General features: G+C 42.4%; 4 protein-coding genes and 1 long non-coding RNA gene across 12 annotated transcripts; 2 read left to right on the top strand and 3 right to left on the bottom strand.

The window, feature by feature from the left end:
• The first annotated feature begins 26,050 nt into the window (after positions 1-26,050).
• Positions 26,051-39,923, top strand: PPM1K (protein phosphatase, Mg2+/Mn2+ dependent 1K). Its single transcript, XM_065736686.1, has 7 exons — positions 26,051-26,063; positions 28,629-29,122; positions 29,694-29,794; positions 36,739-36,904; positions 37,390-37,534; positions 38,477-38,611; positions 38,922-39,923. Exons 2-7 carry the CDS (start codon positions 28,683-28,685, stop codon positions 39,051-39,053), a joined length of 1,119 nt encoding a protein of 372 aa, XP_065592758.1. The 5' UTR covers positions 26,051-26,063; positions 28,629-28,682; the 3' UTR covers positions 39,054-39,923.
• Positions 39,924-46,230: 6,307 nt separating this feature from the next.
• LOC136048439 (uncharacterized) lies at positions 46,231-47,101 on the bottom strand. The gene is made up of 2 exons (XR_010622175.1): positions 47,058-47,101; positions 46,231-46,464 (listed from the first exon to the last, which is right to left on the bottom strand). It is a non-coding gene; the product is annotated as an uncharacterized LOC136048439 (long non-coding RNA).
• Positions 47,102-51,015: 3,914 nt separating this feature from the next.
• WDFY3 (WD repeat and FYVE domain containing 3) lies at positions 51,016-182,282 on the bottom strand. 8 transcript variants are annotated; one of them, XM_065736695.1, is made up of 67 exons: positions 182,191-182,282; positions 153,850-153,944; positions 150,034-150,242; positions 145,797-145,920; positions 139,155-139,264; positions 137,977-138,138; positions 135,866-136,058; positions 133,085-133,271; positions 130,275-130,441; positions 127,052-127,519; positions 125,580-125,678; positions 121,744-121,937; positions 119,743-120,200; positions 118,040-118,123; positions 115,135-115,312; positions 114,530-114,744; positions 112,972-113,084; positions 109,769-110,000; positions 108,960-109,060; positions 108,031-108,249; positions 105,200-105,381; positions 103,634-103,865; positions 100,859-101,019; positions 100,128-100,239; positions 99,531-99,721; positions 98,403-98,555; positions 95,985-96,058; positions 95,721-95,882; positions 94,285-94,379; positions 92,433-92,553; positions 90,912-91,129; positions 87,927-88,162; positions 86,603-86,737; positions 85,204-85,383; positions 83,728-83,961; positions 81,936-82,035; positions 79,835-79,995; positions 78,975-79,204; positions 78,104-78,213; positions 77,088-77,270; positions 76,167-76,324; positions 74,898-74,975; positions 73,726-73,953; positions 72,911-72,964; positions 70,835-71,003; positions 70,460-70,623; positions 69,154-69,302; positions 68,767-68,887; positions 68,379-68,464; positions 67,932-68,012; positions 67,333-67,387; positions 66,879-66,998; positions 66,354-66,471; positions 65,343-65,449; positions 64,489-64,642; positions 61,922-62,013; positions 61,387-61,599; positions 61,038-61,185; positions 59,922-60,076; positions 59,291-59,449; positions 57,614-57,793; positions 55,674-55,856; positions 54,950-55,046; positions 53,616-53,945; positions 52,417-52,528; positions 51,974-52,171; positions 51,016-51,499 (listed from the first exon to the last, which is right to left on the bottom strand). In XM_065736695.1, the coding sequence occupies exons 3-67, from the start codon at positions 150,211-150,213 to the stop codon at positions 51,379-51,381; spliced, it is 10,584 nt and encodes a 3,527-aa protein (XP_065592767.1). In that variant the 5' UTR covers positions 150,214-150,242; positions 153,850-153,944; positions 182,191-182,282; the 3' UTR covers positions 51,016-51,378. The 8 variants fall into 8 exon arrangements, with proteins under 8 accessions (XP_065592767.1, XP_065592759.1, XP_065592761.1 ...); XM_065736687.1 differs by lacking the exon at positions 118,040-118,123 and having other exon boundaries at positions 85,192-85,383; XM_065736689.1 differs by lacking the exon at positions 118,040-118,123.
• A 14,305-nt stretch (positions 182,283-196,587) lies between these two features.
• Positions 196,588-219,508, bottom strand: CDS1 (CDP-diacylglycerol synthase 1). Its single transcript, XM_065736685.1, has 13 exons — positions 219,348-219,508; positions 213,502-213,629; positions 212,018-212,114; positions 209,470-209,567; positions 208,207-208,346; positions 207,849-207,907; positions 205,773-205,855; positions 203,921-204,008; positions 203,376-203,444; positions 202,408-202,560; positions 200,626-200,745; positions 199,024-199,127; positions 196,588-197,978 (listed from the first exon to the last, which is right to left on the bottom strand). Exons 1-13 carry the CDS (start codon positions 219,423-219,425, stop codon positions 197,849-197,851), a joined length of 1,347 nt encoding a protein of 448 aa, XP_065592757.1. The 5' UTR covers positions 219,426-219,508; the 3' UTR covers positions 196,588-197,848.
• A 7,642-nt stretch (positions 219,509-227,150) lies between these two features.
• Positions 227,151-228,929, top strand: NKX6-1 (NK6 homeobox 1). The gene is made up of 3 exons (XM_065736093.1): positions 227,151-227,682; positions 227,769-227,941; positions 228,013-228,929. Exons 1-3 carry the CDS (start codon positions 227,151-227,153, stop codon positions 228,262-228,264), a joined length of 957 nt encoding a protein of 318 aa, XP_065592165.1. The 3' UTR covers positions 228,265-228,929.
• Positions 228,930-288,358: the final 59,429 nt, after the last annotated feature.

The following is a 288,358-nucleotide window of genomic DNA, read 5'->3' as shown; positions in this document are numbered from 1 at the left end:
TTTTAGCATCTGGAAATAGAGCAATAGATGCCTGTAGTACAACCCAGGCATATCTATGCATTTTTAGTGTAGACATCCATATTGGAGGTGCGTGTGAGGTTTTTTCTCCATGTGAAAAATACTGTTAAGAACCTAAGTCCGGGGTTGTACTAAAGCAAATACCAGGAATTAGCTTCAGGTAATAAAGTGGTGCCACCACAGCTCCTGGCTTCATGCTGAATTCTGTGTGGGGAAGGCCTCTTTTTATAGCATAATTTCAAAACCCATTACATCATTAGACCATGAATTACAAACGCCACCATGCAAGTAGTCCAGAGATCGAGAAAGGAGAACATCTGTTCTCCAGCATGCAACTACAGCTCCTGGAGCTGCAGTCTGGAAGTGTGTCTCATATTTCATTGCAGAGGGCTTTCTTTTCTCTGAATGCTGAGCAATATGGGACTTTGGAGCATAAATTAAAGCTGGCATTAAGAAACATTTGTGGAAGCAAGCCTACGTGAGGTTTTCACATTTTTCTGAGGCAGATACCTCAAACATTTTGCAGTAAGACTGCATCCTAAGAGCCCTGGTCACTGCTTGTTTTAGGTACACAGAGTTGCTGTCTAATTTAACAACTATTTTGGAGTTGACAACAGTCACTAACATCAGTTAAGGGGATTCGCAAGTTAGAACAAGTCAGTGCTGAATTCACACCCAGAATGTTGTGACCACAGGAAGGCAGGCTAAAAGACACATGCCTGGTTTTTAAAACTGATCATTTTACAGATGCTGCCCCAGGTCTCTATTTCTGCACTTAGAGCTCTCCTTTTGTTAATAATTAGACTGATCTTGGGACTTGTAATGGATTTCCTGTCAGTTGGTTTAGGAAAGTCACTTTAAATAACTCTGCTCAGAAGTCTGGATTTTTTTGTTGTTGTTGTTAAAAAGCATCAAAATGCATCAATATGTCCAGTCAGAGTTTTTAGGACTGTTTGGTGGATAGGGGTAGCGCGTTAAATAACACAAATCATGACATCTCAATTTTTCTGCATAACTTGCATGTACTATGTATTCAAGAAAGACTTCTGTGGGCTGGAAAGTCTCTCTCTTTTCCAATTCCATTCACAGACAAGAAGTGTCAGAAAACACTGAAAACACCATCAAAATAGCTGATTATTAACTAACTGAAATCACACTACAGTCATTTTCTGTCACAGAACCAATCTCACACATATATACCCTGCTGACTACTTGTAAGTTTTCTCTAGAAAAAAAAAATTACCAGTCCTTTACTATTAACAGCAGGAAGAACTCCAGATCTAAGATCTGTTTCTGGATTTCTTTCCTAAGGCAAGCAGAGTATCATCCAAGCATGCTTCACACAAGGAAGAAGAAAAGCCAAGTTTTGGCACCTAGATTCACCGCTGACATTTTCACTTGGTTGTTACATTAAGAAAACTTCCAACCACAGACTGGCAGACACCACAGTACTGATGCTGACGAGTCACTATCCTCAGAAAAGATGGCCTAAATCAGGCCGAAGAGCTTGCATAGTGCTCCATCACTGCTTTCCAGAAGTCTGCTCTTAGACAGTGGACCCGCTTCTTCCTAGAGACCCAGGGCCAAGAACGGGAAGAAGGACAGCACAAAGGCGGCTTACAGCAAGCTATTCAGTCCCATCTTTCCACTCAATTTGAACCAATGATACACCTTTGACAAATTATATTAGAAGAGTTTTATAAGCAATGTAATTTATGTTAAAAATAAATAAATAAATCCAGAACTTAAATGTCTTCTTCACTTGCTGCTTGGAATTTTATTCTCTTATGTTTAAGAAATGCAGTCTCTCATTCTCCTGTGGAAAAACAGATCATTTATATATATGTTCTGAATTCTGCATTACTTTGAAAGAAAAAAATAAAAATGCAATTTTACTTCTCCTTCAAAAAAAAATCTTTACAAAAATTTCCTTTGTTTAAATTTTAATTGTTTCCACATTACCATCTTGCCTACAGTTGCGCTGAATGATAAAAGGCATGCAGAAAGTTCCATGTATGCATTATACATTAATTCCCAACAGGAGATCTATTCTTTCATCATGTTAATGCTAAAATGAATTATTCAATTAATTCAAACATCTCTCTGAGCTTCATTCCCCAAATCCTATTTTGTAATATCAAGAGTCAAACCATCAATTGATTGGAGGCCTGTCTTCGGCAGTCAGTAAAGTTGTGTGTACATTGTCTAATGGTATTTGTTAAGCATTTCCAAGTCAGGAGAGTTTCTCCATGTATACAGAACATTTGACAGAATCAAATTGTTGGGGGAAAAAAATCAGTATAGAGAGGGAAATGTGGCCAACCACCGATGCATTCCTTTCATGAGCTGAACTGCCACTAGCATGCATCAGACATTGGCAATAAAGATCTGACCATTCAGCAACGTACCACCAGGTCTTAGGTTCATGAATACAGAAGGATAACACAACCCAAGAATGAAAACCAAAATATACTGCTCATGTTAATAGTTAACTTCCAAAATCTTTTGTCTTTTCTTTCAAGCAAGTGTAAAAGCTCTGCACAGTTCTTCATAAGGCAGATCCCAGTCCCCAAACACACCTAGCAGAAAGAAAAAGGTAGCAACAACTCTTGCCAGAGCAAGACCAGCACACTGGGCTCTGCAACAGACGAAACACTGATGAAGAGGAAGAACTTCCTCACTGACTTAACCTCCTGTCTGCTGTGGAGCTCAGTTTTCAAGGCTTCTCAACTCTTGCAAAATGGACCAGTGGCAGTGGGAATAACCAGGGCTGTAGCAGTTCTGAAATTAGAGCGGGCACACATTTCTCAATGGTACTGCAGCAAGCTAAGTGAAGTGTTGCCTTCCAGGTTTCACCTACCAACTGCCAAACACATCCTGCTTGTGGAGCAGCATCTCCCAAATGCATAACACCTCCAGTTCATCCCTCAAAAAGATACATTTCATGAAAAATGCTTTAGTCTCATGTTGGTTATCACAAACAGCTTTTAACAGACAGGATTACCGTTCCGATCCTCTAATGCATTTGCTTTGATAAACAGACTACTAAAAACCTTTTTAATTGTTTTGTAAAGATCCCTTAAGAACAAAAAAATGATTCAAAACTGGCATGCTTCTGATAATAGGCTTTTTGTTGTGGTTGATCTTCTATTCTTAAACTCTATCTGAAAAATTTGGAGACAGACACCAAAAGCTCTGACAACATAAATACAGTGATTCTACCCTTTGATCACCGACTGGAAATCAGCATCACAGAATCATGGTTAGAAAGGACCTTAAACCCCACGCAGCCCCAGCCCCCTGCCACGGGCTGGTTGCTCCCCAGGCACCTATCCAGCCTGGCCTTGAGTACGTCCAGGGATGGGGTACTGGCAGCCTTTGCCAGTGCCTCATCACTTTCAGTAAAGAATTTCCTCCTAACACCTAACCTAAATTTCTCTTCTCTTAGTTTAAAGCTATTCCCCCTTGTCCTATCACTAGCAGACTGTGAAAAAGATGGACTCAAGCTTTTCTAAGAGCCCCCTTTAAGTACCAAAAGCCCACAATGAGATCTCCATAGAGCTTATCTCTTCTAAAAAGCTTGTAGTTCTCAGCTGCAGTGTTCCAATTGTTTGACGTGTTCTAACATATTTCCATGACAGCAATTAAGTCACAGTTTTCTATTTGCATCATGGTTTCCAACTCCTCCTACTGATTACCCATGCTCTGTGCATTGGTGTAGAGGCACTTCATCTAGGCTACCAGTCATATTACCATTCTAGAGGATGCTCCCTAATTCCTTTGGGACAAATCTGAGGTTTTTCCATGCTGCTTCCTAAAGTCAGTGCTCACTGGCCCTTTCTCTGTCACTCAGAAATACATCCCCTTCTCTCATCTAATCCAGTTCAAAGCCTCGCCAGCTGGTCCAGATAGCTTGCTGTTCAGCACACTCTGCCTCACTTTATTAGTTGTGTCTCATCTGACATCAACACTCCCTGAAGATTCTGCAACTTCCTGCAACCAAAGGTCTGTCTTTCCTAGCGTATCACTGCATCCTCTTCAAGCAATATCAAGGAATTCATAACTTTGTTGTCTCCAAATATCTTTACATGAGAAGCAAAGATGCATGATGCAGACAAAATGTGAAGAAGTAATAGCAAAACAACACGGTCTGTAGATTCTTTCATAACATAGTTTCCAGACAAGTCATCCTTTGAGTGTGTATTAGCTACTAGTCATTAATTTTCTTATTCTAAAAAGTTATTATCAAATCAGGCAGTAGATAAAACAGTTAGGAAACACCCTGTGAATAGCCCATAATCAAAGCAAACAGCTCATGAACAACCAGCTTTGTTGTAAAACGATCCCTTGATGTCTATGAAAACAGCTAGATGCTCTGGTTTGATGCAGAGTCTTAAACAGATAGTCAACTTCACTTGGTGCATCTCCCAGGTTTAGGGTGAATTCAGGGGCAGCTCAGTGGGACAGCCCCAGAGCATGGGTAGGCCTGCTGGACTCAATCTTTGGATGAGGCCATGTAACTTTCCCAGTACCTGCACAAACACAGAAGCCCCACTTTACCAGCACACTGATGTACCTGAAAGCCATACTGACCCAAATCCTTCCGTTTCCTGATTGGAAACTGTGCTGCCTAACCTGGGGTCCTGTGCAGGACCCAGCACAAAAGCATCATTTCAGTGCTGACTCAGCTGTTCCAAATGTGGCAGTGGATCCTATGCATCAAACTTCTCATTTCCCCAATAACAGCCATCCTTCACCCTCCTTACCCCACTATTCTATTTGTCTCACTTTTGTTTTTCTTTTTTTCTATCACAAAGGTTACAGGAATTCTACTTCTGTGTTTGTTTCACGTGGCTCTTCCTGTGTCGTTTCTCATTTAGGCAGTGTTCTCCATCCAGCTGAGGCAGGGACAAGGACTTCTCACGAAAGGATAGTGAGAAACAGAACCTCGTTTCAGGAACATCAGCATGGATGGTAATGCTCTCAAGCGCCCCTTTGAACACCCACATGCCTCCTGCCACCTCTGTCTGCTCCTCCCATCCTTTTGGCAGGTTTATTACACTGACTTGGTTACAGAGAGCACCTGGGGCTCTTGGATTAGGGACAGCACTCCATGAATGCACATGTAGAAAATGACAGTCCTCGCCCCAGAATGCCTTCTTCCTTCTCCGCGAGAGCTGTTTTCTTCTCCGCCATGCCACTGAGCTTGGAGGGAAAGAATAGCTGTACATCAGGATGAGGAAGAAACAAAGAATGCACTTGTCAGGCCCTTTCTTGCTATTAGGCATGTGGACAAGACATAGGTCTGTCAAGTCTGTGACCTGCCCTTTCTCCCATGCTTGTTCATTCTGCCTCAAGTCAAGAGCTGACAGTATGAATTTGCCAGCTCCTTCACTATTGCCTTAGAGATAAAAAACCCCACAACTCTCCCAGAGGGAAACAGGTTTAGTTAGGCTTTGTACAAGAGAAAAAATGGTTTGGATGCACCTTGTGCTGGAGTGTACAACTTCTCCCTTCATGCAGACCGAGCCACTGCACTCCGTCAGCAACATTTATGCTCACCGACTCCTGAATGATCAGTGATATGTCCTCTCTGTACATGCACACATGCTACAGACGGAAAAGCAAAGCTCTGACAGGATAAAGAACTTATTTGTTGGCTTACACACAGTCCAGGAGCTGAATGCAGGCTTGTGTGTCACAGCCACATGATCCCTTCTTATGCTCAACACATAGATTTAAGAAACACACTGTGTTTTACTGCCATCTTATGGAGACTCGTCTCTCTTTTCTACCTTGATAACTGAACATTACTCTATCCCAGGGCACCTTTAGAACAGATATAAAGCTCATTGCACTGGGCAACCTATTTGTGGCTTGTCCTCCCTTCCTGGCATTACCTATTAATAAGACAAAGCAGAAGCTATTACTGTATGCGGCCAGAATGAGGGCTTGCTTAAGCACTCAGTCCTGAACAGTGGGGAAACAAAAAAGCAAGATCTCTCTATAGCATACTCTATCACAATTCTCCAGCTACAATACAACCCAATTCTTTCTCTGAAATATTTTGTCTACAGCACTCTCAATCTTCCAACCAACCTTACCAAACATAATAAACATCTGGCTCCTTCTGGAGCATCTGTTGGAAAGAAGGAATACTGGAATATATTGTTTCTTAGAAAGGCCAGAGAGGGTTTTGTGACCAGTGAAGTGATAAAATGACATTTGCACTTCAGTGGCAAACAGACCTTAAGCCTGCATTAATAAAGCCCTGTGCCTTTCTTGGGTGTTAAGCGAATTTAAGGTAAAGAGTGCCCTCTGGAGCAGCTCTGAGGAAAAAACAGACCTGCCAGGTACACTCCTGCAGCAAAATCAATATCATTTCTATTCATATTAGAGTCGAGGAGACAGGTTGCTGCCCTCTTATTTTTGTTGCCATTTTTACATCTATTTTTGCCTCAGATTGATTAAATCAGCAAAGCTAAATTACCCCCTGGTAATGACGTCAACTACTTACCAGTTTTCCAGCTCCCCTCAAGCCATACTTTCAGGGTGGATTTCACCCAGATCTTTCAACTGCCAAGCTGCAATTTATCAATTCTCCTCCCACTCCAGGAAAGAAAAAGTTAAGTGCCAGTAAAATAAGCAAATAGAATTACATTATCAGTTAGATTAAGTTTGAAAATTCAAGTCCCAAACATACTTCATGTCTTTGTTTCATATATCTAAGAAGAATCTCCTGTCACTATTTTGCTTCCAAAAGAGTACATACATTTTAACATAGAAGCTTTAGTATCAGGCCTTGTAAAGTTTCACTTACAGAATTCATGAGTAATATGTACTGAGGTGTGACTGTACATTTCTGCACTACACAGCTTCTTCCCAGGGCTACAGTACTTCAGTTTCAAGTAGAGGGAGTCAGATCAGGGAATCCACTCTACTTTAAAGAAAGCAGAAACTTCACAACGGTTTTTTAAGATGTACTGGTTTGCTTATCCACATTTGAGATTTTGGCTGTATTAACTTGTTGCATGGAGCCAAGAAAGGATGAGCAGAGAAGGGGAAGACTACCAGTGAAGACCAATTCCCCACTTGGTTCACTCTTGAATACTACCTTACTTTTATCTTGGTACTAAACACCAACATACGAAGTCAGGTCTCTCAGACATCAGAAAGGTACAGCTGCAATTGCAAAGAGGTGATGGCAGCAGGAGACCTAACAGGCCACCTGATATCAGGACTGGGGAGGGGTCGTGACAAGGCTCCTGGGCTTGCAAGAAAGTTGCCTCCACCTCTCACACATGATCCTATGAGCCCTACAGACCCAAACTTTCACTACTACTTTGAGCAGCACTGTAGGAGGGCCCATCTCCAGATGTGTAGCAGCTGATTTAGGGGAGACACAGACACCACTGATCTGGTCTCTGACCAACAGGTACACTTCCTGACTTGACCCATCACTGCCTATACTTTAGTGATAAAGTCTGCATTAATAAAGCCCTGTGCTTTTCTGGATTGTGTCTGACCTGAGTTACCATCACTAGTCCCAGTCCTAATTCACAAACTTGTGCTCTGACTCATCAGCTCAGAGTCATATGATGGCCTGGATGCTCAGGTGATGTAGGCCTGCTCACTTTGCTTGGTCACCATAAGCTGATCCCTGACTGGTGAGGTCCTGCCCATCATCAGCTATGGCTCCTTGCCCTTTGTTCTTCATAGAGCATCCAGTATCCTTGACAGCTAAGGAGGGTTTACAACATATTTTGTGCACCAAGATCTGCTATTTTCTTGGATGGCAATAGGAAATTGGACTATGATAGTGGAATCTGAAATTAAGCACAGTAGACAGGTAAATCTAAATGGCTTATTTAAAAAAAATAAAAATTCACATTTATGCAGTGCTTCTGGCAGTGAGGAAGACACACAGCCACCTCATGGGGATCTAAATAAGAAAAGTTGATGTTTCCCATTTTCTGTGCTACATACATACATCAACACATGCAGGTCATTTCAGTCCTGTTTCTTCACATCTTACCACAATTCCTTGTCAGGCCAAACTTTATTCTTTCTACTTCACTGCTGAACTGAGGATGGTAGACACAGTGCAGGTGCTGCTTAACATTTAAAGCTTTTCAAATATTTTTAATAACTTGGCTTGTTAAATGAGTGCTTCATGCACTACCTATTGTAAGAGGAATGCCAAAGCAGCATGCTAAGTCTTTGGCTACTGCAGTGGCATAAGCACATTTATAAGAATAAGCTTCAACCCATCCTGTGAACATGACAGTGATTACAATTACATAGGCACTGGGATAGAATCTGTCTGCAGATTAGCAAAACGTCCCCAGGCTTTGGGATGTGCTGCAGGGCTGGTTTGTATACGATGGCCAATGTTACAGATGAGGCTAATGTGATAGGTACTGCGGAACTGATGTGTGTCACAAATCTCAGGAAACTCTTGCTGTTATTGCAGTAATAACCCTGTCTTTGCTAGCGTGTAATATTCCTTGGTACACAAGAGCAAGATAGGGTAAAGTTGCAAGGTGCTGCCAGGAATACATCCAGAAAGTGCCATAAAGAATCTTGAGTGTTAATAGGCAAACACTGCAGAGTCAGAGGTCCTTCTCAGGTGAAAGTGTCTTGTGTTATAGTAATGAAAATTCTGAAAGAATGTGATACAGATAGAGAGAGACAATTAAAAAAAAATCTGGCATAGATGTTTTAGATGAATTCATCCTGTCATGTCTCTGGCATACCAAGAACATTCTATCCAAATGACAGAGCAGTAGGACTTGAGAGAGAGAAGTGTGACAATCAGAGATATAGGACCAATTGAAATACTTGGAGTTATTACAGAATATGGGATGAAGTGTCCTGCAATACCAACAGCATTTGTAACTTCAGAAGACTATACAACACCTGGGAAGTCAGAGGCACATGAAACAGAACAAGAAACCTCAGACAGGTTACATTTTTCCTGCAATGTGACAGTTTAGATATGGTCTACTCTTAAAGCTAGCAATAGAGTCAATTACCTCTTCCTGTTCACTAACCTAATCCAAAAGATATGGGGACCAATTAGAAAAAATAACCCAAATGCATAAGGTCATTCACAATATCCAGTTCTACTAGATCAGCAGTATATGCAAGAGATAAACATATATGCTGACGTGGATTAGTTTGTTGATAAGTTAATTTCTCCTTCAAAACTTTTAACTTCTTCAGATTTTTTTTTTCCTGCGAGTCTGATAGGCTCTGTGTTGATGATTCATTGCATAGTTTAGAAGCCTCACTGAACCAACTAAAAGGGTAGTGCAACTGAGACTTCAGTACCCCGGGTTTTTTTGTTTGGTTGGTTTGTTTTCTTGTTGTTTGGGTTGTTTTTTTTTTTAATCAAAATTGAAAGCGTTAATAAGTTTATTTTAGCAGTGAGTTCATAATGGATCCCATAACGGATGCTGTAATTTAAGTTTTCTAAAAGCTTGCAGGTTTTCTGGAAGTCATTTTTTGTAATGAAACTGGGCCAGTTACTTTGGACTATTTACTTTGGACTGTCCATTCCTCATCTATATCCGCTTTCACACACAGATACATACGTACACCACAGGGTTAAGTTTCAGGGAATGCTAATCTGGAGGAAATGCATGCCTACCAGGGTATCAGACACACCACTTACATCAAGATGGCAACCCAACCAGTGACACCAGGCTTTTGTTTCAGTTACACCCAGACTTCACTCATGCCAAAATAAAGACCCACCCAGAGTTGCCATGCCTGCTTATCAATAATGCCAAGATGATATATGCAATGAGCATGGGGCAAGGAAGGAGACAATGCACAATGGAAGTCTGCTGGCATCATAGAAGCCTATGCCTCACTTCGCTGTTTCAGGCAAGTCAGACTTCTGGCTAGTGTGGCTCATATAAGAACTTGAGATACGAAGGGTAAGGAGGCCTCTCCTGTTGAGTCACAGGGTTTAGCATAGACACTCTTGCCTTTAAAATCCATTTAGAGCCTAAGCACAGCTCAATTCAATCAGTCTCAGACTTGGTCAACAGTTCACATCTATTAAGAGTTCTCATATTTGCACACATACAATTAACCAGACATCCACCAATAATCGCAAACCAAACAAAATAACCACCTCAAATAAATTAAGACCTTATGTTCACTAAAAAGTCAAGATCCCCCCTGAATTTATCGATTAAAATTAAATTTACTTTAGCCAGCCTTAAGTTTCTGGACTGATTTGTATTTGGAGTCCAGAAGGCAGCATTCAAGCATAGCAAAGAGCTCACAAACAATTCTCAGTGAAGCCCCAACACAATAACTTGACAACAAGAAAAAAAAAAGAAAAAGGCCCCTTCCCCATTTAGTTTGGCTCCTAGAGTTTAGAAAAATAGTCTACAGTTCTTCCAGGTCATAGCACAAAATGAACTAGCTAAGTCACAGCACCATAATTGTTAGGGAACATCATGACTCCAAGTGCAAAATAATGCCAGTACAATTGGAGACAGAAGTTTTATGAACTACATTGCTAATGACAGGACACCTGGGCAGCATCTCCCCTCTGTCCTCTTTCCAGTGGTTGCAGGGACCCGATCTATATACAGCTTCAAAGAAAGAAAAGAGGCAGAAACACAGCTTAAAATACAACCCTGGAGCAGGTCTACAAATGTAAAATTAACACAGCACAGTTTTTTCATACTTAACATAATCTCTTCTGTATGCATCGTGTAACCTTACTTTTTACTATGTAAGAGATAAAACTTCTGAGTTACATTTTCCAATTATTACCTGTCTGGTATAGCTGCAGCAGGACCATATCGAGTATTTGAGTTTCACTGGGGAAACATAATTACAGTTTGAAAAAGCATTGAATGCATTCCTATCACATCCTGACTAGTAGTTTATATGCTAAAAAGAAAAATGCTTAGGGCTCAATTCATAAGAGCTTTATGCTTCATTTACATTTTTCCATGCAGTTTACTTGGAAAAGTGGATAAATAATGTGTGCCTTTGAAGCAAAGTATGAATTTTGGTGAGCCATTCAACTTCTGGCTCAATGTACAGAGAGAGGCATACCTTGATCACCTTAGTTACCAAGGTAAGTATAAAAAGGCTGCCTTCAAAGTAAAATTCACTAAGAAGAAGCAAGATTCACACAGCATAAAAGTCCTACTTCCAAGTTATCCTATCCACAGTTACCTTGATTTTAGCATCCAAGGGCTGAAAGCTTCCAGCAGCTAAAAGAACTAGGGACTTTGGGATTTGAGACGTTTTCTTTACTGGGTGCCACTAAATATTTGTGAAGATCTCCTTATGAAGTGAGTCTCAGTACCATTAACACCTCCATAAAGACAAACCTGTTTTGAAGGTACACCTGCATTGCTCATGACAAAAATTTAAACAAAAAGTAACATACTCGTCCAAAGTATTGACTCTCACTTTGCAAATCATACCTTCTGCAGACCTGTTATAGACATACATTTGAAAACTATGTCTATGAATCCACTATCTGCTGAGACCCTCCTCAAACAACTCCAGTAACCAGGACTTTAAGAATAGAGTACCTAACACCTCAAGGTTTCCAAGCTTATGTAATACAAGAGCTGGCAATCTGTCACTATTCCTATTGGTTGTCATTATTGTCTATCTGATGTCTGATTTTTAACATTTATGTCATTATCCAGTCCTCTCTGCACAATAACTAAACAAATTCTATAGCAGGTGGAATTGAAAACATACCTCAGGTTTAACAGAAGAAATATGTAGGGGAAAAAAACCCACCTAATCTATATTTTTAAAATATACCAAAGAAAGTAGCTTTTCAGATAATAAATTGGAATGGCTAATCAAAGCTACAATTAATAAAAGATTTCAATGTGTGAGTCTTGATTAGATGGCTGTGGGGAAAAAAAAGGCACGAACAGCCTTGGTCTTAAATTGCAGACTAAAAAAATCACACTACAACACCCACAAAATTAGGAAGAAAAAAACCCATTCAGATCTGATACATTCCCCTTGGTGCATGAAACTTGCCTTTTCCTGGTCCTGATCTCTTCCTCTCACTCCACCCAACATATGCCATTTTTTATCTACGTAGAAAACTCTATAGACAGTCAAAGAAAATCAGCCCAGCAGATTAAGTATTTGTTGAGAAATCAATGCCCAATCTCAAGGAAAGACACTGTGCTTTGCATTCCACCAAAAGCTGTTATTGCCCTCAAACAAGATGAGATGTTCTTCATGAAGGAACAGGAAGACAACACATCCCTTCAGCATCATTGCTGTCTCCTCTGTAAAGATCCATATAATGCTAAAATTATAAATACAGCACTTATTACAGAACGGCACGTCTGAAGCTTCCCACTACAAACCCATCTTGAAGTGTTTACATCTTTACCAAATCTAAACTATCTGGCAGGATATTTTTCAGGTTGTTTGTGAGACTGCTTATTCAGAGGCTGATGTCATTCAGCCATTTCCAAATACAATTCCAAGAAAAACAGTGTCTTCTCCACATATTTTCCTTCAAAAGAACTTTGTGTCTCTGAAGCAAAACACAGAGAAGTTAGGACAACAGAGAAAAGGAGGAAATTGAAGGAGACCATCAACCCTGGGAGGATAAAAGACAACATCCACAAGGCTACTTTCAGCACAAAACAGTTGTCCTTGTACAGACGCATCAAAAACCAACTTTTTGCTAAAAACAAGGAGTTCTAGATGCCCCACAAAGACAGACTCATGGTGAAGCCAGTTCTGCCCCAAGCTACGCAGAACGTATCTCCCTGCATTTAACAGCCACATTTGGAGAGTAGCTAAGGCAGTAGCACTGAGTGGCCACTAGAAACCCTGACAATTCTGTGAGAAACAGCAATGCAGGTTGCTCTGCTTGCAGCTTAGCCACTCCTCTGTGCTTGTTAAACTAGATGACTGCCCATAAAATATTTCTAAATAACAACGAGGTGGTGTCTAGCTGATTCTCTGAACAGCAAACACCCTGTGCCTTTCTCATCCAGGTATAAACAATCCTCATCTTCAGTACAAACCATTGCTGAATTATGGGATTATCAAAGCAACTCTTCCTGTTTTTCAGAATCCCTTTTCCACCACCTGAGCATGCTAGTGCACAAATATGCTTGCTTAAAAAAAAAAATTGTTTTTGCAGTCTTTGTTGCTGAACCTCTCCACAGCAGTAGGAGGAGGGTGTGGGTTTGTAACTAAGTCTGGCAGAACCCTAACAACATCAGTATGAATGTCAAAACTAAAATTAATAGGCTATTTTACACGTGCATGAGCAGTTGTGAATTGGTGGGGAGGTGGCAAGTGGAAAGAGAAACCCACAATAAGCAAAGCGTCCTGTGAAGTCGCAAGTAAGAAGATGCAAATCACTTCAAAGAAGCAACAAAAACTAATCCATTTTAAAACGTACTTCCCACATGTATCACTGAAATACACACTTAGCAAACTGAAGATTTCTGACAGAACAGGTGATTAGCAGAAAACAGCACATCCTTTCTCTGCTTATTTCTCAAGTGTTTCTTCAGCCAACTGCCTCATGAAAGTCAAAGAAAAGCAACATCAGAGAGCTGATTTGTTTGAAGAGAAATAACTAGAAAGACAGGAGGAGAGATTATTTAGAGAGCAGCTTCACCTAGTGTAGCAAAGGGCAGAGAGCCGTTAACAATAAGTACTACACGGGGTAATTGTCTCCCCTGCTAAACGGAGGAAAGCCCTGCTTCATTCATTACAGTGTCTGAATCAGAATTTTCAGGCAGTACTGATAGCTACCGTGGCCTAACTTGCCCACTGAAATACAAAGGCAGGGGCAGATCCCAGAGCACTGGTGTTCCTTGTGATAGAGTCAGTGATCTGTTAGAACTGCTCACAGCCATAGGCAGGGAGTGAGACTTTGGAGAGACCCCTGACAAGCGCAGGGAAGGTGGATATCATTCAGTGCAAAGGAAACCTGCAGAGCTACCACAGAAAACCATCAAAGCTAAAGGAGCCTGGGAACACCAGTGCCTGCCAAACAAGCTACATCAGACCATTGGTAAGTCAGCCCACTGCTCCCACACAGCAGAGATCTGCTGATGATGAGCATGCAAGAGAAGACAGAAGAATCAAAATATAAGGCCTGATTAAGTTTCCTGTCTGGAGGCTCTGGAAATGGATAAAAATCCTTAGGTGCTGGAAAAGGAGAGGAATGTGTTGGAGTCAAACAAAGGCATCTTGTGCTTAAGAAAGTAAGCTTTATGTCTGCTGTTTAGAGAATGGCAATGACTTACGAATCTGCTGCATAATGGGAAATGCAGCCCATGGTAGGAGCCTAGACCCTCAGAGATGTCTCAAAGTAGGAGATGCCACCATGACATCACAGCATTTTGTTCCCGTTATTACGTTTACGCAGAGATGTTTTGGTAGCAGGGGGCCACAGGGTGGCCTATGTGAGCACAGCCCAGCACCGCTCCGTGCCAGAGCAGAGCCAGCTCCAGCTGCTCCAAAAGGGATCCACTGCTGCCAGACTCGAGCCACGAGGAAAGCCGGGCGTACTATGGGAAAAGCAGATTTACAGGAAAAACTGCTGAGCGAGTGCAGGAAGCGCTCTAGACACAGAGCAGAAGTCCCTTGCAGCCAGGCAAAACCTATGGTGGAACATGGGCTCTCTGAGCTACTGTGAAGGAACAGCAGAGATGAAGTTATTAATGGACTGATCACAGCCTCCATTCCCCTGTGACACTTGGGAGCAGGATATAGAAGAGGATGGGTGAGAGGAAGGTGTTCTAATTTGCTTTTAGTTTCTCACTACTCCAGTCAGCTAGCAATAGGCAATACATAATGCTACTCTCCCTACATTGCATCTGCCTGGCCCATGACAGTGAACAATCTTCCTGTCCTTATTTCAGGATGAGCCAATTTCCATAATATTTTGGACTCCATAATAATGACCATAACACTCCATAATAATAACAACTCCATAATAATGAGCCAATTTCCATAATATTTTCTCCCCCTCTTCCTTTGAGGAGAGGGAATGAAAGAGATGTGGGGGAGTTCAGTTGCCCATCAGGGTAAATACACTTAGCTAAAAATATAAGTTTGGTTCTGGGGTTGGAAGAGAGAAAAGTGAAGGGTATTGAAAAAAAAAAATATATATATATATATATATATAATTTTATTTTCAGTAGGACTAGATATTTTACTTGAACATTCCTTGGTTACAAACAAAGTTAAACTTTGCCTTCTCAGTTCTGCTTAAGACCTAACCCAGGTGTAGGTAAGTGCCTCTTATGATCTAGCTTTTGTTTTCAGGGGTCATCTCAGCTTTCCAGCCAGTCCCTGAAGGGACAGGAAATCCACCTTTACAAAGGTAACACATGGAAACAGTGCCCACCAACAAAATCCTGTCTGCTTGAACAATAGCATATCTTTTAATAAGGCAACACAACTGCCTTTATCTTTAGATGACTCCACCTCAGCGTTCCTCACTTTTATTTCTAGGTAAAAAGTTTAAATAATTTTCTCTTGCATTGCTCTGCCAACATCAGGAGTTGAATGAGGGACTACCAACACTGAAAGCTCAAACTGTTCAGAAAAGCCACTTCCACACAGACCTGGGCTTCCAACTGTGCCTTCATCTGCCCTTGTAGACATCTTTGCAGACGTTCCCTCGACAAAGTACAGAGCTTGTGTCTACTCACTTAGGAAAACAGAGCCAGGAGAAACGCTGAGTAACAGACAGGGAATAATGCAAATCTTGGTGTGGCAACACTACATTATCTAGCTAGTATAATCTGTTTTCCAGATAAATAAGCAATGAGCTTCACACCATTACAGAATAAGAGGGGTTTGCTTTAGAATACAGGCATACACATAGATTCGCTGTGCTATTGCTCTAGGTGGGGAGCATGCATTTTTTTAAGCAACTTACCAGTTTCTGAGGGCATACAGTTTATGTATCATATAAACAGGCTATTACCTAGCAAAAAAATACCAGCAGCAAGCCAAGCTGCCACCTAGTGGCACTCTGAGGATAAGTGGCAACCTATACAGCTGTGTTCCATTCTCATCCCCTTGGCAATTCTGGTCCGTCCTGCTCCAAACCTGACACTGTTCCTAATTTTATTGGAGAAAAGCACCCTTGTTAGAAGGGCTCACACCACAAACCAAGCTGTCAATGCCCAGAGAGCATATGATGTTGATGGCAGCAGAGCTATGGCTTCTCTGTCCCTTTGCAAAGCTGAGCAACTTCAAAAACCTCATTCTGTTGTAGGACGCTGGGTACTGAGAAGGCATTTTCAGGTCACCATATTCCACACAGGCAGAAAGGGAAGAGGAGGAATGATACAAAATAGATGCAAATATATCAATTTTGATATTACTAAACTATGTCTCCCTTTATCTGCCTTTGGTGTATCAGATGAAAAAGCCATCTAGAGACCAACAAACAAGGGAAGTGTGATGGTGTTTTAGGGAGAAGCTTAAGAAGGTTTAATTCATTAGAACGCTATAAAAATGTGATCAATTCCCACGGAAATGGAGCAAAAGATATTTCCTGCAGAATAATCACCTGGCAGAAGATTATGCACCATCCTGTAGAATTCCACAGAAGACCATAAAATCCTATGAGTTGAATTCAAGCCACTGAGACAGGTCATTGCATGCCCTTTTACAGAGGCCCTGTACATTGATGCAGAACCAAAAGCGAGTAGAAAGCAGTGACAGGAACTGAAAGACACTGAACAAATATGAATTAGCCACTAAAAGCTACCAAGCATCAGTGAAACTACTACTACTGAACTGGTGTTTTCTCTGAGGCAGACACAGTGACATGGGGAAAGAATGAAGAAAAATGGCTGCATTGTGACATGAAGTCCAAGCATGTCTATGATGAACTCTTTCTGACAGGGGAGCTCAAAAATGAGAGAAGAGAGCAGCAGGCAGGCTGCCAAGACAATGGGGAGGAAATGATGGATTAAAAGGGGCAATTGGCTAAATGTGGCCTCTCAACTTCTCCCAAAATGTTTCATGTACACTGATATATTCTCTGCTGTTAACGACAGTGGTACTTAGTAGCTGCTTTATGGGTAAGCCAAAGATTCCATATGCATATATGGAAACAGAAATTACAATCATGACCTTTCATTAATTTAATCATTTGTTAACGAGTCAAGGGAAATAGCAGAAAGACAAAATATAAGAGCAACTTGAGTGACTTTAAATGTCACTTTGGTCTTTTGGAGGATATTTTAACGCAGTAATTATTTCTTGTCTGACTTTGGTGTTCCTCTAGGAATAGTACAAAAGCCTGCAAAGATTGCCTCAGTTTTCTGACTTAGCATCCCAAATTGTTAAGCTTAGAACTTTGTCATGTTGTAATGCTGAATTTAGCCTGCTTGGTTTCCATAAAAATCAGGGAGAGACAGGCAGAGTTTCTCAAGAGGAGTCTAACCATCTTTAACAACATATGCTGTCATGCTAAGTACTGAGAAAACTCAGTACTACAGCACTACAGAGTGGAAAAGCACTTAGAACACTGAGTCTCCCTCCCTCTCCCCTGAATCCCTATGCACTGTCACTGTCCAAGTACAAATTCACTACAGTATGCTGTGTACAGTATAGCACTATGCATATGTACATGTACTCCATAAAGAAAGCAAAGAAATACCAGTAACAGGAACAGAAACATCAATTACAGCAGTGTACAGAAGTTCAGAAGGACAAATAGCTTATTTGGGATTTAGCTAGAAGTGCACAGCAGTGTTACTGCCTGCACTTCCAGCCACGTGCCACAGGAGCCAGCAGCACCTGGAATGAGTGTGAATGTCCCCAACCTGCACCAACACAAAGCACACATCCCTGCCTCATCTCATCTCACCTCATCACAGGTCTATGCTAAAACAGTGGCAGCAGACAGTGCCCTGCAAGCCAGGGCTGCCAAAGCTATCATGGGGACTATCATTATTTTTCCAAAATATAAACAGTTGCTGCAGAGCTTTAAGCCTCAGCAGGTGTCAGCAATCTAAATGTACCTTGGCTGTAAAGCCTGAAGTTGCTAATTTAGTGAAGATAAAATTGGCACAAAAGCAGGTTCCCTGACAGAAACTGGATCTTCCACACAAAACATCACATCATCTTAATATAGAGAATTTTCATAATGTAAGTACTTAAGGGGATGGAATCATCTACTATGCGTTTCTGGATATCTGATTTGACACAAAGAAAGTACTACGTGGCAAAAATAAAAGAAATGCAAATTTAAAGTGGTTAAAAGGTAGCCTTTTAAATAGCTTCCAGCTGTTACAAGTGTTCACCCCGTTACGAGTGGTGTCCCCCAAGGGTTGGTATTGGGGCCCATCTTGTTTAATATCTTCATTGATGACCCTAGAGGGGATTGAATGCACCCTCAGTAAGTTTGCAGATGACACCAAGTTGGGAGGATGTGTCAAACTGCCTGAGGGTAGGGAGGCCCTACAGAGGGATTTGGGTAGGCTGAATAGCTGGGCTGAGCTCAATGGGATGAGGTTCAATAAGACCAAGTGCCGGGTCCTGCACTTTGGCCACAATAACCCCATGCAATGCTATAGGCTTGGGGCAGAATGGCTTGAGGAATGTAGAGAGGAAAAGGACCTGGGGGTGTTGGTTGATGCTCGGCTTAACGTGAGCCGGCAGTGTGCCCAGGTGGCCAAGAAGGCCAACGGCATCCCGGCCTGTATTAGAAGTAGTGTAGCCAGCAGGAGCAGGGAGGTGATCATCCCCCTGTACTCAGCTCTGGTACGGCCGCATCTCGAGTACTGTGTTCAGTTTTGGGCCCCTCACTACAAGAAGGACATTGAGGCCCTGGAGTGTGTTCAGAGAAGAGCAACAAAACTGGTGAGGGGTCTGGAGCACAAGTCTTATGAGGAGCGGCTGAGGGAGCTGGGATTGTTTAGTCTGGAGAAGAGGAGGCTCAGAGGAGACCTTACTGCACTCTACCACTTCCTGAAGGGGGGTTGTGGTGAGGAGGGGGTGGGCCTTTTCTCCCTGATAAGTAATGACAGGACGAGAGGGAACGGCCAGAAGTTGCGCCGGAGAAGGTTTAGATTAGACCTGAGGAAACATTTTGTCTCTGAAAGAGTGGACAGGCACCGGAATGGCCTGCCTAGGGAGGTGGTTGAGGCACCATCCCTAGCGCTGTTCAAGAAGCATTTAGATGAGGTGCTAAGGGATTTGATTTAGTAGTTCAGTGCGTAGGGATGGTGATAGGAGGATGGTCGGACTAGATGATCTTGTACGTCCTTTCCAACCTAATGAACCTATGAATCTATGTTGAAATGCTCTGTGTTTTATCCAGTAGCACAACCCCATCCACACACATTTCCTTAATGCCAAAGAAAGAAGGACTTGGCTGTGAGTGACAATGTCACAAAGCACCCAAAGTGCTTAGCAAACCAGATATCTTCTCAAAAGGAGAAACTCCATGCACATGCTCAAACCTCTCCTGTGAATATGAGTCTAAATGACAGCATTTACTCATCTGATACTGTTCTTCTGCTCAGCACCAACATACATACAGCAATACTCACTCTTAGGGAAGATAACATCTTCAAAGATTTTACTTTAGTCACGATGCTTCTTTATTAACAGATCTAAGTTTAATCTTCCTTAGTCATAAGGTTTATCATATGAGTATTAATATACAACCCAAAGTGTTCTACCTCATGAACATGAATTAAAGGGAAGACTTGAAACAGGAAAAAAACCCCACACATTTTAGGGAAATTGTTTTTCAGAAGGGCATGTGTTCTAAATTAATCAGCATCTAGTGGACACATATAACACCAGCACTGTAGGCAAAAGAGTAATTGAAAGGAGCAAAGCTTGTTTAATAAATTAATTTTGGCTGTGCAAGAAATTGAGCCAGAAAGCGTTACCTGCATAAATTTTATACCCCTCAAAATATACAGCTGGGCCCAGTAGATAAAAGAGGAAAGCACACCTCTGGGAAAACTTAGATCCCATCATTACCACTCCACCAAATAGAAGGTTTGGACAAGCATTTTTCATAGGCAACCCACTGGGCCATCTAGAATAACATAGTATTCCCTGAGCAGTACAATTTCATTCTCTAATTTGTGTTCAAGACCAAAGTTACTTGGTAGTGCATCTCATCACCAGCATTTCCAACTCATTCACAACATCATAGCCTAGGTCGTTCTGAAAAGTGCCCTCTCCCCCTCCACCCTAAAAAAAAAAAGAAACCTTCAAACTGCTGACTTTGGAAACATACACAAATGTGACTTAGAATGAAATCACCGCCTCTTAAGTAGAGCCTCTTAGTAAATCCCTTGCTAAAGCTGCAAGTAAGGGAACCTTGAACAAACACCTGGATTACAAAAAAAAAAAAAAAAACAATTTTTTGTCAGAATAACTCAGACATATTTCATATGTGGACAAAAAAAAATAAACAGGTAGGAGAAAGAGGTAAGGACTAATACTCTGTAAGACTAATAGTGCTGGGAGCTTCCCCAGTTCACTGCTTTAACTGCAACAGATCAGTACAGTGAGAAGGTGTAACAAAAAGTAACACTTACTCATCTCTGAAGATCTACGCTCAAACAAAGACACCACAAAGGAAGGAACTCCAGCAAGAGATGCTTCCTCAGGGGCAGCTAGCCCTTAAATGAGTTCTGAGAGGGCTGGAACCAGGCAAATTACCTTCACCTGTGCTTCCAGGGCTAACAGTCTTTTCTCCAGGTGCTCAATCAGTGGTTCAGGCCATGACTCAGCAGCTCCCATACAAGTGCCTGACAAAGAAGCTCTGGACTGACACAGAGCTCAAGCCCTGAAGTTCTAGAAGGGGCTGGGAAGACTCTGGGAACTTCATGAGCTCATAATGATGTCAGAATCTAACTCATATTTCATTTTGCTCAAGCATTTCTCTTCAAAGTATCCTTTCTTGTTAGCACTAAGTGATTACAAAGTCTGCCAACTTGAAATTATCCACTCATCTCATTGGGTTTACATCTACTGTGTATTGGTTTTACTGCTTTACACAATTCCTCAGTCTTCCCATCGTGCAAATGAGTTCCATGTTCTTTTTAGCATCTTGCAGGGCCTTTTTTTTTTTTCTTTTTCTTATAGAAAACGTCCAGAAATGAACTTATCCAACTATTCTACATTTATAAACAGGTTTTGGAGTATGATCTTGCATTAGTCACATTGTTTGGTCTCCCTCTTTGGTTCTCGTTTACCTGCAGGCTTCTGCAGCAATGGGATGTGCAGCTTAGATGTTATGGAGAATGTCAGTTCACTCAAAGATACCTCAAAGGGCACATCCCTTGCAGAGCTGCACTGCATCACGGCCACGCCGGAGAACCCCACGCTGCGCTGGGAGACGACGCCAACGCGCACGCGCGCGCCCAGCAGCTGCAGTACCGCCTTTCAGTCAGCGGGCGGCAGGAGCGGACAGCTCTGCAGAAAAGAGCAGAACTCCGCTAAAAACACAGACAAATCCGCTCATCCCGGCTCTGCTTCAGCAGCCACGGTTGTAAGACCGCGTTTCGCCGCCTGCCCCTAACGCTGACGGCGATGAAAAAGGATGCTTCCCTGCGCGCCTTGCCGCCCAACATGGCCGCCGTGCTCCCGCACTGCAGGACTACCGCTCCCAGCATGCCGCGCGGCGCGACCTGCCCTGCGCGCCCCCGCCGCCTTTACTTCCGCTTCCGGGTTGCGCCACGCTCGCAATGCGCAGGCGCGGCGCTCGGGGGAGGCAAAAGCAGATCTGGATAGAAAAGCGGCGGTGTGCGCTTCGAGCGGATCCATGGGGGAGGAATTCCGTTTTACAAGTGTCAGTGCCTCTCGTTTTGGTGTTCAGCCAGTGCTGCGAGGGCTGTCTGGATGTTAAACGCGGTAGACTGCGGATTGGATCTGGGTGTGCTGACCTCCCTGCAGTTAGCGTTGCCAAGCTCTGCCACCTGTCGGCGCAGGAGAGACAGCAATCATCAGACGTTCTTCAGTTTTGTTTTCATCCATATTTTGCTGTCGTGTGTCCAGCTCCCCTCATCAAACTGGCTTTTGAATGACAAGTACTCTGTTGTTACAAATACTAAGCAGCGTTTTTCCTTCAAAACCTGGTAGTATCTCAGTTTGCTTGTGCTGAAGAAATCAAGTGAAAAGGCAGAAATGGGGTTAACTTACAGGCAAGATATGGGGATGGAGTTCTGATGATTTCAGCAGAGCTGTGCTTGCATCAGTAGGCAATCTGGACCTGAGGTTGAACATTCATTACTGAAAATGACAAAACGTTTCTATATAAAGGTAACAGCTTGAAGGAGACTTGGTGACTTGACCTAGCAATTAGCAAATACATCATTTCAGTACATTTTTGGTATTTAATATGCCCATGAACAACCATCGTTACTTGATAACACAACTATCATAGCATTTCTGTTCTTGAAAAACAGCAGCAAGGAAAGCTCATTCACATTTCTGTAAGGCTTCATGGTGGGCTAATAGCATTCTGTAAAACATAATGATGCAGAGGTTTTATTAAACATCAAGTATTATTAAACAATAAGCCTATGACAAGTTACTACAAGGTACTGCTACAATGCAAACATAGTAATAGCAAGGAGTGTATTTTTCATTATTATACTGAAAATTACCATTAATAGCAAATACAATTACCTAGATATGTATGTGCTGTATGTCAGGGGAGTAGAGGTACAGCATTCTCCAAGCCAGTCCCAAGAGTGGGTCCAGTCAACAACAGACAAACTAATTCCAAAGGTGACCTGTGTCACCTTTCTGGGAGACAGCTAGGCATCCCTAGCAAGGATCCTGTTTTGGAGATGTCATTAAAAATTCCATGCACAGGGAGGCCTCAGAAAGAGGTCCCATTTTGGGTAGAAAGCAAGTTCTTCTTATATTATGGATTTCCTAAGACATGACTACTTGGAATTTTTAGGTACCCTGCTGCATTTCAAAGGTACCAGTTGCACATCACAAGGATACTTGTAAGCCAGTCTCCTGCGTTATCAGACATATTCTGTCACTGTTTTTTTCACACTTTTCCTGTATTTTTTCCCATTAAGATGAGATCAACTTTACGTCCACTCCTATCAGCCCCCTCTTTGCAGACAAGAAACAGATGAAGCCATAACTAGGAAGTAAAGCAAGGACTTAGCCACAGGTCTGCATTGCCTCACTGAAGGAGATTTAAGTTACACCACAGACTTTTGACAGCTTAGAAAAAGAGTTTATCATTGCAGCTGAACTGGCAAAACACACATCTCTATAAAAAGAAGTGCAATTTGCCATAAATTCCCCATGCCTCAGTGGTAGACTCAGTCCTGGCTGTTCTCAGCACTGTTCCTCTTTGTGCATCCAGCTTCCCATCCCTACTATTCACACCATCCCCATGGATTAGCATCCAATTCACACACTAAACTGATCTGAGTGTTAAAACAACCACAAATAGCAGATATTAGGAGCATGCAGTCTACAAGGGCAGAATTGCAGCAACATCTCTGCACTCCAGATTCCCAGTTCCTTTAATGGGCCCATACAGAAGGTAAACAGCACTGTAGGCAAAGTTTGCACAGAAACACTTTTTGACTAACAAAGATTGCACGCTGCTGAAGCTTTCATTCAGTGCCAAAAGTGTTCCTTAACAGATTCATCTTCTGTAGACATAGTGCCATCTATGGTGGGTTGATATGGTGCTTAGAAGTTTCACTGTGCTTCAGATTAAACTCTGTAAGCTGATGGGAACACAGTTTAATGAGGTAACCCATTACAAACGATGAGACAAGACCTGATTTTGCATTTGGATTCAGTGATTGATTGATTGATAGATTGATTGATTTTGGCAAGCACATATTCTAACTTTAATTCTGTCTCAGGTTTTGTCTTACAGGAGAGACATGGATTTTTAATGCTGCATGCCTGTTTTCCTTTGTTCTCAAGATGAGGCAGTAGCCTCCCATAACAACCAGACGGTGTTTGTATTAACAGCTAAGCAAAGATAAAATCAGCACCAGTAGGAAATACAGTTTTCTATTAGGCACAATAATGTCTGGGTAACACATGAACTGATTTCTGCACAGGTCTACTTTAAAAATACATGAATAGTGAGGGCAACAGTAACTACTGTCAAAAAGCACACTCTTATTCCATGCAAGTGCTGGATAAGCCTTTATCCTGGGATTTTCAGAAAGTAAAGTATGGGCTAGCAAGAAGCTGTTCCTATCAATCCTGATGGCAGGCTTACCTTACACTGTCAGAATGCTCTAAATTCCGTCAGGATGCTTGCCACAGACTACCTCACTTCACCACTCTGTTTTCCAAGCCACACAAGACCACTGCAGCCCAGCCCTGAAGTTCAACACATGGGCCATTTCAGACCAGCAGCACAGGATCTAGGAGACATGGGCACTTGCATTTCCTCTTGTTCTCTACTGAACAGCTGCTCCTATTTTAGATCAGGCACAAAAACCAGAGAAGCTGCAAGTCTCTCAAAGCAACGCCGTGATTTCATTTTGTTTAGTAATCTATTGGTAGGCCTGGCATTGTGCACCACATGCAGAAAGCCAGACTTTGGTGAGCCAGGGCAGAGCAAAGGACAGTTCTGTACTGAGCCTTAAATCCCAGATGTCCATAGCAAACAGGAAAAGCAATCCAAACTGGAATAAGTAAATAGCTGTAAAGCTTTGGAGGAGTGCTGAAGTGGTGCTTCTTTAAGTTAATGAGTCTGCAAATGGTTTTCCAGCAATAACTCCGTTCATGGCTCTATATTCCTGCTGATCCTAAATGTTCCATACCCAAGGTAACAGAGAAAAGAACGAGAGAGGAGTAAGTGCCATGCTCAGTTAAGAGCTGTACTTGATAACTCTAAAAAGCAATCCCAAGTCACGATCATTTCCTCTCCCCTTGGGCTGGAGTGTGTGGGTGTGCAAGAAAGGGGAAACCCTGCTCCTCACGGCTGCAGAGAGCACACAGCCAGCAGTGAGTGGTGCCAGCTCCTCCGCCCATCACAGCTCCCGTGCTGTGCCAGGAGCTAGAGGTGCATCAGCAACAAGGCCTGGCAGCAGCCTGCCTGCTCCTCACTCCTCGCTGCAGGACCACAGGGCACCATGCTCAGCCAGAGTGCTATTTCAGCTCGCCTGTCTCGTGCTGCACAGCTGAGCCACGCGCAACGTGACACTGAATGTTTTCAAGTATTGCAACTTGTAACGTGCAATGCTTCACAATGATTCCAGTTCAAGGGCAAATTCAGATTGCATCACTCACGTGCTATAAATGGAGAGTGCTAACAGCACAGCGTGAGCCACCAGGAACATTCTGCCCTAACTCACTTTCTTCCGTATTTAAGATCCTTCACTGAGAGCACAAAAAACACAGCAAAAATCTACTTCTGCTTCCAAACAAAGTGCTTTAATAACCAAAAGCCATTTGACGTTTCGGGATGAGCGAAGGATGTGGCCCCGGGCAGCCTGATCTAGCAGGGGCTAGCAGCCTATGGCAAGGCTTGGGGCCGGCTGGCTTTAAGGGCCCTTCCGCCCAACCATTCTGTGATTCTATGAATAAACACTAATTGAAAGATGAAGAAGGTCCCTGAACGGGCGTTCAAGAGCCTGACAGACAAACCCAGCCAGGTTAAAACCTGGCTAAAGCCTGAGTACTGGCTCCGCTGAGAGGCTGTCGGAGGGAAATGGAAACCACTCGTTCTTGGAACGCCGGGATTGGGCACCCACCCGAGCCAAGCACGAGGAAGAGCCAGCGGGAACAGCAGCGCGGCATCCCACCGCCGAAGCCGCCCTCCTCCGCTCCCCGCAGGGCGGGGTGAAGGCGGCGGGGGGGCTCGGCCGCCTCCTTCGCCACCATTGGGGCCCTCGAGGGGCTGGGCCGCGCCGGGACGGCCCCCAGCGCCGCATTGGCCCCGCGGCCCCGCGGAGGGGAGAGGACGGGCGGGAGCATCGGACGTGGTTGTGGGGAGGTGCCGCCGCTCGCCGCCGGCTTCCCGGGCACGGCGAGAGAGCGCGGAGGAGGAGGTGGAGGAGGTAAGGGCTCTCCGCAGCGCGGCGGGAGGGGGGAGTCGGGTTCGGCCATCGCCTCCCCCCCGCTGGCCGCGGCGGGCGCGGTATCCTCCCGCAGCCGCAGCGCCGTGCTGGATGCTCGGCGTGCCTGGTGCGCTGCGGGGCACGGGTGGGCTGTTAGGCTTTTCAGCTGCCGGTGAGGAACGTTTCCATCCGCCGCAAAGAGGGTAGCCCTGCGGCTTTTGGTCTGCGGCTTAATCATTAACGCTAAACGCTGCGTTTCCTCGTCTACGTATACAGACCGTTCCTTTAGGTTAAATACTCGGAGGCTGTCGGGGTCAGACGGAGCGCCCTGCTGCCCGTTTCCCACCGCGGCCGTCTCCTTTTGGCTGCAGCACCGCCGGCCTGTTTTTCCCACATTGGTTTTTCTCCGTGTCTGCAGGCGTACCGGTTAGGAAAGAACAAGCTGTCCCCCAGCAGAACGCACAACTATTTACATCGCAGCAGCCACAGCCTGTTTTCGTGTTCCTCACTTGCAGAGACAGCTGAAGAACCCGCCCGCCACCGGGGTTTAGGAATCATAGAGCCATTATGGCTGGAATAGACCTTTAAGACCACCTAGTCCAACCGTCAGCCCATCCCCACCGTGACCACCAAAGCCTGCTGGTGGAAAAGGGGCTTTTAGGAGATGCATGTGATGGAAACAAGCACATTAATTAGCTCTGGATGTGTCTTCTGATCCACGCTGTGGATCCTGGGGGCTCTAAATATAGCTAACGTTTCTTGCTCACCTCTGGAGCTGACAGAAGTGTGGGCTTTGTGATTTGGCAGGCTTTCAGTTTTGTTGAGCTGTGCTTGGCAGGAGGAAGTGAACGTACTCTGCTGGCACGAGTCAAGGGCAACAGGAAACAAGAAGAAAATCTCAAGGAAGAAAATCAGGTATTAACTACCTGTGAGTATAGTGCAATAAGGGTGAGACATTGCAGACATCCAGGAGTAAAATGGAAAATCACTCACTGTGGAAATGAGCCAGTTCCATTCAGCTGGTGTCTAGGCCAAATTCATCCGGTGCAACAATATTGATTCCCAGCATGTTTGGCATTGATTGAGCTGGCTGTTCCTCTGTAAATGCTAAATAAACAAATATTTCCTCACCTAAGATACTACATTAAAGATAAATCAAGAGCATCCAAAATAACATGCTTTGAGCTGTGCAAGCTTACTGTATGCCACCAGAAAGCTCATGTCCCAGCCATTCTCTAATTAAGCAACTGCTCACCAAGTTATCTTTATGAATGTTTTTGTAAGCACCCAGTTTTTGACTGTGATTAAAGGTAGTTGTAAAACTGTATTTCAAAATTACAGATGCAATTGTGATTAGAATCTGAAAAACACAATGGCAAGGTGTTCCAGTCCAGAATTACGTATCTCCAGGGTATGCATACTGCTCACACTTTGCTGCTGGATCATGTCAGACACTTCTGCCATCCTATGTATTTTTAATCCCTTTATTATGGTATGGAATACTTTTCACTCATAGTTTTGCTCTTGGCAACTCTCCAATACAAGCAAACATTTAGCAATAACAAGAGCAATCCCTTGCTTAACTCTTAGCATGGTTGGTTACAGTGATCTGAAAGTCTAGGTCAAATCTATCTGGTGCAACAACATGAGCTTACTACCAAATGCACCCCAGCTCTTTTGACTTTAATCCTTTGGGCTGTTACTCTGCAAATAACTAAGCAAATCTCTCTGTGTTATTCAGCTTGCTAGATGGATACGTGTCAATAAATTTTATCTATCTGTGCTGAGCCAACTGGTGTATTTAATTCATCTGAGCTGGAAAAGACATCTGAAAAGTCAATGGAAGATCTTGCTTCCTATGATAACTCAGGGATTTCAAGGTTGGGTGGTAAAGAACGCCAGACAGAATAGCTAAAAGCTGCATGGACAGTGTTTTGTGAAGTTCAAGTGAGTAATTGTGCATATACACAGGCAGACTTAGAGGCTGTTTTTAGCCTTAAAAAATAAAAATAAAATCATAATTCCCTTTCCATTTCTGTTTTGAGAAGTATTACTCGAGTCCTAATGAAATGGAACAGAACTGAATATCACGTCTCCTTTGAAGCATTCAGCTCTTTAAAATCAAAGCATGTATATTTTTTTTCCACCCTCCACAATTCACAGCACATATATTATAGCAATTGCTTGAGCTGGATGCATGATAAACTCATTCAGCAACCTTACCTCATATTTCAACGTTTTCCTAGTTCTGCTGAGATGGAACGAAGTTATTATCACTCTCATTAGCTCCATTGCAACCCGTGCCACCTCTGAAAATATGGGATATCACGATGAAGGCAGAGATGGCTTGCCTCGATTTATCTGCAGCACTCCTCATCAGAACTGTAACTGTGGGCTGGTCCGTGCAGGATTGTTTCTCGATGAGTCATGCAGAGGCTCTTCTAGGCAGTGCTGTGCTATGCAGTATTAGCTGGGCTCTGACTGTGAGATTGTTTCCTGAATGATGTAACTGATAGTCCCCCTTCCTGTGCTGATTCTTGATCAGTTTTCTCTTTGTTCTTGAAGACATTCCAGCTGCTGCATCTCTTTTATCCCTACGAATCTCTGCGAAGACAAGTTATGTCAACAGCTGCTTTAATCCATTTGGTAAGAAACGGAGGTTATCAAGTCCGGAGGAGAGCCCTGCTGACATCCCGCCTCTTGCAAGACGAGAAGCGTACGACAGCTGAGTGCTACGTTTCCACCTCCGAACGCCGGCCATCCCGCTTCGATCCAGACGGGAGCGGACGGCCCGCCACCTGGGACACCTTTGGCATCTGGGACAATCGCATTGATGAGCCTATTCTCCTCCCACCTAGCATAAAGTATGGGAAGCCGATTCCAAAAGTCAGCTTGAGCAAAGTGGGCTGTGCCAGCCATATTGGGAAGCGGAAGGAAAATGAAGACCGCTTCGATTATTCTCAGCTGACTGAGGATGTCCTGTACTTTGCAGTATACGACGGACATGGTGGGGCGGCAGCAGCAGACTTCTGTGCTAAGAACATGGAGAAATATATCAAGTAAGTTTGCATGGAGTGAACCTTGGTTAATGACTTATAGCAGAGCCTCTCTCCTTACAGCTAAAAGGGAATCTGTGGGCCATATGTTGCTGCTAATCGTCCCAGGTTGCACAGCCATCTAGCCTTACAGGGACAGCAGGAACACGGCAAAGGAGTAATTCGCGTTACAACAGATGTGCCGTGATGCATTCCTCTGTATGTTCCCTGCCCGGGGAGCAAGCCTAGAAAGACAAGAAAAGAAAATGTGATTGTACTCACCAGGAGAGAGCTGGGAATACAGAGCATATGAATTGCCTGTTGTCAGATGGGGTTATGTGATCATAGACCCAGTAGGTTGCTGACACTCCTCTGTAGCTCTGTTATATGCCTGAGTGCTGGAAGAGGCACTTGAAGTGTTTGCAGAATTAGAGGGTTGAGCTTTCAGTGCAAGTCATTGGTAAAGCAGTATTACCTTTTCACTGTAATCTAGCATTATTCAATGCATGCAGAGTGGAAGTAAGTCCATGAAAGAGATTGATTAAGGTGAATACTTCTTGGTAAAAAGTCTTAATTTTTTATGCATTGTTTCCAGAGAATTTGCTGCTCAAGAGGAGAACTTAGAAAAAGTTTTGAACGATGCTTTTCTAGAAATAAACAAAGCTTATGAAAGGCACGCTCAGCTGTCTCCTGATGGTAGGTAAAAAAACATTCTACTCTTACGAGTGTGGGGAAAAAGGGTTTGGTTACTGCTTGGTATTTTTGTACTTTTTCTGAGAACAGATAAAAGATTTTCTGAGAACAGCTTGAAAACTGTTTTATTTCATATATGTTTTTACTCTAATCACTTACTGCAAACTAAACAATTGTGCTTTACTTCCCTAAAAATGAAAAAGCAATAAAAAAGTCTAGGTCAGATTTACTGGGGGAGTTATTTAATCTGAGTTTTAGCATAATCCACACTGAATTTATCTTAACATCATTCTGTCAAGAAAGGTGTTTGTCAAGTTGGCAGGGAGTGATTTAAATTGGCAAGGTGCATAATTTTCCTGTGTGAGAAACACTGTCTTCTTTGGGTTTGTTTTTTGTTTTTGTTTTCTTTCTGAAAAGTTGCTATTCCCTTTAGTAGAAAGGAACACTGTCTAAAGTTCCCCTTTCTTACTTGGCTGCTGCAGCTGAGGAGCAATATGAGCCAGAAGTAATACCAATGGTAACGCTTCTGCACAGGGAATCACCAGAGCAGCTGAGTATGAAAGGGAAAACAACAGTCAAGAGGAAAACAAGATTTGCTGTGGTAAAGCTGGCACCAGCCCCTTCAGATTTTCTTAGTCCTGGCTGTTAACCAAGTTCTTGTATATACATACAGAGGCTATCCATATCTGAAATTCCAGTCACAGCAGCTGGAGCTTATAGGGAGTAATTTGGGAAGGAGATAAAGGAGTTAGTTCACCCAGTGTTTAAATAAATAAAAAGAAAACCAAACCCTAACAACCTGTCCCAGTGCTGCTGCAGATACTGGCAATGCTACAGGACCTTTAGGGAATGGAGCTGCACTGTGTCCTTGGGGCTACTTTTACTTCCCTTAAGCAATCTGTGAAAACAATCTATTAATGGAGTGGTTTCCTGCTCTTAAAGTGCTAACCAAACCTACCTAGCCTCAAATGCTTCCTGGCTGGACAAGTAGCCTGACTGCTGCGTCACTGTGAGGGATGTATAGCTTTCCTCTTACCTGATAAGAGCTTATGTATCAGAACAGAAAATCTCTCAGGTTCTGAAACACAGCTCTTAAAAAGGAATTTAATCTGTAAAGCTCATTTTTCCATTATAACCTATTTTATTTCTAAATTCTGAAAACCACCTGTTGTTTAAAAAGAATAATAATTGTGTTAAACATCCATAGTCATTTTTGACCTGTGAAGTCAGTTTTAACTGAGCTTAATGAGAGGGATATCAGTAGAGCAGATGAGTTTTGGATCCAAGAGTCTCCTTGTAAGCCCAGATTTAAAAAAAAAACAAACACAAAAACACAAACCTACAGGCTTACATGCTTCCCTGTATCAGCAGCTTTGATTTTTAGTAACATGAAGATTTTGTTATATTTGTGCCCTGCCCAGTCCATTCGTTTTTAAGAGAGCTCTTTATTTTGCTCACGTTCAAATCTCAGCATTTCCTCAAGAAGGATGTTTGGAACGTATACTGTTCTGTTACTGTGAACACAGTTTCTGATTATAGCATTCTTTACTCAAGATATAATGAACTGAACAAGAAAAATATTTAATAAACAAGCTGTACAGCAAGCTGGGCATTTTGGAATTCCTTATGGGATTTTATCATACCATTTAACTGCCTAATTGGGGCTGCTCACTGAAACAAATGCCAGCAAATTTATTTAACAGTCATCAAGATACTGAACAAGCCTTCTGCATTAAAAAACCTTGAGGACAAACAAAATAGAAGGGAAAGGCAATCGTTTAACATCCACAAGGGGCCATGTCCTACAAAGTACTCAGTGTTTCTTAGGGAGGCTGAATGCTTGCATACTCTTCCCACAGGAGCCAGTGGAATCTAAAAATGCCCAGTGCTCTTGACTGGTTGCCCAGCTGCAAATAAAGCTAAAAGGGAAAGAGTGGAGTAATGGGGTGCACAGACAAATGCAGATTTCTGAACAAAGCAAACTTTTGTATATCTGTTGATTTACACACACAAAAAAAAAAAAAGTTCAATGCTTGGTTGACTGTTTGGTGTGGTTATTTTTGTCTTTGCTGCTCTTTTGAAAGTTACGTAAAATTCAATGGTTTGCATGTATCCTTGTTAGAAGACTAATTCCAAACTGATTCAGTTTGCCAGCAATAATTCTGAATAACTGTGGCTATTCTAGATGTGATGGTCAAAGTTTCTCAAAGATGGTGCTCACTAGTGTAACACGGGTTATCTGGCACACGCTGGATGCTCAAGGCCAACCTCCTTTTCAATCACTGCCACAGCTGATGAAGTGCAGAAAAATATCTTACTTGAGTCTTGTTCCCACAGACAGCCCTGCCAGGACTCCTTTCACTGTATTCTGTAACATGCAGGGGGGGATGATCAGGGTGTCCAGATCTTTACTTACACACAGCCAGCTTTGAAAATGAATACTTGCATGTTTGAAGGAACGTAATTGCCAGGAGGTGACTAGAGGAAATCTGTAACAAAATTATGCAACTTTGGCTAACACAATGCTTATAATGATATTTAGAAGGGAAAAAAAGGACATCCTATGGCAACAATTTAACAGGACATGAGTTGTTGGAGAACCTAGCATTGTCTTCCAGGACACTGCCCTTTCTAGGACAGTTTACAATTTATAAGCATTTAAAGTTAGAGTTGAAAAACAAGTAAAATAATACCTTATTTGAGTTCTCAATAAAAGTAATTGTCTATGCATGTGTTCCAATACTGCTACTATGCTTGGTGTGCAGGTTTGCTAGTTCTGTTGGACTGCTGTACTGGCCTGCAGGCTGTTCCTGTGTCCCCTCTGACAGTTTCATACAAAAGCATAAGAAACTTCCTGTTGGAGGAATTATTTCTAATCATTGAGAGGTCAGGGAGACGCCTGAGTCTTTAAGCATAGTGTTAGATATTTCTTCAAAAACTCATTTTCATTCACTTCCACACATTCAAATATACCCCGTCACTGTTATATCACTGCTAAATTAACATACAGGACACAGTAAAGGAAGCTCACAATCAACAAATACATCATCATCCATGGGGCAACCACTAACAGAGATGGACAGTTTTCTGTTATATTGGAACAGCAGTAAAAACCTAAGTGTAAAATCTGAATAGCTTTCTTGAGTAAGGACAGAAATAAACAACTGATCATGCTCAAGGAAATTAGGACATTGCTCTGGAGAAATGGAAGACAAACCCTGCCCAGGCCTAGTGAGGTCCTACAAGGTAACTGCTGCTGCTTCTGTCCACTGCAGGCACCATCCACCATTCAGGAAAAATGACAGGCAGTCAGTGTTTCCATCAACCTCCATGTTCAGTGCATCTAACTCTAATCACGTTGACCACTCACTTCTGGAATAGCCATCTTGTTAAAATATAGCCTGGTATTACCTGACGTGTCTGTGTTTGAAGGGCCTTCCTGGAAACTTAACGTGCTGAGCAAACAGCAAAGTATTTTAAAATGATTACGTTTAAAAAATAGTATTTGGATTTTTTTAAGTTATTGTTTGAACACATGATTATTTTTGCTTTGAATATGTTATCCTGCAACACTGAGGAAAAGGGAGAGCTGCAGAAATTGTTACTTACATATTTCATAATGCCATCAACATCACAAAGACTACTTTTTTTTTATCCAAAGCTCTCAATTATTACCAAATTGAGTTGAACAATACTAATTACAGTATGTTGGGGGTGTTTACTTTGCATGTTTGTCCATGGATCAGAAGGAATCATTCACTGTCTTCATTAAAATAGCCCTATTTTAGCTGGTGTGGGTTTGAACTCTCAATTTTTGTTTTGTATATATATTGATTATTATATATAAATTACCTTGGGAAAATGGGCTATATTATATTCTGAAAATGTTCAGTAAGGTGGCCACTCTCATGTGAGACAGTCATATCTGGCATCAGTACATTTGTTTGGTTGACTTTTTGATTGGACATTTAGCATCAGCCACCCCAAAAAATTTGTCTGTGGCCAAAGATGCACATGTAAGTCTATAGTATGGCCAAACAAGACACTGCACAGCTCATCAGGCCCTTCCTCTGTAGAAGACACCGTGGGCAAACCCAAAATGACTGCGTGCCCTGTTTTGCAGCCCTTGTCCTTTCATCTCCAGTGTTGCAGGTTTATTTTGTTTGAACAAAGTCCCTGGGTCAATTTCCTATTTGCCTCTGTGTACGTGTTATTTGTGGCAGACACTGTACCTGGTCAGCAGCTCTAGAACTGGAGGCCCTGGACACTATATGCTGGGCTTCAGTGGAAAGAGAGATCTGCTTAATTTTGTCCCAGGTGAAGGAGTCCGGCGGTTCCTAGCCTGGACTACTGGAAGGTTCCCACATCCTCTTTGTCACATTAGTTGAGATGACTTGCAGTAAAAAGTGTCCAGTGAGTGTTAAGAACCTATTGAAAGATCTTAGTTTTATAGTGATATTGTTAGGTAAACAAGATAAATTCTTATAATTTTAAAAACAAGTACACGTGCTGATGCGATACATTTTTGTGTTATTAAATAACCTAGCAGCGGTCATAGTAAAACATTAGAAGTGTTATCTCCTCATCACTGCTGTGTTTTGGAACTGTGTGAGAGATCACATAATCCCTTTAGTCTGACCGGACCCACGTTCTTCCACCCCTACCAGATGGTGATTCAGTTTCAGAGAAGAAAGCATGAGCGGCATTTGTTTTCCTCAGAGTGCAATTTAACAAGCAAACTTTTTTAGGACACAAGTTGGCACGGCCATTACCACAGCTTTGTGCTGTATTTCTGATGGGTCTTCAGTATCATCCTCTGCTTCCTGATAGCAGGTCTGCTGGCTTTAAGAGTTGGCACTGTAAAGATGCACATTCACCTGCATGACCAACTGTTTACAGTCAGTCATGGATTACAGACTACAGACCAACCTATTCTGAAACCGTATGTGTTTGTCAGCATAGTTCCAAAACAAGTGATGAGATGGGAAACTAGTGGCATTAATTTTAATGTTTAAATAAAATATATTTTCTGCAAAGTAAAAGAGGCACTTTTAAGTAGGTTCTTCATTTTACTTCTTTTAGCTGTTGGCTAAAACAGGTATTTTACTGGCTCTAATAAAATTTCTAATCACACCACTACTTACTATTATCTTATTTTATAATATACCTCAAAATGAGTCTGCACTTGACTTGTCCTTGCTTTCAAGTAGAAACAAGATGTCAGTGCTTACGTGAATACTCAAGAGGCTTCTGGCATCTACATGGTTTTGAATCTTGTAGTCTGTATTATAGCTGTAACACAGTTCAAGGTGCATCCTGTGTCACTATGGTGGATGTTCACTGTGGACTTGTTGGTTAAGTCTGTTAACCAAGTCACTACCAGCAGTAATAATACCTGTTTTAAGTAATAACACAAGCTTAGTTTAGATGGCTTTCTGAAAAATTTTGGTTTTTTGTTTCATCAGTTCACTGCTTTCACCTGACAGCAAGGCTCCATGCACACATCAGGGCGTTGTGTGGCCCCAGTCCCTTCCACCATTCCCGGTCAGTGCCACAGAACTAAAGGCAGGAGCATGTGTAGCACAGAGCTCTGCAGAAGTGGTGGTGGGAAGATCTTCAATCATTACTCGTGAAAATAGGAATATATTTAGAGATTCTCATTGCCAAGAGCCCCAAATCTCTCTCTGGAATTAGCTAGCTTTTAAAACCTATTACTGAAACGCCTCAGTGTGCAAGAGGCCTCCAGAGGGCCTTTCAGAGGCACTTGCATGGGCTGTGAGTTGTTCCCAGCTCAGCTTTTTACTGTAAAAGCTCAAATTAGCAGGAGCTAGTGCTTTCTAGGCAGTTCTCCCTAATCAGTGCAGCGTGTTTTGCAGGCTGCAAAGGTAGACTCTTCCTTTTAAACAATAAGCAAGCAAAAAATGAGGGCTTGGCAGTTCTTCTGGCATTTCCTTCACCATGGATAAATCTGCACGCCTTTTCTGAAACAGGCAGACAGACTTGTTTTTCTCCTTTTTAAGCACAGGTTTTATTTCCCCTGAGCAAGTTTGCTTGCAGTGGTCACTGCAGCCAGGCCCCTAAAACAGTCAGCTCAGATCACTCCCCTGCCCTGTAAGAGGAGAAGACCAGCAGCTAAGGCTGCAGCTCACCCTCCAGGCAGCAAATGTCAAATAATCCCACCAGCATGCAAGGGCAGATTGCCCAGAGGCATGGACGGCTGCCAGGTGACTTGCACCAGTTTGCAACGCAAGGCAAGGCAGCTCTGCCTTAGTGCTGCAACCTCCAACAAATCTGCAGGGCTGTAAGAGAGCAGAGTGCCCTTCTCAAAAAAGGCAGCGCTTGCTGGCAGAGCCCTTTGTCTCTTGGCAAGCCAAGGGGAACGAGAGAAAGATTATTAATAACAACAGCAACTGGAGAACCCCGCAGACTGCAGCCAGGAAGCCATCTGAAGGTTTTCTTCTGCAGAACTACATGCAGCTCCAATTACAATTACTCAGCCGTCCACTTCACTGCCTCACAGGAGGAGAGAACCATCAGCCTTATGGTGGGCTACCAATGCACTCACTGTGCAAAGGGATAAAGACAAGAACCCTGTACCTTGAGAGGAACTGATGGGACCAAAAGGTTTGCTACAAACTGAAGCCACTGTATCTCATCCTGCTTTAACTCCACTCGCCCTCTTGCATGGAGCCATGCTGTTGCACAGAAACAGACACTCCTCATTTCCTCCCTCTCTCCCCCCAGCCCAAGTCCCATATGCATGTTTGTTTGCTATTTATTTTTTTATATATCTATAGTTTCAGTTTAAACTTAAAAGCAATTAAATAGTGGCAACATAGAACACAAGTTATCTTTGTTTTAACCAGTTGACACTGGTTGCTTTGTTACAAATGGTCCTGTGCTTTGAGGCAGTGATAAAACCTCTCTCTCTGATATGACATTTGTAGCAACTCTCATGAACTCTGGGACCACTGCAACAGTGGCCCTGCTGCGGGATGGTATTGAGCTGGTAGTGGCAAGTGTGGGTGACAGCCGTGCCCTGCTGTGTCGAAAAGGAAAGGCCATGAAACTCACCATTGACCATACGCCAGAAAGGAAGGAGGAGAAGGAAAGGTACTTGTCAGCTTGTGTTGTTGCTTTCTGGGGAACGGCCTCTGTCAGGCTGTGCTGCTGCCAGGTAGGACCTGGGACAAAGGCTGGAAAAAAAAGGCACAGCCCCAGTTAAGTCATTTATTTCCATTTAAAGAACTGGGGACTTATAAAGTACTACGTGAGTATAAACTATCATGGCAGTAAGACCAGCAGAGCTAGGAGGCTGTGACTAACTGGCTACTGAGCTGTGACCACATGGTTCAAAGACTCATCCAAGAGTTCCAAGGGATATCCAAGATGTGAAGAAATGTGTTGTAGTTCCCAGGGCAGTAGTCAGCCCTCTAAATCCTATTCCTTTTGTGGAACCCTTCAGAGAGGGCCTCTCAGCTCAGGTCCCTGGTACCCCATCTCACATGAGCAGATAGTGGCAGAAATTGCAGCTACAGATGGGGAAACAGTCTGAATCTGTAACTCATCTTTGCTTTCTCTCTTGTGCCTCTGGACAGGATTAGGAAGTGCGGTGGCTTCGTTGCCTGGAACAGTTTGGGACAACCTCATGTGAATGGTAGACTTGCAATGACGCGGAGCATAGGAGATTTGGATCTTAAAAACAGTGGTGTGATAGCCCAGCCAGAAACAAAAAGGGTTCAGGTAAAAGAAAGCCTGGTTTGCAGAGACAGCAATTGGACTAAGGGGCAACAAAGCTATCTGAAGCAGGTGGTGGTAACCACACAGTTTGCTCAGGTGAAACCACATGACCAAGCTTTGGTTTTCACTTGTGGTGAAATAACCCACAACCAGCTCTACATAAGTTATCTCAGATTAACACTAAAGATAGAAGAGAATCTAGTCCTGACAGTAAATTCAACAAGGTTAACTTCTAAATCCCTGTTATCACAGTATAACATAGGATAACAAATGAAAGACTGCACATGATATCCATTACCATAATACAAAGGTTTCATTCTGTTTGGGGCTTGTGGTCAGATCCTACTTTCAAGGTTAACACTGGTACAAAGCCACCACTGAGAACTAAGTGGGATTTGGAAAAGCAAAGTCACCAAGGACAGTAGAATTTGTAGAAGGTTACATATTTAGGAGGAAGGAAGAAGGAAAGGGCAGTTGCATCCATTTTACATTAGCTTCACAACTGTCCAGGAAACAGATCAACCACCCAGCATAAATGCATTCATATTTTTGTAAAGACAAAACCAAGTCCCTCCTCTCAGCTCATACTGTTTGACATTTTTCCCCAATGGATTTCCCGGTGCCCAGGGAACTTACAGTCATTCTTTCCCAGTCCAACGCAAAACACTGTCCATGAGGCCTGAGGGGCTCAGGAAGTAACTGCAAGTGCTAATGTGTCTTCCTTGAAATCCTCAGGGGTAATGTACAGCTCTGGTCTTTTGGCCTCACTGTATCCAGAAGGCTTCTTCCTAGAACTGTTAGACCTCATATAGAAAGCAGGAGAACAGGCAGCACTCCCAGAAAAAAGTACTTTGCAACAAAGGGTAAAAAAAAAGAAATCAAGGCAGCAGCTTTGCCTTGCAGCACTCTCTTCACTGTTGTGCATACTTTGTACCTTTATTGCAGTTACATCATGCAGATGACAGCTTCCTAGTCCTTACTACAGATGGTATCAACTTCATGGTGAACAGTCAGGAGATCTGTGACTTCATCAACCAGTGCCACGACCCCGCTGAAGCTGCCCATGTTGTTACTGAGCAGGTAATGCTAGCATTTCTTCAAGTATCAAAGCACCACATCCTTGCAAGGGCACAAAGACATCATTTCAATTAACACGCTTAGTTCTTGGTCCACAGAACTGCCAACAGTGTAGGCAGGAACCACCAGTTTCTTAATGGGGGTTTTGGTCAGTGGTATATCCCATGGAAAACTTGGAAGCATGCAAGAGCCTGCAGTGTTGGAGCTGGGAATAAGCAAGGAAGTTTCAGAGCACGCTGTCCCATGTGGAGTCAGATAGCTGCTTCCCTTTCTGAGCAAGATTGTCACGCTGACAATTTGTTTCTTCCTTCAGGCAATGCAGTACGGCACTGAAGATAATAGCACGGTTGTCATAGTGCCATTTGGAGCATGGGGAAAGTATAAAAATGGCGAGGTCAACTTCTCCTTCAGCCGTAGTTTTGCCTCCAGTGGGAGGTGGGCGTGAAGACCTGACAGAGCTATCTTTTTCTGCAATAACCTGGACACAATGTGTTACAAGAGAACGCACCCATCTGTTCACAGGTTGACTCAGTGTCTCGTCCATCCCTTCTGCTGCCAGCTATGGAAGATGCAGTGCTCCTTTGGTGCGTGATTGCTGCTTACAGCTGATCACATTTTACTTTATTTATTCAGATCAGCACTAGGGCAGCTATATCTGGGTTTCTAATCCCAGCAGCTCCTCACACCATTTCATTTGCACAGTTGAGTCTCTGGGCATGAGCTATGGCAGATCTGTTGTATCCCAACCCTTGTTACTGAGTACTTTGTTACCTGGCAGCTGTGAAAGTCCAAAACTGAGCTATGCACCATCTTCTTTGTACATTAACACACGGGAACAAATGCAGTGTTCTTAGCAAGACAAAAAGGGAGTTTGTTGTTTTCCTCCGCCATGGAGTCACCCAAAACTCCCCCATGTTTCAGGAGAAACAGGTAAAATACAAGGGGGAAGTGTCTGAGCAATTAGCCTGTGGTTATGTTCTGGTGCCAGGGCCATTCCATGTAGCCGAATGACGTCCCAATAGAGCACTGCTTTGCTGAGCTTTAGGCTTTCTCTGCTATTTTACCTGGGATCCTTTAGCTCCAAAGAGACAGAGCAAGCAGGAGCCATGTGTTGTTGGACAGATGGGAACCCATTGGGCCCAAAGCCCCTACAGTCTCTGTGGACCATGCAGCAGTCCCTGGCACTGTGCTGCCTTCAGTGTGTTGGTGCCTGACATAGGTGCATATAGGAGGGGAAAAAAAAAAAAGCAGCACATTTTTGAATTGCAGAGACTGTCATCAATTTTCATGTCTTTTTTTTTTCTTATTCTTCTTTTTTCCCTCTTCTTTTTGATTTTCTCTAAGAAAAGGAAATCATTTCAAAGAGCTTTCACTTCAAGATCATTTGGATGCATGGAGACAGGAGAGTTTATTTCTTCACATGTGAGAATTTTCCTGCCCTCTGCCAAAGATTTTTTTTAGTTAGTTTTGGTCTCCTGGTATCAAGAAGACAGCTGTAAAATACTGAAAGCAAGAAAGCTTGAGAAAGAAAAGAATACTTTAATAATGTATGGCAATTTTTCTAAGTTTTGGGTGCTGCTACTACTAGGCATCAGGTAGTTGATCACCAGAAGGCACAAAGGGCAAGAGCCCTGAGCCAGCTTGTTGCTGCTGTGATACAAACTGCTGCTGACATGTCAACAGCAGGTTGAGCTGCTCTTCATACTTCCATTCAGCCCCAGTTTTTCCTCACTCAAAATAAGCTGAGCATCTCCTGTAGTCTCCAAATTGCCCCACAGTGAGAAAATATGGGCAGAGAAAAATCAGGCTTTTCCCATACAGACAACATTAGATTTTGTTCTGTATTTCCAACAGCACCATTGTAAAAATAAATAAAAATAAAAAGCAAGCAAACCAACCAACAATAACTAAATGTGAAAGAAAATTGTCTGACCCTAATCTCCTTACAGCAAGGAAAAACATTTCTGCGATGCCTGGTCCACTTCTCATTTTCCAGTGAGTCATAGGCATCTTTTTTTAGCCCCATCCAGGCCCAACGTGATAGCAGTCATTCCATGTGTTCTCCTTCTGGCTGCAGGCTTGGGAACACCCTGCAGGGCACAGCTTTGTACTGACGTTAATACTCTACGTATAGACAGTATGTTGGTCATGTCTCATCACTTGGCGTATTTAATATGGTGTACATTATGTGTGTATTAGGTTTATAGATATAAACAGATTGTGACTCAATATTTGTAAGTTTCTATTGTGTTTGGTGCTGTTGCCCAGGCAGGCACGTTTAATGAGCACATCAGTTTACAGTTCTAATACCTTCACTCTCCCCCAGATTTCCCCAGTTCTGTCTTCACTCAAGATCAGAATGTTTAGTCCTGGTCTCCCCCTTGTTTACTTGAGGCAAAAGGGCACTAATAGAGAACTTGCAATTCTCAACCTGCACAATCTGTTTGTAGCAAAAGCAGCACAACACATCCTCTCCTGAGCATTTGCAGAGAGGCAGAACCTGACAGAGGCTCAGCAAGCTGCTCCAGCAAAGCAGTTATGACCCATTTGCACTGCAGAGCTAACTCCTGCTGAATGCAGAGCTAACTCCTGCTGAAACAGCAAGTGCTCCCAGCTGAGGGTTAACCACACAGCAGTCTTACCATGAGCCAAAGAAGGGCTACAGTCAGCTTTGGTTTCAAGTGTCAGGCATGAGTAGCAGAGTAAGGATTTGGACATGCCTCATGAACGCCCTTCAGTGCCAAATGCTGCTCATTCCTGTTTGGCCAGCCATCCAGCTAGGCAGACAGAAGATATCAAGGGCCCTGGGGGTGTTTGTGACAAGTACGCATTGATTTGTTTGAGCTGTGCTGGGTACTTGCCAAGCTGAATACATGATATCAGATGCAAGGTGGTAATGAATAGCACTGCAGGTGCTCTGAGAAATGGCCTGGCTGATGGAGTAGCTTCTAAGCATTGATCAGTAAGTATGTAAAAGGAAGTAATTTTTATACTCGAGGGAGTTTGGAAGCATTTTTTTGTTTTATTCCTATCTGGTTCACAGCCAGGTTGGATGGGGCCCTGGACACCTTGGTCTCAACAGCTGGCAACCCCACCTGTGGCAGGGAACTTTACGATCCTTGAGGTCCCTCCAAACCTGAGCCATTCTGTGATTCTATGGTAGCCTAATTTCATAGAGAGTGGAAGCAGTTGGGTGCTTCTGTTTCCTCCAGAAGACTGATTGTCCTCTCAGAGGAAGGATCTATGCATAGCAGTATATATAGTTTAAAAAGGAAGGGATAAGACAAAGCTTTGCAGAATAGGAGGAGGTTAGGTAAAGATACACTGGCAGTTCCTATTACTACATTTAAACAGTCACAGAAAAGCTTTGATTGGAAAAGACATGGTGATGTCATCCCATCCAGCCTACTGCTCAAAGCAGGGCTCATTTCAGAATTACGTGCTGCAGCTAAGGCTGCATATCTACTGACCCTGGACTACAGAGACTGAAATGAGGTGAGAAGAAAGAGTTTGGCATGAGAGCGGTCTGCCTGTGGAACCACCAGAACACAGCGAAGTTGAAAGCTTACCAGTATCTGAAAAACAGCAGGTACTTTGTGTGGCTACTAATAAATGTCACCAATAAATTAGTGCAAGCTGCTTCATTTAAAAAGCAGTGTGACAGGAGATTACAAAGACACATTTCTTATTCCCTGACTGTTCCCTGTAGTTTTCTGCATCTCACTCTGAAGTGAGCAAGCTACCAGTGAAGGCGGATTGCTTTGCCAGGTGGCCCACAGGTCTGCCCATTCCTTTTTCCATTGCTAACAGTGACTTTCACAACGGCTTGTGTGAATTCCTGCCTTCATGCTGTGCGTTGCCAGACTCCGAGTACATCAGAAACATTGTTTGGCACAGACCCTCCGTTACCAGGATCTTTCTTTTTCCCAAACAACAGCCCTGGCTTTTCTTGCAAAGGAGATGACCATCTCCCTTTAGATTCATCTGCACCAAGCCTTGTTTTTCTCCAAGAAGTCAGAAAAAAACCTGCAGTGTCCCAGGTGATGGATTTTTCTGACACTTGACACTTCTTACTAAAGAAGCATTAGGACAAGTCACAGGAATTGTGTTTAGTCATGGGGCTGTTTTGATACTGACGTTGGCAGGGTGAGCTTTGCCAACATGTGGGTGTATGGCATTGAGATTCCCTGGGTGTGAAGTTGGAGGAGTAGAGCCATGCCAAGGCAAATGGAAGCAGCTTATCAAAACAAGTATTTCCTTGCCCAGACACTCGCCCTTGACCAGTGCTGTCTCTCACAGTAGAGGTGCTGCAGGAGAAGGTGCCTGGAACAGCTTTAATACAACACCCTCCAAACAGTCAGTCAGTCCCTTTTGGTCTGAAAAGCTCAAGATTGGTAAAGAATTGTAGAGCACATGTTGTGGTTGAGAATGGGGTTGGGGTAAGAAACTGGCAATATTACTTTTTACGGTGGTAACAATGAAAATTCTTAATATCTGGGGTTCACTACGAGATTTCTGCTGATGGAGAAATCAGATATTGGATTATCTTTTCTGTGTCAACATGCACAACTGCTGTTTTCAAAAGCACATAAGGAGGTTTCTAGCTAAAGCAGTAGCACAAAACAGATACAAGTTACAGTGGTTTCATATTAACTTCTGTGAAACAGAATCACTTAGGCACTTCTAGGTCCATTGGTCACTTATCCAATAAGTCAAGCACATGGTATAGCACTCCCCTGCAGTTCCCTGGTTCTGAAGCTGCTGTTCTGCTCTCAATTCAGAGGTACCAGTGGGGATTCCCCTTTGCCTGGCACATTAAGTGCTTGGGCAGTGCAGTGGTGTGTGTCATAGCTTTCTACAGACTGAAGTGCAATTGTTGTGTACATTCACTGCATACTTTGCCTTAGGACAGTCTATAATTCCTGATGTTTAATGTTTATTTTTGGTGTAATCAGTGACCATAATTAATCTACTACTTCATTTTACTGAAGGTTTTTTGTTTGTTTTTTCTTTTTGTTGTTCATTTGTTGAAATGTTTCTTTTTAAACATTTGTTTGTCTTCAAATTTGTGACTCAAATCTACAGTGGGACAGATAACAGATAAGGCTGTACTGGAATGCTTAAAAAAAGACCTCTAAAATAAAGAATCGGCTTCTCACTATCAATGTCTTTTTTTTTTTTTTTCCAACCACACTGCCAACCACCAGAATTGTGTTTCTCAGTCTCTGCCATGACTGTCCTGTGAGCCCCAGGCCTTTGCCTCTGCCATAAACACATTTACCAAGGCTAAGCCTTTCAATGAGAGAGTGCTGAGGCCCTGGCACTGCTGCCCAGAGCAGCTGTGGATGCTCCATCCCTGGAGGTGGTCAAGGCCAGGTTGGATGGGACTCTGGGCAGCCTGAGCTGGTGGGAGCAAGCAGCCCATGGCAGGAGTTGGGGTAGGTTGGCTTTAAGGTCCCTTCCAACACAACAATTCTGTACTTCTATGATACAAAGGCATTCAACCAGCAATAAGTGGTGCAAAGTAGCCATCTCTGTGCTCTGTCAGCCTTCACTGCAGCTTTGGTCCGTCAGGGCCATGTGTCCTAATTTGAGATCTCAGCCTCATATATTTTGTTATATTACAATACCAGGAAATCTAAATGCCATCTCTCTAAATACAAGTGTGCCTTAAAATGTTATTTTGTGAACCAGGAAAGCACCTGAAGTAGCTGTCAAGGAGAGCACTTTCACTCTGTAAAAGTGAAAAGAAACAAGTTGGGCCCTCCTCAACACGAGATGATGTTTTGACTTCTACATCACTTCAGGCGTGGTGGGGATGGGTTGATGATCTTAGTGGCCATTTCCAACCTTAGTGATTCTATTATTCTATTAATTCAGAACTTTTCAGTTACTCAAAAGAAAGAAAAATGGAGAGCAAAGACTGGCCAAGGGTTTTAGTTCTGCTGCAGAAGCAACACTGTGGCAAATGTGACAACTTATTTCTAACTTTTACTGTTCTTACAGCCGAACTGAAATCTACCTTTACTTTCTCTGTTTGAAGGAGACTTGAACAAAGTCCTTACACTTCCCTGTGGCTGAACTCCCTTCCATTTAGGATGAATGCAAGTCCTTTTTCATTATCCTTTGTTGCCACTCCATTTCTCATCTCATTTAGGATCTTGTCAGCTCTAAGATACCTGCATGTATTGATCACATAGCAGTAAGGGTCCTGCAGTTACTGCTTCTCTAAGTCAATTTCTAGAGCTCAGGCAGCACGTGAAGAAACCTGCTAGACAGCTTTGCCCTTTCCTCACCATTTGGCCACAGTTGGGAAACAGCTACTGGGTTACTCTGTAATCGGAGCATTTGTCCCATAATGAGTGTCCCTGTGACCTGCTGGTTAATTCACACCAGCAGAAGGGGAGAGGGTGGCCATGTGTCAGCAGCAGCATTGCAGTTTTCTGCCATATGTGTCCAGAACAAACAGAGCAGCCAAGCACTATGTAAAGCAACACTTGCTCTGACATGGGGCACTCCGAGAAGGTTTAAGCCCTCTGCAGCCCTCCCCTAAACTGAACATGTGACAGACTCCCCAGTGTTAGATGTTATTTCTTTTTTAAACACATACACCACACAAGCTATCTGTAAATATATTAAATTTGCCATTCAGCACCAATGCAAATTTCTACTAAGACCATTTCCTCTGCAAAATTACTCTGTTCCTGCTCCTAATATTTCTATGATTCTAACCCTTTCCTGTTTATTTGAAATCCCAGCATGAGTTACTAGTGAAGATGCAAACCTGTGTTGCTTGCAGATGTCAGCCAGTTCAGTTAGACAACATCAAAGACATCTCTCTGCCTTGGACATCATGAGTAAATCACTTGTAACTAGCAGGCCCCATGACTGCATCACACTGAGAAGCCTGTCATGAAGAGTTGCATGCTTTCCTTTCATTAACACCACATCTTACAAGAACATGGCATCCACAATGAGCCCCTGCTGATGGACTAGACCAAGTCATCCTTCTGAATGTTTCAGTGGCTGTCCAGCAATGCACAGCCACGCGCTGTGCCTCCACCCCTAGCGGTAACACCCATCTGCGTCCCATTGGTACGGCACAGCCTGGGCTAGTCCTTGACAAGCCAGCAGCCTGTTCACCACAAGGAGCTGAAGCTCCCAGGGAAATTCAGTGTGCACAAATTGCACAAATTCAGTGTGCATCTGAACTAGCAACACTTTGAGAAGCTGCTTCCAGCTGACTGCAGGCGCATCACAAGGAAGTGCTGACAACACAATCCCCATGTACAAGGCTTGCTGCATCTCCCTGCAACAGCAAGGGTCTCCCAGAGCAAGCATTAGGCCAACTGCATTTATCCTTACGCATTACTTGGGTTTACCACTGAAGTTCTAGTTATGGGAAAGACCCTTTCTTAGGCAAGAAATTGCTAAGTAGCTATTGAAATTTGATTGGAGGAATTTGTTTTTCTTCAGTAAATATTTGATCTGACAGATCTTATCAGTATCATTTTACACTAAGAAAGTCTGCAAAATAGATCTCACAATATTCCTTCTCACATCTAGAAAGGCAACATGTAAAAAAATATTCAGGTTCAATGCATGAACCTTTCTCAATCCTGTTTTGTTTTTCTTTTTTAATTTACTTTAACGTAATTTTCTGTAGCTAGTGCAAATGGTGATATTCACACAAAGGACAATACAACTCAGATAGCTTCGTGGCTATGCAGGAGTTACCTCTTCAGTGTGTTACCCGTCACTCCATCACTGTTTGTTCTGCTACATTACTGAGAAGCAGGAGGAAACATGTAGCCAGATGTCTCCAAGCTGAAGTCTTCCAGCACCCAAAGCTTTACCTATGAGCAGGTTTGACCACATTATCAGGCTGCCATTAGCAAACTTTCAAAAGAATGAATCTCCTACAGCAAGAAACAAAACAGTGGCTACTCCTGAAATAAAGCATGGCCACTAGCTATAAAGACTGAATCAGCGTGAGCACATATCAAAGAGATGGAAAAAATTGAAAATTGAAAATTATTCATGGCACTATAACTACAGGTTCTTCATATCATTCGGAACACAACACGAAATTGAGCACAGGATTGATGAAGAAGGCTAGCACATTTTTGCCAGTGATAAGAAGATGCTGAATTACCATACAGCAAGTAGTTCTGCTGTACAGTCCAGCCTGGAGCTGGGGAAAAAGGGCATTTCTCACTGACAACCCCAGACCCAGCATCCTGACTCCAGGGTGCACAGTTGGCTCAAAGTGCTCTCTGCTGAAGCCTTGCTAACTACAACCACAAAGTACGCTTAAATACTCTCTAAACACCCCCCTCCCATCCCACAAAGCTTTTGTGAAATCAGTTTGTGCTGAATGCAGTAAGCACAGATGGTTAATAACATTGCTTTAAGGTACTTTTATCTTACAGCTAAAGAAATCACTTACTGACAAGCACTGAGAAAGCACTGTGAGTTCTGCAGTTAATCAGGCAAGGAACGTGGCAGATCCAGCTGCATCAAAGCCTGTTTTATAATTGGAGAAAAACTGTTAGCAGCCAGCATTGCCATGCAAGTAACCACTACAGTGAAAACCCATCTTCTTCAGCCCTACCAGATTAGAAGAAAGTATACAAAGGCATTGAAAGGGGGCATGGGATAGTGACAAGCTGGTGGCTGGACATGATTATCTCTTATAGGTATTTTCCAACCATAATCATTTTATGATGCTAAGCATTAGTAAAATATTTCAGTGTTTGGGGATCTTAAGCTATGTCTCACCAGATAAGGTCAAGTCCTGCTCTAGCAGTTGTCCTCTCCTTGGAAAAGAAGTTTTCAATAATTTCTCCTCTTGATATGTCCTTATGGAACATGATTTAGAACATTCTTTACTGTCTGCCTTCTCTGTATCAGTACAGCTTATTCTTCTAAACACTGTCAATCTCTGCTGGCTTCTCACTCTCTACAATGACACTCTTAAAGCAAAATAAATAAATAAATAATTCACAGTTTCACATTGCATCACTGCAGATGACCACACTTGTGTACAGAAAGCAAAACAGTATCAAGCAACAAGTTCACTCCTCAGAAGGATAAAGAAACATGGTATTCATCAACTACCACTCCCATTTTAAAAACGTTTATTCCACTGCAAATGTTGCTTAGTTCCAACAAATGCAAAACAGCTTTTTGGTGGTAAATAGCAGGTATTTATTTGAAATGAAAAAAAAAATACTTAAGTACCTGAACTATTGCATTTAATCATGTATTGTAACTGTGTTACTCTAACTTTTTGCATTGGAGACAAATATACAATGAACATTCAGATATCACAGATTGCACACTAGATAGTAAATCGTCAGGCCTTTTACGTAACCACCAAAAAACAGATATTGGATTCTGCAATATAGTACAAAATTCCACACTCCAGTCTTAGCCAGTTATCTTCAATTTACTCCCGATGCTGTACAAATAAATGGCCATTTAACTAGGGCTTACAAGTTAATAACAGGACAAAAAAAATATACATTGCACTGACACAAAAAGTCAGCTGTGTTAATAGTCATGCAACAAGTAACCAAACTTGCTGAAATTAAAAATACTGTCTAAAAACAGTTTCAACTGCATAAATATTTTATACACAGTTCATTTACTGAAACAAAAGGAGTCTTTAAATGATACAAAGCAAATATAAGTATCTACCAATTTTATACATAAGAAAGTGCAAAATAACTTATCTAAAGTGTTCTGCTATTGAACTGATGACCGTGGGCTGGAGGCAGCCAGCCCCCTCTCAGAAGCATGACATTACAGTTGCACACTACATACGAATGTTAAGAGTACATGAATAAGTATACTACAAAGAACAAGGCAGGAGAAGACATGTGAGGTACTTGCAGAGAATACAGTCTACTGATGTTAGTGTACATGAGCATATTTTTGCGCAACCCATTTTTACATGGAAAACAAAGCAAGTCTTTGCATTAGAAGCTTGAATGAAAAAAACCACTCCCAAGTGAACGAAGCAGTTGTCCACAGCACCAGCTGCCAGAGGAAATACGAGCAGGCGGGGTTCTTCCCCTCCACCTCCTACCAGCACAGATGTGGTTTTGGAGCAGTGAAACTGAGGGATTAAGTCAGAAGGCTGCAGCTATTGGTTTGCAAAATGTGAATGTGGACCAACCTCTACGCTACAGGCTTTGAAAGAAATAGTGATCCTGATTTTAGTACACTGCCAAAGGTAAAAAGCACAGATCAACAACGGTGCCTCGTGCCTGCATAACCAAATATGGCCACTACATCATCACTGTTGGCACACAGTCTTCACGAGCCCACGTTAGTGATACATGCCAGATCTTGCTTTTAATGTTCAAGTTATACCAAAGTTACTGCCGGAAGCCCTGTTTTGATTAGGGTTTAATTGGAATCAGTTCACAGAACAGAATTCTTCCTTAAATTCAGTTTCATTTTGAAAACTGGAGGCAAGAGGGGAGAATCTCTGAGGACTCAAAAGCATTTAATGGTTGTTAAAAGTGCCTTCTCTTCAGACAGCAAACACATAGGCCACCAGCCCTTCTTCTGAATTACGCTGGCTTCGCATCATTTTGGGAAGGGTCAAGGCAACGTTAGAGAACATCTGAATATAGATATTCCAGCACTCCATGCACATTTACTGAGGGCTTCTCCCCTTCTATTTTCAGCAATAAATCTGCCAAGGGAGCCATGCAACACAGCTTGGGGTTGGACTCAATGATCTCTTGAGGTCCCTTCCAACCCCTATGATTCTATGATTCTACTCATCACAGTTTGGATCCGAAGGGATCTATTTGGGTCAGCTAACCTAAACAAACCTGCATTTACTCAACAGTGTGCAAGGGCTCTAGAAAAGCCTTTCTGCTCATTTGGGGATCTAGTATACATACCAGAACAGGAATTTCTCATTTTACAGACCAGCACATACTTAATAAACAAACGTGTCAAAATACATATTTAACTTTCAGTGCATAAACATGTGATACCAGGGTAAAGAGTAAGTGGTTAGGATTAACAAATTGACCTAGAAGCTCCAACCAAGAGAAGACAGGCATGTCTCCAAGGCGCAGGGACCCACTGCCACAGAAAGGCTGGCATTTCCCATGCTGCAATTCCAACAACAGCTTAAACCATCTTCCTCCTGGGGACAAAGTCTGCCCAAGGCTTGCTAGTGCAGGGTAACCTCTCCAACTGCAGCAAAATGCACTCACTGACATTCTGCAGAGCAAAAGTAGGGCTGCCTGTCTTCTGTTGTTTTGGGTCAAATCCATACCGTTGTTTTGCAGAACCCACTGTGAACATACCTAGACCTAGATCAGTTTGTCACACATTTACAAAATATATACACATATATTTAAAACAAACAAACAAACCCACTGTCAAAACCTCCTTTGGAAAGCAGTCCACGGGCCTGTGTGGTGCACGTGTTCCAATCCCAGTGGATGTCCATGTCTCTACTTCATCCCTCATGTAGTGCAAAAGAAGTGACAGAGTAGTAAAAAAATACTGCGATTCAATTCATTTTAAAACTTAAAAATGGTAATGGAAATCTACCACTGTCCTTAGGGTCATGCCATTTGCTGACACATGGAGACAGCTCAAAAGCATCTCTGGCAGAACAAGTGCTAACCCATTCCAGAGCGACTATGTTGTTCCAAACTTTTTTTTGTTTTAAATTTTTTTTTTTTTTTTGCAAATAAGCTACGGGACAACAGTGGTAAAATTCTATGCACAGGAAATTCATTCTGTACCTGTATGCAAGCCAATAGCTATTGACTTAAAGAAGATAAAAGCTGGTTCTTGCACTGCATGAATCAGCTGCTAATGAACGTGAAGTAATTAACAAAACTGCAGCTCTGACATATGTATAAAACAGGCTTTGTTAAATATGAACAACACTGAGGCGGTAAATAGTTTTGGTATAAAATGCAACCAAAGTATACAATTTAGTTCCTGGTTATCTTACAGCTAGAATAAAATACTCCAAGTCTTTCTCAAAAAAAGTTATCTTTTGAAAAAAAAAATCCATGTAATTCCATGAATAGCCTTATTTAAATTAAGATATTGTGGGCAACTGAAAGAACGAACGTGCACAAACTGGATTTTTAACAGAAATACACATAATGCCTTTGAGTTTTCTGTTTTGTTCTTTTTCTTTTTCTTGTTGTTATTTAGACATTCATATTTAAGTTGATAGATGAGAAGGATGCCACAACAAAGTATAGTGGTTAATCTGAAGTCCCATGTAACAGGCAGTTAGGTTCATATTTAGATAAAAAGGCCATTATACCTATTTACAATATACACAGTTGCTTGCGAAGAAGGCAGATTTACAACTATCTTCTAAAAAGCCTTCCCTTCCCTCCCACCCCCCACCCCAGTACAGATGGACTAGCTCTACAAAAACAAGACAAGAAACGGTGTTTCAGATAAGTGAGGATTTTCTTCATAGCCATGTCAACACAGAGTTAGGGGTTGACAGTTCTATTGTATCTGTGGTTATTAACCATGTCTTCCTGGGCCTTGCTCTTCACTTCAATGTGCCGTTCACCTCATCACACACCTTCCATCAACACAAATCAATTCAATGATCCCTTATACTTTCAGTGCTTAAAATGCAGTATAAACTTAAGTGTAAACAGACAATATTCTACTCCCTTCTTATCGCAGCACAATGCTCACAGTAGATCTCAGGGTGACAGCAGGGCTGTATAGGGTCTCCATTTACCACCACCTCGTCAATTTCTGGGCCCTTCCTCCAAGCCCCGCTCGTGCTGCAAGTTGTAGAAACAGTTCTGGCAGACTCTGACCGGTGATGAAATCTTCAGACGCTTGATTTCAGACTGGAACCGACTGCACCTGCAGAGGAAAACACCACCGTGAACACGTGTCCTCTCCCAACCTCACCATTTTCTTCCCAGGTGTGGAAATCATCATTGTGACTTCAAACACCTCAACGCCATCCAAACAAATCTTGACAGACTGTGTTTTGTTTGTAGACTGATAAAATTAACTGTTCGCTGAAAAAGAAATACATTTTTTTCCTCCTCGTTAGGTTAATTTGCCTAGAATTCATTACTTCATTTCATTCTCAGTTGATACCCGTTTTAAGCTGACAGCTTCACTGTTTATATAAAGGAACTTGTCTGTTTTTTTCCAACTCTTCCCTGGAAATTTTGACAGCATTGATGTTTGGGGTTGTTTCTTTGTTTTTAATCAGTTCTGTTTCGATAAGGGAGTGGGAAACCTCAGTATGTTTGTAGAGCTCAGTGGTATGCATCAGCCTAAAATTCTGTATGGGAAAAATCTAAAAGGAGGCTGGTGCTAGCTTACTTCTGGCAGAAGAGCTGCCCACAGTTCCTGCAGTGGTGACGCCTCTCCGTGAGCGAGAACCGGACCGCACAGCCCGAGCAGCTGTCCCCTCCCTCGTCCTTCACCCAGTGGTCGGCTGCCGACCGGCCTGGCTGATCACTCACAGACCAGCTGAACACTCGGCCACGGCCATCCCCAATGAGAATTCTGCTGTGATCCCTGGAGGAAAAAAGCAAAAGCATTCCCTTGACAATTCTGGCCCAGTAAAGTACAGACAGCGATAGCTGATTTTAGATGTCAGAATGTTTAAAGATGTTTTAATGACCAAGATATTAATCAGTGCTCTAAACAACCAAACACAAAAAAAAAAAGCCAACATAAAACAACATCATGCAAAGAACAGCATCTGCATCCTTTGACAACACTGAAAAAACGCACTGAGTGATCACTTGTGAGCTACTCACTTGGAGATGCCGAGGGCAGTGATTTCTGCTGGATGTGCGTTATCTTTGCGATCGAATGCTGTGTGCATAGTTAGTTTGCTCCTAAACACCAACTGGCGCTCCCAACGGTATCCTAGAAGGAAGCAGAAGAGGAAAAAAGGAAGAAGAGGAAAAAAGCAAATCTGATCATTCTCATTTCTACATCCTCCTTCTTCCCCAAAATACCCACGCATCACTTCGTAGAAAGGAAACACCTTTATCTCCCCAAAGGCTGATAACTCTCACAGATTCACTTCCTGCTCAGGGATAACACTTTCAATTGCTCCCCAACAGATCCAAGAAAGGAGAAAATGCAATACAAAGGAGTCTTACATTTCACAAAATGCAGCTGGCAGTTGCAGAGAACCGTGACATACAGAGTGGAGCTGGCACTGAAGCCCAGCAGGACTGAGGGTGCTTCATTATTACTATTATTATTATTAGGTTTTTTTCTGTAGTCAAGATTCAGATTTCCAACAGTGGTTAATTTTCTTCACAGCATCTCTATGGTGCTGTGTTTTGGTTACATGACTAAAACAGTGTTGAGGACATAGCAGTGCTTGAGGTACTGCTGGACGCTACTTTCACATCACCAAGGTTTTCTCTTTTTCCCCCGCTCTTCCTCACCCACCAGCAAGTAGGCTGAAGGTGTACAAAAAGCTGGGAAGTAACACAAGATGGGCAGCTGATCCCAACTGACCAACGGGTATTTCATGTCATACACAGCATCATAGTCAGCAACCAAACTGAGGGAAGGGCACTTTTTGGTAAGGATGCTATTTGCTCCAAAACTGGCTGCACATCAGTCTGCTTGCAGGAGGTAGTGAGAGCCTTTGTATCACTTGTAAAAACAAGGCTTTTATCTTCCTCTTTAGTTTGCTTTGTAGACTACCCTTAGTTCAACCTTTGAGTTTTGCTCTTGCCCTTTATATCTTCCTATTTTCTCCCCCCACCCTGTTGCAGTGACGGTGAGTGAGCAGATTAGCTACCAGCCAGGGTAAACCCACCACAATTTCTTAGGAAAAACCTCAAAATAATGTGCAGCCTCAACACAGAAATTTCTCACCAATGATTCTGAAATTTACCAGCCATCTCTGCTCAAAGCTGCAGAGATGCTGCCTTTTGGGTCAGTGCTGACAGCAAATTTATCTGACAAAGGAATCGTACTCAACTTCTTTTACCTGGTTTAAGCTTGCTGTAGTGCCGTGCTTCAGCATAGCTGGGGTGCAGGTGGTTAACCTGAGCGTGGGGATGCATTTTTCCTTGTCCTTCAGAATAATTCACAAAGATAAAGCCATCTTTCTCATCCAAGCTGAGCTGGTCTGACCAACGCCTGGAGTCATCTGAGCCACTGTCTGCTGACCACGCCGCTGCCACTCTGTTTGAGGCTGACCTCGGTCTGTGGCTGGTGCTGCCAGGCTGACTTTGGCTCTCCTGCAGTTTTGCATCCTGGCCAACACATGGATCATCTGCATCAGAGTCACTGCTGTCTTCTTCATGGGCTTCTTGTCCTGGATTCATGCAGCAGGAAAGAGAATATCGTTAGCAGGGCTGCCTGTAGGCTGAGCTTTTCTCCTTTCATACCTACAACCCAACACGTGCCATCACAGCACGACTAAAGGGAAATTCAGAGCCTTTGAAGAGATTCAGCTCCCATCACGGTAAATACCAACAGGAATCATCAAGTTTTTCATCTCTTTAGCACTGGAAGCAGTTTCTACAACAGTTCTTCTGAGGTGGGATGGGAAAGAAGCAGTGAGTACAGCTTTCAAAAATGTTCAAGTTAGCAAAAATAAAAAATTCAAAATTCCTCCTGTCACTCAGGAAAACAGTAAGCAGTCAGCAGTGATGTGACTCGAGACAACAGAAAAACATGAGGCAGACATGTTATCAACAGGCTTAACATGATGTGAAAGCTCAACTATTCAATACATTTATATTCTCCGTGTTACAGAAAAGCTGAGTTGTGTGATTATAAGCATACTATAAGCACCACAGGACCCACATCCAAATCTAGATCATATCTTCAACATGAATATGAAAAAATGAAGATGAGATGAGTAAAGCAAATGCCCATCAAGCACGGACCAAATTCTTCAAATCAGAGAAAACATTATGGTATGGTCAGCACTGCTTATGTAAAGTTCCAGTGATGGAACATCAGGTTGTCAACTCTGCTGTTAGGCTGTAATTTTATTTCAAAATAGAGAAATACATAGCTTTTGGACAATGGTAGCATCCATTAGGTTCACTGTACCAGAAGCAACCACAGAAAGGAATATACTCCTCACAGAACAAAAGGAAGAACGGCCATGACTTTCCTTACTCACAGTGGTATGAGATAACCCTAGATGTACTGGTGAATGAGAACTCAGACACTTCATGATGCCCAAGGGACATCTACTCTCCATTGAGAGAAGGCACCTCTATCCTATGTTCTGCACTGCACAACCACAGGATTTTACCTAAGTAAAGAGCAAATTGGATAAAAGCCAACTGTGGGTAGGCGACATACCTATTTGTGCTTCCTGGCAATCCTCTTGCATTTCCAGCACCTCTGCAGGCTCAGGAGCTGGTGTTTCTGGTACTTGCAAGAACTCCATCCGCCAGAACTGGAGGGAGAGTGGACAAGCAAACTGGCATGAACTCTTAACTCTAGCAGTAGCTAGGAAGAAAGCTAAGAGAGATTATTAGAACTGTACAAGCACAGCAGAGCACAACAGGTCACTTTTTTTTTTTCCCTTTTTCCCCCCAAGGAGCATAGGAGGTCAACTGCATACATGACTGAATGACAGCTGAACAAGCCTTGTGCTATTATTTAACACTTCAGCTGTTCAAACAAAAAATCCAGTCAATACTGCAATCTGACCATCAGACTCTGGTTAAGGCAGACACAGGCAAGCACATGACAAAATAATGAAAGCCAGTTGGACTGGCAGTGAACAGAAATGCTCTTTTTATTTTTCCTTCTTTTTCCTCTTTTTTCTTTCCAGGCAGCAAAATTCTAGCATACCTAAAAGTGCGCTGGATAAAAGCAGCAAACAAAAGCTACAAACTCCAGGCATAGAAGCTGGTGAGCAACAAGTGACTGAAAGCATAATGAAGCATCCCAGAACAGCAGGACTGCTTTCAGTACCAGCCAGGACACTATGTTGGACAGAATTTACTAATCTATTACATTAAATATTAAATCTTTTTTTTTTTTTTTAATTTCCTAAGCAGTGGTTCTCAGTACATACCCGTACAACTCCATCTGAATGTCCTGTCACGATGACATTCTGGGTATCCCACTCATTCATTTCTGATACAAAACAACACATGATTTGCTGGCTCCGACCAGTGAAAGTGTTCACACTTGCAGTAGGGCTGCCATTAATACTCCATACATGAATGTAAGTGCCAGCACATGATACAATATCCCCCTGAAAATACAAGTAACACCTCCATGTGTGAAAACAAATCTCAGGTTCTGTTTCAGCAAAAACATAAACCAGGTTTGCTTGCATACTTCAGCATTATCCCAAGCACAGATACAGGCTGGATGGTGAATAGCTTGAGAGCACAGCCCTAAGGAGAAGGATTTGGGAGTGCTAATTGATGAAAGAGTCAACATAAGCTGGCTATGTACACATGCAGCCCAGAATGCCAACTGTATTCTGGGCTGCATGAAGAGAAGCATGACCAGCAGGTCAAAGGAGGTGATTCTGCCCTTCTGCTCTTGTGAGACCCCACCTGGAGTACTGCATCCAGTTCTGGGTCCCCCAACACAAGAAGAACATGGAGCTGTTGGAAGTGGGTCCAGAGGAGGGCCATGAAAGCAACCAGAGGGCTGGAGCACCTCCCCTATGAGGACAGGCTGAGAGAGCTGGGGCTCCTCAGCCTAGAGAGGAGAAGGCTCTGGGAAGACCTTATAGCAGCCTTCTACTACCTGAAGGGGGCCTACAGGAAAGCTGGGGAGGGACTGTTTATAAGGCCACGTAGCAACAGGACAAAGGGAAATGGTTTTAAACTGGAAGAGGGTAGATTTTAGACTAGATAACAGGACGCTGGCTGCCTAGTGAGGCTGTGGATGCCCCCTCCTGGAATGCATTCAAGGCCAGGCTGAATGGGACTGTGAGCAACTAGTCTAGAGGGAGGTGTCCCTGACTATAGCAGGGGGGTTGGAACCAGATGATCTTAAAGGTCCCCTCCAACCCAAGTCATTCTATGACTGCAGCAGGAACTTTTCAGTAATTCCTATTCAGGCTGAGTTTGAGACCCTAAACAAAACTGTACGACAATACACCTTTTTTAAAACTGTACAGAGAAAAACAGACATATTAATAACCTGTCTGCTGAATTTATAGCTTTTATTATTTTATTAGATCAATTACTTCATTTATCACCATTCTACAGCATATTTTAGTACCTTCCATTCCCAGTTTCATGACTCAGCTCAAGCCTCCACTCTCTTTCACTGCCATGTGCTACACTAAAGTTCATATGATTCCTTCTCCTTATTGAGGAAAGGGCAAGAGACAGTCCTTCTACCTAGTGCAGAGCAGAACTCAGTAGATGTGGTTTAAAACACCAGCAACACAAGTGGTTAAGCAGCTAACAAACTGTGTCTCTTCCTACCCTCCCCTTTGCATTTCAGCACTATCCTATCTTGTTTTCAACCACCAGATAGCTGCAGTTGGAACACTGTCCATCCAGCCCTGATGGACCAACTAACTCAAGTTTCACACTGGGTAAACACTTAAAATGTGTATGAGTGCTGGATAGATGGCTATGTGTAGATTATGTGTAGATATGTGTAGACAGTTGACTGTTTCCACTGCAATTGTCACCACAAATTCATTTCTTGTACCTTCTGCTTCCTCTAAACTAAGTGTAAGAAAGCAGAAATTAACAGAGGTCATGTATCCACAGGAGCTTCTCCTAGCTCCTGTGGTAAAAAACCCACTCTGAACTCAGCGCTGGTTACACTGCTGCCAGCACTGTTAATAAGATCTGCCAAACTCAAGCTACCCTGAAAGGAACAAAAGATACAACTTATTCCCTAAACCAGGTAATTAGTTTTAATGTGAGTTACACAAGTTTCCCCAAACCAATGGAAGAGCCTAGTTTGACTTTCTTCAGTTTAACACTTCCATATTCTTGCTAGCACTCCCATTGCACATGGATGTTTGCTTCTTACCGTTAATTCATTTATACAGAGTGCTGAAACTGGAGCCCTGTGACCTCGAAGCTGTGTAAGAAATGAGAGCTTATTCAAATCCCAGATAATGCAGGTGCGATCCCGTGAGCCACTCACAATGATGTGATAAGCTAGTGATGCTGTTAAGCATGTGACAGTGTCAGTATGACCCAGTAATGCCTGCAAAAGACAAAAGGAACATGCTGCAATCAAGTGAGAGCACAAAAGTTGTTGTATTAAATCTTAAGAGATTCAGGCAATGTGAACACGAATAACTTATCGGAAGGCCCAGCTGGACTGAAAGCATTCATCGTTGGTGACTGCTTCCATAACTGAAATTGGTAGGAGTCATTTTATGAAAACAAAAATTCATTGCAAATATGAACTGGCTCTTATTTAAAAACGTGTGTTGTTCAAGAAATGACCAAGAAAGAAAAGATAAAATTACAACAAAACAGATAAAGTTAACTGCAAGGAGGAGAAAATTACAAACATCTGCTTTGAGAAGATCCCTTTTCTACATTTTAGCCCTGAAATAACAATCAAAATAGAAATCTGGAACACAGCTGGATTTCTCCTGTTTACCAAATTAGAAAGTCATCAGATAAGCTACACCAACTGGACTTGCTCTGCCTTTGTCAGTGGGGACAGAGGAAGTGCAACTTAAATATGTTGCCCTGAGATTCAGGATACAGTGTCTCATCTCGCAGTTACCGTTAGCAAAACACTTCTGAAAAACAGCTTCAAACAGTCAGTGTTGGAGACCAGTGTCAAAAAGTTGATTAATAATTCTCTAAATTTGTTCAGCTCAGTTTTAGTTGAAGCTTTCCTCTGGAAAAAAGTCCTATTATTAAGATACTAACAAGAAAAGTGTTGCTTACAATCTGGCTACTTAGAACAATGACATATCTTCTAGAGGTGTTTGTTTGTTTTTGTTTGTTTGTTTCTGGTGGATTGGTGGTATTGTGTTGGTGTGGTTTGTTGGTTGTATGCGTTTTGTTTTGGTTTTTTTCTGACTTGCTTCTTGGCTTCTTGTTTTAGTTTAAATACACACACAAAACTTCCTCTGCACTTAACTGCAACTGACTTAAAAACATAGGTGATTCTTCATTTTATTCGAGACTGACGTTTTGAATTCACAAAGCAAAAACAATGCAAATATATCCCGAAGGAGTATGCTGCGCTCTGCAAACAGCATCTTACTGCCAGAAAAATCAAAGTTTGCCCAGAAACACAATTTAAATTAAAAAACTCCAAAAGAAAATACAGTAGTTTAAAAAGGAGAAAAAGGAAAATGAACAGTAGAGACAGCCTCTTTTGCTTCCCTCTCTGTCAGTCTTCAGATGGGGATATTTTATAGAGCCCACTAAAATAACATGGATTATTCCACACAAAACACATCTACATACTTTTTCTTTTTTCAATAAAAAAAACTTATTAAAATTTACTTTGAAAAACATTGCTAGCCTATCTCCCATTTCTACAACAAGCTCCATGTAGTCAACGATCCTCAAAATGATGAAAATTTTAAGATACATTTTTCCTATTTTCAGTGTAGACCACTACTGGGACTATTCAGATTTCCAAAAGTTTACTCAACTCACAGTTTCAAAGCTTACAAACTTTCTTTGATCTTGGAACATCATTTCCCTAATTGACATCTTCGTTGTATTTTACCTGTTTCAGTGTGAGGGCTTTAGCTTTTTCTTTGGAGATGCCCATTTCCCACACACACACCGCAGTGCTTGTTCCCCCAGTGATAACCAGCTTGGGGTTGGGACAAATTGCACACAGTATCTGACCCCATTCTGACAAACATTCATAAACAATTACTGCCTGTAAATAAAGAAAACAGAGAAGGATTACTTGCAGGATTAGAGTTTGGTATGAAAAAAATAAAAGCCCAAGTGCCATCCTGCAAACTGAATCATTAATTAACAAAAATTTTGCTGCTGCCCCTTTTATTTGCATGTTTTTCTCAAACACAAATAATTCCAGCCTCTGCCATAAGATGCCTCCTTAAAGAACACAAGAGATGAAATTTAATTATGTGACTTAATTCTTTGTTTTTTGGGTTGGTTTTTTTTTTGTTTGTTTTTTTTGAAGTCTTGTTAAAAGTTATTATGAACTGGGTTACATTATTCTGTTCATGTTCTGATGGAGAAAACTGGATAGGGATAAACAAAACACACAACACAAAAAATGTTATTAATTCATATGCTAAGTTTCTCCCTTTAGATTCCTTTCACTATTAAACAGTGATTTATTTTAGCACATTCAGCACTGAAATGAACTTCAGATGACAAACCTTGTCTGACTCGTAGGTACCCAGTCTACAGCTGAGGTCCGCATAGCCCCAGGCAAAAGTTTTATTCCATGTAGGTGGGATGAGAACCTTATTCTGTTCAACTGCCAGAATGCCTTTATCAGTACATACAATCTGTCCCACAGGCTCCTTGAGCTCTGAAAAAGAAGATACAGTTAACTTTTACTAAAGAAAAAAGACTGATACTGTCCAATCCTATTAAATACAAGATGCTTCACAAAAGCCAAATCTTTGTATTGCTTAAACTGCTCTGGTCCCACCTGCAATGCTGCAGGAGACATCTTTCAAGCCAAACAAGAGACAGACGTAATCACTTTGATGCTTTTGGGTATTGAAAGTGATTGTGCAATTATCAGCACAATAAAATGTAATTTTTTGGTATTGATTCCAATGTCTAGGCCAAACATTTCCACAGGCTGCATTCCTGTGATCTCTGTTGTTTTTTAATCAAGTTTTGCAAATATTGATCAATACTTTATTGTCCCCTATCCTTGAGTATAGCCCTAATATGTTCTGTGGAATGGTACATCCTTCTTTTTTCATAACACACACCAAACCATTTAATCAATCAAGATTTACCTACTTTGCTAACAATTAACTTTTATTCACTCCAATGTCAGAGATTAATTCAAAACCTATTCCTTTGGTCTCAGCACAGTTTGCCAGTATCCCTGCCTGCCAACATTCTCAGCATTTTTTGCACTGAGAAAGATGAGAGGAGGAGAAAAAAAAAAAGGGGAGAAAAGGAAGCGAAAAGGAAGCGAAAAAGAATCCTTCTTCCACAGCACATCACAGAAAGTAAAGCCTCTGTGGGATTGGAATTAAACTCCTGTGCACCCTTCAGACATTCCTGGAATTTGCTTCAAACACTTCTTGTTCAAATTTCAAGAAATGCCTGAACTCAATTTTATTCTTCTCTTCTAAGAAATTATTCTAAACTGGCACAGATTTGCCACTTTCCAAAATATACCACAAGGGAAGTAGGGGACCTTACAGCACCAAGGTACCCTAAATTTGTCTCTCGGAAGTACAGATACAAATATCAGGTGAAAAAGATAAATAAAATATAGAAAAATGTTCCAAGTGCTGTGGTTTTACCTTTCACTGGTGCAAGAGATGGCCGCAGGTTGTCCAAATGGTGGAAAAAAATCTTGTCACTTGTGGAACCGGGGGGCACAGAGGTTCCCACAGTCTCCCCATTCAGACGGCTTCGAACACGTTTCGGAGGATGTGGCTTTTTGAAGAGCTGAAATTCATCACAGAATTACAGATTTATAGGACCACAAACTAAAGAAGATCAGTAGCGTTCCATTCACCTAAAAATTCTACATATTATATCAGAGGGCATATCACTTTTTTTTTTAAGAGTTATTATAGAAATTTATTACAGGGAATAGCAAATAGAAATTCTGTCACCTAGCAAATAGAAATTCTGCAAACGGTGTACCTGCTTTGGTATCTGTCCAAAGTTGTTAATGAATCCTATAGTAGCTGTCTCTTTTAATGGATCATTGATGTTATATATATCCACTTGCCCCTCATAGAAGAGATGGTGAAAGACATTTACAGCTTCTACTGCAGCAGGACCTTGTTGTTTATAGCCAAAGATCAAATCTATCCACTCATGCAGATGTGCACTCACGAAGTCACATTCCAGAGCCTGAAATCCAAAGGACATGCATTGAGATTAGCCACTTCAATCACCAGTTGAGTCTACTACGCCTGACAAAAAGAAAAAAAAGCAGTTTACAATGACATATTCTCAATACGTTTTGATAAAGCTTTTTCATTTTTTTCAGCCTCAACTTACTCTCTAGCCAAAAAGGAAGAGGAGGAAATGCCAATTCTGCAGCTATTTGTAATAAATAGTCATCAGCTCAGAACTTACAGACCAGATAGCAGCTGCGACTGCATGAATCAAGTCATGTGTGTAGTATAAAGGCACAACTGACATTTTCTATTGCCATTAACACCCAAATTACCTCCCGATGAACTCTGATAAATTCACGAGGGTCTCCTTTTGCCCATGGAGGGAGTATTACATCTCCAAGTTTGGTGCCATTTTGCTTGCAACCTGTAAAACAAATTAAAAATTTGGAGATAAACATCAAAACTACACAGCAAAAGCAATAGTTTTTAAAATCAACACCAACAAAATCTAACATCTTTCTTTTATAGCAAGCCATCCTTCAGAGTTTTCTTCTAAATACTGCCTGTTCTTTAAAGGTCAGGCAATAAAACCTGAAGATTTCCAACTTTGTTGTTCATATACGATATCTTGAAAGAAGAGAAAAATAGGAATGACTCAAACATTCCTTGCTAAGGCTTTTGAAGATGACAACACTGTTTCCAAGTTTTGTTGATACAGCTTGCACTGAAACATCTGATACCCAAGAAGATGTGCACCTGGCAACTAGAGCTATCACTGTACCAAGGCACATTTATTTTCTTCGCTTCCAAGTTAGCACTTATTCATGATGTAGAAACAAATAAATGCAATAGCTTGAATTTTAGAGTGGAAAAATCTTTTGTTGAGCATGTACATAGCAGCAGATACGTCAGCTGGGTGTATTTTGTAGGAAAATAAATGCTGGTACTCAATGGCTTATCAGGAAACCACACTGACAAGACTTGGTGAAACAGCTTTTGAGCTTCAGATTTGTTTTCTTCAAAATAGAAAGTTTTTGCCAAACAACTGCAATGTTGTTTTACCCATGAGAATAACTACACAGTAGTACAAACTAAATATTCACGTACTGACACTAATGAGCTAAGAGCTGTGTGAAACAAGCTTCACACCCATGGGCAGTAGAGTCAGTTCCCTGGGCATGGTCTGGTCACACACAGTTGTCTGGGTTCCAGAGAGCTCACTTCTCATTCTGAATATTCAATGCTGGCATGTTTAGACTACTAAAAAACTATTTGACTTCTCAGTTATATTCCTGTGTTGACATCTGTTGCTGAGAGACAATTCACACTTACTAGCTCAGAGGAACACCAGCAAGCTTCCAAGTTTACATGGGTGTACAAGCAGTGTCCTACATTTCTTGCATAATCTCATTAGGCTTTGAATGTTTTTTTCTCTATTTGGGAGCAAGGAAATAGAATGGGAGCAGAAGTATGAACACAATGTACCACACTATAGCAGTTAAGAACAAAGAAATTTCCCATTGCTGGTCTAAATATTGGTTGAAAATTTTCTTTTGTCTGATGATTACAATCTAAATTTATCAGAAGCTGAACTAAACAAACAAGTTCAGTATTTTTATGGCAATGGTTATACTCCTATGTGAAGTACATCTGGGAGGTGTTCTGCACGTCTTTTTTTCCCATTTGCTATTTCAAGTACAACCTTACAAAAGCAATTTCCAACAATACATTTTGAACAATAGATATGAGGCTGTTTAAATGTATCATGTGATCTTTCTTATGGCTATCAGATTCACAGCACAGAACTAAGAGCTTAATGCCTCAGTTATGTGTGACATACCTTCCAAAGAATATTTATCTCCAGTGGCCAATGTAAGTGAAATTAGACTCTTGTTAAGTAATTACTGTCACAAACTAAGAGCCACATTTCAACAAAACCTTTAGAAAGTGAAAAAGCAAACAAAACCTTTAAATGTGAAAACTGCCAAACAGATCTTGCCAAGCCTGAAAACACTAAGGAAGATGATATACTACAAAATGAAGTAGCATATAACATAGAGAAAAATGGAAACCAGAGAACTCCAGGTAATACTTGATGATCTGAGTGTTTCAAAGTGGTTTAATTACAAATAAAAATAAAATAAAAATAAAATAAAAATAAAATAAAAATAAAATAAAAATAAAATAAAAATAAAATAAAAATAAAATAAAAATAAAATAAAAATAAAATAAAAATAAAATAAAAATAAAATAAAAATAAAATAAAAATAAAATAAAAATAAAATAAAAATAAAATAAAAATAAAATAAAAATAAAATAAAAATAAAATAAAAATAAAATAAAAATAAAATAAAAATAAAATAAAAATAAAATAAAAATAAAATAAAAATAAAAATAAAAATAAAAATAAAAATAAAAATAAAAATAAAAATAAAATAAAAATAAAATAAAAATAAAATAAAAATAAAATAAAAATAAAATAAAAATAAAATAAAAATAAAATAGATAAATCACCAAACCAACCAACAAACAAAACCACCTCATTGCAAGCCAAAAACATTTTGGTTAGCTAGATGCCTTTCTTAGCAATTATCAGAACAAACTATTCATTAACTTTTTAAAGTGATCACTTGCTGTTTGAGAAACGAAAGTAGATAAAACTGAAAGACAAGAAGGCATCACAAAAGTAAATACTAACTCCTGCTATATTCTTACTGGTGAACAAATGAGCTCTGTATCCTTGGAACTTTAAAAAATATTATACAAACATGGAGCCATTTATCCCTTCCTCATGCAGCTAACTGCATCATACTCTTCCCACCTAATGGGTTTTTCTCATATCAGACTGCCTGGCCGCACTCTCGCATCGGTAGCAATGCTATCAGCTGCTTTTGCTTACCAAGATCAAAATTGTTGGAATTGAGCAAGAACTCAGGGAGGTAGAAAAATTCTGGGATGAGTTCCTTCACATCTGCCATGTTGTGCTTTGATGCTGAGTACCAGGCCTCACGCACGCTGTGAAACATTCGATCTGCCAGGTCAAAGTGACCACCCTGAGGGACAAAGGGAGAAGCATCAGACCACAGCACCTTGGCTGACAGAAGGAGAACCAGAACACACATACACAAGGTATCAAGATAGAGATTTTCAGAATGTTAAGAAACACACTCAACCCTACTTCAAATTTTAGTCTAGGGAAATATAATCCCAATGAAAATACATTTTTATTTGCTTGATGCTTTCATCTAGGACAATACTGGAAATGTAATGTTAAGACCCCAGCTCCCTCTCAATCTATGAAAAGTTCCAGGCTCTCCAAGTTTTAGTTTATTTTAACACTCAGTAAGAAACTCCTGGGAGTTTAAAATTTGGTTTAAAAAAGGAACCTTTTAACAGCTTCACACAAAATCAAGGAACTGGCACACGATTCTTTCAACAGCAGACAAATAAAGCTTGATGAAAAATGTAATTTTTTCACAGCAAAATCAACTTTGGTTTTTGTCTGGTGCTATTTTGTTCATACATTTTTTCAAAACATTCTAGCTATGAGCTTTATGACAAAATCTGAATTCCACTGCATCTTTTATTAAGTAGCCACAAAGATTTTTGGACCTACCCAACCTGCAATCACTCAACTGATTTTTTTTTCTAACATGTTTTACAATAACAAAGCAGATAGATTACATTTTTTCATGTAGGTCTCAAAGGTACAGCAGGAAAGCAATACAGGAAGTGCGGTCTTATGCTTTTTACCTGTAGTCGTAAAAAAATCTGCGTAAAAGGCTCCATCCGGACGAGATAGGAAGCCACGATCATGGCAGATGAATAGTGGGTCCCATAATGATAAGCTGGGGTTTCACCTGCAGAAAATCAAACGTAATACACATAGAAGAAATTAAGCAGTTAGGTGAAACAATTACTGGTGACAGTACTACCATTTAAGATGTTACATTTAAAATTGGCACATGTACTCTTCATTCTGCAGTCATCAAAACTGTATGTTTTCTCGTGGCCGTTTCAGATCAGACTGCAGTGCAGTAGCTGTAATTCATTGGGCTTCTGCACAGCAAGACCTCGTGGTTAGTCTTTTTTCTTTCTTATTTTAAATTTGAAATGCCTGAAGTGGTCCAACACAGCTATGGTGATTTCTGCAGATAGAACGTTACTTTCATTCTTCTTGATTACTCTGGAAATAAGGCTTGGGAAGGAACAGTTCACAGAATTGCTGGCTACAGATTTTGCACAGCTAAAAAACCATCTAAAATAGAGAATACATAACTTGATTGGCATCTGCTTAAACTTAAGAATTTACTAGTGCCAAGACTTCTTCTGGATAGTAGCAAGGAAAGCGCTACTTCCTGAGCAGGAAAACATACATCAAACTCAGAAATGAAAAAGCTGAATTGCTGTTACTGCAGAGATATTCCCACTCCTCTGGACAACTTACTGCCTTTCAGCAGCACTCAAACTGTACTAGTTAAAGAGAAAACTGGATGTGTGTTTCTTCTAGCCTTTAGACATTGTTGAACTGTTTTAAAAAACAACTGTCTTCATTTTATATATAAACACATGCTGGTCAGATTTAAAAATCAACAACATAACAACGCTCCTTTGCTTCAAATTTAATATTTGTTCACAGGTCCCTAAAAGACCCATGGTAGGTCTCTGCAAATCCACTTCCAGAAGTCTTGAGCCATGACATCCTCCCAAACTGCAGCAGGCTCATGCTTCTGTTCTCTTCCCGCAGGATATACCACTTCTTACCATTGGGATCTTCCCAGTCTTTGTATCGCTTCTTGTACTGGGCCAACCTGTCTTCTGTTTGAGCTCCCATGGGCTTCGCCAGGTTTCTGAATGTCTTGGGATTTGTAAGATCCAATTCCTTTAAAAATAAAACAAACATCAATTCCATTTTAAAAACATGCTTTCCTTAAGTACACAACATCCTCCAAGATATACTTCAGAAAGCTAATGCAAAAACTTACTGCTGCACTCTTGCACATTGCTACACAAAGGAGATGCAACTGCCTTACAACAAACAGAACACGAGGGCCTTCTCCTGTCCAACAGCATCCATAAAATCAGTATGGGCAAGGGCCTGCTTTTGCAGGACTGCCAAGTACCTCCAGGATCCTAACGGCTGACCCCATGGGTTGGGCATCACAAAACAGATGAAAATTAAAAAAGCCAAAAAAGACACACCACAGTTTTATGAAGGCAGTGGAAGCCAACTGTAATACTCACAAGACTCAAACACAAAAATAATTACTGATAGGATATTTTATTTACCTCTGAATCATAGTCTGCAAGGACCCAGGGAAAGACAGGGTACTGCATGAGATCGTTGTAGGATCGGCCAGCCAGGGTGTTTAAGTGCATCAGGTACTGGAAGTTACTGATTTCTCCTCTCTGAAGGAAGACATAATGGAGCAGTAAAGACATCACTTCACAACAATCAACTGAGCTGTCAGACTTCACAGGCATTTGAATCAGCTCTCTCCAAACATCTGAAACTTATTTCCACATTACAATGCCCAAACTCTATTTATACTTCTAATGATAGAATCATTTACTATTTGATGATGAAATAGATCCAAAATGAAATATAATTTGAGCATGAAATACAACCAGTTACAATACTGAGACACTTAACCCAAAGCAGTATATTCTACCTGTTCATAGGATGAAACTCAGGTGCATCACTACAAAATGTGCCATTAAAAAAAAAAAATATTGCACTTACTTCCCATCTTTGAGTAACAGATTTTTCTCCCACCAAAGTGCTGAGCAAGCCAGACCTAGTTGGAAGAATCATAGAAGAAATTACATTTTCTCATTTCCCAGTAGAACTTGTGCTGCATCTTCATAAGGCAATTCAAAGTGTCGAGATGAAATTCTACAAATTTTTTCAATTAGACAAAATGAATTTCATTCCTTTTCACACTAGCAGTGCATATTTTATTTCTGAGCAAAGACTGATATAATAACACATATTATCCATGCAATTCAGTGCATGTTCTAACATACCTGACAGGCTGCTGATGAGGAAAGTATCTAATAACACAGAGAAGCCAAATAGTTTTGGAACTTCAATTCTTTCACAATGTACCAATAACATTAATCCAGAAAATATGTATTTATTTGTAGGAATACATACCAAAGGTGTTGATGATACTAGAGCGTTCAAGGAAGCTGGAGCATAAAAATCAGTGTTTATTTGGCATTGCCCAGTTATAAACAGAAGTTTATACAGGTACTCCCCAGTACATCTGGACCTTAAGGTCAGCATCATTTGTTTGAAAGCAATGAGATAAAGAGCTTATGAGGAATGGTAACACTTACCCTTGTTCTACACTGGTGTTCGGCCTCTGTCCAGACACCGACTCTGAACTGTCAGTTAGAGATGGCACCACAGCCAAAAACCTGCACCAGCAGTTAAAAGATTACTGTTATCATGTCTGTCCTAAGGATGAACAGATCTGGTACAATTACTTTGTTTTTATCAGCTATGTAACATCTTCAACAAAACCAGAACGTCCCTCCTCTCTCCGCGTCCACACTCACTGTCACATCTCTCATACTGACCACATGCAGCAAGTTTAGCATACAGGCATTAGTGCTTCCTAGTGGCTCTTTGGTGCCATACCATGTTTGCTACACAGTTATGAACTGTCTCACACCAGTCACTTGCAACCTTGTTAGCAGATCACTGCAGGCTCAAATGTAGCTCAAGATAGATACTTGCAAATAATCAGATTAAATATTGTAACTGAAGTCACTTTATAATACCTCTGATAAACTTTATTTCTGACCCCTTTTTGGAAAGCCAGAAGATAGTTTCGTCCATCTCCTGAGAAAACTTCAATTGCAATTGGCTGAAAACAAACAAGACAAACAAGTCACCACTAACACATTCGCTTGTCACCTCCAAAGGTCAGAAGTAAACAAGTTTGGTCATGCTGAGCTTCAAATGACACCAAATTATTGCAATGCACATTTTTGCTTAGTGCAGCCAGCTGTTACATTTCCAGAACACAAAAATCCACTAATTCACCCAATTTATTAAGTCACAGTAGAACAAACATGGCTCAGATTAGATATCAATAGAGTTAAGCACTTGTATTTCATCACAGTGAATAGCTTTGATTTGCCAAATACTGATCTGTGCTCAAGTTACCTGCAAAAGGTATCGCCTTTTATGTACTTCCTTGATATCTTCATATGCAAAAATGCTGCATGTTCTTTTGAGTTGACTCGGACCTTGCCTTGCCCCCCTTGGTATGATTGGCTCATGCATCCTGTAAATGAGCATAAAGAAGAAAGCGACCAAAAAAAGAGATGCATTGTAAGAATCATTATTTTCATATGTGAGTACAGGAACAGAAAGACCTTAATTTCACAATAAATCACACCACCCTTACTATTTTGCGAACACAGAGGCGATCACTCCTCAGATCTTCAGCAATCTTGACATTATTTTGTAGTTGATACCTCAAAAAAATCTCATTAAGTATCTGCAGTTCACCTACTAAAGACTGATTAAACTCTTTATTCATTCACTCACTTCGGAGGCAACGTCTCAATGTCCCGTATTTCTCTGGTGGCTGTCATGGTAAATCCATCAATTACATAGAAGTGCTCTTTGCCAAAGAGGAGCAGCCCTTCACTGGTGTCAAGGCCCTGAACCCGAGCACAGCGGTACATATGCTGAATCTGAAATGAAAAACAGACACTTAGCAAAAGGAGGCCGACAAGCTGAGACTCAGATCATCGCTCTGTTAAAACAAGCCCTAGACACTGCTTTATCGTGTGTAGATACAGTAAAAATTCTGTTATTTTTCCTGCTCACTGGAGAAAAACATAACCTTGGCAATCAGCAATTGGGAAGGGAGTTTAATGAAAGTTTCCACAGTATGATACAGATTGGTAAGCTTACAAACTTCCATAAATTGCTTCTTGGGCACATTCTACACACTGTAGCCAACTTGACTGATCAAAATCTATTCACTGACATACTTCAAGACAGAACTATGAAATAACCAGAGCAGCCTTTCAACACTGTTCTTGGGGATAAAATATTCACTGTCAAGAATTTTCATTCTAATGATGAGAACAATTAATCACTTTGTCAAGTATTTATATTTTCAACGTGCATTTCCTCTCTCAGCTCATTATGCCAACTGGGTAAACAGAAGATAACTACAGAACAATTCTTATGAGAAGGGGCTGAGGGAACTTGGACTGCTTGGTCTGGAGAAAAGGAAGCTCAGGAGACATATTACAGCTCCCTACTGCAGCCTGAAAGGAGGTTGTTGAGATGGGAGGGTTGGCCCCTTCTTCCACGTAACTAGCAATAGGACTAGAGGGAACAGCCTTAAGTTGCAACAGGGGACCTTCAGGTTGGAAGTTAGCAAAATTTCCCTCTGAAAGGGTGTGGTCAGACACTGGAATGAGCTGCCCAGGGAGGTGGTGGAATCACTGACCCTGGAGGTGTTCAAGAAACGTCTGGATGTTGCACTGAAGGACATGGTTAAGTGGGGAGGTGTCAGAGGACAGTTGGACTGTGTGATCTTGGAGGCCTTTTCCAACCTTAGTGATTCTACCATTCTATGACTCAGTTCTAGGATAGGTTTGGTTTTCCTTAGCAGGGAGAAGGTAATAAATAATAAACAAATAAATAATAAATAAACAAAAGAGTTTCCAGTACAATGTTTGAACTGAAGCATGCATTTTTTTTTAATCAAAAATGCCACAAGAAGCAGCTGACTGAATATTAAACAGATGCAGCTGTAGGATGTTTATTTCTGCTTGCTACATGCAACACAGAGATTCCAATACAGTAAGCATCGTTTGTTTGCAGTACACAGTACCTTCTCTCCTTCTTCAAGAAGTCGAAGCAAAGTTGTATTGTCAGTCTTCTCCTCTTCATCAATCGAACTGCCCTCAACAATTTGATCTTGTGATTGTTCCTGGTTCTCATCATCTCCTCCATCAGGAGCAGAGCGAGATCGTTTCAGGGGAGGCTTCACAAGGCCTAGAGAAGCAGGATGAAGATTAAATTTAATAAAATGATAATTAAAAGATCACTGCAAAAAGCCTCTTCAACTTTAAGATTGCTGATCAAACTGCTAAGGCAGAAAACACTCCTACATGGTCCTTATGTTTATCTCAGTGCAAATGTAACAGAAAATATAAAGGCAGACAAATTTAAAGAAAATGGATCAGGACAGGAGAAGTGATCTAACCTTTGACTCTTGCAATTGTGTCCTCCCCATGTTCTGGCTCCTGCTGAGTGGTTTCACCCACTGTGTTTTCTTCTATGGTGTCCTGGAAGATGGCAGGGTTTCCAGATGCCAGGCGCATGTAGTACTCCTTACTGTCATAACTGATAGCCCTTCGGTAGCGAGCAGGTTTCTTAGAAATGAACACAATCACTTGGTCAGTCAACTCTTCTCACACATTTCAGGGACACAGGGCATGCCTACAATGTGCTCTGTGCATGTGCAGCGGTACATCAAAACATATGAAAACAAGGACTCCACGCTGGATCCAATCTAATTTACAGGGGAGCTATTCAGCTACTGAATTAACTGTGGGCTTGTGGAAATGCCTGCTGCTAAACCTAAGCACAGGGAGTACTGAGCATGGCTATTAAATGATGAACAACAGATGTCACAAAAGATGGTGGGATACTTTTGCTGAAGTCAGACAGATCAAAAGGACATTTTCTAACCTCTCAGTGCTCCCTGCAGTATATGTAGCTCATTCATTGGACAGCCAGCTGCAAAAACTAGACAGTGGTCTGAAGATGAAGTTGTTATTGACTGAAAGAGATGGGGACCTGAATTTAAGGCTCAAAAATAAACTACTTCAGTTTTTTTCTTTCATTAATACATATTTTGAAGGACCCCACGAAGGAAGGAAACTGGTATAAAAGGATCCATTTAGAATTCACCAATAATCATCTGTAATCACAATGGATTACGATGCATTTCATTATGGTGGTGGCAAGGTGTGGATTTTTCATTTAGCACGTTAATTCTTAGGTTCTTCATTTAACTTCAGAGGTAATGTTAGATGTGAGGACATTGTCAGAAACATCACTGCAGAGGCAAGCAGGGATAAGAGCTACTACAGAGCTAAGTATTTTTCTCACATTAAAACAAACTGCTGCACCTGGATGGAAGAAAACCCACTGATTTTATATTTCTATTGTACGTTTTCTTCTTCAAGAACTACTTAATCCAACACCTCTAGAAGGCTCCTTTTGTGGACACATTCAGCTCTTCAACACAGAAGAAAGTTTTTACTTTGTAACATAATTTTCCATTATCTTTGAAATTATATGGAGATAACTAAAAATATTACTGTGAGTCCACTGCTTTAAATTATGTGCTATTGCAGAATATCAATTCTCATTTCAATGTAGATTTTAACTTGTTCTCTTATGCAGTAGTAACTGGAAATACATACAGTGTAATTTTCTTTTTTTTTTATCCATACAATTATGCAATGTGAAAACAAATGGCCCTTAAAAACAAATTAGCTCTATTACAAGTAGATGCTTGGTATGACTAGGTGATTAAGATTGGCAGCACGGAGATTCACTACTTCAGGTCAATTTGACTGCCTCAAAACTCAAAGATGCAAGTCATTGTGATTTAATTTGCATGTTTATACTCAACTAAGCCTTTGCTCCTTTAACACATCAGTGGTAACTATTGACGCAGCGTAACATGGAAACACCCGCAGAGCAGCCAGTTACAAACAGTTCTGTTATTTTTAAGGTAGGATTCATATTTTGAAAAGTGTAAATACCACACAGAAAAGTGAGGATTTTAAGGAAAAAAAATTGTCTGCAGTGCTAACAAAAATAGATCTTTTTCAGCCCACAGTCAAAAAGGGGAAAGAAAAACCTGCTCGGCAGACCCTCTACAAATAAACATTCATTTTCCTAGCAGGTGCCTCCCACCAATCATGTTGCCCATTACTAAACATTTTCCATAGACCATTAGTTCAGACCCGAAGCCACAACTGTGTAGACAGTGAGAACAGTGACAGCACAGCCCAACACAGCCTGTTAGTGTGCAGCAAAGAAGGGAAGAGCTACAGAAAGTTGTATTTAGGTGAAGGCTGAGGAGAGCACAGTAAAGTCCTTTAATGTGAATACTGAAAACAACATCTTTAGGCCTGGAAATGTATACTGAAAGAGCAAGTTGAAAGCCAAAAGTAGAAGCCTTGTTAAGATTGCTCAACATGCAGGAGAAACAAAAAGTTGTATTTATTTGACATTCTTTCAGTCAGTGTATTTGTGTCTTTACCTTTTGAGGAACGGTATCATCAGCTGTCTCAGGAAGGCTACTTGAGAAGTCAGACTGAAAACAGGGCATTAAGTATATGCATCAGAAAAAGAACACTCGTGAGAACAAGGCATGATGCTCTCCATTGTGTGTGAACTTAACCGTCACTAGAGCTATTCTGCATCTGATTCCAAGTAGACAAACATGCCTAACGTGTAATGCTGGCTATATAATGTTTTTTGTTCACACATCTTAAGTACCTTAACACTCATTTTTGATTAGAGAAAAAAAAAAGAAAATGTTGCATGCTCCATTCCTTAAAAGCAAATAGGAACTAATTGCCAAGCTTTCAAAGGCCACGTGCATTTCAGCCTAAGTGGCCCATGCTCATAGACACAGACTTTCACTGAAAGCACTCCCAAATCAATGTCCATAGGCCTGCTTGTTTTTTTCATTTCTTCAGGTATGTTTTAAGTGTTTTTTAGCACTAGAATTAATTTTAGCACCTAGAATTCAGACAGAAATCTCCCATCCATAAGCATGGCATTTTATGGCCTCCTGCTGCTAGTGAAGATGCCTCTGCTGCTTGCCAGCATGTGCACACCACATCATGTTTTGGAACAGGCAGAGGTCTCAAATTAACTCAATTTTTAGCTGTGAGAGGTCTAGTCTATTCCCTAATCATACTGTGATTAGGGAAAAACTGGACCTTACCAATCGTTTAGGCTGGTAAACCAACAGAGTAAAATATGCTTCTTAAGAGCCACTTTAAAAAAAATAAGTTAATTTTACAACAGGGCATAAAATTTCTCACAACAGAATTTTGAATTACTTACCAGCAAGTTTGTTTCTTGCTCAGCTTCAGGCATGTAGGGATACTGAGTGTAGAACATGTCATTTCGCACCATCTTCTTCCTCATTCGGCACGGCCCCTCAGTCATCTCCAACATCCACTTGTCAAGATGGGAACCAATGGGAGGACCCCACAAACCTCGCTCTCGTAGTAACTCATATTCAATTTGAGACCACTCTTCTGACACATATTTTAATGCATTCTGTTGACGCTGGATATAAAAATGTTTGTACGAAGCATTAAAAGCTACGTCTTTAGGCCTGTATCCGATATGAGCAGATATTTTCACTACACTACAGAAAGCCTTGTAACTGAAATTTCTAATAACTTTAAAGAAATACTCATTAGAGCAACACACTCTAATGAGATTTCCAGTCTCAGCTACCATTAAAAAAAAATCAAGGTTCATACTGTAATCCTCTAAGCAGAAGAGGAAAAAGAGGATAAACAAGCTCTGCTTTTGGCTTTAATCTGAAACTGAATGTATTTGTAAATAGCAAATATGAACATACACAACATTAATATATTGATTTTGAAAAAGGATTTTAGGAATTTTGGATTGTTTTCCTACCAACACTTCAACAGATGAGAAAGATTAAATGAAGCAAAGCTAATCCGGTGGATTTTTGCTGGTAGCTTTCAATAACTGATTCCTGCAGAAACATTCAGCAGCTATAGTGAACTAAGGGATTTTAGGGGCGCTTAGAACAAAATTTAGGGTGCAATGATTTTTTTCTTGAAGTCACAGAACAGCTATGTTCTTTTGTCACATGAGTAGGATAAGGTATCATAAAACCATTTTTGTGCTACTATGAAAGTAGTCTTTGCATATAATGTTTCATGATTTCATTGTCTTTTTTCAAGAATCTACTGTAGTATTTTGAATAAAGAAAAGGGATAATAACATGAGGGCTTTCTAAAGCAGCATAAAAAACCTTTAAGATTTAACTTAGGTAGTACTGCTGCAACAAGATCAAGATGAATTTTCCTCATTTATTTGACTGGATTAAGAAACCATCCTTAAAATAACAACCGTTATCTATACATAGAAGCATGTCACCCTTCTGATACTTTATAAGCTACAAAGTGAGAAACAGGATCTGTACTCTCTAATATGTCAAAAATATCAGTTTGGGGTAATTCTCTGAACCATACCTCCTGATATTCTTTATACTGCATATCAACGAGGTCACGAACCACTGCAATGTGAGTGAACATCCACTGGGAAATTTCCTAATAGAAAGATAAGGAGAGAGAAACAGTCTTCATAGAAACAAGTTATGGAAAGACTATAAATGAATAACCCTAACTTGCTCACAAAAACTATCTTAAGCTATATGGACTAATTTCAAACTACTGCATGCAACTGTATTGTCAAGGTTGTTTCAAGGTTTGGCTTTATACTGATGCTCTTGTGGTTTTTTTTTTTGTTGTTGTTTGGTTGGTTGGTTTTTTGTTGTTGTTGTTTTTATGGCAGCAAACTTATGTACTGGGATATCCTTTAAGAGAAGCAGGCAAACATTTGCTAAGTATTGAAAGCACATGGTCCAGAACATTCCCAAATAGCTATAAGAGGTGTTAGCTGAGAAATATTACTACTATTCTCCACTTTCTAGTAATGTTTTGTAGATGCTGACCAAATTTGATGGAAAACCTAGCTGCATCCATCCACCTGCTTTCACTTTGCTCTCTGCAATGATGTGTCCAGTAACAGATGCCTTCTGCTGAGCTTGGGGATTTCTTCCTTTTCACTTTAATGTGTGTGACTGTTCACCAGGAAAATGACTGAGAATGCTGAGAATTTTTTTATTAAATCAAAGCCAGTGCATAACTCCCAGATGAACAAGTGAACTGGCGAGCTTCTTTTCTATTTACACAGGACACAGCTCCTGATAAAGACAATAAGAGTTACACATTTCCCTATGGCAGGAACATATCTGCCTCCCACGATCTGTCTCCTCATTGCTTTACATGCTTATTGCAATAAGAACTCAATTAAAAAAATGTTCAGATCCCTCTTTCCTTTATTTTCTATGTCCCAGATATTTTATATGAAGTCTTCACAATATCCCATCAGGTCCTGTCCTACTGAGAGTACGCAGTTTTTCTCTACCAGTGTCACTTTCTAGACAAGCAAATACTATTACAAACTGGTGCGGCAATCTGAAATTAAGACCCAGTTAACCAAAGCAATTGAGCAGCCCTTCCAAAACCAGAGAGCTTAAACTCTCGATTTACTGTCCTAGATAGGCAGATACACCTGCTGGATTAGGCCACACAAAAGCAAGAACAGACACTCTCAGCATTCAGCAAGGGGAAAACCAAGCACAAGTTATCACCTCACACCCTGAGAGACACTTCGTATTTCAGTATTTACCATATACTCCAAACAGACAGTGTTGGATTTGAGACTGCACAACTTACCTGTGTAGAGAGATTGTGTTTGTTGAGTCCACTCTCCTTTCGGTTTCTCCTGGAGCCTGTTAGCTTGGAAAGGCCAAACCCACTGCTGACTCGTGAAAGCTTGGACTGTGTGCTTGGAACCAAGGCCTCCCCTCTACTTATGCACTTCTTCTCATGGGCTGAAAAACAAGGATTTTGTGTGTCAGATTTTTTGTGTGTTTTTTACTCTTCTTGTTGTCACTGGCATTTCACTAAATAGAGTAACAATTTATATTGTTCCCATAAACTCTGTGTGCTTGTCTGAATGATGTGTTGTTTTGTTTTGTTTTGTTTTTTTTAAGGAAGGAGTTGATTTTGTTGTTGTCATTGTTGCATTGCTGTTGTTTTTAAAAGGACAGGTTCCCAAGAGAAACCTTTGTATGTTTTGCACTTTAAAAAGGCTTAACAGATCTGTGACTCCTTTCAACAATTACCAAAATAGAGTTCTGTGAGCATAAATTGTCACCTACTATCCCTCCAAACACCAATTAGTTCCAGTTTCCCTGAACTACATCCCTTAAAGATGACGAGGATATTCCAAAGGAGAGAGACAGTACCTATAGAAATCCAACCCTGAGAAAGGCACAACAGCTCATCAAAAGGAGCATTCTAGAAAAGGCAAAGAAGTGAACCAGCCCACCACCACTGCAATTCGTAAGACACTCTTTCGTATATGCTCACACATAAACACAAGAAGCCATTATGATCAGCATAAGAATTGAATAAAGGTCCCAGCGTAAGTAATTTCCTACACGCAGTGCTGTTTCTGAATTAGAGATATTAAACTTCAACAATGTATTTACCAACACACAAAAGGTAAGCCCATATGAAAACATCCAATGCATGTGGTTCACTTTGGGGAAAGCTGCTAATCAGAACAGGTAAATCTTCAACTGCACTTACCCAAATGATTTTGCCAACACTTTAAACTTGCTTCCTCAATTAAAGGTCTTGCAACAGTTATATCCACTTGGCCACGGTCATTGACAGGCAGCGTCACTTTGAAAACTTCTTCTAAAACCTGTTTTTTACTGTGAATCAGTTCTGTCCACACTCTGTTTATGGCTTTTAAAAGAAGCTGGCGACCTGCAGAGATACAAGACCACAAAGAGCAAGTTCTCTACAGTGCTTACTGAACTGGTACTTCAACAGCAGACAGAATAAACTAAGCAACTGCACTCAAGGTTCTTCCCTTCCTCCTTGATTTCTGAAATGCCTTTAACTAGGCTTGGGGGTTTTTTTGTTTGTTTGTTTTTGTCTTTCATATGATGCCGGAAAGTATCTGAAGTGTGATTTTTACAATTTTTCCTCTGTGAATCTGAAACATCAGCTCCAATTAGTCCTGATTCCTCTCCAACAGTCAAGCATACATTATCAAAATCAGATTAAAAAGAAGCTTAAAGATTACATGTTTATATACACAGTTTCATATACAAATTACTTCTTTTTGTCTGACTGCACTAATACACACATGCATAAATATTAACATAAGAAGAACAAAACTACAATCCTTTTTCCCCCCCACAGACAGTGAATAAATTTCCCATGAGAGAAAGATCCTAACGATATTTTACACCCTATATTAGTTATGTCTTAACTGTGCCCTTGTAAGATTCAGCTTATAGAGAAGCACACTTAAAATGAGCCATTTATGTCGCATTCAATTCTGTTCATATAAAGTGGTGTTTCTAATTCTAGTGCATGTCCAGCAAAAAAATGAGGAGCACTTGCTATTTTTACAGAACAGAATTCACCCTGGTTTTATTTGTCTTGGTGTTCAAACTGTTTTGAAGGTTTTTTCTTTGTTGTTCTTACACGTACACACGCTCCTGTCCAATGAATAAAGGGAGTAAAAGACTACTGATGTCAATAAAGAAGCACCATTAGAAGACATCTGTGGCTTGATCACTTACGGTTACCTTCACTGACATCTTGATTGTAGACTCCATCTGGTTCTATATCAGAAGGGATCATAATGTGCCAAGTTGTCATCCTGGCTTCTGCCTCCAATCCAAACCCATCAACATTGCTAGAAATACACAATGAATTAAGAACCAGAAACAAATACAAACTAAAACACTTGATTCCCAACAAATGAAGCACAAAGATGTGTGCTGCTACAGGAACACACTGAGTCCACTTCAGTCAGAAAGTGAACTGAATGTTTTTGAAAAAGGGTATGATATATACAGCGATGTAACTAGAGGAAGCAGAAATTGTTGAAGAAACACAGTGTGGCCAAGGCCATCAATGGAGACCATTAGGGTTTATGCTGATGATACTTCCCAAATGACTTTGGATAAGACTCAAAACCCACAACTTTTTGGAAAGAAAAATGGAAATGCCAGTCAGGCATTTGGAGCAAAGCAGACAAAGGGTGTTTATCAGCTTATGTTACATCCACCTGGTTTTATTCCCGACTAGACTTACTCAAACATCCAACTACTAAGATAAAAAATACATACTAAATGACTCTATAGACAGCAAATCTTGTGACAGATCTTCTGACAATTACTTAGCACCAGCATTTCTTTCTGCCTTGAAAAAGCATAATAGTGTCAAAATGTAATAACAAAATGGTTAAACATCTATTATTTTAAAATACCTCTATAAGAAAAAGTAAGACTGCTCCTTAAACCTGAGCTCTTCAAGTATCATTTCATTTAAATGAATCATTTCAGTTTCCTTGCATTTCACTGGCTTTAAAGTTACAAATTGTCATCAACATTTTGCTTATTTGTTCACAAGGCAAGTCCAATTCTAAAATAAACTTCTATCTGAGATACTTACCTTCCCACATGCAGATTAATCAAGCAGTGAGCTAGACAGCTGATGAACTCTTGATCATGATTTCCAGGTCCCAAAATTAAGTTTCTGTTCACAGTGAGGACCCTCAAGGAATCAAGGAGAGCCACTTGCTGAGGAACAGTTTTGTGTGCTCTTGAGAACTGATACAAGATAGTTCTGTTCAGGCAGTGATAAATAGCATCCAGCGATAGTCCCTGAGATCTTCTTTTTGACTGATGGAAAAGTAAGAAATAAAACAAAATAATATCATCAGATGGCAGCAGATAAACCAATTTACAGGTAGGTAGTCTTCCCACACGTTGACTCATGCTGATTCGTCAATATCAGTAGCATCAGTTCCAGAGATCTTAAGAGCCAAAATTATATCAGTGCATGATAATACATTTAAGATTTCAACACCTACAAATATCTGCCTACTGTTATTTTCTCTGATTTCCAAAAGGAGAAGTCTTCAACAGTTTCCAATAGCAGAACAGGAGGAAGCTTTCAAAATATCTTCCAAGGTAAATTTAGGAAGCTTTCTGGGGATTTCAAAAACAGTTTCATCTGAAAGCAGTTTTAACTCAACTGCCCCACAATAAAGTACTGCACACTAACAAAATGTGCTAGAAAAGCTCAGTAAAGAGTGAAAGAAAAGAACACACTTCTGTGCTGACTAGAGTAAGGCTAGTAGCATGTAAACAATTAAAAAACACTTTGAGTCTTACCTATCTAGGCTGTACAATTAGCATGCAAAAAGCCTCATCCAAATAGTATGCAGGCTGCCCAGAGATGTCACTGTAGATTTTAATTTCAATTGTAAAAATGGCTTTTCAAGTCGGCTAATAAGAGAACACTGTTACCTGTGCAATTAGCTGGATTATGAATTCCACAAGAAGTTTGGATTCTTTGTTGAACATGCCCTGCCAAAGCTTATCTACCACACGCTGTGTAAAATAAAATACATTGTTCACCAGCACTTGGTAGCTTCCTCCACTCGTTATAGGCAGAGATGCATCTTCACCTAGATAACAGCGCAATAAAGCATTCTCCATTAAAAAAGAATAAATACGAATAAATATATAGAGATTAGTTTGTTGTGCTTTCTGGACTTCTGTAAAAGGGAAACAAGGACTTGGATGGTCAAAGAAAAGCTAGAAGCTGCAGTTTACCTATAGTGAATGCGCAAGTGATTGCTTGAAATCAAGAGCGGTAAGGACACAATGAGAGGGACAGGGCACACACTAAACTCCCACAGCAATCCTAGAAAACCCAGCATCCAGCTTGATACTTCTCTAGCCTACAGCAGCTATCAAAAATGAAAAGGATTGATGTGGAATTACAACCCAGAATGCTTACTGGAACAGAGTAGATCATGCAAAAAACAGGGTGAAAAACAAAAGTCACTGTGGATACTGCTGGTGATTCATTCTTACTGATGGGAGAGGTGTGCTGACCAGTAACACTTTCTAAGTTTCCTTTCTGCATTAATGTCTAGCAGTAGACTAAAACAGCACTTGAGACTCTACTCAAGATAGACTGTTGTTGCATTTTAGTTGACTCTATCGCCAGCAACAGATGCTGCATAAAGTCATGATACAGAATACTGATAAAACCAGGACAACTGTCCTTCACACGTGGGTACATGCAATCCTTAATTTGAGAATCATCACCTGGATTGTCACTTGCACAAGATGCCATGAAACTCTGTTCTGGTGCATAACAGTTCCACAGAACAAACTGTGCAATGATCCTGAGCTACCAGATATATTCCAGTGAATAAACTGATCTCACATACCACAGTGGCACAAAAGAAAAAAAAGAAGACATACCTGTACCTGATCAACTAACAAGAATTCTTCTGCCAAGTTGTTTACTTTATTTAAACATCAAGACTATCATACTTACTAAAAAGAACCTTACAGAGAATACAGGACTCAAAAACAAATGCTTATGTAGGTTCTTTCTCTGGGACAAAAATAGACTGCTACAGCTTATGATGATTCAACGATCTCAGCAGGGCATACATCCACAATCTCCTGACACAGTTTCTCATTCAGAGATAAATATACCCAAAGGCATACATATATTCTAGAGTTGACAAGAAACGATACTCCTGTGACCCTGAGACATCACATTAAAGCATGGTGCTTCCTTTCATTTGAGCTGAACGTGTGCAGAATGTACCTATAGCATCTTAAAATTACTTACTTTTTTAAAAATGTAAGTAACTTTTAAAAAATATCTTGAAATAATAAGCGATACCAGCTGGCATCACTTCTCACTCACTGCGCTTCGCTCAAGAAAGCTGGGAGTTGATGGGAATCAGTTGTATACGTCTGCCCAGATACAGTGAAAAATGCACAGTACAAATGCTCCCCAAAACCATCAGTAAGCACAAATTTTGCTGGAAATTTCTTTACATTTATTAATTTGCTGCCCCATCTGCACAGACAGCAACAAATCACATCACACACGGAAGAAGATGGCCATAACTCCAAAAAGAAAGAAAAAAAAAAAGATAGCTCTTAAAAACTGAAGTCCCACTCATAATAAATGAACAAAAGCTCCAGAACATCTTCCAAGGCAAGAAGGACAAAATAGATGGCACTGGGAAAGCAAGGCCTAGCTTTATTTCATTTTGACAGGACTGAAATTTGTCTGGCTTACATACTCAAAGGGTTCATCCTCCATACTTTCTTCCTCTAACTTCTATTTTACAACTTTGGCACAATCAAGATCAAGAGGGACCATAAAAGCTAGGCAATACCATTTACACATCAAGGAAAGAAAAGGGCAGAATAAGAATACTGAGCTCAGGATTTTCTATGATTCTAAAAGAGAGATAAAGGTATTCAACTTGTAACAGACAAGGATATCAATAAAGAAAAATAATTCTTAAAAACAAAATCATAAATTTTCCCTTAACTCAGATAGATTGAGAATTAAACACTGTTATATTACCCAATAAAACATCGGCTGCAAGTAAGTGGTCCATCACGCTATCCAAAACATAGGTCTGAAACTCCTTTTGCTGTGTTCGTGTTGATCTTTCAGGGGAAGCCTGATTCAAGAAATGCAATGAAAAGATAATGAATGTCACTGAGGTAACCAGAAGGGAGAAGGGGTGTTCTAGGTGAGTTTTCATTTTTCCTCTCTCACAAACTTTATCTGAAAACTTAGGAATGAGCATCAAATATACATCAGCTGTAAGCAATTTTATGGAGCGAGCACTACTCCAATTTAAATCCAGTAAATGCATCTTCTGCCAAGATGCCAATACATCTTCTATTTCTTCCATAATAGGAAATGGAAGAGAACACTCTCCTAAAACATGCACCAATTTGTAACTGATCATATGGTTCAGCTGTGATCTCCTCAGCTCACATAATGACTCCATTCCTAAAACAAAAGACAGATCAAACATCTAAATTCATCATCTCTGCTGTGTGGGCTTTTGTGTATCACTACATCAGTTTTGATACAGTCACATAATAGATGGATGCACCAAATCTTGATTTCCTTTGCACTTCCACAACACCTTACCATATCTACTAAATGCTCCAACCAACATTTTAATGGTTTTTAAGGCTAATTAATTAAGCCTGCTTCATTTTGCACTCTCAGCAGCGCACACATAGGCAGCATGCTTTTTATGAGGGACTAGTAACAAACACTGACAAGTTGCAACAGGTTAAAACAGAAGTAAAGTAATCAGAACAGGCGGACACGGCATCAAATATTATGTAATATAATACGTGATATTTACGTAAAGTTGCACCACTTGATGGTTTATTTTTTGCTTTACAACAGCAAAGAGATGCCCAGCTACCTCAGGAAACGTGTTAGGGGATCATAAGCACACTCCAAATTCCAGCAACTGCTGAAGCAATCAGGGAGACACAGCAGCAGTGGGATGAGGTAACAAGTAGTTAGGGGCTGAGGGAGAATGTGAATTGAGGTGAACTAAATGTTTCAAAATACACTGTATGAAGACGGTGTGGATATATCAGAGCAGTTAAACTCCTCATTGCCTGCCTAACCATTAACAGAAGGCTGCACTGCACAGCTGTTACAAACCTGAAGAGAGAATTTTTGCAAGATGATACAGTTACTCTCAATTTTTATAGCATATGGCACCAGATGTCCTGCCACTTTTTTTTTTTTCCTTTTATCTAGTATGAATAAAACGGAGCACTTAATATTTCTTTTGGGATTTGTAAGGATTTTACATTTTGAGCAAAACCAATACAGTTGCACAGGCTAATGGATGTATAACAACTTAATCATACTCTGCATAATAGAATTTAAAGAAAGCTACCACAACTCTTGCTCACTGCTGAGTATCTACTGCTGCAAGCCTCTTCCTCAATCACCAGATAAAAGGAGTTACTGGCCCAGATGCCAAAAAACAAGGTTAAAGAGCCCACAAACAAAACTGATAGTAGGAGAGAAGTGAACATAACAAGAAAATATTCCATAAATAACATGAGGATTTTTTGCTCAGGCATTTAAGGGCGTCACTAACACGTAAATGTCATGGCAAGGAAACAAAATCCAGAAGGCATTCTAAAAGAGACTGAAAAAATCCTTCTGATGTTTGCTTTCTTAGCTTTTCCAAGGTGTTAAACAATTTTTGAGATAATAACATTCTTTTTTCTGTATCTCTTACTTAATGACAATTTCCAAGATTCTACTGAATGCCATACAAATAGAAACAAGAGTCACAGTAAATGCAAGTCAAAATTAACTTTACCTCTAGCAGAAGATCCACTAGCGGAGTTTGTTTGCTGGCTGGTGTGAGACACAAGTTATCAATTATCAGCACACGCATGAAGTCAAACACAAACTTCTTGGCAGGATGATTTGTTAGGTATGTCTTGGTGCCAACATTGCAGTATTCTGACTGGCTCCTGTTCATGCCAGAATCAGCTGCAAAAGCTTTGAATTCTTCAGCTGGGGACCCAACCTCATCATCAAGATCAGTGACCTGTGAAAAATAGCATGTCAAAGCTCCAGATTAGAGCAAATTAACAGGAGTCACTCCAGTCCTCTATTCTCCACTTGTCATTTCAAGGTTATACATTTCATATCTCAAAACTTGTTTTTGGGGGGATTTTTTTTTTTCCCGCAATATTATTGTGTTCAGGATCAGGTCCAACAGGCAAAGAATCCAAATTCTAGTTTCTGACTGACAGGGAAAAAAGGTCAGCAAAGGCTGGCATGAATTACCTGAGCTAGAGGCCATATTTCATATGAATGATATCTATGAACAAGAATTTCTTGGGTAACTTCTACATTGCAAAAATGTATATTCTCATTGCAAAAAAAAAAAAAAAAGAAAAGAAAAAACAAAAAGACCCAAATGTTTTGAAAAAGTTATTAACTAAAGAATTAAAGGTACTTGGCACTTAAAGAATGGCCCAGATGCAAGGGTCTTCTATACACGTGAATGCCAAGTCAGCATTACCAAGATTCCTAGTATCCACTTCAAGTTAAATGTAAAAGAAAAATAAATAATCTGAATGTCTTCATTAGACTCAGCAACATCTATGTGCATGAAGTTTATTGTATCTTATTCTAGTTACAGCATCTGCCAACCTGTAACCTAATTATTCTTCCATGTTCTTCGTGTAATTATATGTTGGCTAACAATAGCGTTGTTTCCTTTCAAGCTCTAGAAACAGAACAATTTATAAATAACAATTAGCTCAAAGAATACATAAATTAACACCTTGTAATATTTTCTGCTTCAGGCAGCGACGCAATGGAAAATGGATTCAAACACTATCCTAGCTACAGCTCAGCAGTTCCACATTAGACAAGAATATTGTTTTGTGGTTAAGCCACAGAAGAAGAGAAGGGAAGAAGCAGTCTAAGATTCTACTACATCCTCCAGAACGTAAAGGAGAAGCTGAGCCAGTATTTTTCCTATTGTAAATCTGAGTTAACTTGATTCTTGTATGTGAAAGAATCAGCCCACTAGAAAAAAAGTAAGTTGTGTACGTTACCTCTAAAATACAGTTTCAGATGTTACTGTGCAGTACCTGCCTTTTGGTTGAACATTTTCTGTTTCAAAATGTATGTACAAATTTTTCAGTCCAGTCTTCAAAACCATCAACGTCTGAATTGCAAGTAGAGCTTTATCTTCATAAGGCTTATAATTGATAAAACCTCAGAAAGTGCATTTGTGGGAAAAAGAACAGAAAATCCAACTCACTGAGTTTCCTACCATCTCAGAGTAAGGTCGTATGTTGAAAGGAAACACAGTTGCTGCCAGTGCACACAGGAACTCTGGGCTCATCCACAAGGAAACAAGGTCTGGCACATTGTGATACAAATAGCGAAAGAACTGCATCAAGGTGACAGGATATTCTCGAAGCCAAGAGCCTTCCTCCTCAGACTGCCAGGGCTGGTTTGAAAAACAAACAGTACGTTAAGGCAAATAAAGCTATTTGAAGAATACTCCTGTCAGAGAAGAGCTGTGGGAGAAGGAACGGTGTGGTCAGAAATGGGGAGCAATGCATCAAAAGTGGTCAAGCACTTGTCCAAACAGAGCAGAAACATGATGAAACACGATGCAGTGTCAATTAACAGATCATGTCAAAATGTATCAGATGTGCTGGAGCATGTGTCAGAACAGATGACCAAATAGGCATGCAGAGGTTATGTCTGAAGACATGGAGTCCTGATACCTGAACTAATAATGTCTGATCAAACATGAGACAGATGTGTGTTTGAGAACTTCACTAACCTGTGAGGAATGAGGCACCACATGTGACAAAATGCTTGGCTGCTGTGCAGGGCATGTGATGATGAACCACTGACCCCAACATGCGACCAAGCATGCAAACACACAAGTCTGACACACCAACTTGTAACAGGAACATGTACCCCAGCAGGTCACCAATATATGTTTTCTGGATACACGTGCTGGTCACATCAACACATGTGTAGCATGCAGCCAACACTTCCCAGTGCATTTTACAAACGTGTCACCTGCTTGGTCATTACATCTGAACAGGTGCTGCTTTTCAAACATTTCACAAGACCATTTTCAGCAAATAGCTTTAGGCCCCAGTTAATACAAAATTTTCCCATTTAGAATCCAACTATCACTACTATTGACATTAGATTAAAAAATGAAGAGAACAGACATTTTCTGGCAGTAAGTTCATTTCCTCTAGCACACAGCTATTAATAGGGGACTTCTCAGCATATGGAAGCTTCATGCACTAAATCAGCAACTATCAGAGCTCTGAGCAGATGGACTGGAGAGTCTCAAATATGATGTTAAGCAGGAAAAAAAAATCTGTTCTCTCTGCCGAGGGCATTTTATCCTTCTGTTTCCTGGTTCTGCTTTACTTGCAGCAAAATGCAAAGCTTAACCTTTTTGTGAAAAAGCAGTGCCAATTTTCTTGTCATTAATATTGCTACAGGTAACAAGAAACAAAATAAGACTGAATAACGCAGTGACAATGATGGGTTTTAATGCAAGTATTATGAGTTTAAATACTGGCTGGGTTTGTCATGACAGTAACTAAAACTACACCTTCCCAATTTGGCTTTTGACCATATGGTGGACTCAAGCAATTTTTTTGTTCAAATAAATGCAGAATACTTATGCTTACTGAATTCAGCATGCTCCTCAGCATTCCCAACAGCAAGAAGGCAGCTTCTGTGCAAACACTATGTACTGAAGAGGTAACAGTGCCACAAGAGGCAGGAACTCCAAATATGAATGTCCAAATAGAATCTAAATCAAACTATAAGGGACAAAAGAAAAGAAAGACACAAAGTAAATCCTTTCTGCAGTGCAATTCAGTACTACTTTATATCATACCTACGACTTCCATTTGACATTATCTAAATAATAAAGGTTATGGAATGTAAAAAGATTAATCCCCCAGAAATTCGTAGGGAGATCACGTGCCATGAGGCACTGAAGAAAATTCTTTCCAACCACAGAACAACATAACTACAGCTTTCTCCTTCTCCAACTATTTACACAATTTCTGAAATGAGATGTGCCACCACAAATGCTGCACAGTTGACTCATTTTACTTCAGTTATCTAGCAACAAATCTCGCTGAGTCCCACAGAAAAAAAAAAAAAAAAACATGAACAAAGCAAATATACTAAGCTATATTTTCCAGTAATAAATAAAAAAAAGCACTCAAAAATAAATAGACAAACTGCCCAAACTCTAGCATTCAGAACTCTACTGCAGAACATTATAGATAGCTGCATTTCATTAGTTTAACATCGCTGTATTTCAACACTATAAGCAGAGGATGAGCTTAATGACTCTGCAATAGCATAATGATGCATATGCTCTGAAGTATTCCTCTCCAGAAAACGTAGGCAGAATACTTTCTGATCTATGATTTTTACCTTCCATTTCCCATTGAGAATTGGATGCTGGCACTCCTGGTACCTGTTCTAAATGGATACTCTGTCAACCCGGAGCAGGCTTTTCTCCATAAAATATTACACTAAGGCTTCCTATTAATTTACATGCAAATAAAACAGGTTCCATATCAACCTGCTCAGAATGATAATACATTTTTCCTCTAAGAACTGTGATGTTTCCCTGAAAATACCATTTTTTTAAATAACTGCCTTGTTTCGTCTGTAACCCTGCAACCTAATCACAATAACTCCATACCACAATATCAACTCCTTATCACAATAACTCCCACTCTTACAAAAAAAAGTCATACCCCCTTCCACATCAACTTGACCCCAGAATGCCCAAGACAGAAACCAGCAGCAGCCCAGCCACAGCAGGCTGCCTTCCACATACTCCCACCGCACCTCATCCTCCCACTCCCAACACAGCACAAAAGAGGATGCATTGACTTCTCAGTCAGCTGCATGGGATCAGGGGTGTTAATCCATTATTTGTTTGACAACAAACAGAATTACACTTACAACCTACTAGGTAATCCCTACCTGTGAGCCCTGCTTACATCGGCTGCTGACGATGGGCGCACTGACCTGCAGGTTTTCAGGCAGCTCAGTGACAGGCTGCTGCAGGAAAAGGGCCATGAGGAGGAAATAGAGAGCAGGGACATTTGTGTGCTTGGGGAGAAGGGACTGCAGGACAGGGAAGCCTGGGAAGTGACACGCATCACGGTTAATCTCCCGGACTGTCGATCTTCCACCAGCACTCCTGCCAACATTGAACCCTGAGAGAAAGGAAAGCACAAAAGACAACATTGATAATAGGGAAACACCTGCGAAGCTCACACATCCAGTAGGGAGCTGCTTTGGCAGGGGGTTGGACTCGATGATCTCTAGGGGTCCCTTCCAACCCCTACAGTTCTGTGATTCTGTGAAGTGTGGTATCTCCCCAGAAATTTCACACTATAAAAACAAATGCTTGAATATGTACATACACACTCAGATCTGTATATATAGCAATAAGGAATCCAACCAATTAAATCCTTGCCACAGATCTGCACAAATTCTATCAGCAAGATCAAACAAAAATTAATCTCAGCTGGTGGCAGCAGAAATCTTTGAGTCAATGTTTTGTAATGCATCTAAAAAATACAGAGTATGAAAATCAAGACAGTTGTATAGGTTATTGTCATTTGACAAGAAGCAACAAAAAAAAAATCTCTTTGGCTACAGTGTAGCTTGGCATCAGTTAAAACGATACATACCAAAGTATGAAAAAAAGAACAACTCCACATATGTTCTTCAAACGTAATGACTGTAAATTCACATCTATTTCAGAACGATGATGTGATACATTATTGGACATTTAAAGAGAGTTCTGAATAAGAAATGGTCAACGGCCTAAACTGCTAATGGGTTTCAAACTTTAAGGCACGTACATGCAAATGTAAGGAAATTATTACACAAATACAGACTACAGATATATTTGTATACACAGATATAATTATAGATATTACTCAAAATACAGATCTGAGCCATTATAAGCCAAACAACAGATGCTGCAGTACAGTTTGCACATATAAGATGGTTTCTTAAAGACTGATTGCCAAATCTTTCCTAGTTCATTGCTGATGCGAAGCATCATCATAATATCATGAGAGATATGTTATGGGAAGCCACCATAAAGAGACTGAGTTCCCAGATAGCCAATCTGTGTGAAGAATAAGGTTGCACAAGGTACTCTGACAGAATTCAGAGAGAAAAGCACAACAACCTTGACCTTATATTTCAATGAATTGTATTAAAGTATGCTTTTCAGGAAAAGACCTACTTCAAAATGAAAACCAGTTCAAATTTTAACAACTATTTGCATATAATAATCAGGTTTAAAAAAGTCTTTAGTGAAGAAACAAATCATTTACAGCTTCAACACAGAGTAGTGGCTAACTTGCACAATCACCTTAGAAATGACAACTAAGCTGTATTAACAGTAATTACAACTGCCCTGATCTAAAGCCAGTTACAGCTCATGGGAAGACTGCCATTTAATTTCACTGCATTTGCATGAGGGTCAGATTGCTATCAATTTAGAAAACCACTGCTTTCATATTACTAAAAAACCAGACCCACTGAAAATAGGATATATCCCAATCAAGGTTACCAAATAAAATGCCTGCATATAACATATCAGAGGAAATAAAGTTAAAAGCTTGCATAAACTTGCATAACACATACATTACTTCTCTCTGAAGGGTGTCATTGCAATAGTGTTAACAGAAGAGGGGAGAAGTTATTCTTTATGACAACTTCACAAACCCCTAAAATAATACTGACTTTAATATCAGATACCATGTCTTGTTTTTCCTGAGAAACTCTATAGTGAGCATAGCTACTCAAGATCCAACAGTTAGGGGATGAAGAAGAAAAGAAATACTGAAATACTCCAAAATATATATATATATAAAAATAAAAATATATGTATATATTTTTATATATATTATATATATCTCCAACCTTGAAATACTGCTTTCTTGGTAGTTCTTTATGGCTGTGGCAAGTGGGCATTTATGACAGACTGGACATTCTGTTGAGATTTAATCTAGAATCTCAAACTTCACAGCAAACAACTAAACACCTTCAGCAAGCAGTGATGCATTCTATGCTTGTTATTTTTTTCCTTTTTTAAATATTGCTGTTAAGTCAAGAAGACTAAAAAAGGCACATTCTCATGCACATAAACTCTGGGAGTCCCCCTGTCTCATGTTGCACACCTTTAGAACAGTTTGTACACAGACTTCTGCCAGTAGAGCCAGGGCAAACAGCAAGGTACAAACTCTGTAATAACTTCCAGGGAATCAGAAGGTCAAAAGAATACCTCCACTGACCATTCACCAAAAACTAACATCCTTTACTTTAGCTCAGAGATAACTTATAGATCTAAAACCTTACACCATCCATTCCAGGTTCTGCAGGGTGATGGAAAACTCTGGTAAAGTTGGATAAATAAGGCTTTAAAAACCCCAAAATAAGCTTTAGTAGCAGCCAGGGGGCATACATGTGCTAAAGAAGGCACAACAGCAAGCTAAGCAGAAGAAGGGCAGAAATGAAGCTGTGCACACAGAAATTTCCCAGGTAGCACAAATCCAAACTGGCAATTCTAAGTTGCATAGAACACATTACGCAAAGCAGCACATGTTCAACAATGCATGATGCTGTAACTCATGCAACTAATATTTTTTTGTGAATCTTCATTTGCTTGAGTGTAGCATCTTGTGTGATGCCTTTGTGTTTAGCTCAGATGTGCTTGCTTATGGGACACAAATAACCATGCAGTGATACAAAACTGCAGCTCAGTCTCATGCAGATGAAAAGACTGAACTATAACAACATCTGTGCAATGTCAACTTCAGAGAACTGCTCCCTTTCACTTAGGAAATCTACTACTTCTCAGAAAAACAAAGGGCAACAGCATCTGACCAGAGCAGATCAAACAGTAATAGGAAGGATGCATCCACCAGAGTTTTCATACCATACCTAGCACAGTACCAATCTTATTGGTCAAGACAGAATCTGTTTGATCCAGCCAGCCTCCACCGCTGAGACCTTCCTTGAATTTAATAAGGATGGACTGATTACTCAGCATAACCACAAGAATTCGCATGGCAGCCGTGACCGTGGTGGAATGCAGATGTTCTTCCATGAACATCATAATCCAATCAAACCCCAGGGTCCTCACCAGTTCTTCACAAGCCCTAACAAAAGAGAAAAAAGGTCACACATTAAAGCATTTATTCTCCGACTAGATAGCATATGTCAGTATCCTCCACTACAAATTTCAAGACTGAAGAAAATTCAGATCAACCCAAGTATTTTCTGCATGCTTAGGTAGGTTAGCACACCTCTGAACAAGAAATGTTACTCTGCAACTCTCACTACAGAGAAACCCAGAGAGCAAGTCCAATTTTTGTTTAGGTAAAGGGAATAATTGAATATAGCTAACTCAGACTGTTCTGATAGGGAATTCACCAATTGCCATTTTTTATATGAAACATAGAGTGCTGACCTGAAAACATTTGTCAACCAACTGTTCTTCCTAATTACAATTTGTTGAGCCATACATGATATGGAGTTTTCACGTGTGTTTCTTTTTTTTTTTTTTTAGTAAAATGTTTTTGTTTTAAAAAATAATATTTAACCTATTTGTTTTACTAAGAGAAGAATTGCTTGGGAATATTTTAAGAAAATACTATCGTATAATTTCTACCTCTGAGAAACCCTTTTATTTATTTTTATTTTTTTTTAATCAGGATGGTTGAAAATTAACAACACACTCATGAACAAACTGGTATTCTAAGATTAACAGTTTTAACAGTGACCCTTACTACCGAAGCCATTTGATCTTCACCAAAATGAGAAATGGTTTATCTCACTTCTCTAAGAACACAAGCATTTTCTTTCAACAGATCACATTTTCACCATAGCCATGAATGACGTTAAAAACCAAAGCAGCTAGACATTCAAACTTCTTCCTGCTGTATCCTTCTCAATCATGGTTCTCAAATTTTTAACACTGACAGTTTTGTAAACACTGTTAATTCTTCAGGAAGTAAAACTAAGAATAAAGCAGCTCTCTTCCAGACCTAATATGTATGATACTCCCTTGTCAAGCATACGCTAATGTTTTTTTCTGTTGTTTCCATATCAAAGTATGTTTACACTGATTTATTTAACCATGTTCTTAAACTTCTTGTTTTTGAAAGATTCAAAACCAGAAAGTGAATGCAACAGCCAAAAAATGTGCAACTTACACCTTACTACATGCTTACTGCTATCATCATAGCACAACTGAGAAAAAAAAACTCATAAAACTCAAGAATCATGAGCTCTGTTTCTGCCAGCATACCCACATCTTATTCAGCAACGACTCTGTAAATCATTCAACAGTTCCTATAAAATTACACAATTTAACCAATAAATGGAGTACGTGCTGTGTAATTCTCTCCCTTCAAATTAGAAAATATTATCCTTGCTCTATCTCAGGTTCTTGGTACTTACTGCAAATTAACAGCTGTCTTTTCTTTGGAAGTATACAGAAGTTTCAGCAGGATATCTAAAAGCCTGTTCCGCAGTAGAATAAGATTAGCTGAAACAAGTCCTCCAAAATCATCCTCAGTTCCTAAACAGTAAGTACAAGAAAGTTTAAGCAAAATTAGACTTCTGGAACATGGTTTTTTAAAGGTGTAATCTCTGTACACAAATAAACTCAATCTGTTCCTACTCGGATCAAGAGAAAGCTGTACTACAGCACAGATAGCCTGATACACTTGATCTGTTACACACTGCTGACAAATGTGTGGTCCTTCCATTATTTTTTCACAAAGCATTTCTTGAGCTTTAAGGATGGACAGAAGGATATTGCACCTTCTCAGACAATTATCTAACTGAGGTGTTCTGCATTAGTTAAGGTACATGATATACAAAAAAAAGAAAAAGAAAAAATAAACTTGTAAAAGCTCACAACGGTTGGATAAACATTATGCATTCTATGGGATAAAAAATCAAAAATACTAAAAATCAAAAAAGGATACTTTCAAATTCCCTTGAAATGTAAGACATGGGAAGAATGATTAATTTCTTTTTCTTTCAAGTCAGATCTCTGAACTCCTCATCATTTGAAAAACAAGCTTACTGCAAAACGTGCCATTACACACAGCTCAAGATCAACTTCACTGCTATTTGTTGAATCCCTTTTGTACCTTACTATGTCAAAGGAGGAACAACTTTTCATAATATTACAAAAATGCGTACTTGAGGGGAGACATGCAAAAAAAACCCAAGACATTCTGTACACATTCTGTGCCGCAGTTTTGTGCATAAGCCACAAATAAGAAATCAAAGCACCTTTGAGGGCCACAATACAGCTTATCTGATGAAGACAGAAACCTAAAAATATGAAATCTGATGCCCTCCACCTCACGCTTCCCTCTCCATTCCTGTCCCAGAGCCATTCTACCCCATGGCTCTCCACTGCCTCAGGTAGACAAAAAGCAACACAAGCCCTGGGTAACCTGGAAAAAAACAACAGCAAACAGGGCCAGCCCATAGTGGAAACACAAATAGGGAACTCTCTCCTATATCCAGCTTTTTACTGACAAAAGCTGAAATGTCTTCGTCTTTGAGACTGCAATGAGAGAAAGTGTTCAGAAAGGAGAGATATGACGTGCAGTGAAAAATGTACAACTACCTAACTTTGATCTTTAGGAAAACAGACAAAGTTCACTGGGAAGTACAAATCCATCCCTGTTCCTACATACCACTATATTCCCAAGGGATACAGAAACAGCATCTTTGGGCACCCCTTTCAGATATTGGTTCAAATCCACCATATGCCTAAGTCTTTTCTCCGAGGGGAGACTGAGTAAAACTACAACAGTGTAAGTATATTTGCTTTATGAACTAAGGGCAGAAATGTTCTCAAAACTATTAAATGTAAGTATTACCGAAGGCTAAATATATATATATATATATATTTTAGGAGGGTAAAATAAAATCACCCTAGATTGCCTATTTTTTTTCCAGTTTCTTCACACATGGAGCGAAGAAGCATCTAGCACTTCCCTCTCTCTCCCATCCACATAATGAAGCAGAGATACACGATTAAAGATGCATGGAAACAGAAGGACAAAGATGCGGGGAAACAGAAGGACAAAGCGCAGCGTTAAGTGAAGAAAAAAAATTAAGAGCGTGTGGTTTTTGCACTGCTTTCTATGCAATACTAAATTAACCTCTTTCACAGTTACCTGACAACCATATTATAACAAAATGATACTGCTGTACATTTTAAGTATTTAAGCACAAAAGAGAAACTATTACTCTTCTACTGTTTCTAAGTCATGCAATAACTTACCACTGTCAAGCTTTTCTTCATTATTTATTTCCATGACTACAAACTTCTCACAGACTGCAAATGTAGGTAAAGTGGAAGAGATGAACTGTCCAAACCTTGATATACACAGAAAGAACACATGCATTGATATGACAGATGAACCCTCACCTATCAATAATTTACACCTAATGTAAAATCAGAACACTAGTGAAAGGACAATATGCAAAAACTCCCACATTTAGAGGCTGATAAAAACAGCCTAAATCTTAAGTTGTTAGCCAAAAAAACAAGTAATGTACATTAATAACTGGATTCTTGGCAGACAAATTTGCAGCTACAAGACTCAGAAAACTTGAATATTCAAGAAAGTGTGAAGATACCTCCAAGTCCAGGTAAAAGGAATTTTACAAGTTAAAGAAAAGAGAACAAAATATTTGCCAACCATTACAGCTGAGCAAGTATACCATATGAATGACTTTTTAATGTAATAACATTTACGTCTACAGCTTGAGGTGATAGAACACAAGGTAAAGTTTTCATGAACAAGATGATACTGAACTACTCTAAGAAAGGAGATGGAATATATTCCTCTTTCCACTGGAATTAACCTCAAAAGGTTCACAGCTACTTATCCTATTCTGCCTTATATGTTTATCTTTAATTCCAGGAATCAGAAAAGGTGATGGTGGAACACTCAAATTTGCACTGGAATTCCATAGGAATTCAAGAATTATATCTATGCTGCCTATTCCTGAATAACTTTGATACCTTTGATTGTACTTGACAGAAGTAGCTGAAAATAAAAGTACTTATAAGAAAGGAACATCCAAGTCTGGTAATATTTTATCCACTTCCATAATAATCAAACAGGAGATGAAGAAGCCCGGTTAAGGAGTTCAACTCATTTAAAAACATTTCATGTGGGCCTGAATGGATGAGTTGCAATTATTAATGCAACTTTCACCAGTCTTAATTATGCAAAATAATACAATTATACATAATTACTATCATTATACCTAACAACCTTAAATATTTTTCTGTAGTGATTTAGAAAAAAACTTGAAATTAACCTTTCAAGAGAGTCATCAAAGCTGGATTTTAAGTAGAAGCATCCTCATGCTCCACCCTGAGTAACAGTCAATTGAATCTAAAAGTGCTCAGTATTTCACATGAAAAATGAAGCGAGAATAGGGCACCACTGTTACTTCCCTGCAAAAACACTGAGCAAGATCTATCATTCAGCCACCCCTCTTTAGATATAAACTGAATTTAATATTTAAGTCAAGGCGTTAGAAAAATGACTATGCCTATGCCCTCAGTCACTTCTTGTAGGGCAAAATTCATTGCAGGAACTTTCTACATTTGTTACTCCACGACCGTTTAACTGTAAGTATTTTGATCAAGATCAGCAACATAATGAAAACACCTAAGCCAGACTGAACATGGGGATGAGCTACCTGAGTAAGTCATAACTGCTGGGGAAGCCTTGAAGCAAGAAGCTCAGCACATTGCTAATTGCAGCAATAGTAGGTTGGGAGAGAGACATATCTCGAAGAGTCAAGAGCAGCCTTGGGATAAGTTGGAACTCCCTCATTAGCTTTGCATTCTTTGCAGCTTCACTGAAAGAAGGAAGGAAAAGAGGTGTCAATTTAAAATTGGAGCATTCTCTACGTGTTATCTAATCTTGAAGGCCTCATCAGTAGGCTAGCACCAACTCATACCTGGACTCTGTGAGAAGTTCGATGAAGTGCTCAAATAATGACAGATGAAGTTCATAGGGCGCATGAAGCCAGACCTGAAATAAAGAGTAAACAATGGTTAAGGTTTGTACTCACATCCAGTTGAAGACTTTAAAATGCCATTCAAGCTTAATATATCAAAGGTCATGGAAGTCTTGAAGAGAAAACTTCTACCTGGCCAATGTGCTCATAAGCTGACCGCAAGGTTCTCAATTATTTTTCCCTCAAATTCAGTTAACTGTCAAATATTCTAGTTCAGACTAAAGTAGCATGCATTGGTAAAGGCAGTCTCTGTAAATGTATCGTGCTTGAAATTTAGTTACAGACAAAAAAAATTTAAACATTTTTCTTCAAACAGACAATGAACTGACCCAAAAGTTACTTGGGGTTTACAATGCTGATGTGAAATGCTGGATGGCACTGCTGTGCTTATTTGACTGAAGGGAACACTGTCCCTCTGTAGAGCGGACTTTCTTCTGACCACACCAAACTCAGGGACCCTCCCATTTTTATTTAAGTCTTCCTCTTTTATTTGTAGCTATTTTTATTTTTTATATTTTTAGTCTTTACCCAGCATTTTCTGCATGGTATTTTAAATGATTTAGATCTCAGAACAAAAAAAAAAAAAAAAACAACGACACCCAATTACTCAAAACTAATAAAATATAAATAAAATCAGAAAGTTGAGCATTACAGCTTCAGATCTTAAAACCTTTCTCCTATTGAATAAAACATTGATGAATTAAATGTGTGCAAAACAAGCTCCAAAGAAAAAATTTTGCTTTGCTTTTCTTCAAATCTCATCTAAAATGATAAGAACAATCTTTTCCTTACTCTCTTTAGCAAAAGAATAAGAACATCGAATTGATCAGATTTTCAAGAAATTCTGATTTCTAAATACAGAAATAAAAAAGTAGGAATAAAAAAATCACAAGTCAGAAAAAGTGACCTCTTGAGGGTTCTTGAAATTTTCCACTGAGCGACTCAGAGATTTACTATGTGCAGTTTTGTTTTGTTTTTTAATTAATACTTAAGCTTACTCTTTTTCCTTTTGTTCTTGGCCTTACATGAAAAAAAAAAGACCTTGAACTTTCAAGTATGAAATTGGATATTTCCAATAACAGTTTCTGAGTGACTATAAAATTGATGAAATTTCTCAGCTGGGTCCTTTATATATCGAACAAAATAAAGTAAACCAAAACAAGATAAACTAAGAGTATTCTACAGAATTTACAACTATGCAAATATCTCACCTTCTCTCTGCTAACCAGCCCATCCAGCTTAAGAGTCTAACACAACTACTACCAGAGCTAGATTCAATAACCCCTATCAGGCTTATATTTGATTTTGTGAGAACATAGGAAGCATCACTGTAATCCAAAATGTTTGTTAAAAATACAAAAAGAATTATGCTGTTTAAACTATATCTAGTTTTAATACCCTTATAAAAAAAATAAAAGAAAGAAAGAAATTTCAGTGATTTTCACTTCCTGCTTTCATTCTGTAATTACAGTGTATTATTCATCTTGGCAAGAGCATTTCTGCTTGTATTGAAGTCCAATTCTGTTAACATGAAGGCAACAGGAATTTTTGCTAGATATGACTCTTAAGTAAAGATTCCAGGAGTACTTTTAAACACTGAAATGCCTATCTAAACCAGAAAAATTAGTAGTTCTGTGTTTTTTATCTTTTGAAATAGGTGAGAATCACAACAGATTCACTCAGTTTGCCTCAGATACAGATACTATAAAAGGAATAAACAGCAAAGTTCTACGCAATGCCTAGCACTGTCAATCAGCCTCTATCACAAATCACATCTATTACATTAGCATTTCATTCTCAACTTGTCTATCTATCCTTACTTTAAAACATGAAAACTTGAATACTTCATAGGTTGTGCAAGCAGAATTTTAACTGCTTTACTACTAACTTGATAGAACACATATGATGAAGTGATTCCAATGTGCCAGGTTGAAAATTTACCTCCTACTGTTACTTTCAGTGCATCTTTCACACCTGAATATATTTACTGCAGTAGAACACAGTGTAAAATAAAATTATTGTGAAACAGAAAATTATAAAACATCCAGGAATTTGACTCAATGATTGTTACGGGTCCCCTCCAGCTTGGGAAATTTTGTGATTTCATGATTCTGTGACCTTCTAGAATACCAAAAAACATAAAAGCCCTTGGTACCTGTGAAATGTTTCAGGAGCTATTCAAGCACAAAAAGTTACCAATAATTTTGCACATGAGCTATTTTACCATACAACATCTAAAACAGTACGTTTGAAGGATAGTAAACTAAATCTGCTGTTGTTCAGTATTAAAAGTGCTATTGGTTTGCTGAATTACTTGTTAACCAGTATCATAATCACTTTTTATGTGGCTTTACGTACCTCAAAATCACAGAGCAGATCCTGGAAGGCAGTGGAATTTGGAATAATGGAGGTCTCATGTCCACTGTCAACAGTTCCCACCAAGGAAAATGTCAAATGAAGTATGTGACTATTCAGAAGGGATCGTTTCTTCTTTAACAGCATTGCCAGCAACTAAAATGAGTATAGAGATAAGGAACCCTTATGGCAATGCAGGTGCGTCATCTAAGAATAATGAAGCATGTGTGAAACGGCTGCATCCCTTTTAAGAATGTCCTTAAAGTATCTCTAATTCTTGATAGTTCTGATGAAAAAGTTTGGAAATGGCACTACTGTTGATTAAAAACAAAAACAGAAGAAGAAACAACTAACAAGAGTGTATCCAGGATACCCTCCAACTTGTGAAACAGCTTCTGTTCTACACAGTAGAGGGTAGCAAGTAGTAAGTCACAGTCTACACTAGGCTAAACAGAATCAAAAGTTTCAACACAACTATACTAACCTCTAGCATTAAAAGGTTTGTAAATATACAGCCCAAACCACAGGCACATTTTCACTTCCAATAAAGCCATCTTCATCAGAAACAGAAAATTCATTTGCCACATGAAGACTTTTTTTTGTCAAATATTCTTTTGCTTAAGTGAATATGCTTTCTCTGTCTCAGTGGAGAATTAAGAAGCTTTAAGCTTGAAAATGAACAATACCACTTATGAAATATACGCAATCATCTCAAATAACAATTCTAGGAGCCTGCTTGCTTGGTTCTCCTCTCTTGCTGGTAGACCACTGGTATGGAAGATCCTATGTTTGTAGCAATGGGTTCATGTTAATAATATTAAGTACCATTTATGTTTGTAGCAGTGGGCTTATACTAACAGGGTTAAGCGACTTAAGTTGTGCTCTTTCTTGTTCCTAGGGAAGAGTGTTTCAGAAGAACAATAAAATAGGCAAATCTGCTTGGAATAATTTTCCACCTTGCTCTTTAAAAGCTACCCAACTAACTAGTCTCTGTTAAAAAGCCAAGAGCCTGGTAAAACCAAGTGCACAAACTAAGGTCACTGTAACGCAACAAGGAATTCCCATAGGAATTGCTAGCAGAGACACTGAAATTCAACAAATCCTGTCTGTTTTAAGATATTTCTTACATACCTGATAACCTCTGATTCTTTCCATTTCTTTGCTGGCTAGTGGATTGCTCTTTACCACACAGACTAAAGCTTTCACAGCTGCATACAATCCCTCTACATCTGATGCCATGGCCACAAGTCCCAGAATAGCAGCAGCTCCACCAATGTACTGCAGAGTAGTGGCAACGGGCTTGGGAACAAATGTTCTTACTCCTGAGCAAAGGCAGTGAAAATAAATCAATTAAAATCAAGTCTTACAGGAAGTCACTGGGAACTCATGCAAGTAATTTGCATTCTAGCACTGCATGATTTATTAAAAGAATATCACCAGGTGAATTATGACACCTCAAAAGAGGAGGTGATGGAACTTTTGTTTTGGAAAATAGTTAATGAACTAAAAAAAGATTCACATTCAATGTGAATGTATTCATATGAAGTGAAAAAAGCATCCCATACCTCTAAAAAAAAAGTCATGAAAATATAAAATTGCAAAATACATTTAATAATGTACCATAAAGACCACACTGATCAATATACAATTCATCTTCTGATCTTCTGGCACCATGCAACAATTCGTTAATAATGATTAAACTTTATAATTCTCAAATACTCAACTCACCCAAATATCCTATCAAAGCTGCACCAATGGAGCGTGCAGGTCCGTTCAGGTGCCCTGCTGAGTTATGTAGCAGCTTCACAGGTGTGGCATTTTCATGAGAAGAAATTGCAAGCTTTAGGAAATAAAGAAAAAAAAAAACGATCAGAAGGGTTTCAATTTTTCTACAAGAGTCTGAACATAACCTGCATATTTTTCTCCTGTGATAGTAATAAAATACAGAATTAAACTACACCGTAGTCGTCGGGACATCCACCAGAGAAAAGAAAGATCTGTAGTCTCCAAAGTTTAAGGAGGATTAATGTAACTTCAAAAAAAAATATGTTCCTCTGTATAAATAACTCTCCTATAGGAAAAATATTCATATGCTCAATACTCATATGTTCAAATGCACAGCCAGAGAACTATGCTATCAGTTTTGTACATCTGCAACAGCTGAAGTACTGCTCAACTATATCATTTTGACTCTTCTTCTACAGGATTACAATGTCTATCTACATTAAAAAAGCAAAAATGCCTCCATAAAGGAGTCAAGCTACATAGTTATTGGTAATTTCAAGAATAGGAATAAAATCTGGAGTGTCAACCTCTTTTCTTAAAAACAAACAAACAAAAAAACAGCAAAGAACAACAAAGTAATTACAGGCAACTATTCCAATAAGTATATTATTGCTCCTAGTTCCTATAAGCAAACTATTGAAAAGTCACATGTATACATTTATCTTTCAGTGTACCTGTTTGGCAATTGCTTTACTATCCAATTTGTTGTAAACCTTCCTTATTTTTGCCACAGTAAATGAAGAAACTGAGAGTGCATAGAGACCAAAGGAGACCTTCTCTTCTGGTACTAGAGATACTGGACATGGGTTGTTTCCTTCACACTTGGAATCTTTGCCTAAAAAAAAAAAAAGAAAAAAAAAATAGCATTGGCTTCCTCTTCAGTATTACCAATAAAATACTGAAATCACATTAGAGGATAGGTACTGGAAAAGAGCTTTTATGGACACGTGAGATTTGATATTGCTCTTACATATTCTCATCACAGTCAAAACTAGGTTGATGGTCTAGAAGTCTACTGATGGCATACAAATCTGCTATTTAAAACAGGACAAAACACAACAAACATTTTCTTTCAACACTAACTTAGTGGCAGTGGGTAGCCGATGGCCTGGACATGTAATAGAAGATGCAGTTCTTCTTAATCTCATTTTCTGGAAAGTAACATTACTGCTATTCTCAGGTCGCACCCAGCCTAAGAGCTATTCGCTTTCACTCCAACGTAAAGAAAAATATATTTGGTCCATCTTTATGTGTGGCGGCAGGCTTTACGCAACGGCTTGGTAAGATAGCTACTTCAGGACACGGTACAAGAGATTTAAGACCGATTAAGGAGCAAAATGCTCAGGCATTAAAGAGAAGGTCTAGCCCAAACTTTCATATTTTTTAACCTTAGCTCCCATATTGGAGGCTTTTTGGAAGGCACTGCAAACATGAGTGACAGCTGTCCAGAGTACTCAGAGGAAGCGTGCAGAACACAGCACCCGAAAGCTTTGCAAAGATTCTCTTGTACATCATCAATTCAAGAGGTATCTAACACCAGTAAAATACATTAACAGAACTTAAGAATCATGAATTTTATTTGCCTAACACTGAAATAAATGACAAGCTCGGTGCCTATGTAATTTTTTCAGTAAGAATCACATCTCTGATGAGTCTCATTTGAGAGAATTTCAGGTGTCTCAGTTTTCACATAAATGAAATACTCATGAAATCATCTGCTCTCAGAGATGCCCCGAGAATATCCCTCCACTTCCACAAAGAAGGAAAGGAACCTATACTCCTGAGCTAATTGCTCTTTGAGAACTCTCCCCAAGGCCTGAAGCGTATCAGGTCTTTCTCACTTAAATACAGGACAAATTCTGAGAAGATGGCAAACTTTATTACCAAAACCAGAGAATAGAAGCTCTGATGTAAGCATGGTACAGTTAAATGGCAAGATGGACAGAATTTCCTTGGAAAGAACAACGGTAGAAGATTGCAAGGACTCTTCCCTTCTCCAGGATTCTCACAAACAACGATAACACTAAGGAAAAGCAAACTTTTTGGGTAAAGAAGCCAAGACAAAGGTCTACAATAAACAGCTTCATAATGTACTCTGTATCTGACTCTTCAGAGTTTGGCACAGTGCTCATATTGCGATCAGAAGCTCTGTCCCAAACAGAAACACATCCTCTGTTCTGGAGCTAACTACTCCTGAAACACAATGAATCAAGAAAAGCTCGTGTAGGAGAAATATGTTGCCATACTGGACAAAGTCAACATGTTAAGAAATTAATAATTCTCTCAAACCACTGTAGGATTCCAGGTGAATACGGACTTAGCATAAAGGTTGGAAGATTTTTAATTCTTGGAACTGAACATACAAATCCATTCATGGAGTTTGCTCTGGTTAATGTGGTGATTACAAGTTGCACAGAGCTAATGTGCATTTCAGGAGAAATGGTAACTGACCAGCAGATACTTAACACCAGAGTTGTTTGCTGGGTTTGACTCATCAACAAAAAAAGCAAGTAGTCAACACAGATCTGTACAGGAGAAACAATTCCCTCTCACTCTCTGACTCAGGATACACAATGACAACTACCTACTTTTCCGTGATAATTTGATATCACACAACCTGAACAGATTCCACACTTGTTCCACTTGTTATTTTTTTCTGTTGCCACTCCACTGAAAACATTTACCATGAAAGCTAAAACTATCCATTTCCTGTACCTCCTTCAATTTCATACCACTATCTTCACTCTGCTCCCTTCCTTGAAGATGGTGATGGATTTTCACTGGAAGAGCTGGAAAGTATTGTAATGCCAATGGAGAAACGCAACACAAGGATAAGATAATTTGATATTTCCTGATTTTAGTTATTTCATTTAAAAGCCTTACGATAGCCACATAAAAGAATGAACATCTTCTGACAGTATACTAACATGAGTGAATAGGGAACTTAACTGCACAGAAAGACAGAGAGCCCTAGAGAACATAAAGATCTCCACTGGTGACAGCTCATCTTACCAGAGCTACTGTCAAATCCATTGCCCAAATTGGCAAAGGCAGGGCTATGGAAACACACTTCTAATAAGGTTATTTATAACTTTTTACAGTCTATCTCCCTTCAGTCTCAAACAAACAAACAAAAAAATTGTAATAAAATCACCCAGACTTTTTTTCCCCAGTACTTGCTTTCAGACTATCTGCTGCACCACAGTCTCTCCTGTTTGACTGCCCCCTGCTGCCCCCCTGTTGATGTATATATGTTTATAACAATTCAAGTTAGCTATGTTTAAAGTACAATAAACAGTTGTCACTTGTGTTTACAGTGCCCTCCAAGAAAGATGCTCCTATGAAAGGCTTTTCCTCTCTGCTACTGCCTATTCTCTTTCTCACACTTTTTCTGCCAAAGGATTCAACTGATTAAGATCATCTTACTGACTACCATTTGAATTACTTACATGGTACGTATACTGCTTGAAAGCTTCCAACATAATTTGGTCCCAGCTCATAAATGGTGCTAACTCCTGGGGCAGGCAGAACTTCCTCCAGGAAATGTGTAGGGCCCAAGCGCCACACCAAGGATGAGAGCTGGCGCTGCGCAGGTGGTGTGCCGATATAGGCATATACAGTGCTGACTACAGGAGGATTGGCAGAACCAGAGCCACTGGGACTGCTATGAATATAGTGAAGCTGTAAAGGAGAAAAGCACAGAGAAGTTATTGAGGGCATCCAGGTACCACAAAAAGTAGATATCTTACAAATTTAGGGAAGCGTTCTGCAAACCAAGGGACATCGCAATAGATTGATATGTAACACATAGTATTCTGACACCGTGTGGTAAAGGTGAGAAGCATATCCAGGAGGTAAATGCAAAGATCAGAAGTCTAATGGTTTTCAAACAACCAGAGTGTGCAGAGAAACACAGGATGAAAACACAGAATTCTGCAGTTAAAAATGCACAGGAGTGAGGTTGTACCTTGCCTCTAAAAATGTGGTGCTTTATGACTGTCATTTTTGGGTTTCTTTTCCCAAAATCAGTAAGATTACCTCATAATCCTGTGTCCTTTTCCTCTCCTTCTTCAATTTATGAAAATAGGCCTCTGGTAATTACACCATTTTGTATGCTGAAGTGTATACGTATCTCAAATTGCTAAGTTCATCAGGTAACAGTAAACTATTGTAAGGATACAATGCTAGCACATATATAACAGTAGCAAAAATCTTGGGTGCATTTTCCTTCTACAGTGTAAAAATTCTATAACCAGGTATTGAAGATAGTCACGTATGGTCTAATACAATTAGCATATCAAGGCAATCTCTCTTTGCATATGCAGCAATAAACACAAGATTTAAAAATTAAAATATCCTTCTGCCTCTAGCAGTACACTAACCTAATTGATTTGCATCCCATAGTGCAATTATTTTACTCCCTCTTAAAACACCTATGCCAGCCAGGCACCAAATACTCCTTCATTTTCAGTTACAGGTTAGGGCAGGGTCCCAAGTGTTATTCCACAGTCTCTGGACTTGGCCTCCTAGCTTGTTCCAGCTGTTAAGAAAACACTAACCTGTACAATTACATGTATGTCACCCACACTCAACTGGTAACAGCATTTAACATCTCAGTAGCAAACACTTCACAAGACCTACATCTTGGGGATGGAAAGATGGCTGAAAAAGAAGAAACCTGGATATATGCGAAAATCTGTTCTTCTCTGTAATGTTGCTATGTTCAAAAATCAGATCTACTAAACGGTCCTGGAATAAATCATCTTCATCATTTTGTAGCTCTAATCTAGTTACACTCACCTCACATGTAATTCACCATGCCTGCTTCCCTCCTGTACTGATATTGCTCATTTGTCAGAAAACACTCGTTATCTTCTCAACAAAACAGAGGTTGGAAGCTGTGCAGCGAGCAAAGATCTCTTTTTGCAAGGTTCCTCTTATTTTTTATGCATTTATATGCACACAGAGAAGATCACTCCAACCAATAAAAGTGATTGTTTCAGGATTTATTTTACCTTAACAGTGTTAACAAGCTGTCCATCAAGGTACAGTGCTGCTGTACTATTCTTCAGCATGCCTTTACTCATGACCAGAACCAGGTGATGCCACTGGCCTTCTGCAATGAGCTCACCGCAGCGAAAACGGGCACAGCAAGGAAGAATTTCATAAAATGATGATTCTTCACTGAAATCATCAACTAAAAGGAATGTAGCAGTTAGAGGGCAACAGGAAAAATGTTATTAGCTTGTTTTTTATGTCATCAGAAAATGCAAAAAATCTGCAGTGATACGTTAAAGTCAGAATTTCAGCAGACATGTAGATAAGCAAAGTAACCAAAAATACAGCTAACAATGCATGAGTAAAGTAATACAATTAACAAGATCAGAATACTTTAAATACTTCTTCTAAAATTTCAAGTACAAGAACTAAAAGAACAAATTAATTTTTGAAGAAGTACTCAAAGCACATTATCACAATTGAACAGACTGAACTTCTAAGAGTACTTGTGTATAAGCCAATGAGAAGTTTATTTGCTATCAATAATGTCTATCTATTCTTCTGGCCCTAGAAGTTCCCTAAGAAAATTCTCAGGATAATTTCAGACAACTGAAAATTACATTTTACTTCTCCACTACCCCTGCCACGACTAACTTTCTCAGGTTTCTCTCTAAACCTCCAAAACTCCTTTTTAATCTAAAACACACCTTAGAAAGATACCCATACATCTCATACTTCTTCCCGACACATTTCACACTGTAGCCCATAGAGAAGGGACAGTGCTGCAGCATGATCCTCTGCAGAGAGCATAGGGGAACCTGCACTCTGATGCCTGCAGCATCTTTTCCTGCTCCGATCTGAATGTCCATCAGTGTTTCTCACACTGTTTTTCATTACTCTTCACTCCATGCAAGCTCTTTCTCCTTCTTACATGTCTGTCTTCAACGTATATTGCTGCCTACAATTCTCAATTAACAATGTCTATTTTTTTTAAATCACTTTTTCTAAAACACATTAATTGACTTCACACCAGAAAGCACAATCAATTTGCAGTACTCAGGTTCATTAGTTTATCCATCAGAATCAGCACAATCTCCACTCTCTACCTGAAACCCCAAGAAATTAAAAAAGAAAGTTTGAAAATTCTTCACTAGAGAACATTTAAACAGAGAGCAGGAGTTTTTCAGATTTCTCTTCATTCTTTCATGTTGAAGGAAAAGGCACTAATCCTCTTACTTCAGTAACTGCATACAGAGAGAATGCTACTGTCTTTAGAAAGGGCACAAGGAAAAGGATAAAAGCATGGTTCTTAAAACTAACTTTCAGATAGAAAAATAATCTTTTCCTCAACTCCTTTTTCCTCCAGCCAAACACCTCAAAGTGCAATGCCCAATCACAAAAAGAATCCTAAAGCACTCAGTTTATTCTCACAACAGATTGTCAGCACTTTCAATCCCACACACTGGCAGACCAGCTATCTCTGTTCTTCAGGCAACAACCTGCTCAGGACTTGACTGTACACCATCAACTGCTACAAGCCATTGTAAGGCAGCAGGCCACCAAAGCAAAGTATCTCACTGACTTAAAAAGGAATCTTTGTAGGCAGAGATTTTCAAATCCTCTCTATCAAAGCCTCTTCAAACCCAATATCTTTCAAAGAGTTAGATATGAGCTTACAAACTAAAAATGTATAATTTACTGTTCCACTGCAGGCTAAAGCAATTACTAGGAACATAAACTTGGGCTTATTCAGTCTGGAGAAGAGAAGGCTCAAGGGATGCTCAAGGCCATCCAGTAATTAAAAGGGAGATTAAAAACAAGACGGAAACAGACTTTTTACATGGGCAGATAGCAACATGACAATGGAGAACCATTTTAAACTCAAAGAGGGGAGATTCAGATTAAATGTTAAGTGGCAATTCTTTACTCAGAGGCACTGGAAGAGGTTGCCCGTAAAGTTTACAGATGTCCCATCCCCAGAGTTATTTGAGGCCAGACTGGATGGACACTGGGCAGTCTGATCTGGTGGGGGGCAGCCCAACCCACAGCAAAGGGTTGGAAACATGTGCTTTAAAGTCCCTTCCAACCCAAGCCATTCTTTGACCATAAGAACTCAGCTTTCAAGAAAGATAAAGCTGTCACTATGTTTCTAATTTAAGAGCTTTAGTTCTACTCTTGTACAACAAGTCTCCAGCTCTCAAGTTTTAGGTTTTGAACACCTTTTTCTTTGATCTTCTACTTAGAGAGAACAGGAAATTATGTGAATGCCTATTTATTATGAAGGTAAAGAATATTCTTTAATAGTCTGCTTAGGTTTATGGAAATAATTGTGAAGAAAAACATTTGTATATTGTTTATTATTCAAAATGAAAGAAGACTAACACTGTGCTAGTTTGGTAAAGTAGTAAGCCTGAAATGCACAGAAGGCTGCTCCTCTCTCCTCAGCTTGTCTTCAGTAATCGGCCTGCCTGAACTGAACATCTGGCTTGGAAGCTCTGATGAAGAATAATAAAGCAGGAGACAGGAAATGGCTGAGCCTGAGGCCTCCAAACACACTGACAGCTCTCCCAAGCAAATTCAGCAGCCTCATCAGCTTCATTTTGCTTTTTATAGCACTTACTGTAACTCCTCTCTTGATCTCAGATGCCAAATGCTCCTACAAACTCCTTCTGCAAACTGCTCATAGCATTAAAACATAAAGGAAATGACTGCCTTCAACTAGCCTGCCAGCAAAGCTGGTGAAGCTCCAACTTCACTCATGCACAATTCCTGTGTACATGCAAGAAATTTATCTAGCCTAGATAATCACAACATTGTCGGGATTATTGGATGACTCAACAACTCTTACCATAATTTTGAAGTAATTCTTCTTTAGTTGAAACAATTAGTGACCGGTCTTTTGCTGAGAGGACAATGGCAAGGCACACATAATGCTGCTCTGAGGAGTTTGCACGCCGCACTACAGTAAGAAGTCTGACAGGATGGTTATTAGGAGGAGTACTAAAATGTTCAATGCAAAACCAAGTTGAGTAGCTTAAACCAGATGGTGGTGGGAAAAATCGTTCACCTAAGAACAAAAAGGAAAACTCATTATGTAGTTGGAGTAGCCACTACTTAGGACACCTACATGTTCCTATTCCTCCTTTCCCTAACCATTCAGTTCCTCAGCTGATACTAGTTATGCCTTCTCAACTTTTCTCTTTGTGAACTTTGATGCTGCTACTTTCATTTCTGAAAGAAGCCTGGAGAAAAACCACAGCAAAGCTAGCTCAGAGGGAATTCTCTCAAAATCAAGCAAAGCAACAGTTGCACACTATCTTTACCCTACAGACAAAAATTAACTTTAAAGATTGACTTGTTCAGAACACCTAAGCTTCAGTTCCCTAGACGAAAAAAGGGGTCCAAGACAGGTTAATATCACTCTGGGATACATTTTCCCACAGGTATGACTGAGTTAGAACTATCTAGTCTTATTTGGCAAAGAGATTTCTGCCACATACACTCAACCCTTTTTATTTTCCACAGGTGCTCCCACAGAACAACAAAGAGCTCAAGAGAGTTCAATTACTATCTAACAAAAATTCCATCTAACTGCAGCAAAACTTGCATTTTGTATAGCTTGTCATTGTCTTAGAAACAAAAAGTAACAGCAACATAAAAATCAAGACAAGACAAAGTTCTTAATTGTGAGCTTGCAATATTCAACATCATAGCATCACTTCATAACTGAACATCATCAGATAAAAATACTGCTAACAATAATACCCAGGTACTTACCAGTTCCAATACCACTGACAACTGCACCATCAATAAGTCCTGTTGTGACAGCATTATTGGTGGGTGCATTATGGGGAGCCAAACTTGGCAAGAACAGGCAGCTGTTAAACAGAAAATCAACATCACGCTAGAGTATAAGAAAGCCAGGACAATCAGAGCTCAATGAATAGGAAATATAACCTAGAAAAATACACCATGAGTACGTCATCACTCTCTATTAATGCATGTATTTCTGAAAGGTGGAAATTAATTAAAAGGTGGATATCACAGCAGATATCTTTACTTAGCAGGTGCTGAAGTCAATTAAAAAAAAAAAGTAAGGGATAATGGCACTGTGGCCTAAAATAAAAGAAATTAATTGCTATATTCAGGTGACATCTCCAGTTAATTACCAACTTTTTCCAGTTACTCCACATAGATTTCTGCTTTACTTACGTTTCTGCTTTGCCTACTTCCTCATTCTCGACTTCTTCAGCACCTTTAAGCAGATTTCAGAGCATTTAGGCCACTGAGAAGTCAGATGGAAATTCTAGCAATATCTGTGTTTCTGCAGAGGTATGACAGAACCTCTTTGTTATAGAAAACCCATCTAGAAATCTAGATCCAACAGGGTACTAGCAATATTGATTTACATGTGGACTTGCACTTCTACACATGGCAAGTATTATCCTCAAGTCATTAATGTCAGAATGGATGTCTGTGGCATGAAGTATTATCTACTTTTCTTCAAAGGATTCATTTGTTTCCAGACTGCAGTAAGAGAACACTGCACTGTGTCCTATGCTATAGAGAGCATTGTGGTACCTTACCCGAACCCTTCAAGAGATGTGTCAAATTCGATGAAGGCAGGAGTGACTGATGAGCCGTGAAGCCTGATATCATGGGGTGTTGTCATGGACACCAAGCACTTCACTCGTGTCAGGGGGACTGTGCTCCCTTCAGCTGGTTTGAGCAGGCTCCTACTGATCCGGTAGTGGCTATCCTCATGCAAACTGAAGACGCTGTCTGAACCCAGACCTTCCATTGAGGTAACCATGCTATCTGCAGTAAGAAATCATTGCACAATACAATATTGCAAAAAGAAGGCATTTTCAGGCTTTTTAATGGGTCTTCTCAGAGGAACAGCTGAATGATCAAGGACTGCCCCCAAGATCAGCCTCTCCACTAGAAGACCAGGAGTTAGGAAGAACTGCTCTCATTAGAATCATAGAATCATTAAGATTGGAAAAGACTTCTAAGATCATCCAGTTCAATCACGGACCCATTCTCACCATGCCCATTGACCATGTCCCTCAGTGCCACATCTCCACAGTTCCTCAACACCTCCAGGGACAGAGACTCTACCACCTCCCTGGGCTGTCTGTGCCAATCCCTCACCACTCTGAGAATAAATGTTTCATAGAATCATAGAATGGCCTGGGTTGAAAAGGACGTCAAAGATCACAGTTTCAACCCCCCTGCCAAGGGTAGAGTCACCAACCACTAGACCAGGCTGCCCAGAGCCACATCCAGCCTTGTCTTGAATGCCTCCAGGTATAGGGCATCCACAACCTCTATGGGCAACCTGTTCCAGAGTGTCACCACCCTCAGAATAAAAAACTTCCTCATAAAATCCAACCTAGATTTCCTGTCTTAGTTTAAAAGCATTCCCCTTCGTCCTATCACTATCATCCCGTGGAAACAGTAATTCCCCTGCCTGTTTTTACATCCCCTTCAAGTATTGAAAGGCCACAATGAGGTCTCCCAAGACCTAATATCCAACCAAATTATAAGAGCATTCAGCTGAGGCAAATTGATTAACATCTTTGCAAGGTGGCACACAAATTTGGTAGAAAATTTACCAGAAACTGAGTGAACAACTCATCTCATTACCTCACACCAGAAAATGCTCCTTTCACGTAACTCAAGCACATTCCTATTATATGGCTTAGCAAACAGGTAAAACTCTTATGCAGTAAGACGCAGTAGCTCTAAACTAAAAGACTCAGAGCTCAAAATAAGGAGAGAAGCTCAGAAAGATTTGCTTAGTGATTGAACGTAGTGACTGGCAGTATACCCACAAAGGTAGCTTTGCCTTCTCTTTCCTCATATAGTAATTTTTCAAATTCACATTTTCAGTTTTCACTGTTTATTCTTCCCCCATCCTTCAATAATAACCTATTAAACTTAAATAAAATAATTCAGTACTGGCCAAGATAAAAAGTTTACTCCCCCGTTCTCTTTTCCAGTGCAGATAATCTGATGACATAACACAAATAGAATAGAATGCAGTTACTTAATCTTGTGTGTCTGAAACTAAAATGAAACATGAGAGTTATGTAGACAGTGGAGAGAAGGTATTTAATGCTTGTAACTCAACACCAACCAGGACACTTTCTAATTCCTTCTAAATAACTCAAGCATTTCAATTAAGATGTGAACAATGCTTTACAACATGCTGTCTGATGACCGAGTCAACATCCAGAAATAAATATCACATGCTTTGGAAACTCACCAACAACATGTTTGTACTACCACCCACTAAGACTTCCCTGTACTACGTGAATGGCTGTTCCCAGGCCCTACAACTGATGGATAATAGAAGAGAGGGGCAAGTGTGGAAGACAGTTTCAGATCAGCTAGAGAAATCCACTGATATTAAATTCAAATAACCCATTACAGATATTCAGCACAGTTCACCAGGCTGATTTATTACATAGCTGGAAAACATATGCAAGTGTTGTGGCATAAGTTATAGCTGATGGGCCATTGCTGTATGAGGTATTCTACCAGACAGATACCACACAGAAATAATGAACGTTTTCACAGGGCATGTATGTACATCTACAATCTAACAATATCAAGTAAGTACCCTGGCTTACACAGAACAATTTCATCTGCCACCTTACTGAATCTATGGGAAAGACTACACAGAGATCGTGGCATGATATGAACCTCAAAGTACATAGGTCGCTCTGATAGCAATGCTTCTTATTTTTATCCATGAAAAATAAAACAGACACAAGGAGCACAATACCACTATTCGATAGAGCATATTCTCTGCTACAGAACACTATTTTTCAACACAGTCATCACCATTAACTATTCATTTTCACCAGTGACAAACAAGAACCTGTATGCTGTGGTCATAAAACTGCACCAGTAGAGATGACCTACTGTTTCACAGCTGCTGTGACAGCATCACTGCTAGGAAAACGTTGCCAATGCAGTCCAACTTCCACTGTGCTAATATCCATAAATGTGCAGCAAGCATAAATAAATGTCAGTGGGTATAATGCCTTCATATAGGGGAATTCAATTCCACACCTTTGCTTCATACACACTTCTATGTCAGATGCCATTTGGTCAGACTGCCCCTCTGCTGCCATCTGTCTCATGACAACAAAATGTAACGGAATACTGGCAGCAAGTTTCAACCTCTACTGCAATATCACCAACATCTGACTCTGACATTGTGGGCCAACAACATAAAATAGAAGGTGTTACTTTCAGAGCACCCCTCGTATCCAAGTATAATATTTTTCCTTTCACTGTTTATCAACTACAACCATAGCATCCAATTAAAACCTGAAAGCAATCTAGTATCAAAGAACCACAGAATGGTTAAGGTTGGAATAGTCCTCTGGAGGTGATCTGTTCTAGCAAGGAACACCCACAGCAGATTACCCAGGCTGATGTCCATGTGGATTTTTCAAGACCTCCTAGGAAGAGACTATGCAAACTCTCTGGGCAACCTGGGCCAGTGCTCTGTCATATCCAATAAAGACATGTTTCATATTTAATTGCTACTCTTTGTAAATTCAGAAATGTTTCATATACATCTAGTGATGTAATTAAGTACTCTGTTCCCCATTTACCCACTTAAATTTTCCTGATGATTCCACATTCATACAGTGTTGGGGCAAAGGTATGTCCTCCTGCATGTTTATATACAAAAATTTTCGTTAAGTATGCAGATAAAGGATATCAGTAAAATGATCTTCACACAAATTCCTGGTACCTCAGCACTTACTTCTCATTTCTGGTTCAAAACTCAGTGAGCTCGGTTTGTGCACACGGTACTGCTTCAACAGCTTTTTGTCCCAGGCTCCACAATTCAGAGGATTTCCCAAGCGTAAAAATTCCCTAGGAAAGAGGACCAAAAAAATTGAAGATCATATTTTCAATTTTTTAATCCAAGAATGGCACCAAACACTATACAATTAAAAAAAAAAAAGATAAGTAAGTATACTTTTAACTAAGAAACTAAATACAGAATAATTACAAGAAATCCGCATGGTTGGCTTTGAAACTTCAAACTTTGAAGACATGCTATCAAAAGCTGATGCTATTCCAGCTAATCAAAAAGGTTTTAATAAAGCAGCCAACTTCTTAGCAATAAGGCCACTACATTCTTGGGGAGAGGATCAGTATCCATGCTGCATACTCATAAAGCTGAGCTCAGCTAGAAACCACAGGCTCACATGAGAAAAAGTCATCTGCGTTGTTTTATCCATCTGTTCAGCCATAAGAGAAGGACAGCTTCAGATCTACCAACACCTGCAGCTACAGCTGTGTCATCAACATGTATGGCTTGAGGAAGCTCAAGTCCCTATGATGACAAGTGTGCACGCTGCAGTGATTTCCAGTACTTCCAGATGGCACCAAAGGGGAGTGAAAAACTGTCCAGAATGTATCTCAGACACTTACCTAACCACAGAGGATTATAACATCAAATTTCTCACACTAGGTGAGAGCCAGCAAGAAACCTCAAAAGAATGACACAGCTGTGTAGATTATCAACAAATGGTTCCAAATACGCGCACAATAAACTTTCCAACCTTCCTTTTCTAGCATCATAACATATACAAACATTCGTGCATTAACATACAGGAAGCACAACATTTGTAAGTTATGCCTATCGACATTAATTCTCAACTTCATCTTCTTATCTCTCTTATCCTTTCTAACTGTTCTCAGAAAGTGTTAAAGCAGAACTGGTCCAGAACAAGGCCAGGCAATGCTATCAAAGTTGAAGAAGAGAGGCAATCAGCCCCACTCTTGGTATTAAGGCTTGACTGCTCCAGGCATTTCTTCCATCACATCCCTGTTTTTCCTTCACACACACACACTGAAGGACCAAATCAAACAGCTGGCCTGAAGCTTTTCTAATCTGAGGTATTTAAAGTTACACTGAAACACCTAGGGATTGAGTCCCTTCTGCGGCACCATCAGTTTTAACAATCTTCTGTCTCCTCTTGCTTACAGCCTAGCCAGGGACTGCACTCTGGATAGCCTCTCAGTATTTACAGGAAGGAAGGAAGTATGCAACTTCAGTAAACTCTGGAAAAAATAACACGTTTCTTTCCACCACATTGCTCCTTCCCTCTGATTCCCTGCATCTCCAGGGCTACATGCTGATTAGCAGAAGCAAGACAGGCTATTTAAGGAGAAATAAAGCAGGATTCTGTGCCATCCGCTGCCACACAAGGCCGTTTATGCTCTCTAACAATCCAAGCTATTTACAGTCAGCCAGCCTCAGCACAGGCACAAGGGCCTGGCTCTGCAGGACTCAATGGCGTAGTTCTGACCTGAGCACCATGGGCTGTAGTGCCTGGGAGGCCAGCCTTTCAAACATCCTCTGGAGTGGGGGATGCAGCGAATGGTCCTCATCAGCCAGAGCAGCACTGCATCTCTGGAGAAGGCGTGCGTGGAGCCCAGCTTCGCACATGACTTGCTGGTTCCTCTCTGTATGCACAAGTGACTGCAGGATGTTGGCCACTGCCAGCTGGAGGTCCAGTGCATGCTGAAATAAAAATAATAAAACAAACAAACAAACAATGTGCAACTTCAGCAGAGACAACCTGAGAAAACCCTTATGTATAAGCAACAAAAGGGAAACCACAGATGGCAATTGATACAACAAAGCTACGTGTGCATCTTGCAGGGACAAAGAACACTTGCATCACCTCCTCTTTTGGAAATAAAAGATAGGAGTTCAAAAGAAACAAATGAAGTCAAGCTAACACAAAATTACTTCTATCAGACCTTTACTATGTAACTATTTAATTTGATAGTTCTGTGGAGCATATTAGCTTCTTGTCAGGAAGTAAGAATACACTGTCTCTTATATCCTGTAGCCATCCTTCCAACCAGTCACTCTCAAAGCAGAAGACAGCAGGGATGTTTTGCCCACCTCTGGGTGTGTAGTTGATCCAACAGAGGCCAGAAGATCCAGCATCGCAAGCATAGCACCAGGGTGAATAACAACCGCGTCAGAGCTTTGCATGCATATAGATCCCATTTGGAGTTTCACATCAGGTATGTTTTTCTGAGGGCAAACAGGAGGTGTTGAAACAGAATGATATGCATGCCTGCGGGGAAAAAAAATAAACACAACACACCATTACAACCCTCAACTATCACAGTCTTTGTTGAGTTTTGGAGGGTTTTTTTGTTTGGTGTTTGCAGTTGCTGTAAAGTCTAACCAGTATGTGGACATTACCAGCACTCCTTTCCCTTCCCTCATGTTAACATACCAAGCACTTTCCTCTTCTCAAACCAATCGATGCATTTACTCACAGACAACCCAGAAGGGTCTTAATTTCTTGAGGGCTCTCTTAACACAGTAGGAATCTGTGCCCTAGGTGATGCACAAATTGAAGAACACAGAAGTTGCCTTTCTCATCTCTGTTTTCATTCCTGTTGTAGTGGCAGTGCATACAGGCTACCAATATTCCTGTTGAAAGCTGAATTCATCCCAGAGAATCAATTTCTCCCCAGTTTCTCTAGCAAATGCTTATGAAATTTGCTATCAAACAACTGCAGGCAACTTCTAGCCAACCCACAGGAACAATGTTTGCCTTGGTGCACACCCCTGCCAGCAGCCCATATGCTCTTAACCTTCCAGTGACCATTGCAGAAATCTCATTTTACATGAATCTTCTTTAGCATACATATGTACATTGTATATAAAGTATTTATGGTATACGCCTATTTGCGAGAAGAAAGAAAACATACTCTTATCTAAGATAAGAGTTTTATTGAGAATCAAGTACTGCTTGCCATTTTACAGAAAGTGATACCAGCTGAAAAAGTCTCTCTTCTATCCCATCAGTCAAGACAACCATTTTGTCCCTCCTGCTCCCAGTGAGGAAGATGTGCCTTCAACAGAAATAACACTCACAGACTCTCACTGTCTCAGCCATTAGGCACTTTTCATCAGGAAACCATTTTTCCCAGCTGAAACAGGATACACAGGAAAGGTGACAATGGCTGCAAGTACAGTTCTGTCCCAAATATTTCAGCAGTTGTATCCTGAACACATACACCAGCAGCAAAAAGCAAGATCATTTATGGTGAAAGCTGGAGGCACTTTTTATTTTAGCCTAAGACAGGACATTATAAAATACAGCACAATCTTCCTGTACTGGCCAGAAAATGGTCGTATAAAGAGAGTTTCAACAAAAGCATGCCCATCACAAAGATTAGTGACAGCTCAATGGAAATCTGGCATCTGAAAGAACCCCAGAGCACTCTTAACATAGAACATTTAAAAAAAAAAGATGAAATTTCTGAAGCTTAACTCCTTCAGCTAATACTTAGACAACACACGGAATAGTACAATGAAAATAAGAAAAATAAATAAATCTGTCCAAATCAATTTTTCCAAGGATTTCCACCAACTCTCTAGCCACAACATTTCCAGACAAATTTCCCTAGCAGATTTAGTGCTTGAAATACTTGGTAGATAGAAATAGTCTGTTTTTTCCTTTGAAAATTAAAAATAATTAAGGACAGCAGAACAACTTGAAATAGTGTCATGCAGAGAAGGTCTCTTTTCTTAATCCTTTCTCTTTCTTAAGGCAGAAATATAAAAATATGCTTTTTTCTTTTCTTTTTTTTTTTTTTAACTTGCAGAAATCTTCCTCCCAGCACCTGAAGAGGAAAACTGCCATCTCGTTGCAACATCACCTTGATAACCTCCACACAAGTTTTAGAGGACACAATTTAGAAATCTGATTGTATTTAGCCATGCTTTTTCAGTCTAATGAAATTCCACTCTCTAAAGCATTCTAAGAAAAAACTTCCATCCAATCTTAAGCACGATTTTTACTTCTAAGTGTCCTAATCAGCACTATCACAACCACCTTATTAAGTCAACTCTGAAGCTGTAATGCAGTAGTACAGGAAAAGCCTAATTAAACTTCCAGTCAATACTCAGAATGACGCACAAACAAGCAGATGGTCCTTGCCTCTATCTGCCCACCCTTTGACACTGCATGCAACAAACTGATCAGAGGGGAGCAGGCAGTTGACTCTTCTGTTAACAATATAGCACAAAAGTTATAACCTAAAAACATTAGTAAGTGGTGCTTCGCATGCCACTTGAAAACACTCTAATTTCCCTGTGTCTTTCCACGTGGAAGTAGTTACATAAAAACAAAAAAGAGTCAGTTCAAAACATTTCCCCTAGGCAGGGAAAAGACCACAGGCCTTACAAAATCCTGCCAAACTATTGACTGAATGTTATACATCAGCAAGCCAGTGCACACTCTGCAAAAAATTTAATTTACTCATGGCCTATGCATTATTCACATTATCCCCCTAAGGAGGGAAAGAAAGAAGCAGGCAACGTAAGAAGCCATTCTGACCGAGTCTAACTGTTACGAATGAGCACTCTAACAAGCCATTGACCTTCTGACTAAAAGTACCTCTTCCTGAAAAATTAATTGGGTAGAACAACTGGGGAAAAACAAATTCTGCTGCATTACTGCACAGACTAGCAGAGTCCAAATTTCTCTGAACTGCTCCTGATTGTTTTTACATTTCTTAGATCACATTCTACTCTAGACCTTTTGATTTTCAATTGCTAACATAACTCAAAGTAATTTGACACCCTGGAGAAATTTTGATCTCATATATTAGCAGAACTGCCTTCCACTCATTATGAAATACACCCTGACATTTATTTTATCCAATAATCATACAAGCAAAAATGGACACCTCACAAATAATAGCAACTTGATAGAAAAATGAGAATGAAGGAACAACAGTGAGAAACCAGAAGGAAGATGAACTTCTCTTAAAAGGATCGGTACCTTTTCCTCGACAAAGCTGGCGTACCCCAGGGAGAGGGGAGAGAGGTCTCATTTGTCAGGCAAGGAGGGATCTGTTCTGCACGACTATAGATAAAACAGACAGGGATAGGACAGAGATGTTAGAGAAGAAACCAGAGGTTGAAAGCTTGTTAGTTTTACACAGCCATCACCAGTGAAGCCTTTACTTGGACTCATTCTTCAGGATCAACCCAGAAGACAATGGACGTTACTGAGAGACACGCACCAGGTAAATGTGGGGACATGCACAGCACGTCCTTGTTTTGTGGCACGGCTCCACAACGCTCGTTCATTACTTGGCACAGTTTATCGATATGACCACACTGGCAAAACAGAACATCTTTCAATATTAGACAGCAGAAATTGGGAAGGGAAAGTAAAGCCTGAGCAAGATAAATACGATCAACGAAGACAAAATCAACATAAACTTCACAAGGACTGATGATCAGAAAACTAAAGAAAGGAAAAAGCAGCCACTGAAAATGACAACAATAAAAAAAAAAACTTGACTTAGTTTATGCCACAGCATTAAGGAATTTACTTACCGCACTGATTCCCCATGCTCTACTGCTAGCTACAGTTATAACTTTCTACAGTATGTGCAGCACTTTCTTAATATATTACTGCCCTATCACAACCAGAATATTTTAATAACCTTTTAAATTGAAATTAGAAATTGATTTCTGTACTTGGTTTGTTAGGTTTTTTGTTTGTTTGTTGTTTTAAAAGCCCAGAAGAGAGTATTTGCTGCCTTGAAGGATAATTTTTCACAAACCATGAAGTCTGGTGCTTCAGTAATCACCTACTTCAAAAAAGCTGACCAACCTCAAACTCTGTTAATATCTCAACATACACAATCATACCTGCAGCACTTGGAAAAAAATCAGACGCTTACTTTCACTGTAAATCAGTTGGCCCATCTTTGAACAACAGGGTTACATGCATTAAATATCTAGGGTATAGAAGCTTCAAGACCCCACTAATAAAGTGGAGGTATGTATCTTATTGTCTTGGATGTTGAATGATACACAAGATATAATTTACCTCAGGTAAAACAAATCTTAAATACATACTTCAATATGTTTTATTGCCATTTTGAATAATCTCAAACGATACCTTACTTTCCATTCCTCATATCAGGTGTCACTTAAATTCTACCTGTTTAACTCTGAGACCATCTTCCAGTTTATTATTGACAGGTTAAATAGAACTTGAAGAACGTGCCTATCCATCTAAAACGAAGTAGATTTGTCATATTCTCCACTGACTTACTTTAAAATCCCATGTTTCAATGAAAAGAAATAGTTAACGCGTAACATTGAGAAGCCAGTTTCTCATCCGGCTTAATGAATGCATGAAGTTCCAGTCGTTCTGTAGGACAAAGCAATCAGGTGGTCTGTCTATCAACCAACAGGCTGCTCAAACTCATCACATATAATCACAAGCAATATCTCTGTTTTAATTACTGTCGTGACGAGAACATTCAACATCAGAGGGAGTGTCTCATACTCCTGAGAACACCAGCAAGCTAAGTCAATATTTGGTGAGACGGAGACACCTTATTTCTCTCACTGGAGCAAAGGAACAAAGAAATAGATTTAAATAGATATACCAAAGCTTGCCGTGAATACATTTGAAGGAAATTACTTTGGCAAACATGAGGGAAAAAAGAACAGAATTCATACCTGTCAAAAGAATCTGTTGCAACCTTGTAGAGGTAAATAAAAAGTTTGCTGCAATGTCTCAGAGTAGGTGACACAGAATCCAGAGCGATTAGGTCATCCTCCAACAATCTTTGAAATAGCTGTGTATTTGAAGGAAAGACATTCAATGGACTTATTTTTCTTGAGTCTGAGAAGCAGCCAAGCAATCGAACAGCATCTGCCAGTTTTTCATACTGGATCTCTGTTTTGAAGAAATGAGAGTTGGCTGGCTCATAGCGCATTGCTGCAGTCAGTGTGCAGAACACCGTGTGAAGCAGTTCAAACACTTGATTCTGGTTTACTTTCTCCCAGCCATTCTTCGGTGGAGAGCACAAAGATCTTTCCATAGCAACGAGCAAAGATGTGACATACACAAATCCACCAACTTTTCTAAAAACAGTTCTTGTGCGATGGCTTTCCTTTAGCACTGACAGGAGGGCCTATGGGCGAAACAAATATAATCAAAATGAAGAAAAAAGAACAGCATTACTAATCCCTTGAAAGAAAGATATGAATATTTCTGTTTGATATACAAGCAAAATTATTGTCTTGCCATAAATTTTAAAGCCATGTTTCATTCAGCTTAAATAGAGTTGCTCAAAAACAAATCTAAGAGAAAAACAATTATGTAGTAAATGTTATTGATTGGAGGAAATTCAAAGCTACAGCACAAACAGTAGAAACAATGTGAATCTTAGTATCACAGAGTAATACCCATATTTCTGTGAAATGGGGGGCTCAGTGATGGTGGTGAGGAAAAACACTCCCATACCACCTAAAAAAAAGCAGCAGTCAAAGGCAGTCTGACCCACTTGTGAATAAAAAAAATAAAGGAAAAAAGAAACGCTGTATCTAATGCCACAAATAGCAGAAAACTGTTCCAGAATCTAGAGTGCAAAAGTAAAATAAATTTTCCATGACTGCGTGCTCATTTCTTCAAAATCACACAAGTTTTGATGCACTCAGAGAATGGACAATGAAACTCTGAAAAAAAGTGTCACTCTTAAGGGTAGTATCTCATTTCCTGCCAAACCCAGACCAAATTTACAGGACACACAGCATTCCAACAGTCTGGACTGCCAATTGCACCACCAGTTGAAATGGAGGGAAATATAACAGGACAGATAAAGAGGACAGGAACCTCAACTTACTGCCTTAAATTCATTGGGAACTGTAGTAACTTTGATGTCATGAATTAGATACACTTAAAAACAAGAAGATGCTGACAGACAAAATACATTAAATGAACTGTTTTGTTATTAGCTTTCCTCTTTCTCTTTTAGAATAACATATGGCAGCTCGTCTGCCAGACGAATACTACAGCTCCTTGTAACAAGGCTGAACTTAAATGTCTGCCAATTCTCTCGAGTAACACTTGCGTCTACTCAATACTACTTGCCTAGCTTTTCTAGCCTAGCATAACAGTATTATGCCTATTTTCAAAATAACATTAGCTATTCTGAACAGAAATTATGGGTTTAGATTAGCAGCCAAAAATCTTGTAAGAACGAACAGCTGACAGTGTTCTTTTTAATTCCTCCACTACCAGGCTTCTTTTGCAATATTTCTAGTTTTGCTTAAGAAAGCAATTTTTCTTTTGGAGTTAATTTTTGTTTGGGTTGGTTGGTCACCTCTCATATAGACTTATAGTTTGTGGATACTAGCATTTACATTTATAGTGACACATTCAACTTTTAGAACTAATATATATATATATATATATATATATATATATATATACACACACTATATACTATGCTGTAATAAATCAAACGTGTCCCCAGAAAATACAAGCCAGTGCTGAAAGTGCACTTCTGTGTTACACACTTGATTTTTTCCCTATGTATTCTCAAAGCATTCAACTGAATAATACTCTGCAGTGAAGAGTATCGCTGCTCTGAAACCTGTCATGATGGACAGAAAAAAAGCATCAAATATACTACAAATGTCTCAAGAGCAAGGCCTAAGCAGTACTTCATTTACCCTTAAGATGTCCGTTTTCAGCTGCAGTTCTGTAGGTGGAGCAGAGTGCATCAGTCCCAGCAAAGTACCCATATCATCTTCCCCACTAGGTGATAACACCAACTGCTGGATGATCATCAGCGCGTGCTGTCGGCACTGCGGATACTTCACAATGTTGTGCACACACCTCGCGCCACCAAACTCCCTGAAAATACCTATGCAGATGGGGGGGGGAGGGATAGGAGGATTGTAAGGGTAGGAGCACAAGTAATAAAAAATATTATATGCAATCAGTAACAAATAGTGAGAATGAAAACAAAAGAAATTTTGATTCACTTCTAAACATTGGACGGCAGGGTTTTAGCAGTATGGATGCTTAATGACTTTGACTAGTATTTGCCTTTCAGAACAAACAAAATAGAACTCCACTTCAAATACTATTTTCACGAAAAGGTGGCAAATAAAGATGTAACAAAAGCTGCATCTTCAATGAAGACTACCAGCTATTTTCATTAAGGATTGTGTTCACTGCTCTGGAGTAATTTGGTTCACTGCAAAAAATACAACTCAACTGCTGGACAAGAACAGCACCGATCTGCTCTGTACACAAGAACTTTGAGTAATACACAAGCTTTCTTTTGACAAGATTCATCTTTGCAACAATAGAGCTTCAACAAATAATTGTTCTCAAGCTTATTGCATACATAGAACACGTGCAATATTAATTGAAAATCATCTAAAACCTCTTCCAATCTCTGGATACAGGGTCATCAGGCTCACATTCCTGTCCTGCTGCACAAGCAGGGACTGCAACTTCTCTGAGAGCTGGCTTCTTCCCTCCTCCCATACAACTCTGTCACACACTTGAGCTTGGAGCTACTGATCAAAACACAGCCTTCAGCCTCTGCAGTCTTTACAAAAAACCTCTGTGGCTCCATGCCACAGCTCTGACGTGTCTAATTCTGTCTAATGAGAAAAACCAAGCTGAACAATAAATGTTCTAATGTATAATGGATCCGTATGATTTACCTGTAATCTACACTAACTCCTCTCTTGACACCTTCTTATTTCAGTCTAGTTGGTCTATTTGTTCAGTCACCGTCTAAGAGTCCAACAACATTTTTTCCCTTTCCCCTGACAGGATAACCAGTTTGATGGGTACAAGGGCAACAGCACATGCTATGCACCTCAACTGCAGTAAAATTTCTGGCAGTGTTATCCACAGCATCCTCACAAGCAGCCTGACACAACATGCTAAATGCAGTCATGACAGACTAAATACAAAACTAATTGAAAGAAAGCTATGTAGGACATAGCTATGCAGAAACCTGGTGAGCTTTTCAGTAGCTACACAAAACATTTACTCAGAATGACTTCTTATACATAGGTTCAGCACATATAGCCAGACACATATAATTTCATACCCTTCCTAATGAAGTATTTGTTCAACTTTGATAACTCATTCAGAAAACACCTCAACAGTACTTTATTTCCTCCAAAGTGCACTAAAACGCAATCACTTCTCTACCCTGAATCTCAGCTGTTATTCCCAACTCCAACATTTGGTAGAGTCCTTCAGAATCTGCGGTGCTACAATTCCTTGCTGCTAGTGAAAAGAGACGTGCTGGCACCCAGTTCTTGGCCTCCAGCAGACTGAGGAGTTGTCTTCCACTTGCTTGCACTGATAAGAGACATTCTTGCCCTACTCAGGCAAGATTTAAACTCATCTGAAGGATCTGAATGACAACACAGAATTAACGTATTAAAGCATTTTTACCCACAAGGCAAAGAAATACTATCTACCAGAACTGCATTAGTCAAAAGCTAGAGGAAAGAGCTTTTCAGTGCATATGTACACACCCGTGAAACTTCTTGTTTTCCTGTAGATCAAAACAACAATCTCTGTGTTCTGTTTCAGCCTCTAGCACAGCTTGCAAGCGATGTAAACAAATCTCGGCTTTTCAAGTAAAGTTGTAATATGTTTTTTCATGCTATTAGTATATAAGCACATCTGAACTCTGAACTCGCTTTTTGTTTTGTGGCCAGAAAAGACCGTGAGTTTCAGATGAGAATTAAGTGCCTTTCCCATATTTCCATAGGAAAGAAGAAGAGATACAGCCAATTTTTCCTTGCCTTTTCTTAAGAGAGAAGGCTTCTCCCCAATATATATATCCTCCTTAATCTGGAGGGAAGCCCTAAACTCTCTACTAGAGCTGCAGAATCCTTCAGTGACCTTATACCTAATGGCAATTGGCTCATCTGTATGATGGCTCTTGTCAGTCCCTTAAAATTACTCCCATCTGTAGGCTACAGGCAGAAAGTTATAGCTTTACACCAGCTCTGTTGCACTTAAGAACACCTTCCTGGTTCAATATGCCCTTGAGTTAACAAAGAGACAGCCATCAACTCAATGGGAATTCTCACAGCAAGCCACTCTGCTTTTGATGACCACCTTGTCAAATCTAAGAAGTAAAGCAGAGGGGCAGATAGAAAGCATACTAATTGATGAAGCAAGAAGGACAAAATTGTTTTAGAAAGCTCACGGTAGCACAGTCTCATAAAATGTGAAAGGCATAAACTTCAAAGTGGACTCCACAGTCAGACTCACTCCCTGTTGATTCCTTCTTACTTTTTTCATTTATATTTTATTTAGAAGCAACGCATTTTTTGTAAATATCACCTTATCCCAGGAAACACATCAATTCTCTTTTATAGCCAACTGTACTGCTTTCAAATTTGCTTTTATTCAGAAAAACTACGCAGGAGGATGAATGAACTCATCTATATAAGGAATACCACTACAGGAGAAAAGTTTAAAAACAACAGCAAAACCTTTTTTTTTTTTAAACAGAAATTTGTTCAGCAAAGTACTCCAATTTATCCAAAAGTTATTGAACATTGAATATGCGTTTAGAGAAAGCATTTTGCTTAATCAACAACAGAAAATAAAGTCAAAAGCTTTCTGCCATTAGGCCAGGAGCTATGTTTAAACAGTGAGAAGTCAATTGAGCTGGACAGTTGTCAGCATTTCATTCTTAGATATTCGTCATGGATTCTAACCTTTCATATTGAAATGAAAACAGGAACAAAACCTGAAGGGAGTAAGCAGCACCCAGAATGGAGAAAAATAAAGAAGAAATGAAGGAAAAAGACCTCCATGGCTAGAAACTTTATTTCTCCAAGGTGTTGCTCTTTTCCTCCCCTCATCTTCTTCCTCTCATAGAGCACAGCAGAAGGTTTTAAGAACAACTACCACTTTCTCAGTTGCTTTATATTAAGTTCTCAGAGACAATTTGTACTAATGTGAGAAAGACATATTTTCTGTTTTGCATCGGATAATGAAATAATGTACAGCATAATCTACCTCAGTTTGAAAAACACACTCGTAACTGAGACCTACTTGTAGTTACTGACTAGGAACATACCTTCAAAAAAAGGGAAACCCATCTTACGCTACAGATGGCACACATTTCTAAACCAGATTTCAGTAGACAGAGCACTGTCAACAGAAAATGACATGCCTAATAATGTACTTAAATTTGTCACAAGAAAGCCCTACTACAAATGACTACAGTAACGTTTGGGGAGAAATTACACGTGTGGTTCACTTTAAGTAAAATAACTACCAAGAATATCAAGTTAAAAAAAAGGAAAAACAGCTATCTTGAACTCCTTTATTTTATGCACTCCAAAGTTATGCTACTGATTTACTTATATAGCAAATAAAACTTAGCAAGAAAAAAGAGGACATTACAATGAGATTAATTGTCAAGACAGAAAATCAGGACTACTTTGCCTTTAGGTAAATTTCTCAATTGGATTTTTCTAAGTGCTTTGTCAGTGGTCTTTCTACTCACCTGCATTTGTGTTTGATCCTTGTAGTAGAACCGTCAGGGTCTCCATAACCAACAAAGCCAGCTGCTTTTGGTCCTCAAATGAACTGTTTCTTGAATCCCCTAAAATAATTGCAGAAGTAGAGACATAGTAAAAACCACTCTTTGCTAAGATGCTGCTTGTTTTTTTCCCACCAACGTTTTCATTTTCCTTATTTCCACAAAGAAAACAAACTAATACAATTTCAAAGCAAGGAAGATTTAGTCTGCACGAGCATCCATGGGAAAGCTCAATTATGAAAGTCATGAAAACGCCATTTATATAACCAATAATTTTAACAGAAGCTTTTGAGCTCCGTGAGCTCAGTGGCAGCCACTACAGCTGTATGTGTTGGTTCATATCTCCAAATGTTGTTTCTTCAAGTCATAATGCCACAATCAAAGTCACAATGTCTCATCGCTGTTGAAGACCAACAGGATCTGTTTTGTGACCAACAGCATCTGCTTTGTTCTTTAAGTACTTGCAAAGAGAAATCCCACCCAAAAGCACAAAACTACATCTACCTAAGTAACTTAAATGTGTTGATGACTTGATAGGTGTAACAGATGAACCTACACTGCATATGGCATTTTAAGTACAGCATAACACTCCAGAAAGAAAGAACAATTAATAAGCTGCAAGCTGGAACATGAGGGCAACATCCAACCAGGCAGCATGCTAATTGGATGACATCTTCATCCATTTATTGAGAAGCACTTGAGAAATCACTTATTTTCCAACAAAAGTTTCTGGTAGTGATTTTTACACGTGTAATCAACTGAATCACCAGCAAAGCTTCATACTATAAACCCAGAAAAAACAGCCTACAGTTATACACAGAAGTGTCACTGACACATGCTAACTTTATTGCTGTTTTGAGTAAAAAAATATATATTAAAAAAAGCATGCACATATGGCTTGCACTTTCCAAGCAACTACTGACTTAACTCTAAGATTTCCAATTTTGGATATGAAAACACTAATATATACATTATATGTGTGTATATATATATTATTTTTTTTAAGTTCATACTAGAATATAGACCTGATGTCTATTAAAAAAATTCAATAAATACATAACCCCAAGAAGAGCTTTATAGTATCCTAGGGGGGACTAAGCAAGACAACTAGGGGGAAGAGGAGGAGAAGCAGGCAGGCTACACATCATTTCTTCACTCTTTTGACGCAAAGTAACTTCAGTATTAAAAACAATATATCAAAACTTTTTCAAAATGTAAATTATGAACTCTTACTTCACATTTTCTGAGATTGCCTCACGCAGGACAGAAAGGAAGAGGGAATTCCCAACGTGTTTTTAGGATGGCTCAGGAGTGCCTGCCAGAACTCTGCCCTTAAGATACGCATTCCAACTTTCTTGTTTTTTCTCATAACCATTAACCTCCAACATTCCCAGCCAAAAAGACATGCATTAGTAAAACGGAAGACCACACGCTACCTTGATCATTCAAAGCCTGAGTGGGATCTTTCAGAAGGGCTGCATATTTATGAAGAAGATTTACCATCACCTCCAAAAGCCCCACCTCCCTGAAGACATCCTTAAAGATGTAGTCATGACGGGTGAATTTCAGGAGTGTCTTCATGGCAATGATGCTACAGTGATAAGAAGTGCTGGATTTTAAAAGGATGCTCACACTGATCAGTTCTTTACAGGGTATGTAATTCAAGCTGAAGACAACAAATTCCAGCATTTCAAAGTATTTGGTCTGCACTTCTGGAAGTTTAGAAATTTTCTCTGCGAACTGAGACAATGTGTGCTGAGACTCCAAAATGAAGTAATTGGCATTGTCCACCATATAAATATTCGTGATGGCATCAAGGATAATTTGTGCTAGATAGCTAGTTTTTGCTTTCAAAAATGCATTCTGAAGGACGGAAAACGCTTGAATATTCCTCACGCTGTGACCTAAATTAGGAAACAAAGTGGGATGGGAAGAAAAAAAGTGAAAGTTCTTGATTGTCTCAAACAATGAGTACACTTACTAATAACAATCCATGCATTCTAATAAGCGTGGTTAAAATAACAGTAATGTTCACTTTTTTTTTTAATTAAAATGGGCTCTTCACAAAATCCTTTGCATAACCAATTATACTGCAAATCCTATGATTTACTATTCTTTCAGATGACGCCTTTGTTTTTGAAAGCAAGTGTTTACACATGCAGCTAAATGAATGATAGTTTCTTTCAAATAGGTAAGCAAGGTGACCTATTTTTAAAATTTGCAAGGGTATACAGTTCTAGAGAAAAAATAAAGCCTGTATGTCATCAGTCTGTGGCGTAAGAAAACACATTACAGAAACAGTAGAATGTTCTGTATTCTGTAATACAGTAGATCACTACATCCTTCACAAGTTTTAGGTAAGCTAAGTTTAAAAGAGCATGCATCTGATCACCTTCGTTTAATAGAGCAATAAGCAATGAGAAAGGCTTATCAGTTGAGTTGAAAGCTAAACAGCATGTGTGGCCTCTGAGTTATCATGTTCCATTCGCTCTTCAGAAATTCTGTGCAATAAAAGACAGCTAAGTGTAGAGAAACTCCAGAGGGCTGCAGAAGGCCTGCCTTAACAGAGAGCATGCTCTTGCTCAGTTCTGCATCAGAAACTTATAGATAAGTCATCATATCATTATCAGATGATGGCAGCGAGGTGGCTTTTGAGAATCAGTCTATGAACAATCAGGTAATTAAAATAAATGGAAGAATTTGTGCTAATATTACTGCTACATTATACATTGTGCAAAGACTTCCCATCTCTAAAAGCTAGGTCAAACTTTTTTTTTTATGTGCCACAGTGCCATCAATCGCAATCAGATCTCATTCATTTAGCCAAAGAGCACCTTGCTTATGTGTGTTCCTGTGGCCCTGATAATTCTCAATGGACAGTGCAGATACTACCCTACTAGAAGGATGCCTCAAAGCTCAATGTTGTAACTTTTACAAGGATAATATAACTCATAGTGGTCCAATCCCACCATGTAAGAATCGCCTCATGATAAATATCCTTTGAAAAAAAATATATACATGTAAAAGAAAATCAGGATGCTCTAACAATGAAACCTTACCTTCAAACAAGCTAAAAGTAAACCATTAACATGATTTCCAAACCTTCTGTAAAAGAAGACTCTTGATTTGTCATGTATGCTCTGTGGAATACTACTGTCTCCATCTTTTATAAACTCAGTTGTCCAATTTAAATTAAATTATCTCAGCGTCTAGCTTCACCACTTTCCCTGCTGTATTCCTCCAGAAAGGAAAAAGAAATTTCCTTGAAAAGTTACATGCAACAGTTTCACTTACTGGAAGAATATGCACATTAAATTGCAAGTCATATTCATTCGTTTCTAAAAGAAGGTGTTTTGCATGCTTTCTTTGAAATGAAAGATGTTGGAAAGTGGACAGAGTTGGAATGTAAGCAGTGACAGACACAACTAGTAATGTTCTAATTAAGTATAACAGTTGTTTCAGGCAATCAAGCAGATTAATGCTTTATCTTTGAACGTTACAAGGACCCCTGAAGAAACCAAATCTTCATCAGCTCTACAAAGTTCAAAACCTAAAAAGATTTAAATAAAAGCAATTAAGAAAATGTGTTAATACATTCTCCATAGATAACTCATCGACAGAACGGAGAAATAAAAGGAATTGATAGACGCCATGACCAACGAAATATGAGGATGTTTTGAGTGTATGAGACTGTGTTTCTTACATTACTTTTCTATCAATGATGATTAGCTTGGGCAAAAATTGTTTTGTTATTACCAGAGCACGAACAAACTAAACTCTGCCTACGACTATCACCTTTCCCTATTCCATAAATAATGAACTCTCTCAATACCAGAAAATGGTTGTCCAAAGAGCTTAGATATACTAGAGAAATGGTCAAGTAAATGCATTAACATACAGATCTATAAAGATAATCCTAACACAAAACCTTTACAAATGTCTCCAGTACTACTAAAACCAGAGAGAGGCCAAGAAGCAAGCTAGCCCTACAGTCATCTGCTAAACTCCAAAGTCCTTGCCTACACACAAAATGAGATTGCATTTTAAGCGTGTAGAATCCAAATTCTGCTTTTCTAAGTCCTCCCCCTGCAAATCTCCTCAAGCTTAGATCCATATCATAATTGAAAGTGGCTGCAGGCACACCGCAGGTTTCACCACTCTGAATGCTCACTGGTGATGAAACAACAACAGCTCACAAGGATAGCTTTTGTCAGCTTTAGCAAGTGTAACAAAAAGCAAAACTCCACAATTACAAACACAAAAAAAATACAAAACAATAACAAACAACCACCAAAGCAGCACATAACTCCGCAGTAAGTTTTGTGAGATCAGATCAGAACATTACAGACCAAACAAGTGCATCTCCTTGTACCAATAATCTCTTAAAACATCCAAATAGAAATCTGTGGAAGAGAAGTTTGATTGCACTACAGTTCTCAAAAAACAAAAAACAAACAAAAACAAACACCTGTACACATACTTTTTAAGTATCAAACCCAAAGAAAACAGACCTCTAGGACAAGATAACCAAATGTTTTAAAAGCAACCTTAGTAAAAGAACTTACACTCAGTAGCAAACAGTTTACATAGTACAAAGCTTCTCTGTACTTTACTGTTTATATTTTAAAACATACAGCGAGGGAGGGAAAAAACACTCACCTTTGCCTGCAGGCTGTGGCACTGCAAATCCAGGTAGTAGGAAAGGTACTCCGGTGGTAACACCAGCTGGTTTCAATTCATTTACACCATATGTTGTTAAGGAAGTAATCAAATTAACCAAGTCCTTCAAAGCATCCTTTGATTCAGCCTCTTTCGCCTGTTCTAATCTGAAGGAAATAAAAAACAACAGAAGGCTACGTTAGCACAAGTTCCTTTCAACTCAAATCACTACCATCAATGATTTCTTTCATTTTTCTTTGTTAACTTAGAGAACATACCTCCAGTGCCCTGTACAGTATTTTACACATTCTCCATTCACATTTCTAACCATTCAGTCAAACATAAATGTATGCTGTCATAAATCCATTAATTTCCTATATAAATTCACTTCATAAATCTTGCCATGAACTCAACAGCCTACTAGAAAGCTGCACAGATATTAAAAAATATATTTTAAATTACCCAGAAGGCAAGTTAACCTGCATCAAAAGAGGAGTGGCAGCACGGCAAAGGAGGTGATTTTTCCTCTCTGCTCTGCTCTAGTAAAGCTCCATTTGGAGTATTGTGCTCAAGACTGGGACCCCCAGTACAGGAAGAATGCAGAGCTGTTGGAGCAGCTCCAGAAGAAGGTCACAAAAAAGATCAGAGGGCTGGAGCACCGCTCCTAATAGAGAGGGGCTGAGGGAGCTGGGCTTGCTCAGCCTGGAGAAAAAAAGGCTCTGGAGAGACACCTCACTGCAGCCTTCCAGTACTTGAAGGGAGCTGTGGTGGACAGCAACAAGCCCATAGCAGGGATAACGGAACTGAAGGGGTTTTAAGGTCCCTTCTAACACAAACCATACTAAGGCAAGTCCTCGTACGAATAGGAAGCTGATAGGCAAATACCTAGGCAGTCTGTAAAAAAATAAACCCGCGCTGTGCCATCTTCATAGCTAATAATTTATGTTAATGAAATAGTCCGACCAGAAATGGAATACCTAGGAGTGCACAGCCAAGTACCTCATTTAGAACTACAGGCTGATATCAGAATCCTAGAGGGTAGAAATTGTCACATGTATCCTAATCACCATTTACTTCTAGTCATTCAGTCAGGGAAAATAAAATGAAATAAATGAATACAAAGAAGAAAACACCCAAACCATTAAAACCCAGATTATTCTTTTCAGTCCCAATCAATTGCTTACACATTCAAATCTTTTAATCCGTGTATTACTGCTTCAGGAGGACAAGGCTAAGGAAGACACCATGAGCAAACAGCCTTCCTTAAGTCCCATGCCAGCTGCCCAGCCAGGGACCATGGGTCATATCCTGGGGCTGTGACAAACAGAGGAAGGAGCAAAGGGGTAGCTGGAACCAGGAGCTAAGACTCTACAGAGCTGAGAAGAAAAACTACAATCCATTATTAGCTTATGCAGTGTAAGTTGTGTTTTTCCTCATGCTGATAAATTGATTCTGCACCCTGCACCTTCTCCACAGTGAGACCTATGGTTGGACTCATTCACATAGCCATTACAGAAGGACTCAGACTGTTCATTACTATTTCATAAACCCTCCACACACCCTGCCCTTTCATGTCACTGAGGTGAAAGCCACACACTCTCACCCTTGTTCTTCACAGGACTCTGGCAATTTCTTACTAAGTCAGTATCTTCACATACTGTTTTGCCTTACCAGCTCCAAAGCCTTCCTTCTTTGTGACTGGACTCCCAGTGCCAACATTTCATACTCCAATATGACAGTCATCCTCCTAACAGTACTGCATACTGTAAGACCTTTTTCCAAGCATTTTTTGCAAGGTTTTTAGCAATTTTTCTGGAGCCAGCTCACAAAGAAGCAAGGATAACACATTTTTGTGCTTTAACTCTGTCATGATGCCAAAAGATGAACTGGTATGCTGTGCAATTGTGCTCTCCTTTTTCAGTCACACAAACACACTCCTCTGCCTCTTCTCATACATCTGCCAGGGAATCTTCACTCTTTGGCTGAAAGAATGAGCAAGGTCAGGAGAGAGTCTGTTTAAAACGATGTACAGAGGATTGCTTTTGTGCTTGAAAAATAAATTGCTAAGGACAGCACATTCCTACAATTCTGCCTAACCTCCTGCTGACAGATTCTAGAAAACAACCAAGTTTTTTTTATATATAACAGTGCTTTCGTTCAAATAATTTAATTCATACTCAAAGCCACAATTTATACTAAAAGAACAATAACATAACGTATTGTAGCAATTTCAACACAGATGGTAATTTATGCATTATTCTGTCACTAAGGATTTCATATGCCATGATAAAGTCTGGTATTCTTTAAAAACAAGCACACACAATAAAACATAGAACGTAATAGAAAATTAAGTTCTAATATGTGGGTAACAAAACCCTAGCAACTCAGAACCCCCAGAACAACCTGAAAAACAGAGTTAGCTCTTAACATCAACTCTTCTCGTTAATGGCTATTACAGCACTGTTTCTAATCATCTCTGACTCCCACATACATGATAAGGTGTAAGTTCAGATTTCATTTCTGTGTTAGCATCTTGTGTTTGAATAACAAACAGCAACACCAGCAGCACGGTACTCACTTTCCTCTATCATACAAGAGGATTTAGTAATAAAGCAGCACCAATGAGCAATAACCTAAACAACGTAGTTTCATAGCAGGGGAGAAGCATGTAACTTGATATTTTGGTTCTACTGTCTTCATTTCATAGCAACCAACAACCATTTTTTTCATTTAAATCCATTTAACTATTCCTTAATAGGAAATCTTTTTAAAAGAGCTCACAGCCATCTGTCTGCATTCTTTTTTCATACCTGAGGAGGAGATCACAGAGGAAGTTGTATCCTTGCCATATCCTGAAATCATCCAGTAGAGTTTGTGATACATCACTGGAATCTTTGAGAAAACAAGAAAGCCCAGCAAACATCTCGACTATTTCAAGGGGAGAAAGGTCATCAGACTGCTGCATGTTCTGAACACACGTGGACAAACATTCTTTTTCTGAAAAGAATTGTAAGAAATTTGGTATTTTATTGACATTAATCACAGAAACAAGAACAGTTTTTAAATTAAACATAGCAATAAGGTAATGGTTACTTAATTACCTCTTATCATGCAACACATAACTTGACAGAATGCCTAGAGATGAGTAAGACTGTCCAGTAGCTTCAGATCTGATTCCTATCCTTTTTCTGCCAGCCCTGCCCTCCCCTAGATAATCTTTACTTCTTGAAGAAGACTTAGAAGACAAATACCAACTTTTATTTGAAAAGTTTAACTGAGAAAATCACTCAAAGGAGAAAACAATCTATGAACTGCTTTAATCCCAATCTGTATTCAAAAGCAGTTACAGAAAGACCTGAACCACACTGTGTTGCTCGTGTTAGGTAAAAACCAACACATTCATTGCATGGCTCCCCTGGTCAGCAATATGGTTGGCATTATATGCTTATTCAAATAATCCAGAGGCAAAGCATACAGCTTGTCTCATTCTATGTAGCTACCATGTTCCATTGGCACATTCTAAACACCCTTCCCAAATCCGTACTCAGATTTCAGGTTTCAAAAATACTCCCCTTTGGTGACTCCCTGCTCAAACTTTCCAGTATTTACAGACAAGTGCTAGCACTTCCAGTTTGACTGATTACAAAACCTCCCAGAAGATGAGGTCAAAACACAATATACTGAACAGATGTTTCTTTCACATGATGAAAAGCCTTACAATTTCTCTAATACAAGATGAGTCTACTGACACGTTATCATCTCTTAAGTCAGGTTCATTCTAATGCACCATCATAAATCCATCAGAAGGTTGCTACAGTTCTATGTAAAATAATTACCAGCTTTAAAATCCAATTTGAAAACATTTAACCAATGCCTAATTTGTGCTTCTACAAGATGCCGTACATTCAATTCTTTCTCACTGGAATTGAAAAGATGCTGCTAGTGCAAGAAAAAACAGACACTAACATTTTCCGTGAAGTATGTAGAGACGGAGTGATATCTTCCATAAACTGCCAAAAAGGTTTTGCAGCACCTTATAAAAATTTGCTTCCCAGGATGTGGGGAAACAGCGACTTCTTTTCCCCCCCAATAATCACAGATCACTACAATTTGTGGTAAGAATGTCAGCTCATTGAAACAAGTGTTCCAATTTATAAATGACATATGCATTCAGGTGGTGCTGCAGTCTGAAAGCCCTAAATACAATGACAAGAAATACATTTTACTCTATCAAACCCTAAATACCTCAACACTCACTTAACTTTAAATTAATGCAACACCACTATTTTCATTAAGATATTTGTTGTCAAAGCTCTTCCCATGAGTACTATCCTCTCTGACACCAGTTGTCATTTCACTTTGTCCTTTGCCACTAACCAGTGAGGCAGCAGCCCTTCCGAGGCAAACACTGAGCAATTCCTTGTAAAGATGCACTGGGATAAAGTACTTGTTAACTTAGCTTTCAAAATTTCTCACCATCTCCCCCTGTATGCTAGTTTCCAAACCAAAACCAGGACACTTCCTCAAATAAGGCCAAGAGGTAAAACTGAAGGATTTTGGCTGCTTCATTCCATTGGTGGCTGTCACGGTAGCAGCACAGGAACAAAGAACAGCACCCCTGGCAGAGGTGTGGGTGACAGCCAAGTAAAAGAAGGAGAGCCCTGGGATAGGTGCAAGGAACAATGTCTTCAGGCTTGGGAACTGGAAGGGCTGGTTGTATGTGAGCTAGCTGCTACAATGCACTTTCAGTAAGTACCTGGGGGCTCCACATGCACACCAAGCTCCCCAAAGCATTTCCTGGTACCTCTCTATTATCCAGGTTTCACTGTGTTCAGATATAACAGCCCCTTGATATTCCAGACAACAGAAGAGACAGCAAATTACTGGTGGCTATATCAGTTTGACCTAGTACTTCCTGCAGAAGTGAAATGTCAGACGAAGAACATTCTTTCAGCATATCCAAATTAGCTCTCCCTGGTTTTCATATTGCACCAGTATTTACTAGAGAGCAGATGCTTTTCTGGGCTTCCAGTAGCTTAAAATGAATCAGCAAAACACTCTGAGATAGTTCCAGTTCCTGCAGCTTCCTCAGATGTCCCTACACTTAAGTTGCCAGCTAGAGCAGCACCTAGGCAACGCAGCTGTACACTAAGCACTGCTAGCTCACCTTGCCTCTGCAAGGGACTGCTGCTGCTAATTCAAACACTGAGAAGATAACAACAAAATTCCCTTAAGAATTAATGCTAGCAACAAAAATGACAAACCTATTCATTGCACAAGGAATGTTTTTCAATAGAGCAGTTACTGAAGTTGCTCAAACAGAAGCAACAATGAGATAGAATCTGACTTCCTGGTTATCAGAAGCTCTAGGCAAAGCAAGAGGAAAACACTATTCTTTAGTTTCAGACTGACATGTATGAAGCAAAGTGAACTGAAAATGCAAATGCTCTGAAATGTTATACATACATCAAGACTTAGGTCCAAACAAAAAGCCAGCGAGTTTTCCTACATCTACAATTGTCATGCCTATTTGACTATTAGTAAAGCAATCAAAGACAAATAAATAAATAATAGTGGAGAAAGACACATACCGTGAATGTATTTCACTACATTGACACTAAGGCCGTGACGCGATATGGTCATCAGTACTTCCCCTGCACTCTTCCTCCAAGGCAGGTTATAGGGAGGGCACCATGACGTTATTGCACTGAACAAAAGCTGCAGATCATCCTTTTGAGCCAGTTCTTCCGCAGGGGACACAAAACTGCACAGCTTTACTAAGATCTGAAACATTAAGTCAGTAAATGTCTCATATTATTACCTTGCTATTGGCGTTGCCATTTCTGCCCAGACTTAGGAGAAGTTGAAACTTTCTTCCATGTAGCATGCACATTAGAAGAAGCAATGTGCTGTTCTGCCTTTGCATATTGTCTTTCTATTTTAAATTAAAGACAAGGTTATTCAATACATGGCTACTTCAGGTCTCAATTCAGCCGAAGATTATTAGCAAAACAGTAGCTGCAGAGCTTAAATAAATCTCTCGGCTGAAACAGCATGGTTGTTTTGGGTACCAGCACATTTCTTCCTTCTCTAATCCACTCATTCACTGGCTAACAAGTTTAAATCCTGCAGTGGGGCCAACAGCACTGAGAGGCAAACCATTACATTCCTTCCTAATGCAAGGAAGTTCACTGAAAAGCTGCTGGTAGAGCAACATCTGTGCTTTCTCAATCAAACAAAAACAGCCCAAAAAGCTTGACAGGGCTGTAGCATTGCTGCAGCCTTTCCTATCTGAAAGCCTGTAGCCTGGATCCAAATTGCCCAATTACCTTAAATAAGACAATGTACAGCAACACAGCCTGCCAGTACACTATGTGTTCTCTTTTGTGCATTTTCTGAGGATATCTGTTGTCCACTTTCCGTCTTCTGCAGGAAGCTGAGGTTCTCTCCCAGAAAAAATAAGGAATATTTTGTATAGCTACCTGCATCTATACCTGGAGGTATAGAAGCTAAGAAAGCAAAAAGAGTATGGGTGCTACCTGAAGCCTCACCCACTCCAGCTAACTCATTTCAGAGCACTACTTGATGGCCCTTGATGAGGGAAAAGTAGCATAGAAGTACACAAAAGACATAAAAATAGGGAATTAGCATATTAGAGGAACAGTATTTAGGTAACTTCCACAATTTTTTAACTCTGCTGACTGAAATACAGCAATACAGTTTCTGAAAGGTAACTCAAAGCACATAATGACTTCTGCTTTGGAAGAAAATGTGCTGTACTAGGACAACAAAAGTCAAAAGAAGAAAATGGCTACATTCCAATATAGTGACTGTCACTGGGCAGATAGTGTAGCCAGTGATAGTGAGATTAAGTCTCATCTTAATTTTTGTAGCACAGGTATCAAAATGCTGCACAAATTTTACACTTAAAAATCTCAGCACTGCCTTCACATCACTGAAGGTGATGATTACCAACAGGCTTCTACAGTGTTGTGTATGTGGTTATGCAAACACTCCCAATGCATACATGGAAACTGACAGTATGACTGAATCTGGTCTAACAGTAACAGTCAGCTCCTTCTAATAGTTTAGTCATGAGAGCACATGGAATTCCTTTACAAAAACTCAATTTGGAACTTGGAAAGCAGGAGCGGGGAGGATGCAGTACCTGTCAGTACCCTGGCAAATCTGGGGAAAAGCATCTGGAAAAACACACAGGAGATAACTAGCAGTAAATGCATGCTAAGATGGTTCACTCTCATATTTAAATTACTTATTTCCAAATGCACAGTTTACTTCCATAAGTAAAAAGAAATCAACTCCTAAAGATTACTCACAAATTAATTGTTAATTAATTGTTAATTACTCACAGATTATTAACAATACTAATATTTTTTACTATGTTTACTTCTGTCAACAATGGCCAAAGATACCAAACACCAATTAGATTAAAGAGCAAATGCTTTGCTCCCTTAAGGCAGCTGTGTGGAAGAGGTGCAATAATGTTTTCAGAAGAGACACTTGCTGAGGACAGAAATCACAGGACAAATAGGACAGGATTTTAATTTCATCCGTGCTTCCAGAAAAAGCAATCTTACTCTAAGACCACAGTTTGCAAAGAATCAAGTAAGAGCAGTTTCTGGAGATTTGTCATGAAGCATTTCCCCTCTGTTAGACCTGTGACCTATTTTACCTTTCTTACCTGAACAAAGACTTTCTGTAGTAGCGCTCGGCGCTCTGCGAGAGGTAGCTCATTCTGTGCTCCTCCAACTACCTCAGGCACATGTGGAAGGTCAAAAAACAGATACAGACATTTAACGAGTGTGGAAGGCACTGACATTGTAGTCATGCAGTCCACGGTTTTCTGGAGAGAAAGAAAATAGAGCAAACCCACAGTTCAGCATATTATTATATTTGAAGTGCTTCTGTAATGCAGTTGACACAAACACTGGCTTTTCCTTCTAATGCTTCTGAGTTGTCCAGGTAACAGCACAGATGGACCATCTATTTGCAAAAACCTACATAAACAGTAACTTTAAAAATAGCATCTTAATTTATTTACATGAAAATAGCACCTAACAGCCACAGTCAGGTAGTCCTTGCACTACAGAAACTACACAGCCTCTGCCAACTGGAGCTTACAAGTTAATAGCAACACTTTCAGCCAAGCCCTCATTAACAGTTATTTAACAGTTAGAAAAGGGAGTGGGAAGGCATTAGTCAAGTCACGCATTTGGATGGCAAGAAGGTAGAAGTAGGCATAAGGAGCAAAACAGGAAGAAGTAAGAAAGCATCGCAGGTAAGGAAAGACAAATGGGGTGGTGGCTGGTGACATACTAAACATACAGCAGATGACATACTGAGTTATAATGCAGAGTAGAGCAGGAAGAGCAAAACACACAGCAGCCAGTAAGCTGCCACAGACTGGTTCTCCAGTGTGGGCAAAAAGTGGAACCAAAGGCAGAAGCAGTAGCATTTGTGGTATCATTTGCTCATCACTGCTTTTGGTTTCCCCTTCCAGCAATACTTCCTACGTAAGTGATGGGGTGGGCATGTATTGAGTCTGAATGATTCAGGTAGTGTATGAGACATGGATGTCTTTGGAAGCTAAGCAGCAGCATGTTCAAGAAGCCTTTGGGGAACAATGATTGCCTGCAATAATTCTAACTCCATGTTCCAAAAGAATGACTTTTAGGCAATTGAAACAACAAGGAGTTGAAGTGGAAACTCTGTGGCACTACAGCAAAAAGAAGACCTTAACACAGAATGCAGAAAGTAGTCAAGAATGTCATTTAGGGTGTGTTCTCGCATTTCATTATTGTGATTCTCATGTGTCTCCAAGCCCACAGCTTTCATTAAGCACTGTTGTTTAAGACTAACCTGTCCTGATGAAGCTAGTAAATTAATTGTGGTGAGCAGCATCCAACCTCTACTTGCTTCTTCACTTTGATTGATCTCCAGAAACTGGACAATGGCACGACTTGCAGCCTCTGTAAGGGGAACAAGGTTAAAAGAAGGAAAAAGAAATTCAGTTTGAAAGTCTGCAGAATGGAAAACATTCTCTCAATAGTCTGTGCACTAAGCATGAATACAGGTCTGCAGCACTGCTTGAAGGGGAAGAGGACTGGGTTCAGGTTCTCTCCCAACACACGTTCCTGTCTTTCATGTGCACTAGGCTTCAACTCAGCTGTTAGAAGTACCTTTTAGGTATCATGTTTTCAACCAGTAGTTAGGTTGTGCAGTTGCATGCAGCAACTTCTGTTTAAGTATTTTGGTTTTACCAAACATAACTTACTCTATTCCGGTACATGAATTCACTATAATTTAGTGGGAAAGGCTGATATTCATTGTCTGGGGGGGTTGGAAAAAGCACTGCGCTGAAACAACAGTATGGAGAATAACTGGACAGGACTGAAGGAAAGATATAAAAACTCAAAAGGAATAAAAACGGGAAAATAATAACAGTAAAATTAAGATGAACAACTACCTCAGCCCCATCCTACTTTTATTTTTTTGTAAGATTAAATTGCTAACAATTCATGGCTAATTAGTATGAGGAATGGACCACTTTTGAAATCAGAAGAAGCAATTTGGTATCAATGAGAGCATAAATTAAATATTCAGCCTGGGAAATAAGTTATCATCCTCAATAAATATGAACATAATACAATACAAACAAGAATATAAATGAACTGAAAATGAAGTCCTAACTCTCTGCTGTCTAAATACATGTGTGTTAAGACATCTGTAATGCCAATAATGGGAAGCACCCATTATGCTTAAGGAAAATCTAAAACTGTTTTGCATTAATAACTGCACATCAATCATCTTTAATGCTTTCAGTGTCATCTAGGACAGAAAAAGAAAGTGTATAATATGGCTGAAAAGAGGAATTACAATGAAATTACAAAGGAAGAAAGAAGTCTGCAGTTGAAGAAGAATCCAACTTTAATCTTGTTTTGTCTGCTCCATCTGCTGTCAGATTCCCCACAGTATATACCCGTGCATGAGCTTCTTCTAAGCTAAATGCACCCCTCTTCTTGGAACTCGTTAGAGAACATCTTGAGTGTTATGCTTAACTTTGGCCCCAACCCAGTACAGGAAAGACTTCTGTTCACTTTGGTATTGCAGGTTTCAAACTGCAGACATGCAGCAAACAACCACTGTGACAACCAACCATGCCAGGCGGGCAGTTCGTTTTCTCAAATAATTGGTCATAAATAGGGAAGACTGGCACAGAAGAAACAAGGTTCTAATAGCCTCCTTTGGGCATGGCACTCAGAAAGCCACCTGTGGAACACAGGCTCTCTTTGTATCCCTGGAAGTCAGAGACTGAGAGGTTAGGTATGTGCTTCTGAAAAAGCTGCCACGCTGCTGGCATTCTAAACAGCAGTGCAGTCAAACACTATAAATAGTCACTTCAAAACTGTCAGTCTTAATTGAGCAGTACCTAAAACACAGACAGCATTTTAAGTGCAGAAATACATTCTTTTGTCATCTGCTCTGAGCAAATTTGACAGCACTACTATTCAGGATTCACTTCTGTCGTCAGCATTAGCCTTACTTTATTGCTTGTAATTTTTCCTTGTTCTGCAGCATTCAAGAAATCCTTTTGACACAACATTCCCTGCACCTGACCCTATGTCCTTAGTCCTTTAACTTCTGCACAGGAAACCATGGAATCAAGGATTTGGATGTGATAGCTAATAACAACAGTAAGGAAGCAAAGAGATAAAGAACCAGAAAGTAACATCTCTACATACCAATCTGGACAATTCTACAGGCATGTGTGGATAACTATGACTACAGTTATGACTACAGTTAGTACAGTAGTCAGATTTTTCCAGAAGGGAGCTGGTAAATGCAGGAAAGAGGCTTGGTAGAATGCAATGTCCAAAGAAGTTTCATACAGAAGAGGCACTTGGGATGCTTTTTGTCCTGGACATCAGAAAAACAGCAGATTGAAACCTACAAGTTAAGTCCTATTCAGATTGCTAACAAAAGCTGCCCTGCATTAAAGGAAACATTTCTGCCTATAGCAACATCAGTAAGGATTAATTCTGTATTTGTGTAGGTATTCTAGTAAACAGAACAGAATCATTGTACTTTTTTATACTGTATTGTTATCTTCAGTACAATACAGCATTAGTGGCAAAAGCCTAGGTGAGTAGGGAGGGAAAATATCCATATGCGCACCAGAGTGTGTGTGGCAATGGGGCTTTTCATGGACCCCTCTTCTAAGAAAGCCCCCACTGCTCTGAAAGGAGAATACCTGGAAATACACTCAGATGCCTGAGGAAATGTATAGTTTCAGCAGGCCAACTAGTAAGAGAAACATCAGCTTAAACTAAAGAGGACTGCTTGGCAAAAGATAAATAATTCATTGATGCCAGCATTTAGCTTCATTAATCCAGCTGGAAAAAAAAAAAAGATCTTTCTAGGATGTCCTAGAAAGGCACTGTATCACCCACACTTACCTCATATAAGATCTGGTAAATAGTATCTAAGATTAACTAAAATGTTAACAAAGAAATAAGATGCAGCTGTCATTGACCAAGACTGATTCCTGGTGGCTAACTGATAGGGCTCTGCTTCCCCCTTGGAGCAACTTCTGTAAATTCAAAATACAATCACCATGTAAGGCTAAGTCACCTACAGGTCAAGGGGAAAAGTGCGAGGAAGAAAACAGTGGTGCAGTCACAGCAGGTCAGATCACCTCCAGCCTACTACTCTCTGCTCAGCAGACAAACAGCTAACCAGCATATCTCTGTGTTACCCCTAGCTCCCCTGTTAGCAAGAAACAGCTCCAAAGCTTCCAAGAGATGCAGACACTACAAATAGTGCTATCAGAAAAACTCTGACCTCAGTGTGGAAGGAGCCTGAAAGGCCACTTGCAGAAGATATGTTTTCTGAAAATGCCTTCCACAAGATTTACTGAAGATAAGACGCACTTGGACAAAGCAAAAAAAAAAAACAACACATTTAACACTTAGCAATTTAAAATAAACACATAATTGGTTCTGCTGATAGTGACAGATGTCAACTGTAGTAAAAATGAAAAACACAGGCAGAGTTCGCAAATCAATAGAATTTAAAAGGGAAAAATAAAGGCAGACATTGTCAGAGGCCGAATATAAACCACTGATGTGGTTTTCTGCTATGGCTAAACATTACGATGAGGAATGTTATCAATTTGGTCTCCCAGCATGGCTTTAAAGTAAGATAATGGCTGTCTTTAAGCTTGTACATTAGAGAAATGCAAAGGTTATTTTTTTATTATTATTATATATTTTTTAACAGTGAAACAGTTTGATTAAAAAAAGGAGATAAAAAGAAAAAAACAATAATAGGATGCAAATAATAAATGAAGAAGCTGTTTCTGGAGGGAAGGAGGGATTATTTTAACAGTCTAGAGCCATGGCAAAGTAAAAGAATTTAGCATGAAGTGGTAAATACTGTGACAGATTTACAGAGAATGTTGCAAATATGGAATGAAATGTCACTTAAAATTAACAAGGTGAGACAACAGAATTGATTTAAAAGCTGTCTAAAACAGCAATGCATGTAGAGTAGCAGCTACACTAAATAATTAAAAAAAAAAAAAAACCAACAACCAAACAAACCAAAGCCAACACTTGAAATTTGCCTTAAAAGGGCTTAATATTCCAGCTCTATGATGAATCTTCTTGTTTTCCCACTCTGGGATTTCTAAAGCAGAAAGTACAGTACTCAGTGAAACCATGACCTGAAAGGTCTTTGGCTCACGGCAATGTGCCACCAGAAGCTCTCCCATCCCATTGCACAGCAGCCATCTCTGCACAGAGGGTCTGGGGAACCACCCCCACCCTGCACCGACCCTACTGCATAGCTTCAACATACACACAAGTCCTGATGCCTGAACTCACTTTTGCTGCCATTTTTGCCCCAGGCACAAATGATAACAACGGGCCAAACGTATGAGAGCATGTTGTTGAAATACTCAGCCTATGTATTTATTTTATCTAACAGCAGTGGCAATTACACAGGAAGAGTTTGCCTCCAAGGCATGTTTTTGGGAAATACAGAATTAGAAGTGCTGCTTGCTTCCCAGCATCTGTAGCCAAAGTGGCCATTCACAACCACATTTGTTCTGACACCATTCCAGCAGTCTCTGCACCTTGTTTCAGCAATCTGTCTTTTCAACTCAGAGCCAGATGCTTCCAAAAGAAGGGACTATGCAAGAAACAGATGAGATTAGACATTTTAGTAAAACACCACCATGATCTGTCAATCAATTCAGACATGAAATGGGACGTTGGAAATTTGGCAGCTAAAACCCTAAATAATGTAGACCACGACTGCTCCACAGGACAGACCTCAGCGTGGAAGACAGTCTAACAGTTTTAATGTCCTCATCTGTATTACTCCATGGTTACATTCATACTGGAGAAACAGTACAGCTGAAACTGTACCTGAACAGTACAATGGCAGTGCTGGGAGACTACGTATGATAGAATGCTGGCACAGTTGCTACTGAATCATGAAACTACCGTTTGCCAAGAATAACTGAGATTTGTCTGCGATGGCAAGGCACTATTTACATAGCTACTACTTCAAATATTAAAAGGACTGATGAAAAGAAAAACTGCACTGGGCTCCATCCCCCACAAAAACAAACAAACAAAAAGAAAACAAGTTAACAGTCATCATACCACATTCCCAACTATAAAAAGCTGCCAAATGCATTTCCATTTTTAAAAAGTAAGTTCTTTGAAAATTTCTTTCCTTATTTTTAACTAAAAGCAAAGCTAAGTTTTTGATAATATTTATGGGGAAATCTTGTTTCTAAAAACAAGCTCAGTAAAATCTGGTTTATTTAAATTGAGCACTTCATGCCATGAAGAATTTGCATTTGAAAATGCAATATCAGAGATATCTCCCACAAAGAGATGTTAGTCTAAAAGCATGACAGAAGATACAATTACCTACTAATAGCTGTTGTGATACTGTATCACTTTGTTTGGTAGGAAAAGGACATTTACAATATCTATGCATCATTATTTTGTCTCTAAAGAAAAAGTACTTCTAAAAAGTCTAGGAGTTGTTCTTTTCAATGTCACAGGGAGCATTCACCCAGCTCTAAACAGTTTAGCACAGCTGCACAAAGCAGGAATTTTAACAGTTTTTTAATTGGACATTTACAGAGAGCAAAATGGAACTCTGTGGCTTGCCCAGGAGTCACAAAGCAACTGCAGTGCATGGAGCAAGCTACAACAGCTTCCCACACTAAATCTAAAATAGTTATATCAACAGAAGTAATAGCAGTCTTAACTGCATAAAAAATAAATTATTGTGTTTCTCCTGATAAAACTAATGCTACTCATCATATTAAAGCTCACAAGAGTACTAACCTGCGTTTTTAAGTCTCTGTGATTAAGTTTCCTAGTGAAGAAAAGAAAGAAAAAAAAAAGAAAAGCCCAAAAGCTCAACAACAACAACAAAATCTACTCAACTTCTGGGGCTGTGAGGATGAAAACTGGGCCACCTTGGAACAACTGGGAAGAGATAATGAGTGAAGAACTAAGTAACTAGATGGCCATTCTTAGCAAGATCCGGCAGAAAGGTGTGACAGGTGCTCCCCAAGAAAAAAGGTGCTCAAGCCAACAGCACACTTCTGCTGGCTGGACATTCATGTTTCTTACATACTGTGCTCCTGTTTTCCTGTGCAGTACAGGTTCTATTTGCTGTAGCCATTTGTCCACCCAGGACACTTTCCTGTCATTCTCTCCACTGAAAATGGAAAGGCATTGCAATTGGCACAGTTTGTGACTCCTGTGTGTAACGCTTTGCAGAGTCTTTTCTAGCTCGCTATTTCCTCATGTGCCAGCAAGGCAAACTGAGAAGCCAGTAGAGAACTTAAAAATATCTAGAAGGTAAAACCCTGACACTGCTCAGAAAAACTCTCCTCCTACCATGAAACAATACTCAGATAAGGAAGACAAAAGGCAAGGTTAAGGCAACATGCTTCCCAGCATATCATCCTCCAATACGCAACTTCCAGCAAGTGATCAGGGTTTGACACAACAGTGCTACAGTATAGAACTAAATCTCCCTCTGGCATTTAATAAACAGACCTTAAAGAGGAGCCAAAACACATCCTTCCAGTGCTGGGGATACTGGTCCCAGTGTGCTGCTCACCATGATTCTATGTCTTCTAGACCAATAGCTAATTCAAAGGTATGGTTTAAACACAAACATATCTGAGGGGTAAAACACCACCAACAGATGCACTGGGCAAGCTACAGCAGCCATCTCCATGATCTTCTGTGTCCTACTAGTTGATGCAACTCAGTGTACTCTGGCCTTCGATGTATTGTCAAGTTTGTGAAACTTAATTGTCTCTATATTCCAGGCAGGAGAACTCAACCTGCCTCATTCTCTCAGCCCAAAGAGACAGAACACACTTTCCTTGTGAAGACTTCAACGTCCATACATCATTGTATATATATAATCATGGACATTTCATGAGGCAGTATGCAGTACCTGTGGATTTATTTGATGCCCTCCGTCGAATCTCAGTCACCATCAATCGTGACACTTGAGTAGTGAATTGTAGGAGATCAGAAAATTTTTCTGTCATTGTACTTGGAGGAGCGTTTCCAAACACCTAAAACAGGAGAAAAATAGTTACATTTTAAAAACAATCCTGCTTACATGGATCATTATAAGATACCACTTCTTCCTTGCAGACAAAGGGTATCACTACTGAGATCACTTTTTTCTGCTTCATTATTCATCCTTGTACTGTTTTGTTTTTTTTTTTCCACAGTGCCCATTATAAGATACACTTACATGTGAAATTATGCCATCATACAGAGAGAAAGATCTGATAAATAAAGGAGGAGAAGAGAACCATGAATTTTCTTGCACAATGAAAAACTGGAGCGGGAAAGAGCACATTGCACAGTAAGCATTCCCACAGGACTTCTGTTTTAAGAGCAACTGCTTTACTGTCTGCTGGACCAACACATCCCATGGGGTGAACTCCAAGTACAGAATGACGAGCATGAAATATTCCAGAAGACACTATTCAGAAGTGACTATCCCAGGAAACCCCACAGGTCCCACATTTCCCAAGGCCTCATTCTTGAGGTCCTCCTTAACATAACAGCAGTAGTCATTAACATTTTTTTAATTAATTGTTGCTTAATTCTACTTACTTACTCTTCACGATTAAGTATCGATTTGATGATTAAATCATCCGTTGACTCACAGTTAACAGGGAGATATTTGATAACTCTATACAACTGCACAAAGTTACAGAACATGAAATTATCTTGGAAAGGATTCAAAGTTGCTTGGGTAATTCACTTTTCATGAAAGACTACACACAGCAGGGAGTCCCCGTCTGCTTATCTGAGGTACTCCTCTCACAAAAAAAATAACAAATAAAAAAGGCATGATGTTAGATAGTAATTACTGAAAGAAGCATGCCATCCACATTCTGACACCATCACTCGTGTCAGTGATGAGAAAATACAATAGCCTCCTGAATTTGAGTGTTCTCAGTACTTCTTGTCCTGTTGACTTATTTTCCCCCTCTCATGGCTAATTGCATATCCTGAAAGAGCATCACAACTAGCCAGCATACTTGGATAACATTTTTTTTATTACATTTTAGATCAACATGTTATATTTGCTTCTCAACAAGGGAATACAATCTTCAATGGCAGATTTGAACTCAAATGCTACTTCAGCCTCTTCTCCCTTTCTCCTTAATCAGTGCTACAGTTGCAGTTGAGCTGCAGACATATCTGAGGTCACTCAGAAGTCTAGGTGTCTGCATTGACATCCACAACATCACAGTGAACAGGGACACAAGGCAACTGTGGCACTGAGGAGCTTTGCAACTGACAAGTTACTAAAATAAAATAATAAACCCTAATAAGCTAAAAGATTAAATGATCTTTCTTAAGGTCATTTTCTCCAATCGCCCCTGTGCTTTAGTGGGGGGTTGAAGTAGATGATCTCTCTCTTCCAACCCCTGCAATTCTGTGATTCAATTCTGTGTGTAAACTTTTACTTCTTATCCCTTCACTCAGTAACAATAGATCTGGCATGTTAGAGAACAGCCAAAAATATTATTCCTGCCTACTTGCATTTCAAAGGCATGCTGAAACAGAGCCAGAAATACAAAATTAAAATTAAACACTCTATTTCCGCACTATAAAAATAGTTTTCACCAGAAACTCAGGTGTTCCTCACATAGGAAATTTCAGCTGCCATTACCAATGAATAAAGCAGACAGAAGCCCAGGCACTGGTGGCAGATGATTGTTTGAGGACGACTAGGAAATGCCTGCAAACTGGGACTGCAGAGCAGAGAGCATTCCTGCATCTTTCACAAAACTGACAGGCTGCAGAAGGTGAAGAAGGCCCCAGCGCATGCATGTTCCCTGCTATGACCTACTCGAGACCAGCCAGCCTATCAACAGAAGGCTGCTCTAGCTCCTCCTGATCTACTGATTAATAATTCTCAAAATAACCAGATAAAACAGAACTTCATTCCACACACTTCAGCTACCTCTGCCAAAACAGTCAGTCTTGGGTGGTAAAGCAAAAAAGCACCTGATTCATTATCTGCCTGATACTGGCCACGTGGATGCCCATGGGAAGCAGGTTAATGCCTCACCCTAGGTCTCTGCACTCAATAAAAATCAGTGTCATATCCTCAGCTTACAGCAGCAGTCCTAGAAGGACACAGTCCACCTCGTGCACAGTTAACTGAAGCATTCAGGGTCCGATTCAAATCAAGTTATTAACTGATGCCACAAAATGCTCACAGCTAATATCCTTGAGAAACAAGATTTTTTTATTATTATTTTTTAAAGAAATCCCTGGCAATGTTTTGATATCTCCTTTTAACAGAAGCAGGTCTCACAGGAAAGCCACCTCCAAATTTAGCATGCATCAAGCCATCTCAAAATTGATATTTACCAGTTCTTCCACTGAACACATTACATAAGACTTGTAATGAAAGGAAATATTTCACCCCTTCTAATTTTTTTATTCCTATCGACTTCCAACTTTGCCTTAATCTGCCCTGCTAAACTAGTGGGATTTTCCCAACATAAACATCTGACACTCCAAAAAACACAAGGCTAGATAAACCAAGAAAGCCACCTGCAGACTTCAGGCATAATCCTCTGAAGAAGGCAGCATTAACCAGCAACCTATAAAGAGAAACTACTTTGTTTCTCTGCCCGTAGATTACAATGCAGTGCTCAAGTGAGCACAGTGGGTACACTCCCCCCCTCAGAAGCATCAGCTACTTGAAACCACCAGAGGGAGAATTCCAGTTGTAATTGCACCAAAATATTATTCACAGGCTCAAGCCAAGAGTAAGACTCCACTGTGCATGTTTGTAAAAAACAATTAAGAAAGTTCATGGCTAGAGGGCATACAATCCAGGCAGATAAATTAAGGAAGAACTGAGCAAGCTGAGTTTTTTGGGGTTTTTTTTGTTGTTGTTTTTTTTCTCCCAGACTCACACAACAGGTTACCTGCAGCACTAGGAATAAAACCCAGAGGCAATAGAATGACATTTAGGGGGTTATCTACTGAAGCATGCTGTTGATTAGCCTGAAAATCCTATTAGCACTATACCTAGACTAGGACTGCTTTTTCTACACAACATGCAAGCAGTCCAACATGTAACACCACCAAAAGCCATATGTTCAACAAAACATCCATCTAGAAAAAGAATTGGTTTTCCAATCAAGTTTTTCTCTTTTATAGCTTAATCATTGATTCCACTTCTCCACAATAGCGCACACGACCAGAAATCCATCATTCAAGAGGAGATTCAGCAGTAAGAGCTCAGGTCAGAGCAGGAGAAAAGATAAATGTAGATCTCTGTATGTATTGCTCAATCAAGAGCCTAAAGCCACCACTGAAGTTATTAGGCTCAATGAAGCGGCAAAGGAACTAAAAGTGATACAAGGCATGGAGAGGATTTAGCTCCTATCAAAGCCAGTGGCAGCAGACACAGCCGTGCTCCAAGCCACCTCTCAGCGCCTAAGCACAGGGGGCAGTAAAATAGGAATGTCACTGCAAATGCAGCTACTGGATCCCCACTGAAACCCCCCTTAGCCAAGAAGAGTAAATCAGATTCAACACATAAGGAAAAGGCCGCAAGGGCAATCAGAATAGAGAATTTATCACACGAGAGAAGATAAAAAATGTTCAGCTTGCACAGCCTTGCAAAAACAAAATCTGACAAGAGCAAGCATGATTGTTATCTCTAAATATGCATTAATACAGTAAGTGTCAAGAACGGAGAAGTGTGATTTAGGCTCAAGGATGGTGCTGGCACAGAAACAAACGGGTACAAACTTGCTACAACTAACCTTAAGCTAGAAATCACATCTTAAAGAGGAGAATAAAGACTGCAGCAGCAGGCAACTTCATCCTGGAAAAAAATCTCATAGGGTACTCTGTTTCCCATGAGATAAAAATGTCTACAAAAACATTAAGCTATGTAGGAAAGGTGTCTGAAGCTATATCCTGCCATGGGCTGCATCTCAGAAACAATGCAGACAGAAGAAAATCACCACTGATGGGTTCATCCACTTACAATACATGAGAAAAAGATGGAAAAAAACACAGGATGCCAACAAAAGAGCAAGTTCCATTCTGCCAGAACCAGAGGTCCTGGGGAAACACAGTAAGAGCAGTTGGTTTCAATAAAGCAAAAGTCTTTCTCAGGCTCTCTGACTTACCCTGTTAAACACCGGCAGCATCATGTATAGTTTTTCCTCCTGCTCTTTCTGGGTCATGTGCCGGGGAGGGTGGCAGAGCTCTGTGAAGAGGCGCCGCAGGTGCATCAGCCCCAGCGCATTGTCCTGGGGGCTGCACTCCTCCTGCCGGGGCCGGCCCATGATCCTCTTCACCATATTCATCCTGACGGCTTCCGGAGCTCCCCTGCGTCCTGTGCAGGAAGAAACACAAACCACTGAATACAAAAAAGTCAGGCACCATCCCATCATAGCTTGTAAATACGCAGCAGCCCCTCTTGCAGTAAAGTTCCACGCCAGTTTGCACCGGTGGGTAATTCTATGTGCTAGGAACTGATTAGCACATGCTTGGAGGGTTTGAAGGAGACAGCTTACAACAAGGCAACACCCAGCACCTCCAGCACCAATCACAGCTGCCCAAGCAAACACTTCCGTGCAGCTCTTTGTCTGGAGATGCTGCTGTGATTCTTCAATGCTCATCTCATAGCATTTAGAGAAATGATACTGACATGTTGCAAAGCATTCTCAAAATAATTCTAGAATAATGGTTATATACTTTACAGTGTAACCAAACGAGACCTCCACACCTTCTCGAACATTGGCTGTATCAATACAAATACACAGGTAGTTTTTTTCCCTCAACTTCCATAGCACAAGCAGACACTGCCTTCCTAAAAACATACTGCTGATCTCACACCACAACTGTCCAGTCCACCCACCATCGCCCTCCTGGAGCACAAGCAGCTCACTGTAACACTTCTCACTGATACCACGCAGTGCCTGTACACAGCCCTGCACCATTCCGCAAGGCAACGTGGGCCATTCTTCTGTACCTGAGACTGAAGTCTGTGAACAAAAATCTTAGAAGGGAATTGAATGGCTCAGAGTAAATCAATCATTCAGACGTAGCCTGCTGAACACTTCTGGAAAAGGAAGCACTGTCAAGCTCACCTTCAGGTACGGAAAGGTGTGAAGAGCAACAGAAAGTGATTTCTACACGTAAATTTATGGAGACCAAAAATGAAAGAGTCGATGGAATTAGTGTCCACTTCTCAGTGCTTAAAAACTGAACAAGGTCAGTAAAAGGGATAAAAAAATATTCAAGGATAGAAAATGCCTTACAGCAAGAAATGTCAAGAAGCTGATCTACTTAAATTACCTTAATTAATCAAATTACCTCTACTTAAATAAGAGGTTATCATGAAGGGTCAGTTACAAAAAGGAGAAGCAATTATACCAAAGGTGCTGCGACTGGAATAACAGAGGGAAATATCAGTCACTGAAGAACCATCGAACCCAGGGATAAAGTCACAAGACAGCGGCTGGGGGGGAGGGGGGAGAAGCAGGGATAGTAGGAGGAATTTAACAAGAAGAAATACATTTTCTGCCTAATCTAAGATGAAATACTCTTCTGGAATGTATTGATAAAACTGCACTTTGATCTCAGAAGAAAAAGAAAAAAACCAAAAACATGATGGCAACAAACATTTTGGTATAACACACCCCTCCCAAAAGAAAAGGAACAAGAAGCCACTGAAAAACAGCTAAGCTTTTCTAACACAAGTGCCAGCAACTGCCAGCCTCTGCTGCAAACTTGCACTGACCTTTCATGTCTCAAGAGAAATGAGATGAAAGTGGCTGTGGTCTTTTACTATACTATCCTCAAGAAATAACACAGCTTACAGTCTTCAGGTCAGGAAGATACACACAATATAGAGTGAAATGAATAGCACAGCATGAGAGGCAACGGACTTGAGCTGCACCAGGGGAGGTTCAGGTCGGATATAAGGAATCAAATCTTCTGAAAAAGAGTGGTGAGGCAGTGGAACAGGCTGCCCAGGGAGGTGGTGGAGTCACTGTCCCTGGGGGTGCTCAAGAGACATAGAGAAGTGGCACTGAGGGCCATGGTTGGTGCTCATGGTGGGGATGGGTTGGGGTTGGACTAAATTATCTTAGGATAAAGCATCCAACCTGTACAATTCTATGATTGGATACATCCAACCTGTACGATTCTATGAAACAACACAGTTTCTATAGGAATCCCAGATCTTTTCCCAAACTGTTCCATTTATCGTACTATGACAGCAGGATAACTGATTTAAATGAAATATGGAATACCACAGCTGAGCCAAAACTTTGCTTCCTGTGCAGTGGGGAAGCTGTATTTTAGTGTTATTAAACTCCATACATATTATACTTGAAATTTGTTTTTACTGACTCACAAAACACTGGTAACTTCATATATAACATACAGAACATGTTGTCATTTCACCCACCGCTGCTGTTGACTTTTGCTCGTTCTGCCAGTACTTCTGTTAAATCAGCAATATCCCATGGCTTCATTTAGCCCAAACACACACTGAGAATGGCAGTTTACACTACTTCAGCCACATAGCTGCACTTCAAGAACTGGCCATTCCAGCACTGACCAAGAAGTCCAACTGAACAGTGTGTGCTGTGCATACCACTCTTGGAATTATGCCATATTTCTGTCAGAAAATAGGTGAGCAGAGGCTCAACACAACAACATCACTGAGAAGTGAATATAAATCTGAGGCATTTTAAAATTTCATTTTTTTCTACTCCAAATACAGTCCATTTTTATTACTGTAGCACAAAATTTCCATGGAAATACAGGAAGATAACTGTATGCTCTGAATTAAATCTCAATCTTAAGATATGTGAGAAGGACAATTCACCATTTACAGAAAGCAAAGCTTCTGTGGATCTGAATAACAGTATTTACTTATCCTATTTAAACACTGATATGTCCAAGCTCATCTAAAATTAAAAAAAAAAAAATCACCCTAAAATACTGGGAGAAACAATGCACTGGGAAGGAGTACAGTTGTTTGCCAACTGGAAGGATAGCTGCTGGTTGGGATTATACCCATACAAATATTTTGACTGCAGTTCTGTTTGTTTTGTCTTACGACCACCAGCAGAAAGCAGTATACCTCAACCTTTCACTGCCAACAGATGGTCCAGAACGAAGGCACTCCCTATTCTGCCACCTGAAGACATCTGCACCGCCTTCTTCCTGCCAGTGCCATACATGACTTGGACTCAGCTCGAAGAATGATGCTCTTCTTCACATCAAAATCAAATTACTCTAGGATTTGCAGCAACATCCAAAGCCATCTGTTCACATCTGCTTACTCAAAGCATGCAGAAATCAGTGAATGCTGCACAGCCAAAATCTACATCACCCCACACTGTCATGGTGCTGATACTCACAGGCCACCACTAGGAAGCATCTGAAAGCCAAATCCAACCACACCCTGGGGCTCTGTAAGCTCTACTCCATGGAGGTTTGATCAGAAGAACAAACTGAGCCCACCCAGCCCATACTTTCCTGTGCCAGCTCCATTCCCAGATGCTGCACAGAGCAGCACAGATGATGGATGCCGTACACCCACAAAACACTTGAACTCAATTTGCAGAGGTCAAGGTGACCTTTAGAGGCACAAGGTTTGCAGTGGTCCAGGTCAGCACACATTGCATTCTGGGTACCAGCACGGGAAATTCACTGTGTAAGTACAGAGAGATCTCCCCTCCTGCACTTCGTGTCAGCTCCTCCCAATTAGTACATTTATATATTTTGTAGATGCATTTCCATTTGCCTTTACACCAATAAAAAAAAGAAACCCTAAGTTTGGTTTGAGTTGAACAATTTTAAACTGATGGCACTCCAATGCAGCCCATATTAACCCTGTTTGTATGACAGCAAACAAAGTGCAGCATGGCAGCTACAAACCAAAAGGTTGATTCCACAGACTCTCTGCAACTCACAGCACTGACCTCTATAGCATTCCTGGGATCGGGGCCAACAGCCTCAGGAAAACAGAGCCCATTCCTTTCTGAAGTTCCTCTTCAAGAGCAATGCTGTCCATTCACTGGGGAAGGTAAGAAAAGAACAGGGGTTAGAACACAAACATGCCAATAAAATCAGAGCTTTGCTACACTGCAAAGAGCAGTCACTCCTAGGACATGTAGAGCACTGATTTCGGCTCTGATTCCCAACCTTCCAGGCTAAGCACCATCAGTGCAGGTACCCATGCTGTGGTACAGACATACCCCACGTCAACAAGGAAAACCTTGTAGCAATACAAAAATATACTTCATTCATTTTATTTTGTACAACAAAAATAACACAGATTCTAGGAAAAAAAACAAAAACACCAGAAGTGAAAAGCAGCAGCAAATAATCACTGTGCCTTCAGAAGGTTTGGCCAGAGAGGTGGCATTCATATAATGCCTGCCTCAGAGGGATGTGGTGCTTAATAACTATATGGCGTTTTGATCCAATCCCACTGCAAGCACTGAAAACAGAAATCAATTAGTTGGCAGGTCTGTGAGCTCAGCAGTAATAGCCACACCTTAGGACACCATGAACGAGTTCTTTGTTCAATACAGACAACAAAAATCTTATGTATACTCTACAAATCAGATCAAAGTGCATTTAGGCCAGACTTAAGTAGCACTGCCTAAATTGTCAAAGTTCAACTGACCAGTTGTTGTGCTGCAAGTACCCTAACACTGTGAGCTTGCTTGAGCAGAAATCAGAGTGCAGCATCAGCAGTTCTTCCAGCTTCCATCAAAAAATAAAACAAACCATTTTGTTTTATTATGATGCTGTTAGGAAGTGAAACCACAGAGACAGCTTCTGATTCCCCTTCCACAGGCATTAGTTACTCAGTGTGAAATCCTGTGGGAGCACTGATCAGGGTCTGCATGCACCAAGCTGCCTCTTCTACAAATGCTTTCCACGGCATGCACAGAGCACCTTGTCTCCTTAAGTCCTGATCCCTTACGCTGCCCTGCTTCTGTATTAGAAGTGCACCAGGGCCACAATGACTTAAGAAATGTTTTACTGCAGAATGGGACAGCTCTGATCTGCAGTCCCGAAACCAAAGGGCACAGGGGATAGGAGGGACTGTGTGAACACAGCCCACAGGAGCTGAACAGCTCTCTTGGTGCCAAAAATAAACCATGCCCACTTTAATTATGTCAACTAACATCTAGCATCGGCCAAACTCAATGTCTCTCTGTTGTCATCGGCAGAATCACCAACAGTGACTGCAAAGCCAATGGCACTCCCTACTCCACAACAGCAAGCAAAAAAAAAAAAAAAATAAGGAAGGCAGAGGCTCAGAAAGATGTGAATTTTGAGTACAGAAGAAGTCTGACATCATCAGAAGCGTAACTAAGTAAAGTAACACTACAGCTCAGTTTTCAGTATCCTGGCCACAACAGCAATGCTCTGTGAGCAGCCAGCACAGCTCAGGCTCTATCAGCCTCTCCATGTCCTCCCTACAGGGAAGTGAGGTGGCAGGCCCACACACATACAAGTATACAGAGAGCAGGGACAGTCAGCAGCACTGCCTTCCCACCACTCCAGACATGGACAAAAGCAGTGCCATACATTCTGAGAATGCAGAACCATTTCTGGACAATCTCCACAGCGTGGTCTGACCAGGCCTGCTTCCTTGGTTTCTCTCTCTCATGTCTTCTCTGCAAAGGATCAACACCTCTGGGAAATGGTGCACCAATTGCAGAAAACAAAACCCATCCTCTTCATTGTGGAGGCAAGGATCTGTTTTCTCCCAACAATCCAGACTCGCGTTCATCCATCTTAAAGGACCATTTAGGCACACAGCAAACAGCCCTATCCATCTACTCCTGCCACCTGTGAGCTCAACAGAGCTCCCCTGGTCTCACAGCGGGTACCTAAGTGACCCTGCAGTACTGAATAGGGCTGCACTGTTCCTTTGTGAGAAGCAAGACGTGGCACCTCGCTTGCTGCTGACAGCTCTCTTCTTGGCAGACCTCAGACATCCAATAGGGCTCTGACACCCAGCACTGAAGAGGAGCACACAAAGACTCAAACTGACCATTCAGCAGTAGGAGCATTCTCATAACCATTTTGGAAATGTGTAAGTAGCAGTTACCTCCTGAAAAAGGAAATGACATGCAACAAACATTACAAGGTGTCAGCAGGTTTCCACTTGCCCAGCACAACACTCCTTCAATGATCCCTCACACACCCAGAGCACACCCACACCTACACGTGCAACCTAAACTTGTTTGAATAATTATGTCCAACCACTCCTTCTCCCATCAAAAATGTTTTTCCAGCAGATGAGGAAGATGAATAAAGTTTCTCTTCTGGTGTTATTTAAAGCACACAGTGCATTGGTCAGTACATATTAAACTCAATGCACTTTTTCTTACTTTAAAAAAATACACAACAAAGGACAATTGAACTTGGACTACTGCTCTTCCAAACGCTCTCCTTCAGAACTGGAAGCGATATGTATAAATTCACTCCCAATGATGCAGAAGTGATTTCTGGCTTGTATCATGCCTATGAGCTGTCACTACTCCTTTCTCCCTGTCCATTTCAGTACTTTGCTTGCTTTGACACAGAACACTGGCAGCACTGCAGTGACCTCCCAAGCACAGGTTTTAGTTATGTCCCTAATTTTACACAGAATAAATATCTCTGCACTTTCTAGACACTCTTTATGAAACTCCAAAAATAAACACAATGTGCTGCTTCCCTCACCACACATCCCACAAAATATGCTGAATCTCAAATCACGCTGTTCTTGGAAAAAGCCAACAGAGCAAGGACCCGTCACAAGATCCACTCATTTTCTCCCTCTTGCTTCTGAAATCCATACAAGAAATACAAGCACTATCCGGTTCAGCTATATTCCCCTCACTTCACCACTCTGTGGACAAAGGAGTTTATCAAGTTGTGACATACTGAACTGGTGCCCTCACAATACTAAAACACAAGATGCCTAAAGCATTACCAGATATTTTGTTACACACCACAGGAGTTCAACAGAAACCCACTCAGACCTCAACAGCCTTTCCACCAGCCAGTGCCATGTTCTGCCCAGTGTCAAAAATTCACACGAGCGTTAAGCTGGAGAAATGCTTTACTACAGAAAACCAAAACAAGTTAGTAGGAGCAGAGCAAAGCACTGATCATAGAATCACAGAATCACCAAGGTTGGAAAAGACCTCTAAGATCATCCAGTCCAACCATCCATTAGTAGTTCCCACTAAGCCTCAGTACAACATCTGAATGTTCCTTGAGCTCCTCCAGGGCTGGTGACTCCACCAGCTCCCAGGGCAGTGTGTGCCAGCTCCTGACCACTCTCTCAGAGGAGTATTTCCTACTGTCCAACCTGCATCTCCCCTGGTGCAAGTTGAAGCCATTCTCTCTCATCCTGATACTGAAGCCTGAGCTGCTGGGAATTAAGGCACTCAAGTGCCGGTAGCCCATGTTCAAGAGATTAAAATTCTGCTTCTAACTGAAAGCAAAAGCATTGCAGCATTACATGCAATGCAGGTCCAACTTCTGCCTGCTCCAGCACTGATGCATGCCTAGCACCCATGTTCCAGACCATGGGTAGTATAAGGATGTGACTGTACAGCACATCATTTGAACAGACCAGGCTGAGGAAGTCAGGACCACGCACTGCCAGTAGGAGACAGTGTCTGAATTCTCCTTGTTCACATTCCAGACGTACTGCCAAAGGGTCCACTGGCTTCATGCACAGGGAAGACGAAGGAGGAAAATGCATCACAACACGTGGTGCACCCTCACAGATTCAGCCTAGAGGTTTACAGCAGAAAACACCAAAAATGACACAAAGGAGTCTACTGACATTTGTTATAATGGTCTGGTTAAGCATTTCTTAGCAAATATTACTTCATTCAGTCTTCAACTTAGCACAGAATGTGGTAGTCCATAATTCAGTGTCCTCCCCTTTCCCAAGAGCAGGAGTAACACAGCTCAGAAAACAGGGAGTATGAGGAGGATTGTACCATCTGGGGCAGGGAACATCCCACACACCTCAAAGCTAAACACCACCACTGCCTGACACATTAGCAGGGTAGAGGGGGATCCTGAACACTGTGTGACTTACAGATGTCTCTGCTGTACGACTGTGAGACAAAGCATGATTCAGGGCACAACCCTGGGCTCTCTCCAAGCTCCAAACACATACATAAGCACTGATCAGTACTGTAACCATGTTAAGCCTCTGCTTTTCACACAATGGCGGTTGTACTGCCCGGTAACAGTTATAACTGGATTAAAGGTAATGCAAATGCCTCAACTTGTATTCCCTACAGTTAATAGTACTCGGGGAAGGGATGTAGGGAGGTGGGAAGCAAGCTATTCCAAATCCAGCACATCCTCAAAACACAGACGATTTCAAATTCAACAGCAGAAGGGAGGAACCCAACAAAAGGGGTCACAGTGACAAAGCATCACAGCCACCTTCGCAGATATAACTGCTAAGCACTGCTCCCTACCATTGAACTCACCTAGAAGTGACAAGCAAAAGAACAACAAACAACAGAACAGGAAATTGCCAAGCTCTCCACAAACAATGCTGCATTCACCAGACAGGCCCTGTGTCCTCCTATGCCTTTCAAGCCATTCTCACGTATGCCAGAAAAATTCCAATCTTGCACGGGTTTTACTTCAGACAGATTCACCTCAACGCTGCAAAGCATGGCTTCACATTTATCTTCTCCAATGTGGTAATGTCGATGAGGTAAGACAGAAGGAGCCAAAACCTCACAGAGCTGCATTAACATCTCCTCCAGAAGCAGCCCATATGCAGAGGCAGAACAGCAACACAGAACTTCCAAGCTTTGGCACAAAGTAGGCTTCACGAGCAACAAAAGTTCACCGCATCAACGCTGACTTTTAAAAAGGAACATGGAAGTCAAGGAAACAGAGCAGGTCTCATTCAGCGCAGGCAAGGTCTGTGGGAGGGCCCAGGTCTCGCCTCAGTGTTGATGCAGTCACAGAAGGAGCCACAAAGATAATGCAATCTCTGTGCTACTGGAATGAGGAAGAAATGCTCCATCAGTTGAGCATTTACATTAAGCCAAGGCCAAAACTACACTGGAAAAAAGAATAAGAAAATCTTAGTGCACACTCAATGTTATTTTGCTCTTTAATTACTTCCTAATTAAATTTGCACGCTTTGATAATATCTACAATTCTATAAGCTGCTCCAAATGGAAATAAATGCTAATTCCCTCTCAAAATGAACCATCACAAACTTGTACATTTAAATAAATTGGGAAAATTCATTTCAAGTTGCCTTTAGAATATTTTCACATACTGCATTCAATCCCTAATTTACAGAACTCCCTGCCAGGGAGACATTAATCCACTATCACTCAGACTGTCTTCTGCTCTTATGAGGAAAAAATGTGCTTCTTGTACAGAGAAATCAGAATCTGTAAGTATTAAGAAATTCACCCCAAGATGTACCTATATAGGTACATTCAACTGACTTGCACATCACTTGTAGCATTAAACTTAAACATTGCTTGAAAGTGAGCATTGTTTTTAAGTAGAGGTTTTCAAATAGAGTAATTAGGTCTTATTACAGGACTGATTCCTATCATGGAAATACTGGCTATTCTTTGTATTTAAGTACAGAACAAAATGGGTTGGAAAGCATTCATGAAGGGGACGTGCTCCAACCTTGGCTTGGCACAGGGTCAGCTTAGATCGGGTTGCTTGGAGACAGCCAGGTGATCTCTGAGCATCTCCAAGGATGCAGATCATACTGCCTCTCTGAGAAACAAACTCTGGTGCTTGGCTGCCACCACAGTGTAGGCAGAAATTTTTGTTGTAGGTGTTATTTATCAAGTGGTTCTCATCCCTAAGCAAGAGGTGCACCCAAGAGATCAGACAGGCAAGCTTTCTACTGTGGTCATCAAGGTTAGCACTGATGTACATGCCTGAAGTTGATAAAATACCCACAGAGAAGACCCAAATTAGATCAAGTATAAATACAGAGTTGTTGTTTGAATGATGTAAACAACCTTTAATTTTGTGTATGAAAGAGTTAAAAAAATCTTCCTGAATGAACGTAATGTTCTGCTTCATCAAATCAGAACCCAGTAAAATACAGAGGGATTGTGTTCATTTCAGAAAGTTAATGCCTTGCTAATCCTTTAGCTCTCCCCAGGAATAAATACACATATAAACCCTTTGGATACAGAGACAAACCCTGATTACCTAAATTTCTGAAACATGGAGGTCAGCTATCTCCCCGAGGACAGAAGCTCAGTCGGCTTTGATGATATTTTGAAGAGTTGCAACACAACTTTAGGTGCTATTTCTTTGTTTCAGTAAGAAGTGTTTAAGTTGTTCCAAATAATACACACAAAAGTAAAGATTTTTCTCTCTTAATTAGTGTCAGCGTGCCAGTTTACTCAATACAGCCCAACTCAGTGGTGTTGTATTACATAACGTAATCAATATATCACTATGCTATCCCAGCTGCTAATTTGAAGCTCATATTAGTTGTTATTTACTTTAATTAATCACAAGATTACAATCTCCTAACTGAAGGCTGACCTATATTAAAAAGCCACAGGCTATCAGAGGAACAAAGATGAAGCCGGGCTCTTCACAACAACCAATGCATGGTGGGAAGATAACACAGTAGGCATAACCTGAAACAACAGAGGTTAAAACTGCTTGTAAGGAGTAACGTTCTTCCCGAGGACAGTCATGCAAGGAATTACTGCTGAGGAAGCAACAGTGTAGATGAGGGGGCAGCCAGGCTGCACGCAGCTCCCATCAGTGCTCCTGCTCTGGGCTCAGCACACTGCTCACACCACTTCTGGGCAGCACAGCTCTCATCCACATGTTCTCTGGAGCTGGGAAGAAACTGCTTGCAGGGCAGCTTTGATTTCCGGGCTGTCAGCTCACTAATTCTGGTCTGTACAACAGCCTTTCTGGTCAGCAGCCTTAGGCTTTAAGGGCACTTATTGCAAGAAATGACTTCCTCTTTAAATAAATGTCACTGTTCAGGGAAGGCTGTACCTCTTTTTTGCTGGATACTGCTCAACACCGCTTCACAACTCAGTGTGGAAATGACAGCAACTGAGCAAGTTGAGGGCAACGTTAAATATAAATCCTAAAAATAAAGCCTCCCTTATTTTATCATAGGCTACATCAGAAATCTTCAATGGTACAGCTACAAGAGGTCTCAGTTCCCAACAACCACCTATGAACTAAACAGCACCAAATGTCCCAGTAACCATGTGGGCCTCCAGTGCAAAATCAGAAAAGAGCATTTAAAGTCAAAGACCACTGTCACATTCAGAGACTCCCAGAGCTGAAAAGAGGTGTCCCACAGCCCATGCTGCACAGCACTGGCATGCAGTCTAAGGAGTTTTATTTCTTCTTTAACCAAAGAAAACCTAAGGGACTGCAGATCCAGCTCTAAAAAAAAAAAAAAAAAGAAAGAAAAAAAGAAAATAAAAAAATAAAAGAAGGGTATGCGTGCAGTTACTCCAAACATTTTCCACAGAGCTTCTGATGATGTGCTCCTTCCTCATTTTTCTCAAAGCAGCGCTCAGCAGTTTTAACTCAGCAGCCCAAGCTTCTGAGAAAGGCTTAACTTCGCAACAGGAACAGTTCAAAGAAATGTTCAGATGATGGGCTTTCATTTGCTCAAGCACTGTAACTAAATTTTAACTTTGTGCTTTTCTAAAAGAGCCTCCACACAGCAGACCTCATGCTGTTAAATTCACACTCAAAATTCAACCCAGCTTCCCTCTGCGTCTCCCCTGACAACTCCTCTGTTTGTCTTTTCATTCACTGCTTTCTCCTCTCCTCTGAGATAGCAGATGAGAGAGGTTCCTGGCCAAAGTCATCTCACTACGAGCATTTCTGACCGCTGTTAGTCTGGACCACATTCAGATAAGAAAATAACACCCATTTTTCTTCTCTGATACATTGTCTATAAGTCCTAAAGAGCGCGAAGAAGGATGCAGTTAGCATTTAGTTCCCAAAGTTCTGTTTCTGTCAAAGCATGTATACGGCACCAAGGAAACCCATTCTGCCAAGAGCTCAGACATGCACTGCGTAACAGAACATGGCAGAATGAGAACCTTGGCCTCAAAGCACAAGGCCTCGACAAAGATTCAGTGGGAAGTAAGCTTCAGACCCAAATCACTTCAGAATGGGCACTTTTTGTCAGACATGGGAAAAAATTATCAAGATGGAATGACCTAAATCGAGGAAACATCATTTTCCAATGTGGAGTTGCAACCTCTCTTCACACACACACATCTCTACTAGAATGGTCCACATGGTCAGCCACAGAAGGAAATGTTAAGACAAAAGCATCTACAGACCAACATTTTGACTTACTTTCCCATGGTCACCCAGTCCTCCCTGTTAGCACGGGCACAGAATCGCACCTTCATTAGTCATCATTTCCAATAGTTTGTAGTTTGTGCATGTGTGAATTCCAAGTGTGGATCTGCAGCTGTGCTGCAGTTACTGTGGGGAGGGGCATGGGGGCTCCCTTCTGGTTTGTTGGGTTTTTTCTTCTTTTTTTTTTTCCCATTTGTTGGTGGAAGGAAGGTGAGGGTGACTCACAGGGAGAGGGACGCAGCAGCTGAGCCGATGTACAGCCTGAACCTTCCTTCCCCTCAGCGTGCTCTTACTCAACTTCCTCAAAACATATTTTGAAGGATCTGTTCCTCCATTATGCAAGCCTCATTGCTGTCCTTCTTCTACAGCTTCATTCTCTACTACTCATCTGAAACATAACAATGCAAAAGCCCTACAAATCTAATAAACGAAATCCAAGTTGGTCACAGTCATTCTTCCCATTGTAAAGTTAAAACTAAAAGATAATTTTTAAAATTGGTATTTCTGGTTGAAATAATTTTTGGCACAACCAAAGCAATAAAATATATATATATATATCCATACAGGGGGGAAAAAAAGGACCTAATATCTTAACATTTCATTATAATTCTACTGCCTAAGAAATAACTGAACATGGAAAAAAAAAACACCTGTCAAGATATAAATCCTGTCTGTTAAAGCTATTTAAACTCTCATTTATTTGTGTTCCGATTGGTTTTTAAAGGGGAAAACAAATAAAAGAGAAACAGAATGTCACTGCACAAACGGCAGCAGCAGGAGCGCTGGGTTGGGTTGGATGGATTACTGCCATTCAGACACAGGCTGATCACGGTGCGATGACTGCAACCTCCAACAGATGCTATACAGAAATGGCACACTTGGCCTGCTGCCCGCATCGTTAAAATTAGCGTAATGAAGCCAACCCTGGGAGGCATTATTTTGAAGGAATTTTCAGGCTTTTCAGAACACCAGAACTCTTTCAGCTCACAATATGGAAACAAACTGCTGAACGCCACAAATTAACAGAATAACCACATTTGCAGAATGAGATTTCATCAGAACTCAAGAAACACCACAGAAGAAAAGTAATTGAGCTTATTGATGTCGACACCTTCCCAGTTTGCTCTGGTATTAGACTCTCACTAGACCTCATACCGTTTTTAAGCCTGACCATGACACTGGGCCTGCATGCTTTTCAACAACTGTCAGACAATACAGTCCCTGCCCCACAAGTCTCAGTCAAGGTGAAATCGCTTCTTCTATTAAGAGATCAATTTCAGCAATAAGATTTTGCTGCTTTTGCAATGAAACGGGGACACTTTGGTTTTGTCCCTGAACAAATATGAAATGGAAAGCAGTTTTAAATAGCCTGATCAATACTGCTCTGATAGAAATTATTTTCATGTCTACTTAACTGGTAACGCAGGTTAGAGTTACTCCTACAGAACCAAGGTGCAATGGACACAAGTTTGAAACTGTAAAATGCCCATCTTCTTAAAAACATTTTTTGTAGTTTAGTACAAAATTCCAGCAGCAGTCCACAGAGGAGGCATCACAGACTGAGCTGTGAATTCTCCAAGAGCTGTACTGACTATAAAGTAACCTGCCCCTCATCTCCAGCATTACCCTTACACCACTGCAAACTGACGCTAACCCTGATCTGCAACTTGAAACTCACATAGAAATGCCCCTTCCCAATGTCCCACAAAACCTCTGGTAACCGATTCAACAGTGCACTGAGTCAAGAGGGGAAACTGAGATGTAGACAACAGCAGCTTGGAAAAGAAACCACCAGATTTAAAGCAAGAAAGAAATCAACCACTCTCCAAAGCAACCAAGAAACCACTTCCTCTTAAATTGCTCAATTTCTGAGATTTCGAGCTCAACTGCTGACTATTTTGGAACCTAATAAAAAAAAAAAGTCTTCAAAGTGATCTCAATAAATACACCACCACGACCTAAGCGCTGCACTCCAAAAGTTATGTATACTTCACTTCATTTATCAAAGCTGCTGGAAAGTGATTAATGCCTTCTTGAGGAGCACTGCCTTCTCCCACCAGACAAATGAAGTCCAAGGACCACATGTCAAGGCAGGCATCAGGAGGCAAAGAGAAAACCCCACAGGAACGTCTCAAATCATCACCTTCTCCTCTGCAGTGAACAAGGCAGAAAGAGACTCCTAGCAAGACACTCAACTTCAAGTTCTTAAAGAATAGCCATTAGTTTGGATTCCGGTCAAGCTCTGAAGCAGGTTTGAGATAAAAACGTATCTGCCACACGTCTCAGTACCAAAGGAGCTCATGTGTACCAGCTTCAGGCATTTGTTTTGTCGAGCTGGAAATATCGTGTAAGGACGTTTGCCACAAATATGCTTTGTTCTGGGTTGCAACACATTTTCCAAAGTGCTTTGTGGCAGGCCTATAAGTGCTGGCTGGTAAGTTAAAGATTGATTTCTAAATCCCTTCCATTGCTGCATTAATTAAATAAATAAATAAATGCAACTGCACTTGTGGTGCCAGAACTGTGGGGCAAAGGTCTGAGTGCTGATGGTCTTCAACAGCTGCAGAAACAATGCGATAACCCAGTGACAAATGTGACCATCAAAAATGGATTGAATATGTACAGCAGAGTGAGGCCGTACTTGAGAAACGAAACAGAAAACGGAAATGAAAGTTCCTCCCATGAAAAATCTGGAGATTAGAGATATGAATAGAAGAGACTGGACTACACGCCACACATCCACACTTTCAGCTGCAAAAGAGAACACCTTCTTCACATATTGTGGTACCTCTAAAGCACAAAAGCAAAACCAGCTCACACCGAAGGGACAGTTTCCTATGACAGACAGCGCTCATACAGATCTCTACCCAAACATTCAGTCCCCAGTGCAGACACTAACCAAGAGAATACACTGCTTCTTTAGCAAAACAGTTACTGACTCTGTAAGGATTTTAAGCACATGAAGCCCAAATTGCTTCCCAGCATTGGACATTAAGTGCTAGAGCCTATTTATGACTGATATAGGTCATGTTTGCTATGAAAACAAGAAAATCAGCAACCAACATGCTATTACAGATCAACCATCTCTTCTCATCTACTGGGACCACACAGAGTATGCTCCATTTATGTGTAAGCAGAATCCTGCAGGACAGGTTTCCAAGGGCTCCCATCTCACCACTCTGTGTGGCACACACGTGTTACTGATGGCTTCAACAGATCAGAATGACCCACCTGGGGTCTCTGAAACTTCACACATCCTCAGACAGAGACAGCACACCAAACTGCCACCTGAAAATTAAGGGCAAATAAGGCAAGATTTACAGTAGTTTTACAAAGCATTCACTGTGTTATTGTTTCTATTGCCTTTATTACTGCAGTGTGATCACTTGGCTGGAAAAGAATGAGGCTTACAATTGACTCATTGTACACGGGAGTACTATATATTTTTGGTGATCCAAAGTGTGTGTGAGCATGGAGGGGAGGGGTGGGAAGAAAAGTGGAAATAAATATATCCGAGGCCCATCCTCTGAAGGATGAAAAAACACCAGATATTTACTTTATTCTAATATCCTGAGAACAGGAAATCGTAACTTCTGACCTTAGCTTAGGCAAATACCATTTGTAGCAGCATTTCATTTGGATCTAAGCAAACGCCTGGCTTTGTTGTTTTTTTGTTTGTTTGTTTTTCCTTTCTTTCTAATGACATCTATAAAGTACAAAGCAATTCTGGCTCTCATGGAAAACTAACATTTCTCTATCCATTTCATACTTTGAATGATATACAAGGGCAGCTTTATTTTGCAGCATCCTGAACTGAAGAAAAAAAACAAGCGAGACACTGTCTAACAGACACTGGGGAGAGTAAGAAACAACAGCATGAGAAAGAAAATAAGTTTGCAGAAGAAACAGGCTGCAGGGTTGAGGGGAAGAGGGAGAAGAAGATTATTAAAAAAAATAACAAGTAGCAACCAGCACAGCAGCAGCTGGTGCCCAGGGACTGGGAAGGGACTTGGGCTCCACTACAGCATCAGTTGCATAATCACTGCTGCCTAAGAGGTTATACAATGTCCGCCCCAATCCTCCATCAGGGAAACAAATCAGCAACAGAAAACATCCTTTCAGCCCACAGCACAAGTAAGTGAATTGCCACACGTTAAATGTTACTACTGACAAGAGCCTCCAGTTTCAAATGCTACTTTTTAGCTTATTTGAACACAAACCATTAATGCCTACCTTACTTCTCACTGAAAAGCGTCTTATTTTCCCTAAAAACACGTCCCATTACCACTGCCAAGTCACAGGAGTCTACCACCTGGCCTTTCCAGACCTGCCCTTACAAGACATCCCTGTGCTGAGAAGCTGCACGCAAGGCCAAGCTTCAGGAATCAAGAGCTCTGCTGTCACCACAGAACTTGATGAATGCTGCAGCTTCTGGAACACAGGAGGCAAGCTACCAAGAAAGCTCGAGTACTATCCACCTGCAGTTGGATATTTTGCAGATTCCTACAGCAGAAGCAGCAACATATTTCTAAAAGAAATGGAGATGGAAGAACCACAGAATCGCTTGAGATGGGCAGAGGAGTTTTTCCCGAGTGGCCGTGCTACGGCACGAAGAAGGAAAGGGAGGTTTGATTCAAGCACAACAGACCACAAACACACTGCCTGCTGATTAAAGGGCAGTTGATCTGCAGCTTGCCAGCACTGAATCAATACAGATAACTGTAACCTAATTACAGTCATCTCATCCAGGCCTTGCACCACAAGAACAGAAGTTTTACCTCCTCTTCCAAAAGCCTGCATTTCTCTAGTTGTCTCTCCTCTGCTCTCACTCTCGTCCATTTGGTTCTTCCTACCTCTGGGTCAGGAGGTTTACATCTTCCCAGTCTGATTTGGGCTCGTGGCCCAACACTGCTGCATTGCAGAGTCAGCAAAGACATGATGCAGCGATATTCTTGAATTTCTTTGGATATGAAAATAGATGTCATTGCTACCAAACACTGAAAGCCATTCAGAGACCCCAAGGCACTTCAGAAAAAAAGGAAAACCCACAGCAGTGACACCAAGATGGTTGTCCTGGCAATTTTAAGTCCTGTTAGCTCTCTGAATATTGCAGAATTCTCTGACAGTCCAAACGCAGCACTGCCATTTTCATGCCTACTCATTGCTACAGCGCCAAGAAGCAGCCTTTGCTCAGCAAGGACAGCTACCAGCAGGAGTGGCAGGAATCAGTAGTTCCCCTTGGGGTGGGAATACCATGATCTGTGTTCCAGTGGGAGCACAGATGAACTGGAGAAGAAAGCGAGACATTTAACCATTGCCCACAAGCCACTTTGGACTGTCAGCTTCTGAATAAATAAACAGATGAGAACAGACCTGCCCCCAGCAAAGGGAAAGAGACAAGTTTCTAGCCCCACTTCAACAAACATGCTGGCCCCAATGCCTTGACTTTGTACACACAAGATATTCAGAGATAGAAAACTACATGAAGGCCTGCTCTTCTCTGCTCAAAGGGGCCTCAGGCAAGTGACACAGATGCTGTATTTCACCCTACGAAAGGAAACATGAACACAGTATGACTGACATGGAAGAAAAAAGGACTGCCAAAACACCCACTGCACTGAGACTACACTGAGAACACCCCACTTCTACACACACCATCCCCATCTCCCCACTATTTCCATCCCATCATCTGAGCAAGCGCAAAACGAAGTTAAGCTATGGTCTCTTTAAATATACGGCTGCCTCCTACAAGTCATGCCTGTAAATCTTCCTCTCCTGCAGTTCCAAAACACGTGTCAACTTAAAATTGTTCATTTGAGGTGAGTCACTGTGCTGTACTATGACAGTATGTTTGGCTCAACTGCCCTCATTTTGCTTCAGCTTAGTGCTCAGGGAAGGGCTCCCTTCCCTCTCCCACCAGCCCACGCACTGCTCACAGCAGAAAGGGCTCCTTCCCAGCCACAGGAGTTCTCTGCGATGCTCTCACACCTCACACCTGACTTTCTAGCCTACTGCAGTCACTACAGCTGAATCTTGGCAAGCTATAACTTCAGAGGCAGTGACCATGTCAGTGGCAATTCACCAGCAACCACCATAACCAGCTGTAGCCTGTTTAAAACTTTGCTTTTCTTTGCATAATGGATTGCTGCAGAGGGCAATAATCCAATCCTTAAAATCCCTTATTATGAATACACTACAAAGCAACACAGCTTTATACCTAATGTCTCAGCTCAGAATTAAATAAGCCACTTACCTTCCCTAATGCTTCCGCAGCAACTCAGACTCTTGGTTAAAGACCTGTTTGCATCACATGCCCCCTGCACCAACTGATTAGCAGTCCCCTCGCTCCCCTCACGGCTCTTTGGCAAACAGTAATAACATTTCTAACTTCTCCAAGGACTCTGGGGTATGTTGAAAAGAGTGTGGCCAGCAGGCCAAGGGAAGTGAACCTCCCCACTATACTCTGCCCTGGTGAGGCCCCACCTGGAGTACTGTGTCCAGTTCTGGGCTCCCTAGTACAAAAAAGACCAGGATTTCCTTGAAAGAGTCCAGCGGAGGGCTACAAAGATCATAAAGGGTGTGGGGCACCTCTGTTCAGCCTTGAAAAAAGTAGACTCAAAGGGGAACTGATCCATGCCTGTAAATATCTGAGAAGTGGGAGGCAAAGGGATGAGGCCGGACTGCTCTCTGTGGTGTGTGGCAATAGGACAAGGGGAAATGGTCACAAACTGAAGCAAAGTAAGTTCTGCATAAATGTGCACAAAAACTTCTTCACAGTGCAGTGACGGAGCACTGGCACAGCTGCACAGAGAGGTGGTGGAGTCTCCTCCTCTGGAGACATTCAAGACCCACCTGGATGCCTACCTGTGCAACCTGGGCTAGGGAGTTGCTTTGGCAGGGGTCGGACTTGATCTCTAGAGGTCCCTTCCAACTCCTACAATTTTGTGATTCTGTGACTCCTGTTTCACTCACTCAAAGAGAAAAGCAACTCCAGTCCACATCTATAACAGCAAGACACTATCCCTTGTATGCCAGGAGCAGCAATGCTCCCGGACTCCAGCATTCCAAAGCAAACACGGTGTGTAAATTTAGTTACAGGACAGATACATGAATATTAAAGAATAAGCAAGTCAGAAATCTCAGAGCTGAGCTGTTGTGCTGCTGTATTACCCACTTCCTAACCCACAGGAAAGTGGCTTACATAAGAAGATGCAACTTACTGATAAGCGTACACATCTGAAAGATTATCACCTTCAATGACTCACTATTTAGGTGTCAAGGGTTGTTCTGTAGATGATATTTTCCTATTAAACAGCTCTCTGGAGTTATGATCACGAAACCAGAGTTTAAGGTAATGGGAATCAAGGATGTTTGGAAGGTAATTATTTCTTTTCAAGGCAGTATGGGTATTCTAAATGTCTTCCAATTACAGTAAGTGAAATGTTCAAAGTCAGAAGAGTCCATGTCCAAAGAAATCTTCCCAGGTAAATTAAAAATAGCTTTTCCTGCAAAGGGAGATGGAGAGAAAGGAGCAGACCAGAAGAGGGGAGAAGAAACCAAAGAAACATATAAATGGTAAGGAAAGCAATCATAAATGATGCAGAATGAAAACAGAGCTGGCAAGTTCAGCATCCAGAAGGATAAATGGAGATCCATCCAGAAGACATGAACTACATTCAGTCAGACTATGCATCCAAAAAAATCAATTCTCTTGATTCACTAGAAGCTCAAATGCACATGTTCAATTCTAATTATTTCGGCTTTATAATCCTAAAATTCAGTCTTCTACAGAAAAGGGAAAAATAGTAAAAATCAATAATAATAATAATAATAAATAGTTGTTGGCTTTCCCCCTTAACCCACTGATGGGCTTTTATCAGCAGCATGCTCTAGGAAATCCCAACTTGTTGTGTTGATCTAATAACACAAATATGAGCACACTATTACCTAAATTTATCAAGTTTCAACAATTACTTCACTGCACAGCAAAATAAATAAACATAAAACTTCTATCCTCATCTCATCCCCATCTAGATGATTCAGGAAGTAACACAGAAACAAAACCAAGTCTTCTTCATCCTATATAGAATGGAACTTCTTTAAACTTAGGGATCACCAGTCCTATTGGGCATAGGGAATGGCTCCAGATTCTTTGATTCTATCGGTACTGCACTGATGACAATTCACCTGTCCTTGTATACTCAGAAATAAAAATAAAAACAACAGCAAGAGTTCAGTCACAGAAAAAATGCTTATACATGATATGGAATGTCAATGCCATCCCTGAGTTAGATAAGCTCCAATCATATGAACCAACAAACAAGATCTAACAGCTTGCTGTATTTTCCCTTTGATGTCTAGTGATAACAAGAGAGATTTCCATATTTAAAACTTAAAATGAAGTGTGAAGGGCACAAGGGGGAGAAGAATATTCAGCAGAGGCTCAGTCCACCACCCCCGTGCTGCTCTCGAGAGCTTCTTGCCCGCTCCAAAGCATTTCCAAGAGGGCACTGAAGGAATTCTCTGTAGCAATCTTTTTCCAAGCGGTATTTTGGCATTTTAGTTCAGATTATGTGTTTTAAAACTGAGGACTGGCAGACTGCATCACAAATGGATCTCTTGAAAATCCACTATAGTTTTTTGAATAAGAGTTTTCTTTAAAGGGCAAAGAATTGACATTATGACCAAAAGAATGGCATAAGGGACAAATGAACACTCCAGCAGAACAGCATTCAAGCATACAAACACACTCTCTCTCTCTCTCTCTCTCCTTCGCTTGCTTGCTCTGTCACAAGCAAAGTTTTTGCAGGAGCAGAGCAGCAGACCCAAAAAAAAAAAGGCAAAATAATGCATTTGTTTCATTTAAAATGCTCCCAGGAGCATGTGGCAGACGCAAGAAACTGGCACTGCAAGAGAAACTGTGGGACTGCAGAGCAGAGATGGGATTCTCTTACCAGGGGCAAGCAGGCAGAACCCTTCACCCTGCCTGTCCAGACACATCCACATACCACGTGGAAGCAGCTGAAGAACTTCTAATCATGTTGCTGTCAGTAGGGCGTGTGTTCAGACAGCAAGCACCTCCTCCTCTACAAGAAAGCAATTACTCAACAGTGCAGCCAGGTGTGCCCAAGAGGGGCTGCAAACAAGGGGCAGGACATCAGTGACCTCTGAGACAACGGAAATAGGAGTAAGAATAACAACTCTGCATGACTGAAGACCAGAAAGCAAATATTCCTTTCCCAAATCCCAAAACACTTTCCTCTGATGAAAGAGGAGGGGCCAAAAGCTCAGCACAAGCCCAAGCAGGCCAGCTGCTACTTTCTTGACTGAAAGACAGCAAGAGAAAGTGATTTTCAAGGAACCACAGCACCATTGTCCTCACTCAGTTCGCAGGTTCTGTTGGAGGGTCAGAAGTGAATCAGCCTCCAAAAGCTGCTTGAGCACACACTGCTTCTCTGCAGTACACCCTGCCCCGCTGACAATACAGCCAGGAGAACAGAAACCCCCAAGAAACTCAAGACCAAGTTGTAGGTGTCTGTGATATTACTGCTCAAACTATTGTAGATCAGATTTTACAGTCTCCTTTCTGAAAGACTATTTAGTACCTCACCCACTTCATTAAATTGTTTGGCTTGAGATGAACAGAGCCTCCTAACACGGGTACAGCCATTGCCTACCCAAGCAAGGACATCCAGCCTACATCAACACACGGATATCATCAGCTCAGCAACTTTCCTTTAATCCCATTAAAGGCACACCAAGTCAATAAGCCAATACAAACGACAACCGACAGGAGCCAGCGCTCCACGCACTCCACTAGCATACCTAGCTGAACATGCCAGATGGATAAGAAAGCAAGCTCTTCGGATATCTTATGGAATAAGGCACCTTCTAACAACATCCATTTCAGTGCAGCAAAATGCACATCTGCATGCAAGGGAAGAAGGAGGTCAGGCTGCAAAGAGCACAGACCCCAGCAGTCGAAGGTAGAGGTCCAAAGCAGACAAGAAATGTTACTCCACATTCCACATACAACACTGAAAAACTTCTCAGAGACCCAAAGGTTGCACTTCTTGCAGGATGTAAAGCTGAAGGAACTTGGAGTGCAAATATGGCTATCAGTCTCGGTTTCTTTCTGTTGTTTTTTGTTTTCTTTTTAACACTGAGAGCTAAGTTTATTACCAAAGGTCGAGAGAAAGCTCAGAAGTAACTGGGTTACCTTCATGTACACAAAGTTATCTGCACAGCACAGGGCTCTGGAAATGAGCAAACAATGCTATCACATCATGCCCAGGAAGGGACGCGAACTCTTTTTCACTCTGGCAATTAGACTCAGGAGAGCAATAACAAGCCAGTGGGACAGATCATCCACCATGGGAGGTTCTCCCAGCACAGAGGTGCACACACAGCACGTCTGCAGAAGACATTCCCATTCCAGTAGAAAGTGTCAGGAGCAGTGCAGTGATGTCATACTGTTTACGTGGATAAACAGCCACCAATGTTTCTGTAAGACCTATTATAATCATCCACCATCCACTCAAGTGCCAGATCCTTCATAAAGCAGTTGTTTTCAGCTAGGAAGGGACACTGCAGAGAGTGACAAGGTGTCACATACTTGCAGATCCTTTTCTGAATCTTAGATGTCTCTTGTTTTGCCCCTCTCCCTTTTCCACACCATTTAATGAGAAGGCTGTAACTTACACTGGGCTAGTTATTCTTTGAGATGTACGCTGAACGTTTCAAGATACAGACTGAGACCTTGCATAAAAAATAGTAGAAAGTAAGAGTAAACTACCAAGAGGAATACATTTGGAGATGGCATTGCATTTTGAGCACAAGCCTCCAGTCCACAGTGCAGCTTTAGCCATTTTCTTCCCAGCCCTGTTCAAAATACAGTTATCTTCTCGGAATCCCATCTCAGGAACAACAAAAGAATGGAGACAACCAGGATGCCTCTGAAGAAGAAAGAAATGGCATTAAGGCAGCACAAAAAACCAAGTACAGATGTATCCTGCTTCTGACTGTCAGTTCATGAATAGCAGAGGCTGATAGTGAAAATGGAAAGTAGTAAAGATAAATCAGAAGAAACATACATAACAAAACTCACTACTGCTTTCAGAGTTTGCTGTAATTAAGGAAAAACATTATTTTTCTACTAGATGTAGTGAACACTGCCATACCTCCAATCATCAGCTTTAGAAACACAACTATAAATCCTTGTGTGCTGGGGAGACGTGTTGCTCAGGCAGCAGCCTTCCCTACGGACAAGCAACTGCACGCACCAGCCACAAAAGCTCTTCTTCCTCCATGCTTCAAACCTCTTGCTGGTGACCACCATCAGACTGCTGGTAGCCGTATAATTTCCTTAATGTGCAAAGCCTGGAAACAAGTATTTCAGAGCACTAAAGCGAGCAAATGCCATTCTTCCCTCTGGACACAGTTCAGTCCTTGTAAGCTCTCTTCTAACAGTAGCTGATGAGAAAGTTGGAGGGGAACAGTACGTTTACTTTCTAACCCAGCACTTGGTGTTACAGTCAACTGACGGACTTCAAAAGAATACTCTGAAGTCCTACAACATGTTTGCCAGACTGCTTTTCTGCTAAGCTCCTACAAAAATACTTAATTGTCATTACCAAAGAAACAGGGGGAGATGAAGGGGGGGGGGGGGGAAGAGATTTATTCTGCTAGTTTTACTTTTTACTGCTGGATTTTACTTGTTACCTGGCAAACTGGCCACGGCCATGTAAATAGCCACTGACACAAGAGTGAAAGAAAAAAGGACAAGAACTCTTGGCAAAACACTTTTACAAAATTCTTCAAGGTATCTGCAGACAAATCCCTTTTGTCCAGCGTATGTAAATGGTAGCAATACTCGTAGTACTGAGAAAATAACAGAAAGAATAAAGGTCTTTATCAAGCCTCTATTTTCCATTCATGTACACAAAGCTGTTTGTCTACAGAAACTGCTGAAGTATTTCCATACATTAACATGAAAACATCACTGTGCACATATTGTGCATTTTATTTTCCCTTCTGAACTATCAAAACCACCATAAATCCTGAGCAATACAGTTCTTCTACAAACCTAGGTTATTCAGAGAGTTTTGTTGTTTTTTTTAACTAGATGCTACTGAATGCCTTGAAAAGCAACCATAACTTCTCATCTAAGTTCTTCTTTCTATTTTTCAAGTTAATACCCAACTTCCAGTCAAGTTGGAGTACTTCCAACAGAGCTCCTTTCCCCTTCGCCCCTTACTGATTAACTATGGGCTCAACCCCTTGACCATATACCACAAGCAAAGTAAAAGGGTCAAAGGACGTATACTGTTTATAGCTGATCTGCTTAAGTTCACAAAATCAACCGACCGTCCCCTGGACAAAGGCAGGAGCCCTCCAAACGTGCTGACTTTCAGGGAGCTTCTATTGGCCCCTGCTGGGAAGGCACAGAGGCAACTCTCAGCCACTCATTCCCAACACACAAAGGAGAGCTTCAGATCAGGTACAGGTCCCACGGTGAAACAAAGCTATATTACAATATCCACTATTTCCATCATCCATCACATAACAAAGGATCTTACCATCTTCATTATCATTGCCACGGAGCTACTGGGAAGTGAACCAAAATGGAAAGATGTATTCCAGTGGACAATGATCCCAAAGTGACCGAGGCATGGGAACTTGTTCACCTTCCCACTCAAAAGTAGAGTTCAGAGAAGGACCGCTACCAAAGGCAAAACACCAGCACAGCTCGCCAGGGTCTCTGCTCCTCCGCCACAACCCTCAGCACAATGCTACAGCACAGGCCTGAATCAAACTGCTCAAGAGAAACAGCTATTAAGAATATTATCACTTCATTCTTAAGATCAATTGAGATAAGCTCAGTCTTACATGTTGCACTCTTCATATCTTTCCAGTTAAAATTTAAAGCTTTGGCAGACAGCCTCTGCAAACAGGCTGTGAGTACAGCCCTCCCCCCCCTCCTCCTCCTCTTTTCTAAATAACCTCAAAGAGCATGAGCAGGAAGGAAGGGGAAAGTCTGTCTTCCAAATGTATTCTGCTTGTGCCAAAGGAAGCTCAGGCCTCACCTTGGTTCACTCTATGCTTCAGAGAAACAGCAAATATATGGGAGGAATGCATTTTCCACATCTCATTTAAACATATTTATATATTTAGAGACAAGCATCGTTTGGTGGAAAACATTCTTCCGAGGGCATGATTTCTAAATAAACACCTCCTCTACTTCCCTTTATTAAAATAAACATAAATTGTTCAGATCCGCATGTGCATCTGAAGTGCATATGTATGTGTTTTACTGAAATAAAACCAGATTATAGCTTTAACAATAGCTTTACATATGTAACTGTCCTAAATGCTTATCCTAAACTTTCAGAAGAGTGAAATGAAACTTTCGTAAACCTAATAAACAAGGAAATTGGTATTCTTTTTGATCATATCCATAGCAATTTTGTTGTTACACTTCTGTTGCACCCCACTGCTGCATGGCTCCTGACTCAAGTGTCATTGTCTCAATGGTGATGTGGTCTCTACCTTATTCTTATGCCTATTTCATACCCTGTGTACAAGGACTGCTTACTTCAGGCTGTTCAGAGATGCTTCCTTTCTTCTGCAACGCTAACAAAACTCAGAAATACAATGAATTTACTTTGTCAGAGAGGAAAACAGCAATAACAAGGCTATTGCCAGCTCTGATCATATCCCTCTCAATCTTGTAATAGTTGTGACACTCAACTCCTAGCAGTTTGCCACATGAATATTTCAAACCTGTTTCAGCTCTCAGTCAAGAGTAAAACATGCAAACAGCATGCTCAAGGCAAAAAGGAAATTAATTTATTCCACACCTGTAAAATATATTTATGCAATGGCTTTCAAACCACCACAGCTGAGGGCCGGCACGCTAACATTAGAACTAGCAACCCCAAGAACATCCAGGTTTTACATTAAAAAGCACACTCCATTTGCTTTGTCTGTCATTTTTCCATGTGGTACATTCTGTTTCGCGAGCACTCGTGCAAATAGAAAGCCAGGTCTCAATCTTGGCCCTAGCTCTCAAGCGAAGACACAAGGACCTCCATAAAATGCCATTAGTAGTTAGTCAATCTGGGCAAGAGTGCCATTGCAGAGGGGGGGGCAAGGACCACAAATGGCATCCTGAACGCGATGGAGGTGAGGCTTGGCACAAGAGCAACAGACAGCTGTTATGTTATTGTCAGCCTGCAATGAAAGCATTCTTTCCTGTTCCCAGATCAGACCATTAAAGCTCACCCTCTCCCACTCCACAAAGCTTCAAAAGCTTCTGGCATTAAAACGAACAGACATGGTGGGGAGAAGCAGATAATTTCTGAGCACAGCACAGTGATTCCACACAACACCTGCCTTCCCCAGCTCTCCACACGCTGGGTCCAGGAACGGTGTGCATTGCCATTGCCACAGAAGCCTCCATGACATGGAGCCAAAGGCCAGTGGAGCACCCACCAGCAACACGCCTACTGCAAACCACCTGAGCCACAGAACCTCAGGCAGGGACTGACACTGATGGTGCCAAGCACGCTGCTACCTGATTCATCTCCTTCACTACCTATATCCTCCCTCAGGTATCCCTTTTCCTTCTGGGATTTTTCATCATCCAAGCACTAGAAAACTCTTGCTGAGAAGTTCTTCTCACAAGCAAAGGTGACATTTTGCCATCTTCTTCACTGAAAAGCAAGTGCAGTCTCTCAGTATGCGTTTTTTTCTTCCTTTTTTTTTTTTTTTTTTTAATACCACATGCTTTCTGTGTGCCCCAGGAATTTTTTTTAGCCCTATAATTTCTCTTTCTATTCCCACAGTATCAAATTATATAAGTAAGGGATATACTCACAGTGCCACGCAGCCAAATACAAACTTTAGAAAGCCCACAGTGTCCATACTCTGGGATATGGGATAAAATAGGGATTTGATTTAGTAGTTGGGTAGGGATAGTGATAGGAGGATGGTTGGACTAGATGATCTTGTAGGTCCTTTCCAAACTTATGAACCTATGAACCTGCTCCCTCCCTTTCTAATATAGTTCAGCTTATGCTTTAGTTCTCAGACAGAGCTGAGGGCAGTAAGTGACAATTCTCAAATCAGCATGCAAATTCAGTCCACTCCGTGAAGAAACAAGCCGTCAGCTTCATGAAGAACAAATCACCTTGCTTTCAACCACTGTGACATTTTTAACATATCTCAATTTCAAAACAATGAACACATCTGGAAACATAAGAAGATAAAGCATGCTCCACCTGGCAGGGTGATACAGAAGAAAAGTAATGGCAGTACAGTGCAGTTTGGGCTACTCAGGAATAAGAACCAAGCTGTACTCCGCAATGCCCAATGCACTGTGACACCCCTGCAAAATCCAGCACTGAAAGCCAAAGCCAGAAGTACGCTTTGCTCAAGAGCTCCCATCCACTTTCTGACTGTGGTCACACTGTTTCAAAAGCAAGAGATCCTAGAGAACACCAAAGGAAAACACAGGGCTGTATTTCATTGCTGGACAGTATGTAACTCCTGGCTACTGGCAGTGCTGAAAGTTCAGTGCTGATGTATTTGCTATTTTGCTCCTTTGAGGTAAGCATTGAAATTCACCCCCTACTCTGAAAAGGCTCACCACAGAGCCTCAAACACATGTGCAAGGCCATTAGGAAGGAAATGGATGGTTCAAGAAAGGGAATAACTTCTTTCACCAACTTCTATCATATTAGAATAACCTGCTGGAAAGATACAAGGGGCAAAACCAAGCTATAAAGCATCTGACTTTGCTAAGATAGGCACTCAACCACTATATGCCCACCCAGCCACAAAAGCCCAAGTTTAATCCTTACATACTTTAGAGCATTTTCTCTAGAGCACGTGAGAAAGAGATGAAATAAGATGTCATGGTTTTGTGGTTTTTGTTGTGTTGTTGATATTCCACATCATGACACCATGTAGTGCATTGGGAGCTGAAGAGTTAGAAATCCACTTCTTTGACTTCTGTTCAAATTTATTATTGTCTACACAGTGAGTTGGCCAACCTGCTCAAAGCTTGTTCCTTGGAATAAATGCATTGCAGTACAATGCATCACACGTAAATAATAATAACAGCGTTTGGAGAAGTCTAAGATTAAACACTCTCATGTCTCATTGCTGTAATTGAGATGCATCCACATCATCACTCTCTCTCTCGTATGGTCACCCAAAGAAGTAAAGCCATGTGCTTTCACACCACTCAGTACGAGCTGGATGATCACTTTATGTAGTTTACTCTTTCCTAGCACAATAGTGCTCTACTGAGTTGGAGATTACAGAAGATACTTGTTAGAGGCGGTGCAGCAAATTAGTTACTATTTTGCAATTCAGACAGAGCATTAGCAGTTACATGCTCAAGATAGGCTGAATCCCGCACAGGACACTGACAGAACACCAGAAAGAACAAAGCAACCGACACCATTTTGTCCTCAAAGAAAAAGAGCCTGCGGGCTGCTATCTAGCTTTCAGTGAATCTAATTCCTCCTAAACGTCAAACAGTATTTCTCTCAACTGACCCTACTGCCACAGCCACAATGTTGCTCCACGAGTAGGGAGCTGCTCCTTGAATGCCCGACAATTCAAACAAAGTAACGACACAAGTATCGGTCATCAGGTGGATGTTTTGGTTGCAATGAGGAACGCCATTACCAACAACAAAGAAACAGTGAATTAAAAGCTTCAATACAAAACCATGCAAAAATCAACTGCTTTATTTCCCCATATGCTCGTATGTATTATGGCTCAATGACAGATTCAATTTACCATTTCAAAATGCAAGTTTTTTTTACAGTAACATTTTGCAAAACGAGACTTCCACAATTCTATCAGAAAGACGAGCACTGGGGGGTAAATTAGAAGCAAAATGTGTGGTTTCTCACATTAAATCGTATCGCAGTCCCACTCCTCCTCGCCAAAATCCGTTATTTTGGACAGATGATATAAGACTTCCTGAGAGCAGGAAGTCCTGCAAGTCAGAGGCCGCTGCTGAGCCAATATTTCCAGTATTTTGCAATAGGAACTTCAAATCCCTTACAAACATGAACAGGACGTCCCATCAGCATCTGCAGATTTGCCCTGCAGCACTTTAACAATGAGGGACCAACCATCTGCTTCTCTCTGCATAGTTCTGCTCAGCAGACTTGAAGAAACTGAGGTGAACCACCATGACCCAACAGAACAAAACATTTGACATCAGCACTTGGGAGGCAAAACGCCATCCTCAAACTCTGCAGTTTCTAAACAATCTCATGACAGCCTCGAGTGCTTCCAGCAGGAAGATAACATCCATCCACAATCTCGGCACAGTACGAACCCCAGAAGTCTTCCACATACTAAGAAATCCAACTGAGCACTGGAAGAAAACCATAAAGTACATAAAGGAAAGCTTGCAGGTGTGAAGTACGTTGCTGACGTCTTTTAACAACAATAAATATCTGTACTTCCAAAAATCTGTGTGCCATGTACACTATTGCTGGCAGTCAGGCCCCAGTAACCTAGAACTATGCAGAGAGACTGCTGGGGTACCTTCTCAGCTGACCCAGGTAACAAGATGAAAAATGCAGGTTTCTGAATTACAGCTGTTATTTCCAGATTGAAAATAACAAGAAACATTTTCCTTTTTGCTTAACTTCTTCCCGTTGCTGTTTTGAAGGCAAGTTTGCCCTTGCAGCGACGCAACACAACGCTGTGAGCTAGCTGATTCCAGGACACAGAATTGCAAATGAGGAAACAATCTACCAGAAAGACTAACTCACATCAACCTTGAGATAGACATACTGCAATACATTTTTAAATGGGTGTTGAAGCTATTAAGTATCACTGTAGCACTATGCCTAACTTGCTTCGCTTTGAACTGAACAGACGATCAGCTTGCTAAGAAGCACAATATAACCCCAGCCATACAATACTTTTACTCCAAGCTTAGCAGCCTAACACGGCTGGGCAAATTGGAAAAGCAAACAGGTCCATTTCCCAGCAAATGCACAGCAATCCAAAGAACATGACTCACTGAGAGTCTGTTCTAGCACCACAGGTATTTCAGGCATTCTTCTACTCAAAATATTTTGCCGTCCCCAACGCTGAGTACTGCAGAGCTGGCTCCAGTTGAACTACACAGATTCACAGTACATAGCACAGCAATACCACTGGTGACCCAAGCTCATACCTGGAGCACTTCGCTACCAGGATCACTGTTCGTATGCAATATTAACAGGGCTTCATGCTTCCAGCATGGAAGCTGGGACCTCTACAAAGTATTTTGCTTTATAAACATGCCTGTCTATAACTTAACATACAGAAGAACCTGCTCGTCTCACTGTGATTGACCAACTCGTGAAGTAATTAACATATTCCATGCCTGTGAATGCTGAGTTTATTTGCAAGCTGTAGGACATGTGAAATACCATACAAATGCCAGCTCGTGCACACAGCCACCCTCACGGCACTGCTGCTCGAGTTACATCTTCCTTGGCAACAAAACGTGCCACGGATGCACCAAAACTTGTCATGACGCCATCAGGATAACTCCCTGCAGAACCAGCCCAGGTTTGGAGGACTCTGTGATGCTGAAACCTAAGACAACAGGAGCTCTCTGAGGCCACCACAGTGTGGTCCCTGGGGAGGTGTCACACAGCCAAGGCACACACGAGCACAGGGCAGCCACACGGCTCAGGTTGAGCTAATGTGATAGCCAATTGTGCCTACTAACGCAACATACAACATCTACCTTTCCTAACAGGAAACCTACCATATTCCATGGTGAAACATAATGCTCTATGCTCTAGTATGCACAGACCTATAGCACCAACTGACCAAAAGCCAACCAGTAAAATAAGCCCGGGAATTGAGGGTCCACAGAGGAATCCTTTTGGGATTTACTCTCGTTAAACACACAAAAAAAGCAGGTAGGCCGTTCATGAAACCACAGCCGAAAATAAGCACATTTACCTCCTGCACTGCCACCTGCCTCCATCTCTCTGTCCACGCCGACATCCCCAGCCGAGAGCCACGGCCCTCGTCCCTCAAGGTGAGCACCGCCGCTGGGTCGGAGACCACGGACGGAATCGACAACTACGCTGAGACGAAGGGAACGACAGAGCCCCGTCCGGCCCGCACAGCAGGTGCCAGCGGGAAGGCCGCCCGGCCCGGCCCTCTCCTCCCCGGGAACAACAAAGGCCGCCGGGCTCCCTCAGGGCTCCACCAGGCCGGGCTCCAGCGCGCTGAGAAGGGCCGCAGGATGGGAATGCACACACAACAGAGAACGCGATAGCCGCAACCGGCCGCCCAAGGCACCCGCCGGGCCGCCCCCCCCAAAACCCGCACGGCAGTCCGGCACACGGCACGGCCTGCGGCGGAGCGACAAAGCGGGCGGTGGGCACTCACCGGGAAGCGGCGAGCTCTCGCGGGGCCGCTGCGGCCGGCCCGGCCCGCCGAGGCGGGGGGAGAAGGCGGCGGGCGGGCGGCCGCTCTCCGCTTCGCTCCGCGGGGCTCAGGCGAGCGGGCGGGCGCGGCGGGGCGGTGCGGGCCGGGCCGGGAGGGCGGCTCCCCCGCTGAGGCCCGGGCGGGCTCCCGTGGGACGCGCCGCCGCCGCTGCAGCGTCTTGACCGCGGCGTCGTTCCGGCCCCATCAAGGCCGGGCCGGGCCGCGGGATCCGCGCGAGGCGGGGCGGGGGCAGCGGGGCCGCTCCCCGCGGCGGCTGGTGGCCATCTTAGTCGTCCTCCTCCTCCTCCGCGGCGCAGAGTGCCCCCTCCCCGCTCGGCTGCCTCCTCCCTCTGCTGCTCCTCCTCCTCCTCCCGGCTGGCTCCCGCGGCCACCTGAGGAGAGCGTATGGGGAATGGCGGGAGAAGGGAGCGCAGGCAGCGCCCGCTCACCTCTGCTCCGTCGGTGGTGGTTCACAAAATAATAAAAATGATTTCCAGTGTAGCAGTTCGCGTTTCCCCTGGAGTCCCGCGGAAGGTTCTGCGCTCCCCTTGTCCGGACAAAGATCCTCCGGCAGCGCCTCTTCTCTGAGGAGAACGGAGCGCTGCCGACACCGGGCGGAGCGAACGGACCCTTCGTGCGGCCCGAGGCTTCCCACGCTGAGCGAAAGCCCACCGAGCGTCCCTGCTGTGTGCACAGAAGGACGGCACGACAGGGAACGGCCTCGAGTTGGGCCAGGGGACGCTCAGGTCGGGCACGAGGGAACGTTTCTTCTCAAAAAGAGCAGTGATGCGGTGGCACAGGCTGCACGCGGAGGTGGTGCGGTCACCGTCTCTGGAGGTGTTCAAGAGCCATGGAGATGTAGCACTGAGGGACGTGGTTAGTGGAGGGGCTGGTGGTTGGATTTGATGGTCGCAGTGGTCTTTTCCAACCTTAATGATTCCACGATTTCTGCTGTGTGACCAGAAGGAAATCTGTCATGGAATGCAGAGATAGTTACTCTTTTTCCTAATAAATTCCCTACAGCTAAAGGACTCTTTTGTGCTACCTAGACACATTACCCATATAAACTTCAGCTACACACAGCAAGTACAGGGTCACTGCCACCGTGGTGCAACCTTCACCCACGCACACCTCGTGGGAAGGGCACAAACGTACATCCACACTTGTGTCCCTTGGCCCTTCTGCCTTTTTCCATCAACTGCAAACTCACTTCCTTCAATACATCAGCTACTAACAATGGCTTGCCTTCCAGCAGTTGGCTTTTTCATTTATAAAATCTCTTTCCAAAGCCCTCACTGATGGGACTGAGCAGTTTGGAGAATGGCTGCAGGGGTAAACGCAGTGAGAAATAACGCGCAGAGCACGAAGGGGCTGTGTGTTTCATGGGTAAATGATCACAAGAAAATTGCCTCTTGCCTCTGCTATCACGTCTTGTTAAGCGAGGCTGGGCACCTGAGGACAAAGGGAGTCAATGCCACTTACCCCATCTTCCTATGCAAGACATTAATATAAAAAATGCAGTTCTAATACTTTAATAATGTCATGGGTCAATGGCCAGAATAGATGATCTCAGAGCTCTATTCCAACCTTATTGAGGCTATGAATCTATGATTTTCATTCACTGCTACACAACTTTTCATCTCATTCCTGTTTATATGGAGATCTCTGTTTACGACTCCTGGATGCCTGGGATGAGCCCAACTCTTAATTCAGCTCCTGAGGGCAAGTGAGGCCCTGGTGCAGGCTGCCCAGAGCAGCTGTGGATGCCTCATCCATCCCTGTAGGTGCTCAAGGTCAGGTTGGATGGGGTCCTGGGCAGCTTGATGGGGGCAACCAGCCCATGGCAGGGGGTGGGGGTTGGGTGGGCTTTAAGATCTCCTCCTAACCTAAGCTATGGTTCCATGATTCTATTCTGTCTCCTTAGGGAGACAAAACGCGTGCTCACTGAAGGTGAAAATATTACCCAAACAAAGAAAGAAACAAAAAGAAAACCACCTTCCTTGACTAGGAAAAAATAAAAAATAAAGCAAGGACAAGCTAATAAACTTCTTGCCTACACAACATAATCCCACCTTTACTCATTAAAGGTATATTCCCACACTCATTGCATCAACGGGAAGAAAATTCAGACCAATTCAGGAGACCTGCCTGAGCAAATGACTTGTGTTGGAATGCAGCTCGTGGGTCTGTTACAGTGCCTGTATTGTTTCTGTGCAGGATAACCAATGAACAATAAGTGCCACGAGAGAAATTATGCATGGTATACCAGTTACAGCCCTCAGACAACAACTGTAGTACAATCAGTACCAGCTCTTAAACACTCAGCATTCTGTACCTGCAAAAAAAGGGGACTTTATGTTGTATGTATAATGTCTTGTCTACTTTTACCTACTTTTGGAGCTTTTTAACCTCTTTCCCAACCGATTTCTTTCTGCACAACCATTCTTCCCAGCCTCCTTGTCATACACTGTATGAAAATGGTAATAACAGTCACTACTTTCTGGGAGAAATAGGGTTGGCTGAGGCCGTATGGGAAATGCTACTAAATAGGAAGAGCAAATGAGGAGGATCAGAACACAACACTACCGAGTTGTTTGTGATGTGTTCCTTTTGACGACACCCCCCAACATTGTATATATCATGGAATAACAGATACACACAAGGTAAAGAGCCCCTGTGTCTGTATCAGACCACATCAATTCTCCTCCCTTGAGGGAAGGACAAAATGAAAGTTGGTAGAGCAGTTGTTGGCACTGCAAAACCACCAAGAACCGCATCTCATTCCATAGGAAATGTATGTGCATGTTTCCCTGTGAGCCAAATTTTTAACATCTTTTTAACAGCACCTTCTCCTTCATCAGTATGCCATGGCAGTCTAGAAGCAAGAAAGCTCTATGTACTACCATGCAGAATTTGTCCCCCTTGGGTATATTTTCATTCTGGACTGCAGCACGGGGAATCTCAGATTTAATCAGCTTGTTTCAACAGTAATTTCACTTACTATGCAAGATAGAGACAGCGAACAGTACATAGCAGTTACCCATCATAAAACAAACAAATCTTCTCTCTGTAATGTATGTGTAGGAGGATACTCGCATCTTTCATATGTAAAGGATTAACACATCTATCTTACCAGCTGTACTAAGAATCAAAGCTTACAGAGATGGAGCTGTTCTTAAGTCTCTATCAGCAGAAATACCTTAGTGGGAAATCACAGAAATGCTCCAAGAGAGCAGTGGGAGTTGCACAGGCAGCTGTACAACAGATATAACATTTGCTGCGTGCCAAATTATATTGCTTTTTCTTTTTTTTTCCTCCTTTTTCTTTTGCACTTAATCGCTCTTTGCGCTCCTATTCATAGTCCCTATGATTTGGTCAGTTGTCACAGTTCCAACATAAATAAAGGCAGGCTGTAATAATCCATACTGATATCAGATGCTTTTTTTTTTTTTTTAAGCCATCTCAACATCTCTCTTCTTGCAAAGCTCATCTTGGGCAACTGTTTCTCAGTCAAGGTGCTAGTTAGTAACTACAGAGTTATAATTAGACAAAAAGAAAGGTCGTTTTTTTCCCACTTTGCAAAGCAAGCATACATAAGGAGCTGCACTGATTAAACTGTGAAGATACATTTAAAATTATTTTCTCCTTTATTTAAAAGGAAAATGATACCTGCACAATTGACTTGAAGTGATGAAATTCTACTCAGCTTTCACATGAATTTCCAACATATTCCTATTGCACATATTTTGCATATCTTGGGCAGTAAAGCTGAGTCTATCTTGTTTGCATAAATTAGCTGAAACCAATAGGCAGACAAATCCAAAACTGGAAAGAAATTGACATGAGAAAGTGAAAAAAAAAAATTGAGGGTCTTTTTCATTAGAATATTTTTAACTGAATAAAATAACACCATTTTCCAAAAATCTCAGCTTAACATTGTCATTGTACAGGATTCTTACGGCTCACTTTGAGGAGTGCTCTTCCCTCCCTCTTGCCTGTTTATAGATAATTTTTTTGTATTAAGTAAGAAGGGTGGAGTTGAGAAGAGTCCACCATTGCTTCTCAGTCCTACGGCACTCCCATTGAATTTGGCTGAAAGCTGAAAAATTAGAAAATCCCTTGTCAGACATTCTTTAGAAAAACAACTGGCTGCTCGTCAGAAGTTAAAGAGGCCACAGATTGTCCACTGGTGAGCTCATAGCATCTGTAAAGCAGTGACAAAGCAACTAACCACAGCAGATACACCACAACCCCACAGAGTAACAGAGACAGGAGGAAAAAAAAAAGCAAGCTAGCCAGGGCTGCTCCTCCCTCAGCCCCTGGGGCCATCCCACCCCTTTTGTGGATAAACAGCCTTTCTTCTGCTGTCTTCCAAAGCTGTATTCACATAACTCGTGCAAACATACATTTGTCCCATAGTGCTGCAGCCCAAAGGTGACTTAGGAACAGTTTGTTGCCGCAGACATGGATGATTTTTTTTTTCCTGTGACAAAAAGCAATGCTAAAGCAGCACTGGATTTATGAGCAAGGACACGAGAGCGAGGGGTTTTTCCTCCTAGGAGGATTTTTCCTCCTCCCTGGAGGGCCTAGGGCTGTGAGACTGAAGAGTTCTGCAAGGCAGGCAATGACAGAGAAGGTCCAGCTCAGCTGAGGCCTTTGTGGCCTCCACAGCCTCACAATCCGAAGTGGTGGTCCCAGAAAGTGAATCTGAGAGGAGGAGATCATACTTCGAGAGAGGAAAAATGCTGCCATCTGCTGCCTCAGGGAAATAAACGTTTGTCTTGGCGGTGTGCATCACTTGCAGCCGTCTAAATGCTGCTGGTTCTGTTCCACAGAGCTCAGCTGTCTTTGCATCGGTTAAAGGTGTCACTGCTCCACAGAGCTTTTGCAATGCTCTTGTGAAGGCACACACCGTATACCAAAGCACAGAGCCTGAAAGGTGTGTAGTGTGGTGGTGTGCTCAGAAGAGAAACTGGTGTAACTTAGGAGCTCTAGGAATGTATCTCAGAAAAGAGCAGGTGTGGCACTGAGACACAGTCTGTGGTCACGGTGGGGATGGGTTGGTTGGACTAGATGATCTTAGTGGTCTTTTCCAACCTTAACAATTCTGTGATTCATGCCGGCAGTCCTGGCAAAGGACAGGACACCAAGCGCTATTTCTCTCTCTGATTCGCCCTTTACAGCAGCTTGTTTCTGCCTGTTGTTGATACAGCCTCAGAGGATGTGCCAAATATGCACTGAGACACTCCACACTTAGAATGAGAGAGTGTTATTTTTGTCTGTGATATTTTTATTTTCACAGGCTTTCACAGAAAGCCATAATGGCAGCTTAGGGAGACTGAAGTGACTGATCAAATAATAGAAAACATGTACTTTTCAATTCTAGACATCGCAGAAATAAAGATGCTCTTTCTGTGAACTTACATTTGTTTCTCCCTTGACTAGGGACAGGAAAATCCCGAGGTCTGCAGGGCAGCTTCCCACTAGAAGAACACCACGTGAAGCAAGTTATGTTATTTATTTATAAATGCACCATTTTTGGAACAGAGCAGCTACAAAACCACAGGCCTGCCACACACTCCTCCCAAAAAACAAGCTCCCACACCACCATCTATTTCCCAGGAAGATGCTCTACTCCTGGAATGCCTTCAATTTCACAGAGTAACCCAAGGGCCCTGTAGCACACAAAACTTTTCCAAACCATTTGTTGTGCACTTCCACATAACATCCAGGAAAAGGAATATGCTTACAACCTAAGAAAGGGGATTTCTGAAGCTGTAACTACAGGTGCTTTCGTATACCTGTCACAATATGTACTCTCCCACTTCCTCTAAAGAGCCTGATTGATCAGGGCACAAACTCAGAACTCACCTTCTCTTCACATGAGCTATTGGTGCAAGCAAACAGATATTTTGCCACCACAGGTTTTGTGATGCATAACTGCAGACAGTGACTGAAATTTACTGGCCAGGCATGTACACTCTCCTGCCTACTGTTTGAGGCAGCTTAGTTATTTAAATTCTTCATAAATAACCAATTTATAAATAAGCAACTTGAGGAGCTACAAGGAGGTTATGTCACTGCTAAAAGCTGTTCCAAAAGTGCAAGATTTACATGCTAAGATCCTTCTTCCACTTAATTCCTAGCCTTAGTTTATTTACAGCCATGTAAAATTAAGTTTCTGCAGAACTCAATCCTTCTATTATTAATGTTGCACTCCAAGAACTCCAAGAGTTGCTTCCTCTTCAACATCACCAGAATTGCTTTGTGGATACACAGTGCAAGTCTGGAGCTTTCAGATGCATGCATAGCTTCCTGTGGCAAAGTTGTCATTTCTTTGACAGTCCCCTGCCCATGAACAAATGACATAACTTGAAGCTTTTCTAGTATTATTAGCCATGTCATGTAAGGATAGTTTTCAGAAACGACAACAAATCTTGTCAGTGCCTGTGGCAGCATTGTTAACTGCAAGCTACGCTGTCAATCTCCCTTCAAGTTGCAGTATTTAAGGAACACTTCCATTCAAACAGAAAATTATTTTCTACAAACCCTCAGTCTCCAAGTAGAGAAGAAAAAAAAATAAATAAATGATAGCATTTAGCATGAGTAGGCCCAAGTTTCATATTACCTGGGCATGTGGCTGCTGGAGAAGTAGATGATGGTAATTTTGTATTGCAGATTGCTAGTTGACTACAGGCTGCCTGTGAGGAACCCATGTGAGAGGCAAGGGGAGAGCATCCAAGGCTTGTCACAATGGTTAAATCAAAAGTACAGCATCCACATCTCTCCTGGAACACTCTTAAAGAATCTGCATGTCAAGAAAAGTGGAAAAATAGAAGTATGGACAGCATTCAGTGAGTGTCTAGAAATGTGAAATCGTCACAGATGTAAGTTACAGACACAGGTATGTTTGTGCTGTCCCAAGCATAACAAAACACCCTTCGTAACCAGAAGTTTCTTGGTGCTTTTTGAATGGCTGGATGTGTTAACCTCTGGGCCCAACTTAAACAATTCAGCGTGATTTCATCGTGACCCCAATTCACTTTCCAGAACAATGTAGCTAGCAGCCTACAGTCATCACTCAGCATACCCACACAACCTCCATTGCAGAGCTGGGGAACAGATTTAGTGATAATTTGCACTGTGCTTGTACCATTTAACTTTCTATTAATTTATGCAGACTGATAATTATCTGTCAACAACAATGTGTCTGTACATGAACATATGCCACTTCAAATACTTAGCAGTGACCATCTCCATTTGCAGGGGGGAAGCAGCAGCTCTTGGCTTGTTACCTGGGCATCACAGCTCCTTCTCAAACATACCTGATACAGGTTGGAGGACAAGATTCTCACGCAGATGGCCTTCACTCCAGATTCTGATAAAAGAGCCAGCACAAAAGAAAACTAAAAGACTTTTAAACAAACATGAGGGCTAAAATGTGGCAGCACATCATAAAGTCACAGCATAACTCATGCTAAGGACCAAATCTGAGGTAGAGTGGCAATACTGGATTAAATGTGGAGGACCTGAACATTTATAAACAATGCAACCTTAAACTGGAAACAGACCTTAATTGTCATGGTTTGTTTTCCACTAGTAAAACAGAATATAAAATCAAGGTGAGATTCCTGTGTCAACATTGTACCTCACAGTATCGTTGTACCTGATGTACAGAAGTGGACTACGTGACCTGCCGATCCCATGCCACTCCCTTTTCTCTGGTGCACAAATCTGTGCTCAGATTTCCCTAAGACTGGAAGGTGACTCAGTCTCCCCATCCAGAAATAACAGTGGTATTTTTTGAAGGAGCTTAGCTCTAGTGTGCTCTGACGACAAACTCCCTCCCAAGACACTCAGGGAGGATCTCTAACTGTAGGAGTTTTGTATCTCTGTTCCTAGAGGCTGACTGAGCAATTCACAGTGTTCCCACGTACCACATTTCCACCATCTGCAGTTTTCACGTGGTTCCCAGATGTCCTATGGCCACCAGCAGCCATTTGTGAAGCAATCTCAGAGCAGGGCTTTCTCACTGTTTTCAGGGTGGTGCCAACATGGCCCTCAGCACACCAAAATGTCCCATTCTGCCCTGGCAGCACCTCAGCACCCTCTCCTCACCAGCCAGAAAGGTAAACATAGGCCAAACACAACTTGCTTTGAAAATACAAACCCACTTAGGCTCTAACTTATGTCAGAACTGCCTTCCCCCAGCCCATGCTGCCTCTTTGGCCTCAGCTAGTAACCACCAGGTGTTTTCAGAGCAGCCTGCCCTGGTGCTGGGCAACAGCAGGATCTAATGCACCACACCCGAGGAGCTCCCTGCAGGTGCCATGAGCTGGATTATCCTGCTGCTGCCCCACCATGGCAGCCTGGGGATCTTCCACATAGAAATACCGATTTGGAGCAACAGACTTTGTACCTCAGGAGCTGCAAAGGGGTTTGTTTGTTGAGGTAGGCTGCACAGGGAAGGATTGCACTGAGAGGGCTTGGTGCAGAGAGGAGCACGCGGTTTTTGGAGAGGGAGTGTTTTGTTTAGAGGGGTGTGTGTGAGTAGGTTAAAGTAGGCTGGCCAGCTTCACCATGGCAGCACTGTAGGCTTGATCCTTGAACCAGGCACAGCACACCAGTAAACATGAGCAGTACAGAATAGTGCAACAGATCTGAGTTGGCCATTTTGCTCAAATGCATTCATATGGGGCAATAGCAATTAACAGAGAAAATCTTACCCCTGCTCTATCCCTTGCACCCCCTCCTAATATTCACAAACAGCTGTTTTTGGCTCAATGAACAGGTGAGAAACAGAAGCGGCCAGCTCAGAAAGGTCACGTCCAAAGCTGAAGGAGACATTACCACACTATCATTAAAAGGCCCTGAATAGGTAACCTGAATTTCAAGTTGTTGAAGCAAGGCGAGTCCTGTATCTGATGCATACTTGGTGTGGCAACGGCTAATTCTGGCAATGTATCATCTGTCCCTCATGTTTCATTTTCGGTCTGTGAATGCACACTGATCTCTTTAACAGAGCATTAAGTGGCTTCTTTAGAAGGCACTGGCTGGTTGAACACCAAATAGTCAGGCATTTTTCTGCCAGCAGATTCTGTGGACCTTATGCCCCATCATTGAGTTGCTTCAAAGTCCAAGCTGAACCTTGACCAGCAGAGCAGAAAAATGCCAGCTGTGTGGCCCAGTTTTGCTGCCTTCATTCCTCGGACTAAGTTCCTACTTGCATTAGAAAACTTGCACAGCATTTATAAACACAAGATGTTGTGTTGGCCACTAGTGAAATGATGGCTGAGATATCCCCACTCTAAATGCGTATCAGAGCCACAGTGTAAGCCAACAGTACAGTCACCTAGGCCACGTTTAATTAAGAACATGGTGTCACCCAGGTCACAGTTAATTAAGAAGTCTTAATTCAAACAGTATTATCACATCCCTGATAATGTTAACAATCTCCAAACGGTTAACACCATCCTGCTCCCAGGAGTTTCAGCGTTAGCTCAAATTAATTATGTTTAAATTATTTCCTTTGGTGTACTGATGTGAAGATCACTGTCTGACACCTAGCAGAGAAAAACTTTGTGCAGCTTCCAGCGAGGCTCACCTGTCACTGCACTCGCATGGAGCTGGCCTGCCCTTGTGGTAGTGTGGAAGGAGCAGATGGTTGAAGAAATCTCTCAATTACAGCACTTCTACTCCCTAGAGCTTTCTTCAGGAAGGCCTTAGGTGTTCTTGCACTCCAGGCACCTTTTCCTGGCAAGGGAAGAAAAAACAAATCGCTGCAGCTGTCCTCTGGTTTGTTACACCCACATCCTCAGTGACCGCAAGTCCTCAAACACTGCGCAACATCAGCACATGGAGGCACTTTGTTTTCTTCAGTGTCTCAATGGAAACCAGCACAGAGTAGGTCTGCAGCAAGCAGCCATGCCATGGCACCAAACCACAGCACAGCAACCACCTGCCTGGGGAAGTTTTCAGACACACGAGTAAGCATACAAATGGGAAGTAATTTCTGCCTACAGCATGGTTACAGACAGATAGTGCTATGCAATGAAGGAAAACCCTTACATTTCTTGGCTGATATTCCTTTTGCTAGCTGGCAAGTGAGCCTCTCAGATCTGGAGAGGTCAGTGTTGGTAAAGAATGAACAAATTTATTTTCAGTTAAACCTCTGTTGGAGGGAAGTGGTCAATGTTCTCAGCTAAGGAGCATCCAAATTACTGGGCAGCTGGTACTTTTTCCACATGCCAGGAGTGCACGGGTGCTCCAGCTCCAAAACCAAGCCAGTATGGACCAGGAGCATTTGTCTGCAGCCAGTGTCACTGCGAGGCCATCATGCCTGTGCTGAAGCCGTGCCACTTCTCTATACTAAGCCAAAAGCAGCCATGAGGTACACAAGAGTACCTCGTCCGAGGTTGACAAACGCTCCGCTCTGAACTTTTGTGTTAGGAGAGTTTCTACAGAGTGTCAACAAAAAAGCATTTGCAGCGTTATCCGGGGAGATTTACAGGCTGCAGGCAATTCTATCAGCATCAGCAGCAGTTGTGGGGCAGCTGTAGTCTGTGCAGAACAGCACCTACCGGCAGCACGGGACCGCACCTTTTTTTTTTTTTTTTTTTTGTCTGTCTCTGTTTGAATGCCACGAGGGGGTGCCATCACATTCATTCTAATCAGCTGATCAGATGCACAACAGTTATTTAATTATTTAAAAGAACGTAAAAGCTCAATAATACCTTAATTCCTAGCCAAAGGAGGGTGCTGTCCCCAGCATAAAATGGAGTCAACCGTGCCAACGTTTAACAGCACAACTCTGCCGGTGCCAGCAGAGGCAGGGGTATCTGCCATGATTTATGCAATTAGAAATGATCCTCCAGTGTGAGAGTAGCAGAGGCACACACCCCTATCAGCCCCATCCTTGGCCTTGAGAGCTCACACATCAGATTTCCAGCTTCTCTTAAAGAGTTATGTTTCTGTTGGGATAGAAAGTGTTCATGAGGAGATACCTTTGTAACTTCAAGTTGCACCAGCTGCATAATAACTATGACTTGTTCATTTACAGCAGAGCAGGGGAAGGCCAAATTTACTTTTTGCCTTTTAGGGTACATTTGGCTTTAGAAGAAGTCAGAATGGATGCAAACTGAAGGAAAGCTTCCTCCACCTCCATCCCCTTCCCCTGTATCCTCAAAATGGCTTCCAAATTGCTTTTGCTTAGATAAGCAGAAAGGTGGAAGGTGGTCTAAGGACACCAGTGAGACCAAGAGCTGCACTTTTGGAGGGGAAAGCTATGGCTTGTGGACTGATTGTGAGGTTTCTCTCTCATCAGCAAGGGTACTACGCTGCAGATCAGAGCAACAGAAGCCACTGTGTTCTGTCCTCAAGGAAAAAGCCCATAAATACAGGCACCTCTTAGGTGAAAGCATCTTTCTGCAGTTGTCACAGCCAACCCTGCTCTCCCAATCACCCAGTTCTTCCCTATATTTCCAAAAATACCTGACAGCAAAGTGATCCTGAGGTCCCTGAAGACACCCGCACGTTCAGCACTTCTTCAAGGAAGGAACTTCCACTGAAGAAACTGAGCCCACTGAGGATGGGCACTTTTACCATAACGAAGCTCCTGTCTCTCCGCCTATCACTACATCCCTGCTGGGACTTGCTTCTTCCTGGGGGCAGAGCAGGCCCTGCAAAAGCAGTGCTCCTGGAACAGCTCAGAGGAGATGCTGCACGCTGCAAAGCTCGTGGGTTGGGTGTGGACCCTGCAACTCTCACTGTCTGCAGAGCTGCTGAGGGAGGAAACCCCGAGCAGACCCCTCTTATCTGCTCTATTTCCTGAGCACGATTGCTGCGCATCAGCTGCTAGGTGCTCCTAGGTGGGAAAAAAAACACCAAAATAAGAGGTTAGGGGAAAACTGTATGAACAGCATTTCACAGGAGGAGATAAGACTCAGCGACACAAAAGCGTACCCCACTCCATGGATTTAGGCTTTTTTTCCCCATCTACTGATGCTCAGGCATCTGGACTCAAGGCTTGGAATGTCAAAAAATAAGTCTGCATTGGGTTCACTTTGCTATGTTGCAGATGTGCCACATGAGCTCTGAGAATGAACATAACAGCATCAACTGAACCAGCAGCAAGGTGATAACACACTGCTACCCAAGAGAGGATGTTGAACACTTACTGGGAAGCACAATTCATGTTTTTTTAGAGGGTTTCCTTCTGACCTTATGAGATGTGGCCCTGAAATGAGTTTCTGTGAGGCTGGACAGCACAGTACGTGACAGCCATTCCTTCTCAGGATGCTGTGCTCTCATCCATTTTGGACTTAAAGATCCTTATGGTTCCCTTCCTACTCAGGCTGTTCTATATCTGCAGAGCAAAAGAGTTGGTCACAGCAGAAACAAGGTGGAAGTGCACAGTGTTACACACACCCTTCAAGGGCACGCAACCCCAGAGAATGCCCACAGGTAGGAAGCCAATAACGTTCACAGTTAGGCAACTGAACCTCTCACTGTTTTCTTTGAAGGTGTGCTCAACTCTAGCTAGATAACCCAAGTGTTTGACTTCCTGTGATCAAAGAACAGAGTCCTAACAGCAGTTTTATAGCTTTACCATCCTGGGAGAATATGTTGCCTTGTCATGCATCCTTGCAAGAGGTATGCTGCTGCTTGTCGAAGTCCTAAATTCTTCCGTTCTGATAACAGGAGTCTTTCTCACCTGTTCCTTTAGAGATCAAGATGTTTTGCTGAAATTTCCACAACCAGCACTGGTGTTCAGCACATACGGTGCAATCTGGGTGACAAGCAGAGTGCAGTTCTGCAGTTTTCAGCAGTACTAGGCTGCAGGTGTCACTAATATCAGCCTGCTTCTGTGATCCCATCCCATACAGGGCTGCATCTGAGTTTGTACAGTTTGAAATGGACACAATGTCCATTTTATAACTGAGAAGGTATCTGCAAGAGAGAGCTGTTGTACCTTAGCTTTGTAACATTCTAATGCAACTGGACAAAGAGACTCCGTGAGACTCAGTGAGGCTTACTGTTATGGAGGGCAACTGATGTCAACATGACAACAAATAACCAAACAATTTATTCCTCCTGGTAGAACTGCAGGAAAAGAGGGATGGCTTTTGCTGTATGGCTGTTTTGCTGCTATGTCACTATCCCTGCAAGCAGTTCTCCTCTTGGCCTTAGCATAGCACAACCTTGAGTGCCTGTCCAGCAACGTGGCCTTTGTACCAGAGGTGCAGAACACACTGCAAGTGCTTTGGTAGAACATACACAGCGCCTCAGACAGGAGATGACAGTTCAATGCATCTGTTCCAGGAGGTGAGCAAGTGATCCTCGTGGTCCCTTCCAACTCAGAGTATTCCAAATCCTGCACTGAGCAGCCCAGCCATCACTGTGAGCCTGCAGTTACCATCTTGGATGGTCTTGAAGCCAAAAAGATGGGATATTAAATGCTGCTGTCCCTCTTGAGAACGTGACTTTAAGGAAGAAGAATATATTTTCATTAAGCAATCTTCATGCACTGGTCACAGTAAAATGAAGATAAACGTAAAGCACAAGAGGATTTACATCCCATTTTTATTTTTACAATGCCTGCTTCAATGAAAGATTGAACAAACTATAACAGACATTATATGCTCAAAACATTTACAGTATTTACAGATAACATTTTTTTTTGCTCAATAAGTAATTACAGCAACTTTTAACAAAAGTGCAAGTGAAAAGAATCACTGGTGCAAAAGTTACCCTGTCCTGCTGATCACGTTGTAGTGCTTGAACAAGCTGAAGTAACGACTGGGATAAATGCATTTCATAGTGAGCAAACGTCACTGTCACTTGACAGTGACAGGCCCTGCCAAGCTGTATTTACAAAGCCTAAGCCAGCAGAATGCCATTATTCTTTCTAGAAAGGGCGATTAATGAGTTCAGAAGTGATTCCTTCTTCATTTTAACTTTGAACAGCAGAATTGCAGTGTCATAGCTTCTACTGTGCAAACAGACAACAACAGATTTCAAATGCTCTGTTGTATTAAGTGCTAAAGTAAGCTTAACTTCCTTATTATACATGCTATAAAAGTACACTAGAAAGTTCAAGTTTCAGAAGCAACAATTACCTTTCCATGTGTATTCTGTATATATAAATTTTTAAACACAGGACAAAGATATACAGGCTCCAGGAAAAGTGTATTTTTCCATAAGCAACTCCAAAAGCCCTGTATGCAACCAAAGCCTCATTGACAAGTTCATTTTTGAGATACACTACAGGGGTCATCCTCTCTGATGCACATCCTATTCCCTTCTCTCTCAAGCTCCTTTCTGTAAGTTGTATGTTCCCTGGCTTTGCTACCTTTCAACCTCCAGCCACACCACACAGTCCTGCAGACTCCAGCTGCAGGGAGTGCCATTAAGAAATTAATTTCTAATTAATTTAATTTTCTACCTGGAACCAACAGGGATTACCTTAGGGCGATGATTTCCATCTCACAGCCTCACGAAGCAATGCTCCTCCATTCTCACAATGCATAAGGTGTTGTGACACAAAGCAAAAACAGCTGCATTGTATCCAACAGAACCAGTCTGAATGTTACAGACACAGCCCATCATCCACCCTAGAGCCATGGTTTTATTCTCAGGTCCTTGTAAAATGTTGTCCTTTTATATACATATATCTACTAATGCTATATATATACACACACACAGACATATGTGCATCAGTGTGTTCACCACAGGAGAAACGTATTTACAATTGGTTGGAAAAACCATATTGAATTGAGTTAGAATATAACAAAACTGAACTGGCATTTGTGCTTCCTGTCTGTAAATTAACCATCTTTATCAATAAAAAAAAAGGTTTCCTTTTACTTAGCATTAAAGAAGTTAGAAAACGGCCAGGACTGAAAAATGCAGAGCATCAGCTTGTCTTGTGTGCCCCACGAATCTTACACAGTACCTGCTTCCTTCAGAAATTCTTCACTTGAATCCCTATGTTGTTGCCCAGGCTTGCTTGAAGATCCTCTTAATCAATAGTACCATGCAACAGCAGAGCCATGCACCACCTTGCAGTGTGCACATTCAGGCGATAGAAGTTTCTGCCTTCACTCAGTAAGACACGAATAAAACACGACCTCAAAGTGCTTTTAAAAGGGAGAAAAAAATCCCTTCTACACAGTAGTAAATAGGCACAAGGAATAAGGCTTGAAATAATGTCTTGAGACACTGACCGTCCCGTGGAAATCAAGATCCAAATTCTTCCCAAGAAAGCTCCAAATTCTTTCCAATCTGTTTAGAGGGTTGGAGAATCACACCTTCAGGTAATTACTGCTCCTGGATGTATGTGCTTCTTTACAGTCTATAATATTAATTTAAAGAAAACAGCAGCTCCACAGCCCAGCCAGCTCAGTATGCTTCAGTACAGGTATCTCCCTCTTGAAAGGATGAAGTAGTTTCATAAGAAAGCTGATTAATTAAAAGCAGAGCAAAGTTTCACCTTCACAGTGACTCAGTAAATATAGGAGGTCTGACAGAGCAGTCCATCAGCACTGCTTTGACCAGGAAAACATGGATTTTCCGGCCAACTTTATCTCCAACACCCAGCTGGTTAAACGAGCAACCGTCTGCCTCTTCTGTATTTTTACTTCAGTAACCACTCTACACCAAAGAAGTATTGCTATGACATACAGTAGTGGAGAACTCATTAAAAGCCAGCAGTGAATTGAGAAATTTCACTAAAATTTGCTGGATACAGCACTCACAGTGAGTTCAGTCTTACTGTTCTAATCCAGGACATCTTAAAATGGACATTTTAAAATACAAACGTTGTCAGGCTGGGTGCTGAAGAAGGCCTGCTACCATCCACTGCAGGAAATAAAATACGTAGCACGTGTACTGTCACTTTGTAAGCATTTTAATTACTTTAGGAATAGCTATTCTCCTGTATGCTATTGGAAAGTCACAGCATTCACGTTCCTCTAAGGAAAGAAACATTCACCTCCTCCAGATCATGACGTATTCTTCCTTCAGCCATTACCTTAGTGCACACTGACAGTGCTTTTCCACAGACAACGTCTGAATGTCTTTTTCCCACCGTTCCTCTGCTCTGACCAACTACCCTCGCAGGGATGGCTGCAGGATCCCTTTTTCGACCAGATGAGATTTCAGGGTTCTGTACACGTTGAGCTGTTGCTCGGGCTGAAGGACCAACAGCTGCTTCAGTACTTTGCTGGGATTTGGGCCCCTGTCAATGAAATAAGGTTTTGTGATGCACGGAGCAGCTCTGAAGAAGCTTTCAGACAGCCTTCCATTCCTACCCTGCTCTGCTGCAAAAACAGTGCCCTTTCCTTTTCTGGCAACACCAAGGTATGGGTTTCCCCCAGTCTAACCATTGCCACGGGATGCTCCCTTTGCTGAAAGTGAACAGGACGAAAAAAGTACTGCTTGTATTTACTGTCAAATGAGGATATTAAGAAAGGTTACGATGAAGAAGATTCACAGATTCATTCTTAACTACCATAATCACATTCTTCAACAAAAGATCTTTTTCATTTTAATACCTGCTGCCAGATAAGCTATGTAATACCAACTAAGTGGAAAGTTGTCATTAAGAAAAGAAATTAATTAAACTCTACATCCCTAAATAACAGGAACCCATCCATCAGTCACTTACTGCATACTCTGACAACTGATTCAGTATGAAGCAAAAAGTAACTTCATTTTCTCAATTATTTACTCATATACATTTCCAAAACTAAGAGCACATATCAGTTTGGTAGATCTTCAGTCCCTTACCTTGATTCTCCCCACCCCAGGAACTAAAATGGCTGACTGCAATAGAACTGCCATTCCCAGGATTCCACCTTGAAAACTGGTGTGGGATGACAAGTAGTACTTTTAAGAAGTCCTCTACTCTCTTTAATGGTAATGTTTTCCTCTCCAACAGAGAATGTGAAGTCCTGACACTGAGACTACGTAAGCTCATGGGAAGAGCTGCACTCAGAACATGCAGGCTCTTTGTGAAGCCTTCTATGAGGCTACAACAGAAAAATGTACTTGTATTTGAGGTTACAAGGGTTACTGCTGCTACCCTTGGCATATCTTTAACATTACACAAGTCCTATGCAATCTATGCACACTTAAGGACGCTGTATTTGAAGTCATTGCATAGGACAAATATAAAACTCCACCGCACCTCCACTGTGCTAATGGTGTAGAGCACAGCTCACAACAAAACACTGTGGTACAGCTCCTACTCTCATGTAGTTTGAATTTCCAAAAACCCATACCTGATGAAACTGGTGATGTAGACATGAACAAAAGTAGCCATCAAGTACTGACAATCAAAGCGATCCATTATGCCACCATGCCCAGGGATTGTGTCTGCAAAATCCTTTAGGGTGTGAAGCACAGGAGGAAAAAAGCATCACGGTAAGTGATTCAGACAAAACACACCAACCAAGGGTCACCTGACAGCAACATTTTATGCTATTAAACTATGGTTTCAATGCACCGAGACAAACGATAGCAAGAGCCTCTTTGCTACATGAGCTTTTAATTGCAAAGATGAGGCAAAGCATAAGAAAAAACAAAGAAGAAAGATGTAGCAACTTCCCCACAGTCACATACTAGAAGACAGCTGTAGGTTAAGTGCACATCTGCCACTACCTGGTACATCTTCCTGTACACACGTACTCCACTGCATTTTGCTGAAAGCTTCTTGAACCAATGGCTGCAGCTTCTTGCCCATGCAGGATCTCATTCTCCTCTTCAATGCTTTTCTTGCCTTAGCATCTACTGCTAACCACCACTGATGCACTTACATCCAAGCAAGAGCGGGAAGTGAAAACTTTCTGTTGTCTCCCAGTGACTTACCAAGTCATACGGCTCATTCACCTACCAGTTTTATCACTGGCTTCTCAGTAGAATTACTAAAAACCATGATGTGTACATGCAATATAAATATATTTAGCAGCATCATAAAGCTCTGTCATTAATCAATCCCTCTAAGAAACAAAAAAGAATGAGAAAAAAAAAGAAAAAAGGACTTGGATGTAAACAATACATCACCTCTGTGCTACCCACGCCTGCCTGCAGAGCAGACACAGGCACAACGGTGCACAAGGCTGTAGGTAGCCCACCACCAGATAAGTGGTTGTCCCACTGTGAGGAACAGGGATAAGCACAAGTATGTGGATGGGAGTTCAGAACACAGAGGTTTACTTAATTGCTTCTGTGCAAAGCATGTGACAAAACCAGTGGGCGCCAGGGAACAACAAGCAAGAGTTTTAAGAATTACAGCAATCCTTCCAAGACATAATGGAGGTCAGGAGAAAATGCGTCTGCTCTCTTCCTGTACTCCACTGTCACTGAATGCCAGTCAGGGACTGCCACAGCAGCAGCACACACCTTGCAATAAAGAGGCCAGCACATCACATTGTATGCCAACACATGCTCTTGTTAGAAGGCAGTGCTGCACTGCCACATGCAGTCAAACGCTCGTGCCTTGCACAAGTTTCAGCATTTGCAGGTGGCATAGGATGGCTCTGTAAAGCACAGCCAGCTGTAATCTGTGGGGCAAACAGCTGTCAGCAGGGATGAGGTATCTGCAGACTAGTAGGTGTGAAGTACATCTTGCTCATCTAAACCACTTCAGAAGCGTGACAGTATCAGCCAACATTTTAAAAAAAGAGTAATAATAATTTAGGAACAACCCATGCATATATCTGATAGAACAAAGCATTGCTACTGCTAATAAAGCACAACTCAAACATCATCTGGAAAAGACTACGTAATGGAACGCACAAATGGAAAAAAAAAACAACTCAAAGCAACCAATCTCATGCAAAGAGAAACCAGAACAAGGGCAGTATATGGGAATGATGACACACCTTGATTTTGAAAGCTCGTTTAAATCCACTAGCAAAGAATCCTCCGAATGGCCCAATTAGGGAGGCAAACGTTGACAGTGCAATGCTGTGCAACTGGAACGGGTACATACTCACCGTTTCCTACAAGAAAAATCATTAACAGGATACTTCACTATCTTTCATTCTAGGCACATTTCAGCTTAAGTATTTTAATATTGGGCAAATTTGCACAAAGCTTCAGTTTCCCTAATAGAAAGTAATACAGCCAAACAATCAGAAGAAGTAAGGTCTCCCTAGCCCTGCTTTTCCAACACTATTTCCCGTGGAGAAAAGAGCTTTCCACAGAGCCAAGGTGGAGATGAAGTGACTCAGTGTCCCCAAGAACTGGCTGCTGTCACACAATTCACTGCTGCTCCTCATTGAAGTGCTCTCATGAGACAGACAGGAAGTTCTGCACAAGTCTGCCCTACGTATACACAGGGCAGTAATGGGATACAGAAGGTTTAACTCCATTAATATCTGATTTACATTTAACAATACACCATCCCCCCATCCCACGCAAATATTCTTAGGTATAAGAGAGACTTCATTGTCAGGAAGGAGAACAGGTACCTATTGCCAAAGATGTTAATGATGCTAAGTTTTATTTTATTTTGCAACTTATCTTTGAGCTCAACCAAGTCAATGGCACAAGCTCCACCCTGGCAACTCCACTGCGTGCAGAGCACACCTCCCCCAGCAATTCTCAATACACTCCATCTGCAACTGAAAACTCCTGCACCTTCCATTTCTGATTCGTATCATGGCCAACACCAACTGTTTCCTAAAACAACAGTGATTTTCAATAAATCTGCTGAAAATAATTATCTCCTCTAAGGACTCAGAGAGCTCATCAATACTACTCCCAAGGCAGGTGTGCAACCACCATCTCTTCTTGGAATGAGCAGACACATCTCAATGGGACCACCACAGAGCTGGATGTTCCCATCTCCCTGACTTTACCAGAAGTCATAGTGCGGCCAGAGAACATGAGACTTAGCTCAGCTTACATGCTACTTTGCTGAACAAAAAGAATGTTTAAATTTGCCATCAACACTACAGTGTCTGAAGTAATTATGTGCTCATTCTGGATGAAAATAGTGGAGCTGCTTCTAGATGCAGTCTTCTTTTTTTGTTTTAAGTACCAATTGTGGCTATTAATTATGTGTAATTCTCATTTTTTGCAAACATCTTTTTCCAACTTATGCTCAGTCCTGTGAGCTGTTCCATTAAATGCTATACTCACATAAAAGCACTTAAAACCCAACATTGTTCTTTGCCCTGTCTGCTTGTCCTCTAAGTTGAGGCAGCGAATAGGGCAGAGGGTGATGCAGAACCCACTCATGTCCTGTGTTTACCACAGACACCTCCTCTGTATCTTAGAGGAAATGTGTGTCTGTGGGGGTATGTGTGTATATAAACACGTGTTTAAGTGTGTGCGTGTATATGTGTAAGTGCATATATACATAAATAAATATTTTATGTTTATGTGTGTATATGTGCCTGTATATATATGCATGCATATTTCCTGCACAAATACAGGCAACGAGGATACAGATGTTTTCTCAAGTGACTTCAGCAACACATTTGCATTCTGCTTGAGTGACCACCTCCCCACGTGACTAAGAGAAGCCAAGAGTATCAAATCAGTTCCTATCCCTGAAGGCCTACCTGTGTTGGCACATCTTTCTAAAAGGTTTAGGAAAATTTTAAAGCTGGGGTTTATAACTACAATTTTAATTAAAGCCTTGTTTATCTCCTTACCCATCCCAACACAGCCTGAAGCAGTAGTGGCACAGAGTATTTCTTCAGCTGGAAGAGCTCTGAAGGTTCACACTCTGTCACAAATCTGTTGGTTTCACTGTTATATTCCACTGGGCAGACAAAGTATTGATGCTGAGCCAAGAAATAGGAAAACTGGAAAGCAGAACAAGAACTCTTGAAATATGCATTAGTTGTTACATTCCAAAACCATACTCTAATGCACAGTTTTGTTATCGCAAGCTCAGGATATGAAAATCTTAGGTAATAAATAGACAACAATGGAGCCTTCGTTTTGGGGTGGAGAATGCCTCACCAAGGCAGGAAGATGTGAAATTTCAATGCCCTTCAGGATAACTTCCCAATTACTTTTTCTGTCTCTCAGGTTTATACGTGCATCATATTTCTGCATCATATCCTCAAACATTAACAACTTGTTATTTCCTTTCAGTTTATTTTCCATTAAATCTTGAACTACTACTTCTACAAAGGCTGGCACCTACAAGTTCTGACCTTGGTGATAAATCACACGTAAAATCAGTTATATTATGCTGCTCTTTTACCCAGGCATATCATTAAAGTACCTACCTAAACCCAGAGGCATTTCGGTCAAGAAAAATGACAACATGAAGTATACAAAGCTACTTCTTCACAAAGCAAAAGCAAGCTATCAATAAACTCAAATTTTAAAATAGAGGTGCAATTATTAGATAAAAGAACCCTGGACACAGTCCCTAACAGTAACGGTGAAAAGGTCAATGCAATTCAGATGAGGTGCAAACCTTGTGTTTAACTTCTGAAACCAGTTATGATTAAGCAAAATTCTGTATCTAACAAATCGATCAACCAAAAATCCCCAACTCTTAGGTCATCTCAGACTGCAGAAAGTCTAATTTATCAGTAATTTTTTTTTCAACTGAAAACAGAGTTACAGACTGAATCAATACACAGAAAGTCCTGTAGTTACTTACAACAAATCCAAATAGAACTGTGGAGAAGCCGCCTCCAATGAACCCTTCCCAGGTCTTTTTGGGAGACAGCTAGGAATGAGAAAGAGTTAGCTGCAACAATTGCATCACTCAACCTTCCCCGTTTCCCACTCTCTATTTCTTTAACTCATTTGCAAACACCAGCTCCTACTTGTGAGTATACGCACACATGAAATACTAAATGTCACCAGCTAAACTGGTCATTAAGCACTGAGCAGGAAGCATGTAGTTTAACCTGCATGGGGAATTGAAAGCAAAGAAATCACAGCCAACGATGAAATAGGCTGCTACTTTATTATACTACGATGTAAATACCACATTCACAATGCTCCCAGTTTCCACTTACAGATTTCGACTTCTAGAAATCAGATAAACAGTGTGGCTTTCAGCAAATGGGTAACCTGCAGTACTAGTGAAAGTATTTATTCTGTGTAATCATTACTTTTGAGCAAGTATCAAAAATGCTGTAAATTGTAAAAAAATAAACTAAATTAAAAATAAACCTCAAAGAATACTTACATACATACCTTAATTAATGGAGTTCTGCCAAAAAAAAATCCAAAAATGTAAGCAGCAATATCATTGCAGATAACACTTGAAATTGGCACCAGAAACCTAGAGAAAGATGCACAGAAAGCTTAACAAAGGGAAGGGGGAAAATTGCCTGAACTTCTGTACAAATGATTTTTAACTGACAGCAGCGTTTTGGTTGAGAGAAACATTCTGTACTATTTAGAAACTGTTATGCTTCAAAACATGTCCTCCTTTTTCCCCCCTAAGCACCACAGTTAGCCACACTGATGTTAATGTTCAGCTAATCAAGGCTGTTAGAGATAAATGTTAATTCAAGTTAAATTTTCATTTCAGCACGTGAGCTTAACACGATGAGAGGCTGGGTTTTTCTACCAGGCCTGAAGACTGGTACAACCGTTAAGAAGAAATCAACAGAAAGAAACATGCTAATGTTACTGTTAACATCAAAGCCAGCAGATTCCTTGTAAGTTTAACTACACTTAATTTTAAAAAAGAAAGCCACCTTCCCGTTTTCTTCCACTCATGTTTGCAGCAGCCTCTGTTTTTACTGTTCCCTGCATGCAGACAGCATCTGAATTTGCTACTCAATCCTGTTAACCTGCATTTCCCTATTTCAAGGCAGGGATGTATTAATGAACTAGAAGTTGGGTGTTGTAATTACTTGCCAAATTCTCTGGCACAATAGTAGCACCAATGGAAGCAAGTAGTAGGCAGCTAGCAAGTAAACCAGGTTCAGCTTTTCACATGAACTACATCACCATGAAAAGAATTCATCTAAACAAACTCTGCCAAAGGCTTTGTTTTTTCTTTCTAGCTGTGAACACATCCTCTCTGCAATAATCTCCCACTGTCCTTCTATCAGGGAAGGAAAAGGAGAACACGCAGTATTAATGGCTTGGAAGAACACCCTACTTTCCACGTGCTGCTTCTTCCTTTCTCAACTTGTCATTTACACTCACCCTGGAGAGGTGTGGGGTGGGAAAACATTACTTCTCTTTGAGGGAGAAGTTTTGAAGTCATCAAGTTTAAACTGCATCATCAGAATTGAATATGCAGCTGGAAGTGAGCGTTGGGATGACCAGACAACATTCAAGATTTAAACTCTTAGGGAATTTCAAAAAAACTGACTTGAACTTTAACATACAAACTAAACACAGAGCGGGAAAAGCGTTATTCTTTTAAAAGACACCTTGCTGCTGGAGATTACCATCAGTTAGCAAGAAAAGGGAGTCTTTCCTGCTATTTCACCTGAACTTCTAAATAGACAAGACAGGTGGTTTAAGACCACTGATCTATACCACATGACTTGTCAGACTACTTTGTTTTGCTTGCAAAAAATAGGTGAGAACATGTTTTGTTACCTTGTAAAAATCCCCATGGTGTTGTTTTTAATCTCTGAGGATTTACTGTCTTTGAAAGCTTTTGGAAAGGTCTCAGTGGGGACTCCTAATTTGGAGTCTTCCAAATAAAGCAGCCCAAGTTCAGCAGCACTGAGGAACCTGAAGCTCCCAAGTAGTTGAAAGAGAATTTCTATGTGTTCCTGCACTGCAGAACACCACATTCACAACATCTGCAACTGATCCTGAGCCTGGCAGACAAACGAGGTGGTTACTTGAAACCACCATCCTTGCGGCCGCCCATCTGGTTCAGGAGCTCTCTGCCCACTGTCCTGTACCTTCACCTCTGTGCTCCCACTTCCTCTGACTCCCCCTCCAGTTAAACACGGGCACTCTTATTTTGTGCTACTTTAACTGTTGTGTAGTTATCCCCTAACCACATCCGCTATACAGCAGAGTCATCCTTTCAATGCAATAGTTACAAATTAGTTTATTACTGTCCCCTTACCAGATCATGCCTTCAAAGAGATTTTGGATGACTAGATGAGATTGAGTTACAGTGATCAGCAAAGTGACATGAGTCCATGCGAACTGTTAACAATGCAACAACACAACAGTTAGTGAGAACACCAATCAGTACATCTCCATCAATACTGGCACGTCAGCAAGAAGAGCCCTTAGGGGCTCTCACATAGGCCAGTTCTAGCGATAATGCAGAGGTTCATGCATACAGTATATCACAAGTTAGCCAGCTTTCTGAAGAAAGGTCTGAAACTTTAAAAGCTTTCCCCATCCTCTTCCTTGGCCCAGAATTTTTAATGTGCAGTTTAACATCCAATTTAGTGAGTCATACGTGTACTTCCAGCACGAAAGCAGCAAAGAAAGGTAAGCAATGTGATATTCTGTGTCTACACACGTAACAGACAAGTTAGAACTGTAACAATAAAATGGCAATGAAGAACTCATGAAAGAGTCACGTCACACAGATGTGGTTATCATGACATAAAACCAGTCCTCTCAGGAAACTGGAGATTTCTCAGAATGAGAGAAAAGGAAGTGTTAATTTTTTTTATGGGCATGGACACTTAAACTGTCAAGTTCACCAATACTACTCGACCTATCAGGCAGCTGGCTTCCAAACAGTTTACAAGTAATGCTTCTACATGTCTCTTTCCAAAAACTCTTATATCAAGACCTGGTCATTTTCCTGTGGAACTCTGGAGTTGAGTGCTCCATGTCTGGACTGTTTAACACTTACAATGTGGTACTTCCTTAAGTTTCCTCACCACAAGTACTTTCCTATAGTAGTCCATACCTACTAGCAGTTAAGAAAACTGAAGAAGGTTGAAAGGGGGTGCAAGAACTGACACAAACTTTCTGAAAAAAATATTATCTGCTGGTTAGTTAAAGCATCTCTGCAGCAAAACTTCACTTACTCATATAGAGGAGTTGTAACATCAACTCAAACCAAACGGCTGCTCTCCTCGTCTATCCAAACAGTGTCCCCTTACAGAGGACACACTGCTTCTTCTGTTCTACTGAAATCCTTATGTAGTCACGCCTTAGCGTGTCAAGTCAAATGACTGACCACGTTCCTTTGCCCTTCCTTTTTCCAGAAGGAAGAGCAACAGATTTACCTTTTGCCAAATCAAAGACGTGTGCTTTGCTAACTACCAAAGACCACCTCTCCCAGAAAAGCTGCATTTCCCTTCAATCAAGTAACTTTTCCCACTAACAGGGTAAGCCCTTTCTGAATAGATTTATTTATTTTAAACGTCATACAGTGCTCAGCCAAGTCCTAATCCAAAATGAGCAATCTGCAATGATGAAGTGCCATCTAAAGCACCTGCAGGAACAGGAGTTAATAGCAGAAACAGGCCTTACAAAATCTTCAGGTTGCATAATACACTCAAAATCTTTTTTTATTATTATTTTTTATAAAAAGGCTGTGCTGCCTTACTGTTTCACTGCTTTCTGATCATTTCTACTTTTTTTCCCTTTTTAAATAGATGTGATGTTACACCATCAGTTTAGATTAAAAAAAAAAAGGCACATTACAAAAATTACATGAGAAAACTGTATGTTAATGCTCTTGACTAGCCATCACATAGTTTACTAGAAGACCAAGTATGAGAGATAGAAACACAGGTTGCATACAGCAGAAGAAGTGCTGCTGAGTGGGCACAAAACCAATTCTCCACATAGGTGTTCAGGTCAGACTCCCTCTTAGCATTGCAGTGGGGCCTCTGGTCACCAGAGCCATGTCCTACCTTGTGCTGAACATGTCTGGTTTCTGGCCTGCACAGAAGGCACGTGCCACTCACCAGGAGTCTCTCCCTTACCCATCTGTCACTTGGAGCTGCATCACACTGGGTATGCACAGGGCTTGGATTCACTGAGATGCTGTACTTTCTGACAGAAGTAGCCCCACAGTGAAGACACTCAGCAGGCCAACATTAACTCTGTACCACATAGCTGCCAGTTGAAGCACTCCCATTTCCCAAGCTATTTTATGAACATAACAACACGACTTTCTTGTGACATTCATAACATGACTGACCACAGCAAAGTTGGTAATACACACCATGTAAAACTGCAGACGATAGTGTTTCTTCACTAAACTCAGAACAAACATGCAGAAGCCTGTAAAACAAAGTAAGCGCAGTTTGTACCACTATATATGCAATGACACTGAACCACGATATGCCAGAAATTCTCTTCCCTTGAAGCACTTTGCGGTTCTTCTGGTCAGCAACCACAGACACAGAACTATTCTCATTAGAGTAGAAGATTTAGTTAACCTTAATAAGAAGCATCTGTTTTTTTCACTACTTGGACATCCAAGCATGGAGTAGAACTTCTGTCTGGTTTAAGGAACAGTAACAGTAGACAAAGCACAAGCAGCACAATGATCTTTAATTTCTATCACTTCCCACACTTACCTGCCAAGTAGAGTGCAAAAGAGATGAACCTGTGGTAACGAATTAGGAACTGAAGTTGTTCTCTTCTCTGAACAAACGTACCAAAGTAATCAGCCACAGTCTCCCCGTAAAAAAAGTAATTGACGCACAGCAAGAAATACCTAAAACATATAAGAGGCAGCTATTATTTTAACAAGGTAATACAGAGTTGTGTCATTCAGTTAACATCACTCATAAACATACACAAAAGGAAAACTGATTGGGAAAGGCTTGTGATGGAACACAAATGCAAGAATAAATACAGACTTCCACTTTACCCCTGTTTGGAGGCTCCTCCAACAAGCAAATTTTGTAATTTATTTCTTATAACGAAACTAGATTAGAAAAATAAATGTCACAGAAACCACTCAGCACAGAACTACAGTACTGAATGCTTCATACCTACAAAAGCCCTTTTTAGATATTCTCAAAGTACAGAATAAGCATCAGTTATCTTTTAGACTCAGTAATGCAATTGGGTTCATTCTTGCCCTGAATTCTAATAAGAACAGCTCGTGATAACTGCCATAGGAAAAACTGCCTCACAGCTGATGTCCCAGTCAGCAGCAGTACTCTCCCATCCCTCTGTAATGTCTCAAGAAGCGGTCTCATCAGCAGGACCTTGGGCAATGCTGAAACGTTGATTTTGTGCTCCGCATACACAGGTGATTGTAGCTAACTGCCAAAGTAGTCAAAGCAGTACACTGCACATCCTCTAAGAAGTCTGGCAGGATCACAGAGTCCTTATGTCCAGTTCTGCTCTGGTTGTGGATCCAGAAGCCATAGAATGATACAGGTAAGTGACCAGTCCCGTTAATAAACCAGGACTGAGCAAAGGGAAGCAACAAATCTTTACAGAGAGCTGGCAGAAGGAATCCACCACATTTCACAGTAAATCACTTCTGGTAGCCAAGGGGCAATGCAACAAGAGATAGGGAATAACTTAAGATATTTCAATTAATTTAACAAACAAACAACATATTCTGACTTAAAATATACATATATATGTACACATCTGTGCATATAATCTTTTTTCCTGTTATAAATATATAAATAGTAAAAAGCCAACTCATTTGTTCAAGTTCACGCAGGGAAGGCAGTTACAGCCTCGTGTAGTAAAGATGGATGTCAAGTTCTACATCCACACATGACCTGCAAAGCTATCCTTCCATCACAACAGGATGCAAACAATGCTAAGACTTAATTTCTCACCTCTACTTACTGATCATCTTGCTTGGCACTTACCAGCTGAGGGATCGGAACCACGGTAAATCATACGAGTGATACACTCTGTAACCTATAGTAATAATTTCGTGGAAACATTTCACTTGGATGCCCAAGACCTAAAATTAGGAGAAAGAAGGGATAACGTGGATAGACTGCAGCTTTTTTCTTAACAGCTGTGTGAAGCACTGCAGCCTGCATTAAGGGGGAAAAAGAATTTACTCCAAATTTAAATTCCACGCAAAAAGGAGACAGCTTCCAAGCAAGAACAAGGAGAAAGTTAAGCTCTGCTTAACCATCTTTGCTCCCTAAACTCACAGCCATTAGGCTTGTCAAAGACAGGCACAATAAGCATGTTGGAAAGAAAAAGGCACACTGGACTAGCTGCAAGAATTCCCTCAAGAAACAAGAGAATTCCTGTCTTCCAAGTATCTTAATGAGGAACAGACAACAAGTCAAAAGTATTTCCATGAAGAGAAAGTTCTTCTGGTTAAGTTGCATTTAAATTTAAGAGAGATGTTCAAGCTCCATTGGAAAAAGAAAAAAAGAAGGGAAAATAAATAAATGGAGTCATGGAACACAACTTAGCCAGGTTTTCCATTTGCAAGCACTTCATTACGGGTAAGTCTACACTGATAATTATCGCTGCTGATTGGAAGTACAGGTATAAGCATCACGCCCCACATAGTCCTGGTGTTGTTTCATGATCTCACCATGGCTGTGCTTGCCCACACATGTCTGGAAGTATAAGCTGTGGGCCACAGGCCCTGTTTTACTCGGCCAGTTTTGCTTAACCTCTACTCACCATGCAGAACATCTTGCCCCAATATCCAGTACTTCCAAACAGTGGGAAGAAGTAATCTTGCACAGAGGCTGCAGGAGGAACCTACCCACACTGACTGTGCATGTCATCACAGCAGGCTTTGCAGGATTTCTCCTAGCACCTGCACTCATGAATACATGTCCCTTCGTTCCACACAGTTTGAACAGTATTACACCATCTCATGAATTAATTCTGACATCTGCCTATCTCATGCTCTCTATTCTGCTTTGCCTGCATTATAAACTCTAATGTCACTATTGCCTGTAGTATTTAAGGATTGTTCCTTACAGAGGAAAAGGACATTTGGGGGTGAAGGTATGGAAGTTTCTGCCTCAACAGCAAACAAATGTAAAACACATCCCCCAGCTTTTAGGAGCAGTGTGAGTGCTTGTCCTCTGAACTTACCTGCATTACCCTTCCTACACCTATCCAGGCATCTTCCATCCCAGTACTAAGATCTCATTTCAGAATGACAGCTCTTGAGAAAATGTAAGCTATGTAATTCCAGTGAAACTAAATCATCCATGAGCAAAACTTTATTTCACCTTTTTTTCCCACTGTAACAAATATCAAATTTAGAAACAGCTGACTGTATTAGACAACTATCTTTTTGCTTGATAGTACAGAGGAAGAATTCTCTATTCATTTTATACTAACTTTGACTGCTTTTTAGTTTGTATCCTGTTAGCTTTGCCATGACTGAAACCTTGTAGTGTACCACGAATAAGCAAATAACACTGCAAACTGAGCAGCTTCTTTTTGCTCCAGTTATTCTGAAAGTGTTATAGACTACTGACATGGTAAAAAATGTCTCTCCAATGAGCTACAACTTAACACAGTTTTTTTGTTGTTTCTTCATACACTCAAAGAAAATCATCTACCACTGAAACCACAAGCTCATTGCCATTCTTCTTTAGACAGGAAATGTAAGCCAGACTGATTCAGATGTAAAGACTGTAATATGGTGAAACAGCATTCCAGCACCTCAATACATAACCCTCCAAGAGGTGTTTAAGGGTATGCATGGAAAAAACAAAGGTTTTGACGACCTAACAAATTTAGCGGGGGAGGGAAATCAAAGCAGCTAACCAGAAGTACTAGTTTCAGGATTTTAGAAGATACGTTCCTTTTTGTTGCTTGCCATGACTGAAAAAAAAGTTAAACCCTCATTCACTGAGAATACCAGAAATAAAAGTGATGGAAAAAAGCAGAATGCAGTAGACACAAATCCACTGTAAGCTCTGTGACCTGAAAATGCATTATGTCTCTTTATCTTGGACAGGCACCTAGCTCCACTCAGTGGATGAACCCAGGGTGCCAAGGCAGCCCTGGAGAGAAGCAAGGAATTAATGGAGCGTGACTGAGGGAAGTCTCCAGTGCCAGACACTGCCAGCTGACAAGAGCTGCCTGCTTTTCTCAGTCAAAAAAGGAAACTCTTCCTTCATGTACTTCAAACAAAACTGAAGGAGGGTATGAGAAGGTAATGGGGACCAGACAAGCAAATAGGTTATACTAATTTTGTAAGCTTCAAGGCAAAAATCTGTTCAACTTCATCTTAAATAATGTAACTGAGGAGGTCTCCAGCCAAAAGTACCCAACTGAGAACCTCTGCAGTAGTTCAAAGATATCTACATTTATAGAAGAGACAGATTGCATTCCATAATGTCTGCACTTCCAGTTATTTCTTATGAATGACAAAGAGATTAAGTAACTCTTACACAATACAGAGTGTTGAAACAAACTCACCAGAAGCATCAGCATGAAAGATCCCATGTATATGATCAGAAAAAACATGGAAATCATAGCTAGTGTTAGAATTCCACGAATCCACCAATTTTTCCATCTGTAAAGAAAAACAGAATAAAAAGCAGATAGTTACAAATGAAAACAAAGGCCACTCCCTTCACTACGCAAAGACTTGACTAGATTAGGAGCAGCAAGAAGTCCAGATACATCTTGCTTAATAAAAAACATAGCAAGAAACAGAATCAAGCAACTATCCAGCTCAACAGAAGATATGGTAAAAGAAATCAAAGGTAGCCATCTTTCCTCCTTCCCCATGCCCTCTTCTCCCTGAGACCTTACGGATCAGCCCCTCATTGAAGGGGCTGTGCAAACACATCAGGACACTCTGGGAGCATTTCACAGCAGAAAGCATGGGGAATCAGCCATACAAAGGCTTACAAGTAAAAGAAAGGCTTCCAGGAAAGCAGCATAAAGGTCTCTGAAGACTCTCAGATAGAAATAAAAAATATGCATATCTGGGAATAAACTCATTGAATGCTCCTCTCTGCCATGGAAATGTTTTTAATTATTAATAGATTATACTGTACTTTCTTCTCAGCAAGTTCCTCTCCTCTGCCTTGCTCCCTTCAAAAATCTTGCCCATGAATGTACACCTAACCAAAAAAATCACAAGTTACTGCTAAGCATAAAAGAAAACCTAGCAGAGCTTTAAACAACAAAACAAAAAACAGAAAAAAACAAACAAAAAAACCTCTTCACAGTGTTTTCCTTTAATACCAGTTCTATGTGTCACTGCTGCCCTGGTAGATACACGTGCTTCAAGAGATACTCAGTTTTGCTTCACGTTCTGCATTTGACACAGAGCTGAATTACATTCATTTAATATTCATCTGCAAACTAATGGCAGCTAAAGGCACTAAGTGGTACTGCCAGAACAAAGTTGGAGAGGACTCACAATAAGGCTTTAAGTTCCCCTGCAGTATGAGGTACAGAGCGGCTTGTCCCTAATGGCCTACTTATCAGAAGTGGAAATGCTGCCCTAAAAGCATACAAAGTTCACCCAGAGAATTGACACTTCTTTTGCTTTCATTTAAGCACAAACTGCTCCCCCATTAAGCCTAGACATAGGAAACGAGCGTGTTATAACCCCTAGAAATTCTGACTCTAGGGATCAAACACAAATACTATTTTCCCACTTTTTATCACAAAGCTTAGACAGAACAACAGCAATGTGAACTGTAGCTAAACATTAGGATGCAACGCAGCAGGCGATCTTCAGGCCCTGTGGAGAAAGTACACTTTTTCCACAAGTGCACCATTTAGTGCACTAAATGGGCTTCTGAAGCATAAACACATCAACTGTGAAAACAAAAAATTATCCTTGAATTTTCATACGTATCAAATGAAAATTAAAACTGCAGTGCAGTCTGAAATAATCATAGTTGGCAGCTCTCCAATTTGAGAGCTTCCTTATACTCCAATACCTGGCAGACAAGCCCGACAAAGCCCTTTTGAGGATTTCTGGAGTGCTGTCTGTTGGTGGTGGAACATCAGGGGTATCTGAACCATTTCGGAGATCCAAATCGACAAGTCCTTCATCCAAATCCACTTCCTATGACCAGAGGGGAAAAAAAATAGCACATTATGTCACAACACAGTATTCAGTCACAAATACATCTCAGAAACTGACATAGGAATTACCAGTTCCTCAAGTCCAGATAATGTGACGTGCTAGTCAAATGGCAGATGCTGTAGAAAACAAATGCGAAGGGACTTGAACCCTCCAGCTTGAAAATAAGTGACTCAAGAACAAACTGTGAAGGACCCTTGAACCCTCCCAGCCTGAAAACAAATGACCTAAGAACAAACTATGAAGAGTCCAGTAACAGCGTTGTTCAGAATAACCACTTAGTACAAGCCCAGCAATGCACTGGGATCTTCACCATTCACTAATGACCACACAGAAGATACTGGTTAGACCGATCTTTTGTCTCACCCAAAAGCAACGCATGCGTTCTAATGTGCAAATTGTCACCAACATGAGAGCAGATCACTGAGATTTCTTTTTCCTCAACAGCAGTCAACACCCAAGGTTCTGATTAACTTCATTCCCCTGTTACAAACCCCTAACTCCAGGGCAGCTGGAAGGCCGCACTTGGCCCTGGTGCAGCTGCTCCCTTCTTCTGAATATTTTCAGTATTTAGAAGACAGCAGAAGTACATTTTGCCCTCCAAAAAAACACTGCAGAGCTAAGAAGACCTACAGCCCCCGTCGTCGCACAGTTACTCTGCAGTCTACAGCCCTCTCCATGTAACCTGTTGGCCTATGGGAAGCTGTGCTTGAAGATCATCCAAGCATCAATAACTGTAATCTCAGCCTCAGTAACCAACAATGTCTATCAACAACACAAGTGGAAAAGGCAAGGTGTGCCAAATCTCACTGCCTGAAGCTGCTGATGAAACCTGCATTCAGAAGCCCACACCAAATCAGGCTGAAATGGGGGGTCTTGGGGGCCTGGTTTGGGGCCACAGTGCTGGCCTGCAAAAGCTGAGCAGGGGGACTGGGCCCTCTCCTCTGAACCCGTGGCTGAGTAATTATCAAGACTATAATTAATAGGCATTAGAACAGTAAATACTCCAAATGTGGTCCAGATCTCAGGAAGTTTGTCAAACATCTGGAAAAGCAAACAAGTAAAAATTAACAGACATGCAGTCTTGCTATTCAGAGATGGCTTATCCAGTGTTGTAGTACTATAGGTTAGGAAATCAACTATAGATGTCATTATGCACAAGATAAAAATTAGAAAAAATAATCACAAGCCTTTCTCCACACCAGTGTTCCACCTATTACAGTCTGCATCCAAGTACAAAAAGCTGTTTGTACAGTCCTAGCAGATACTACCCTAGTGCAGATGAAGGGCAGTAATCCTGGCCCTAAGACCATGACTTAAAGCACTTAATATTAATCCTTGCTTGCGTACAGCAGAGATATTATCTCCTTTACATAAAGAGAGAACTAAGACTACCTCCAGGTTTACTGTTCCAGTTCTGGGCTTTCAGCATTGCCCTAGGTGGGTCCACACTCAATTGCTGTATAAACAGCAAGAAATAAAATCATGCCTAGCTTAACATCTCTGATAATTAATGCAATTTTCACTTACACACCTAACTTGAAGCAATGTTTCCAATTTGGTATTTGTAGCATCTGAAATCTGTGGCATTTTTCAGAGCATCTGAACACCATGAAGTCTTCCTCTGCTTTCCCAATGCACCTTCAGCAGTTTGATGATGCCACCTGCTATCATTGGGCTGATGCAGATTTCAAGCTGCAAACATTCTGCCATTTTTTAGCTCTAAATTGCAAGAACAACTTGTGGGGAATAAACCATGAACTACCTTCTATTTCCCTTTAAACCTCTCCTCAACAATGACCTTGAACACTTACTTCATCTTCCATTTCATGCTATAATGGCCACAAAGCATTTCCTGAGTAAAGCATTTAATTTGCTGAGTCCAAAGCCAGAGAGGAAGTTGTTCACTAACAGCTAGTTAATTGTCATCTCCAGCAAGAAATGCTTTAGGAACCTAATCACTTGGAGACAAGCTTTTCTTGTTAATTTTTTTTCTTAGTTATACGATTGACTGTAAACATTCCAGTTCACAGCTAGGAATAACAACAGTCATCACTGCTTAAATCACAACTAAAGCCCTCAGAAGAAGATCTAATCAGGAGTCTTGCTATTTCAGTTTGACTTTGAAGATCAATTTTGTAGCGAATATAAAACTCAGCAGCAAGGCTGTTGCCTTGCCTCTCATCTGAAGGCTCACCCATCTAACCAGCTTATTAAGGCTAAGTCCAACTGGGCTGAATGACATAGGCCTGACAAGAACAGGAAAAAGGCAAATACAACAGTTATTCAGTCGCTACTATGAGCTCAGTACCCAACAGACACCTGTGTCTGAAACTACAACAAGCATCAGTTTTCAGCATTTGTCAGCTAATCCAAGAGGAAGACGTATGGAGTTGTAAGGGTTTGGTTTGTTTTAACACTGGCTTTCTTAAAAAATGACAAGACTTCTATCCTAAAGCTAAACTGTCTGAAGAGATTTGTAAATACTGCCCCATAGGAGAAACCCAAAGGACGTGGTGCCTACCTAGCAGGAGGTATCGTGACATCTGAACAAAAATCAAGCTTCCACACAGAATTCTGCTTGCTTTCTGCTTTCATACAGCCACCAAAACACACCCATGTGTCATGCATAAGAAAAGAGATCTGTCAACCTCTCACCCTCTAAAAGGCCATATACATCTTAATTGCCTTCCCCTATCATACGCTCTGTGCTACAATTAACACATGCCGAGTGAACCACGCACAGGAATCACTCTTGTTACTAAGGCACTGGCAATGTTCTGTTAGTACTGGACTTTTTCCAGAAGGCAATAAGAAACTCTCAGGTACACAGCAAATATGTTTTCCTCAGAGAATGCAGTATCGCCTATGTTAAGAGAAAATAAAGACTGACATTTTTCAATATTTTACATGTATACATATGCATTTCTATTCTCACATACACACGCAGCAAGGTAATTTATTGCCATTTTACCAGTGTGAAGTGTTCAGTTTGCTTCTCCAGCACTGAGCTTTCTGCAGTCTCCCCCACAAATGTTACGCTGAAGTTAACAGTTCAGTGAGAACAGCTTGTGGCATATTTAAATTAATGTACTTTGATACCTTCTTCCTCTGAAACCAAACTATCAGAAGATCTTGAATAGTAAAACCCTTTCTTTCCAAGCTGTTAAAGCCCAGCATAAGCAAAACCACAATCCTTTGAGAACTGCACACACCAAATCACTGACTGAACCCTCCCCCCTTCCCAACTCACAACACTTCCAAGATCTGAGTTTTGAAAAAAAGTGAGCCCTCTGGTTAGTTAGTTACCTGTCAAACTAACCAGGTCTGTTTTTTGGTTATTCCAACATGACTAAGAAACCTGAAAGAAGCGATCTGTGACAGTCTGAGGTTCCACTCTGACCAATACTGCCATCAGGATTTCATTTAACTCCAAGCAAGTTTAGAACATTTAAAGATCCACAGAATCATCTGAGTCGGAAGGGGCGTTTGAAGGTCATCTAGTTCAAGTTCCCTGCAATGAACAAGGACATCTACAGCTACATCAGGTTGTTCTGAGCCCCGTACACCCCTGACCTCAAATGTCTCCAGGGATGGGGCATCCACTACAACTCTGGGCAAAATTTGGGGCCACCTTCACAGGAGAGAGTCCAAGTCATTTCTCCAGTACTGGACTCCTAAAAGGGCTCTTTTACTGAACTATGTGTTTTTACTGAACATGTGTTTTTCTGACTCTTTTACTGAACCTTCTGTGCTATTACTGGAGAAACACTAGTCAGTGATTCCAGGTCTGTTCTATGTACAAACAATTAACACTTAGCCTGGGCACACAGTCACTCGTTAGGTGGTTAGCACAGCAACATGACACTGCTTCCTGAACTCCGTGTGACACCTCAAGAAGTTATCATCTCATTACCTCCAGGACACACTGATGTCTTTGAAGCATTCGAAAGCAGAATCATAACCTTCATGGTATCAAATGCAAAGAGTTAAAATTTTAAGAGAAGCGTGAGCACACCCAACAGTAATCTGTAAAACCATAACTGACTTTTACACACTGAGTACTTTAACACTAAATCATTCCTCTTGCTCCAAAGAGCAGTACAGTATTCATGGAAACATACAAGACATGGGAAAAGGGCTCAGAGCACACATCAACAAACAAGACAGGGAAGTCCTGAAGATCACTCCCATGTACCACAAGACAACACAAGGAAAGAAAAGGCTTGTGAAATCGCAGAGGCCCATGGGGCAAAGGCACACTGACAGGAATTTTGAAGTCATCAGCTTGACAAGGCTGCAAGCAGCTGAGGACACTAAGCTGTGCAGCACTCAGGAACAAGCTTCACAAAGGGCATAAAGTGTTCGTACTAAACCAAAGTTACCTTTTGTCCGAAAACAAGGAAGTAGAAGCAGATATTGTTTCTGCGCACTACTAAAAAGAGGAGCAGAAAAGGGGGAAAAAAATCCAAGCCAACCAACCAACCAGTTTTACTTATATTCACTAGGAAATGAGCAGAGCAAGATCTAGCAAGCATTATAAGAAGAGTAACAGCAAACATACTGGTACTGGAATTGCCAATAAAGGTCAAACAGATGAAGTCCTTCAGATACACTCAAGAGTTCTTGCAAGTCTTGAGCAAACTCACAGCATTCCTCTGCTTTGACAAGCAGGGTGCTTTAAAGCACGTCCCTTTTACCCATCTGGAAACTGAATGAATTGGGTCAGCACAGTTGCATCAGCACCCATCAGTTTCCATACAGAAGGAGATGTCCACATTCACATTTTAAGCACAGAAGAGAGTGACATTTCCATCTATGCAGTGGGGAGCAGTGGAAACCCACTGCTTAATAGCCATGAGGAGGAGTCACGGAGGAGGGAACAAGTTTCCAAATACGCCTGTTCTACACAGGGAGTGAACTTTGCAATATGTTGGAGAACGTGCTGTTCCCATGTCGCAAAGCGAGGCAAGAGGCAGGGCATACACATCTCCATCTGTGGGGACATAAAGCGCATCAACACCTGCAAATCCTAATGGCCCGATACACCCCATCAGATCCCCTACAGTGTGCACAACCACTGCACCCATCACTAAAACGGCCCAACCATGGCTGGTAATAAACTCATCACTAGACCCTCGGCCTGCCTCCCAGCGGCCTGACAAGCCCTTGCAGCCACTCTGGGATGAGGGACAGCGGTGGGACGACGCGCACCCATTGTCGCCGCGGCCAGGGAGCTGCAGTCAGTGCCGTGGGTGTATGGGACACCTCCGGAGCCACACGCTGTTTTGCGGTGGGGGGAACCGAGGTGGGACTGGGAGCAGGTCGCTGCCTCCAGAACTGAGCAGAACCCAGCACTTCTGCGGAAAAGCAGCATTTGGAGCAGAGGGCTGTGAGAAGCCACAGTTAAGTTCTCAGGTACGGAGAAACACGCAGCCGTGGCCTAAGCGCTGCCGCACCCGAACGGGGCCCTGAACGCAGCGCACTACGGCTCGCTCCCAAGCTCGGCGGCTCCGTGCCCTCCCAAGCAAAGTGCAGGACGAGGGCTGCCGGCCGACTTTCACTTTCCCACTCGGCACGGTACCGCAGCTCCTGCAGCGCGCGGTTCCCCGAGGCACTCCGCCCGTCCCCGCGGTGAGCGGAGCCGGCACTCCGCCTCCCCGCGGCCTGCCCCAGCCCCGCGGCCCCGCCGCTCCTCACCCTGTCGCTGCCGTCCTCCTCCTCCTCCTCTTCCTCCTCCCGATCAGCGGCCGCTCGTCGCCGCCGCCGGGCCGACATGGCGGCGGGAGCTGTGGCCGGGCGCGGAGCCGGCCGCGTCCCCGCCGCCGCGGTGTCCAGGTGCGCCCGGCGCCGGGCCGGCCCACCCCTCTGCCGCTGGGCGGAGCGGGGCCGGCGCCGCCCGCCCCCGCGGCACCTGCACTGGCCGCGGAGCCGCGCTCCCGGCCTGCAGGTCGGGCTGACGCGCGGGCGTCGCTCGCTAATGGCTCTGTTGCCTCAGCGCAGGGCCGCTCCCGCAGGAGGCCGGCCCCGAGCGCAGGGCGGGCAGCGCGCTGAGGTGCGGCTCCCGCCCTCGGACAAAGGTTGCCCGTTTGCCGACGCCTCATAAACACAGCTGTAAATTCGCTTCTCCGTCGGGGTTCCTCATGTCCGGCGCGAGGACCCCGCCGCTCCCCGCAGTGGGACTCGCTGTCTTGAAGCGCTTCCTGCCGCACGTGGAAGCACGGAGCAGCCTGCCTGCTCCACACGGCCCTGCCAGCTCGGCCCTGCCGCGCACCTCCTGCCAGAGCTGGTCTTCCCACGTTTGGCAGGCACAGGTGATGTTTTGCTGCATGCACAAGATCACAGGATCATAGAAACAGTGGAGTTGGAAGGGACCTCAGGAGGCCCCTGCAACAGCTGGCACAGGAAAGAGTCCAGTTGGGTCCTGAATATCTCCAGAGAAGGAGACTTCCACAGCCTCTTTGGGCAGCTGTTCCAGTGCTCTGTCACCCTCACAGAAAAGTTCTTCTTCGTGTCTGTACGGAATTGCTGTGTTGCGGTTTGTGCCCGCTGCCCCCATCGCTGCATACCACAGAAAGCCTGGCCCCATCCACCTGATTCCTGCCACCAGATAGCGATAAGCACTCATCACATCCGCTCTCAGCCTTCTCTTCCCTGGGCTGAACATCCCCAGCTCTCTCTGCCTTCTCTCAGGAGCAGGAGATGCGCAGGGCCCCATCATCTTTGTGGCCCTCCACCAGACTCTCTCTGTCTAGAAGTTCCTTGAGGAGCCCAGAGCTGTGCACAGCACTCCAGACTTGTTCTCACTGGGACAGAGCAGAAAGGGAGGGTCATCTCCCTCTCCCTGCTGGCCACACTCTTTGTAACACATCCCACGACCCCACTGCCCTTCTCGGCCACGAGTGCACACTGCTGGCTCGTGGCCAGCCTGCTATCCACCAGACACTCAGGTTCATCTCCACAGAGCTCCTCTCCAGCAGATCAGCCCCCAACCTGTGCTGATGGGTGCAGTTATTCCTCCCCCGGAGCAGGACATAACCCTGTGAACCTCCTGGGTTCCACTCTGCCCAACTCAGCCTGTCCAGGACTCATGGAATGGCAGCACGGCCTTCTGCTGTGTCAGCCATTCCTCCCAGCTTTGTATCATCAGCAAACCTGCTGAGGGTGCACTCTAATCCTTCATCCAGGTCACTGATGAAGGCGTTGAACAATACCAGACCCATAAAGCAAATGCTTACATCCCATCCTGGAGGGGAGGAACAGCCACCTCCTAACCAGTGAAAGGGAAAAGATTCACCTAGAAAACCTCAGAAGAGAAAATATTTCTTTAGCAAATGGACTAATGGGGGAAAGTAACGATAAAAGCACAGGCTAACCAGTAGAGACAGAAAGGCAAAGTTATTCATGAATGGAGAGCAGGTGAGTGCAAGAGCATGAGTCACTGCACTTGGAAATAAGGAAGAGAGGAAGCACCTGAGCAACTGGTGACACTGGGGTGACAGTGTGAGCAATCCTATGGGCAGGGCCATGAGAAGAGAGAATTAAAAACAATAACCAGGTGCCAGAAGGACTGGGCAGGCACATGAGCCTGGTCTCCCTTTTTTCCTGTCTCTAAGCTGTGACAGCAAGGCACAGAGATGACACGAGATGAGTGAGGGCTAGTGTTGCAGGCAGAGCGGTGGGGCTAGCAGTAGAACCGAATGAGTGCTCCTGGCAGCCCAGTACAAACGTAAGCTTGGAGTGCCACGAGCCACAGCTAGTTAGACTGGTTGGGTAGGAATCCTCCTCCCTGCAGCTCAGGATCCTGTGGGGCAATGAGCTACTTTCCCTGGAATGAAACATTACTTCTCTGGAGTGTTTTTGTGTTTTCACAATGTGTGATAGGAACAGTCGCGTTCTCCACGCACGGAGACATTGGCATGCCTGCAAACAGCCCTTCTGATACGCCAGTATTAGCACGGATCTCACGTACAAGGGGAGTATCCTCAACTGAAAGGCCTCGAAGGTTTCTGCTGCTGTGCCTCTGCCTCCCACATCGATTCAGAGACCAAAAGCTGCTGGTGAACAAACCAAAGCCGAGCGCTTTAGCCCAGTGCTTTCCATAACAGTGGCACCCGGTGTGTCCCCACGCTCAGCTCTGCCACCCGGTGGGGCACAGAGCACACCATGGCCGCGCAGCCCCGAGCAGCAGGCGGCTCCGCGCTGTCCCTACGCTCTGCGTACAGAAGAGGGAGCGCTCTGGAGGCAGACGCACTACGAAGTCCCTACGCTGCGAGAGTTACATAATCCCTATGTGAAAACGCGCGCATGAGCTGCGTACGGAGCCCTGCTGGGAAGGGGTGCTGCAGCCTCTGCTCACTATCGCCGAGCCCCTTCCACGGATCGCAGTGGAAAAGATCGGTCCCTTTCCCACTGCTGCAAGAGCAGCCCGAAGGAACTGGCTCGTGGCAGCTGTGAGGCCAAGGAACGCAGCCGGCCGGGCCTGGAATGCTGCTTCGAGATTTACACTTCGTTCACAGAGGGGAGCCCAGCTGCTGGCACTCTTGGAATCAGAAACTGTTCGCAGCTTTTGTCTCGCTGAAACTGATTCCTACTTAGGCACACAGCAGTGGAGATGTGGAAAATGTCAATACCCGCTGCTCGGCATTGATGGCAGTGTCACACAACGTCAGCAGCAGCACGGCGTCCCACAGGTTATAGTAATTATGGACAACACTGTAAGATGCTGCGTGTAATCAATTTGCAATCTTTTCCTATTCCTGGGTCATTTTAGAGAGGAAAGCAGAGAACAGCCATACCACAGCCTTAGTGTTTGAGCTTGTGCATGGCAAGCTCTTAGTGCAGGTGCTCCTGCACCACAGGGACTGCACCATGCGGCACTGGGATCGTGTGGGGAAGAACAGCGCCTGTGCCTGGTGCTGCCTGGGGAGTGCTCGCAGCTGGATTGCAGGCCAGGAGCTCGCTGTTGCACAGCCTGAGTGCTCCCAGGTGAGTCCTCCTCGGAAACAGCACAAAACAAAACAAAATGGAGTCTCTTTTTTCCCTCTAAATGAATACAATATAAACTCTAACACTTGTCCTGTTGGTGTTAACATGTGCTGATAGACAATGATGCTTTGCCAAGGCATCCTGAATGGAATATAAGCATCCATATTTTACTAATTTAAACCCAGTGACAGCGCTGAATTGTCCTGCATTGAGCCAGCGTGCCAAGTAAGCTGTTTGCATTTGCTAGTCTGGCAGCAAAATGTCACAGCCCGTGGTATTTGTGCCCGAGAATTATGTGCTTGGAGCTTGCACGATAAACTTTATGAAGTAGGGACAGTTGTATGCCAAACCACACAAAGAACAACAATCAGAAATCCAGGGAAGCAAAGCGGCCGTGCTGCCTCCAAACAAAGCACCAAGGAGTGAAGAACGTCACCAGGTGGCTGTGGCTGCAGGAAGCAGTGTCCCACCTGCTGCCCTTTGGTCCAGGTGGCGGAGCAGTGCACAGATCTTTCCTCCGTGCTATTTCTTTTTCGCAAAAGGATGCTTCAGACACGGTGGCTGCTTGGCAAACCACTGGTGTTTTCCTCTAAGACTCATTCTCAAACTCGTTGTGGCTGCCTGAACATGCCACGCATTTGCAACACACCCTTCGCGTGTACGTTCCCATGCACTGCAAGCTGCATAACCGCGAAAAGCCAGTGTTTCACAGCGAACACAGGGGGGTCGGGCGGAGCCCCCGGCGCGGGGACGAGGGCCGTGGCTGCCTCCCAGAGTCGCGAGAGGGATCCGTGCCTTTCCCGGAGGCACAGCAGCCCCTGGCGGTGCCGAGCGCGCTCGGAGAGGAGCGGGGCGGCGTCGGGGACGCGCAGGGAGCGGAGTGCACTCTGTGCCGCGGAGAGGGAAGCGAGACGTCTTCAAAGACCGTCGCGTAACGGACTCCGCCGCTCCGAGTGAATTTTCTTGACGATCTAAATCGGATTTTCTAATCAGTGCAGCCCCGTCAGCCTTGGATGTGATGGGAAATGCTGAAATGTGGTTTTTCTAAAAAGCCATAAACACATGCACGTAACGAGAGCTGCCGCCGGAGGCACTTTCTCCCTCCCGTCCCCATTTGGACCACCGATGTAACGATGTCCAGTTCCCCGACACGGGACCACGGTGTGCCAGCAGCTTCTAAGCAAAGCGCTGCGCTCATTTCCACGGGGGAATGATGCCCCGAGTTGCCCCCACTGTGCGTACGGTTTTCCCACACGAGCCAAAGGGACTAGAGAAGGGCTCCAGCACTGCCAGTCACGTTTCCACACATTTTCGCTGTTCACGTGAAACCAAAGTGGGGCAACGCCGGTTTGTCTGTTTGTTCGCTTGTTTCTGATTTTTTTTTTCTTAGTCCGCAACAGTTTCTCACAATAAATGCACAAAACCTACAGAAAGTCTTCACTCCCCTCGCAGTGCGGGGGCCGCCCCGCTCTGCTCCGCAGTTCTCCCCCAGTAGGGGTCAGTCCGGACCAACAGAAGGGAAAAGGATTTCTGCTGCAGCACCCGAGCGCCGTCCGGGCCAGGGGGGAGAGAGTCGCTAAGAAAGGGGCTCCCCAAACCTCCGCGGAGGGTACTGTCCCGGGTAAGCCCCCAGAGCCCGGGGACGGGGACGCAGAGCGGAGGGGCCGCAGCCGAAGTCCGAGCTCCGGACATTCGTTGGGGCTTTGGCTCGGTTTGTGACTAGCGAGAGAAGAGGGGACACGCTGGCACTTCGTGTGTGGAATTTTAATGCTAACTTTATTATATTTTAGTGTATTGTTGGCTCTCATTTTTGTAGCCCTAGCAGAGATTTCCGCTTCCACATCTCCATTAAACGTCTGATTCATTCTCTTGGCTCCCAGTAACGCCTCGCAGCCTCATCACTGAAGCCGCGGCGTTCTGCATTAGGGAAATATAAGACCGGGTGCGATTAACCTATTAACTTTTTAATGAGCTGCTCCTCGGCCGCCCCGCGTGTGGGAGGAAGCAGAAGGAGCGCGAGAGGGCCGCGGTGCCGCGGACGATCCCTCAGCGTTGGCCCCGCTGCAGGCAGTCCTGCAGCAGCATCACCATTTTCTCATAAAGGGCACATTTGCAGCGTGAATTATGGGCGAGAGTGAAAAAAAAAAATAAAATCCTGACGGCATTTGTATGCTTCGTGTTCCTTTTCGGAAATCGGATCTTGAAGACGACTTGGAATTAGCACGCAGCAAAGCACTGGCAGTTCCCGGATCGGTCTTTTTCCCGGCACAGGGAGGACCACGAACGATTCGGTGCCCGCACAGTGCCCCAGTGCCGCCCGGCACTCTCAGGAGGCGGCTGGCGAAGAGCACACGGTGACGGCGGAGCACTGTGTGCGCCAAACAAAGCGCTCGCTCCGCTCCGCTGAGGTCCCCCCCGGGCCCCGCGCTCCCTGCTCCCGGCTGCCGCGGTGGCTCCCGAAGGGCTGCGCTCGGTGAGAGACCATAAACCAGCCATAAAAGGAACCGGACCGCGAGCAGCACACGGGGACCCCGTTCCAGCGGCCCGTGGCACCGGGGGTACCGCTCTGTTCCTTTTCTCCCCGAGTCCCCGTGCTCAGTGTCAAACGCAGCAGCAAAGCCCCGTGGGTCGCTCCCAGCCGCGCTGCTCCCGCCCGCCTCTCCCTTCGCCTATCGGCCCCGCAGACCCGAACGGGTCGGGCCGGGCCGAGGCTTTTCCCACCGGCCCAGGGCTGCCCGGGGACAGTGGCAGCGGGAAGGGCCAGGCCTGGGGCAGCGCCACGGCTCCGGTTTGAAGGTCAGAAAGGGGAAAGGTTGGGACGGGAGAGGGAGAAACGAGAGTGGGGATGGACAGGGAACGGGGAAAGGAAAAGGGAGAAAGGAAGGAGAAAAAAAAAAAAAAGGGAAACAAATGAACAAAAAAAGAAAAAGAAAAAACTGGAAAAAGAAAAATGAGAAAAACAAAAATAGGAAGAAATTGGAAAAAAGGAAAAGAAAAACTGAAAGAAAAGAATAACAGGAAGAAAAAGAAAAAGGAAAGAAAAAGAAAAAATGATCAAGGAAAAGAAAAAATGATGAAGGAAAACAGGAGAAACGGTGGGAAAAGAGAAAGAAAGTGGGAAAGTGAAATGAAAAAGAAAGAAAAGAGGAGGAGGAGTAGAAGGAAAGAGAGAAAGGAAAGAAAAAGGAAAAGAACATAAAGAACGAAGAAAATAAAAGGGGGGGGAGAAGGAAAAGGAAATAAAGGAGAAAGAGAAAAAGAGACAGGGAAGTGTGAGAGAAAAGGAGAGAAGAGAACGAAAAAAAGGGAAAGAAGAGGAAAACTGGGAAGGGAAGGGAAGGGAAGGGAAGGGAAGGGAAGGGAAGGGAAGGGAAGGGAAGGGAAGGGAAGGGAAGGGAAGGGAAGGGAAGGGAAGGGAAGGGAAGGGAAGGGAAGGGAAGGGAAGGGAAGGGAAGGGAAGGGAGAAGAGAAGGGAAGGAAGAAGGGAAGGAAGAAAAAGAGAAGAGAGGAGAAGAGAGGAGAAGAGAGGAGAAGAGAGGAGAAGAGAAGAGAAGAAGAGAAGAGAAGAGAAGAGAAGAGAAGAGAAGAGAAGAGAAGAGAAGAGAAGAGAAGAGAAGAGAAGAGAAGAGAAGAGAAGAGAAGAGAAGAGAAGAGAAAGAAGAGGGAAAGGAAAGGAAAGGAAAGGAAAGGAAAGGAAAGGAAAGGAAAGGAAAGGAAAGGAAAGGAAAGGAAAGGAAAGGAAAGGAAAGGAAAGGAAAGGAAAGGAAAGAAAAGAAAAGAAAAGAAAAGAAAAGAAAAGAAAAGAAAAGAAAAGAAAAGAAAAGAAAAGAAAAGAAAAGAAAAGAAAAGAAAAGAAAAGAAAAGAAAAGAAAAGAAAAGAAAAGAAAAGAAAAGAAAAGAAAAGAAAAAAGAAGAAAAGAAAAAGCCAGCGGCGGCGGGCCGAAGACAGAAGTTGGCTGCCGGGGCGGAGCGCGGCCCCCCCGAACCAGCTCAGCTCGGCCCAGCCCGGCCCGGCCCGGCCCGTGCGCGCAGCCCCGCCCGCCGCCCCGCCCACGCCCGCCGCCGCCGCCGCCGCGCCCGCTGCCGGCCGAGCCCCGCTAAAGGAGGCAGGAGCGGGGCGGCGCGGCAGTGCGCCCGGAGCTGCGCCCCGAGCCCGCAGCCGGCGGCGGGAGGCGGAGCGGGAGGCGGAGGCGGCGGGCCGCGGCCGGGATGCGGGGCCCCGAGGAGGACGAAGGGGCGGCTCGCGGGGCCCCCGCGCCGCTGTGAGCCCGGAGCCGGCCCGAGCGTCCCTCCCGCGGGGCCGTCCGCGCGTCGCAGCCCTCCTCCGGCCGAGCGCAGCGCTCGCGGGGCGGCCGCCGCGGCGCAGCCCCGATGCCCGGTGGGGCGGCGGGGCCGCCGCTCGGGCGCGCAGCTCCCCGCTAAGAGCCGCGCTGGATGCGGGGGACGGGCGGCGGGGCCCCGCGGCGCTAGGGCCCGCCCGGGGCGGCTCGGCGTCGGCCGGCGGGCGGCGGGGCGATGCTGGCGCTGGGGCAGACGGACGGCGCGCCCCGGCAGGGCGCCTTCCTGCTGGGCAGCCCGCCGCTGGCCGCCCTGCACAGCATGGCCGAGATGAAGGCGCCGCCGTACCCCGCGTACCCCGCCGGGCCCTCCTCCGCCTCCTCTTCGCCCGCCTCCGCCTCGCCCTCGCCGCCGCTCGGCTCCCCCGGCCCCAAGGCCGCCGCCGGGCTCCCGGCGCCGCTCTCGGCCGCCACCCCGCACGGCATCAACGACATCCTGGGGCGGCCCTCCGCTCCGCCGCCCGCCGCCGCCCCGCCGCCGCCCGCCGGCCCCGCCGCGCTGCTGGCCGCGCTGCCGCGCTTCGGCAGCCTCAGCCCCCCGCCGCCGCCGCCGCCGCCCGCGCTCTACTTCGGCGCCGCCGCCGCCGCCGTGGCCGCCGCCGGGCGCTACGCGAAGCCGCTGGCCGAGCTGCCCGGGCGGGCGCCCATCTTCTGGCCCGGCGTGGTGCAGGGCCCGCCCTGGAGGGACGCCCGCATCGGCTGCGCGCCGCGTGAGTACCGCGGGGCCGCCCCGGGGGCCGCGCGTCCCGAGCGGAGCGGAGCGTAACCCGCGCGCGTTTGTTTCCCCCTCCGGCAGATCAAGGCTCGATCCTGCTGGACAAGGACGGCAAGAGGAAGCACACGCGGCCCACCTTCTCCGGGCAGCAGATTTTCGCTCTGGAGAAGACTTTCGAGCAGACCAAGTACCTGGCGGGCCCCGAGCGGGCGCGGCTCGCCTACTCGCTGGGCATGACCGAGAGCCAGGTCAAGGTGAGCTGGGCGGCCCGGGGGGGGCGGCGGCGGCGGCGGCGGGGCCGTGCGGTGACGGCGCGGGGCCGCAGGTGTGGTTCCAGAACCGGCGGACCAAGTGGCGGAAGAAACACGCGGCCGAGATGGCGACGGCCAAGAAGAAGCAGGACTCGGAGACGGAGCGGCTGAAGGGCGCCTCGGACAACGAGGACGACGACGACGACTACAACAAACCCCTCGACCCCAACTCGGACGACGAGAAGATCGCTCAGCTGCTCAAGAAACACAAACCGGGCGCTGGGGGGCTGCTGCCGCACCCCGCCGAGGGCGAGGCCTCCGCGTAGCCCCGCGCACATGTACAGATCTATTTTTCTACGCTCCGAGCGGCCGGAGCCGGACTGCGGGCTCGTGTTCTTGCAGAGCCGTCGGATGCGGCCGAGCCGGGCCGGACTGCGGCGTCGTTATGGTAGGGTCGCCGGCGGCGGGGCCACCTGTTGAAGGCTCTTTGTAAATACCCCGTGGGTCCCGGCTGTGAATAGCGCCCGTGTACGATACCTTCGTTTTCTTTTTGTACGGCCGCCGGGCCCCGCGGACTGGGGGGAGACCGCCCGCATCGCGGCGGGGTGCGGTGCCCGAGGCCGTGCCGAGAAAAGAGGAGAGAGAAAAGCCCCCAGAAGAGCGAAACTCGCGCTGGTGGGAATTGGCGCAGCCGCTTTCGGTCGGAATATAAAAATCCATTTAGTTGCTGTCATTGAATTTAAGGTGTGTTTTCCTTTTGTATCATACAGAATACTATAGAATGTAAATTGTTTTCTTCTTCTTCTTCTTCCTTTTTTTTTTTTAAGCTAATAACGATGATCTATCGTGACATAGCGTCTTTTAACCTTTATTAATTTATATTAAAACCAGTTCGGTTTGTAAAGAGAAGGAAAAGCCCTTTGCAAGCCCCGTTCGATGTAATGCACTTTCTGTTCGCAAACAAAACAACGATAAAACCAATTAAACCCTTCTCCCGCCGTCTGCTGCCTTCATCAGGGGTACGGAGAAATAGGAAAGGTGCGCGGGGGGGGGGGGGGGGGCGCGCACGGGGTGGGGGGGGTTACGGAAGCATCGGCACGGGGCCGAGCGCGGAGAGCATCGGAGAAGGAGACGCCGCGCAGAATGCGCTGTGCCCGCGGCCGCGGGAGCGGCATAGGACGGAGCGCGGACGCGTCCCCGGGGCAGCGTCCCCCTGTCCCATCGCGTCGGGATGTTATACATCTCCGTGCCGTGCCATCAGCGTATTGCTCGGGGACATACATACATATATATATATATAATTCTTTTTTTTTATTAATTATTATTATTAAAGTGCATTCTTTTTAATTCGCCGCGGTAAAATACGAGCCCCATTGCTCAAGAATTATAGCGACTATTAGAGTGACATATGGGCACCGCGCACTCACCAAATAAAAACCTACAGAGAAAGCGGCGGGGTCACGGCGGGGAGCAAACACTCAGCCAAATGGCAGCGGGGGCACGCATCGCCCATCCCGCACCCCACACCCCAAATCCCGCACGTAATGAGGGCCTCCCCCCTCCCCTCCCCCTCCGCCGCCGCCCGGTAATTGAGCAGATCTATTAACTTGTTACACTAGATTTGTTTAAAGAGACTATTACACAGTCATTTAATCAATTTGTTCCACTGGAGGTCCTGACTTATGAGACACTCGCCGTATGATTCCTTAATGACTGAATTAATTTGTTTTAATAAAACCAACATTGTGTACGGGCGCATTTCGAGAAATGCGATTTCGGAGCCGCTTCCCCCGGTTCGCTCTTCCCTACGGTTTGTCAAAGTCCGGAGCTGCCGTCATAAGCCGCACGGACGGGGTATTTTTCTTTTTTATAGCGTCATTAATTTAATATGGATCATTAGTTCTTTATACACACGCATGTTCTGACAAATGTACCCAATGAATAATGCACCTAACGCGTTCGGGCTCAAATGCATCACGCCGTAAACAGAAACCGACGCACGGCGGCGGCGCTCGGAGCGCGGCGGACCCGGCACCGGAGCGGGACGGGCACGGCGGCTCAGCCCGGAGCCCCGCGGCTGCGGGGAAGGGAACGGCTGCGGGGAAGGAAGGGAGCGGGTGCGGGTCCGGCTGGGGGCCCGGGGACGGGAAGGGGACGGGTGTGCCGAGGTGCGGCTGCCGCTCCCGCCCGCCCCGAACTGCTCGCGTAAAGTTAACGGCGTTAAGCGGCGGGGTCACAAGGCCAATCTAAGGTCGTTTTAATTCCGACTGGGGGTTAATTAGATCACTGCATTAAGGCAAGAATAGACTATCCCCAGCTTTCCCCTAACGGCGACAGGCAGTTGTTTATGTACAGGTATATATATACCTCCTCATCGCTCCCTTGATGAGAAGGATATAGGATGTTTATCAGCAACGAAATCTTGTCAGTTCTGCAAATCACGACAGAGCTCCCCTCCGGCTCAACTCGGCCTTTGGGCCACGTCCCTCCTCTCCCACTTTTGGGGCTGCACACTCGGCGTTCCGCCGCTCCATCCCTGCCCCACGCACACGGCCGCCGTTCCCCACGGGCGCACAGTTTCACAGTTAAACGGGTGCGAGCCTTCGGAGCCCACAATTACAAATCATCCCAGCCGAGAAAGGAGCTCCCGAGCCGGCCAACATCACCGAGCTCCGCTCACAGAGGGGCGGATTTAGTGAGGAAACCGAGGGGCGAGGAAAGCGGAGCGGAGCCGCCGGCTCGCAGGAAGCCCGGAGCTTCCTTCCCCTGCTCTGGGGCCGATTTCTCTCTGGATGGAGCTGTTCCGCTGCGCGTCGGGGAGGCGGCAGCCTCAGTGCCTCTGCTCCGAGAAACCCGAACCCGGCCGCAGCCTCTTATCCCGCGCTGCACGTGTAATTCCTCCCGAGAAACTTCCCCGGGAGAGACCTTCAGCCACTTCGCCTATGGGGAAAAACTGTAACAGAGAGAGACGCTCCCAGCTAACACTTCCTTTGTGAGGAAAATTCCTAATCGGTTTCATATCTGCGCTAAACACCGTGCCGTAACGCCGGGCTAGGAACCTGGGCTCCCACCGACTGTCACACTGGAGGCACTGGGTGCATCACCCACACACAGGAGCAACGCACTGAGTTACATTTCCAGCAACGCCAGCCCACCACAACGATTGCCAAAGAGTTTTAAATCTATTTGTTCTCCCCCTCCGCTTTTCGACAGGAGCACGGCTAGATCTCTTAGGAAGCAGGGTGATGGGTCAGCACAGACAGGGATCTGAGGGCAGAAAAGCTCAGAACAGGAGCCCACGTGCTGGGCAGAACTGCAGAAACCCCGAGTACTCTGCAGTCACTAACGAGATTTCTGTAATAATAGCAGGAAGAAACAACAGCATCATGGTACACTGCAAGAGAACGACAACAGGAACTTCTTCTTTGGGTCTGTCCCGGTACCCAACACAGCTGCTGGGAGCTGGACTCAGTGATCCTCACGAGTCCCTTCCAACTCGGGCTGTTCCGTGGCTCTATGAAAGCAGGGTCAGGTTTGTCTATTTACCACTGGGAAAAGGCTGCATTTGTTGCATGATTTACTTATAATAATTCCACCAACTTTGTGTGGAGGGTTTCATTCGTTTGGGAGCCAGGGAAACTGCCTCACCTCCATTTTTAGCAGGATGTAATTTCTGGGCAATGAGGAAGAAGAGATCACCGGACCCTCTTCCTGCCCAGGCCCCACAGAAGTACTTCAGGAATGCTTTTCCCAGAATCTCACTGATCCCATATGTCTGAAACGTGGGGCGGGCTGGGTGCCCGGTATGGGCTGTTGCACAACAGCCAATAACTGACTGAGCAACACAAAGCCCTGTTAGGAGAACCCCCCTCACCCCATGGCGTCAACCCCTAAACATTCAGGCAGTGCCTCCTTTCCATGACAACATCTTTCTCAATTTGGCAGAGTCGTGCCTTCCACAGGAAGAAAAATCCTCCAGTCTAAGATACATGTACATAGGATGAACGTATACCTAACATATATCTAAAACCAACTTCTACACATCCGAGCACATCTCTGCATGCATCTTTATTAGAACAGCTGTTAATTGCCTGAGGTCCCCAAGGAGGCCACCAGAAAGACTGCCAGGGCCCCGCTGGGACCCAGCAGAATACCTGGGCTGCTTAAGGTGCTCTGAAGCTGTGTGAATCAGAAGGAAAACAGCTCCCCCTACCCATTTTATTAGAAGGCAATAAAATCTGGTTGTGTCTCATTAAATTTAATGAGCCTTCATAAAATAACCATTACACTGTGGAGTAATGAAAAGAATAACTATGATGGTTAGTAAATAAACCAGCAAGGGGGGATGCTGTTCAGTGTCCCAGATACCCACAGGGTGCCACACGGGTAAATAACTCTCAGAGAGGACTCTGCTCCTTCTGCATTTTCCCCTATCCCAGTATTGGGTGCTTCTTTCCTCTCCTGCCATATGACATGAGCACATTCAGTGCAGCAGTGTTTGTATTTATGGTGCCATAGGCTGTGCGTGGGTAGATAACTGCCAGGACGAGATGTACTGCTCTGAAGTTTCTTTTATATCAGCGATCGCTTCTGAATACAGCACTGCAGAGGTTTTGGGGACAAACTCCTCATTCGGAACAAATACATGCACGCTTTCATATCACAGTGACAGATGAGTGAGGATCTAAAATCACAGTCCAAATTCCAGGTCTTACTTCCCCAGCACAAAATCCCCAGATGCTGGAGCCCCATCTTCACCCACGGTTTTTGTATGAATGTATCACACAGTTGTGCTCTTCCGCACAGACCGCTAACGGAGATGGTTATCTTCCTGACACTCACGTTGCCTGCCTGTCCTGCTGCTTCTTCCCTCTCTGCCGGAGGGATGAGCCCTTCGCCTGACTCACCAACCGCTCCCACGCAGAGCGGGCGATAGTGCTATTCTGTGGGAGAGGCAATGCAATTTTTGTCGAATTATAAATATTGCAGCCCTATTCCTCCCCCCCTCCCCCCTCCCCCCTCCGCCACAGCAGTTCCCGAAGACATGTAAACCTATGGTGTTATTGCTCCCTAATCTAGCCGAGGTGATGAAATGGTGCCAAAACTCGCATTGCAATTTCATCAGCATATTCATGAGTCGCACTTTTGCAGTGTTGCAGAAACAACACAAATTGGTTTGTGAATTGTGAACTCCCCCTTCTTCCTCGTCGTCTTTTTCTTCGGAATCGCAAATTGAGGATTAGCAAGGCGAGCGTGCCGGGGTGACTTTGGGACCCGACCGCTGAAGTTTGTTCGTGTACCTCTCTGCCTTCCACCGTGCTTTCTCCCCTTGGCCGGCGCTGGTTAACGCAGGAGCAGGGATCGGGGCTGCAGACGCGCTCCGAAGGCTGCATGTGAAGCGCACCCGGCACGGCAGGCTTTCACGTGGAGCCTGATTTAATTTTTAAGCAGAAAGATCGCTTTAGACTTGCATTGTCCCCGTGAAATAATGAAACGTTACTGATTTAATTAGAGCTCAGTTTTTCAGCCTGTGCTTTCTGTATTGTTGAAATTGTGTTTAGCGTGAGACAAACCTATCAATAGAAACAGCAATTTAAAACACACAGCCACAGAATATACTCTCTTCTCCTTTCCCTTCACCGGTTTCAATTCGTTGCTCAATTTAAGGATGGAAATAATGTTTGTCAAAGAATATCTGACACATGAATTCCAGAAAATAATAATAATTTACAAAAAAAAAAAAAAAAAAAGCAGAGAAAGAAAGATAAATAACAAAAAACAAACTAGGCACCTCCTGCTTGTGTTCTTAACCCATTTATGGTACAGTATACAGATAATCCGATCTGCTCCCCAAAACAAGGTTTGTGCAGTTGCACTACTTCACAGTGGTTCCTTTAAACTTGATAGCTTTCTTGTACTTTCCTCCTCCTTGAACTGAGACACCTCTATGAGGTGTTACATAAGGGTCGTAAATGAAATGTCAGAAAAGCCCCGTGGATGCCCCAGGACAGAGCAGCACGGGGCAGTGGTGTGCCTGGGAGCAGGGCGGGATGGCTGGCTCACTCTGGGTAAAACTGACACCAAAGAACAAAACCAGAATAGAGACATCTGAATTTTGCCCATCCTGGAAAAAAAATAAACCCTTGAAACATAGGTTTTGTCATTCAATTACCTGCTGATTCCTTCTGGGGAGTGCCAGTAGGACTCACAAGCTCTACAGGACAACCAACACAAATGTCTCTGTTTCCTAACACATACTTGAACATGAACAAAGTATGTTTTTATCAGAATCTGAGGCATGCTGATTGAAAACTACCTTCAGTTGCATAATGTACACAGCAAAGTTAGTCCAAATGAAGAACAAAATCCAGAAAGGAAAATCCTTGAGAATTCGCAGCCTTGATCCAAGGGTATAACGTGAATATACAGCACATCACCTCTAATGTCATCCCCAGGACCATAGTGGGCAGATTTGGAAAATAAATGTTCTTGTGCAAGAATGACTGCACCAGTTTTGTGCCATGGCTGGGGCTGTAAGATTTTCCAACTGAATCCCAGGGGGAATAAGGAGGACCTTTACAGAGCAAGGATTTCTTTGCACTGTCCTGTTTTCTGTAAAGGAAAGAAGCCTTTCCAAGTGATCTGACATCCACCCTTAAATTACTTCCCAGTGCAGAGTATCTGTATCTGCACTGGATAGCAGGAGACTGCTCGTTTCTCATATTGATTTACACAAGGCAGGGTAGTGAACGTACAATTAATAGCTGACTTCATTGCAAGCCAGCTGTTAGCCCCATAATTTACAATGGTAACAGTTTAAGAAAAAGAAGAATTATACTTGTAGAAACTGTATTTCTGTATTTTAAAGGTCAAACTCAACTTCCATTAGGGCTGGTAGGGATTCCGATTGACTGAAAACAATGCTGTGTGCTGACATGTGCAGCTCTGAGTTTCACCTGTTGTGGCAAGAGTAACTTGCCTGGGACTGTGCATAAAAACAGGGAGTTTCTCCAGGCAAAACCTGGGACAGATGAGCATGAGCAGCCAGAAGCACTGGGATGAAGGCAGAAACTTGCTGCGCTGACCCCAAGCCAGGTCCGTGTGTCTGATTTCAGCAATACAGGGTCCAAACTCTAAGGTGCTTTGAAAATATCTATTATAAATTGCCAACATGCCAGTGGAGATACTGCCGTTATATTTTGCTCTAGAGGAACGGTTGTAGATGAAAGGAGAGGGAACACAGCACTTCCAGAGGCATGTACGTGGACATTTGCTCTGCAGAGCCTGTCCTCAAATCCAGGTTTGAGGAGATGGCAGCTCGGAGGCCTTGCTGGAAGCACTGGGTATTCCTCTGCTGTCTGCACAAGGCAAACAAGCTCTCATTTTCCATTTATTAAACCAAGCTGTGCTGAGTTGTCCCTTTCTGACTACTAAGACAATGCATACTTTGTATTGATCCTGGTTATATATTGTCTGTGTGTATGTGACGAAATAAATCCCTGCAACACAGCCTAGCACTGCAGCTGACAGATGAATTTATTGACAGAGCCTTCCTTGATATACCATGTCAAATTTTAAACAGCATTTCATCTGTTGGTGCCCTTGAAGCTAAGGTACTATCTTCCCGTGTCACCCTATTGGGAACTAATACTGGAGGCTCACACACTAGGACTTAGTGTATGTTTTCAACACACTGTCCTCAACTTCTGTAAATAGGACTAGGACGTTAAATGCTATGCACGGTAAATAAAGCGGGTCTGATAACCTAAATGTGGCCATTACTTCACACATTCTTTGCTCTGCTGTCACCGATGCTGTAGGAAATATTTAGGAGATAAGAGAGGAATGCACCTTTCGTGGGACTGAAGGCCAGTGCCCCACTCCGGCAACCACACCTGGGAAAAGAGAACTGGCATAGTTTTGGCAGCTACAGGAATGTGGCAAAGAAAATCTCAACATCAAGTTCCATAAAACATGAGCCTGTGCCTACCTAGCTCCTCATTCCAGGACTGTTAATGTGGAAGACAAAATGCCCTTATCCAGACTGAGATCCCGGGCCTTCTGAAGCTGTCAGTTGTTTAAACACTTTCTGCTGCTGCACGTCTATTTCTGGATGTGGACGGGAAGGAAGATGAAGTTCTGCCAGGGAACATTGCAGAGCACCTGAGAGCTGAACATTTCTGGCCTTATGAGGTATTACTCAAAGGCACGGGACATCTTGCAGGAGCTCTGAAGGAGCGTCTGCACTTGGTGGCTCACTGAGCAAGGCATTTCCCAGCAGTTCAGTTGGCTCTGGCTGGGTCACAAGAGCCTTCATCAACGCCATTGGTTTGCATGTCAGGATTAGCTTGCAGTACATTTCGGACTAGAAAAGAACAAACCCTGCAAAGCCCACCTGCAGCTGAGGAGAGGGTGCCTGCGTGTTTGCACGGGTGCTCTCCATGGCTAACTGCTAGCACCCCACCATGGTGTGCTGCAGGGAAAGGAGCCAAGCACAACAGCCAGAATAATAAACAGAAATTCCACACGATTACAAGAAAAGTTTCTCAGAGTTAATATTAGGATGAGCAGCACACTGGGTCACAGGCTGAATTAACCCAGAAAGAATGGGGTATGATTTTAAATAACTTTTCCAGTGCCTGACTACAGCTGAATGCTCCTACGATCCTGGGGAAAAAATGTATGTTCTTGCTGTACGTGTCATTATTTTTGCATGCTTTACAGTGTTGCTCATTAAAGAGTTTAAACCTCAATTATTTTTCTCATTGACCTTAAAAAAGTGATTGGTCTCCCTTACTCAGGGCAGTGGGGATGCAAGGAATTTGAATTCAGCAGACAAAGGAATGAAGTCTCAGTGAGTACTTCCAAGGTGAGGAACTGAAGGTCACAAACAGAGGCTGTAGGTAGGTCCTTCTATACGGAGGGCTCTACCCTAACCCAGACCCTGGCTGTGCTCATCACACTGTCAGAACTCAATATTCCACCTCTGTAAAAGGTTTCTAGTAAGATCTTTACATTGTACTTCATTACAGCCAACTATTGAAAAAGACAGGAGAAGAAAAACAGAAAAGGAAGCTGGACTAAAGAAGAACAAGTATAGAAGGATGCTTTTCAAGCTTTCTGTGTCCCTCCTAAAGAAGCTTGATTTGGGCACAGGGAAGAGACAGCAGAGGTGTCATCTCCCAATGCTGAACTGAGCTCTATTTGGAGGTTCATCTCAGAGAATCATTAAGGTTGGAAAAGATCTCTAAGATCATCCATCAACTGTCAACCCATCCCCACCATGCCCACTAACCATATCCCTCAGTGCCACATCTCCTGGTTTCCCAAACATCCCCAGGGACAGTGGCTCCACCACCTCCCTGAGCAGCCTGTGTCAGCACCTCACCACTCTTTCTGAGAAGAAACGTTCCCAAATATCCAACCTAAACTTCCACTAGCACAACAGAAGGCCATCACCTCTCACTGTACCACTGCTACTGGGAGAAGAGGCTGACCCCCACTATGCTAGTACCTCCTCTCAGGCAGCTGTAGAGAGCCATAAGGCCTCCCCTGAGCCTCCTCTTCTCAGACTGAACAATCCCAGAGAGGCATCCCTTTGAGCAAAAAAAATGAGACACTGCATTTTTCCTCTTTCCAAGAGGGCTAAGATCCTTTACCGTGGGTTTTATTACCATAACGATGATTTCAGAATTAAAAACTAGAATGGGGGGATTAGCAAAGGAGATGAAGTTCCTTGCCAATGAGATTAATAGCATCAACTCAGAACAGGAGATCCCACGTTACAGTTCAAAGCTTGTGGCTCATTTTTTGGATGTATTCATCCAGTTAATGGAAAGCAGACTTTTGTTTGGGAAAGCATGAGCCCAAAGCCAAAGTTTTGCTGCTTATCTTGTTATCCTCTATTTGGGGATTAGGTGTCCATTCATTTTTTTAGCTGGAATCATGCTACTTTCTCTTTTTCTGATTGTTTTAGGTTCTTCATTGGTCTTATTCCAGACCTAAATTAGGGGCTTTGGGGCTGCTGAATGATTAAAAAAAATAACATGTGACTTAAGACTGCTTCCTCTCAGAATCCACCCTTGAGTAGAGTGTGTGCTCACACTGTGCACATCCTGCCATGGTTTCACCGTCATTTTTCTGTGGAGAATCAATGACAATTTCCATAATGGCGTGCTCACGACTGAAAGCCTACCTGGTGCACAACCTCAAGGTATCAGGCAGGAGAGCTCTACCTGCCCCCCACCTGTACCAAGGAGAGCTCATACACCCTGCTCCCTCTGGTTACTCATTCCCAGTAGATAAATTGCACCCCCAGAAGCTGAATTACAATTTCTACGGCTGTCACTCAGGCAGACGCCTGATCCCCTCCTAGCACTCCCTGATCCTGGCAGCTCTGCAAGGATCATACTTCCAGCAGACAAACTGTTCTTAAATAGCTTTCCCGACTGCATTAGGCACAAGCAACACTTGCTTCTATTTTGGGCTTGCCAACCCTCACGGAAAGCCCTACATGATTTCATCTGGATGCAGCCAACAGAGCCACACAAGGACTTTAAAGGATTCCACAGAAGGCACTCGACTGAGTATCTGACTTTTCAAAACTGTTTCTGCCTAACCCCAAATGTTATTCTAATACTCTACGGGGCAAGGTGTAGGCACATGTGGTTTACCTACACCTCCTTCTGGGAGGGAAACCGAGATGAGAAAGGTTTTGCCCAAAGCCTTCTGTCGCATTATGTCACACTTTTTCCTGAAACTCTCCTCCTGTTTGAGATCGATCCCCTCCCAATGGCTGTTCCTATGCAGCACAACATTTCTGCACTTATGTCCGATCGATCAGGACCCATGTGTTCCCCTAACAGGATGTTTTCCTTCTCCTCACTGTCCGATGTTTATCTCTGTGTAACAAAACGGAAATGCCCAGAAAATTTACATGGGGTTTTGTTAATATTGTTTGCTTGTTTTGCTCTCCCCACCGGCAACAAAAGAGTTGTCAGAAGTAATGTTTATAATAATTTAACGGATTATTTGCTTATTAGATATTAATCATTCCGCTGCGACTGGGGCCCGTGCTGGTGCTCCTCTCCTAGAACAGCGATTCTGATCTCAATTAGATTATGTCTCTCTCCTTTACCTCCCCATAAATCATTCCGGCAAACTGAAATTAACAGCTACTGGAGCGCATTAATAATCTGCCTCACACATTGGAAAATGCATTAGCCGGAACCCTCCCATCACTCTGACTGTTAAGCACATCATTTTGTTTATGAAATATAAACATTTCATGGAAGAGCTCTCACACATTTCTCCAGGCCTTGTGACAGCTAAAATGATTGCCCGCAATTGCCAGTCAGTCAAGCGCCCAAATAAAGTTTGTTTAAAGCCATGGCTCTGTGACCGCCCTATTTTCTCAGGCATTTAAAAGCCCAGATTTAAAATAAAATTCCTCTTTATCTGGGGAAAATAGAAAAAGAATATAGGAGCTGCACGGTGACAGATGTACACTTTGCAAAGGCTCTACGTTTCAATATTTGGTTTTGCTTCACGTAGGAGGAAGTGCTGCCAAATTCTCTGCAAAATAAAGCTCTGGAATAATTTAAGGATGATCTAATCAAAACGTTTCATTTCTGACAAACTGACATTCGGCCCCGCATGCTGAGTAACGTGAGGCTTTAAACACTTGGTGCCCTATTGCAAAGGGAGGTTAGAAGAAGAAACACGCACAGTTCCATTTCAAAATGAAATAGGAAATCGCACCACATCAAGAGCATCACTGTGGCGCATTACGACAACGTTGGACTTTCAGGGAGGTTTTCTTGCAAAGCAAAAATCAACTGGTAATGGAATGAGGTATAAACATCCTCACCACTCAGCTGAGCAGCTTCTTCACCTGACACCAGCTCCCAGACTCTGCTACCAGCTGGGGGAAGCCCTAGTCTCTCCCAGAGCATTGCCTGCGTTTCATCTTGGACAACTCTGCACCAAACAATTCAGCACCCTACATGTAGTGACGGCAGGACTATCCGAACCCAATAAATTCATTGATGAGCTACTGCTATGATGAAGATTGTACAGGCTAAATTAAGCAGCATAAATCAGAGAATGAACCACTGAAATACAAGATCAAGTCATATAAATGGTACATGTAGCATCCAAGGAGTTTATGCCCACAAAATTGTAACAACAAAACTGAGTATCTGTGGTACAGAGGAGAGCCCCCACATGCTCTACAACAGCCTAAAAGGAGATTGTAGTGAGGTGGAGGTCAGCGTCTTCTCCCAGGTACCAGAGACAGTATGAGAAGGAATGACCTCAAGTTGTGCCAGAGAAAGTTCAGGTTGGGTATTAGGAAACATTTTTTCTCAGAAAGAGCAGCGAGGCAGTGGCACAGGCTGCCCAGGGAGGTGGTGGAGTGACTGCCCCTGGGGATGCCAAAGAACTGTGGAGATATGGCACTAAGGAATGTGGTGAGAGGGCAATGGTGGAGGTGCGATGGCAGTTGGACTTGATGATCTTAAAGGTCTCTTCCCACCAAACGATGTCTTGTGTATTATTCGAACACAATATAGTAATGGTACAGGGACCTCAACAGCTGTTCTCATCTCACCTCTTGATCTTGGAAAGAATAGAAGCACTTGAACTAAAGCTCTGAGCATATTACAGTAGGTAGTCTTTCTCACCAGCCTCTGGTGGATCTGAAGCAGCACCCCATGCTTTGATGAAGAAACTTTAAAAACACATGCCTGCTATAAACCTTGGTTCCACAGTCCTCCTGAAAGCCAGGCACATGCTTACATCCCCTGTTGAACAGGAGCTTGTGTGAGCACAGCTGCTCAGGTATTGTACCAGAACGGAGCTGAGGCTGTAAATTCCTGGGGGTACAGGCTGGGTCGTTCTCACTGGCCTGTGGTCATCTGCACACTGATAAACAATAAATAATTGTAATGAATGGCAGTATTTTTTAAATACAGGAATTAGCTCGTTTAAGATTTAGCTGAGTTTTGTTTATTATTCTCAAAATGCATTCACAGCATATAGAGTAATGTCTCCAGAGGGCTGTTCTGCCATGGAATATTATGCGACTCTCTATCAATAAATGACACAGCTTTTTACGTGTTTTAAGTAAAAAAAATAATTGCTGCTCCTTGTGGAGTTAGGCAATTAATTGCCTAATTATTTTGTTAAGTGTCACTACTAAAAGAAAAACATTACTGGAGCTTTATGGGCAAACTCTAAACTGAAATAAGGGTGAAATTCTGGGAAAGAGCATACATGCTGTATATCTGCACCATGGTGAAGTATTAAACTCCTAATAAAAATGTCTTTGACTTGGGGAAAACAGAACTTGTTTACCAGTAGCTCAGGGTGATTTTTCCATACTTTTTGCTGGCTCATCACGTATGACCCTCTCAGTTTCCTCTGTGGTGTTCATGTGCATCTCGGCAAGGAGAAATGGAAAGGGGAATTTTGCTATGGGCAGTGTGCTCTAAGGAATGGTAGCACTGCACAGTGCTTCCATTGTGGATGCACTCTTTCAGAAAGCTCACATACTCTCTGCTCACTAGATAAAAAAGCTGAAATGGACTTTTGCTGTCTGCAGGCTTGGGCTGGTAGAGACGAGTGAAACCAGCTTGTGGTTTTTGAGAATGCTATAGAGGACTCTGCCATATAATTGCCTTCATAAACTGATCAAGCTTCATCTTAAAGTTGCCCAGGGCTCCAGTTCCTTCTTTTCATATTAGATGGCTCTTCCAGTCTCTCATTCCTCTGCTGGTTAGAAATAATGTAATTGCTCAAATTTATTCATGGTCAGTTCAAAGCCATTTGTTTCTGTGCCAATGTTGTCCTTTGGCTGAAATAGCTCTCTTACGTTGTGCAATGGGCAGAAGATTTCAGTTTCTCTGAAACCAGCAATGTTTCAGACACATAAGAATTAGTCAGAGGTGATCTGCAGCAGATCCAGAAGTTACACAAACACAGACAGATCTGGTGCACAATACTACTATGACACATGTGAGCAGATGCTGCCTTACAACTTGACTAAATCTGCCTTAAAAAAGTCCCCCAAAGAAACCTGAAATTCTGAGGGAAAATTTAAAATCCAATGCTAGTGGAATAATAAACTGTTTGCTCTAAAAAGTCCACTGCTCACGTTCAGTAGGAGTCCTTGGGAAAGGTCACCACCACTTGTAGCACTCCACTGGCAGCCCCAGGCTTTAAACAACATAGCACATTTAGATGTGACACTTTGTTCCAACTCCACCTGAACTGAGGTCAAATGACTTCTACATACTGGATAGAAGAAGGGCAGAGGCAGGATTTGCTGCAGCCTGCTTCTCTAACCTCGAATCCCACTCACTCCTTCATGGAGTCAGCATCTACCTCAACAAGCAGCAGTTGCTTCATATTTATTTTCCTTCTCCTTTCCTGAGATCTGTTGGAAGCTTTTGAGGAATGGCTGCCACATGATGTTTATCAATGTTTTTCTCTCCCTGGGTAGGAGAAAGTATGAGGAACATATTTCACAATGAAATGGGTTTCTACTTAACAGGACAAAATGAAGGCCAACTCATAGATCAGCATAATATGTCAGAAGAGAAAAGAGTTCAATGTATTGTAAATGATATCCAGGTTAAAAAACCGCAACGTTGGAAATCGAGACCCTGATTTAGGAAAGTACTCAACGATGTGCTTGAAACTAAGCACATACTTAAGTCCTGGTGAAGCTAAAGCATGTAATTGCTTTCTTCCATTAAAAAGATTACAAAAGAAGTATTTTAGTTAGCCACTTCTTTGGTGCTGCAATGATTGTAATGTTAACAGAGACAGTATGGCAGGTTCTCCCCATTGTAAATACGAAAATATCTAGGATATATCTATCCTAGGAAGATAGGATATGGAAGTATCTCGGAAAGAAAGCAGCTTAGCAAGTATTTCCTGCGATGCATTAACATCAGAATAACAGCAGACACAAAAGACACAGGGCTGAAACCACAGCGTCTAATTTGAATTTTCCTGGTCGATGTGACCCTGAGAGGCTGAGAAGAACTTTGGAAATTCTGAACTGAGCAAACACTATTGTCACAGAAGAACTGCACCCACTGGACTACATCTTGAAAGGTAACGGTGGTTTTCACACAGGAAAAAGTTGCCAGAAAAAGTTTCACACTGTGCATTGTGTCTCTGTCCATCCACACATTTGTTGGTGTGAGAGCAGAGCAGGCTCTGTCCTCCCTTTGTAGGAGGAATATTACTCCTCAAAGGATCCTTCACAGAATCATTAAGGTTAGAAAAGACCTCTAAGACCATCTAGTCCAACCATCCTCCTACCACCCACCAATACTGCCCACTGCCCACATCCCTCAGTGCCACATCTCCACAGTTCTTCAATAGCCCCAGGGATAGGGCTCCACCACTTCCCTGGGCAGCCTGTGCTAGTGTCTCACCACTGTGGCTGAAAAGAAGCTTTTTCCTTATATCCAGCCTTTGCTACTGAAATCCAGCTCCATACTTCCTTTGAAACTTTGAATCACCTCCAAATTAACTTTGAATGCTTGAATAAAAAAAAAAAAAAGAAAGAAAGAAAACAAAAGCAAGAACAAAACCCCATACCCCCCATACCCAGGGCATAGGGCTCTATTTAGCCACACTCTAGACGCAGTTGCTGGAGCTGAAGGCTCTTGGTGACACGTGCCAGCACAGGAGCTAGCTGAAGACAAGGCAGGAGACACACGTTCCTACAGACGCAGCTATACCAGCTCTGCAACCCCACCCGCACTTGCAGCTCACGCATTACATACCATGCATTTCCGTAAGGACAGGGAAGTGGATGCATCCCATCTAAATATAGGCATTAGCTGTGCAATTGCACAAGCAGATGGCCCCTGTGCTGGTCCAGCTACGCTCATTTCCGCTCCCATAAATAAAAACATGAGCAGAACAGGCCCGCAGAAGTATTTACGGAATAATTTTCAATTGTTGACACCGCCAGGCTAAGCACTGAATGCTAAAGTTTATGATGTATAATGCCTCCGGCTACCACGGCCCCAATTTGGACAAACCTGCCATTAACACCCGCGTGGCAGTTATTTTACTGGGGGTGACAGATTGTGAGGTAGGGAGAGTAATTCAGACTATTACCCAGGTGAAGGCATGAAAGCTCAGTGATATATGAAGACCACTTAAATTCATTGTATCTTGTACATCACATCTTTGATAGATTATAGCTGTGGCATTAAAATGGAAATGGTTTCTCTGAGGCCTGACAGGGGCTGGGGTGACCCGTGACCTCCCTCTGAGGAATGTGACTGACCGAATTATCAGTTAAGAGAAAAATCTATGGGGAATAGACTCACAGTGATGGAGAATCCACCATGCATATATATATTTTTTAACTTTTGCTCTGATTGAAAGCTGTGCCGCTCAAAGCTCCCCCACCTCCTCCTTCCCCCTGCTCCCCCCAGCCAATCCCAGGCTCCTTCGCTCCGATTTCAGATCGGCAGGGCCCCCGATATTGATTGAAAAATTGTTATTAGAGATAGTAGGTCTTCCTGCATGCTGCCTACTGATTTAATTTGGAAAACATTTAATTTTATGAAGCGGTAAATGATAGTGGCACGCTCTCTCGTGTTAGGGAGCAGCTGGCTCTTTAGCTGCTCGCCGTCACTACTCCCAGGTGTCCTCTTTGCAATCATGTGTTCCCTTCCCCTTTGCTTAACAAGTTATTTCAATTTCTAAACGAATGCTGAACAAGAGAAAGACAACATGCAAATTGAGATCCCAGCCGCCATTCACACATGAAAAAGTTCCCCTGGAATTCCCTCAACTCTGCCCGTCCCTCCCGCCCTCCCTCCGCATCTGTCAGGAAAAAACAGGGGCCTTGTTCTCATCAGATTGTTTTTACCAATGACCTGACACCACCATCTATAATTAATTACATCATTTACATTAGACTATTGACTAAACAAATACATAAATCATAGGCAGAGTCAATAGACGCAGACATATTTAATCATGTTCTAAATAATGATTACTGCTCCCATAATGCAATAATTATTTTCAGCAGCTGACTTGAATTAATCTTCTGTCAAAGTGCCATCTGAAAAAAGAAAGTAGACCGCGACGAAGATGAAGAAGGCAGCTCTGGTGAAGGAGAGACTGTCTCACGCCGCGCTTGGCCTCTCCCCTTTTCCCCCTCCCTCCCCACAGGGCCTGGAGCATGGTCAGCCCCACACCGCACCCAGACTCATATCGGGTTCAGGATGCAGCCTCCGCTTGGGCCAAAGGGGCCCAGTTTACACATGCCGAACGCAGCCGAAAACCAGGCTGAAGTGACCCTGAACAGACACCGCTCTCCATGGAGGCTAATGCAATTAGGGTGAATTTAACTCTCATTTACTTAAAAGCATTTCAAAAGGCATTTCATTAATTTGCAAAGCACACATCTGGTCTATAGTGCCGGTCCGGCTGGCACGCTTTGACCGTGGCAGGATTTCAAAGGGCCTGCAAAGCAGGGCTGTGCTCCTCCCACAGAGCCAGCCTGGGGTGATGGCTCTGCATGAGAGCAGCAAAGGATTTCTGGTTGGGATACTTGATGTTTCATCAGACACAGGAGCATTTTCAGAGAGGAAGAAGAGATCTTTTAACAACTTTTCTTGACACAGAAGCAAATTGTGTGTTGATTACTGACTAGGCTAATAAGCGAGCCATTTTGATAACACACAGCTTAATAAAACCCCACTGCAGCTGAATGCCTACTTTAACAGCAACCCACAACAGCTGTCTCCTAGTTCTCGCACATACGGACAGGAATTACTCTACACCAATGCTGGACAATAGTAATCCTGAAAGAGAAACTCTCCCACCTCAGGCAATACCTTGCTTCTGAGAGATAGGAGGCAGCAAGCCTCTAAGCTGATCACAGCAAATTTGGTCCAACAAAGCATTCTTCATCTTTCAGGGACAGAAGCAGTAGAGAATACCAGATTGTTTGAGAAAAGGATGGGATTGCTGAAACATTTCTCTAAATCAAAGCCTCCATCGTTCTAACAAATAAACAAACAAGCCAACCAAAAATCAGGCAAACTTAAACCCTCAGATTTTAATGGCTCAAGTAGGAGTTATTAAATCATAAGCTACCCAATAGCAATGTGGCCATATGTGTATAGCTGATTCTATCAGTACACATCTACACGTAACGTGTTTGCTACAATACCCCTAAATAAGCCTGAGGAGAGGTAATGAATGGCATTTGGATGGGTAGCTTAGTATTCATAGGACTTCACAACACTGCACTTCTGAATGCTTTTCTAAAATAGAAGAATCGGGTGGACTACACTGAAATATTCATGAAGGATAATGAAAAACAGCCATCAATTACAGTGTTATAGGTTGGTTAATATTGTATGATGAGTGTGTTATAACCATAAATAAACAAGAAGTATAAATGACAGTGAGTATAAATAATCACTACAAATAATAAATAATAAAAAATAGGCTCGAGAAGGACAGGCATCAACTACTGAGTGGCTTTCTCTACTACTCCCCGGTCTCAGAAAGCATTCAGAGCTGACAGAGTTATTCTGCTCTCAAAAGCAGGACAATGCAATGCACTGTGGTTCTTTCTCTTTCAACATGCATTAATAGCATTTCCACAATACACTATTGTAACAAAAAATAACTATCTTGACCTTTTAGAGGGTACAAAACTAAAATGGGCAATGGGCAGAAAGAGAAGAAATCAGAAGACTGTATTGCCAATAATGTTATTTTCTTCACTGGAAATAAAATGAAGGCACCTCAGCAAGCAATCTGTAATTGCAGCTTGCTTCAATGCAATCTTCAATCTCAGACTTTAATCATTTGAAGAAAAAAAAAGTAAATTTTACTGGTTGTAGTGGTAAAACAGTAAACACCAAGAGAGGTGAGAGGTCCTCAAAACAGGAAACAAATTAGTAAAATGAAAGATCAAGGTGCTTCTGCAGCCTGAGCTGAATGGGGACATGAGAGGTGCTGATGCCCCTCTGGCTCTGCTACTCATCTTGTAGGAGTGAAGGGGCAAGTTACTGAAATCCTCGTATTTCTTTTACAAGCAGTAGAACAGCTGTGCAAAATTCCTGATGCCTTCTTTTCTCTTTGCAAATGTTAATGAGAAACAATTTAGCACTGATGAAGACAGCCAAAGCCAGCAGAGATGTTACATGTAGCAGAAATGCTGGACCGCAATGCTGAAATTGAGCTTCACCTGTGCCTTTACAGGACTGATTTAACAGCCTTCTGAGAAATACGGCTCAGAAACAAACGTAATCCTTCAAAACTTCTTGGAAGCGCCCTCCTTTTAAGCTGATACCTGCTAATGGCTGGACGCACTGAAAAGCTACCTGCAGGATAGCCTGGAAAGTGGGAAAGCTGGAGTGATTGATGTGAAATCCTGTGCAGGTGCACACAGCTAGGAAAACACAGAGTATATTAAGGATGTCACTTTTGTCTGCTGTTTCCACGATGCCCTCTGGATTTATCTTATCTAGGTGACCTTCTGTGTCACACCCAAAGGCATACTTTAGTTACACTATGACATCTGGGCCTTTGAACCCATTTGCTACCTTTGCCATCGTTCTGCCCCTGTCCTGCTCCCACATACATTCACTGACTGTAGAGGGTTGCTGAGAGGCTGTGGTGCAGGTGGAGACTTTCTCAGGGAGATGCCTGGCACGAGGCAGATGATCAAAGCCAATCCATCAGGATGCAATTGATCCTCCATGAGAACTACCCTACGTGGGTGCCAGCACTTCAACCAACTGCCTTAAACCAAGTACTGTATGATCATTACTAACCATCTTTGGAAGTACAGTTGTTAGATGTGTTGTTAAAACGACTGCCCACAGTATCTGGAGGGCTTTTTTTCCACAAACAAATTCTTAGTCATTTCTTCACAACCTTGCTCTGAGATGATACTTTTAGGGGACCGATTTGTTTGGCTTTGGAACAACACGTATCACATTCAAATGACTCCTGTGTTGATCTTTGTTTTTTTCCAAGCTAGAAGAGCAGCCCTGAAGGTTACTGAGGATAATGGCCAAGAAGTGGAGAAGCATTCCAGCCTTCTGAGATTGCTGGGGGGATGCTGGTCCACTGATGGCAACAGCTCATAGATATGAGCTCACAGCCTGTCCTAAAATGCTTAATAAAGAACTAAGGCTCTTGTACTGCAGGCAGAGGTAAGCAGCTAAGTGATATGGCTATTTATAAGCTTTTGTTAAGTCTGCCACTTCTAGCTATGTCTAAAAGCAACCTTTTAAAGTGATGTTTCAGGAACATAGTCAACAGCGAGGCAAGCTGGTCTTGGGCTTGATTAGATTTTGCTCCCTTTACCTTGATGAAACGATGCCTTATTAGCATTCCAAAATGAGTGCACGCTCTAAATGTAAGTGGATTTTAATACAATCTTTTTGAGGAAATGTCAAACTTCATTGGGTACATCTCCTCCCGCCCTCCTTCTCCTCTGTAACGGCAGAGTTCAGCAAGGAACTGTGCCAAAATAATGAGCAAGGGACAGAGGGAATTTCGGAGTCAAGGTAAAAGATGAGAAATAAATTCTCCCAACAGCGATACTGCTGCGGGTCTGCTGCCATCTGCTTCACTCAGAGCCTTCTCTTCAGTTTTGCATGGGTGCAGCCGACAAGGCTTTGGCTTCACGTAGTTCTCCTGACTACACCATTGTACATAAAACCACACACTGAATGCTACAGCCTTTGCTGGCACAAAGCAGTACCAACAGTCCCAGCTGTTAATGCTGGCTGGAAACATGAGCCTAAGCATTGCTTTTTGTTTGCACGCCAGTTTATTTGGGATAGAAGAGGCCTGAGGAGGTTAAAAGTGCCCTCAAAACTGCCACTGGAAGTTGAGGGAGCCTGGACTCAGAAAAAAAAACCCTAACAGGCAAAACGTATCTGCTTAAATTAAATTAAATATTAACATCCCGTGCTTTAGACTTGCACCGTGAACGTAATATGTGCACTGTTAATGAACCGCAATTTATTTACACCTCAAACAAAGAGTATCCTCACTGCCCTAAAGTAGTTAAATTGCCCTCTTCCTAGTGAAATTTATTGCCATTTAAACATGCCAAAAGGCCATTCTGCCGGTCATTACAATAATCTATCATTTCTGCAACTGCTGGTATCCTGTTCTGTGGTCAAATTCAATCTGAGAAGGGTCAACAGAATTTTTCCACCAAATGCTTCCCTCCTGCCTGTCATCAATTTACTTTTGTCAACAAAAAGGGCATTACTACCGAATGAAATAGAAGATCCCCTTAAGACCTCTGGCAAACAGCAAGAGCTTCTCTGACGTATCACATCTTTTCTGCCCGCAGATGTGTGCGCGCTCTGAACAGAACTGCACTGAATGCATGAGCAGGAATTCTGTGGTGTGTCAAAGCTCTTTGCACCCCAATAAGCAGTCACATTTGCAAGTACCATAGAGTTGCACAATATTTGCAACGTATCTGTAAGAAACTACTTTTAAGAAAGGAAGGCAACACAAAGTACACACGGCAATTAAACTCAAGGTGACTAAACACAGACAAACACACACACACACCAGGTTCAGGACAAGAGTTTACCAGGGCAAGTCCAGCTTTGACCCAACACTCAGGCTTTCCACATCAAATGTCTCACATCCCTCCTGCAAAGGACTCACTGAAACCCAGCTTCGCTGTAAGTGCTGGGCAACTCTTGATTAAACTGAGAGTGTAGTTCTGTTTTGCCTAGGTATCTGTAACTCGAAAGGACTGGCCTAATGCTGTATGATGAAAATAATAATACTAATAAAAAACACCACGATGTCCTTCAATGATTTTTCATCTGCTAGCACCAGGAACCACAAACCCAAAGGAAATTACTGAAGTAACTGCTATCCATCAACATTACTGCTGTGTAGCTGTGGCATGCCAGCACCATATCCTGCTCCCCATCACAACTACTGCCCAATTATTAGGTATTGTTCATAACCTGTACCTAAGCCATGCAACAAAGAGCTAACTACCTTTTCATTTACATGTACAACAGAAGGAGAAATGAAAGGCAAGGAAATGTGAGATCCCAGTAGATGCACTGTTTGAAATTCACCAAGTTTTTAACTTGGATGATTCCTACTTGCAGGAATAGCATACTGTCCTTGTTTTCCAGCAGTTGGTCTTGGCTAAGTAGATTAGGCAATGGCTTATGTGCTGGATGGGGAGTGCATGCCATTCCTAACCGGTGGCCTCAGCAGAAGACTGACAGCATTTTAGTGGAGGGAAGCAAGCAATGGCAGGATGCACGATGATTGGAATAAGAAGAAGCATGACTGAGAAATCAGAGAGGAAGCCCTCAAAGGAACAGAGTACTGGAAGTATTCCTTAACACACTGACTCCAAGCAGTGCTGCTTAATAAGCACTTTCAATACAGTTTCATTTCAGAGACGCTTGTGTGGTTCTAGTGGTACTGATGCATTTTTCTTTGGATCCAAATCCTTTTCACAATTTTGATTTAGTCACCATTTACCACAGATATGACAGTTTCTTTGTACCACCTTGCCTCTCGACTCTTTCTTGTCTGGACAAGATATAGGTACCAACGTGGAGCGAGTTTCACTGCTTTCTTCCCATCTTGGACCTATGTAGCATCATCACCCAGGAGAATCCCTGTTCCTGTTGGCCTTTCCAACTGAAAACAAAGTGTCATTTCACAGAGCCATATGTTTTGATGAACTACTGTGAAGATTCAAAGCAAGAGTCATTTTTATGCCCCAGTGAATCAAGGAACAGAATTTCCAGGTAGCAAAGATCATGGCTTCTCTTTCTCTTGCAGAGTAAAAAAAAAAAGATCCATGTAAAGCATACTCTCTCTTCCACGTCGTTTCTTTGGCACAACAACAATAGATTTTGCATCACAAAGCTCTGACCGATGCAGGGTGTGGTACTTCCCAAAGCCAAACAGTTTCTACATGCAATTTCTAAAAGGATTCAAACACTCAACATCCAGACCAAGTAACATGTGAGGGTTAGCAAGGGCAGGAAGCAGAAATAACACTACCAAGGTATTTTTTCTAGTGAAGAACCATCTGAGCTTTGTCTACTTACTTTTCTTCTTCAGACTACTTTCCTGCCTGTAAAAACATGATGATCAGATGCTACATTTCAGGAGCACTGGTTTGGATGGCTGTGAGGGAACTGCAGATTTGGAGAGCTAGGCTGTCTCATCATTTTGTTTTTGTATAGGAAGCCAGAGGTCTCGACAGGCACATTCAGTGAAAACAACATCCACGCTTGGAGCCAAAAATTCACTCAAAGACTGTTGTTTGAGCTGTGAAGCAAAACCTCCTTTAAAAAGCCTTCAAAATAATCGTGTCAAAGTTGTATAAATGCTAACAATTTATTCCGAGAAAATGAAATCTGCTGAGGTGAGACTGAGAGGTGTTAAAACTTAATGAATATAAAAATATATAGCCTGGCTCACACAGAGCTGAGATCTCTAGTGTTGGCTATCATCCTCAGTATTCCCTCTTATCTGATTTTTAATCACTTGGAAACATCCACACTATTTTTCCTTTGCTGGAAAAATGATGAAAGCTGTTCCCTAGTTTGAATATGATGCGGGTGATGAGGACATCTGTGTTAGTTTATAGAAATTACTTGTCTTGACTTATAAGGAAGCTTTGGCCAGCAAAAAACAAACAAACAAACAAGAAAACCACAGATGAGACTAAAGGGATGTGAGGTGCCCCTCAGTCTCTTTGAATGACTGACAGACACCGATCGTCTTTGTGCCCAAACAACCTGCAGGTGGGCAGAGAAGACATGACAAGCAGAGCTTGATCTCCACCTTGCCCAAAGCATCAACCACCACTTTACTGTCCACTCAGAGAAGACAGAAACAGTAAAGTTTCTGAAAACAGAAAAAGTAAAGCATCTCGGCCCAGGTGTTACCCCTCAAAGCACCAGGCAAAGCATACATTTGGGCCTTCAGCAGAAACTGCCATGACCACCAGCATTTCATTGAGCAATATGCAGACTAAACATGCTGCCTGCTACAACTGGGCCAGCACATGAGGTTTTGTGGCCCACACCGATGAGAAGACCAGGCCTCAGTGGCTTTCAGCTCATGCATTGAGGCTGGAGACCTTCTAGTTGCACCACTGCATCAACTTCCTCTTTGTGTTATTGGTCATTGGAAAGATCTATGCAGGTCAGATAGACAGAAACTCTTACCACTTCCAGAAGTCCCACTGCAAAAGGGCATCATAAGAGCACCATAATATCCTTCATCAACTCAGAAGCCTGCTGTAGCTTTCTGTATCTATGCAGTGAAAGCACCCGGTACCACCTGCTTCTCCCAGGAAGCATCCAGCACCACAGTGCCCCTCCACCCTTCCCTGTGGCCCCTCACTCTGCCCACTCTCTCTCACAGAGCCTGCAGTGGTAGCAACAGGCTGCCTTTGCACATCAATGGCTTACTTTGAAATTATAGGACAAATTCTGAAAGCTAGAATAATGTGAAAGGCAGGAAATTAAACGATAAAAACTGAAGGTGAGCATCAAGAATTGCCTCGGTCATGCAGAAAGACCTCTTCCATGCTCATCCTTGCATCAGACATCAGGCACAAGATGAATTTGGAGGACTCGTGAACCAGGAAAAATTCTCAATAAGAGTACTTCATCCAAGAAGCAATTTGCCTCATCAGTAATTTTTCAGTATTTCTTTTTGTCATTGCTGAAGGTGTTTGTGATTGAATATGAGTTTTGTTTTTCACACAGACCAGTTGTTATTTTGTGACTTACAAGTTAAGTGAGACTTAAATGTATGCATCTGGCATCGCTAACCATAAAATGAATGGGAACCTCAGAAATCAATACTGAAACAGTACAGCATCAGAGCAGTATGGAAAAAGGTTGTGTGGGAGGGAAAAAGCTTACATAAACACCATCATCATGTTCGTTGGCAACACTGTCCAGAAATTTAAACAGCCAATGATGACATTCTTCAAAACTCACTGGAAACAGTTGAAGACATCATTGTACATTCAAGGGTTCTGGATCCTGACTTGCACAGATGACTTATTTTTATAAATTCTGTGGTTAAACAGATACTGCATAATGTTCCATCCCCCCTCCTCTCCCCCCCCTCCCCCCCCCCCAGACAATTCTTTCTTTTTTAATGATTTTGCAAGGAATGAGAATGCCAAACAGCATCTGCCAAACCAAGCACTTCAGGATTGCTCTTTTGGACAGCTGGAGAAAGAGACCCATCAGTAGGACTGGAGCTTCTTGCATATCAAAAGCAGCTAAGACAAGGATGGGAGACCTTGTCACAGTCACATTGATGATGACAGCCTTTCAGTTTTAATCCGTTGAGCACGTTCACTGTTGCCAGATGATACTGTCAATTGATAACAGTTATTTTATGAAAGGCTGATTGTTTGTCATAGTAATTAAAAAAAAAGGAAACGAGCAATGGCTTTGTCATAATAAAATTTAGAGGCAATAATTCTAGCTTTTAGTCAATGGGCAAAAACCATGACTTAACTTCCTCAAGTTAGTGTGAAGTTACTTGACTTGAAAAACTGCGTCAGACAAACTTAGCACGTTTTGCAGTAAAATATTAGCAATTCTTCTACTATGTTTAATAGTTTAAAAGCATCTAAAGAACCTGCTCTGGCACAGCAACAGGGCAGGGCTAAACCCGGATCCAGGGGAATGACAAATACTGTTACTCCTTACAAAAAGCCCATGGCTCATGTTCATTGTCACTGCTGTCTAGGCTGTGACAAACATCGAGCCTCAAGCAAGAAGGCACAAAACACTTTGTGTCATCGAAACATGAATCTGAGCTTTGCCTGACACTTCTCCAGCAAAGGACTGGGGCTGACAGCTTATGGGCACGCAGAATTATTGCTTGCCTAATGTTGAATAACATAAGCCCTCACAAATCAAGTCTCACTTTCCAGGTACCCTAATAACTCACTGTGTAGCGACGTCTCTTCCAATGACTGTACACTGAGCTAGAGAAGCCAGCACCAGCACTGGAAAGTGCTTGGCATAACAACACACCCGACAGCAATCATATTAGATGTTTATTTTGTCTCTTAGGCAGATACTCAGCAGTCCTTGCAAGCAAGCAGAAAACTGTTTGAAATGGTGTTTGGACAGCCGATATCTGACAAACTCTACCTACTATTTTCCTACTCGTAGGCCAATATCAGATATTCAGCACAGCTCCGCATGGCATGGTGTGTTGTTATGATGCAGAAGATATCCTCTGATTGAAATATCCCAAAGTTCTGAGGTCCTCTGACACTGAAGTCACTTGGGACACAGGTTGCAAGCAGAAAGTAACTGACTTCTGCCCTCCAGCTTGCAGGCAATTGCTGGGTTCAGCTTTTGGTTGGTATGTTGTGAAAGCATGCACATCACATAAACCCAGTGTGTATCTACTACAGACTCATTAAAAATAAATAAATAAAAATAATAAAAATAAATAAATATATATATATACATATATATATATATATATATATATATATATATATATATATATATATACACACACATAGTTATCCTCCTATTCTATGTCTTCCTCAGTGGTGAAGCTAGCTATGGAAACATTTGTTCTGGGTACAATTCTTCAAGCTCCTCTCTGCCCCCTATACAGACCTGTTGGCAATCCCCGTGTAACAGCCTTGCTCACTGATGGGATTTCCGTCTCGTCACAGACTGATGGATGGCCTCGTTTACAGAGTGCATTAACACAATGCCAACAAAGAACAGAAACACTGTACCATGTACCTAGGTTAGGAGAAAAATGGGAGTCTTCTTCACCCCAAAATGGATGGGCGAATGCCAGGTAGCTTGTGGGTCAGAGGTGGTGGCAAATTATATTCCATCCTATCTATACACTACCCATGCAGAAATGATCTGAGGCAGATCACTGTACAAGATATAAAGCTCTGACTGTAAAAGCTTTTTTGCCCCCTCTCCCTCAAACTGTATTTGTTTTCCTTTTTTTCTTGAGAGCTTTTCTGTGAGCGCTTACTTGGCAAGCTCTCATGGGCAGTTACTCCAGGATTCTTCACTTAGCTTTTAGCATTTGAAGTTAGTTTTGAAGCCAGGTTTTGTGACTCGGCTCCCATCCTTAAATAAGTATCCAAGCAGCCAGGAAAGAGGTGCTTTTCTGGAGACACAACAAGGCATGGAGCGCCTGGCTCTCTGGGAAAGCTGTTTTCCAGGATCTGGAGCTCCATTAGAAATGGCTGTGATGTCTGTTCACACCAGTGCTCGTCCTGCCTCACACAATTACGTCTCCTTGCAGACGCTCACCCTGACTGAGCACACTACTGCACTCCAATATCTTAATTTCCCTGTGCAAAGCTCTTAAAAAATATAAATTAATGCAAGAAGAGGTATCTACTGAGTTTAAGGCATCAAGATCTTGCTAAGAAGTATTCATGGAAAGGGACTACTGGCAAAAACTGAAGATGTTTCATGATTAGTTCTGAAGTTCTGAACACAGTGCCCTAGAAAGCCTTTTAAAAAAATAAAAAAAAAGTAATGTTGGACCAACTCTTTAGGAAAACAAATTTGAAAGAGTTTATTCTGCAACCCTGCGATCTTCCAGAATAAGGTGAACAGTAGGGCTCTGAAGGGGAACAGTGGTGAATGGGGCTGATTCTCTGCTGGCTGAAACCTGGACGGACCTACGCAGCAGCATGGAGCCGAGTGTTTTTCCCAAGACAGGGTGGACCCAGAGGCTCTTGGCCAGCGTCCTGCTCACAGTTCGTGCAGTACCGCTGCTACCCTCCTGCTTCTGTCAGCTGGCACTACCTGCAGCTATCTGAAAGCTCACTTTAGACCATGAGGTACTTGGCATTGCATCCACGCAGCCACCACTGCTCCCATCCTGTACCAAGTTCTGCTGCAGGGACTCACAGCAGAAGGAAAGAGAGACCCGTTATGTTCTGCAGTCCATTAAGTGCCCAGAAATACCAAAGATTTGCATACACAAATAGTATTTTTCAGCATGCTTCTAGGTACTGCTGCTAGCTACACCTTATACATGAAAATTAATGGAAATAATCTCCCCCCCACTGGTACCAAGGTAGAGCAGAGATCTCTTTATGGCCAACACATGACTTTGACAAAGTATTTCCAATATTACAAATAAATGACAAGACAACTAGAGGCACCCTTGCACCTGCCCTGCTGCTGACTGACACAGGTGTTGTGCCATCCCCCTGATGGCTTCACCCTGCACAAAGAACACCTGAATGCTCAGAGAAACAGATTCTCCTCAGGAAGGCACCAACTCACCAGCCCCTGGGCAATGCTTGTCTCCTCCATCTGTATCTGATCTAGGCGAGGAATATCCACTGTATCTCTTTAGAAAGTAATAGGCATGCTGTATGTTTTGGCCACAAGTAACTGTGCCTTTCTGCCAAGGCTGTTCTGGATTTTAGTACTCTTCCTGTTACTGTGCAGACTTTCACTATGAAGCAGACCTTTTTTTTTTTTTTTTTTTTTTTTTTTTTTAATACAGAAACCAATAAATATTTGCCTTGAAGTCTAATTTGCACGATATAATCACTTTTAAAAACAGAAGTGAATCCTGGAGAAAATGTTGCAAATTTACATTCAAACCACAATTTTTTTCCTGTTTTTAGGCAGCTCTGGTATAGCTCCAGCTGCAGCCAGCTCACCTGTCCCAAGACCCCATACCTACTCCATAGGGCTGGAGCACAGAGCAACAGAAGAGCTCCCAAATACTGGCAGATGGGAGGTCTGCTTGTCCACATGGCTGCGTGTCAATGCTGAGTTCTTGCACACCTATAGAAACTGGCAAACTATTACCAGCTAGGGAAATCCTCACTTTAAAGAAAACATTACCTGTCCCTTGGTTGACTTGTCTACCCTATCTTTAGGTCTTCTTCTATTGTCTTTTTCCTTCTGAATCTCTGTTGGGCAAATATTTCTGTACTGGCTGAAAAGACTGTAACACCACCCATCACTTATGGAATATGTACGTAGGTTAGAATGAGATATAAGAGTGTCTAAGATCAGCAATTAACATCCATAGCTTATTTAGCTATCTTTTAATGAAGTGGAACTTACGTAATGAAGTTAACAATGCCAGAGTAATTTCTAAACTTGGCATTCAGCTGTTGCAGATATAGTCTTGTTTCGTAGGTTACTTTAGATACACTACTCTAAAAAGTGGTAACCAGAAGAGTACACTAGCTATAGGGATAAACCAGGAAAGTTAAGATCATTTCTTGCACGTATCTCAAAATATGCACGTATAGGCAAATGCTGGAGCTGCTGAACACTTATACTCTTTTAATAAAGACCACATACCTGAATTCTTTTCTTACATTGATTTGGCTTCGCAGTTCAATCTCTCAACACTGACATTATTCCCTATGTAGTATTTCCTCTGAGATGCCCCTTTTTAAAACCATTGCAGCAGTACTCATCGGAGCCTATGCAGAGGAACAAGAAAGAGCCTGTGTAATGCAACAAGGTTGTCATCAGCAGGGCTGTCCTTACCTGAGGAAGGAAGCAGCTTTATTGCTGTTAACCCACAGCTCTTGAAAAGCTATAGTGACTCCCAACATTTAATGTCCTTGGCAATGACCACTGTGGTTGACTCTACTGTGTTCAGGCACTTCTATAAACCAAAGTGAAGTTAGTTGGCCAAATGAAAGCTGGACTGGATTGCATCAAATATGATTGCTTCAAGCTCCGTTTCCAATTGCGTTTGATACAGCCACCCCTGAGGTCTGAACCTGACAATCTTGCACAGAAGCACATAGGAGATGACAGTCCCATCACATTTTAATGATGTCACTGTTTAGTGCGGTGCCGCAACCGTGTGACAGGAGAGATGTGACATGGTGAGGACATCACCCTGCCTGTCACGTGGCTTTTGGATGAATGTCACTTGAGATAAGCAGCATGGGAAGATAAAGTGGAAGACAGGTGGGGTGTCGGTGGCACCAAAAACTGGCACAGACCTGCCCCCCTGATTTTTGAATACCATCTACAGTTCTCAAAGGTGGGTGCAAAGCTGTGGTCACACAGCTAATAAATGGCATCTGAAACGCGACAGTCATCTCAGCATTTTGCAATGCAGATAGGGTTGTGCCTTCTGAGCAAAGCAGCATGCTGCCCTCAACAGAAAACCCTGTTTATCACTTGGAGATGCAATAAAAATAACAAATGTCCAGGGTAAACCTAATTCACTGTGCTACTTAGTATTTGAAATACATAAATATGTCAGGCAAAAGACCTCTAATAGACCCTTTTATCCTGGTAATAGTGTACATATAATTTTCCTCTCATTAGTACAAAAACTACCTAGGGAACTATCGGCCCATCCTTCATCCATTTAATCTGCATTAGTTTACTTTTACCTTGTGTTTAATCTGCTTTCCCTCAAGGTATTTTGAATAAATCAATAGGAATACATGATTGTTTAATGATTTTTAGGAGAGCTCCCTTCGACCACAGCTGCATGATTTAGAATGACTAATTCCACTTTTTACAATTGATCCCTGTGTGCGTGGCTCATCCACTCCTGCCGGGGTGGGCAGAGGGCTGGGAGCCTCACAGGGAGACTGAGAAGCAGGGTCTGTCATGTGATGCCCTGCCCTAAGGTCGGCTGCTGCACCAGGGGGCCTAAAGGATGCTAAGGGACAACACTCCCTCTTTCACAGCCCCAGTGAGATCTGCATTAGGCACTACATAAAACTAATCGGGTCTCTTCCTACCAAGCCCATCTTATCTCAATGTTAGCGAGCTGCATGATGTATGAATGCACTGGCAAGCGGAGCAGCATTGTATCAACTCTCAAGGCTGACAGTGTTATACTGCTAAAGGAAAAAATATTGGCAGTTAGCTTCAATAAGTCAGAAATCTTCTCCAATCAGGACACTGATAGTGATTGAGATGGGCTCTGTAAGACTCCTTACCAAGTGTCATGGTACAGAGACGTTACAGTTTATGGTGCATAATCTATTTCTCAAGGGTTTTTTTAGGTTGACTGCAGTCCAGCAAAGTCTGTCAAGAAAGCTCACAGCTGAGCACTGGCCGAGCATTCATTATTTATCGTATGATCTGCTTGCTTAATCAGTTCCCCAAGCCCTTTGCAAGATGATAAGGACTTCTGGAGAGACAAAGAGCTCTCAGGTACAGATCAGAAAGGATAACGCTTGAGAAGCTGGAAAGCCACACAGCTCTATGGGAGAGACCCCAACACACTTCACAGGAGCAGCCCACAACTGGCCACAGCCCCCAGTCACACCTGAGACCCAGTACAACAGTAGGGACAAGGACGGGGTCAAGCAACACACCAGATTCTCCTGCCATCCAGAACTCCATTCTGAGATGACTCATTTCACACCAACAAACACATGTGATGCACTGACCAGAAGGTGACCTGACTGGATCCCATCCAGAACCACAATGAGCAAATGGGACATACACCTCTTCACAAACCTCTGCATTTCCTCCACTTATATTCAAAAGGCAAAGCGTATGGAGGGAATTATTTTTCTTACCAGTAATGAGGTAACATCTTATACATATCATTTTCTTTACAGGCATGTATTGCTTTTTGGCTGTTGCAGTATACTATGGCAGCCACCTCAGGGTGTCTTTCTTATTTTTTTAGCTAGAATATTTACATTTTACTGTTGATCAAATGGTAAAAACCTGTTTCTATCAACAGGGCAGACCGAGCAACCTGTAGCCAAGAAGTGAGAAGACAATGCAAGGGAATGCAGTACTTGCAAAAAAGTTAAGAGGAGAGATTTTGGTTGTTAGGATGGTTGCTTGGTTTGGATGTTACGTTTGGTTGTTAGGTTGTTGGATGTTAGGAAGTAATTCTTTACTCATAAGGTGATGAGGCACTGGCACAGGCTGCCCAGTGAAGCTGTGGATGTCTCATCCCTGGAGGAGCTCAGGCCAGATTGGATGGGGCCCTAAGGAACAGCCCTTGGCAGGATGGAACTAGATTATTTTCAAGGACTCCACCAACCTAAGCCATTCCATGATTTTTTTTTTTCATTTCCTCTCTTCTTTTATCCTGTCTGCCCCCTCTGACTTGCTGCATTTTTTTCCATCCTCGCTGCATTAGTTATTACTTCTGAACTTTTCATTCACTCTTCCACCAAACACGAGCAGGGCTCTCCTGCAGCACATCCTGCAATAGAGCTGCAGCATCAACAGTCTCTCTGGGCCAAGAGGTTTCACTGGGTCTCAAATCTCCAACAGGAGAAACTATCAGCAACTTAGATTCAAAGAGTCAACCTGATTAAATCTGCAGTAAAATACACATTATATAAATGATTTTCCTACTTCATTCATCTACTTCATCTGTTATCTCATCATCACACTGCTTCCCTATTTCCTACGTTTGTTGAGATATGACTGTTCTCAGTTGACAAATAACCACTGCAACTTTTTGCAAATCTGTACTGTTAGCAAGTTTTGCCAAGAACCACAGAAACATCAGATTAGAGCACTCTTTTGAGCACCAAGTAGCCAGATGTGCACGGCCTGCATGCTCAGTACCATCAGCTGCGAGCACTGAACACAGCTCTAAAAAGGTCTGCCCCTAGTGTGGGAACCTAAACAGAGACTAAATTCAGCAAATCCAGGCATTTAATCACACCTAACAGGTTCATCTTTCAAGATTTAAGTGAAACATTCTTATAGCCGTGGGTTAACAATATGTCAGAGGGACCTTCAGTTCGTCTCTGGATTGAAAATCCCTTGACTGTGTGTTTGTGCTGCCAGCTCTTGCCCTGGCCACGCATGTGTGTGCAGCAGTAAAGGCAGCACTGGTGCCAATGGGATGAAAGCAAGCATTAATAATGCCACAGAGCAGGTCTGCACTGCCTCAGAAGGAGCTCAAGTTGTTTGTACTACAATTGACACGATGGGTGTAGCATTCAAGCCCTGCACCTAGCATAATCCTGGGGCAAGATCAACTAGTGCCCTTCCTCATTTTCTGTATCATAGGTCACTTTTGCTACCAAAGCCCCCAAACACTGCCACTTTTAGAGGTCCAATTATAAGCCTTGTAGCTTTTGAAGTGGTAAAGAGTATCAGGAAACTGAGGAACAGAACTGGCAGATGTTATGTGCCTTGTGAGCAGTGAAGCTAACTAGCTTACATGTGTCAAACCAGACAGAGACAACGCTGCTTAGTTAGCACAGGATATAATGCACGCTGCATTTAACCCCAGTTCTGCAGTAAGCCCTGGGTCACATCAGCACACTGGGTGCTTCTCCTGAACTTCTCTCTGCATGGATTTCCCTAACAGAAAAAGCCTGGCGTTGATGAATCTCTACTGACACTCAGAAGCTGAAATCTCCATGAAGCTGTGATAACACGTTTCTATGGCTCCTAAGTCTGGTGTGAGTAATTTCCAAGTGTGCAAAGAGTAGAAAACAGCATTACAGCATTAATTGCTTCATAGCTGTTTTCAACTACTAGAACAGAATTTTTTTTCCCTCCTTACAGGAAATACGGGCAAACTTGTTCTTAGCAGCAAATCAGGAGCAACCCTTCTGATCTTACAACAGTAGAGAAGTAACTTTTAACCATGCTTTGGGCTAATAAGACAAATTTCACAAGAGATTCCAACCTGTTGCCAAAAAAAAAAAAAAGTTATGAAATCAGCCTGTTACTCTGCATTGCATCCTAAGGCAACACTTTACCTCAGGGTGACATGTCACTGGCATGCAAAATAAGGTGCTGTACTCCTGGGTGCTGCCTTTCCCGTCAGGGAACCATTAATCCTATTAATTACATATAAAAAGTCTGGTAGCAATTCTACAAATGAGTAAACACAGAGATAAAAGTGTAATCGTACTAGCACAGCAAATTGGATTCAGGTCCTCATTGAACAATCCCGTTTCATTTCAGCAATTTTATTATCACTGTTACTGGAACAAATTACTTTATTAAACAGAAGGGGCTTTTGTAAAAGAATTTCTTCTTGTGGGCAATATCATGAAGCTCTGTAACACAAAACCAGCAATTACACTTGTCAGGGGATTTCTTTAAGCAATTCAGCTAATGGCTTGTGACGGCTAAGACTCAAAATGTTCATTCAAGCCTTCTCTCTGCTATAGAGATATATTTTGTCAGTACAAAAACACGCTTTTAGTGAAATGAATGCTTTGTGTCAAGGCTTGGTTGAGATTCTGCACAGGGACAGAAGACATGGGGCAGGCTGACGTATGACACGAGGCAGGAGTCCCAGTCTGTGACAATAAAGACGAACCCCACTGCAGGGGGAACAGCTGCTCTGCCAACCCAAGCAGTGAGCCAAGGAAGTCTCCAGCTCTCAATCATTCCAGACCAAGATGAAAGGAAGGACAGGCTGGATTTTTAGAAGATGTTTCCATCAAAGACAAGTTATCAGGCTCACCACAGAAGCTGTTGGATGACAAGTAACGGACAGCTTCATTTGAAGTGTTTTTGAGCTCTGTAGGCTCTACTATTTGTTACACATACGCAGAATGGATGGAAATTTGCTATCTTAACCAAGTACACCTGAATACTAGTTTGAAGGATCTGTGGAAGAGAAGCATCCTGTGAACAAAACCATCAAACGCTATTTAATAAAAGTTGTGAAGAGCTTAAAGGACAGAGCCAGAAGTTCAAATAACACTGAAACTCATGGGTGCTGTTGTCTACCTTTGCACGAGATGTGGAAAGGCTGACACTTCTGAGAATGAAGGCCAGGGAGCCTCAGTTTCACGATGGCTTTGACAAGGTCAGGCAACAATGCCATCAGTTGTTTGTGGGGAGACACCAGATGACACATTCCATCTGTTCTACTATTACCCACCTCCTCTCAGGCTCCTCCCAGTGACATCTGCAAAAGGATTGGTTTCTCAAAAACGGTTGGTCACAACTTGACTACTGCTACACAGATTGGGTAGAAAAGGGAAAAATCTTCAATCATGAGTGCAAAATTGCCACCAAAAGTAACAAAACTATGCCTAGCCATAGGAACCTCTTCTACCTGAATGCTAGAGCTGACAAGTAGCTGGGAAAAAGGAAGTGAGAAACTATTTCAGATACCTAACTTTCGTAGTGCTCTCCTCAGTTTCTCTTATGTGGATGTAAGGGCGCAAGAAGTTCAGGAGAGTTGATGCAAATCCTTGCATTCTCATTCTCCACGTACACAGAGCAGCAGGCATTAATAGCTGGTCAAAGCTCACGTGAAGCTCAGTTCAGAGATCTGTGCACAGTTCCATTCAGGTCTGGCATTCCCCATCTATTCTTAAGCTGCTTGATTCGAAAGGCAAACTGTTTTTTGAGGCACCTCAGCCCCCACCTCCCTCTCTCTCTCTCTCTCACACACACACACACACACACACACAGAGCTCTTCAAAAAAGGGAGGCCTGCACTGGCCCTGTTTACTTAGAGCACAAACATATTCAAGGCAGTGATGTCAGATTAAAGGAAGAAAGGGGAGAGAAATCAAAGCCTCTAAACTGCACATAAAAGGAAATCGCTGGCAACCAATCTGTTCTACTTCCAACTCTTTGCACTTTATGAATAAAGGTCAAGCTGGTATTGGCACCCAAATGTTAATGTTCTTATAAGGGTTTAAGCTGCTTTAACAGCTGAATAAGTGAGAAGGATGCACAGGGCCGCACCTCACTGTGCCTGCGCAGACTGAGCACTGCCATTTCCACGGAGCACTGGGAGACAGGACCACAGCACATGTGCTGACTCTGTAGAGGACGCTTAGCACTAGTCACCCTGCTTGTGCTGGTAGGCAGCCACTCTGCCTTGCCTCTGTTAAATAAAGACGCACTTCTCAAATTTCTCGTTCCTCTCTGTTCAAGTATAGCATAGCACAACTGTCCACTCCTCACTGCCACAGCAAAAAGTTTAAGGGTAAACTAAAGCCAGACCGTGTTCCTACCTTTCCTTCACAGTCCCCCATCCCAGCCTTCCATCAAAGCCCCCCAGAGTAGCTGTTCAGTAAGCTCACCAAGCTCTCCAGGAGGCAGCAAAGCCCTAACAGCGCCCGCGTGTCCCAGCAGCGCATTCAGAACACCTCAGATGGACTCAAAACAGCAGCTACGGGCACCGGCAGAGGATGCACAAAGGAAAAGCGGTTTTATGGGGAAAAAAAAAAAGAAAAAAGTCAATATTTGGGATGGTTTTTCATAAAGTCAGGACAAGCACGCTGCAAAACTAATTCCCGTCTGGCATTTACAAACAGTAACTTGATCTTTCAGCCGGTGCCCTTGCCAAGTCGAGCAGTTTTTAAAAATTACATTTCTCTAAAGGTGAATTTAGTGCTAATGAAATTGAAAGAGCGGTCGCACAGCCCGGGCTCGGCGGAGCTCGAGCTCCCCCTCCCCCTGCCGGCCCCGCCCCGGCCCCGCTCCTGCCCCGAGGCGGTTCGCCACCGCCACGCACAGCCCTCCTCCCCCACCCCCAGCGACGTTAAGAAATGCAAATGCAGCCGATCCTATTTTATGTTAAAAAGCCGAGAAACATTTCAATGTATTCTTGTCTTGTGTGACTGGCTAAGAGCCTCTAAATCCCCACCATTTACCAAATTAAACTAATTGAAAGAGCTTCCAAAAGCCACATCTGTAGGCTGACGTCTGTCCCTGCCTTTCGCCTTCGGCTGGGGGAAACTGTTCTCCATCCCATTGATCCCTGAATAGTCACGCCTGTCAGGAAGCCACATCAACCATTATCATTCTAATTTTACTGCCTTTCTTGGTCCCTAATCTAATTTGCAATGATGCTTAAGCATTTCGCGAGGCCATAGCACTTTCTTCAGAATTTCAACAAGAGCATTAAACCCCCAATTTACATTAATGAAGTGCACATTTAATTAGGGGAGAGGGTAAATGGAGGGCTCTTCAAGAGCAGTTTGTGCGATACGATAGGCACTCGAAAAACGGAGATGCACCTGATAAAAGACTCTCCTGAAGCCGTCCTGCCCGGCTGCATTGCTCATCCTCCTCCTCGGACCCTCTCCCCCCCGACCCAGGATGGAGGCAGCTGGGGAGAGCGGGGGGCACAGGGGGACGAGCTCCCAGCCCTAACCCTGCACACACGCAGAAGGGCTTGAGATCTGCACCCAAAAAACCTTGTACTTCGGCACAGGGCTGCGTTCATAAAAGACAGCAGAAGGCAGATTCTAGTCTGACACGGAGCAACTCAGCGCCCACACCTTTGTAGTTTCGTGCTCTGACACTCTAGTCCTGCTGCACCTTTGAGCAGCAGAGATGTAGTACCTCAGTACAAGGACAGGCTGAGAGAGCTGGGGCTGTTCAGCCTGGGGAAGGCTTCGGGGAGACTGGACAGAGGCCTTTCAGTATCTATGTGGGCAACAAGAAAGAAGGGGATTGACTCTGTTACAAAGCCTGTTCTGAAAGAGGAAGGGGAAATACTTTCGAACTTAAGGGGATGAGGGGGTGGATATAAGGGAGAAGCATTTTATACTAAGGGTGCTGAGGCACAGGTTGCCCATAGAGGTGGTGGAAGCCCTGTCCCTGGAAACATTTAAGGTCAGTCCCTGGGACTCTGAGCTCCTGATGGATTTGTGGGTATCACAGATCATCGTAGGGGAGTTGGACTAGGTGGCCTTTAAGGGTCTCTTTCAACTCAAACATTATTACTGTACGAACCTGTGCATCCCTCTGGGAGCTCTCCACTAAAACCTCAATAGAAAGGGAGAAATGCAGAGCAAGTTTGGCACAGGTGTGCATTCTGCCTGACACTTCCACAGTCAGGGCTTATTTGAAGGCTTCCTTCAAGCCAAGGGGTCTTATTTATACCGTTATTCAGAAGCACAAAACATGACCACAGAGAAGAGGAACAACAGCAGTTCTCACACAACACAAAAGCAACATCTACAATCTGTCATAGGAGATAATGCAGTGTGCCATAAAATTATCCTCCAGCTTCTGACAGAAATATTGTCAGGCAATCAGCAGGAAGGAAAACATACAAGAACACACACAGGCAGATACGTTCCTTTACAAGGAATCTGAGAAGGGAAATAAAAGAAGTGATTTAGAAGTAAGTAGCTGACAGTGAGAGCAGAGTGATTTCTAGCAGCAGCACAGCAGGCAACGAACCTTAAGAAGGCAAAGATGGGGGTGAGGGTGAAGAGGTTAAGCAGCAGAGAATGAAGACATGAGAGAAACGCGAGAGCAATGCTCCACAATTACACAAAGCCTGTTATGTCAGCTGAGGTACTTCAGGGAGCTAAACATTAAGAGCAGCAGCAGCACGCAGCAACTTCTCCCACCTTGCTATGCAAAAACCCACATCCCCGTGGTTTGCTCACTTACAGTTGGTTGTCTCACTAGGAGAAGAAAGAATCCTAGGCACAGCCAGCTCTCTCTTGGGAGCCTTGTAACACCTACCAAGAGCAGCCATGTTCCCATGAGGAGCTGGTTAGGCAGCAATAACCCACAGCTGTAGCAAGAGCAGAACAGGGCCGGCCCCTCACCGGCTTACACCTGTGGTTCATCTCATGGTTCAGGCTCCAAGAGAGACCATGGCCCTCAGCTGGTGAATATCCAGCCCGCTTTTACTTTTCCAAACATCACCTGCAGCTCACGTTGATGCTTTCTTAGAAGAGTGGGGTGGGGAATGGGAAAGTGCCTGAGAGCCAGACTCAAGTCTGCTCGGCCCCAAAGGTCTACCACTTCTACACTTCATGAACTACAGTTTTGCCAGTAGATCTGGATTTGGTTTGTGGACTTCTAGTATTGCTCTGTAAATTAGAAAGGAAGAGCAAGTTCTCCTTTCCAAGAGTGTCATACACCCCAGCTGAGGACAGGAATTTCTCACGACTGGACAGAAAAGTCACTTTTTTCCCCTCGCTTTGATTTCATGGTACATGGATAACTTGTTTCCAAAACTGTGAGCAAAAAACACAGCAATGTTAAAAAACGTGGAACCTCTTTTCACTCTTTTTTTTTTCCCCTAAACGATCTAGAGCATGAGCATCCAACCTTTTAGCTTGCCTGAGCCATACTGTGTAAAAAGAAATTGTCTTAGGCCACATATAATATACATAATGCTGTTAATCTATGTAATGTATGTACTTATTTTTAAATGTGTTTTTTATTAAAGCATAAAAAAGAGGGCAACAAAAACATAAAACTAATGAGTTGGACACGTACGATCTAGAGAGATTTTTTTAGTTCACAGAGGAGGAATTTGGCCCAACTGCCTTGTAAATAAAATGCTGGATTGAAAGCATGTTTATATCTCTGCTCACAAGTAGCACACGAGCAGCAGGATCACAGGGTTGATGCAGTATGGAATCCCATTTCTAAACAGAAAGGCAGCATCCAGCAGAGTTGTTGAAGACCAGATAAAAACAAACAAATCATTAAGGTGGAATCAAGTTAACACAGAGCAAGGATAGGAGAGCAATAATGAAAATAGTGAATTGCTTTTTAAATGTCAAAACTCGGGAAACTAACTGTTAAATGTTTAAACAACATTATTTCTTTTTAGTCACTTGTTCATGGAAAGTGTTAAAAAACTGAAGCTGTTCTTTTTTGACACCCATGTGAACTAGATCACATCTTAGATGGCAGCTGTGCTAATTCATCCATGCCAGGAGCCTGTCTGCTGAGATGATAGCAAGCGGCTTTTGAAATTCCTACAGCTGTGCTGGTTTTGCACAGGAACCTCAGCACAAGGGAGAAGGAATTACCAGAGTTTTGTGGCCCTAAAAAAAAGCCAACAGAAATCTTTATCAAGTAACTTCCAACACCTAATAATTCATGGGGATATTTGCCATTGTGCATTTGCACAGTGTTTGGACATTACGCTGACATGGCAGTGCCCTTCCAGCACATTGGGTAACTTTCTAATAGCTTAAGAATCACAGACACACAGATGGTTGGGTTGGAGAGGACCCTAAAGCCACAACCCCCAGCTGTGGGCTGGTTGCCCCCACCAGTTCAGGCTGCCCAGGGCCCCATCCAACCTGTCCTTGAGCACCCCTAGGGATGGGGCATTCACATCCCCTTTGGGCACCCCCTTACAGTTTTAATTGCTCTGTCTCAGAAATGTTTTATCCACTTTATTCTGCCTTTAAGTATTTTTCCGACCACAGCATGTTTATTTACCAAAGGGCCACGTGTAAGACATCCCATATGGCTTAGCCTCCTTTTGACAAACGTGCAGAAGGACTGAAAATATTCAGGTTATCCGAAGTCACCCTAACACAAAGTTACCTGAAAACCACTGAGCTTTTAAAGCTGACACAGTGTAAGCGAACACAGCGCCGAGTGGCTGCTAATGAGACGGCACGCGATGCTGCCTGTGCAAAGGAGATGCGTATCATCACCAGAGAGGTATTCCATACATTCCATCATAAATAATTAAGATGAACCTGCCTCCCTCGGGCCACTGAAGGAAGGTAATGCCATTTGGCTCGGGTTTGTGGTGTTTTCATTTCCCTTCAGTGTAGCTTTTTGGAGCTGATAAATACATCACACCAAAACAATCACCTGAGGATCACTCTGGCAAACAAACCAGCTCTTACACCTGAGTCTCCCGGGCAGGGACAGTAATTACTATCACAGTCTGTGTGACAAAATTATGTGATAAAGAATGGCAACTGCTCACTGGGACGGATGTAGATCAGGAGACAAAAGGAGAGGATAAACGAATTGAAACCTGTAACTGTTCAGAGAGACAGTGGGAGGATAAGCATCGAAACACAGTTAGGATTCAGCTCTCCAGGGTGGGTTTGTTAGCAGAGACACGCTCCCACTCAGCACACAAACCAGGTTCCATGGTGCTTTTCAGTGCACAATTGTCTTGTGCAAATCACAGCCTCTTGCTACACTGTCCCCAGTTCTAGCACATTGCGGCCACATTTCTGCACATACACCAGCATTTCTAAGCAGGCATCTGTTGCACACTCTCAAAACGTTTGTGTTTAACATGACATGGGCATTTCTGAACATTTTTCCACAGAGTGAATGGGAAATATATTTTCAGATATAGACACTCCACCACGCTGCAGCCTGCTGACAAATTCCAGCTATCCCAAGATAGTACTGTAACAATGTGAAATTGTGAAATCGAATATTTGGGTAGGTAACTACTTCCATTGCCTTCTTGTCCACACTAATCAGCATATGCTCCACATATAACAAATTCAATTGTTTTGCTTTTTCCACCTGTCTGCTCCCAGTCCTTTCTAGATCATAGTTTGTTCAGCTTTCCACACATCCAAAACCATCAAACATTTGCCATACCTTTGAGTGCCTGTTACCCTAACTGAACATCCACTAGTGGAACTCCAAAGAGTGGAGCAAATGAAACGGCTGATATGAAACAGCTGATATTCACCTGGATTCCTGAGCTAAAGACAAGAAACCTAATTTGGCTGCAAAGCTGCAGATTGCATGATTGCTTCTGCTTATTTCCTCTTACTTCTGCCTTTTGTTTTCTGCCTCTCTCTACTTTATGTTTTGGGTCTTGTTTCAGGTGGGTGCTATGTGTGATGTAAAGCCAGCCCAGTAATAGGACTGCATATGCGTCACGCACACACTCCTTCACTGAACAAAACAATTGAAATATTAGAAGCAAATTAATGATAACGTTCACCATTAGATCTCAAACCTGGGACTGCAATTATTGTTTTGTTGACTAGAGACCTAAAAAGTGATTTGACCTACACTTAATGCAGGAGTAGAAATTGCAGTGTGATGCTCAATGAATTGGCAATTGCAGTTACACTGCAGCTGCCACCTGACCCAAGGCTTCCATTTAAAATTTAAATACTGCTTAGCATGTATCCCGGAGATGTCAGTTTCGATGTAGTTGGTTCTTTTCAGGTGTTAAGAATAAACTCCCACTATGGGAACTTTTCCTTGCTGTCTTGGTGGGTGAAGTTCAGCCTTGAGTTGCACCAGTCAGATTCACTTTCTCTTGGACATCCTGCTTCCTCCTGCTTACAGCATACACCACTTCATACGTGCTCTCCCAGGAGTTCATCACAACACTTCCATCTGCACGTTCCCTGGATTCATTCTACACACAACCCTTGCTTATCCAAATATTTCTGCTTCTCCCAGTACGTTTGGTCTCTGCTACATAACCCCTTCACAAGGCTGGACCTGCCCCAAGATAAGCAGCTTCCCAGAGCACCTGCATGCTCCTATGTATTGGCCATTTCAGATGGGATGTGCCATAAGCCCCTTGCTCCACATCTCACCATAGCAGGTTCAATCTTAGCAAAGAGCCCAATCAGACTCCTCCTGCAGCTTTTCTGTCACAGGAGGACAGTAATTAGCAGCATTCCAATCAAGCAAAACCTATTTTCATACTTAAAGGGTGTTACCTTTAAACGGACACATCACTAGAACATGGGAAATCCTTCTGCTCCCAAAATCGATATGCACTTCTGCTTCCACTGCTTAGCATAATCTGAAGGCAGCTCGTTCGTTCCTTTTGTCCTCACAGCCATAAGTCTAGAAAGGAGGAAAAAGAACTTCTATAGTCTTATAGAAGGAGGAGGTTGAGAATCAAGCTAGTGTGCTTTGTTCTGAAATAAAAAACGAGGAGAAGTTTCTGAGCACCCACCTATGAGAACGTTACGTAGCCAAGAATGACGGAGAAATAGTTTAATGGGTCAGCCCACAGCCTGGAAACAATTTGCTATGAGATTATTTTAAGTTTGTTAAGTCTTCCCTATCGAATTGGCAAATATATCCACATTTTGTACACAGAAATGAGCCTGATGTAGTTGTGGAGCTGCTCCAATGCACATGCATCCCAAAGCAACCAGAAACACCCCAAACTGTCCTTGCTCAGCCAAACACAGCTTATTTCTGTGCTTCTGAAATCTTTCTCTTTTTTTTTTTTTTTTTTAATACTTAGGCTTCAGTGGAGATCACAGGCTTGGGTTTCAAATCTTGGAAGCATCTAGAGAAGTAAAGAGAAAAAAAAAAAGGCCAACACAGAGCGGCTTGGCAGTTTGGGTGGTATTAAAAAAAAAAAAGAGTATTCAGGCAGAGCGTAGTGAGAATAGTGGTTTGGAAATACAACCCTAAAGGAAGAGTCTCCAGAGAAACAATGGGAAAGGAATAAATAAAAAGAAAGTTATAAATTCATCTATTTGCTCTTCCCTGACCCTTGCTTTTACTCCTCTTCACAGCAACTACCCTGGGAAAGGCACAATGCCTTCCCCTGTCACAATATTGAGAAAAATTGAAATGGGGAAGAAAGACCACCAGATGCTTTATTGTCTTAGGCGTTTCCACATAATTAGCTGGGAATAAAGGTCCTCTGCATGGTTTCATTGCGCTGAATGAACTTGGATATTGCTACACAGTAGTGTGTTTTATGATTCATGCTCTGTTATCCAGTGGCTTTTTGAAAACTGCCAGCTACTTTATCACTGACGGCCAAGCCTGGGCCTGCAACTTAAAATGCAGCAATGCAAAGTTAACTGTGCATGACAGATGTCCATGAAATTGTTTAACACACGCACGCATGCACACCCCACACACACAGCTCTGTCTCCAGCCCCTCTCTCTCGCTGCGAGGTCAATGTCGTGACTAAATAGAAATAAAACCCAGTTACCACAGGAGAAATTGTGAGCAGCCTTCTGCAATCCCTGTGTGCTCCCAAAGTGGCCACGAGCAGCAGCTCCCTGAGCTATCCCTCTACTCGGGAAACTCAGGGCTGAAGACCAAGGGTTGTAAAGTTCTCCTGGGCGTCTCAGAGCCTGCAAAGCTGTGCTCTGGAAGCACTACTTCCACAAGAGAGATACATGGGGCCTAACTGCCTCCCTTTGTACCTCATTTTACATCGATCCTCGTGGCAGAGGTCCACAGGATCTCCCAAGTGTGCTCCTGCCCTGAGGACAACCCCAGCCAATGTCGTGGTGCCATCCTGAACAGGGGCCCAGGAAAGTGCCAGAAGCAGCATGTTTGTCCACTGGCCGCGCGTGGGAAGCTGCCAGTGCTGATGTCACCTCGTGGGAAGTGCGGGTGTCTCTGACCCGCTTGTCAAGCCCCGTGGCACCAAGTGGGAGGGGGGCAAGCATATCCCTCTCCTTTCTTTGCCTTCCATGAACAGCTCTATTGATTGCAATTGGGTTATTAGCATGGGAAGGTGGTACCGAATGTGAATGGAAGTGACAGCAGCGAGGCAAAAGAAAGAGAATGGTGAATTGGCTTCCCCCAGAAAGAAAGGGGAGAAGCCCCCTGACCCTGCCTGGACTCGCTTTGTATTCTGGGATGGACGAGCCCTGGACTCGAGGTTTGCTGGCTGCTCTGATGGGCAGGGAGCAAATCCTCAGAACCCTGCACGCACTCAGCCAATGGAGGGACGTGGAGTGAGATGCATCTGTCCCACCACAGAAATCACCTGCAACAAATAGAACAAGCAGAAAGAAAATCCAACCCAGGTATAAAACAGAGAGGGATAGGGTCCCAATTTCCTTATATTGAAACAAATACCTTCTGTTAACTTCATGTGATTTTGCAAAGGAAGCAAAAATGCAGCTACAAAGGATGTTCAACTTACTCTGCTTAGAGATTTGGGTTTGTGCATGGTACCCAGCCTGTTCAAGCTAAATGTAATCTCACTCCTCTGAGCGAGCCATGGAGCTCAGCAGGTCTCTGACACTCTCTGTGCCCGCCCGAGTGTGCGGGGGTGCATGTGGCCGGTGGGTGGCCCGCTCAACATTTTGGTGGATGTTTCATTCCCACCCCTTTTACTACGACCCTGGTCAGGCCACTTTTATGCCAGTGACAGCTTCATGAAGCACAAAACATGGAGCAATACATGGCATGAAATTGGCAACAAAGCCGAGCAAAAGAAGGAACAATTATCTGGCAGGATGTGATCACAGTATGGCTGATTGGATCTGGAAGCAGATGCCAGCAGCGGGTATTGTCCTGGTGACTGAAAAGACATGACCCCCGAGGTACAGAAGACAACGAGGCCCTCCTTATGAACCACAGGGGGAGGGGAAAGGAGGTGAAACCAATGAATAAATCAGGCGATGGAAACAGGGGAGAAAAGAAAATGCTAAAGAGGACTTTTATGGGGAGCGGGGCAACTCAATGCGCAATAGCTTTACCTCCCCAGCTAGCTGAACACTTTCTCAGACAATGGCGTTTTAACAGATGGGAGCCCTGCTGAAAGGGGCCAAGTTGTGTGCGGTTGAGAATCCCTGTTTGTTTAGTCTGCAGCTTGGGCAGGTGTCTGCAGAAAGGCGATCCAGCAGGTTAAGTGTCTCAGAGGCATTTAACACAGGCGAGCCGGCGTATGGAGGAGGACTGGTTTCACTGGCAGAGCACTGATCTTGTTAGACTTGTGTGTGAAGCCCTGGGGATGGAGAGGAAAAAAGCAACCTCTTCTTTTCTTTTCTTTTAAGGACAGATTTTCTTGTGCCATGGCAATCAGGCCCTAGCAATAAACCCTGCTGGTGAGGCTCTTTCATTTCACAGATACTGACAGGGCATGAAACATCACAGCTTGCAATGTCACAACTCTGTGCTCCTGCGGGCGTTCGATCCTTTCCCCTTCTCCTACAATACATTTGAAAATCCAGCTGTTAACAGTATGGCTTTCTGAACGGGCTGCTTCATCTATTTCTGTGTTTACCAGAGGTCCTTGAAATTCCTCTCACACAGCTCCTGACCTCAGCGATGGGGAATTATCTGCTGCAGTAAGAGAGATGTTGCCGTTCTGGTTGATTATGGTTGACGTCTCACTAAAAGAGCAGGGGGTCCCACCAACATTTTCTTTGCATGGTGAGAGATGGAACTGGTTGCACACTCTGGCCCTTGGCTCTCTTTGTCCTGCCTTCAAGTGTTTGCTGATACACTTGCTAGCAACCACAATGGGACAGTTTTCTTGCAAGGTCCTACCCAAACTGTCTAAGTTATAATGGAATGGCCTGTGCCAGGAACACAAAGCATGGGGGTTAAAGAAGGAAAGAAAAATAGTCAGCATTATGCCTGAATGCTAATGGGAATGTCACCTCCTGCACTGAACTATGACCATCACTGTAACTCTGAACTTCATAAACTCATAGAATCTTTAAGGCTGGAAAAGACCACTATGATCATCTAGTCTAATCACCAACCCACCATGCTCACTATGTCCCTCAGTGCCACATCTCCACAGCTCTTGCACACTTCCACAAATGGGATTCCGTTGCTTCCCTGGGCGCTCCACTACTTCAAAAACCGAAGGAGTGGGCAAAGGGACGCCACCAAATGAAGCTATGTCTGATCCACATGGGGATGGTCTTGCTAACAGAGTGGATTCTACATGCCCAGTAAGACAGTCATCCTAGTCCAGTTATTTCTAGTTCCTCTTTTGCCAATTCCTATGTTGTCTTGCTGTCTTATTTGCTCTAAAGCTTCCCCATTATCATGGCTCATGGTGGGAATAAAAATGCTTTTCTCACTCTATTAGAGCAGCTCTCTGGTGAATAATCAGGTATCATTAATTTTAGGGGCTGGACGTAGCATCATGGCTGCATTACTCAACCAGTGCTTTTTGGCCCCAGGGCCCCATATCTTGTATGCCTCCAAGTTGGTTTTAAAAGAGGGAAAAGAAAGCTTAGTTCCTGTATGGGTTGTGTTGCTGCATGGCTAACTGAGCCCGCTCATAAGAAATCTGCACTTCAAAGCAATGCTCACTGTATCAAAAGCTTCATTACCTCCTTTCTACTTAAAACAAAAACAAGAACAAATCCAATCCTCTCTCTGGCTCAATTGGCTTAAATGCTGCAAAATATTAACCTCTACAGATTGTTACATATACAAATTTGATTTTTGATACCTGTTTTTTGGCAACAAAACCAGGGTCTTCAACTAGCAGTCTAGACACAAAGGTCTTTCTAGTTAATTTCCAACCTGTAAAACCTCTGATTTGAATATTTTTGATACAAAGTTACGCTTCTTTCTTCAAAGCATCTAAGGACAATGCTAATGCTCTTTCTGAATTTCCCTCTTCCCATTTAGCTATCTTTGTACTATTCATTTTTAGAGGCTTAGAGTGGAGTTTATGCGGCATTAGTATTCATAGGCACATGCTAATTTACTCGTATGTTCAGATACGTAAGTGGTTTTTTTCAAATGAAACAGAGGGGATTAGATCTAGATCACTTGCTCTGAAGAAAAGTTGTAATGAGCCTCAACTTTCTTTTCTTTTCAACACAGAATCAATTACTACAACGAAAGTTTGTATCCCACCCCCCAGAAACATAAGCATTAACCTGCCGCAGTCCTGCAAGAAGGAAAAATAATATATCCTGGTTTGCCCCCCTCCTCCCTCGGCACGGCTCTCGGCACAGCGGCTGCAGCCGAGGGCAGGCAGCGATGCCGCTTTGCCCGGCTGCACTCACCAGGGAGCAGAGCGTGCTCCTCGCCTGGGCTCCGCGGCCACAGAAATGTGCTTAAACCTACTCATACGGCCGAGAGAAACCTGTGCAAAAGCATTTTCTGACTGTACTGCGGCACATTCAGCACATGGTTGGAGAGGAGCCATGCTGTATCTTTGACTCTGTTTTTCGCTTTGTAACTCAGATTTTGAATGCTACTACTCTTAAGTATATTAACACCTGAAAGTAAGCTCAAATGTTCATCACTTTTTCCTGTATTTTCTGTTCAGAAACAAGAGACCTACCTTCTCCAAATCCAGTTATGTTGTGAATTTGATTTGGAATACGTAATCCTCCATGACATGGTAATAAAGTTAAGCAGGGTGCAAGCAAACTCTGCTGTGCCCTCAGACCGACGGGGCTCTGAGCCCGGCCCTCCCACCTCCACCCCACAGCCTTACAGCCACCGGCATTAGTGCTGTGCTCCTTTGGATGCCCTCCAGCGGCCGACACAGCCGTGCTGCCAGCTTCGCTGAGCTGCAGCAGGAGCAGCCCACGCAGATTGGCACCTCCTTGAAAAACGCCCATTTCCAGAAGGCGAGGGTGGCTGTGCTGGACTCACCCCCAGTAAGCCACTTTCACTGCCCTGCAAGCAAATTACGGGGATTTGCAAGCAAAGCTGCAAGCTGTTTTACACTGCTGGCCTCTGCACTCTTGGGCATGCTTAATTGTGTCCTCCTGTACAACCCAGAGATTCACTCTCCCCTGGGAGTCTAAAATTACAGCTGTTGTTTGGCACCAAACTTGGAGAACATTGCCCTACTGGAATGTAAATGTCCTGCAGCAAGCTGCAGCACAATTCATTACATCGTGCGCACACAAGTAAGGGATGCAACATCTGATATTCCTGAGAGAGGACAACAAAGAACATTCTCTCTTTTGGTTCACATCAGTTTGAAATATCTCTGCTTGCTTTTCCCAAGTACTGAAATAGTTCATCTTTAGCCCTGTATACATTCAGAGTAGCTCCTATTCACTTCAGCTGTTGAAATCACTGTACAGCAGTGCTATCTGAAGCAATTCCTATAAAAAATATGTGCTACTTATCTTTCCATTAGAGCCACAGAGTCATTAAGGTTGGAAAAGACCACTAGAATCACCACAGCCAACCACCAACCCATCCCAACCTTGCCCACTAACCATGTCTCTCAGTGCCATATCTCCACGGCTCTTGAATACCTGACACCTCCTCTGGGCAGCCTATTCCAATGCACCACCACTCTTCCTAGGAAGTTTTTTCCTAATATCCAACCTGACCTTTCCCTGGCACTTAAAGCCACCACCTGTCATCCTATTGCTGTTACCTGGGAGAAGAGGCTGAACCTCACCTTGCCACAATCTCCTCTCAGGCAGTTGCAGAGAGCCATAAGGTCTCACCTGAGCCTCCTCTTCTTCAGACTTCTTCAGACTTCAGAATCCCAGTTCCCTCAGCTGCTCCCCATAAGACTTTTGCTCCCGACACTGCACAGCTCTGTAGCCCTTCCCTGGATGCCCTTCAGGACCTCCATGTCTTTACAACTTGAAATTTCCAATCTGCTTGTGTTGATACTTCACACAGTATGTGGGCATCCAACCCAGAAGAGGGGCAGATGTGAACAGGTGGGTTGCAGAAGGAAAGCAGGTCCTGAGTGCATCCCACTACCCTGCTGCTTCCTGGAGTCCTCTCCAACATCTGTGGGTTTCCTGCAGGCTTGGCATTGCTTTGGCCTTTGCCTATGCAAGGCTCAGAATGCCCCAAATGCATTCTGGCCCTTTTGTAAGCTGGTTTAGGAGGGCAGAGAGCTTGACAGATTGGGGCATCCAATGCTGCTTGTTTAGCAAGGAATGCTCTCTTAATTTCTTATTGTTGTGCATGAGATTTAGTGCAGATCCTTTAATTTAAATGTCAGAATGTGAGCAGTAATTTATTTCCATAAAATGAAAAGCAATAAAGTCAAATATATTAAGCTCTGGCTGTGAGAGCTCAGATTATACAATTTATAATTGTTAAAAAGAAAAAAAAAAACAGCAAAAAACTACACCACAAAGGATGAGTTATTGTCACTCACTTAAGCATTTGATTCAGGGCTGGTGAAAGCAGCCACAAGGAAAAAAAAAAAAAGAGAGAAAAAGAAAGAAGAGCAGGAAGAGCCAAAGCATGTGGGATACCAAAAGGTCCTTATGGCCAGCACTACCAGCTGCACTGCCCAGGGCCCCGCCACTGCACAAGCTGTAGGATGCTGGTGCTCTCCATAATTGCTTCTTACCTTTCTTATGGTCACCAGTAATTGAGACATTGCAAGCTCCTAGTTCTGACAGTAGTGAGGGATGACCGGGCTTGTGGCTGTTCCTCATCTCACACCAAGAAACAACGAGCAATTTGGACCTCAAATTTGTGCATTATGCCCTTAACATTACATTCTCTAGCACCTGATGAAGTATATAAGGGTGGTGGACGCTTTTTTTCTCAGTAGCAGAGAAGATATTTTTTCAGTGCTCAGCACCTGAAACAGCAGAGACCCGGTCCTCCATATACACCACTGCTGACAAAACTCACAATCACAATGTGAAGGGGGATTCAGAAGATGATTATCTGAGACAAATAAAAAAGGACTACACATAGAAGCAAAGGTTAATGATGAAAACATGTTTCTGAAGGCAGTGTGGTACTGCAGCTGCCAGCTGCACCAAGACTAGAGGAGGTAGAGCTCTAATCCCTGCTCTCTCAAGTCATTCCTAATACGACCATCAGTAACGGGCAATATCTAATTACCCCTGAGAAGCTTTGGCTTTGGAGAAAGCATGTAGACACTGAAAAGCACATTATAATCCTGTTATTTATTCCTTCAAATGTACAGTCCTCATTGTCAGTATTTAAGTGACATATGAGAGCCAGATCTGAGGACAAAACTGCCAGAAACAGCCTTCCAAAATTCTGCCATATACTACGGTTAGGGAAATTACAGAGACTAACAGCAGCCACTGAAGCTAAACCAAAGAACCCAGACTCTGGGGGCAGCACAACTTCCGCAAAGCCTCCCCACGTCAGTGCCTTCTACATCTTTTCAGGAAAGCAAACCACAAGTCCTACTGGCTCCCCGTGGTCATTGGGGCTGGCATGTGCTGGTACAACATGCTATTATTCTGGGGCAAACTGGCTGGAAAGCTGCTTGGAGGAAAAGGATCTGGGGGTGTTAGCTGACAGCTATCTGAACACAAGCCAGCAGTGTGCCCAGGTGGCCAAAAACACATCCTGGCTTGAGTCAGAAATAGTGCAGCCAGCAGGGACAGGGGGGCGATATTCCCTCTGAACACAGCTCTGGTGAGGCTGCACTTCAAGTGCTGTGTTCATTTGTGGACCATTCACTACAAGAAAGACATCGAGGCCCTGGAGCATATCCAGAGAAGGCAACACAGCTGCACAGGGTCTGGAGCATTTAAGAGTTGTATAAGGAGCGGATGAGGAAACTGGGATTGTTCAGTCTGAAGAAGAGGATGCTCAGGGGTGACTTTATCTACAACTCCCTTAAAGGAGGTTGTGACAAGGTGGGGGTCAGCCTTTTCTTCCAGGTAATAGCAATAGGAGGACAGGTAATGGCTTTAAATTGTGCCAGGGAAGGGTCAGGTTGGATATTAGGTATCATTTTTTCTCAGAAAGAGTGGTGATGCACTTGCACAGGCTGTGCCTGGAGGTGTTCAAGAACCATGGAGATGTGGCACTGAGGGACCTGGTCAGTAGCCACGGTGGGGATCCTGGTGGCCTTTCCCAACTTTAATGGTTCTGTGATTCTATGATTCTATTTTTTGTCCTTTGACACAGCAGAGGCTGGAGAAGCTGAAGTTGCAGCAAGAAGGTAATTTGGCTGCAAGAAGGGCTTATTTGGCAGAACTTGGCTGCAGTGCTTGGTGAGACAGGGAGGGTACGACTGTGAGGGCTTACAAAGACTGGCAGGATAGAGTACTAAGTATTGAGACCTACCAGGTTTTTTTCAAGTCTACACCTTGAGCACGATGGAGAGCTTTCACAGCAGCTCCTCCAGCACCACTTAATGCCATCACTCGCAGGCTTCAATGAAGCTTGAATACCAGCATTCACCTCAGGCCGGGTGTACGCACACCTCCTTTTTGCTAACCCCTAATGTATTCATTGCCTTATTTTCATACATGCTGATTGAATAGCGATTTATCCCTCCAGTGCAAGGCTGGTCCCCTCATACTAAATGTGAAATCTTTATTCCAACCAATGTCTAAATCATTGTTTTCTGGCGGCGCAGATCATGTGGCAGAGATTATTAATAGCTCTGGTCTCTACACCACTTGACACGGCGCTCCAGCTGTCATTCTGCTCCCTGGCTCGTATGATTCTTGCACTGGTGAAGTGCCAGGCTCGGGCCGAGCCCATCAGTCACTGTCAGGCGGCACCCGGTGATGAATAGCCCCGCAAGCGCCGTGGCGGGCCCAGCTCCCGTTCACACGCGCCTGACTTTCACCAGCTCCGGCCCGCCAGCTGAGGCTGGGCCTGCAGAGGTGGGCTGCGGCGACCTGGAAAGAGCACCTCCCGCACCCCGGATTAGTTAAAAATGAAACAAATCCTAATGCGATCATGTCACTAATTATGCATTTAATTCAGTTATGAGGAGCTAATGGCTCCCTCAGTGACAGCTTTCACTGCTAAAAGGCAATTCATTCCTGAAACCGAGAAATCTAATTACACAAAATGCTTCGTCCTAATCCTTTCAAAGAATAATCTTATTTGTAGACATTAACATCCCAGATGCTGCTGCTGTTTGTCCATTATGACAGTGTTTGTCCTGAATAATGTATAAATAGCTCTTTCTGGACAGTTGCATGTCACTAAATCAATACAATTTGCTGCCTTCTGTTACATTAAGTCAGCCTGGGCAAGCTGGAGAAAATTAACCTTTTGTTTCCCACTCAAAAGGGCCTTTGAAATTAGAAACAAGAAAGGGTTGGAGGGCCTATGGGAATCATGAGATCTCTTTTTTTTTTTTTTTTTAAGCCCGCAAAAGCATTCAGCAGATCCGCAGGCTGGTGATGGATCTGTCTTCTGAAATATTGGCGACGCATTGCCAGGCAGCAGGGGAGGCACAAAAAGGAAAATGGTGCCCTCCTTTCTCATCTCTTCCTTAAACGTTTCACATTTATTTTACCGAAGCAGCTTAATTACAGTAAACTCCCACCGTAGCGTTTTGTTGTCAAGGGAACAGTGCTGCTGCTGAGCTGTTCCTTACTACTTGTCCTGGCTCCCACTGCGAGTAGGGTGAGTAACATCCCTGCTGTGTTGCTCTCTACCCAAAGAGCCCTTCAAACAGACAGAAGATCCTAGACAATAAGATGTCTTTTGCTTTCACTGTAAATAACTGAGAAGATGAGCTGAATATACACATCATACTGATGTGCCACCAAATCACAGAATTGCTTAGGCTGCAGAGAACCTTAAGGATCATCTAGATTCAACTCCCCTGCCATGGGCAGGGTTGCCAGCCTGCAACCACTGCCAACCACTGGATCAGGCTGCCTAGGATCCCAAATGCAGAGACAAGTTTCCACCTTGTAGCCTATTTATTGCACGCATCATAACTGCCTTCATCTATTTCCATGCTGAAGGACAAGCTCTCCCCTAGGTCTACTAGGAGAGTTTCAATCTTCCATGGATATTCTAGTAGTAGCTCAAGGGACACCCTGAGGATTTATCAAATCTCATCCTTATGAAAGCCTTCAAGATTTATGGTTTGTAGATCACGAACACGGGACCCAGTGAAACCTTCCTCTTTGCCAGGCATCAGGCAGGTAGCTGAGCAGTGCTCAGGGTGGAGGAGAGGGCTCTGCGCTAACTCATAGCTATTACCAAACCCATTCTTCAATTCAAAGTAAGCACGAAGGGTACGTACTCAATGTTCCACTATAAAGCTATTAGGAAACTAAGCTCTTGGAAAAAGTCCAACACTAAGAAATTATGTCCAAGCTCCTTGCAGGGTAGCAGTGACACCTTCAGCTCTTATTTTTCCCCTGTGTGTCCATTCAAGTAGCCCAAGAGCACTAATCCACTGCCTTCCTTAAACAGCACTGAGGGAATTTGGCAAGCAGAAGGTCTGGGGGCAAATTACAAAGTGACCTGCTAACCAAAAAAGTGCAGAGAGCGAGTGAGAAGACATCAACGTTCTCAACTGTGATTTGATATGCTGTCTGGGCTCTGAATACCACACAGGTCCTCTTGCTGTATTCCCATGGCTTTCCATGGAGAAACCCAGGGGCTGGGGGACATAGATGCATGGTTATGTCAGGTCAGCATTTTCCACATATATTAAATGTATTAAAAATATTCACTGTATCCATTTGAATATTTTTAGGGGGATTAATTGTTCAAATCTAAGAAGTTTATGCCACTCTAATGGACTACTAATGGAAGAAGCTTTTTAAAAAAGCTCTGCATTGTTCTGAGCCTGGACTATGACCCAGCCACCAGGTATAATACATACCAGTATCTATCTACCCTGTGAAATTTAGATTGCAAATCCATTATGATAGAGTCTGTGTCTTTATGTATTGTGCACTGCTGAGCAAGCTCACAGAGCTCAATAAATAATAAATGGTAGGAACTTGACCTTGAATATTAAACATGATCTGAACGATTCTTTGCCTGGGATTTCAGGATCCTTTTTCCCCCAGCAGCTTTGCCGTGGGCAGCTGTGACAGAATAGAGAAGGCAGCCCTGCATTCTTGCAGGGCTGGGTCTGATCCTGGGTCTCTGTTTTCTGTGCTGACCAAAGAAGAGGGATCACATTGCCCACTCTAGTGGCTGGTAGAGGATGCCAGCACAGGCAGCTCACCACTGCCAACCTCATCCACAGAGTTCCCTGCTCCTTTCTGCATGGCAGAAGTCTTGCGTGAGCTCACTCAGACAGGAAGCCATGTATTTCAGATCATCTTGAGAATACTACCTTTCCTTGACCATCTCAGAAATAATTCCTGCTTGGTAGAAGGCAGACAGTAATAAAACACACAAGTACCATCTGTTGGCCACAGTGGTTACAGTCAGTGCCTGGAACCTCATTTGAAGAACAGGATATTGCAAGGTTACTAATTTATTGCTGGCAGTGAAGAGGCCACATAGAAAGGGCTTTCTTACAGCTCTCACGATAAATAACAGTTCCCTCCCTGCTTAGTCAGGAACTAGTGCACAGTGGCGGGTTTAGTTTTCATTTAATTAAACAAATCGGACACAGCTTCTGGTTTCTGGTAAGGACAGACCGTAGAAACTGGCAGATACAGAGTCAGGAGGGTGAGGAGGCAAATTATGATATATCTTCCTTCTCAAAGGAGTCATGGGTCTTCCAAAAGGCCTTTCCACCCTCATCACATACACTGCCATGTGTTATTACTACACTGACAACAGAGCTGGCCAGATGAAAGAACCATGCCCATGACTATAGTGACTGTAGCAGAATTAGAGATCCAGAACAGAGAGGAAGGCATGGTGATGTAATGCATACCTACACGCCTAAGTCTGTCTCCTAATTACAAAAGGCATTGCAACTGTAGCAACAGGAACAAGAAGAAAATCCCTTGAATCATAGAATTGTTAAGGTTGAAAAAGACCACTAAGATCATCATGCCCAAACATCTACCTACAACCAATATTGCCCTTTAAATCATCTAAGTACTATATTCACCCTTTCCTTGAATAACTTCAGGGATGGCAACTCCACCATCTCCCTGGACAGTCTATTCAGGACCACTCTTTCTTAGAGGAAATGCTTCCTAATATCCAACCTGAACATTCCCTGGTGCAACTTAAGGCCACTTCCTCTCATCCTATTGCTAGTTACACAGGAGCAGAGGTCAACTCCCACCTTACCACAACCTCCTTCCAGGCAATTGTACAGAGCAATAAGGTCTCCCCTGAGCGTCCTCTTCTCCAGACTGAAAAATCCCAGTTCCCTCAATCATTCCTTGTAAGACTTGTGCTCCAGAACCTTCAAAGCTCCACTGCCCTTCTCTACAAGCCTTCTGAGCTTCCAGACAAGGAAAGAGCTGAGCCCATCCTGCTAGAGGAGAAAACACAAGCCTGTGTCCTAGCAGGGCACACATAGGCCAAGGGATCACCTCAAGGATAAACAAGGAGGAAGGAGAGCCAGGGAACACAAGTTCCTGACCTTTTGCCTCAGGAATGCTGTTCTTTTGTTTCCCAAGTGAGCTTTGGTTTTATCTAGTGTTATCATCAGGCATCTGAAATGAAAAATGACTATCACAAAGCATTTTTCAACTAAGTCCTATTTTCACACTCTGGAATAGCTTCCAAAAGGAAAATCTATCACAGTGCCATTTAAGAGGGAAGTGATTAATATATTTTTTTATCTTCCAAAATATAGCTATAGAAATGGACTGGGTACTAGCTACAGCACCATAGTTTCCACCTGTATTTTCATGCATTCTAGATGTTTTGTTTGTTTGTTTTTTCCCTTTGAGGTTGTTTTAGCAGTCAGTGAGAAGAAAATCAAAACTGTAAACTCAATACTCCTTATGAGGATGGAACAAATAGCATCAGTTTCAGAACTATAAAAAAACCTACGGATCCACATCAGAACTACATTAGAAATTTAAATACATGTTACATTACTGTGTAGCAAAGGATCAGAGCAACAATGTGTTCATCCCAGCTGAGAATAACACAGTAACCTCAAGCAGTACTGAGAGGCTTTGTTCTTTGTGATGCTGGGTCAGGCACATTGCTTGCACTGCACTCTCAAAACGCCAGAGGTTGTTTGAGCAGCACCTGAAGAGTCAGGCTCAGGAAAGGTAGAATCTAGCAGGCTACCATCAGCTCTGCTCTGCACTTGGCTCATTGCAACATTTGTGCCTGCCTGAGCAGGCCTGGGTGGTCAGGCAGAAAACACAGCTGAGCAGCAGGGCTCGGGCACCCCTCCATCACTGTCACTAAGTGAAACCGAGGACCCTTACATCATTTCATTTACTATTTCAATGATTACATAGATCATTGCCTTCTCATTGTTTCAGTGATAGATTTAATTAACTTCCAATTAATCACAGAGGGTGATATTTAATGCTCAGCCCTGCACCAAGCGCAGTGTCACAGACCAAAGAATATATTTTGAAGGCTTCAGTAATCAAGAGGTCATGGAAGATAGATGTTGCTCACCAAAAGGAGAGAGAGGAAAGATAAATTTGTGTGTCTGCTGTGCTCTAGCTAACTGTTTTAGGATAATCATCTCACATTCAAATTATAACTTTCCAAAAGGTCCATCCGTGCACAAAGCCAGATAAAAGGGAGGAGGCAGGGGGCAGGTAATAGGGTCATCTTAGAGACTCCACAGGGCTGTAATTCCTATCTGAAGGCAGCCGTAGCAGCATTTGCAGCTGCGGTGTTTAAAGCCCTGACAAATCAGAGGAATTTTCTGTTGGATGGAACACTTTAAAAAAAAAAAAAAAAAAGAAACCAAATAAATGACAAAAAGAAGAGCTTCCTCACATTAGGAGTGATTACATGAAGCACAAACCTTAAATCGCATCTGCTGTCTTTCTAGTGGCAGGGTGTCAATGTCAGGACATGTGCCAGTGGCCTGTGGGTTTCACAAGACCTCTGTTAGAAATAAACAAATGCCTACAGACACAATGCCTAACAAGACTAGATGTTTGGTCTGAAAGAAAAGACAATAGCATTGAGATGGGACAGTAATGAGAACCCAGAGAATCTGGAAGGACCAGAAAGAAAGAGAAAACCAGCTCTGGTTTGAAGAAGCCATGGGATCCGGGTATTGTCCATGAGATATGTCAAGAGGACCCTGAGAAAGGGAAGGCTCAGACAGAGAGGTCAGATGGGCTGAGGTAGCAGTGTAGAAAGTCTTATATGCACCAAACTCATCCTCATTGCTTTCACAGAATCATTAAGGTTGGAAAAGACCTCTAAGATCACCAAGTCCAACCACAAATCCATCCCTACCATGCCCACTGACCATGTCCCTCAGTGCCACATCCACACAGTTCTTGAACTCCCCCAGGGACCCATCTCCACCACCTTCCTGGGCAGCCTGTGCCAATGCCTCACCACTCCCTCTGATAAGTTGTTTTTCCTAATACTCAACTGGAACTTCCACTGGGGGCCAGCCCATCCTTGGTTGCTCACCTGTGCTGGCCTCAAAATTCTGGCTCAAGCATGTCCCTGCACCACTACCTTCCTCATCGCCTCCAGAGACATGCTGTGTACTGCCAGCCTCAGCACCTGTCTTTCCTTTCACAAAGAGCCACAGGAGATGAGGAATGCTCTCAAACCCTTGTAACCAGTAAAACAGCTAAACCCTTCCTGTCTGGGGCAATTTTTCCACAGCGTGTAGTGTAAAAGAAATACAGTGAGAAAGAAAGGAGCAAGTTCATGCTTGTGGAGAAATGTTCCCGTAAGGACTTCTCCCATGTGGGCAGTCCTGGCCAACCTGACACTGCGACAGTAAATTCAGCAATGTGCATGTGTGTGCATGTGTGAGTGAGACAGAGGCACAGCAGGAAAGCTTCTAACAAATGCAGAGTATGATTCTTCCTTTTCCTTTCCTATGGCTAATCTCTGAGTGCAAAGTAATTATCTTTCTCATGACTTTAAATCTCTCTCTCTGGTATATTCTTGCCTGTCCAACATGACTTTACAGCTCCTTCATCTGGCACACAGCTGGCATGCCTCACGGTGGATTCCTCTAAAGAGTGATTTAAAGTTGCTTTCCATCAGTGTAAAACTAATGAGCAAGAAACATCTTGACACATGGTAACTGTAAGCAACACACTTGGTCAGCTGCGCACAAGAAAGACATCCTCACTTAAGGCTTTCCAACTGTTCCTGTACAAGCACTCACAAGGCTCAAAGCCCAGGATGCTTATTTATTGGTATCTTCACTTACCCAGGTGTCTCTTTTCAGATAAGCACTCCACATTTCCAATACATCTTCCCATCTGGAAGTGCTGCTTCTCTCTCTGTGTTTCTAGAGATGTGCACTGAAAGTGATCAGAGTTTTAAGTCATAGGACATGCTGACTGCTTTTAGTTTTGCAAAAGAGAAGAAAAAAAAAAGTGGGAAAAAAATCAACCTGAAGCTTTTTCTGTAGCCCTGAGCACCAAGGTATCTCTGTGTCCGGTCCCAGCAGGATGAACGCAGCCTGCTAGCTTCACCAGTGTGATCTTGGATTTACCTCAGCTGAACCAAAATACTGTGAAATTATTTCAGATTTACACAGGCACACATGAGAAGAGAGTTTTGACCCCATCCAATTTATTTTCATTTCTCTCCTGTGAAACCGAGAAGCCTGAGCATAAATGAAACCTCAAGCCAGCCTTTTCTAACACAAATAACTAAAGCTAGACACCAAGCAGGCTCAGGCCTTTAAAGATAAGCACCCCCATTTACTTTACCTCCATCTAAATAACAGTTCGTTGGCAATTCAAGGGTTCGGCTCACTTGAAAGCCACCTTCTTTATTTAGAACCTAGATGTGATTTTTGTGGTCATTTTCAAAACCATGAACATAACTGAGGTAATACTATTGGAACTCAGTATCTAACAGCTGAGTGTTTGAAACTCCATGGTTCATGGCCACACTTTTCGTAGCCAAAATTTAAAATGTGTTGTCTGTAACATATTCTTTAAACACAAAAGCATCTGTGGAGAGAGAATGTCTTCCCCCATGTAAGATCACTCAGAAAATTCTTGTGGAGTCCTAAGACTCTCTAAGGCAAATGTTTCTGTCTTACTTGAATATACATAAGGCAAGGCTTGTATGATCCCAGCCAGATGTAGTTGTGGGAAACAAAACAAACACCACAGAAAGAAGCCTTTACTCACAAATGATCTAAAGATAAATGGAAGAACAACTTTTATGCCTGAAAGTTTGTGTGCTTTTTCCAAAACATAACAGACTTCCTGGAAAGAGGAACATACCCTCCAAGCAGGCCAACATGATCCAACCAACACCAAACTCACAGGCATTTTCTTTTAAATACTGTCATTTATGAGTCCTTGGTCTACTTTTTGCTTTCCTTCTCAAGGCAACCTGAACCTAATTACAAATAAATGCTTTATCGCTTTCTTGCAGTTTAACTCTTTGTTATATTAATATATGAGGAACTCACTCTGGCTTTCTTTTTAATTTCTGCTCCCCAAAGACTATTTTCTACTCCCAAACACAATTCCCTGCCTCCTAGATCCACACAGACAAGTGCATCATCTTCTGCACTCCCTAACACCATGGGAAAAATGCTTGCTCCTTCTCCTGCATGAACAGCAGAGCTGACTGCAGAGAACGGTGACATACTTGAACTTCTCCCACCCTGTAATATTTCAGTCTATGCCAACCACAGTACTCACCACAAAATTGCCAAAGAAAAGCAAACAAAAATCAGTCCCTCCCCTTTCTGCCCCATTACAGGAGTACACTATGAGCACTTCTTCCAAAGAAACTCAAGTAGGTGCTCAGCAGAAATTAAACATGTGGGGAAAACGAGGACAGGCACATTAGCAAATGTGTGAGCACATAACCAGGCACACCATGCTGTCCAGGAGCATAGCTCTGTCACTACACGGCTGACAACAGTCTAAGAACAAGTTTGGTAGAGTAGAATCCTTCGTCTCCAGGCCACAAACCCTCTGAAACACTGGAGAACTAAGAGGCATTACTATGACCCCAAAACACTTGCAGAACAAACACATGAAGATACTCCAAAAATGAAGCAGGTGTGAACCTACTTCCTAACAAAGCGGCATCACTGCTTACTGAAGGACACAACTGCTAGTTTGTACATACATGAATTTGTGCAGGATAGCACTGGTGTAGTGCTGTTCCCTGAAGGCTGAGTGTCTGCATTATCTACTGTCTGGACTTAGCCTTGCTGATAGCTCAGAATCATGCGAGTGGCTCTTCCCAAAAGTTGTAAGCAGCAGC

The sequence above is a fragment of the Cyrtonyx montezumae genome, unplaced genomic scaffold (assembly GCF_038088225.1).
Source record: "Cyrtonyx montezumae isolate F1298 unplaced genomic scaffold, pur_monq_1.0 scaffold_2, whole genome shotgun sequence".
Taxonomy (NCBI): domain Eukaryota; kingdom Metazoa; phylum Chordata; class Aves; order Galliformes; family Odontophoridae; genus Cyrtonyx; species Cyrtonyx montezumae.
The sequence above is the reverse complement of the archived record's forward strand: the minus strand, read 5'-3'. Positions and strand labels throughout refer to the sequence as shown.

Coding starts and splice junctions, on each gene's coding strand:
- PPM1K (XM_065736686.1), top strand. CDS start 28,683: ATGTCAACAGCTGCTTTAATCCATTTGGTAAGAAACGGAGGTTATCAA. Junction 29,795..36,738: donor CGCTCAGCTGTCTCCTGATG/GTAGGTAAAAAA, acceptor TGACATTTGTAG/CAACTCTCATGAACTCTGGG. Junction 36,905..37,389: donor AGGAAGGAGGAGAAGGAAAG/GTACTTGTCAGC, acceptor GCCTCTGGACAG/GATTAGGAAGTGCGGTGGCT.
- WDFY3 (XM_065736695.1), bottom strand. CDS start 150,213: ATGAATATGGTGAAGAGGATCATGGGCCGGCCCCGGCAGGAGGAGTGC. Junction 125,679..127,051: donor TCAGGCTTTGAATGATCAAG/GTAGCGTGTGGT, acceptor CAATTATTTTAG/GGGATTCAAGAAACAGTTCA. Junction 67,388..67,931: donor AACACCAGTGTAGAACAAGG/GTAAGTGTTACC, acceptor TCTTCCAACTAG/GTCTGGCTTGCTCAGCACTT.
- CDS1 (XM_065736685.1), bottom strand. CDS start 219,425: ATGTCGGCCCGGCGGCGGCGACGAGCGGCCGCTGATCGGGAGGAGGAA. Junction 212,115..213,501: donor TTGTCGGGCTTGTCTGCCAG/GTATTGGAGTAT, acceptor TTTTCTTTACAG/ATGGAAAAATTGGTGGATTC. Junction 209,568..212,017: donor CTTTCATGCTGATGCTTCTG/GTGAGTTTGTTT, acceptor TCCTAATTTTAG/GTCTTGGGCATCCAAGTGAA.
- NKX6-1 (XM_065736093.1), top strand. CDS start 227,151: ATGCTGGCGCTGGGGCAGACGGACGGCGCGCCCCGGCAGGGCGCCTTC. Junction 227,683..227,768: donor CCGCATCGGCTGCGCGCCGC/GTGAGTACCGCG, acceptor CCCCTCCGGCAG/ATCAAGGCTCGATCCTGCTG. Junction 227,942..228,012: donor TGACCGAGAGCCAGGTCAAG/GTGAGCTGGGCG, acceptor GCGGGGCCGCAG/GTGTGGTTCCAGAACCGGCG.